We start from the raw sequence: 288358 nt of genomic DNA on the forward strand, positions 1-288358 counted from the left end.
GGAAAGGTGGGGTAGAGTCAGAAGAACCAGCAGAACTTCCTCCACACCGTGACAGGGCTTTCAAAGTCACCAGCCAAACAGGTATCCTTAGCCATGGCCTCCAGGAGACAAAAGGACCTGCTTCAAACAGGCCAACACGATGGCCACGTTCAAATGCAAATCATGCCGGGGTGCATGAAGAACAACACAGCAGGTTGCAAATGAGCTCACCATAGGCTTCGGGCCTCCCCTCCAGGCCCCATGCAAGAAAGTCAGCTGCATCTTGTTCTCTACTTGGAAGTCCCAAAGAAAGTCTCTCAGCATTCTAAAACCAACCTTGTGACTTTCCTTTTCCAAACTCATCCTGTACCATGAACCCAGAAACCAGACCTGGGCTTGGCTCTCCCTCTCCCTCCACCTTCACCAAGTGCCACGGATTCCACCCCAGCAATGTTTCTCCAGCCCTTCTGCCTCCTCACAGCGCTCTCCGCCACGTGCTCTCAGTCCACACCAACACGGTCTCTCGCCTGGACCCGAGCTGGAGCCTGCAGACCCACAGAGCGGCCTCCCAGCACTCGCCTGTTCTTCTCCGGCCAGTCCTTTCTTTCCAAAATTCAAAATACACCCAATCTCCCCCACCCCCCAACAGGCTCAAAATTCTTGCTGTAATATTGGGGACATACTAATACTAAAAGTGACCCCTTGCTTATCTGAAATTCAGATGTAACTAGCCATTCTGTATTTTATCTTCAACCTTAGGGATGAAATCTAGACTCTCTACCTGGCCTCTGGGGTTCCCACCACCATGCCCTGTGGCGCAGCTGGGCCTGGCACTGCCTGGGTCAGCTTACCAAGAAACCTCTGAATACGGCTGGGCTTCCCGTAACCAACCACCCAACCCTTCCCATGACCTTTCCAAATCGGAATTCCCCCTTGAGATACGCCGGCTTTCATGAAGGAAAGGCTCTCATTTCAGGAGTTATTTTTTGTGTGTTTGTCTTAAACAATGGATGCTGAGTCTTGAATTTTTGCATTTAACTTGACTGCCCTCTTGTGGAAGGAGCTGTGAACTGTGCCTCAAGCTGTCACCCGCAAAGTTCTTGAAAGCGCTGGTGACAAGCATGGACAGCAGGCCTACTGCGCACAAGGCTCTGTGCTGGGTGCTGCAGGGAGAGAGCTGAATCGGGGTTGTGTGGGATAGTAAGTAGAGCCAGGAAGCACGAGCGCCCACTGACTGTGCTCCCCGTGAGTTCCTTAGCCTCTGTGTTTCAGGTGCGTCATCTCTTGCTAGAGAACATAATTTTTTCTCTTTTGTAAGTAGGCAGAAGGATGTCAAATTGCCTGTATAGAGTAAGCACTCGGTGGAACTGAGTCCACACTGGTTTGCATCAATGAGTATCAGTAAATCGAGCTTTTGGGAAATTCTTATGTGCACATAGGAAGGCCATTCTCTAAGCCTGGGAAGGGGAAAAAAAAAATTACGTTTTTTGCACCTGGGCAATATGGGAGGAATCCCTACAGATGCATGATAATTTGCATTTGTCTCCGCGGTTTCGTGGATAAGGTCTCATCAGATCCTCACCAGAACTAGTGCCCAGGGACTTGTCCCTGCCCCCTCCCCATATTTCAGATGAGGGCACTGAGGCACAGGGACACGGAGAGAGTAAATGAGCAGGTCACATTGCCAAGCAGGGGCGGAGTTAGAATGAAGGTCACAGAGGCAAATGCAATGGGGCCAGACAGGTAACGCGGAAGGAAGGAGTAGGCAGAGGGATACAGAGTGCTGGACTGCTGGACCGTGTGTGATCAGTCCAAAAAGAACCGTTCAAAGTCGGCTTCTTGGTGCCATGGGGGAATTCAGGAATTCAGAATTTTGTGTATTAAGTTAAATATGAAATTGCTGATGTTCAACTATTTTTACCTATGCAAACAGAAATTTCATGGAGTTAACTTGAAATGTTCCAGTTTTTTAAAAAAATTTAAAGCTCAAATAAGACTTGTCACGGGCTGGCTCCTGTGGCCAGGCTGTGAGCCCGAGACCTCTCCCAGCACAGCCCATGGGAACTCTCTCTCTCAGAGAGGGAAAGAAACGGGTTGCCTGGAAGCCAACCACATAGAGGCTCAGGTTCTCCGAGAGAATTCCCAGCAGCAGCCACAGACTAATACTTTTACTGATCTCACTCAGGGCGTCTCAATCTTGTCTGAAGTCTGTGCAGGCCCTTTACAATGACAAAGGGGCCATCTTGAATAACAGAACCTGATTATTTGGGTCAAGATCTATCATATATCTCCTTTTGTACATTTGTTACCTAAGTCCTTAGGCTATGTATAAGTGCATACAACTCACAAAAATGCTTAAATATGATGATGCCCTTGCTTGCAAGAGGGCCATCTTTTCTCCTTCTCTGCTGATTCCCCTCTCCCTAGCCCTGCTTCTCCACAGCTGCTTGACGCTGCCGATGGCCATGATCCCCACCCAGGGTGCGCTGACTCATCCATCCTCCATGCTCACCTAATCTCCTACAGTCCCAAGCAGAATCCTATCCCCATCTATGCACGTAAAAGGTGTGTGCTTATTCGTTCCGTTAAAAAGTAATCAAACAAGTGCCTTGTATCTTGTATATTATCATGATATATTCCGCAGCACCCTCCCCAAGTCAACTGGCAGAGTTTCAAGGCGTTCTGTCTAATGGCTGCATACGTATTTACGTATTGACGGTGGTGGCCGTTTATCCAGCCATCCACCTTGGGTCTCTCTGTCGCTTTGTTCTCCGTTTTCTGCTACAGTGAGAAACAATGGAGTAGACATCCCAATACATATGTCCTTGCTCTCTGGTCTTTTTATTTCCGTGGGTTGCCTGGCCCAGGCAAGGGGACAGTGGGAGTTCACATAGTTTTAATTCGGATGTCTGTTGCCAGCTTGCTTTGTTAAAAAATACTGTTGTCCTTCAGATGCCCAGCATCTTCTGAGAGTGAGGCCTCTCTCAACTCCCAGCAGCCTGGGCCTCTGACACCCCAAAGCCCCCAGCCCCAGCGTGAGCAAGAGCTTCAGCAAGGGTTAACAAGAGATGGTCCAAGGTCGGACACCCCCCAGAGGCCGGCTCCCCTTACCTGTTGTAGCTCTGAATTAGGTCAAAAATCATCATGTCTGTGGTGTTGACAAACTGGCACTGGACAGGCAGGAACCCGCCATCTGGAGAACACTGCGGTGGGGACTTGTCCCCCACCCCGTGGAGGAGACGGCGGTTTCTTATCTCACAGCTCCTGGGACCTAAACAATTCCGAGGACAAGATTTCAATGCTGAGGTAGGAGTAGGTGCGTAGGCTTCTGCAGTCCGTGTTCATCCTACACACGTGACCCAGACCCAGCCAGAGATGGAGTCCCGCACGGGGGACTTGCCAACGCTCACTGACCTCCATGCTGATGCCAGCAAATCCTGGTCATGCACCATGTGGCGATACTAGAAGTGATAAAACCTTCCTCAACTGCTCTCATTTTCTGTGCTGAGGGCCGGGCTCTCTGCCTTTGGTCAGGGACACCTGACGAGGTCTCGGTTACGGGTGGAAAGCTGCGCACACTCGGGGTGGGGGGGCGGGGCGTGCGGGGAATCCAGAGACTTACACCGGGCCGGCCTCCCCGGCTGGCGCGTCCCATACACCTCCATCCCTTCTGCATCCACACACCAGCACTGCGCCTGCCCCAGGTCGCAGTGCACGGGCGCATAATCCCCCGAAGCCCGACACCGGGGGAGGTAGGCGGCCGTCGTGCCATTGATGTAGCCGTTCAGCAAGATCCGCTGCTTCTCCAGCTGGCAGAAAGACGGACCTGAGGGTGCAAGGAGCAGCGTCCGACTGTGCTGCGGGGACAGCTTCAGGCTCTCTTCCTGGAGACAGGGACGTGTCCTTCCCATCCCCCGTGGAGAGGGAGCGACAGGTCCATGAACCACGGATCCTCCGAGCTGGCAGAAAGCTCAGGACCAGCGCTCCGACTGTCCGGCTTTATCCCAGGACTGCTCCCAGCATCCAGTGTGCCAGGCAGGGAAGGGCAGACTCCACTGTGGCCCGCTGGCCCACGGGAACCCCCCACAGCCCGGGCGCTGCAGAGGGAAGGCTGTCTGCTGGCAGAAGTTTGTCGGAACACATTCCCACGTCCCTGCCCGTACCCTCGCTGTGCAACCCTCCCTGCACCCCTCTGGGTCTCCCTCCTCATGTGTAGGGTTGAAACACGACCACCCCCCTCGATGCATGAAGAACAGTGACCTTGACAATCACTGCCTCTGCTGAGTACCGACTGTGTGCCCAGGGTTCAACACATGCCTTAAATCCTGTGAGGCGGATCCTACATTCCTATGAAAGATGGGGGACCACAGCTCAGTGAGGGTATGGTACCGAGCTGGGGTCTTTCAGCCGGAGCGTGCTGGGAGTCAGCCTGCTCCCCAGGCTGGCCAGGCCCACCACGAACAACCCCGTGCCCCAAACAGAGCTTTTCTCCTTAAAGGAGATGTTTGGCTCCAGGCTCAATATCACCATTTAAAGATGACCAGTTCCCACTGGACTTTGTCTTGGGCTTGGCTCTGACTTGCTTTACAGGGAGGCTGTGTTTCTTTGACTACGCATGATAACCCTTGTTTTTGATGGGGAAGTGCTCACGTAGGTCTCTGATTTTGGAAACACCGAGGTGAGAAAGCACTAGGTGTATCCGTGGCCTAATTCTGCTTCCAGAGACCTTGGATATCTGGCCTGTGGCTTCCTCAGAGCCAGGCAGGTAGCCCACAAGTGGGCCGGTTCAGCACCTATTTGCTGAAAAAAAGACTTGACGGGCCCGCTTGATTTTCAAAGGAGTCCCGCAGGAAGTAGGGCCTCGTGTGCAGGACTGTTATCCTAATTGGAAGAACCTCCAGCAACCCAGAGGGAGACCTGCCAGGTCACAGGGACCCCCTTCCCCCGGATCCCCCCTCTTGCACTCACAGGCCACGGGCCGAGCAGGCTGCCGGGTGCCAGGCACCTCCCGGCCATCGGCATCCACACACCAGCAGGAGCCCCCGTCATTCTGGCACTGGACGGTCCTGCAGGCAGGAGAGACACACCACATAGCATTACTGGGGCCCCGAGCTGCAACCCAGCTTAGTCTTCCTCTCCTTTCCAGTCTTCCAAGTTTTCGTTCGTTTAAATCAGGGAGACATGGAGTGGAGGGCGTGAGCAACACAGTGCCAACGCTGGCCTTTTCCTGTCCCGCTCAGCCATCCATCTACAACATCTACAACATCCATCCATGACAGCTCAGCCGTCCATCCTCCAGCCATCCTATCCACAAGGTCTGTGGCAAACGCCCGCCCCACCACGTGGCTGCCACATGGCAATCCGCCGTAGGGGGTAAAGCCAGTGCCCTTGTGGCCCAGGGGTGGGCAAAACAGCCAGTGAGGTCCAGGCCGGCGGAGAGTAGAGTCTCAGGTGTGGGTTACACAGGAGGCACACTTGGGTTGTCTGGTATATGCGGTGTCTGCGGTGAGGCCGGCAGGAGGACCGGCTGTCCTACTAGGGGCAGAAGGAGGTCAACAGGGCTCCAGGTGAGGAGAGAAGCAAATACAAGCCCCCTGAGGAGGACCGGGGGTGCCTGCAAGTGACGGGAAACAGCGACACAAATAAAACCACAAAGGTGAGCTTTCCCCCAGCCCTTGTGTGGCTCTGGACATCCCAGATGCCCAACGAGGGGCTGGACCACGGCGTCTCTGCGCTCTGGGGAGTAAGGCGCAGCTGGGTGCATTAAGAGCACATAAAAAAGGAGGGTCGGCTGCGATGTTTCACAGGGGTTTCCCAGAACGCAGTCCACGGACAGAGCTCCCCTTGTCCGATGTGACTGGAACAGCACAGGAACGTCAAAATCCAGGCCCACACAAAGGATTCCTGTGCGTTCTGCTGGGAAGTCATGTAAATTATGGCTCTGTTCCATAGGGAGAGCCCAGGACGCACGTTCACATTAGGGCGGCCAGACACCCCTTCCAGAGAGGAGCTCACTATGGGGAGACAGAAGCGCCTGGCCCAAATCGCTGGCCTTAGCAGGGCTGAAGTCCAGGCAGCTTGTCCTTCCCCTGACCTCTGACTTCTCACAAGTACCCACAGAGGACAGGAGGCACCAACGGTCGATCCCCCGCACCTTTCATTAAAGCAATTACACTGCAAGTTTGGGCAGGGAAAAAGGGAAGTCCTTGATCCCGGCTGGAATGAAGCAGTGACTGGGACACTCTGGGTCAGATTACCCAGTGTCCATCCGCCTGAGGAAAGACCCTAGAGGAGGACACCTGCCCCTCCCCCCCAGTGACAGTGTCACATGTCATGGACACGGGGGCGGGGGGGGAGAGGGAGGGCACCTCACAGGGTCAGAGGGGAGGGGTGGAGATAAGCTTTAAGGTTTCTTAGGGCCCTGGGGTTCCACAGGGCTGAGGAAGTCTTACTGGTAGCTGCCGTCTTCTGCGCACTGAGGAATGTGGTCCGCTCCCCTCAGAAAGGCTGTCTCCCTCTGCAGCTCGCAAGCACGCAGGGGCTGGGCGTCCACCTGGTACTCTGGGAAAAGGGAAGCAGCTCATCAGGGAAGAGCATGGATGGGAGTTCTGTGACAACGATGGGCTCTCCAAAGCACAGATGCTCTCCTGGGTTGTATTTCTGGCGTCATCATCAATAACTACCTTCTAACTTACAACGCGGCAGTTATTCACATCTTTCCAAGTATGCCATTGGCTCATTTAACCCTCAGCCTCTCCCAGAAAGTGATGTCTGCATTCTACCCTTGTGTCACTAAGACAGTGACAGGAACCTGCTCGAGGTCAACAGTCGGCAAGAGCAGGATTCAAAGCAACTCTCAGACCCTCACGCTCCCCTGAACCTCGGTGGGGTTAGGCCTGAACACCAGAAAGAAGGTGTTCTTGGATTTATCAAGCCACCCCTGGGGGCAGGACACTTTCTTGGCACAGGTCAGAAATGCAAACTAATTAGTAACTCCCCCAAGTCGTATCTGCAGGTCACATTGAGAACGCATGTGACACACAGGAGCTTACTCAGAAGTCACAACCACCCCCGGAGGGAGGTGTCACTGGCTTACTTTTCCAACAAGAAAACCAAAGCATAGACTTATCCAAAGTCACCCAGCAAGTGGCCAAGCCGCTGCTGGAACTTATGTCTATTTCACTGAACAAGTGAATTTGTTTTTTTTTTTCACTACCTGCAGACTACTCTCAAATGCCTCCCATGGATGGCCTCGGCCTGAGATAGCTAAGGAAATACAAAAAAAAAAAAAAAAAGTCAGTGCCAAAATTCACTAAAAGGATGGGGTGGAGTGAGCTAAAATTGAATTAGGGAGATCTGATTTCCCATCTGCTCTCCACCAATCACTGGTTCTATGAACCCAAGGCAATTCAGTCTACTTCTCTGACCCTCTGTCTCTTCATCTGAATTCCACCCTTGGGGCATCATGAGGACTGAATGAGATCAGAAATGTCCCTGAGGCGCTGGGGCCCGAGCCTGGCTGACATCGCTGAGCCCGAGCTGTGGCCTGAGAGCTCCCTCCAGACCCTCTGCTCTGTGGGCTTGGGCTCATAACTCACCGAAGATGTTGGCCGACGCCAAGCAGGCTGAGCCGAGCAGACTGAAGACCCACAAGGCCAGGGCCATTTCTGTGGGCCCTTCTGGGGATGGAGAGGTGGAAGCCACTGCCCGCCCCCAGCCCTGGCCAGGGACCCTTTATAGCCCTGGAACCAGCTCCCCCACCCAGGGGCACTCCGTGACACAGCACCTGCTCTGTTTTCTCTGCTGGTCACAAGGGGGCCTCCACCTGCGTCTGCTCCCTCTGAGGACACTCATGTGGCCATTGGGGGATGAGAATCCTGTTGAGGCTCTCTGGAGCAGAACAGGGCTGAGCGGCTTTGAAGTTCATCTTCACAAATGAAGGCCAAAGCTCTATAGCTCTGTGGGCATCAGGCTCAGCCCTCCCAGGAAAAAAGCATTTCCTCCCTCTCTTCTTCCCTCACTTCCTCCTTCCTTCCTTTCTCCCTCCCTCCATTCCTCTCTCCTTCCTTTCTTCTTCCCTCCCTCCCTTGCTTCCTACTTCCATCGATATGTTTTAGATGCCCCCCCCAACAAATGGACCCTATTCTAGGCAACGAGAATATGGCAGGAAGCAGGCAAAGTTATTAGTATAGAATATAAGAATTTTAGTGAGAAAAGCCAAACACACACACACACACACACACACACAAACACAAATTCCTATTCATACTTATTCTCCTCTCTCCCCTGTCCCAGGATCTCCAAATCCCTAGCCCAAAGGCAGCAGGAGCTGTACCTGCCACACCGAGGCTACAAAGCAGCGTGCTTTCTCTTGGCAAAGCCAGACTCCTTCCTTCACTGCTCTCCCTGCGCGACCCTGGGACGCGCACCTCGTGCTCTTGAACCCCTGCTTCCTTCTGTGGAAAACAGAAGAAAAAGAATAATGACATGCACTGACTTGCTGGGTTTGCTGTAAGGGTGAAAAACGGGACTTGGAGAGTCTGGGCTCGAGAGAAGCTGGCAGTTAATATTACCAATTTTCTCATTTTGCAAATGACACGGTGCCAGGGAGTGACAGATCCACAGAACAGCCTGTGGGATGAGGGACTGGTGACAGGTAGGGGCAGGGGTGGTGGGCTGGCAGGGAAGACCTGGCTGAGGCCCCTCGAGTGGGAGGCAGAGCTGGCGAGGGCTGGAGGGATGCTAACCCGGGGCGGGGGCAGGCAGGACAGGCTAGGAGGGGGGGCGAGCTCTGCACCTAGGACGGGAATGCGGGACCCTGACCGCAGAGCAGTGGGCTGTACCCCCCAGTAGAGGCGCCATAAATCTTAGGAGAGTTCACACAGGGGAAGTGCTTAAAACAGCCCCCGCTTGTAACTCCCCAACGCTGGTTACCTTCATCATTATTATGCTCATGATTCAAAGGAAAGAAAGTAAAACTCAACAGTTATTTTAATTGGCAGGGAGTGGGATTAAAAATGGGTAAGAAATCCTGTTCTGTACATCCTTCCTGGGGAATCATATGAGCCCTAGGTTTGAATAACCCTAACTCAGCCCCAGCTCTTGGCCCAGCCCGAGCCCCAGCACCAGCCAGAATTGGTGGTAAAGCTTCAAGTCCACTCTGCCCGCGTGCTCCGCAGACGTTTCAAATTCAACATGTCCCCAGACAAAGCTTCTCGACATTTCTTCCAACCCTGCACCTCACTAGGCTTGCTATCTTTCTAATGGCAAAGCTGAGGGACATCCTAACCTCTCCACTCACCTCTCAGCAGCCCCCAAAGCCTACCAGCAAAACCTCATTCCCATGCCTTGGGCCCCCAGCTCTGGACTAGCCACTGGCATGGTTGCTCACCCTGGTCCTCACCAGGCTGTTCTCCAGCTGCAGGGCTGGGGGATGGACAATCACTGCACAGGTGTTCTAAGGTCAAGATCATGGGCAGCTCCTAAGACCACCTACCCCTGGGGGTAGAGGGCTGGGAGGGGATTACTAATAATGAGACTTCGATTTCAGGCAAAGATGGTGTGAGAAGGAATGTTGGTGTTTACTGGGAAAGGAGATGTTCCAGGAAAAACTCCCCCACCCAGCCCCTCCGACACAGGACAGGTGACACCCCTCACGAAGGGGATCCAGCAGCCCCTCCTCATCCCCAGGGATCCATTCCCAGACCCCAGGGGATGGCTGAGCCTGCAGACAGCACCCAGTCCCGAATGCACCAAGTTTCCCCATACTCACACAGCTATGATAAAAAGTTTAGTTTCCAAATTAGGCACTGGAAGAGATGAACACTAAAGCAGAACAGTCACAGCAGGAGCCTGTAATAAAAATGTGGGAACGTGGTCTGTCTCTCAAAAATCTGTGCTATGCTCGCCCTGCTCAGGAGGATGCAGCTGACCAACGCTTCTGTGATGGGATGGAGTGAGGGGGTGACAGGGCACTGTGATGCATGGTGACCCAGTGTCAGGCTGCTACTACCTTCCGACATTGGTCAGGAGGAAGATCGGGTCTTCTGGAAGCATGGCTGACCTGCCCGCCGGAACTGAGCCCCAAGAGTGAAGGGTTAATGAGGGGCTAGCGGGAGGCCCAGCACCACACCGTGCTGAGTCACTGCTTCTGGCCCAGCCTCTGTCCTGCTCCACTGGGTCTGGTGCTGGGGGAGCAGGGGCAGGGCCCTGGAACCCTGGGGGGAACACATGGGGGGGAGCCCTCATGACCCCGGGGCTGTAGGGGTGCCCTTAGGGAGCACAGAAGAGGTGCTTCTCTCCAGCAGGCAGCAGAGCGCAGAGCTGGGGCCGGCGCCAGGCTCTTGGCCCTTCTCACGGTGACTCAGCTGCCCCCATTGTGCTGGCCGCGAGCCTGGAGACATGCAGGGACACACGGGGACACACAGGCCTCTGTGGTGATGCCTGCTCAGCTCCTCTCCAAACAACCCGTGCCTGGCTCACAACTGGGATGCTCCGACCCCAAATGTGACCGCAGAACCCTCCTTTCAGCTCCTTCCTGCCCTGATACTGGGGGGTTTAGTGAAGGTGTCGGGAACAGAGAGTAACCAGAATGAAGAGGATGAAAGTAGCTGGAAAGCCAGCATCCTCTCCGGCAGGATCCCAAGACCCGACCTTTACTGCCCACCTGCTTGTACCCACCAACCTCTGTCCAATGTTTTTCCTAAGCTCTCCTTGCCAGCTTCTGTCTCATCAAAGGCCAGAGACCCTAAGATGGGAACGGAAACTACCCCTGGAGCAATAAGGACTGTGCAGACCATCCAGGCCAGTTTGAGCTCAACCCCCAACTCATACCTGCGCAGGAGGACCCTGGAGTGACCCTGGAGTGACCTGTAGTTACCACTACCTCATCATAGTGCTAAAATCCCCACCCATGGAGGAGCACAAGCCCCATAAACATAACATACAACGTATGTACAGGCATGTCTCCTTAGGCGCATGCACAACTTTATGCCCAGCCCCCAGACAATGACGAGGCTTCCCTAGCTAAATCATCATCCCAACCCTAAATGAAGGAACCCATTCGCCCTTGCTGGGGAGTCACAGCTTTGAGGTTATTCCCCGTGATCTCCTTATTTGCTGGCAAGAGTTTCCTTTGTGTGACAACTCTACCTGTTGTTCTCTCTACCTGTAACTCATACCAAGGAGCAAACTCACATGAGTTCACTTAAAACATCAGATGTCCCTATTTCTGACATCTGTCAGCTGCTGCCCACCACAGAGAATCACTTCCCAGAAGCCTCTCCTCTACGCCAGCCCGCTACCATGTTGCTGGGTACCAGGCCACTGCCTTGGACAGCTTCTCCCCTCCTCCCCCATACCCAGTGACTCAAGAGTCACATGCCTCTTCCTGGGTTGCTGGAGAGATCACCAAAATTCCTGAAAATCTTTTGCATGGTAATTGCTCTTTTCCAGCAAGCCTCACTGAAAAAAAAAACTGTGGCTCTATCTCCATCCCTGCTAGCAAAGGTACATTGGGGACCCTAGAAAACCACCTTTGCAAAACTACAAGGCGGCTCCCCAAGCACCTTTTCAGGTTGGAGACAGGATGGTCATGTGAGAAGTGGGAGTTTCACCCTGGCTGGGCAGTAATGAACCCCTCCATGGGGTCAGTGGTTCTGTACTGATGCTTCTGGTCCCGTCTTCTCACATGGGTCTAGGTTCTCTGTAAGCATCCTATACAGTGGGGCCCATTCAAGGGAGGCTTCTCCCTCACTCTTACTATGGGGTCCCCCTTTGTGGCTCTAAGATGGAACTTGTCAATAGTCCCATGATCCTAGCCCTGTCTCTCTTCGGAGAAACCCAACAAGAGCGCCGAGATCTGAGTGCAGCCTGGTCCAATGTTTTCAAGTCTGTTCCGATTTGGTAACAGTTAAGATCCTTTGCTTTCTCTAGTGCCTCTTTTCAAAGCAATTGCCTCTCCCGTGAAGCTCCACATCCTGCCTGATCAGCCTGTTCCGGCCCCCAGAGCTCCATTGTCCATTTGAAATCAGGCCAGTCTGCCTTCTAAGAGCTCAGCCTTTCTCCCACACCATATTCTCTTGTTCTCCTATCTTCTAAACTTGTTTTCAGTCCCCCAGTGCTCCTGTGCTGATTTTATTGAAGCATACTTTTTTAATGACTGCATTTCCTCCTTGATTTCCTGGGCAAGCCTGACTCCTAGACAGAGTTATTTCAAGGATGGAACCTTAAATTGCCTGTGGGTTTGTAATAATTTCACTGAATTCTTTTCTTTCCAAACTACAAAGATAGCATATTATAATTATCTTATCATGTTCTTCTCTCTTCAGCTTTTTAAAATTTATAACAGGCCTTACAATTTTAGATTTACAGTAAAACTGAGCATAGAAAGTTCCCATATATCTTCCTTCACACAGGTGAAGGATACTAATATCTCGCATCAGTTGTGGTGCATTTGTTACAATTATTGAGACAATATGTATACATTAACTAAATCCATAGTTCGTACTAAGTTTCATTCTTTGTATCCTTTTTTTTACTTATTTTGAAATAATTTTTTAACTTATGCAGAGATTGAAATAGTGGTACAGTTCCCTCTTTAATCAATTTCACTGAACCTTAACATCTTACACAATCATATTGCAATTACCAAACCAAGAAATGATCATCAATATAATACTATTTAACTAGAGACTTCAGTGAATTTCACCAGCTTTTCACTAATATCCTTTTTTGTCCCAGGATCCAATCCAGGATCTCACATTCCATGAACCTATAAAGTCTTCTTAGTCTCCTCCTCAGAAAATATTAAAGAATGTACACAAATTCTAGGATTAATAAGTGAGTTTAACAATGTCACAAAGATACTAAAAAATCAATTTTACTTATACTCTAATAATTAAATATCTGAAAATGAAATTGAAAAAAACAATTACACTCACAATATTAAGAATTAAATATTTTGAAATACATTCAACAAAAAATACAAAATCTAAACACTGGAAACTACAAAACATTGCTGAGAAAACAACACAGAAATTCTGAACCAAGGAGAAATACACCATGCTCTCGGATCGAAAGGCTCAAGTGTTAAGATGGTAACTGACCTGGGGATTCAGCGCAATTCCTGTCCAAACTGCAACATGTTCTGAAAAGTTGAAAATCTGATCCTAAAATTTGTATCAAGAATCAACAAACCCAGGGTTATCAAGAACAGTTAAGAAAGAACATAATTAGAAGAATTACACTGCCTGATTCCAAACCCTGCTATAAAGCTGTGGTAATCAAGATGGTGTGGTGTTGCTTACAGAGAGACACATGGATCAATGGGAAGAGAATGCAGAGTACAGGTATGAATCTACATGATTACCGCCAACTGATTTTCAACAAAGGTACCTATAGGTAATTCAAGGGGAAACAGTATTTTCAGTAAATGGTGCTGGAACGTTGGATACCTACATGGAAATTAAAATGAGATTGTGCGGTACACCTATTAGAAGAGCTAAAACAACAAACACTGGCAACACCAAATGCTGGCAAGGATGGCGAGCAACAGGCTCTCATCCATTCAACTGCCCCTAACTTTTTAGGTCTGTTTTTGGAGTCTCTATTCTGTACCATCAATCTATATCCCTCTTTGCCATCTCTACAATATCTTAATGACTGTAGCTTTATAATAAGCCCCAATCAGAAATTGTCCTTTGTTCTTCTTTTTCAAAATTGCTTAGGCTATTCTAGGTCCTTTGCATTTCCCTATGAATTCTAAATTCTAGAATCAGCTTGCTGATTGCTGTTTCAAAAAGTCTGTGGGGATTTTACTTGGAATTGCATTATATCTACTGGTCAGTTCTGGGGAAACTGACACTTAAAGTATTGCATCTCCCAATCCACGATCTTGGTGTATTTTTCTATTCCTTTATCTCATCTTTATTCTAGGCATTGTTTTGTACTTTTCTATGTACAGGTTCTGCACGTATGTTTTCAGATTTACCCGTAAGTATTCACATTTTTGATGCTGCTGAAAATGGTATTTTTAAAAAAATCCAATTTCTAGTAGTTTGTTGCTAATGTGCAGAAAGATTAGTTCTAGCAGCATTCTGGTAGATTCCTTACACTATTTCCTATACATGTCACTTGGAAATGTTTCTTCCTTTTCAAGTAGTAAACCTTTTTTTCTTCCTTTATTGTTCAGTGACACATTGCACTAGCAGGACTTCCAGAACAATGGTGGCTAGAAGTGATGATAGTGGACATTCTGGCCTTCTTCCTTATCTTAGGCAAAAAAGTATTCATTTATCATTACAACATAAAGAGTAAGTTTCTCAGTCATTGCCCTCTATCTGAATGCAAATTCCTGTCCATTTCTTTTCTGAGTTTTTAATCATGAATAAATCCTGAAACACAAAATGCTTTTTCTTATTGAGAGGAACATATTTCTATTTTGATGACATATTACATTGATTTTTTAAAAATATTAAACCAAATTTGTATTCCTGTGGAACACTCAACTTAAGCTTAATAGATCATCCTTACAATGGATCACCAGATTCACACTGCTAATATTTGGTTGAGGACTTCCGTGTCTATTCAAGAGGACCATGTATTGGTCTGTAATTTCCTTTCCTTTTGGTGTCTTTTCCTGTTTGGCATGAGGTCAGAGTTGGGTCTCCAAAAGTTAAGTGTTCCTTTCTTCTCTGTTTTCTGTCAGAGCTCGTGCAACGAGAGTTCTTCCTTAAATGTTTCATCGAATTCCCATTCAGGCCTGGAGTCTTGAGAAAACACTTTTAATTACGAATTCAATTTATTTAATTTCTTGGAGTCACTTTTGGTAATCTTTTGAGGAATTCTTCCACTTCAGGTAAGCTGTCAAATTTTATTGGCATATAACTTTATGGTCACATCTTTAAAAATGGTTTGTTGGACACACAGTAATGTTCCCTTCTCCATTCTAATTTTTGATCAGTCTATGTAGGAGTTAACCAATTTTACTGGTTAGCTCAAAGAACCATTTTGGTTTATATGGTTTCCCTATTGTTAGCATATTTTTATTTTCATTTAAAGTACCTTCTGAGTCTACTTATAACTTTTCTGTCTCATGGTTATTTTACAAATATGTTAATAATCTCCAGTCATGGTGGGGGAGGGGTGGTTTCCAGATATCCTACGCAGATTTCCAGTTCAATTCCATTGTCACCAGAGAACATACCATGATTTCAATTATTTTAAATGTATTGAGACCTGTTTTATAGCCTAGTATACTGTCCATCTTTCTGATTACTCCATATGCACTTGAAAAGGAAATTTCTGTTCTCATGCTGTTGGGTAGAATGTTGTATGCCAATTAGGTCAAACTGGGCATTCACATTTGTTCGTGTTCTATATACTGATTTTCTACTTGTTCTATCAATTAGTGTTAAAGGAAGGTTGAAATACTGAATTCTAATTTAAATTGATTTTCCCCATTTTCTACTTGGTAATATTTCCATTCGCTACATGTATTTTGATATTCTAGTAAGAAGCCTACAAATCCACTTTTAAATTGTAATTTACTATTTAATTTTTTCGTGGACAAAAGGGAGAATGATAGAGATCTGTAAGTATAATGGTAGGCAACATTCTACTGGGAAGTGAAACGGAAAGGCAAAAAAGAGATTGTAAAAAAATACATGAAAGTTCCCAATGTCAAGAATAAGCTTGCTTGTGTATTTTGAAAATAGATGTTGGTAAGTAGCTAAATGACTGATTCTATTACATATATTTAAAAACAGCAGGTTGATTTTAATATGCCAGTATTTACAAACTGGAAATCACACCCTCTACAATTGTTTAAATTTATGGTGAAAGTTTCAAATGGCAAAAGCAAAGGTCCACTGCCCATAGCAGGGTCCTCTGCTGTGCATGACTTTACTGGTTTTTTCCTCCCCTCCCCCACTTTCATCTTCCTCACTCCAACTTCCTTGGGTGAGCTCTTATAAACACAGTAAACATACTTAAGTTTTGTTTTCGGATCCACTTTTAGGGGTACCCAGTGACATAGGTACCAGGAGCAGGTAATTTTCCAAAATTCCTATGCAGAGGTCAGAAAACATTCAAAGACCATTTTTTTTTTAGTTAATGTACATTTTCTACTTCCCCCAAACTCCTCTACCTACAAATATAATTACCTTTCCATTATTTTGCCTCTCTGGCTCCTTGTAGTCTTTGATATCACCCATCTCTGAAAAACAGGCTTTCAATGTTTCTGATAGATGCAGCGAGTTCTAGATCCAGCCACATAACCTGATGGCTGCCACAAGGATGACACTCAATGTGACCACTGCATCTAACTTTCAACTTCACAATTTCATCAAAGCTTCTGGGAACTTTATTTGCTTCATCTACCTCTCAGCGCAGTTCTGTTAGCTATCACGCACATCTGGCGGGCGAAGAGCCCTTCGAGCTCAGAGATCACTGCCAGTCTTGTGCCAGAGGGAAAACGGGAGTGGCTTAACTGCAGAGCTCACGCCAGCCCCCCCCCCCCCCCCCCCCCCCCCCCCCCCCCCCGTGCCGGGTACAGCGCTCCCGGACGTTGCTCCTCTGTAGCAGGCACAGCACAGGGTACGAGAGGCGGCCTGGGATATGGAGGAGAAACTGAAGCTCCAGTAATTGCCCGGGTTTGTAGAGACACAAAGGAGAATCTTCCAGAAGAGAGCAATGTTAAGGAGGCAAGCCATGGAAACGAGCATGGTCTATCTAACAATGAGGCTGTACTTGCATGAATTTGAAAGCCGGACGACACAGACCTGATCTGAAACAGGGAGTCACTAGAGGCTTCAGAGAAGACAACTGACAAAATCAGCCAAACCACACCTCTGCTGGAGGCCATGAGCTTGACCAGCACAGTCCCTGCATCCTGAACCTGCCACTTAAGTCTTCCTGAGGACATGTTTCTGAATCAGCTTCCCCATCTCGAATGGACCTTTTGCCCAACTATCCACGCAAGCATTAAAGACGACTCTGCAGGTAATGCACCACACTGGCATAAAGCAGGCGCTCGGGGACTCTGAACCTTCCAGCCTGGCAAGTGACCGCTTTCATGAACTACGGCGATGGCAAGGTTAAAATTTCAGGAGGTCAGTGTCAACAGCAGTATGAACACAGCATGATGTGATAAAAAACTAGAGATGGCAAAGGAGGTGAACAGCGTTTGCTCTGAGCAGGCGGCACGGGCGGTGATGGGAAAGATATGGGGAGACTGAGTTTCTAGCTGGGGTTCTCAGCATAATGTCACAGCAGAGAGTGAAGGTGGAGGAGGTCCAGTTGACTGCAGGGGAAATAGGGTGCTTTGTTTCAAACACGTGGGCTATGAGTATGTGAGGAAATAAATCAGTGAAAGTGAGAGTGCCAGGAAACTAGGAGAGTGACTGGGTTCCTTTAAGAGTGCATTGTCCTTGAGTTTTAGAATACTAAGTCAGGAGGACCACGCGCACGCATGAGGGAGTACCAGTTACATTTATCAATACCACACTCAGGATCCCTCCCACCGGTGCTCGTTTGGTTCTGTCTGGGTAGCAGTGAAAAGGTATCAGGAAACACCCTCTCTAGTCTATTGCTGATACTTAAAGACATATTTGTTAAGCAAGACTAAGTGGAAAGAAAACTCATCTGAAACCTCTCACAACGGACAGACTTCTCAAAAACCAATTCATACTCAAACAGGGAAAGGCACAGCTTACTTCAAATCAAGTTTTGATATACTCTAAATTAAACGGGTTTGCGTATAAAAGTGATCTGACATTGACTGACTTTAAAAAACTAAATTAAAAAATTCAGACTTTCAATTCGTATACATAAAAGCAGAACAAAAATTTAGTAATCTAAGTATTAAAATGGAGCTTCTCATTTGCTGGCTGCTAACAAATAAACTGATCTGATCATGACGTACTACAGAAACAATGCACAGCAATCTAACTGTGGTCACCAGGGACTGAGAAGGTGAGTATTACTAGGTACAAAGGGTCTTCTGTGTATGTGACAAGAATCTAGGCAACTCCACTATTCGTGGGTTAAGGATGCTATCTGCTCCACTCTGGAAAAAAAAAAGATACAAATTCATTGTCTGGAATTCAACGACCACAGGGAAAAGATTAGAGCCATTATTTTTAACACAAATGAAAGGTAATACAGACATTAGGACGCTGAAGTCACACATGGAATAGAGGCACTATTCTTTTTTTACTTTAATATACAAATTTAAGCCAGTATCCCAACCACCTCTATTAAAGCTTTTCATTTCCCAGTAAGATTTCTGATAACGTTAATGTATAACAAGTAAATACACAAGACTGCATCTTATGTCTGTTGATCTTTGGCACATTTGTCAAGTTGGAAAATGTCAAAAGGCAATAAAAATCTCTAATGACGGTTTTGCACATTCTTTTAATCGTCTTCACATCAAAATATAAGGCCGCAAGAAGGCAAGCTGAAATTTTAGGATATGTGGAATAGTTTTAATAAAGAGTTTTACATACAGTACCTTACATATAGAACAGTGTGTTTGCAAATTTAAATAATATCTGAATGTACAGTGGCATGTATTCTTATCAAAGATAAATTCAAGTTTACTGTGTATCAGTTCTAAAATGCATTTACACAGATCGCTAGAACTGATAAACAGAATGAGGCATAAAATATTCAAGTGTTATATCATCAAATAGCCTCCTCTGAACAGTCTTTTTCCCCTTTTTAAAAAAGTTTCAAAACCTGTACATACATTTTTAATTTTTAAAAACAGTCTGTTAAAAGGTAACATTTCATGTTAACCACCAACTCTTATAGTCTATAGTAATAAAACTAGATATGTGCAGATATAAATATGTGTAGGACATGTACATATGTACGTTGAGTGTTTGTTTCGAACACGCACACACGCTTACGCATACCGGCGTATGGAGCCTGGCGGCGGCACGTAACTCACAAGAGCACTGGCAGACAGGAGGGCCTGGGCCCGAAATCCAGCAAGAGCTAACTCAGCAACTTAGTTGCCTTTGGTTTCAGAAATGTGTCCATTTGTGATCAAAGCTAAAAGTTTTGAGTGTGCACGTATTTTTTAAAAATAAAATTCATCTTCAGAAATGAAGCTTTTCCAGTATCCCACTACCAGCAGTTAAAACAGCCACAGCCACAAATCATTTCATTATTTTTGTCACTCCTCATCCCAGCTGAGGTGATTTACAATTTTTATCTGAAGGCAAACACCAAGCATACTCAGGATCAAACTGTACGCTGATGCCTGAGTCCTGAATTCAACTCTGTGTAGGACGGACACAGTCTACATGACGTCTGTGTTTCTGAGGGGCTGATGGCACACGCAAGACCCGGGAGCGCAACTCCCGCGACATTTAGCACTCTCTCCCCAGCAGCGTCATCGTCATTTGGCACGCGGACCCCTCTGCACGCCATTCTGTTTATAATGAGCTTAATGCCTGCAAGAAATTTCAATTATTTGGCATTTTTAAAAATATATAATCAAAATGAAGTCAGAATTCCACAACTGTTTTCCTCAGAAGTGAGGCTTCCACGGTCAGTCTTCCGATTACCGACATTCGTTACCTAGGAAACAGCTCATGATCCCATTCAAGTTTAAATACTCTAAACTCTGGAGCAGCTGGATCACCTGCAGAGAAGACAGTTCACATGGCAACCTTATAGAACTCTCCAGAATCTCCTTGCCTCTACAGTTTTGCTTTTGGCCAAACGCTGGTTTATTACATGGATCTTTCTACTAAAAATTAGATAAGCACACCATCTTTCTTTCTACACGTATCTCGAGCTTCATGTAAAGCAACTATTGAAAAATCCTGCCAACTCAATTTCCTTGGTACAAATTATATTCAACTTCATTGATCCCTGGCATATAACACATTATCAGACAGCTTGCTCATAAGCTTTTTCTAATATTAGCTTCCTTGATAGAGGTTGTTCTTCCTTTTCCTTTCCAAGGTGCCATCCTATTGATGTCACAAATCAGTAAATGACCAAACATCACTACGTTTTTTAACTATCCACTTAGCAGTCATGTGGATAATAAAAATGACCAACTGAAGAAACCCACATTCTTTTCATTAGGTTTTCACTGTTGTCATACAGAGCAAAGAGTTGCTATTTGTTGTACTTTGCCCATGTCAATTAGGAGCTGTTTGATATGGCGCTTAAGTTGGGGCAGTCTTGCGAGAGGGTCAGGTGGCTCCAACTCCCCTGTGAAATCAAGCCAGCTTTCCAGAACTAAAAGAGAGAACAGAACAAACAAATTTAAATGGCAACTGGAAGAAGTCACAAAGTGGTCTAACTGGAAGGCTGGAAAAGGATGGAGACAGAGTTCACGTTCCTTTCTCCCCAAGGCCATGAACAGACTCAAGCCATTTCTGAGAGGCTTTAGCAGCTTTTATATTGTATCTTATCCCACAAGAGCTCTAGTCCTTCTTGGTAACTTCTGTTCTTATTTTAGGTAATTTTTCCCTTTATAGGCATAAACTAATTTCATTTGGAATTATCTCCTTCTACTCTCTTCTGGAATAGGAAACAGTTTCCTGTGCCTGCTGAAGCTATTATTTTAGACTTAAATAATCTCTACTTCATTTTAAATAAAACTTAACTACTCTAACCATTCTTTTTTTAAATCAGGAAGTTCTTTTTAAGAATGGAAAGGAGGTGGCAACTTCTCAGTGTCCTTTCCAGTCCCACTGTTTTATCATTACTTTATAAAAATGCAAGCATATTAGAAGTCTAGGCAGAATGCAATTAGTTATTTCACACTTTTTATTAATAATAAGGGATAATGTCAAATGCATTTTCCCCCGTCACATATCTACTCAAAACATTAAAGTAACAAAAAGCTAAATTAAACCAAATGGAAGATGCTTTTGAAATGGGTTTCCTTTTCCTCTTTCCTCAGGGAAAAACAAAGCAGTAGGAGCTCTCCCTTACCGTAGGGGGAAATTTTTTTAAAAAGGTGGGGGGGGTGTTACAATCTTATGTATGAGGTTAGGAAAAAACTCACTGGATTAGGAATCAGTTATTTCTTACTCAATATTCTCAACTATAAAATGGGGATAGTATCTTTCCTGTCCACTCCTCAGGGCCCTATGTGATAAAATGAAAAATATCAAAGAAAAGCATTTGAAAACATGTATGCAAACTTCTGTTTTACCTACTTGAGCTTGTAGGGGTTTCTTGCTGTTGTTGACTTTACTGCCTACTGACCACAGAGAGCAAAGATACAAAATGTTTTCCCTCACATTTTAAATATGCTTAAGGCCCTTACACTGACTTCCAAAGAAAACACAGTTCAATGAAACTAATAAATATTCTGTATATGCTCTATATTGCACCTGGAATTTAATTAATATCCACCTTTAAAAAAAAATGAGGTAATATCCAATCATATTGTTTTCAGCCTGAAAGACCCCAAACCCCAGCTGTACTGAATGCGACATGAAGGAGCAGGACACCCCATCAGTAGGGACAGCACCTCCAGTTCTCAGCCCGTAACTTACAACACTTCACACAACGTCGCCGTAACAACAATAAATACACTCTGCATACTGTAGCCACTGTATTTTGGTTCTTTCTTAAAATTACCGTCAACTTCTTTTTCTATTAGGTCCATCCTGCTGGTGACTTCGTTCTGCATATTCTCTATGTGTGTAAGGAGATTGAGCTGCCACTGAAGATGGGAGTCTCCTGGGTCTTCAGTGCCCTTTTTATCATTATAAATAAATACCGTATTCCTCTCAGCTGGATTCTTCTCCAAAGAACCATTAGGAAAAAACAAAATTAGGTGAAATGTAATGTCATAACAGGAAAGATACACCAAACAACTCATTACCACAATGATCAGTGAACCAATCAGACTCTTAGATTATTTGCCAGCGCATAATTAAGTTATATCTGATGGTCCTTAAAAGAGCAGATATGCTTGCCATGTCTCTCCACAAAGCCTAGCATGGGGCTCCATAGGGTGGAGAGCATTCAACAAGACATGCTAAAGAAATAAGTTGCTAATTATACTCTGTAATGAGAAACCCCAGCTCATTTAGACTAACCCCTTCCTCAACAAATCTAAGCTAATGACATAGTGAAGGCAGAAAGCAATGATGGAAAAATCATGACGGCTGACAAAGGCCAGTTTAAAGTCTCATTACCCGCAGACTATAATTAACTTTTGCAGTTAAATCAGTGAGGCATGAGAGAGATAAAAATCTTTTAAAAACTTAAGAATTGCAAAGTGCTTTACACACACACAAAAAATCTGAACTCACTCACCAGAAAGAATTCCTTTCATAAAAGGGACAGTAATTTGACTAAATCATTTGCCACAAATATTATGAACTATAGGCTTCCCAAATTTATTTGTTTACAGTGATTTCTTGATAATACAGGCCAGAAAAAAAAGAACTAATTTTAAAGTGGTATGACTAGCTGAAAAATCAATGAAAAAAGAAGAAACAATATTTCTAAGACAATCTCTATGAATAGGAAAAAGTTCATAGAAATTCAATGGATACAGAGCTGTAAGAATTCAGTTTATCGCACAATGGAATTGATATGCATATGTAAGTATGCTAAAATTTTAAAAAGACTGGAATGCCACCTTTTATCTGAAACATATGTTGTATTAACATACACACACCCACAAACACTTACACATTGTCACACATAGACATCTTCATTTGGAAAAAAAATATGTCTCATAGTTTTTGGAGGTATCTAAGTGTGCTTATAAAAACTGAAACTTTGATTAGGGCAAAAGTTTACTGAATTACTACAACTCTGAATCAGGGGATAATTCAGTGTTCAAATAGCCAGTGTTTTCTAATAGAGAAAGCAAAAAATGTCTCTACCCAAAAAGGTATTTGTGAACTTGGAAATATAAGCATAGTTTTACTGGGAATTCAGTACGTTTTATTTTACAAAATTTTCCTACGGTCTATCATATTTTCCAAGCCAAAACAAATGAACTAGTTATACCTTTTCAGGCATTCCATCTTCTTTCACTGAGTAGTGTGAACGGTTTTTATCTTTCATATGGAATTCTTGTTCTTCTTCAAAACTACTAACATCATCATCATCTGAGCTCCCAGGGTCTACAAGAGACTTGCAGTCTTGACCAAAATGTTGTGGCTTTTGGTAACTGTGCTCACTTGTTATGTACGTTCCTTCCATTTTTATGGGCAAACGAGGTGGTTCTTTATGGTTCTGTATGTGGTATTTCTTTTCCTCTATATTAACTGTGTCTTGCACTGCTACTTTTTTCTCTATCCCAGCAATTCCTTGATCTTGGTCTTTTCGCTTCCCAGAACAAGCCCAAAGATGAAGGTCAGGATGATGTTTATTCCTTAAAGCAAAGTTGGAGAAAGAGCAGTTCAGGGGCGGGGGAGGGAAACAAGTTTAGTGCCATAATAAATTTCAGAAAGTAAAAATGATACAGATAACCCCTGGTTGTCCATGCCTTCTGTACAGTGAGTGTGCTGTCTCAGGCAAACTGATCTCCACTTCTCTACTGAAGACCTAGACTCACCAAGGGAGCCAGGCTAGAAGGAGGGCAGGGGTTCAAGACAAAAGCAGAGGTATTCTTTAGGGTAACTTGTCCCAGAATTTAATCCAAAGTTTGAATTCTTTTTTGCAGAATATGATTTATAGAAATAATACTCAGGTAGAAAAGCAATGATGAGGGGCCCCTGAGTGGTTCAGTGGGTTAAGCATCTGCCTTCAGGTCAGGTCATGATCTCAGGGTCCTGCTCAGCAGGGAGTCTATTTCTCCCTCTCCCTCAGTAACCCCGACCCCAGCTTGTGCTCTTTCTCTCTTAATAAAATCTTTAAAAAAGGCAACAATAAATATAATTATGTTCATAGCTCACATCATCACTTGATGGATGCACTTCTTTTCCTATTGACTTTTCACCATATTTTTTTTTAAATTGTACAACACAAAAAACTTGTATATGACAAAGTTTAAAATCTTTATTCAATCAAAAAGTGATACTTGCTCATGACAAAACATTCAGGCAATAAATGCATACAAAGTAAAAACCTCCCCACCAGGACAACCATGAAAAACTGAGGTATAATCTTTCAGATGTTTCTACACATACAAAATTATTTTTTAAATGGATAAGCATATACTTTCTCTTTTTACACAAATGGGGCTCTCAGTTTGCCCTCCTCGTAGATGACATATATGGGCATCCTGCCCCCTCAGTGCACAGACGTTTCCCCCACTTTCACATTAACCATGTACCCCGGTCTAGGCTCACCAGCCCATTCCCACCTACAGACGTGTATGCGTGTTCGTGTGCTCTCTGCACACGAGTGGGGAAATTGCAGTCAGATACGGAGTTGCTGGACAGTGGGCACACATTTTAAATGTGATAAATGTCCAAGCGGCCTCCAAAGAGGTTGCACTGATTGGCCTTCACCCACAGTCTATGGTAACGCCCTCCTATCGCTAATTCTAGTCATTAAAATTCTGCAATGAGTGAAACCACAATTCTTCAATCAGAACCGATAAGAAAGGCAAATACTTAGGAGGCATAAACCTTTCAGAAACCTCAATGTTTGTGAATTAATTATTTCCAGGTTAGACAAACACCCAGGGGCCGACTTTAGTTTTCTTCTAGTAATACCCAAATATTGTCCTAAAATTACACATTTTATCTTTTGGACCTCTAATTTAGTATCAGAAAATACTAAAATTCTTTTACAGTAAAGGCACAGCAGAAAGTTGGCTTTGTACTCTGTCTAATGAACCATGTCCTGCTCTGTCACTGAGCTTAGACAAGTACCTCTATCTTTTGACTACCCATCTATCAAATGAGAGATCTATTTTTCAGGCTTATTTTAAGGATTAAATGAAATCTGATACTACAGCACTAATTTCTGGCATGAATTAGACTTTCTTTTTAATAGGTTAGGTCTTCCCTCAAGTTTTAGCATTTGTATGCCCTTTTTATAAAGAAATCCATATTCACATTTATGACATACAACAGAAGTAAATTACATTCAACAGTCACCGAATACTTATACGTACACTAGGGACTGGCAACAAAATGATGAATAGGACATAAGCCCTACCCTAAAGGAATTCATGGTGTAGTAAGGAGAGACGGACATGAAAAAACAAAGTGCATAGAAGTGCTAACCTCAGTGTGTAAGGAGTTTGCCAAGAAGGGTGTGTGATCAGCCCTGGTTGGGCAGGTATCATGAAAAGGCACCTGCTAAAAAGACTAGTTATGGAAGGTTCTAAGTGTGAGTAAAGGCTTGTAACTATGATACAGCAGGCTTCACTCAGGGATTATGGTTTGGTAGAGCTGCAACGTTTGGGGAGAACAACTGGGAGAGGGAAGACACTGCAAGCAAACAACAGCATACATATCAGGGAAGGACTCCAAGTGAATGCTGCAGGGCCAGGAAGGCACTGCGGGATATGAAGCTGAAAAAGAGGCAAACTCTTTTTTTTTTTTTTTTTTTTTTAAGATTTTATTTATTTGAGGGGCGCCTGGGTGGCTCAGTGGGTTAAGCCGCTGCCTTCGGCTCAGGTCATGATCTCGGGGTCCTGGGATCGAGTCCCGCATCGGACTCTCTGCTCGGCAGGGAGCCTGCTTCCCTCTCTCTCTCTCTCTCTCTCTCTGCCTGCCTCTCTATCTACTTGTGATCTCTCTCTGTCAAATAAATAAATAATCTTTAAAAAAAAAAAAAAAAAAGATTTTATTTATTTGAGAGAGAGCATCAGAGTGCGCCCATGCAAGAGCAGTGGGGAGGGGCAAAGGGAGAGTGAGAAGCAGACTCCCCACTGACCAGGACATGGGGATGGATCCCAGAACTCTGGGATCATGACCTAAACCAAAGGCAGGTGCTTAACCGACTGAACCCACCCAGGCACTTCAAAGTCCTACTTATCTTTCACTAAAATCATACTGGCAACGGTAAGAAGGATGAACTCAAAGAGTACAAGACTGGAGCCGCAGAGAACTAAAAAGGTGTGGCGATGTGGAAAGACAGCCTGGGCTGGGACAGCATGAAGAAGAGAGACAGAAACACACAGAACGATGTTAAGGAATTACAACGGACAGGTGCCTGGGCACACCAGGCTGAGGGGAAAGCTGGACGGACGAGGCCAAGGAGGGGAAAGGGTAAGTTTCTGGCCCAGGCAAGTGAGTCAAAATGAAGACAATCTTGTGAGAAACCAGTGAATCATCCTGTTTTTAAATAAATATTGTCTTAAGAGAAAAATTCTAGCCAGGGATTAGAAGAACTGAAAACACGGGCTTCTAGAATACTTGGACAGGTTACTTAGGGAGGCTCAGGCTGGGTTTGTTTGTTTTGTTTTTTCTTGTTGTTGTTGTGGTTTTAAGGGGAAAGAGTCTGGGATGATTAAAATCCATTTGGTGCAGAGCAGAGGAATGGATTATACGACCTGCTCCCTTCAGAGTCCATCTCAAGGTAATTAAAAATTACTACTTCATCTGGACACCATTCCTGGAGGAAGGCACAAAATACCAGCTCACCAAGCAACTGTATTTAATTCCGTGCCTACGGCAACCACACAGATCAGCAGGGCAGGGACTAGCATTTGCTGGACTAGCAGAGGTGGTAGTGACCTTCAACCATGCTTATTCATTCCAGGACAAGAGGCAGGAACCAGCTACTCATCCAAAAAGCTTATTAGTCCTATTTTTAAAAGTTAAAATGTGTTCAAATATCTCTTCTGTCTCCTGAACTGCTCATCTGAACCTTCCAAAGGCCGCCTGATGACCCTGAATTCAAGCGCGCGCCACCCGCCGTCCCGCGTCTCCACACTTACTTCAGTATGCCGATCTTCAGCTGTAGCCCGTGCAGGACTTCCGTGACACCATAGACATCAGCAAGCAGGTGGTGTGTGGATACTATCTTTTTGGCATTGAGATGAGAATAGTTTTCTTTTAAAAACGATAACCCACACATCCTGCCATTATCCAACCAATCCTTATCATACCGATATTTCGCACTCCACCTCTGACCTGCAGATGAAGGTGACATTAAAATGACAAAGCTTTCCACTTACTCGGACTTCCCTCCCACTGTCATCTTACTAACACTGCCGTGAGCAAGGTGAGCTCTGACACTAAGAATAAATTCAGAAGAGCAAGACAGCATTCTGAGAAGCTGGCGAGAGCTCCTCCAACCTCGGGGTCTCCTGTCCATTACAGACAACACATTCCATTCAGGATGCGCTCAGACGCAGAGGACACCTGCAGAGGAACCTTGAGGGTACGGCTTTCCATTTCTGATGTGTCTGTCATCTGCCCTGTAGAAAGGCTGAGAGGGCTGGACAGAAACTAGACAGGGTACCCGGTCTCTCGCTAACATTTGTTTTGAACTGGACAAATAAGAGTTCTACTTAAGTGAATGAGGACCCCTCTTCAAGATCTCACAGGGTCCTGTATAATCCAACATCTTCAATGTCAATGTCTGTTAAATTAGTTGCTGATGTGTCTGTCATCTGCCCTGTAGAAAGGCTGAGAGGACTGGACAGAAACTAGACAGGGTACCCGGTCTCTCGCTAACATTTGTTTTGAACTGGACAAATAAGAGTTCTACTTAAGTGAATGAGGACCCCTCTTCAAGATCTCACAGGGTCCTGTATAATCCAACATCTTCAATGTCAATGTCTGTTAAATTAGTTGCTGATGTGTCTGTGACCCCTACTATACGATGAGATAGTGGAAAGGTATGCTTAGAATCAATCATCCTACTTCTTACCAGCATTTGGCAAATAGAAGGCATCCAATGAAGGTTGCTGAATGAATAAACAGATGTCTACATTTATATAGGTCTGAATCATTCTCCTGCTTCTTAATGTTACTTTTTTTTTTGAAAGACAGGCAAGAGGAGAACTGGTAAGCTTTTATTTGAGAATATCTAGTTATCTTCTACCTGGGCTGCTGAAAGTGTACACAATATGCAAAACCCTGCTACTCGAAAGCCTCCGGCATGGAGGAAAGCACTGGACAAGGAGTCTAAAGGGACAAGTTTTCACCTCAGTTCTACCATGTCTAGTATTATCTTTGTGCACAAGGCACGCAACTCTCCACGCCTCAGCTGTCTCAGCAGTAAAAATAAAGGGATAGACCATGATCGTCGGAGAGCCCATCTACTAAAATGAGCTGGATATGCAGCACAGTCAGGAACTTTCTTAACATCACATCACAAGGAGTTGCATTCAGAATACAGTTCCATTCAAAGAGGCACACATAAACCTATTTAGAAATCAGTACACAGGGATACAGGACAGGGCTAATTCTCCTCCAGGAAAAAGACCTACATAACTCTGTCCTTCCAGTCATGGAGCAGTTATGTCAATGAAACGAGGCTAATGTTCTGGCCTCAGCAATTAACACAGAAAACGAAACTGTCACAAACAATGAAAAATATTTTAAAATTTCACCACAGAAGCAGAACTTAACTGATGAAGAAGTAACAATGTCCTATGCAGTGGGTACCCTATGTAATCAGTAAGGAGATCTCTAGGCGCCTTGCCACCAGCACGGGGAGGAGGCTTACCGGGAGGGTCCCTGCAGACGTAGCAGATGTACTGCTCGGGGATGCTCTCCTCCAGCAGCCCCATGCACACGCTGTGCTGCCAGCAGAGGCACTCTTCACACTGCCGAAAACACAGGAGTGCTTAGTCACAGGTCTGTTCACCAGACAGAAAGACAAGTCCCCTCCCTTGCTAGCAGTGGCCGTCTCTTGCTGCCTCCCAGGGTTCAATTCTTACTCCACACAATGATGCAAGTGCCGACAGAGGATGAATTTTACATTTGAAAGAGTCAGCTACTTCATGAGATCCCTCTTGTTGCAGCTATTAAAATGTGCCTTGACAGATTACTTAAATCAGGTAACACACAAATACACAAAACTACTGCTCTCCTTTACTTCCCACTAATTTTTAGGGAAATATATCCTTAAAATAGCTTATTAAAGTGTGGACATTTTTCTTTAAAAAGACAAGTTCGTAGGACTGCCTGTAGCAGTCACTTCTTCAAGTATTACCTGTATGGTGACCCTATACATTTGTAGTTCCCTTATTTGAGAATACCTTTGAAAAGAGCGAGAAAACATTACTCTTTCTTCCTGCAACATCTCCAAATCTTCTAAATGACATCACAAAACGTGGGTTATGCTCCTTTTTTCTTAAAGATACCCTTTCTACAGGGAGAGGTGGTTTGTAATGCTTAGGCCCTGTAACAATTTTTGACAACAGAGGAAACGTTTATTTCCTTATCTGCCCACTGAAGGGCTACAAACAACAGGGATCCGGGCCGGAAGGGCTGCTACATTCTACCCTTCAATGTATCTAGATGCTCACCCATCCGAATGGCTTCCAAAGATGGCTTCCAGAATTTTGGCTTGAAGACCTCAAACTCAACACTCTCGCAAAGAGAGGGTGATCGTTGAGAGAGCAGTCTACTTCATTTGAAAAGACCTTCCCGTCATTACTACTGGGATTTTAAACGCCACAGGTGAGAGACCAGTGTTCAGTAAGACCACGAGTGACAAAAGAACACAGACGTCCTGATGTGCTCGCTGAGCACTTGAAATGATTATTTGCTACGACAGGGAAGACCGGTTACCTGGATCATGAAGCCGTTCTCCTCGTCCATTTCACAAATACACCGCACAATCTCATTAAGAGCATCGTCTTCATCCTGAGATTCCTCAAAATTGGTTGAATCAAAGTCCTGATTGTACTCGTCCCCACTGAGAAGCAAACTCTCTGTTGAAGAATCATCTAGGAATTCCACATCGGATAAGTCTAGAACATACACAAAAGTATACTCAGTGTATGTTTTCTTATGCTTGTGTCACTTTTCCAGATAGAAAGGCGCTAAAGGAAGTGATTATAAGCTATTAAGTATAAAAAAAGGAAGGCCAGACAAATGGGATTAGCATATGTCTCTGAACATAGAAACAAATGATCTTTGAAGAGACAGTTATGATTAGCTTTACATCTTAACATCTGCACTATTACAAGTAACTTGGAAAGTATCCCTAGTCTTGATGCTTATAGAGGTCATGGCTAAGGGTGGTAATAATTCAAATTTGCATAGTTTTCAAATGCTTTCACAAACATTAGTCTTTTCATCCTCCCCAGAATCACGGCTTGTAGAAAGAATGGATTTTGTTCTTTGCACGACCGTCAAGGCACTTCAGCGAAGAGGAGTAGGCCTGCGGTCTGGAACATCCACATGCTATTCCTGACGGCGTCAGAATCCTCAACCGCCAGTGCACTTACTGGGCAGCACTTCAAAGAGAAATCTATTACTTGCTCGAGGAGTGCGGCCAGCTACCGGTCGAGCTGACTGCAGGCAGGACTACCTGACTCTGGAGCCTGTGCGCTCGATGTCACCACTGTTCCTGAAACTGTGATCAGAAGTTCCCTATATAGAGTTCTAAAATTTCACTTTGCTTAAAATATTTTAAAAATAAGTAAGTATATTCTAGAAACTAGATTTATGACCACAACATTTTTTAAAGGCCAGGTTTTAGGTCTGTATTTGTACCACTGGTGATGTCAAAGATGCCAATTTAGCCCAGCCACTGAGTAAAAAATAAAAAAAATCGAGGCAAAAACAAGGAAATATTTATTTACAACAAAGAGAAAGAAATGATGACAGGACACCAAAGGTTCGGCAGGAGAGTGGCTGGAGAAACAGGGGAGATGCCTGGTCAAAGACCTGCCCGCTGCTGTGAGGCACCTGGAGGCCCACCAGCGGAGCACCTGAGCGACAGTGTCTCAACCTCTCGTCATGGTCTGCGCCGCTCCGGCACCTGCTCCTCACTCACCTCCTCTGCAGAGTGTCAACAGGCCACAGCGGTAAGGGCTCTGCATTCTGAATGCTCCTCAGCCAGAGCTTACAAGGAAGCCTGCTATACACAGTAAGCTGCTCCAGAATGCTCCTGAAGGAGCTCAGGAGGGAGTCCATAGCCAGAGAAAATTCTCTTTCAGACAATCAGACCCGAAAGAAGTTGGCCGAATTCGAACTAAAAAAAGTCATGCTGTTTATATTTGAAATATTTCATGACTTAGTGCTTCTTTTACCAGTTTCTAATCTGATTTTTCCTGTTTTTGAATGCCTTCTTTTTGACTTACAAAAGTTAATGTTTTACAGAAAAATAAACAGTTTCTTTTCTTTAGGGTCTTAGGACATCTTGAAGAAAGTGAGGTCAGAAGAAATGATATTAGAGAAATATAGGAAAATTTTCAAGGAGTAAATCAATTAGGCATTATAAAATCCTTCTAGGGCGCCTAGGTGGCTCAGTGGTTTAAGCCGCTGCCTTTGGCTCAGGTCATGATCCCAGGGTCCTGGGATCGAGTCCCACATCGGGCTCTCTGCTCTGCAGGGAGCCTGCTTCCCTCTCACTCTCTCTGCCTGCCTCTCTGCCTACTTGTGATCTCTCTCTCTGTCAAATAAATAAAATCTTAAAAAAAAAAAATCCTTCTAATAACAAGATAAGCAGTCTTGAGAACCGAAAGGGGAAATTTCACTCATTCCTCATTTTACTATCTTAAATCCAAAAATTGTATTTTCTCTTGGGCCTTCCTGAACACAAGTTCATGTTTCAAAATGGCAGACTAGAACGTGAATAAACAGTTTCAAACACAGCTCCAGCATACATGTGGCCTTATGTGGATGGCAATCATAACAGAATTAATAAATTTAAAACTATTATCACTGAAAGGAATTAGCATGTGTCGCACATATGTTTTCATGGCCAAATAACCAGGTTTTATGGCGTTAGAATACAAATTTAACATACTGGCCAGAAAACCAAGTTTGAATAACTTAATTCCCAAGCATCGAACAAATGTTTGGCTGAATTCTAGGGGCTGAGTAAATGGCTCTGTGGATTCAAAGTTCAAAAGAAAAGCAAATTAAAAAAAAAGTTCCCTCTCCTACTGAAATACCACATGGACAACGGCTCCAAATGAGTGGCCACAGGACCACCATTTTCTTGAACTATCACTGCTGTTTTCCCAGACACATTCTCTAAGTGGGGATTCCAGATCAGCGTCACCTGGGAGCTCGTTAGGTGTCAGGCATTTTGAGGAGGTCCAGAAAGGTGTTTTAACAAGCTTTCCAGGTGGTTCTGCTGCATGCTAACACTTGAGAACCTCTGGCCAAAGACCTGCACCTGGTACCAATATCCGTCCTTCCTCCCAGCTCAGGGCTCGGTCACACACCGGGCAGGACTGGGGGCACACGCCTGCGACACTCCTGCCACTCCCTCTCACACGTCTAGTTCCAACAGCACCGCCAGCCAGATATCCTCTCCATTCTCCAGCACTCTGCATGAAGTGATAGCTTTCTGACCTTGACGGCCCCAAAAGGAGTATCCTTATGTGACTGTCAACCCTAAGAATGACTCAGGAACTCCATCTACCCTCCCAGAAATCTCGTTTGTGCTCTGCAGCGCATCTCTGGATTGGTCGTTTCAAAGCATCACAGTGACAGCTGTCACACACACCTGGGGTGAAGAGCCACTGGCCCAAAAGGGAACAGGGGACTTGTGCTTGTTACAAAAGGAAGAGAGCCTTTTTCCTCCCTCCCCTCTATGTTTGAAAATGTCAAATCTCAAAACTGCTTGGTACTTATTTTAGGAGGAAGGGAAGATGACGCTTTTCTCTACAGGAGGCTAGATAGGAGTTAGGCCTGGAAGAAAGCAAGTGGTAACCGTGCAAACAAAAACACATCACCTAGGACCTACCATGTTGGGCCCTCAGAAGAAAGGTAAAGGCGGGAAGTGAGCTCAGCCGTCAGTACCCCTGGGGTTTTACATAAGATGAAGACCCCATCCCTCATTCTAGTCTCCAGCCATTGCCATCAGGGTCTGCGCGGGGAGAGTCTCCTTCCCACTGCTGGGAGCCCTGGAAGGCAAGTACGCTCAAGCCCCAGTTGCCAGGACGGCTTGCAGGGCAACCTGACAGATTCTGAATCCACATGTAAAACACCCATAACAGTACATAGCAAACACTAGGAACTTCCTCACCAGATGTCCTACAGTTAACGATAAGAACCAATTTTACTTTATAGAAATTTTTAAAAAGCAGCTCAACTTGCAAATGTTGAGATTTTTGTATTAGTTTCTGGGATAACTTCTTCAATAGTGTGCTCAGATAAGCCCTCACTGAAGTACGTTTCCAGCTCAGTTCCCCATTTAATAATCTTAAGACTTGTTTAAGCATTACATGATTACACATACTTTCACCACTAAGATCAACTGACAAAATTGCCCTCGGGTACTGATATGTTGTATTTTTCTCCGTAAACATGCTTCGCAGAGCCAGAGAACTCCCAGAAGATCGAGTTAGTGGAGAAGAGCACCTTTCCAGAAATTCTAGAGAACTGTCTTCATAGTCTGAATAGTCTGTAACATAAGACACACAAAGAAATATTAATAAAGCATCAGGGCATCAGGAAGAGTCACTATAAAAATTAACAAGAAAGTTAAGTTTTACAAGACATAAAATAACCACACCAACTCCTTCCTCATCCATGAACAGCTAGATCGTGGAGTATCCGATACACTGGGCTGGGGGAGAACACCCGGGACCTGTACCCCAGGCAGTATACACATACCACCAGGGAGCACCACGTTGCAGCCGGTATCGAGAAAGTCTTGCAAGTCCAGAAGGGAAAAATGATTATTTCTACAGCTTCTCTCCATTATAATCATGGCTATGTCTACAGTAAGATGTGCAAGATGGAAATTAACTTTTCTCTTTCTGCAATTTGTAAAGAGGTGCTCCTAATGTGTAGCACGTCAATTATTACACTGATAATTGATACATTTTTTAGCAAAAAACATCTCAATGAAATTAAGTGGTCCTAAAAGAAATTAACCTGAGTCCTATCCTCCTCAGCTTAGCGTGAGCCATGCAGACGAGGACAGGAAGCAGCCACCTGCAGCTTCCAGGAGAGCTGGGTATGATGACAGGGACAGACAGGAGAGGACAGGATTCGGGGCCCTGGGAAGGCTCCGGAGCAGAGGAGAGCCTGGCACCTTGAAAATCTGAGACTGGGGGCGCCTGGGTGGCTCAGTGGGTTGAGGCCTCTGCCTTCGGCTCGGGTCATGGGATCGAGCCCCGCATCGGGCTCTCTGCTCAGCAGGGAGCCTGCTTCCCTTCCTCTCTCTCTGGCTGCCTCTCTGCCTACCTGTGATCTCTGTCTGTCAAATAAAAAAAAAAAAGAAAAAATCTGAGACCACAGTGAGGGACAGAGAGAAGAAATGAGGCTAGAGTGGCAGGGGCAGGTCTGGTTAAACATACGTTCTTATTTTTGAGTTTTATCCTAAATTCGGCAAAAAGGGCGTGGCACAAGTCATCTTCTGGTTTTCAAAGCCTACTAGAGCTATGGAATGAGGAAGGGTGCAGGGAGGCGCAAACAGGGGGCGCCATGGTCTGGCCTGGGAGAGGGCAGCTGGCTTGAAAACTGACAGGGAGATGCAGACCTGCCGTTCTGCGGGGCTGGCCTGGCGTCAGAAGGGCGGTTTCCAGGCTTCTGCCTGAACTACCAAGAGGTGAAAAGAGGGCCTCTCGGTTGGGGCTGAGAGTAAGAGGGAGGAGGAGAAACCAGACAAGGAATGTGGTTCCAGAGGAAGGTATTTATTTATTTATTAAAGAATTTATTTATTTTAGAGAAAGAGAGCACAGTGGGGGGAGGCGCAGAGGAGTTGGGAGAGGAAGAGGGAGAGTCCCTGCTGAGCGCAAGACCCCACTCAGGGCTCAGTCCCGGGACCCTGAGATCATGACCTGATCTGAAACCAGGAGTAGGACACTCAATGGACTGAGCCACATAGGTGCCCCCGAAGGAAGGCTTTTCAAAGATGAGAGATCCTACACATCATCTGCAAAAATCTAAAAATGAGGAGAGGCAGGGTGACAAGTGAAGGATTTTAAGAAGAGATAGACAACAGCCTCCATTATCATAGAGGCAAATGAAAGGATGGACATACATAGCTGAGCACACAGTTGTGGACAGATGAGCAAGTTCTCATCTGGTGGCTTCTATTTCCTCAATGGATATGAGGCAAAGGACACCTGAGGCAGGTTAGGGAATGGAAAGCGGTGGAGGAAAGGTCAAAAGCAGGAAAGCAAGTTTCCAGAAGAGCAGGACCAGTGTAGGTGCGCACTGAGTATCCATCTAAAGTTGGTGGTTGTGGTGGACAAAACAACGGTCCCCAAAGAGGCCCACATTCTAATCCCCAAACCTATGAATGCATTAAGTTCTGTAGCAAAGGGGAATTAAGGCTGCTAATGAGCTGACCTCAAATTTACCCTTAATTATCTGGGCGGGCCCGATGTAATCACAAGAGTCCCTAAAGACTTGAGTGGCCGTTGCTGGCTTTGGAGATGGTTAGGGGGACGTGAGCCAAGACACAGAGAAACCTCTAGAAGCTGGGAAAGGCAAGAAAATGGATTCTCCCCTAGAGTCTCCCCAAAGGAATGCAGTCCTACTGACACCTTCACTTTAGCCCACCGAGACCCATTTTACACTCGTGACCTTCAGAACTTTAAGATAATAAATCCAGGTTATTTAAAGTAAGTGATACATAGTATTCTGTGCCAGCAGCAACTGGACACGAACATAGCACTCACCGTACATACTACAGCACAGCCACATCTACAGGGCACCCCGTGTGCCAAGCATGATCCTAAGTGCTTCATGTGTATTAACTCCTAATCCTCACAGCTAACACAATGAGGAAGCTACAGCTGCTAGTGCCATTTCACAAGCATAAAAACAGACTGAAATGGTTAAACTGCCCAAGAAGACAGAGCTTTCTTTGCAAAGTCAGCTTTCAAACACAGGGAGCCTGACTACAGAGCCTTACTCTTAACCAAAAAGCGTGACCAGTGGATTTCAATGTTTCAAGTACGCACCAACTGGCAAAGCAGATTCCTGGGCCTCGCCGCCAGCAGGTCAGGAGTGGGCACCCGCCTGGACGCTGCAGACGATGAGACTGCAGAGCGACCCTGGTACAGCACGGGGCCACCGTGCCTCTCCTGGCCCCACAGTCTCTACACAGCTTGCCCCATGCCCTCTTACTTGGGCTCAGGTGAGGAAAGGGCATCTGCTGAATGCTAGCTGGCATCGTGTTCAGTACCTGACAGAGATTACCTGACTGAATCCTCCAAGTAAAGCTACACAGCAGAAACTATTACTACCACTTAAGATGTGAAGAAACTGACATTTATACAATTTAAATAACTTGCCAAAGGACAACGAAGTTCCACTTTGCAATGAACATTTGAACCCAATGCTCAGCTTTGAAAGCGGCCCTTAGATCAATGACATGTTATATTGCCTGAATGTCAGAATAATGACAGAAACCTCAATTTGGTGTTAAAATTAAAAGGCTGATATATAATCTTTCCATGTGGTATTAGCAACTGAACAACACTTCTTAGCACTCTACACCACACCTGCATTCCCCACGCCAGGCCCCTCTGGCTACGGTGAACACAGTCCACTGCTAGCTTTAGGGTTAGATCAGCTGTAATCCTTCCTTGATCACTGCAGCTCCTCTACGCTACAGGCAGAACTTACTCCGTATCACCTTTAGCTTCCCAATACTACAGGTGCTTCTTATCGCTGTTACAATATGCTGATAAGGATTGCCTACAAGCTCCTAGAAGGGAGGCTGTTTTCTCAACACAACGTTCTAGATTCTCCTTGCATTTCTCATTCTAGTTCTTTTAAATCTCTGCACGCCTTTTCCTATTTTCATATACAGGAAAGATGAGGAGATAAAGCAACTGGCTCAAAGTGACCAAGTGGCTCAAAGTAACAAAGGTAAAAACTGGCAACGATGTCCTTCTTAAATCCCAACATGGCAATTTCTCCCACGGACAACCGTTAAGAACTTCCTACACCAGCAAAGACAAGGAAAACCTGCCAGAGGGAAGAATGCAGAGTCCAGCAAACACTCTCTAAGGCCTAGGAAGTAACAGAACAACAGAGCATGATGGTTCAAGTTAAAGTTAAGACTGAAGCCAGACTCCCTGGGTTTGAATCTGCTTTTCACCACTCAATAGCCACGTGAGCTTGGACAACTCTACTAGTTTCAATTCACAGTTTCTAAAACGGGTATAAGAGGCTCCACTGTAAAAAGCATTAGTTAATGTGAGGATTAAATACATCACTGTGTAAGAAATGTCTACAGCACATCCAGTACATAAGAAGCATGGAAGGATATGCAAAATAACATTCAGTGTTAAGAAAGAATTTGTAAAACTCCCTGGTTGTAGTAACTGTAGAATAAAATGCATATTATATTAGGAACCTCAAGTAGGAATAATGTGAATGTTTTAAAATTAAGATGTCTTTAAAATTTTAAAGTTATTTAAAACCCCCTATTTCCAGCTTTAGAGACCACTTTTCTAATTTAATCTGGAGAAGAGTCACTTCCAAGATGAATGTAAATAACCCAGAATAAATTCTCAAATGTAATAATTAATTGCACAGATGCCTGTGATTACCCAACTCCGCACCTGCTGTGTATAAAAAGCAATGCTTCTGTGCATCTTTAAGTATTTGCTAGAATTCTATTTACAAAGTTAAGATTTTCATTTATAGGTCTGATTTTAAAATGTAAACGATATAAAGCTTTTTTCAATTAAAAAATAAAAAAATATATGAACATGTTTTTAAGGATTAATGGCTCTTTAAAAGCAGGAGTAGTGTAATTGCAGAACACAACTCTGAGGTGCCAATTTTCCTTGCAACTTTTCCTCTCGGTCTTACTAATCCAGATCACCCTCTTTCTGCCAGGACACCACCACCTCCTGCATTCTCAATGCTCTCTCACTGTGCTTCCAAAACGTGACCCCCTCTTCATTTGTCCTTGGTCAGCCCCTCCCTGTTATATCCCCCTGCCCCGCTTTCACGGGGTATTAGCACACTAAGATTCTGTGTCTGCTGGTGACTCCTGAAATCGACCCGTTTGCTGACATGGCAGAAGGGGACGTGAACAGCTCGGCCTTCCTGCCCTGAGGTGTGGCTGTGCCCACCACAGTACCCCAGTCCACCAAATCCCCCTGGCCTCTGGTCACTCGGGAGTTCACCTGGCAGGATGATACGTGGTCTGAAGCGTCTCGTGTCTGCATTACATTCCCTCCCAGCAGGGTATTCACATGTCAAATGCGTTCGTGATCAGTGGTTTTTGTTTATGAAGCTCCAGAATTTCCCAACTTTAGGTTCTCTGGAGTCCGGGCCCCAGGGGCCCGTATGTGAAAGGACGGGGTGAGGGAAGCACAGACGAGGGGCAGTGTGGGCACATGAGCGCACAGATATGTTCAAGACATTCTCTGGAAAGTAGTTTCAAGCTTTTCAATCCTCTGTTTGATCCTACATCAAATGTACGCTGGCAGCTTTAGGGTGAGAGAATGTACAAACAATTAGATATGATTTGGGGCATAGTGAGGGAATTAAAAGTCTGAAGAATTTACCACCAGTTACTGACTTGGAAATTTCCCAGTTGGCTTTATAGTTTTTTAAACTGGCTCTTAGGGATGCCTGGGTGGCTTAGTCAGTTAAGCGTCTGCCTTTGGCTCACGTCATGATCCTGGGATGGAGCCCCACATTGGGCTCCTTGCTCAGCAGGGAGTCTGCTTCTCCCTCTCTCCCTGCCCCTCCCCCTGCTCGTGCTCTTTTTCTCCCTCTCTGACAAATAAAATCTTTTTAAAAATTTAAACAAAAAAACTGGTTTTTACAAGTGTTTAATGAATATGAAAAAAACCCCGGTATGACATGAAGCATGTCAGTCAATACCGCAAAATACTGAGGTGCCTGTCACACAGTTGAAGAGAACACTGTCATCACTTTTGAAGGTCCTGTTGTACCATTTTCCCATTTGAACTGATAAATTTCCCACCTCAGAGGTTACCATGTCCTGAAATTCTGCTCACCATTCTCTTGCTGTTCTTTATGCTTCTGCTACTTTTTGCTACTTCATGCTGTTGCTATGTTCCCATATAGTTTCGTATTACAACTTTTTGATCTTTACATATATAAAATCATATTACACGCTTTCTTCAGTGATTTTTAGCTTATCATTTTGTTCCTGAGATTCCTGTGGATATAGTTCATTTATTTACATAGTGATACAGATTCCACGGAATCAGTGTGTGACCTCTGATGGACATCTGGGCTGCCGGCGCCGCTTAACGGCCGTTCTCATAAATGCCCCCTGATGGGTCATGAGGCCTAGTTAGGAATTTTAAGTCACATGGCCAGCACACTTGCCAATGGTCGCTTTCCACAGTAGTCAGTACTGTGTCTCCACCACCTCAGCAACATCTGATACCATCCACCTTGTAACTTTTGCACAGATAGCGGCTAGGTAATAGATGCCAATAGGTCTTAAAAATTACATTCATGCTGCTTCTCATAAGATTGGACATCATGTTATATATTCATCTTACCACTTTACCAAAGAGATTTCCTTTTCTGTGAAAATACCTGTTAAAATCTTTTGCCTATTTTCATATAAGGAAATTTTTCTATTCTAGACTTGTAAATTCGAAACGGAGTATGAATACGAATGCTTTGTCAGATACACCTGCTGCAGTATTTTCTGATGGTCTGTGCTATCTTTTCACCCTCTGTATAACAGTTCCATTTTTTTCCCCTGTAAGGGAATTTCTTTTATTTTTTAATTTTTTTTCTTTTAATCTTTTGATACCCTCACCCACTTCTCCTACTCCTTCTCCTTCACCCCCTGCTTTTGGCAACCAATATTCTGTTCTCTTTATCTATGAGGTTTTCTTTTTTTTTTCTCCCTCAAGATTCCACATATAAATGAGATGACATGGTATTTGTCTTTCTCTGTCTTATTTCACATAGCATGATGACCTCAAGGCCCACCCACCTTGTCACAAATGGCAAGATTTCATTCTTTACTATGACTAATACCCCACTGTGTGTGTGTCTGTGTAAACGATTTCTTTATCCATTCATCCATCAGTGGACACTTAGGTTGTTTCCCTAACTTGGCTATTATGAATACCGCTACAATGAATATGAGGGTGCATTATCTTTTCAAATTATTTTTTTTTGTTTTCTTTGGACAAATACCACATGGTAGAATTGCTGAATAAGGTATTTCTTAATGTTTTAATGTCATGAGGGGCCTCCATACTGTTTCCCAGTGGCTGCGCCAATCTGCATTCCCTCCAATAGTGCAGAATGGTTTTCTTTTCTCCACATCCTCACTAACACTTGTTGTCTTTTGACAACTGCCATTCTAATTGGTGTGAGGTGTTACCTCATTGGGGTTTTGACTTGCATCTTCCTAATGATTGATGATGTTGAGTATCTTTTTATGTACCTTTTAGCCACCTGTATATCTTCTCTGGAGAATTGTCTATTTCAATCTTCTGCCCAGTTTTTAATTAAACTGTGTTTTTGCTATTGAGTTTTAAGAGGTTTTTTAAAATATATTTTGGGTATCAGCCACTTATCAGACAGATAAGTTGCAGACATTTTCTCTCATTCAGTAGGTTGTCTTTTTCATTTTGTTGGTAGTTTCCTTTGCAGTGCAGTAACTTTTCAGTATGATGTATTTCTGCTTACTTATTTTTGTTTTTGTTTTGGTATCGGATTTTTAAAAAAATCATCACCAAGACCTAGGGCAAGGAGATTACCAACCACATTTTCTTCTAGGAGTTTTATGGTCTCGGGTCTTCTGTTCAAGTCTTTAATCCACTTCGAATTAATTTTTTGTTTGGTATAAGATTGTGGTCAAGTTTCAATCTCTTGCATATAGCTGGCCAGTCTTCAGCACTACTTATTAAAAAGACTCCCCTTTCCCCATTGTATATTCTTGGCTCCACTCTCATTAAGTAATTCACCATATATATGAGAGTTTATTTCTGGGCTATTATCTTTCATTAATCTAAGCCCAATCAAAATCTAAGTGTCTGTTTTATGTTAATACCATGACATTTGAATTACTGACCCCTTTATCACCATGTGGCACCTATCTTTGCCTCTTATTACTGACTGTTTTAAAGTTTATTTTGTGATAAAAATATAGCTCCTTCAGCTTTTTTCTGGTTTCCATCTGCATGGAATTATCTTTTCACCTTCTGGGACCCCTACAATGTGAAAGTTAGACTATTTTATATTGTCCCAGCAGCCCCTTAATCTATCCTAACCTACCCTTTTTTTCATTGTTCTCTTTTTTGTTGCTCAGATTGGGTGAATTCGGTTGCCTTGTCTTTGAGTTCACAGATCCTTTCCTCTGCTTCATCTAGCTGCCACGGAACCCCTCTCTAGTATAATTCTCTCATTCAGTCTAGTCAAATGTTCAACCTCTTCCTTTAGATTAACACTTTTTGTTTAGAAATACTTCCCTGGGCGCCTGGGTGGCTCAGTGGGTTAAGCCGCTGCCTTCGGCTCAGGTCATGATCTCGGGGTCCTGGGATCGAGTCCCGCATTGGGCTTTCTGCTCGGCGGGGAGCCTGCTTCCCTCTCTCTCTCTCTGCCTGCCTCTCTATCTGCTTGTGATCTCTCGCTGTCAAATAAATAAATAAATTTAAAAAAAAAAAATACTTCCCTCCCCCTCCTCCAAGATCATAAAGATGTTTTCCTATGCTGTCTTTCAAAGTTTTATAGTTTTTGTCTTTCACACATTTCATCATTAATCAACCTGAAACTGATGGCTGCATACGGTATGAAGTAGGAATCCATTTTTTTTTTCCTTCACCCCATGGGTTATAAATTTCTTATACCATTTACTGAAAGGTTTATCCTTTATCTGCTAATCTAAGAACGCCAACTATGTATAAACCAAGTTCTGATATATGTATATGCTTTGGACTATTCTGTCCTTAATCAATACTTTTGTTTTCCCAAATGCCTCACTGCCTTAAACTATAGCTAAATAGTAATTCTTCTCTTTATTCTTTTCAAGACTGACTGTATTATTTTTGGCTTCTTACTCTTCCACTGTAAGTTGCAGAACTGAAGCTCATAACCCTGAGATCATGACCCTGAGATCATGGGTGTAGAGTCTGTTTGAGAGTCTCTCTCTCTCTCGCTCGCTCTGACCCCTCCCTCCTGGCTCATGTGTGTGCTCTTTCTCTCTTCCTCTCCCACTCTCTCAAATAAATCAATCTTTACCCTCCCTTTGGTAGTGTTCTTTGAGCCATGAATTATTTAAAAATGTGTGGCATGGTTTCCAAGCATATGGGGTTTTTCTACTTATCTTTTTAATATTGATTTAACTGTACTGTAGTCAGAAACTATTGTCTGCATTATCACAATCTTTACAATGTGTCGAGATGTGCTTGGGGGTGCATCATGCAATTTTTACACATGAGCATCCGAGCAAACTGCTCTGCGGCTGCTGAGGTCAGTGTCCTTCAGAGGTCTGTGAGATCACCTGTGCTGTTACCGCCTTTCTTACCCTTACAGAGTATTTTTGAGTTTTTAATTTTTTAATTTACTAATTACTAAGAAATATATTGTGATTTTATTCAGTTATAAAACTTAAAAATTTTAGGGGTGCCTGCATGGCTCAAGTTAGTTAAGCGTCCAACTCTTGATTTCAGCTTAGGTCATGATCTTAGGGTCATGAGGTCAAGCTCCATGGTGAGCCTGCTTAGGATTCTTTCTCTCCCTTTCCTTCTCCCTCTCTCTCTCCCCTTACCCACTTATGCACATTCTTGCAAAAACAATTTTTTTTTAAATTTTGTATCTAGGAACTTATAAAGTGTATTGAACCTTTACCACTATATGGTAGCCTATCTCTAGGAATAATTTTTCCTTTAATGACTATTTTATTTGATACAAATAAATCTACTCCAACTTTCCTTTTGCTTTGTATTTGCTCACATCTTTTTCTTAATTTTCAACATTGCTCTGTCCTCTCCATCCTTATATTTAGATTTATCTCTTGAAAATAACCTGTAACTGGATTTTTAAAATCAATTATGATAATCTCTTACTATGATTACAGATATATTTGTATTTCCACCATCTTATTTTTTAATTTGTATTTTTCTTGTTTTCTATGTTTTTCTCTTTGTATTGCCTTCTTTTGGATGATTTTTTTCATTACATTTCTTACTATCTATTTTGGAAATTATACCCCAAGCTTCCATTCTTTTAGTATTCATGTTAGAAATTCTACAGTGCAGATTTAAATTGTTAGAGCCTAAAAGCAATGCATTTCTTTTGCTCTTCCACAACAATACAAGACCTGAGAAACACTGAAATACAAGCATGTCTCTCTCAATTTACAAGCTATTATTACTGTCACGTATTTTTGTTCTCTGCCATTTTGTTTTTCCCCATAAATCAAAATGATTTTTATAATCGATGTCCAGAATTATCCACATATTTACATTTTCTCTGCTCATCCTTTCTTCTGGCATCTCATACCTTCCTTTGTCATCATTCTCCTTCAGCCTTCAGGTACACAATTAGGATATCCTTTAGACAGGGTGTTACTAGAAAAATCCTTTTTTTTCAAGTTCTTCTAAAAATATCTTTATTTCATCCTTGCTTTTAAAAACTACTTCAAGGGACTGTAATTCCAGACTGAAAAGAATTCCTTCAGTAGCTGAAGCACACCTGACAGACATATCCAATCCACCATAATGCCAGAAATTAAAGTCGCTAATCAGCTGCAACAATCAGTGTACAGATGGATTAATTTACAGACTATAGTAAACAAAGCTGCATAGTTTCTAAATCAACAAGACAAGGAAAAACTACAAGGACTTCTCAAGTTCTCAACAACATGAGGATCTTGCCCTACTTTCACTTTGGTAGAAGGACACAAAAAAATTGAAAAGAATCTGAGAATTTTAAAAGACAGGAGTCATCATTTTAGTATACTTACCATGCTGCTTGGATTTCTTTTTCTTTTTCTTTTTCTTCTTCTGTTTTGGTTTGTAGTGATCTTTGTCTTTCTTCTCTTTTCTTTCCTTATCCTTCTCCTTTCTCTTACCTAAATGACACAAGTGATAAAGTTAGCAATCATGGTTGATCCTGAGTTGTTGTTCTGTGGTTAACCTAAAAGCAGCATTTATGTTTTAATCAGCTATTCCAGTCACCTGCCCAGTGGATGGATTCAATTAAACTGTTCCTGTCATGAGTCTGGAACTCCTGATTAGCTTATTGGGCTCTAAGAGGGGGTCTTCATTAGCAGTGTTGAGAAATCCCAACTCCTGACACCTTGAAGTTAACACAGACAGTAGTTAAAATCTTAAATGAGTAATATACTCAGTTCCCTGATGTGGCAAGAAATAAACTCCTTAATTTAAGAAAGACCTGGCTGAGAAGTATTTCCACACAGAATTTAATGAGAAAATATGTTAGATTTAAAAAAGAACTTAATGAAATTTTTTCCTTTGGAAAAATAAAATCAATCCATAAATAATTCCTTCAGTCTTCCAATATTTTCCAGTGTGTACAACAATGAAGGCTAAGAACACAAAGCAAAAAACTTATTTCATTAAGCTTTTCCCCCAAATTTCAAAATACCTTCCCCCCGACCCCAATCATACGTACTTTAAAGAAAACAAATGGATGTTAAAGCAGTGTCCCAGGGAACTTTACTTAAAATTGGTTCATCACATATACTCAACTATTACTCCAACTCAGAATGATGTAATCTACAATTTATCAAACATATTTAAACAACTTTAGGGACACAAGCCCCAGTGAGTTAATCTACAGAATATTTAAGACTATCATCAATTATTGCAAAACTTCTCATCGTTATAGCACAGAAGACAGGAAAAAAAAAAAAAGGCAGAAAACTTGGCAACTTTTTTTTATAAGTTCGGCTAAAGAAGAAAGTCTGAAAAAAAAAGACTTTTAATTCATCATCCCTTCCCTAAGTCTCAACAATATTAAATGGTGTCTTACTTTTAAATAGCCACAACTGTAAAGGTGTTCAAAAAGACAAAACTCTCAGAGAAAGCCTTAGACTCCCCTGACAAAAAAATACACATAGGATATGTGTTTAAGAAATCATGTATCTGGAGCTGAATAATACTAATAAATACTAAAACAGATGATCACTTACACCTAAAGGAGCACTAACAGGTAAAAAGTAAGGGACAGACTATGTCCTCCCACTGTCAAGCCAATAGTCTTTTGCTTAAAGATTACTTTCTGTTCATACCAAATGCTGTTGAGCTTTTTTCTTCCAATTTCACTTTTTTTTCTGTTTTCGATATTCCTGCAGGTTAGGGGGAAAAATAGGGAAGTTTAGTCAGAAAAGGTTTAAAAGTATGGGATGACAGTTTACATTACAAGTGCTCACAAAACCTTACTTAAGACTCTTTTCTCCTAAAGGTCTACATTATTTTATTTCCTGAACTAGTGACAAAGAAGTGAGATTTCTTACTTCAAAAGACTGATAAATTAATGATTTTTGTTCCTTCAGACTACCCACATTAAAATCTTGGTTCCACCATTTGTTAGCTGTTTCGCCTTGACCAAATTATTTAATCTCTCTGTGCTTCAGTTTCCTATCCGCCTATTTGGAATGACTCTACCTCACATTATTAGTATTAGGGGAGTCAAAATACATAAAATGTTCAGACTAGTGTCAGAGTAATAATAATTTTCTTTTCTGTGGTGAGGTAATAACTGAAGACTACACCATTTAAGAAGTTAGATAAATGTACTGGGCAATCCATAAAGATCTACTCTGGCATCATAGCCTTTGGCAATCCAAATGCTGAAATCCACACTAATGGTAGGTCTGATGTAATGTGCCCACTTCTGTGACACGAATGCTATTCAGGTCATCTATATGAAATATTGAACTTCATATTAAAGTACACTGATTTTCAACAACATGCATACAGTTTTTAAACTAGTACTTAATTTCTGTTGTCTAAAATAAACTGTACCTTTGAACTCCATCATGAATGTGTTGTTAGGTAACGATAAAAGTCAAAATATAATTATTTTACAAATCATTTTTGGTCTTTATCTAAATGTAAGATACAAAAGCTCATTTTATACATTACAAATATTTAAACCTCATGACATCTGGGAACTATCAACTAATAGTCCAAAATATATTTTTAAACCAATACACCTCAGTAACAGTGTAGCTGACACACATACATTTAATCAAGTTTCTCAACTCATACTCAACCGTTTCCAATGCTAATATGTACCTAAGGTTAATCTAAGAAAAATATTACAGTGCATTTAAAATACAATTTCAGTCTATTATGCTTTAATATTGCCATTCACAAGGTTTGTTGATTTTTAAGTCACTTCATACAGAATCAAAAAGCTAGCGTTTCATTCATCTTACTTTAAATATTTTATATAATTTAAACTTAATAAAAATACAAAGATAACACTCAACTTGTATTAAATGTTAGTAAGGCTCTAATAAGTTTCAAATTAAGTAAGAATATTGTTAGTCGCCTTGACAAATCTCTCACAACAAAAAAATGAAAGGAACATCAGCACAAAGGGAAATACAACTAAATTTTAATGTTATCAAGACTACTGAACAAATGCAACACTTCCTTTATTTTTATTTCTATTTTTTCAAAAAGTTAGCGATCATGGTTGATCCTGAGTTGTTGTTCTGTGGTTAACCTAAAAGCAGCATTTATGTTTTAATCAGCTATTCCAGCTATTATATTTATATTTATTTGAGAGAGAAAGAGTGAGAGAGGGTACACATGAGTGGGTGGCAGGGACAGGCAGACTCCCTACCAAGCAGGGACCCCCAACTAAGGGCTCAATCCCAGGACACCCAGACCATGACCTAAGCCAAAGGGAGCCACTTAACCAACTGAGCCATGCAGGTACGCCACAACACTTCTTTTAATAATTACTATTTATTAACTACTAATTACCATACCATGAACACTCTACATATTTGATGAGTTTTACATGAAAATAATGAGGTATTTACAAAACAGACAATGAGAAAGGAGCTTCTGAGTCCCAGTGGTAGCAGACATACTCAGAAGCAGCCCTTGATCATGATCATTGCCTTGCAGGTCCCCATCCCCTGAAGCACTGAATTCAAGGTGATCCAAATGAAGACTGCTTTACTGGGCTGCCTTCACTCACTGAACCATGTGGGATCCCTTAGGTACTTGGAGGACAAATAAAATGTCTATGAACTGCTCGCTGCTCCAGAATACAGGTCAGCACAGCAGAACAGAGATAATCACTCCCAGAGTGCTTTCAGAAAGGACTAGGTCTAGATACAGTTTTCACAAGTTCCGTTGGTCCCCAAACCTTTAAATTTCTTAACTGATTAATTTCAGAACTAAAACTGAGGGGGTATAGCTCAGTGGTAGAGCATTTGACTGCAGAACTAAAACTGAGGGACTGACAAAGGGCTGTCAATATTTTATAGAAGAATATTAAATGTTCACCTCTGCAATAATGGCAGGACTTCTAAAAACACACCTACGTAGAAAAGTAAAATAGACCTATTCAAGAATTCAATAAGAGAAAAAAATTAGTTTTATGACAAGTTCACTACCTGATGCTTATTTCACCATGTGCTGGATGTGGGAACCAAAGAACAAGGATATCAGTTTACTATTCTGAATAGTGATTTTTAAACTAAATTTTATCAACAGAACATCTTCAAACAAAATATTACAGGATAGTCTGATACATAATACAAAAACAAACAAACAAAAAAAGAACAATAAAAAAAACCAGAGCTGTGTAAAAAGAGAGAAATCTCCGAACTGCATTTGCTTGCCCACAACATGAAACCCAGCAATGCAGGGGATTTCTCAATCCCCTTCCAGTATGCTATCTGTAATTCCTCTGGCTAAAAAAACGAGGCTATTCCCTGAGACTCTCCATGGAAACCCCAGGCTCTGTAGGAGCCATCAACATTTGGTGTGGGGGTGGAAGGAGATTACAGAGTCCCTGGTTGTAGTTTTGTTTTGCACAATTCTGGGAAAAAAAGAAAAGAATTGAAAAACACTTAAAAACAAAAAGCCTTTTTAAAAGTAAATGCCAAGTTGAGGTAAGACACTGGACAAAAACCCATCTATTTAAAGTGCTAGCACAGCGCCGCCGTCCAGGCAAGCGGTCCACGTATCAGAGCTTCTGGGATTACTGCTGGCTCACCCTTCCCTACACTGAAATTCCTTATCTTTTTTAACTCCTTAAAGAGTTAAGAGCAATTCAGTGTTTGTTACACGTAACTTCAGCAGATAAATGAGAAAATGAGCTAACATTTCCAGATAGTACCAAAACTAAGGTTCTAGCCTCACCTAAATCTGCTTGGCTCTGTTAGATAAAGCACTCCAATAATAAAATGAAAACAAAGGCATCAATTTTTACAAGGGCACCAATGATTTCTTTGGGGAATGGGGACAGCAATAGTATTCTCCACCTAGATTACCATCATGCCAGCACGGTTCCCAATAAAAGAACGTAGAAGGATTAGTGTGAGTTCATTACTGCTACAACTAAAAAGTAAAATTTTAACCTGTTAAAGAACAGGTGTATATGATAATTTGCATAATCTCATCAATCCTTTGCCACAATGTGGATGTCTCTTCAACACACAAAAAATTGAAAATCTAAGTCTGTTAAACCATTTTACAGCTCATGACTACCAACCTCATCATTCTAAACACCCAAGAGTTTTAATTTGACAAAAATACAAATTGTATTTTTGTCAAATTCAATATAATTTCTGTCAAATTTCAATTTGACAGAAAATGCCTCTAATACAAGTTCGAGTAAATAAGCCTTTATACAAATGTTTTAAAATTCATAGGTAACAAATTTACTTATAAAATGAAGATGTATGGAGCCTGGGTGGCTCAGTCAGTTAAGTGACTGCCTTTGGATCAGGTCAGGATCCCTGGGATCTGTCCTGCATCCGGCTCCCTTCTCCCTCTGCCCCTCCCCCTGCTTGTACTCTCCCTCTCTCTCTGTCGAATAAATAAATAAAATCTTTAAAAATAAATAAATAAATAAATAAATAAAATGAAGATGGAAACCAACCAACCAGCAAAGCAAACGTCCATGTATTATAGAAAACAAACAAAAACAGCTGGTACTTTGTACATGAAAGACTCCTTGGGAAGCAGTAAGAACTCCAACAATGACTGCAAAGCCATTGAGAAAAGGTAGGTAACTAAAATGTTAGGAGAAAAAAAGCAATCAAACCACTCAGAATTTCAATGCAAGTCAGAAAGGCTCACAAAATTTTAATAAAAAGGTGTCCAATTAGGATATGACCTAAATTCCACTGCTTTCTCCAAAAATACAAAATTAAAAGCAGTAACAGAAATAAATTAGAAACCCCATCACACCGCATTCAAACACGGTGGCTGTGTTCAACCCTCTAATAAACGGACTTTCAGTAATTAACATTTAAACTGTGCATTTCCTTGATTTAAGCAATTGAAGTTGCCAGCCGTCATCACACGCAGAGGATCCTCACTCTTCAGCACATCTACAAATTCATCATCTTACAAATCTAAACTACTCTCTACCATTCACTTCTCCAGAAAACTGTCTTACTACTGTGACTTCATCAAAATTATTTCCAAGACTTAAAAAGGTGTGTGCCCTCCCTTTCCCCAAAAACATTTTAACTATTATGAGAACCAAGAACTACATCCCAGCCATAATTAGCAGTATGTCCACAAATACAATAGAATTCTGAAAAAGACTAAGCTATTACTCTGATTAGAAGCAAAATCATTTGAATTTCAAGGATTCCCATTCCGTATGTAATCACTACTTTGACACTTCAGGATATAAAATAACATCATTCTCAGTTATTACATAGCTGTTTATATTGGTCTACGTCTCAGTCACATTACTATTAGAATATATACATATTTACTTGAATATTCAAGGAGAATACAATATTTTCTTTACAATATACAAAATACAATATATAAAGAAAATATAAATATTTCCAAATGCACATCAAAGTAATTTCCCCAAAAGATAAAAATCATTATGACTTTAATATATTTTTCATATATCCGTACATATCCTTAATAAACTACAGATTATTAAAGAACTGGAGAAGACCTTCATCAGGAAAAATATCTCAACAAGTCAATGGTAACTCAGAAATTTTGTGGGGAAAGAGAAAAGAAAAATTAACTACCCTATGGAGAGAAGGGGCTTGGAAAAGAGTAAAAGGAAATGATCAGATCTGGGAAATGAAAAATGTTTCAAAACCTGTAAAAGTTCAGATTTGGGCACTGATTTTTTTTAAAACAAAATACAGAAACAAAGTAACTTCAATCTTTTGGTAAAATCAAACCGCAGAAAACTGTGTATTTAATATTACATTTTTACTTTGAAAGAAGGTAAAGGCCGTAATCTAAAAGTTACTTCAATCATTTTATTTTAGTATGTGCCACCACCAGAAAAGAGCAAGCTCTGTTTTACACTTCATCTGATGAGCTGGTAAATAAAGTGACTCTAGGGAAGGTGCTATTAAAACAATCACTCCTAATGCTCTAAGCTGCAGATCAAGAATCAGTCTTACATTTTTCTTCATTTCTGGCCCAATTCAAACTTCTCTCATCCATCTTACTCCAAATTCGTAATTTACTAGAAGAACATCTGAAATTAGTATTCCCTGTTTTTATAAATCATGTATACTCTTTGGCTGAGGTTAAAATTCTATAAAACTTCTAAATTAAACAATGTAACCATATCATATGTTACAGTATCATAAAATCATCCACCAGCCAAATGTGTTATTGGTTGATTTTACACATCAGAGGCCCAAAATAACATTATAATAAATGACATTTAAATTTGGGAGATTCTGCCCACAAATATGGGAGTACATTTAAGGTACACAGTTAAACTTAAGCCATGTGTTTCTTAAGTGTTACACTCTATTAAATCCTTAAACCTAAGTTCTGATCCCATTACGTATTTTCTGGCTTCAAAACCAAGAACCCCTCTAATTATTTAAGCTCTAACAATTCCTATTTTAGTAGAAATAGGACATAAGAAAGAAGGAGAAGGTTGATTAAAGTGACAAAACAAGAAGTCAGTCCAAGAAAGGTAAAGGTAAATGATCTCCCAAAAGAACTTTTGACGGAGAAATCCTATCTCCCATAGAGGTTACATAAAAGTATCTACAGAGAGGAATTACATATTAAAATAAGGTAATTAGACATCAAAATGTCTATGCCCTCTAACTCTAAGCCTAGCTACTTGCAAAATGAATTTTTTTTTTTACCTGATGCTGTTGGAGCTCCTCTTCCATCAGCTATTGCTTTGGAAGCAGGATTTGTAAGCATCTGTGTGTCTTCCTTTTCTGCCCTGGGACATTCATTATGGTAAGCGGGATCTGGGGCTAGTGGTGCTGAAACTTCTGAACCACGACTTAAGTCAAGAGGGAGACAGGGTCCCAGCTTCTCAAGTGACAAATGTGTAACATCAGGCACTATACAAAATAAAGAATGTAATAGAATATTAACACAGATAAACTGGCTTCATTAAAAAAATCAATGTGGACTAAAATGTTATCTAAGTTAAACAGTGCCTGGCATGACAGAAGGCACTCAAATATTTGTAGGGTAAACAAAGTGCTTGTTAAGTCCAAAAGATGTAATAAGGAAAAAGAAGAAACTTCTTAGTGTTTTCATAATCTTTATCTCTTTTACGTTTGGTTCTATAGGAAATCAATATACATTACCCTCTGGTACTGAAGACTCTTGCGGATTTTGAGAACTGATGGAGAATACTTTCCCATCAGTGGCTGGAGAGGGAGGAGAAACCTTTTCTACGGAATCATCAGGCATGGGCAAGGTGGCTAAGCGCTGAGATCTTCTTCTCCGTTCACTATGCTTGAAAGGTCTAGGGGGGTTCACGGGCTGTGGAGAACCTAGAAAAAGATCTTCAATGTTCACGAAGCAGACACATGCCAGGATCATCTTATAATATTTAAGGAGATAAATGGGAAAAATGATTCAAATTCTGCCCTCTGATGTTGTAAGGTATCCACAAGGAACGGCATGTTCCAAAAGTAATCAAAGGCAAAAACTGTGCCCTCATTCACAAAAAGTTAATCAAAACTTCTAAAATCTAAAGCCTACTAGAACCAAAAAGAAGAAAAAAAACATGGAACATTGATTTCAGGTAGTTTCCCAAGAGACAGACTACAGTTAATTCTCTAATTGCAGATCATTGTGTTAGTTGTCATTCTTCCTTTGGGAAAATAGTCTCTGTATAGCTGAGATTTTTAAAAAATTAAATATATATATATATATAAAATTATATTCCTTTTGCTACATTACACATCTAGAAATTCGAAGGGAAAAAAAAAAGGCAGGGGGCATAGGTGATAAAAATCTGACATGCATTGTAGAGTTAGTGCTTCACTTGCCAAAATAAAAGTAACGTAAATAAGTTTATCCCACCCTCATTCCCACAAATGGATTTTTATAAACATAAGTTTGGGCCTGATTCATTAAAAAAAAATTGAACATAAACAATTTTAAGTACTTATTATAGGCAAATAATGAGGAAGAACAGAACACTATTCTGGTCCTCATGGGGTTTTTGTTTTTGTTTTTTGTTTTTTTAAAATAAGCTAACTTGGTGGGTCAATTAAACATTTTCTAACTATGTAATGCAAAATTTCCGCTTGTTTTTTTTTTTGCTTTTTTTTTAACCTTTAGTTTTCTTCTTTCTACGTGGCATGTAAACATGAAAGAATTTAGAACAGGCAGGATTACACAGGCCAATACACTCATGTTAACTTAGAAGGAGGAAATAAGAGTGGTCTAAAGAGCTTGATGTTTTGGGTATTTAAAAGTAATTTTACAAAAATCAAAACAAAAAAAGACATGGTGATAATTGAAAAAAATGAAAGAATAAAATTCAATTGCTGTAACATTGTGGTATAATACCAAAATACAAAACAATTTCAAAATAAAATACTTATCAATGTCACATGACATTGCGGTGAATACTAATGACATCATTTCATATGATAAATGCCAAAATGCAATGAAGCTTTATGAGGAAACAATGGAGTTTTTTCTGTTCCCATTCTTTCTACCTGTTTATTAAAAAGAACAAAACCAAACCAAAAAAGTATCAAATCCTGCTCAAAAATTCAAAAATGTGGTTTGGTAGAAAATACGGCAACTGAATGGAACCGGAGGCAACTACAGTTGACTGATAAAAGTCTTCACAATGCCAACATTTTTCACTGTGGAAGACAGGATATGGAAGAATTCATAAGAAAATGTGTCATATTCATTTACTAATCAGGATACTAATTCACTTGATGTATCAATCGCCAATCGCTTCTCGGCCTTTTGGCTAAGATCAAGTGATGTATCAATCGCCAACAGAAGTCTCTCCTGTATCTAGCGCCTTCCCACGTAACAGTTTTTCTTATGTCTAATTTAGAATACTAAACAAGAGAAACGCAGGGTCCTCTTCTTTTATATATCCAGACCCATGATGGAGGCTATTTTTAAAAAGACTAATAAGTTAACTACCTCAAGATTAGTGGTATTGAAACAGTAAAATCTTTAAAAATAAGACCAAGGAAGCATTCTTCTTCGTAAGTAAAAATAAATTGAAATTTGTACTCCAACTCCCAGAACAAGAATGAATAAAATGTACTGCAGGGAGATAGAGACAAATGGGGACAGTAACCAATCTATCCATAAGAACAGTCTTAGGAATTGATAAAAAAATATCCAGTGTGAGTCTTTAACTTTTTGTTTTGTTTTGGTTTGGTTTTTTGTAATGAATCAGGCCTCTCACTGTGCTTGGATTATTATTGAGGATAGTCAAACTACAGTAAAAATTTTCGTTATTAAATGGTAAGGTTTCTCAATCAGTACAGTCTCTGTACAATAAATCAGTCAGAAATGTATATGCTTTTTGCCCCTGAAATAGTTTTAAGCCTTCCCTATCATATCCACTTAAGTTTGAATTTGTAAAAAGCAACTTCATAAAAATACAATATAACTACAATCAAACTGTTTTTAATGTATCTTATAGGATAAGTAACTATTTTTTAAAAATCTGTGCTCACTAGTTTTATTTATCACTGAAGAAGAAAGCTGAGATACAAGCGTCAAATCCTCGACTTGTATTAATTCTGGGGAAAGTGGTGATTTAGGGGGTTTTATACACCCAGAAGAATCTCCAGATTCATGTTTGCATTTCTTGCTGCGAGCCTTCCCTGAAGACAAAGTTGAGGATAACAGTGCAGGTTTCTGAGTGTTGGCAGAACTGCTAATGTCAGCTTCATTTTTTTTCTGACTTTGAGGTTTAGGTGAAATCGCCTGAATAAATAATAAAAAATTGATATTTTTATTTTGGTTTCTTCATTTTTGTTCTTGTATTCTATTTTGATTGTTAAGCAACTTTAGTATCCAAAAACATTGTTAAGCAACATATAACATTTCTATTACAAATGAAAAACCAAAAAGAACCCCACAAATTATTAACTAAAAGTTGAATAGGCTATCTTTAAAGGGATGCGGTCAACTTTTAGTCTAAGCTTTTGACTTTTTAAAAACATATTATTCATAATATTCTCAGAATATAAAACGTTATCTTGATGGACAAAGATTTTCACAGTATTAAACTGAAACATATCTCATTTGAAACCATAATTACCAACTACCTTAACAACAAGTAAATAAACAGCATTTTCACTTTTCAGGTCAGTAGAGGAATACATTTAAAAGCTTCTGACTTTTAGATGTTTTCTAATAAAACAATCTCCTTTATTAAGTTGAATGCAGAGGTGTAAGTAGACAGTTTCCCTTTAAAGAAAGATCTCAACAGGAAAACAATGACCAAATTAACAAAACATTATCTTTAACTCATTTTAGTGCTGAAAGCTAGAGTTTCATAAGCATAGTGCATCATGAAATCAAAGCCACCAGCAATACAGAGTTAAAAGACTAAAAAACAATACAAAACAAGCAACAACAACAACAACGAAAAAAAAACCAAGGAGTAAAACCAAGTGTAAGTTAAAAACATTGGATTTAAAAACAAAATACGTCGCATTCTTAGATGAGAATTTTTACCTTCCTCCTGCCAACTGATACTTTTAAAAAAAAATTAGAACTTTGTCAGTTCTTTCATAAAGGATATCTTTATTCATTTGGCAGTAAAAATTTCCTACCTATGTAGAAAGAGATGTGAATGTGTCCAAAGACAATAGAAAATAGCCACACTGGATGGATTTATAATCTATGGGTTGGGAATGCTTATGTTGTATCTCTTTCTGACACACTTATCTGAGAGCAAAATAGGAGATACGCTTTTTAAAAAATCCATACTAAGACAGGCCTCTATAAAATAGAATCAAATTGCCACTATGAACATGCTTGTCCCCAGGAACCTTTTTACTTCCTGATCTTTTGTGAGGGATGACCATCAGGTCAGCAGTCTGCGGTTCTCTCGAATATGAAAGATCATTGTCTGGGGACCAAACAGCCTTCTGCTCCCACTAAAATACAAGGCACTCAAATTTTGGTGTACAGCTGGTATTAAGCAGGGCACCTTTGGATGCCCTACAGATGGCATGTCAGACATACCACATAAAAGGGATGGTGTCAAGTGTCCCATTCATTCGGTTGTCATCATTCCTATTCTTGAATTTACTCATTACACATGTGTATAAGTGCAGAATAATCATTTGAAAAAGTACTCCATAAACGGAAAGGATTCCTAGACTTATCATAAAAGGTGTTGCCAGAAAAGTAATTAGAGCCATTACTTGTAAATAAACAATTTTATTGTTCATCTTCACATATGTGAGAGACATCACTACAGCATCCAGTACTCTCGAGTTACAAAGTTATAAAACAAGATTTTAAAACTTAAATTAGTATCTTGATAAGGTGCTTAACTTCTAAACAAGGACAAATTAACATTTTTAAAAACTTACTGAATTATGCATCTAATGCAGGTTTATCCAAAAGTAAATATAACATGACAATTCCCTAATACAATTAAATAATCTATAATTAATATCTGAGAATTGGGGTTCAAAACCACAGTTTGAATTTTTTTAAAGTGTAAATAAAGGAAATCCATTAGCACAGTAAGCTCTGGCTATAGGCCTGTTATCAATCGATGTCATGAGTGACATTATTTTACTCATTAAGACAACAGAGGTTAGTGACAATCAATACCTCTCCTTTAAGTCTAGAGTTGATACCAATACTTGTAATTAAGAGTTTTATAACTCGGCTTTTTAACTCTGAAGCAGGGCAAACAGCATAAAAATTAAGAGTTTGGTTACAGAACATTTTCACAATGATATCAATCTGAATGACAAAAAATAGGGGAACAGCACTTATGTTCCTTAAAAATCTCAAATAATTTACAAAGTTTTCAGTAATGATTATTGGTCTCTTTGTTACAAAACTGGCAAGGACTCTCAAAAATGTCTTACTTATGCAAAGAGAAACAGCCGAGTTACTGAATTTTTCTTTCTTTTTTTTAAACTCAATTTCAAAATGTTATTGTCTGTAATTCTCTCTGAAATGGGCACTGCCCTTTACGCTAACTTCCACATGTAATAAGTAATTTTCACAATCACATTCACCGCATCAGGATTGTGCATAATGAAAGATTGACATTGTAATGAATTTTCCAGAAACATTTTATTACCCAAGTCCCTGATTTATTGCATTCTGAGAATACCATAAACAGTGGTGAAAATACAAAATATTGTTATATCTGGGACGTAGACTATAGTAATACAGAGTAAAAAAAAAAATCACTTAAAATTTGGTTGATATACTGACAGTAACGGCAGAGACTTAACCGCTTAATGATCACAGAAAATCAGAAGGAATGATTCGCTGACATATTTATCAATTTAAAAGCCATTGGTTTAATACAGCATTAAATGGAGGCACCAAAACAATGCACTGTTATCAAATCAGGCCTAAAATAACCCTGAAAAACTCAATACAATATCAATTAAATTTGGACTCTTTTGTAAAACGCATATAGAGAAGAGCAAAAGATACTCATTTTAAAGTCTTCTTTATTAGGCTACTAATAAAGAAAATTAAATTAATACAAAAGGATATATTAAAACTACATTAAGGCTCAGATTTTAAAACAGGAGAACCAAGGAAATCCAGTTATGGCTATTACTGTGTTCTTACAGTCTTACAGTGCCTAAGAAGTTAAGCCCTTAGAGAATGTAAAAGCATGCACAGTTCATTATGTACAGGTACTATGGGAATCTGAAGGTAGCCAAGGCAAAATCTAGCAACTGCAACCTTCGCTTTTAAATTCCTCTATTAGGTGGTTTAAAGACAGACCCTTCATAGTTTTTTAAAATTCTTTTTTTTGTAGTTATTAAAATATACATCCTAGCAAAAATGTATGGCTCATTGATCAATTCATAAAACACATAGTCAGTCTAACAACACCAACTGTTACAATAGAAAAGAAACTTCTTACAAAAGAAGCTTTATTAGATGTCAAAAACCCTGTTTTAACTCACAAATGAAAAGTATTTGTGTAAGGGTCTTTTTGTAAGCTAGTTAAAGGTGGTCCAGCTGGAAGCTTATACCCTGGGATGCCTGTCTCTGGGCCTTCAAATGTTGGAGACAGAGGCTTTAATGCCAGTCTACTGAAAACAAACACTAACAAAGTCTGGAGTTTTATCTGTATACCTGGGAGAAGGCAAAGTTAAAAATATATCATCCATTAATTAGCTTCCTATTCCCACATCTGATCACAAGGGCAATTTCAATTACGTGGATACTATAGCTCCGTGACCATTCCAGTTGGGAACCTTGAAAACAATCAAATGCTACCGTTTCATACCTGCTCCAGCATTGGAGCTGTTTCAGTGCAGTCTTCCTTTCTGTCAGCACCATCCACCCCAACAGCTTTGGATGCCAACAAACCTTGAGAAAAATTGTACAGAAATTGCTTATTAGAAAAATTAGTGCCTTTCACTCCAACTTCCCCCAAATTTTAGCAGCTGAAATCCCCCATTCTCAAATTTCACTTGTTAAAAATACAAACACTTTATAAAGGACTAAATCAGCACCTGAGATGCTTATACAATTAGTTTTCTGTAAAAATATTACTCCTAAAGATGTCCTTAAAACACACATAGACACACACACACACACACACACACACACACATTTAGCCTAAAAATTTTTAATTCTACAACTTAATGTCTAGAAACCTAAGATTGCTTAGATTAATACTTAGATTAATACTCATAATACGGGCTTTGTCTATACAATTGAAATACAGAGTTAATATTAAGATCTGAGAAATCTTTCCAAACATCTAGAATGTAAGATTTTGTTGTTTTCATTATTAGCTAAAAACAACAACAACAAAAAAAACCAATGCTTTGTTTTTAATTCTACTTGGTTCCCTTGATCTAATAAGCTTTATGGGTTTATCCCTGTACCTCACTATACCTTATCTTCTTACAAAAGTGCCAAGAACACTGATGGCTCTGTTTTATGTTAACAGGACCAAAGTGCAGACCCTTCCTACATTTGAGCTTACTATTATAGCCTCATCCTATAAATGATGAAATAATTTAGGAATTCCAGTTTTCTCCAATGTATATCACTAACTCTCAATTTTAGAAAACAAAATATTTCATCTAGAGTATATAAAATAACTTTGCAAGACATTAAAACTCCACCTTAATTTATAAATTAAAGGCATTTACTTGGATAACAAGTATGTCTTTACTGATGACCATTAGCACATAAAAAGTCATCAGAAATCACTTTTGTCATTTTGAAGTTGGTTACACAAAACCTCTGCTTCAAAGGAAGTTAATTTAACAACTGATGACCTAACAGTAAACTTCCTACAGCAAGTATATCACCCATACTACACTGAAGGAGTGGATAGCAGACTTAACAGAAAAAGGGCCCACAAACGCCATATTAGTAACATCAGGCTATCCATGTGGCCACATCTCTTGACTTTTTCAGGTAAGAGTCTGATAGATGTTAAGTAATCTAAGTATGAATTCAAATATTAAAATCATACCCTTAAAGCAGTATTAGAGCCAAGTGTTAAATCAGGCAAAAAACACCCTTCCTTTATTGGGAAGTTGAATATCCAGGACCCAGAATTGTAATTTAAGACAGAAAAGGTGGGGTGTAAAACAATGATTTTGATACATTTGGTCTAGTTGATATAACAGTCTATATAGTTTGCTCACACAACATTAAGTATAGATTTAAATGGGGGAAAGAAAACCCCAATATAGAAATAATTTCACAAAAACTTGTAAACCATAAATTCAATCCTAATTATATTGGTATCACTTCTGAACATATTTTTAGGTGACTGAAAGAGATATAGCATGGTGTACTTCCTTAACATTTAAAACCACGTTCACTAGGTTTTTCTTTTCGAGCTAGTATTTTTGAGAATCAATACTACTGAAATAAAAAGGAAAGTAATTAGGGATTAACTTCTTTTGCAGGAAACTGAGTACAGGTTCCACTTCTAAGGTTTCCTCAACTAAGACAAATATTTTGCTATTCAGTCTATCAAATGTATCTTTCTTTTGCTTCCTTTCACATAGGTTCTAGAAATACTTTTCAAATCCCATCAGTGCACAGAAGAGATCTCAAATTACAAAATTTAAAATAAGGGACCACAAGCTTTAAAATAAAAAAAAAATTCAGACATACTTATGAATTTAAATTAGGATATTACAGACCCAATTAATTAAAAGCAATTCCCACCTAATGGTTTGTGAATGAAAAATAAAGCTTTGTAATGTTCTTATAAAAGGTTAACAGGGCATTTAATGAAAGAAAAAGTACTCAAAATTAGATTAGAAAATACAATACGTGGCATCGTGAGAATTCAAATGCATCCATACAATTGATAAACGCTTTTCATACTTTATATCCATGCTATCTTACAGAAGAGGTACCAAATACAAACAACAAAAGGGAACAAGAATAAAAGTCTTTGGCAAGTCTCTGATTCCTGCTGCCTTAAGAGACTATCCAAAATCTGTTTTCTTGGCCTGTGAAGATGCTGGGAAGAAATGCAATATCCTTAGAAAATGAGAAGAGAGAGTTAAGTGAAAGGAAAGGGCTACAAATGAATTTTAGTTATCTGTAAATACTTATTACCAATATATCACTAATAGGTCTGCCTCCAGAAGAATGCATCTGTAATTATCTTAACAGAATGCATAATCATTTCAAGATTATTAGGTAAGTATCAGGTCAAAGTACAATATCAAATATTCATGAGTCACCACAAAGTCACAGTTTCTCAATACTGTACTTCTGCTACAAAATACATAGCTGTCACTCTCTGCTAATAGGAATGAATAGAATAGAGGCCAGAGTACCCTGGAATGGCAAAAGGGAGGAAAGAAAAACTAGCTAAATTTGTGCTCCACTTTTCAACCAGGGATTCCAAAATGCAAAGTTCTTGCTGGGAATAAGAATCAAATATTCTTAAAATTATCATCAGTCACATGTACTGGCCCATTCAGACCTCTGAGTTTTGTTGTTGTTTTTTTAAATTATTTTAAAAATTCCATAAGCTGCACACACTTTTCTAAGCTGGCTAAAATTCTAGCAACTCCTAGAACTAGCAGAAATAGACCATGACCAAATGCTGATGTTTCTACTTTTGCTCCCTTAACAAACTGTATTTTAAAATCTACTCAAATTCGCTTAAGTTTGCTTGCAACTTTATCCTGAAGTATGGACTCTTAAATCTCTCGGTAAAGCTGTCAATTCTAACTCAGTATGCGTGAAGTATGTAACTATCAGTAGTGTACATTACATAAAGAAAAGTCAGTCTCTGTAAGAACATAGATACACTGTGCAACTATCATTTCAGAATGTACTTATTCAGAAACTTCAAAAAAGCCATCTTATAGCATTCCCTAAAGAGAATTCAGGTTTAGAATCTCTACAGGATGTGAAACAGAGGAGGGCGAATATATCAATTACATTTATCCAGTGGCTGGTCCACATATTTCCAGCTAGAATGATTTCGAAAATAAGTAAAATGGGAGTTGGGAGGGGTGGGAGACATCAGAGCAGGCTAAGATGCTGCCAGGATCATAGCCATATTCCTCTCAGTAGTAAAGGGGCAAAAAGACACCGTAAGCGAGCTTGATAAACTTAAAATATACGATAATTCCATAACAAAATCACTATCTTATAGTAGTTCTCATCTCTTTTTATGGTAACAAATGAAATTTACTGCACAGAAACAAGCTTGAGTTTCAATCAGTGAAGACAATCTTGCAAGATCTATTAATCTTTTTGCATGATATAGTTGCAAGGTGAACACAGGAATAAATGCAGAAACATGAACTATTAAAAGGATTATCACATATTCAATATTCTGAGTAAGTGAAGGGAAAAATCAAAATGGCTTCACATCCATAAAAATCTTACATTTTTCGACTGCTGCCAAACTATCACTTGTTCTTTTGAGACTCCCAAGGGCTGAAGTGAGGGGCACAATCCCTCCATACAAGGTGCAGGGTGTTACCAAGCAACCAGCATTAGAGCTTCCTTGAGGCACAGGGTAAAATGGTTTTTCCCACTATTGTCTTTTCAAGGCCATATGTAAATAATACATTGTTGTGCACTGGGCTGTTTTCTTCTTTTCTTTCTTTAAATGTTGGGCTTGAACTTCTCAGTAAGGCCCCTGTGAGAACAGACTGCCTGAAACTAAAAGCAGGTTACCCAGACTGCAGGACAAGCCTTGAGGCTGGTAAGCTGGCAGTCACACCGCGGTAGTGTCCCGTCCATCTCCCTTGGTCTTGACCCCTCCTGTAGCTCTCTTGCAGTCTTGGTCTCACAGGAGCTGGAAGTGCTCTTCCTCTTCTGCCACAGTACGCAACCCTAGTTTCCATTCTGCTAGGGCCAAATGAAGTCTTAAACTGCCATCGTAACAACCACCCGGATAACATTTTAACTTTCTACAAAGCTAACGGTTTCTAAGGAAAAGGTGGAATGGGTGAATTCATTTGAAATATTTCCTGACCTGGGGTGAAAAATATCCTTTATCAGAAAAAGGCACAAAACCAGTATTAACAAATAGAAAGACTACATATTCTCACCTGTTGAAACCAATTCTAATCACTTAAGATGAACACTACCATGATAAAACAGTGGTTCTAAAGAACCCTCAGCTGCAGTCATTTTTCAATGGGCTTCTATTCAGAAAATGGTCAACATGTCTAATTTCCATTTATTCTTTGATCTGACAATGAAACCAAAGCTTCTTCATATTATTTAAAAGAATGCCAACAAAGGTTTATATAGCTTTATTAGGCACTAAAAACCACTTTGTCCTTAAAATAAAAACATATGGCTAAATACTTGGAAGTATTTTAATTTCCCTTTTAGCATATACCGAGAGAAATTAAGTATGTTCACAATTTTTTGAAAGACGAGAATCATTAGGCTGAACAGGTCTTGGAAGTGACACGGCCCAGTATGACTGGCCCTGCTTCAGATACTTAAATCTCTTCTCCTGTGAACACTAACCAGGCTAGACTTCTAGAGTTTGCACCATCCTAGCATCCTACTTCCTAAATTATAACAAAGCACAGAAAAATAAGATGAGCTTCTAAGGACCAACCTGAAGATAAATTTGAGAAACTTAGAAAAGTACTTTTACTTTGGAATTAACACATTCAGGAATTACATTTAATTTAGTATTCATCTTTCCAACCACATTGCTACCATCTTTTTTTTTTTTTTAAGATTTTATTTTTTCAAGGAATCTCTACACCCAGTATGGGGCTTGAACACACCATCCGTAGATCAAGAGTTGCTTGCTCCATGGACTGAGCCAGCCAGGCGCCCCTTATTTGCTACCACCCTTAATGAGACAGGGCAAGAGTAAGAAATATTTATATAATAATATTTAGAACCACAGAGATGATGTCACCACAGATTGACAAAAGCAGATAATTCAATGTTTATAGAAACTACTCCTACCACGTGATTTTAAAACTATGGAATTTTATCACATTTGATCCTATCAATCCTCACAACATCCCTGTGAGGTAGGTAGAAAGAATGTGATAGTTTTCACATTTCACAAAAGAAAAAGCTGACAGTGTTGGAGGATGCTGACCTTGAAGAACCAGAAAGTACTGTCTTTCTTGTTAAACCGCTTGTTACACTAAACCACGAGATACATTTTACTTTATTAAAAATAGACTACTCTAAAATCAAAACCTCCAAACCTTCCCCCCCACCCCAAAAAAATCATTGTAGTTTACCAGTAATCTTGTTAAGTCGAGCTCTCTTTGCCTGAAATGAGTTGCCTTGATTATTTTTCCTCTTGTTTGATAATGTGCTCTCTGGCTGTGGAAAGACCATCTTTGGAACGTTCTCTACATGAAGTCCTACTTTTAATAGAATACATATATGAGAGTTTATCTAGAATCCAAAGTTAAAACACATAATTTTTTTTTCAGATAGCAAAAGAGTAAAAATGCTTTGCACTTATTTTTAACCTACTGCTTAACACAGAACTTTAAAAAACACAAATTTCTCCAGACTGATATATTAGAAATAAAGAACCATGAAGCAGTTATTCTTTAGTAAGGAAAAGCAGGAAGAAAGTGACTCACTGCTTTTTCCATATTACATACCAAAATACATGCAGAAGCACTTAAAAAGTTAAAGGAAAAAAAAATCACAAAACAAACAAAAACCCCAAAGCCTACTAATAAGAACTTATTAAAAGTCAAAATCGGAACTCATTTCTATTGAAGAATACTAAGGTCACCCATTATCCAGTACCCATATTAGACCAGTAATCTTCAGCTCTGCAACCTGCTACAGAAGTTAACTTCTTCCCTCATGCAAGGGAAGAGCCCAATCATTCCATCATACCCTCAAACTGCAGGTAACCAAAGGGTCTGGCTTACTCTCTAGCAAGTTTACCCTGCCACGAAGAATGAACGTAAGAACATATTTTGTACCAAATGTTTCACTAGATGTGGGCAGATCTTCCTTCTTCTCAACTTCTGCAGAAGCTATAGAAGTTGAAGTCTCTTCCTTCTTTGAAGGTACTTTAAACCATTTCCTCTCATCTTTCTCTTTCTCTTTATTGCTGTTGGCGCTGGTGCGAGGCTTGCTCCCTGTTTTATTCTTGGCTGCAGCTGCGGCAGCTGCCTTGACTAGAGCTATCCAATCCTCCAAAGGAAAAACACAAAACATGTGAAGTATTAAAAAATTAATCAAAATTTAATTACATTAATGAACAAAAACATGTCTCACATTTCAAAGCTACCCTCACACGCACACAAATATAAAAATTGAATTAATTAATTTATAAGATAAATCAACATGGTGATTATCAAATTTAATGATCTAATGGGTTACTTGGATTGTACAACCTTACATAAACTTGGAAAATATTCAGCAACAAATATTCCTTTGACATATTTCACAGAAATAAAACCTAATAATAGAGGCAACCCTTTAATAATTATGTAACACTACATGGTGCTCTTAGCACTTTAGATTCAAGTGGCAAATTGCACTTCTTTTTTGAATACAACAAACCGTAAAAGAAGAGAAAATGCTTTCATTGCAATTCTGTAAAGATTAAAAGAAATGTATTTCCACTGAACAACTTACTCTTCCTTATTAGGAAGAATGTACCACTCACAGTATGGTCAACTTCACAGAATTCAAGGTATGAGTTTATTCATTCTTAAAGCTTTGAAAATTTGCACACCAATTTATCACAACAGCTGAGTACTACAGTGAAAGGAAAAGAGCCATTTGATTTGACCAAGGGAAAATACATGCAGTTAGGCTCCAGACTAATTTCCCTCTCTCTTCAACTTCCTAGTATTTGTGTGGATCACCATTCTTCTGAGATGTGAATACTTACTCGTCCTGTGTTTAATATTCTCAGTTTGTTGCTAAATAATTTTTACTATTACTATTTTATTTTTAACTAAAAATGCTTGTTGTAAAAAATGAAAAGATACTTAAAAAAGTGGTGCTAACATTTTAATTTTCACAATCAAAAAGATTTTTTTTAAAACAAGTACTTATACTATCTCTACAGTTAATCTTCCACTGAGACCACTAAGCTTCAAAGAGACTAACTCAAATTCAACCAAAATGGGTAATACACTTAATTCTTAGTCCATATAACTAAAAACTACTTCACAACATCAAATGCATTTACTTCACAGGTTTCATTAACAAAAGTCAATCATTAGGTGATACAGGTTGATGGCTGCTCAGTCTTGAAAATATATGAAGACAATAAGCCATTAAAAATAAACACTTATGTTATGTCCCCATGATTAAAATGAGCTAAAACTATTATGCGATTGTACCTAAAACATTCATTCACCCAATTTTCTATTGAATACCTTGCTACATGTGCCAAGAAGCATGCTAAGCATTCATGAGACAATTCCTAAGAGATGCTGCCTGAAAGACCCCAAAAATGCATCGGCCCTGCTCCTGCCTGGAAGGAACACCTTTGCTCCTGCCTGGAAGATGACCAGCATAAAGCTTTTTCAGTAGTTAAACTGTGTCCCCAGTACATATCTTATAAGAAAGTGAATTAAGACACGGGGTGTCTTGGTGGCTCAGTCGGTTAAGTGCTTGCCTTCAGTGGGATCCAGCCCCACATCCTGGGATCCAGGATCTGGCTGGAACGCAGCATCTGGCTCCCTGCTCAACAGGGAGTTTGCTTCTCCCTCTACCTCTCCCCCACTGCTCATGATCTCTCTCTCACTCACTTTCAAATAAAAATCTTCAAAAAAAAGAAAAAAAAAACCCACAGTTGTGAAATACAGGTTTATGTCTCTAATTTGTAAAACAAAACAAAACAAACCAGATAAACCAGTACTGTCCAATCCCAGGTATACTTAGAGCCACGTTTTTTGTTGTTACCTATAAGGAACTGAAAGGCAAATAAAATTAACTACAAGACAGTGTGACAGAAGAGGCAGTGGAGGAATAAACAAAATACCATGGAAGAAAACAAAAGATTAATCTTGACTTAAGAGAAAGGCTACTAGAAGGCTTCGGGAAACATAACAGATGAGGTGAGCACTGCAGCAGGAATCTTCAAGGCCAAGGGCAGAAAGGAGTCAATGGGCACCGCCAGGAGGAGGAATACCATTAGACAAAGCCATGGCAATCAGAGTGTATGAGAACAGGCACAAGGGGCAAGAACAGTCTGAGTAAGTCAAAGGGCTACAGCTAAATTGAGCCTTGAGACTGACACTAAGTATTAGAGAAAAAAAGCACCTCGCCGATGAAATGGACAGTAAGCAACAAAGCAGAAAAAGAAACAAAAATATAGCCAGACTAGCAAAGTGCCAAATTCAGAGAGATCATACCTGTATGGTCTTATGAAGAGAGAGTGCTTAATTCTCTGTTCCACATTGTGAGGAAATTTTTAAGTTGTTAGAGAAATGCTGAAAAATGCCAGGGGTAAATTCCATCCCAACCTCTTTTCTTTTTTCCCCCACCTTTTTTCTGAACAGAAAACTGGGAGAGATTCATATTGTAGCTCTTAAAAGTAAAATCAGATAATTTTTTTAAAGTTCCTGATCATATGACTTGTTAATCATGGAACCACTGCAGTTATGTCATTAAAGAATTCTCCCATTATACTGCCCTTCTATTTTTAAACAGGTAAGATCCGCTATTAGAAATAACTGGTGTGATCATTCCATGAATTAGAACTAATGATCAGCTTCAAAGCTCCCTGTAGACAACAGAGCAGGACACAATAAAGAAATCAGACTGAGTTCAGAATCACTCTGCATTATAGTTATACGAAATTCTAAGTCAGTCACTCAATTCTCTAAGTTCTGAAATTCCTCAACTGTGAAATAGAAGTATCAGTCATAGCTGTGTCAAAGGAATTGCTATGAGAACCCAATAATGTATGCAAAAAAATTTTTATAAATAGTAGAGGACCTTAATAGCAAATCTTTAATATTAGTGAGTATTACATCAGCACACTTGCAAAAAGAAAAAGTAGGATAGAAAAAGCTACAGAAAGTTTAGAGAAGAATATATCTCCATACTGCATCAATTTATCCTTTGCTAATTTAGTGAAAGAAATTTACTGTGTATCTTTACAAAGGAATTCTCAAAGTACTCAAAATTTCTAAGATACATGCAAAGTTGGATTCTCTCAGCACTGCCCACACAACACCTGACTTAGTATATTTCCTACATGAAAACAAGTCAAAAACTTTTTGGGAAGAAAAAGACACTTATAAAATGAGGCCATTTTATAAAAAACAATTCTACCAGGGGCGCCTGGGTGGCTCAGTGGGTTAAAGCCTCTGCCTTCAGCTCAGGTCATGATCCCAGGGCCCTGGGATCGAGCCCCGCATCGGGTTCTCTGCTCAGCAGGGAGCCTGCTTCCTCCTCTCTCTCTGCCTGCCTCTCTGCCTACTTGAAATCTCTGTCAAATAAATAAATAAAATCTTAAAAAAAAAATTCTACCAATATTTCAGTGTGCTAGTATTAAAAGTTATGAAAAAAAAGGTAAATTAAAAGAACTAATAGTGTTACTCAGGGTGCCTGAGTGGTTCAGTCGGTTAAGCTTCGGACTCCTGATTTCAGCCCAGGTAGTGATCTCAGGCTGTGAAATCGAGCCCTGTGTCCGCTACCACTAACCCCCAACTCTCCACCCTCCCACCAACCTGACCTGTGCAAACTCTCAAGCTCTCTCTCTCAAAAAAAAAATGCAGAGTTACCCCTATTTTCTTTCAGTAGTTTATATTTTGGATGTAACTACTTACTAAAAGTAAACACCCAAGACATCCCATAAATTTTTATGACTTGTAATTTTACCAAAATTTGCTTGGTATCCCACTTTGGAAAAAAATGAAGTTTTAGGCTTAGTGCCATCTCACCAACATTTAAATAAACAGAATAAAATAAAAGTTTTAAAGCACAAAAAAAAAAAAAAAAGGAGAGAGAATTTTAATTAAAGATGTATATTAAACTAAGTTCCCAATGTTTGAATCAATCTCTCTATTATACAGTAACCAAGAAATCACACCACTGAATGCTCAAAGGAACATTTTATTTATACGTACAGGTAGGAAGACACAAAGCAATTTCCTGATCAAAAGCAATTCCATTTTAAATTGCATTTCCATATTAACTGGGGAAGAAAATTCTGCTAGCTGATGACCGCAAAACTAAATTTTTGAAAACCAGGTGATTTAAAACAATCATACTTCTCAGAATTTATCAGGAATCATTTTTTTAAATGCGGTGATATACATTTGTATACATTTGGCTGGAGCTGACCAGATGATTTCAACACATTTCAGAATGATACTTTCCACTGCACAGTATGGAACAAATATGTAGCATATATCCATATTAGACATTTTTATAGATTACTTTCAATTCTTAAAAATTAATTGTAGGTCCAGGTGCTGAAAATCCCAAATAACAGCAGAACATAAAAGAAAATCTTTTAAATTTCTACTGGCACCTTTTCTTTCCAGTCTTTCAGGAAACATATTCAACCAATGGAATCATGGTTTTAACTTCATCCCAGATTCTCCTTTAAATGCTTACCGTTCTTTCTTGCTTTGAGAAGTGACAAAGCATGTAATAGACTGCTTACGTCCCATGACTCAGAAAGCCCTACCTGAAACAGCCTAGAGTGTCAGGTAAGCGCCTTTTAAAAGAAGATTAATGACTATGATTTATAAAAGGAAAGAAGGAGATAAGAAACTCAATATAAAATTTTATATTAAAAATTAACTTTCTAAATGATACTCTATACCAGGAAAAACAAAATGAAATTAAGAAAAGGCACTTACCTCACTTCCCATAGACTGGTTACACGATCCAGCTGGGTCGATAGGACAACACCAGCTTAGTGGATGCTGGGATTTCACCTGGAACAGAAACTAGTGACCTATAACTTTAGCAGGTCTAAAGCCAAAGAAGCAAAAATCAAGTGTATAAATTTATTTTACATTCTAAGCTTCTTTTTCTTGCTGCTATTTGGGGCTATCAGCACATAATCCTACAATTAGTTCACTTTAAAAAATATATATAAAAACTTTTTTTTTTTGATTGTCACCATTCAAGAAGACATCCCTTTGGGTAGCTAGGAATGCTGAACACCCTTACCTGCCCCTTAGCATCCTCGGGCATGGCCTTAATGTGCATTCTTTTTAAACAACGAATTACTCCATCATAAAACTGAACTGTGAATGTTCCTGAAACAGGAGCAAGTCATAATCATTAGAAAATACAACTGAATTTTTACAGCAACACTTGAAATCTAACAAGTAATGCCGTGACAGAAGTACATACACTGTAACTGCAGTAACTGCACACACACACCCATTAAGAAGTCCTTCAAGTTGGTTAAAGTTTATTTTCCCTTTCCCCTAATAAAATCATTATTTACAAAGAAATCCCGAGGAATTATTGCTGTCTTTGAAAGTTTCTTTTAGAGAGAAAGAACCGATAGACAAAAAAAAAAAAAAAAAAGTCATTTACTCAAGGAAAGATTATTCTGTTCACAGTATTAACGAACTTAGCAATTAAGAATCAGATCCACAAGCTTCTAAGTTAGAAAATACAGGCCATCTAGATGACTCTGTTGCTGTGCAGATCAGAACACTGAATTCCAAGGAGGCCGAAGGCTCTGTCCACAGCAGTCCGCTAAGCAGCAGCAGCCATAACGACATCCCCATCCCTTTCCCACTCGCTCATTCTGCTTTTAGGGCTTGAGACCGTGTTCTCACGACAATCACAAAGTATATTCACTTTTGGTTACAGAGACCATGTTCTCAAGTCAACAAAAGTCAGTACTACCAAAAACATATAAATTACACAGATTTTATACTTAAGAAATTTCAATAATTTTCTATCATTTCTGTACAAATGAGAGCCACTTTAAGTAAACAGATACTAGATCTTTACAAAAGAAGTATAAACAGTAAGTGATTGGCTTAGAAGTTGGCACCAAAGCCATATATAGATGTATAAAGATTTTCCCTTAATTTTGCAATTTGAACATCACTGGATTTCATCTTTTCTATAATTAGCGTAATTCACAGTATTACAGATATAAAGATCTAGACCCAAGTTACGGGAAAAAAACTGACCCACCGAGTAGCAAGGATATAAAAACACTGGTAAAATACTGAGAATACCAAACCATACATACACCTTATACTACCATCACTCCTGCAGCTGTCCTCTTCCTTCTTCAATAATGGCCTTCCAGAGGAAAGCAGGCGCCACACTATGCCAACCGGACATTCATCCCTCCCCACTGTTGATCACAGTTTCTGCTCTTGTAATGCCTTTCTCCTTTCCTCCCTCCAACCTATTCTCCAAGGACCAGCTCTTCAAATCCCACCCATAACATGAACGCTTCCCTGTGCCTTCCAGTTTACAGATCTGTCCCTCCTCTTCAATTTCTCTAAGACATATTTCAAACACCGAAATATCTATTTTTGTTCATTTTGTTCAGCTTCTACAGTGAACAGAAGGCCTCTTGAAGGCATCCTTTGCCTTGTTTTTCTTTGGCGGCATGGGCATGGTAAGCAGGTTCATCCACCATGTGGAGCATAAAGAAATCACAAGACAAATAGCTCCAATGGAGACGTTTTAAGAAGAAAGTACATCTGTCAGTATTTCACTAAGGGCTTACTTAAACTCCTCCTGCAATGGCAGAGACCGCAGTAAGTGTCTTCGTGCTTCCACCAGACAACTTTAATTTTGTTTTCTACGCCCATAGACAAATGGGATAGGATAAAATATGGGGGCTTTGCTTCGGAGGGCACTGCAAGTGTATGTACACACAGACTTGTAACATGTTATACTCCCAAGGAGCTTTAAGCATGGAAGCAAGTGACCTGCAAACCTAACAATGGAGATGCCCCTCAACTCTTCCTGAAGTAAGGTGACTAGTGTTAGGTTGTAAAATCACAGCCATATTTGTTATTTCAATTCCTTAAAACAATACATTGGAACAGGCCTTTGTAAAGTTATATCATAATTTCAAGCTAAACAACGATTTACTTTTCCACACCTAACATTCTTTATCTCTTTAAATGTTTTCCCCTTTTATCTCCTCCTACCTCCCATTTTTTCTCAAGTTTGTTACTTTACATCTCCTCAGCCTAAATCCCTTCCACAGTTCTTGCCCATCATCTCCAAATAAAATTCAAATTCTGTAACAAGACATTGCATACACAGACCTTTGCTTCTCTCTCCCACCTCTTCTGATATTCTATTCCCTTTAAAGGGCTCTTTCACTCCAGTCACATCAAAGTCTTGCAATTCGTAAAAAGTGACAGGCCTCTCTTCTGCTCTTCTGCGATATACCATTTCTCCTGTCTGAAAAAGCCTTTCATTCCTTCTTTATCTAGCTGACTCGTCTGTCCTTCAGGTTTAAAGGAAGCATCACCTTACTTAGATTAAATGCTCCTCTTGCAAAGAATGTGTTTCTTCAGTGAAAAGAATGAATGAGTGGTCAAGTTTAAAAAATAATCATTATAGAAAACTAATGTATTACTGACTTGAAAAATATACTTGTAAACTATTTTATAGCTTTTTAAAGTGAAATTTTAAATAAGAAATTTAAAAAATAAAATATTTAAGTATATTCCTAATACTAATTTAAATACTAATTCTCAAGCCTTTCCAAATTAATCAGTCTAGAAGTTCTGTTTGTTTGTTTGTTTGTTTTTCCAATACATTACTGTCCCAACAGAAGTATTCGCCTTTGGCCACAATAACACACTTGATTTCTGTATTATTGTCAACATTTCTGATCAGTTCAGTAATTTTTGCTCAATATCAGTATTAGATACCACACAGGCTATTAGGAAGCTTAACAATCTCAATTTTATTTGTAGAAATAAAGAAAACGGGCAGGGGAAAGACCCAGTAAAGGAAATCCTCAAACTGATAAATTTTCACACTCCTTCCTCAGAAAACACTATACTATATTTTACTTCCAAGGTAACCTGATTTGAATTTCCTATTATCTTTAACCTTCCCTCACATTCTGGTTGAGGCACTCATAAAAATAACTTGGCCAACAAACAGAAACAGAAATAAAGATGACGAGAGTAAGAAATAAAATGCATACAATGTAAACCTGTGAACTGAATGCTGCACAATTTTAACCAACTATCTACCGCTCCTAATTTAAAATTTATTTTGGCAGTAGATCAGGTGTCACGTTATCCTATATATTATAAATAAAATACTCCCAAAAAAGAATTTTAGAAGGAAAGTCAAGTCTGAAACAGAGAAGTAACAACCGTACATAACAATTACACACATTAATTAAAATTAGAAATCCAGTTAAATTTTACTATTAATCCCACTGTAAATCTCAGATCACCTCAATTACATACCTTCTTTGTTAATTGCTTCAATCTTGGCAGGATAATAGCGACAGTCTGTCCAGCGAGCCAGAACTTCTTCTCCAGCTTTAAAATCCTATTTTAAACAACTTTTGAGATCAATACCATGTATAATAAATAAGCATTTCCTTTATAAAATTAAGCTTTTGTAATATTTAACAGAATTCCTTTTGAAATGTATCATTATATGGCTACCAAATGGAAAAGTTGCTACTTACAAAGAAATCTTCCTCATCTTTTAGCCCTTCTTTTCTTAATGCAGGTCTCTCCAGTGGTCGCAACCTATTGCTATCCCAGTAAATCCATTCATCGTAACGGTGACTCCAACGCTCAAAATGGACCAACATCTTGCCCTCCTCATAGTCGATTTTTTCAATTCGTGATGGATACCTCCAAAATAAAAAGCAGCTTCATATCAAAAGAAAATTCTTACATTTGTTAACACAAAGTATTTTTTTTAAAAAAAGGGTAATTTAATTGAAGTATTGCTTACCATAAAAACCATAAACAGAATAATATGGGTCTAGATTTTTAAACTACTGAACCAACAAAGTTTGCTTTTCTATTTTTGTTGTTGTTTTTTAAATGATTGGTCTCCATACCTGGTGAAATAAATATTTCAATACACTCCCAGTGGAAATATAAATCACTTGCACTGTTTTGATAAGTAATTCAAAAATATGCTTTCAGGAGCCTTAAACATACTCCTACTTTTTGACTCAAGCATTACAATTCTGGAACTATATATACAAAATATTTACAATAACAAAGAAAGTAGAAACCATCTAAAAATATACTTAGAAAAACCGAAGACTATCTACAGCTACACAAACATTGGTATATCCTCTGAATGATATGTTATATAGTCTTTAAATGTGGTATTTACAAAAAATTTACATGGGAAAATGTAAAAAAGTAGCAGCACTGTGTTCAGTAGAATTATAAGTATGTAAAACGAATTTGTCAGCAAAAAATACCAACATGCCCATTTGTCGCTTCATGGCGCAAAACCACTTTGTTTTTTTCTATTTCTGTGTACTTTCTGATATTTTATAACGCACATCAATGATAGTAGGGAAAGCTCCGTTAAAATTTAAATTCTAAAATACAAAAATAACATCACATTGTTCTGTCTTTATGTGTGATGATTCTCCTACGATAAATTCTAAAATAGAAATTAGTTAAGTTGAAACTTTCAACATGGAAAATTGCCAGATCGTTCCTAATGTACCGTATTAAATGTTCACAGATGACTCAAAAATTTTTAAAAAGTATCATTAAATAACCTTAAGAATTCAATAGCAGCACATGGTAGATGATTCAGCCATAATAGTTTCATATTTTTGCAAGTTTTTTATAAATCAGGTATTTTTCTTCCCCCTATAGAGAACTGGTTTTCACTATAAAGTATGACAGATCTTAACATAACTCTGAAATTTGGGAACCGACTACTACAGGCTTTACACATCGATCATGCTATTCAAGGCTTCTTAAACATTTCAAAGGCCCCGAGTCCTTCTTTGGTGTAGCTTCTTTCCCCACTTGGGTTTAATGATACTCAACTACTTGGGACTTCCTCAAAAACACCAAGCTCTGTCAAACATTTGTGCATTTGTACACTGTTTTCTACCTAGCCCTAAACTATAGTCTCCCCGACTATTCCATTTCTACTACTCATTCCAGGCTTGGAATGTGTAATCCCATGTGTAAAGACCTCCCAGCTCTCTGCCCCAGCAGCTCTCACTGCACCCACCTGGCCAATAACGATTTCAGTGCAGGTTCCTAAACTGTGTGCTGCACAGCATTTATAGACCTTGCAATGTTAATACCCATGACCCACAAAAGGGTCTGGTGGTTAAATAGTTTGGGAAAATACTAGATAACAAGCTACATTGTTTTCTTTAAAGGTTTCTCGGTCCTGTCAACGTGGAGATAAAACATTTACTATTACCGAAGTAAAAGAAATAGCTGATCCTTTTATCATAAAACTTTTAACATTTCTCCTGTTAGCAGAGATCTAAGGGACATGATTTTAGAACATACTTCCTGGCCTGTTAGCTTCAAGGAACAAGAGAGTCATGTCTATCCTTGCATCCCCCAACATCTAGTCCAATGACAAGACACACACCAGCCACTTGCAAATTATTCGGCCTGAACAAGAAGTGATGTTAAAGACAATCTGTACAGATCTTCAGAACTAAGAAGGCTGTCAATGTTATAACCTTAAGTTAGAGCTTAGTCTTCTTAGTCTTTTTTGGGGGAAATGGGTATGGATGAAGAAACATTTTGTTAAAAAAAAAGCATAAACAACACAAGAAAACCCAGGGAATTAACATACTCCCCCAGGGAAACATGCCAACCACACCCACTGAGAATCAATGCTTTAATGACTGTCTTCTGCAATGTTACTCTCATTGTATGTTTTTGCTCCTCCAGTTCTCAAAACATAAAAACTGCCACTAGCACTGAGGGAAGCGTAGAGGTTAAGAATGCCCTTTAGTTTATTTTCCAGTATTCACTGGCCACTTCATCACTGTAAGAAGATTTTCTATCAGTTACAAAAATGGACAAATTTCTATTTCCACATGTTTATTATCACATCTTTTTATTTTTGAACAAACATTACGGGTTTAATCTCTACGTTCCTTCAATTCTAAATGTAAACAATTCCACATATTTAAAACATTTCTCCAAATAAGAACGGTCCACAGTAATAGAGTTAAACACAACTTTATTTCCATAACTTGACTGAATTTGGCAAAGAGAATCCAAATAAGTTCAAATCATTTAAATCTGGGTTGCATTTTTTTTTTTTTTAAAGATTTTATTTATTTATCTGACAGAGAGAGATCACAAGTAGGCAGAGAGGCAGGCAGAGAGAGAGGAGGAAGCAGGCTCCCTGCGGAGCAGAGAGCCCGATGCGGGGCTCGATCCCAGGACTCCGAGATCATGACCCGAGCCGAAGGCAGCAGCGGCCCAATCCACTGAGCCACCCAGGCGCCCCCTGGGTTGCATTTTTAAGTGACTTAAGAGTTTTCCTAAAATATTTCAAATTCTGTTCACTGTCAGGATCCCTGACGTAACAACCAGACTAAAAATTGTATTTTGGGGAACTGCTTCAGGATAATTTATAGCATATTATATACTCTTTACATAAATATCTAGAGAATGACAAGTAAACTTCAGATGAAGGCCAAGAATTAAGTAACACAAATACCCAAGATTATCTCTTTTCTTACAACATTTACTAATCAAATTTTGAATCTTAAATAAAAGTGCCATAAATATTACCATTATCAAGAGTGACTAAGTTTCTGTTCATTTATTCCATATATATTTGGGCATCTAATAAGACTAAGGCACTTGCCAGGTACTGTTGCTGTAGAAAAGGAAACAATTAACTCCTACCTACCTTCAAGGAGTTTAGCTTAAAGTCAGATAAGGAAAGAACAAATTCAGAACATTTACATGTATGTTAGTTCAGCTCTAGGTTCTTTCCTTACTCAGTGTCAACTGCTCTTCATATTCCTTATCTCCTTGGATCCTGGTAACCGTCCAAGGTATAGATAACACAGTCCAAGAATACACATGGTAGGGTACTCACAGCCAAAAACAACTGGCACAAAAGCCTACAGGAGAAATGGGATAATGCCTATATCAAAGTAATTACATCATATATGATACACTGATAAGTATATACAAAAATTTTACAAAAGATGCTATTAATAATAGTTCAGAGAAAATTGGCGAATTCACTGAATGTTCCTGGGAGACATTATCTATGTTGATCTTGGTTAGGGACTTCTTGGATTTAGACTTAATGAACAAGGTACAAAAAAAGGTAAAGTGTACACACTTTTAGTTAGTCAATCAATGTTCATTTACTTAAAACCAATGTTAGGCAATCAGCCATATAATGAGGGTTCAGAGAGAAGCAGAATGAGGTTTCTGTCCTTAAGAAACTCTTGATCAAAGATTGGAGGGGCAGTTCGAGGAAACCATCCCCTTTGGCTAGACTACAGAATTGGCAGCAGTGTGAATAAAGAATAGTGCGACATCAGACCGGACTCATTAGCTAGGTTCAAACTGAAGGGCTTTGCAATAACAAACTGATGAAATGCCCTATCATTCTACAAATAAGAAATCCCTTACTTTGGTCTTCACTGACACCTCAGGGAAAAAAACAAAACCCTAACATCAAAATCTTTGCTATTACATGTAAAATGCACAAAATGGCAACTTAACATATAATCTGATTTAGTGAAAGGATTTCCCTGTTCTAGCAAATGGTCCATAGTAACAATGCCTTGAAACACACAGTGAATGACAATACTATTGAATGAATGTATTCACAAATGCCTCTCTATCTTGCCCTACAGCAGCATTATTTTGATGCACAATTTATATTTTATTATAACTGAGTATGAATGGAATGTAAAATTTTTCTTACTGAATTTGGAAGATGTAGTGATAATGGTTTTTTGTCATCTTTCAACCTTTTCTTTTAAGATTTTATTTATTTGAGAAAGAGAGAGAATGAGAGAGAGCGAGCACGCGCATGAGAAGGGAGAGGGTCAGAGGTAGTGAAGCAGACTCCCCGAGAGCAGGAAGCCTGATTCAAGACTCGATCCCAGGAGTCGATCCCAGGACTCCAGGATGATGACCTAAGCCGAGGGCAGTTGCTTAGCCAACTGAGCCACCCAGGCGCCCCATTTTTGTCATCTTTTTAAAGCTAAATCATGAAAAACTGTTAGAGTAAAGAAGAGTGATTATGATTAGGCTGAGTCCCAAACATTATGACTGATTTGGGAAAAGATCTGAGAAGTGGAAGACGGGTTGCAGTTAAAACAATGAGGGATAAGAAGAAAAGGAAACACTGTGCTTGGCATTTCTTAAGGGTTCAAAAGAAAGAGATGGAAAATATGATTCCTCAGTGTGAGAATTCTGCATGGAGCTTTCTTACCTCTTATCATCTCTTACTGCAAAATATCACAGTATATTCACTATCAACCTTCCCTACTATAATCCCCGTCTGAAACGCATGCGTTCCTTAACGGACGCTCACTTGTGGGGAAAACAAGGAATTGCCTTCATTGCTCTACGTCTGCCTCGGTTAATGTCTTTTACACTTGATTCCAAGCAAGTTTAACAAGCAAACTTAACAAGAAATATGATCCACCCTAAAACTGGTTATTAGACTTAATGGAAAAAAAAACAGCAATCAGAAATATTGATTTTACAAGATTTTACAATGACTTTTGCTAAATTTCACGGAATTTTCATACATGCAACTCTACCATCATGATCTGTCAACTGATTCCTCAGGGTCCTTTCTGAATTAGTGTAGTCAAAGTCCTGTAATGTCAAGTTAAACTGTGGCTATAATTACTGAGTAGAACAAATTCAATACCAAGAATAAAAATTATTTTCATCCTCTCTGAACTCTTAATAAGGCTTTATTGCCTCACGTGAGAATACCAGCATTTTAACACTGTTACTGGTTATCTCCCACTTGTAAAAGACTGTTCAGAGTGGCAATATCTATGGATTCTGGACCAAATCCACTAACCCACTGAGAACCAAATACTGACCAAAGAGGTTGGTTATGCACTGAATATACTGCATTAGTTCCCTATAGTATCAACTCTTGAGTGTTGTCAAAACACAAAGAAAATATAAGAAATCTAAGGCGGGAATTACCATTACAGATGAATTGCTGTACTAGCTCACGTGTTTTACATGGGCAGGTCCTGATTCTCTGACTACATCAAGAGATCACAATGCCCTGGGGCTGTATGCAAAATGCTATATTTCATGTAGCTGCGAACCAGTATTCTCTTGAAGTGGGAGATCCCAATTTTAATCAGATTTTTGAAGGGGTCCATGCTTAAAAACAAAAATCTTTCTGGAAAGCAAAATTATCTATTAACACTCATAATACAGGTGCTCCACTATCCTTGGAAGGAAAAAAAATAATGGGCATGCAGCTATTAAAAAAATTATATTCAATATATTAACAGTAAAGCAATTAAACATTATTTGAACTCATTCTGATCTGTCATCTAGTTTGATATATCCAGACCTTTACCTGTATTGATAAAGAAAGTCAACCATGAGATGACAAGAGAAATTCCTTAACACAGTTATGGTCTCCTGCACTTAAACCACCAGATGGAGTTCTTAACTACTCATTGATAGGTAACAATCCACTGAACAGGCCAGACATTATTAATGTCCTAAAGACCACTGGAATTCACTCTGAGAAATAAATGCCACATTAATCAAAAAGGCAAAATACTTTTTTTTTTTTTTTTTTTTTTAAGATTTATCTATTTGAGAGAGAAAACAAGCAGAGGTGTGGGGTAGAGGGAGAGAGAAAATTATAAACAGATTCCAACTGAGCACAGAGTCTGATGCAGGGCTCAATCTCACAATCCTGGCATCATGACTTAAGCCAAAATCAAGAGTCTGACGCATAACCAACTGAGCCACCTTGGTGCCCCCCAACCCCAACAAAAAGGCAGAGTATTTTAAAAACATGCCCCAACAGTTATTCAAACTGTGTATTTTAAATAATAGTCATTTGTTTATACTGATAGGATAATAAAATTTCTACGATACGTAAATTTAAAAATTGACAGTTCCTCGTTTCATTTAACCAAATAAACACTGAGTCTCTAATTCACTATGTGCCAAACACTGAAGTAGGAATAAAGCTACAAATAAAAATACCACTCCAATTGATAAAGTCAAATTCAGGAAGGAGGGGAGGGAAAAAGAGAATCAAATGAGGGAACACAATTACCACACAATGTTAGTCAAATAGTAAAGCTATGCTACAGTCAAATAGCAAAGATATATAGTACAAAGAATACCTAAATTAGATGTTCTCCTAACTAAAAAAAGTGAAACACACTTGAAATCTGATTTATACATAATCCAAATGTTAAGAGAAATTTAGGGAGTTAAGATTAACAACTCAAAACAGATAAGGATTTCACAAGCAAGAAACTCTAATGTGTGTCATAAAAAAAATGGCTAAAACACATTAGAAGAACTAGAAATACTGAACTCCCTCACATAGAAATGTCAGGAGGAGGATTATCTGCCAAATAATAAAATTAATGTAGAAGGTAATCCAAACATAATATTCTTATAACATAGTAACCTTTTAAAATTTTAGCTTCCTGGAAGCAATGTCAATTTATAGTACGCTTTGTAATTTTCAAAAACATTTTCTTAACCATTCAACTCACTGATTAAACTACAAGAACAATGTCACCTAGTATTATTACAGTATTTTTAGACGAAGTGCTTTTAGGTACTGCATGCTAAGTTGTTTCACACTTGAAGAACAACACATGAAAACAACTCTTATGATTAATTCAAATCTGACATTCCCAAATGGAAGTAAAAGAATCTAGACTTTCCAGAACATTCAGATAATAGCTTATACGTCAAAAATCACATCTTCTCCAACACTGAATTCTAAGTGTCCCATGACATCATCCCTCACAGCCTCTTTTCAGAGGCGTCCACCCCCAGGACACATGTCCAGTATAAGCCACCAGACCACCCCGCTGCCTATCTGTCCACAACCTTTGCAGCAAAGAACAGGTAAGATCCGAGTTAGCCACGCTGACCTCCTTTAGAACCTTGATGCCACCACCTTTCAAATAAAGGTTTCATTTTAGATCCCTGGATTCAAACTCCTACTGCTGTCTACCTCCCTAGCACCTCAACCTCCTGCCATCCCTACATTCATTCAGTCAGTTCTAACCAATCAAAGTGCCTACACCTACTTGCTACTCATTACCAGCTCCCACCACAAGACTCAATTAGACTCTCAAGAATTCCTTTCCTACTCTACCCCAAAAAATGCCACCAAAAATACTTCTGGTATTGTACCAGAAGTTTGTGTATTTCATATACTTTGTTCAAATCAACAGGACCAAATTCTTCATTACTTTTGTCACAAAACTCAAAACTCTAGCAGGTTGATGTCCACTTAGTTCCTATTTCTTAATATTCAGCACTTAAAAATTATTTTAATACTACAGGTAGTTATAGGTGTTTATATACCTACTGATTGAAGTTTTAAGGATTTATATTCACTCCTCTCCCAAGTAGACTCCTCTCTACATAAAATAACCAATATTCGTGCTATTTTTTTCATTAAAGCTAACATTTATTAAGTGCCTCTGATGTGGCAAAAACCATGATAAGATTTTAATAATCACTCATCTTGCTTAATCCTCAAAGAATCTTTCTGAGTTAGGTACTATTATACTTCCAGTTATTAAAGAGAGGTCACAGAGGCTCTGAACCATTAAGTAACTTGCTCAAGTAAAAATAGATATTTAAGCAGATCTCTGAACTGAGGTTTGTCTGTCTTTAAAGACTGTGCAATATATATTCGGCATCTTGCCAAATGATAATTTTCAGCTCCTATCACACTTACCACTTACTGCAGTGTTTCAAATATAGGGTGCTCTTACCAAGAGGTACAGAAAACAAAAATAAGATGAAAGTCACATTATATCATGTTTATTCTTTCTTGAAAATTCAATTTTATGTAAGTGTTTTTGATACAAAATGCCTAAAGTTGGTTTTTGTTAGCCCAAAGAGTACAGAAAACAGATATTATACAGAACAAAACAAAAGCTCCCTATGCATAGAAAGGCTCATTTTATTATTAGAACTTCTCAAAAAAAAGGTGTACTGTATCTCAACTGTGCCTAAGTATGAAACACCGCATCAAAATGTGAGTCTGAGAAAAGAAAGTAGCTTAACTTTTAGGGTGTTTCAAAATTGCTATAAATTTTAGATGCTTTTTTATTTAATTGTGTTGTATTAGTCACCATACAGTACATCATTAGTTTCTGATGCAGTGTTCCATGATTCATTGTTTGCATACAACACCCAGTGCTCCATGCAATCCATGCCCTCCTTAATACCTGTCACCAGGCTCACCCATCCCCCCAACCCCCATCCCCTCTAAAACCCTCAGTTTGTTTCTGGGAGTCCACAGTCTCTCATGGTTCGTCTCCCACTCCAATTTCTCCCCCTTCATTTTTCCCTTCTCCTAATGTCCTCTGTTCCACAAATAAGTGAGACCATATGATAACTGCCTTTCTCTGTTTGACTTACTCAGCATAATCTCCTCCAGTCCCATCCATGTTGATGCAAAAGCTGGGTATCCATCCTTTCTTACATCTGACGGAGATGTAATATTCCACTGTGTATACAAATTGTTATAATATAAACTTAAAAATTGAGATAGGAATCCAGGGGCACCTGGTGGCTCAGTTGGTTAGGCATCCAACTCTCAGTTTTGGCTCAGGTCAAGATCTTGCAGTTGTGAGATCAAGCCCTGTGTGGGGTGACATGCTGAGTGTGAAACTGCTTAAGATTCTTTCTCTTCTCCCTCTGCCCCCCAACACCCCAAATACAGGAATCTATAGAGTATGATTTGCTATAGAACTAAGAAAAACACTAAGTGACTTTAAAAATAATATTTACTAATCTAGTCTGACAAATATAATCCTACATTTCGTTTTGCCTCCTAAGTCATAATTCACTTACCAAAATTACAGTAACCACATCTCATGATATCTCCAAAACTTTGGTTTCATTCTTACGAACCTGCCAAAATTCAGTAAGCTCTGCTGGGTATCTTTAGGAATAAAATCACTTCATGTAAGCAGCTTATACATTGTTACCTTACCTAACCATAATGAACTAGAACAGATTCATTTTTAATTAGAGGGTTAGCTTTTTGGCAATGAAAAAACAGACTTTTAAGACACATTGACTATTAAATATCCAAATTTTCTTCAAATTCACTGAAACAATTCTCTCAAAGTTGAATTAATTACAGTTACTGAAATAACATAATACTGGCATATAAATTCCTAATTTAATAAAAAGATCTTTTTGCTGAATAATGATCTATGAGAGGTGAAAGTAGGGACAGTCAATAGTTCTTCGAAATAAGAAGTATATAAAAATACTAAAAACTGGGACCCTTATGAACAATAGCAAAACTAAGCTGTCTCTTCAATATCAAGTTAACTGCTTCTAAAAATATTATACTACTGATATTTAAAACTTAGTATTTTTTTCCTCACTTAAGGTATCAATTAAAAACAAAATTTAAAACTTTTCAGCATCTGTAGATACCAGTTCTGTCTACTCAGCAAAACTAGAATTGCTAAACATTTTTCAGAGTTGAAGCATGTGATACATGACAGCCGACCTTCAACCAAATGTCAGATAAACAAATAAAACCAAGGTCTTCTCTTCCAATCCAACCCCTGCCATTATATAAGCATGCGCATGCACGCACGCACACACACACAGGGAGCACAGCACAGTAAGACCAAGGTTCCTGGACTTTACATTACTATACATTTGTGAAGGAGGCTTGGAAATGATCAGCTTGAAGGCTCAATTCAAAGGTGAGCTTGAGAAGGAGGGTTTCTAGGACAGACAGGCCAGAAATTAACCTGTCTTGCAAAAGCTAATTCCACGGAACAAGAATGACATAGGCATGCTGGACCTCAGGGCCTTTCTAAACACCAGACAGATACATATCACTAGAGAAAGTCAGGAATTAAGATAGCCTATGAACACTGAGCCCATTTACTCCCTGAAGCTGAGGCTCGAACTTCAGGGAGTCCCTAGATGTAGCAACAGGTTATTGTAATGAGATCACCAGACTCACAGTCAAAAGAACCTGGCTGTAAGATGATTTTTTCAGACTTTTACTCCAGATGAACGGGAATAAAACAGTTAATAACTCCAAACCTCAGATCTGTCATTTCTAAACTGGTAAAAATCATTCCATACATGACAGGTTCCTTATAAAATTCAAGTGACATACTGAGTATTTCCTATATATTCTGAATCATTATAGAAGTTACAATCTCACAATAGCAATCCATAATTAATTAAAACCAGGGACAGTCTTTTTCCCACCCACAGCAACAAGGATCTAAATCCCAACTATCCAGCCATGTAGTGGTAATTACAGAAATTGGAAGAGCAAGAAAACTGAAGCACATGAAACTCATGTAGATCAGTATGCCCTATTTTACTGAAAAACAGCAAAAAAAAAAAAAGTTTTGAATCAGGCATCACTTTGCCAAGTATTTACATTTTACTTCTTCTAACTAACGTAAGTAAAAATAGACTATAAATTCAAAAATAATCCTGGATATTTCCACTGCTATCCAACTCAAAAACTTTATCTTTGGGTTAATAATTCTGTATACTCTAGGCCAGTGGTTCTCATATGCTGTTCCCAGAGCAGCAGCAGCAGCATCACCCAGAAACTTTTTAGAAAGGCAAATTACTGGGCCCCACTTCACACCTACTGAATCAGAAGTTTGGGATACTGGCTTAGTGATTATGTTTAACAAACCTTCTAGGTGAAATCCAGGAAGCTAAAGTTTGAGACTCACTCTTCTAGACTTCACCTGAATCACTTTCAAAACTACAGTATCAGTGAACTTTGCAAAAAAATCAATCAATGAATTGTTACCACATGGAAAGTTAGGGAGTTAAAGCATCCGATTAGTTAAATATACTTTCCTAAGCCAATAGTTATGACTATGTAATTTCAAAATTACACAATGGAAGTATTTAAATGAGTGGGAGAGCAGGTTGGAGAAAGGATAACCATGTGCCCCAGTACCACTATACTCCAACCTTCAAAATTACTATTTTTGTTCCAAACTAGATTCACCTTTCCCTACTTTTTCAACTCATTTTTTCTCAAAGTTCTTTCAGTGCCCAGCAGTTATGAGCAAACTATGTTTGACTTCTTTTTGTCTATCTTACTTCTGCCTCAAGTCTATGTTATTTACCCATCCAAAAATGAGGTTTAAAAAATCCATCCTCCCTCAATACATGGAAAGTAGATAAGAGAAATCTGAGTTTCTAATTCAAGGGACCTGAAAGATTACCTAATATGCCACACCCTCATTTTAAGGACATTAAAGCAGAGAACTAACTTTCCAGAGTCACATAGTTCACAGCAGAACAGCACTGAGAACCCGTATCTTCTGACTTCAGTTAAACTTACTTTTCCCTATATTTGTTTTCTCTCACCTTCCAAGAAAACTAGGATAAGCAAAAAACGTGAGCAGAGAAGAAAAAGCTCTATAGAAAATAAATCAATATAATGAAAAGAACAACAGAGTAAGAACAAGAACCAGGTGTGTTTTATAATGAATACATGTACTCTGACCTTTGTCTAACCCTGCTTTCAACATTTTTTGAGGGGAGGAGGAGAAAGAGATCTTCACTTTAATAAAAGTTTATAGGGCTCTTACCGGTGAAAATTTTAACAAATTAAGTTAACTACAGTCTTTGTGCACTGACGCAGACCTGCTTGATGGTTAAACGGAGCTCATTTAGGTCTTAAGATTCAAAATTTGTGACTTTCAGAATGTAAAAATCTCAGAATTAAAAAAACACATCATACAGATTTCAATTTGAAATTCTCTGCTAGAAGAGTCTTAATCTGGAGTTCATGGTTAAGTTTTCTATGACCACCTATAATATATAACTCAATATTTTTGGCATATAAATATGATTGTACATTTTTCTGAGTCTATAGCTCTAATTAGGTTTTCAAAGGTAGAAGTGACTCAAAAGAATCTTTTTCAAATATACAGTTAGGAAAACCCAATATACAAGAATTTTATTCATATTAGCAAAAGATTTCCTATTTTAAAAGTGTTCACCGGGACGCCTGGGTGGCTCAGTAGGTTAAGCCGCTGCCTTCGGCTCAGGTCATGATCCCAGGGTCCTGGGATCGAGTCCCGCATGGGCTCCTTGCTCAGCAGGGAGCCTGCTTCTCTGTCTGCCTCTGCCTGCCTCTCTGCCTGCTTGTGTGCGCGCGTGCTCTCTCTCTCTCCTTCTCTCTGACAAATAAATAAATGAAATATTTAAAAAAAGAAAAAAAGCGTTCACCTAAGGTTTCTACAAGTTTCAAACTCACCTAATGTAAAATTTAAAAATGATACCGGTTTTTAAATTTGATCAACATACTACTTTTCAGGAGTACTCTTCTACTCCAAATACAGAAAACACAATTTATTTATATTAATGTTTGCCTTTGAATAGTTAAATTCAATTAGAAAAAAGCAACTCTTTTTATTCAGAAAATAATGTACTTTTACTCAAATTAGAAAGCATTTATACTTGCTATAATCTCAATTTCCTCAATTTACCACACTGTAAAAATTCTGGTGATGAACATTTTAAAAACTCACATTTGCAAATGTTCCATACAGTTCAAAAAACTCCCATGTGTGGAAACAGCATTTGTCAATTCAAATTTTACACTGTTCTATCAAACTCTGATACTTGGAGACATCTCCACAATTTTTTAATTTTTCATTTTCCTTTCCTTTAGATCTATAAGAGAATTAAATAGAAATATTACCAAAAAAGGTCAGAGGAGCCTAACTCATCTGAATGTTTGAAATTAATTCTGTATTTCAAATTTTATATTGATTTTTTTTGTTTTCATAACTAAATCACTTGCTATAGAGTAACTACTTGAATTTCGTTCAAAAGACAAAAGTTCAATCAGTAGTCCAAACCAGTCTGAGCTGATCACTTTTCTCACTGAACAGTATTCAGAGTGATTAGATAAACTACTTGCAAAGGTGCTTTGTAACTATAAAGCTATGCACAAACAAAAAGATTTTATCAACACCCCAAAAAGATGGTTTATAGCAGGTTGCAGTGACATGATTTTCCTTCTACATTCCAGGCCATTCTCATGTCAATACTAAAGCCACATTTAAAAACATACACTTAAGTCTTCAAATCCTCAAAGATTTTTCACCTCTCCCTCTTCCCTTGCATTTACCTCAATGCTTAGTAATTATGTACTATTTTATAGAATTTGAAGCAGGTTTAAATACATTATTTGATCCTTAAAATAATCCTCTTAAGTAAAAGCCAGTAACACTGCTTCCATTTTATTGATAAGCCAACTGAGGTCAAGAGGTTGCCCATATTTACAGGACCAGCAAGTAACAGTCTTTGAACCTGCCTCTTTCGTCTGTAGAATCCACTTACAGTATCTCCAACAGAACTTCACCTCTAAACTTTCTCTTTCCCCAAATACACTACTGTATCAACAACCTGTATCCTTTTTCAATCTTATGATGTCACCACTCAAGAGATTATCAATCTGATATGTCACCATTTGAATGGCAGGAGTGTGATAGAAAATATGACAGAGGTAAGACCAAAGATGGCTGATTACATTATCTGTAAACAGTAGCATATTAAGTCTTTTGAAAGACTTTTAAAAGACTGTTGAGAAAGAAATTAATCAGTATGTTTTAAATAAAACTACAATATTTTTAAAAATTAAGCAATCCCCCCAAAAAAAGTAAATTAAAAAATAAAATAAAAATTAAGCAACCTACAATACCCAACAGGAGTTAGGTGTAGTCACTACAGGAAACCCAAAAATCACATATTGGCCCTGAAGATGACTGGCCTTTTGTTAGCTTCTTAGGCCTACATTCATTAGTTATTGGTAAATAATCAAACCATCAATGAGCTTTCTGATGTAGCTTTAAAGTGACTTAGAAAACAAAAAGTAATAAATCACTACTTTAAAAAATGTAGAGTGTATTTTTCTGAATATCTTTCTGAACTTTGAAGACAAGGATATGGTTTGCTCAAGCAGTAATATGTCCTTTCCATGAGAAAAATAGATTGCACCTTCCAATTAAATCAAACCTACCCCACACTTAAAAATGGAAGCTTAAAGTCAGTTTATTTCTGCCCACTTAATTTAGAATTCACAGTTTTCTTTCCAGGGCACACAGTAAAAATTATTTTTTTTTTTTTTTTTTTTTTTTTTTTTAATATAGGAAACATCTTTTACATACAGGACAAGTTGACATTTTGGGTTCTCCACTATCACAACTTTCCCTCTGCCCCTCTCTGTGAAAGGTAACCAACCAACATGTCATGTCGTTTCCTTCACATCAGATCCATGGCTTACTGGCAATGTCCTGTGTGCAGAGCCAGTAAGCACTATATGCACTCTTGCTTCCTCCCTATTCATTGCCTGTAATAGCTCAAAAGATACTCATGTCAAATAAGACCTCAAAACTTTTCCAAATGTACTGAATAAATGTGGAAGGTTAAGCATTCTTTATGGACACAACAGAAGAGAATAGTAAAGAAAATAGGGAGGGAGGAGTGGAAGAGAGAGGAGAAGCATTTCAGAATATTTTCAGTGGTAACTATTTTGCTCCTCACAAAATTAGTAAAGTTTCTCAACACTCGAATAATCCTTCTACACTTTTATCTGAGATTAAAGCAAAAATCTGCAGCATTTATATGAAATACAGAATGGGTCTTAACAAAGGTAATGATATGAAGAATAAAGTTTATTATCTTATTTAAAAGTAAAACCCATTAAGAGTACAGTGTCTCACAGAACTTCTCTTGTGCCCATATAAAATGAAATAAATCTTAGTAATTAATTAGTTGTCCTACAGAAAAGGACTTTAATACTAAATCAAAGGGACTGCCCAAGACTGACTAGCTCTTGAAACTACCGACACTAATAAAAAAATTATTTCTTTCAACTACCTAGAATATTTTACATACATATTCTAGGTAGTTATTTTATACATATAAAATATACGTATTTTAATTCCTTAATTCCAACTGTAGCAGAATGCTAACATCTTCATATAAATGAGTTCATAAAAATCAAGTTGCTGACATGTTTCAGCGATTACCATATGTGATTATTTTGGCTGATGTGACTTACTTTAAGGAGACCATTACTACTAGGGTCATTAAAATCACAGCTAAACTTCATTAATGAGTAGAGATGCCTGTTACCACCCTATCTAAGCACTTAGAAATTTCCTTGATGTGAAGCATAAGACAATGAAAAAGACTTCAGCTACAACTATCATTTTTTTCTCTCAAATTCCAAATAATGTAAAAGCACATTCAGGCTTGATTTTTAAAGTAGTTCTCTTTCATCATCTTTTTAACTACTGGATCATCAAGTTGACAGCTGTTGAATCAGAAAACATTTCACCATCGAAAGCAAATTTCTTACTAATACCAAAATTATGTTAATTTCCCTAAAAACCTCTAAGAAAACTAGGAAACCGTGAGCTCCTCCCACACTGGAAGCTATTTTGATTGTAACTTTGTCAGTCTGGAACCCTAAGAAAATATGTTAATATGAATTACTAGTGATTCAAAAGCTGATAATTAAAAAAAGGATTAATTAAGATCAGCATCAAAGAAGAAGTATCATTTCTTGTACCATGGGGAGGTTTAACAGTGTGCCTTCTGAGTGAAAAGCTTCTTTTGGTCAAATGAGAATCAAAGATGGCCAATTACTGACTAAACTGGCATCTTTTGTTGTATGGCCTAATGCAGCGCTTCTCAATTAGGAGCATGTGTGCTCCCCCAGTGAATACTCCACCATGGCTGGAAATAATTTTTAGCTTCAGGACTATGAGGGGTGCTACTGCCTGGTCCCAGGTGCTTCCCAAGCCCCACTTGAAGTAGTATGTGCACTCTCCACCTGATGAGACTAACAATTAAGTCCCCTAAAAAGAACTACCCTCTGAGATGCACCTTATAGGCATGGGGCCAAAAAACTGCCTTCCCACATCAAACCATAGTTTTAAAATGTCCCAGAGCAGTGCCCGAGACAGAGCCCATTAGCCTGGGTATCAGGGACATGCGCGGAATTCTAAAGCTGCATACTAGGAGACAAAAACCCCAGACCAGTCTAAGTCAAATATCATGACTAAACAAGAGTTCTCTGCCTGCCATTGTCAACTCAGGAAGTTGACTTAATGCAAATCAATCAAGAGCAAATTTGCAAAATACCCACTGTGTTTTCAAGGGAGTTGTAGTGATTGAAAATGTCAAAAAGCCTAGTGGATGAAGTCCTGGAGTTGCTAAGCCACCAGATCCCTCATCAAAATAAATGGGCTTCAAGAGAGCCAAGCCAACCCCACTCCCTAGAGAGGAACTCTCAAATGCCCCTCTCAGGCAGAGAGCTGAAAATGGCAACAAGAGACTTCCTCCCAGGGACAAGAACTAAGGGGCAGCTAAGGGGAATGAAGAAAGCATTCCCTTGAAGAAAGAGGGAATCCTTGTCATTCCTACTGTGGCCTAGTGACCCATGTGTTGTTTCCTCTTCTCTCCTTTCCAGGTGGTGATTTTATCCTTATATCATTTACTAAGGGTATATTAGGAACTTAAATTCACTACTTTTCACACATGGCCAGAACAGAAGAAATTTTAAAAGGTCTGAAAATACTGCCCATTTAGTACGGGAAAGTAACAACCTATCTTTAGTTCACTATCCCCAGGAGAAAGAGGAGGTAAACTGGTTTTTGATTTTAGATGGGACAGTGAATAATGACTGTGCTAACCATCGACATACTCTGTATTTTGAAAGATCACTTCTGACACAGGTCAAGAAAAAAGATTTACATCAAGTTTTATTCAAATCTTGGGAAGCTGGTTATCTAAATAAAGTCCCTCCCTCCCACCACCACTCTAGCTCATATTAAGTACACAGGAGTATTGACACCTTCTCTATACTTCATATTCTAGATAATGATTTTCAGTTCTCAAACACCTTAAAATGATTCTGGGAAAAAAAAAAAAAAAAAAAACAGCTTTGAAATGCCAAACCCACACAGTTTGCTGAAGAGCAGGAAAACTAAACAACAACGTCCACGTGTATTCAAAATGTGAATACATGAATGTTTCTGCCACCTTCAAAAGAATAGCATCTGACCAACATGTAAGACTACCAAAGGCGTGCTTTCGGTCAAGAGCTCCATATTCTCCATACCATTTTTGTAAGTAGTCCAGTGCCTCCAAACGAGCACCGATCTCAAAAGTGATTCCAGGACGATTGGGGGGCTTTTTACTCATCTTGAAATCCTATTCTTCAGTATTTTCTTTTCACTACCTCAAGAGGGGAAAAAAAAAAAAAAAAGGTTAGATTCTAATGCATAAAATGCATAGGGAATAAAACAATTTTAAAAGCATTGCATGAGAAGTTAAAGTAACTGCCAAATTTTAAAGAAATCTGAATGACGATTACCAATATCTGTAAAAAAAAGTACTATATACCTTACAAGCAGTCTTGATCATGAATCAAGGAAAAAGAACATGAAAAAGAACTATTTAAAAAGAACAGACGAGCATTTAACCTTGCTAATGGCTAAAATGTTTGAAATTTTAACTTGAAAATACCCAAAAAAATTCTCCACACGTGCTGAAAACAGTTTTCCGTCTCTGAAAAAAATCAAGACACCTGAGTGGTTCTGGAATAGGACTACTGAAATTCTTAAGAGTACAAATTAATGAAGTTTTTCAATCAATATTTGAGTGCCTCATAGTATACAACACTAGACACTAAAGAGCATGAAGGGACAGCGGACACTCCTCTGCCAGTGACAACATCAACAATAATTCTTGTGAGTAATTTTGTAACGAATTCTTTTCATTAGCTATGATTTCCTGCTTTGGTAGCAAATGATTCAATAATTTTAATTTAACATAAAGTTGCAGCAGAAATGTCTTCCTTATACTGCACATTCAATAAGCAATAATGATGTGGATTTTTAATGCATTTAATGCCTTTTTTAATGCAAATTTATTTCACTCTATTTCAACATAGTGTCCACACTGACAAAAGGGGTCATAATATTCAAACAAACAAAAAACGACAAGGAATATCCCTCTCTACATCACTGCCACGCACACTCTTTACTCTCCTTTTGGCCACACTGGACACCCGGAACAGCTGAGGTAGCCTTTTTCACTCACTAGTACTTGAGCAGTATGAAGCACTTAGAGACAGGCTACATCAAAATATAACAGGTAATCAGGAATGCAAACCTACTGTTACTGGGGGGAAGAGAGATCCCTAAAACCTTTTTTTGAGATTCAGAATTACTAATAGGACTATGCTTTCTCTCGGGTTAAAAAAGAAAATACACAACTATAGCATTTTTTAAATGGTTTGCTCACAATTCAAAAGGGACAAAATGTAGCAGGAAAAATAAAAACCAACTGTCTTTTCCTCTTGCAAAAAATCTAATAGGTAAGGGGCAAAAATAACACCAATACTTCCCATAAAAATATGTAAAATCAAACCTAAATACTCATGGGGGGCGGGGGGAAGACTATCCTCTGGCCATGTCAAGAACAAAGATTACTTCATTAAAGTTAACGGGAAGCTAGGCCAGAGGATATTTGGTGTAAGAACAAAAGCATGGCATTTTTTTTTTAAAGTCTGGACAGCGTACAACACATAAAGCAGTTACTTAAATATCTGTGTAGAAATCTATCCAAACTTTTCTACTGTTCTTCACGTGAAGAACTTAGTAAGAGGTGTTTACCAGTTACACTATTTTCTATAGCCAAACATCGAACCCATAAACGTGGAGTTAAGACATACAAACTCTCAGTGATACTTTGGGTTGAGGCACAATTTCCTTTTCCCTGGGTGGAGAAAGGAGGATGACTAGGGATTTGAAATAAGGAAAAGGCAAAGTAAGACAGTCTGTGGCGGCGGGGGGGAGGGGGAGACGGGAGGGGAAGACTTGAAGCAGAAAGAGAAAAAGGGACAGAGAGAATGCGGAGGAACATAAACAGAAAAGAACGCAAACAAGAATGGCAAAAATTTATCAGGACGGTTAACGTTGCACGAGATGTCAACTAGGAGGGAAAAGAAAATTAGCAAGACACAACAACGATAAAGTGAAGCAGCAAAGGTCAGAGAATGGCCGCGGGGCCAAAGAAGGTAGGGGGTGGATGCGGGGCGGGAGGGGTTGGCAGAGAGTCAGGAAGGGCTCAGACCAGCCCGGCGGGGAGCGCGAGAAGCCTCCAGGTTTGACAGCCGTCCGGCCCCCGGCAGGGGGGAAGGAAGGGAGGAGGAGAGGGAGCCGCGGCGTCCAGACAATAGAGGCGGCGAGTTAAGGGGAGGGACGCAAGAGGGGAGCGGGCCGGAGAGACACCAGCGCGGGGGCGTCCCGGCGGCCAGACGGCATCCAGGCGGCCTCCAGGCCCCGCCACCGCCGCCGCCTCTTACCGACTCGGCCTCGTCTCCGCACAGCAGCCGGGCCGTCTGGGGCCGAGCCGGGGCACGAGCAGGGCGGCCAGCCCGGGCCTCCGCCTCCGCCTCCGCCCAGGCAGCGGCCGGGGAGGAAGCAGGAGGGGAGCGAACTGGGGCCGCAGAGCTGAGTCGGGCCCGAAGTCGCGAGGAAGGTGGCAGGTCCGAGCCCTCAAGCCCGCTCAGCGTCCGCAGCCATCGCCGCCTCCGCCGCCGCCGCCGCCACCGCCGGCCAGCCCTGACGAGACGCCGGGCCCAGCGACGTCAGCCACCCGCGACGCGCCGGAAGCGGGCCTGGTAGCATCACGTGACTCGCGAGGGTTGGGCTCAGGCTGCGCCTCCGATTGGAGAGCCGCCCTGGGAGGCGGGGCTTTGCAGCCGTTGGCTGAAGGCTAGCGGGAGTGGTCGTGATTAGCAAAAGAGAGAAAAGGAGCAGCACCAGGAGCCCATTAGTAGTTTTGAAGTGTTTGACCTTTGAGAAATAAGGACACAGCCCACTGAGTAGTATTACTGTCGATTTGATAGGAAACCCGTTCCCAAAACAACTCAACCCCAGCACCCTGGGCAAACTTTTGTAAATGCACTGCACTCTATCCATTCCACAATAAGAACAGAGCAAATGGTTATTGCCACAGTCAGCAAACAGCTATTGAGTGGACGCTGTGTGGAAGTTACTATGTTGTTAGTGCATTACATGACAAGCACGTTAGCACAATTGTATTTATTATAAGACATTCGTACAGTACAAAAGGCACATGTTACTAAGATCTGCGTGTGTGTCTTCTGAAGCTAAGGAACCTGTGGGTAAATGGACGTGACTTCCCCAAGAATACCCAGCTAAGGACAGCAGAGCTACTCTTCTTGTATATCTACCATGTACCAAACTCTGACTTAGGCACCGGAGAAAGTGTCCCCATAGGAGAGGAAACCAACAAGTGAACACATTCAAATCAATGTTGAGATGAAAGTCTTTTTTCTCTCTCTTTCCAATGTATCACTCTGGATCTCAAGCTTTCTGAATGCAACATTGCATACAAATAACACTTATATTTATCGTGCTTTACAGTGTGGAGTTAAAATAGCAAAGTATCTCTCTTTAAGCTTTAATTATAGTGAGATTTGGTAATTTAAACAACTATATTCATATCCTTTTATTCCAGAAACATTCATTCAGCACTAATAGCTACTGAGCTAGACTGAGCATGGCGATATATAGAAAAGATATAAATACGACAGTCTCTAGTGGACATTTGCCCAGCATCTGAACCCTTTCCATGTTTGGAAAATTTACCATCATGGTTGTCATTAGTGTAGTATACCATAGACTTCCAGGATCTCCTGGACACATGATAGGATTATACTTTCTGCCCTCCTTAGAATTACGTGTGACCTTCTGATTTGCTTTGGGTAGTAAAATGAAATTGGAAATGAACTTTGTCATGGCCAGCTGGTAGTTTTAAAATGCAATGCATCCAGTTTTCTATCTCTGGCACAGTGATAAGCAGTATTTGAGATGGCAGCTGCCCTAGTCACCCAGATTCCAGACAGATCATGATGAGCCCAGAACTCGCTGCTGATTTACAACTGATATGTCATATAAGGAGAAAAATAAATGTTCGTTCTTTTAAGCTTTTGAGAGTTTGGAAGTTCTTTGTGATGCAGCATAACCAAATACAAACTGACCGATACACCTTATGACTCTTGAAGGCAAAGTCAAACTCACACTAAATACGATGAAAATGTCAGAAGCTCCCATTCCCTGTCTCTCTTCCAGCAAAAGTGCTTTTCTCAGCTACACTCACTCAACTCTGTCCTTGAAGACTGTATAAGAAGCTACTGGTGATGTTCAAAATAAAGAAAACTTTCTCCAACAGCAGTGGCAGGACCAGGGACCAAATTTCTGACTTTCAGCCTAGAGCTAACTACCTGAACCCTGAGAACCCAAGCTCACTCCTAAGCCAGTGAGAAAAAAAATTAATATCTGTTGTTAACATCACTAAAAATTTGAGATTGCTTGCAATTTAAAATGTATACATAAAGGATAATATAGATTCTATCTACTCTACACCATTTGTTAAGAATTCACCAATCTACCCTGAAAATATAATTCTCCTATTTTAATTGGGACTTAATAAGGGATCCTACCAATAATACAACTTGAAAGGAAAAAAAAAAAAGAAATGAGATCTTATGCAAATTATTCCCAGTTTGTGAATTGTACAGGTATGTATTTTCAATGGACTTAATACTATCCATTAAAGGACACTTTGGAAATGGGGAGGGGAACATTTTTAGTTGTCACATGATTGAGATAGGGTGCTGCTGCAATTTAGTGGGGACAGAAGAGGGCTTCTAGACATCCTAAGGCACACAGTGCAGTCCCATATCTTGAAGAACTGTCCCAGGTCATGCATGACTTTGAATGTCCCTCCAAACACTCATGTAGGTCAAAACCCTTTTCATAATTGTCTAAGCCTAGTACTCAGTTTTGGACCAAAGCACAAAATAGTTTGCAAGGTTTTAATACACACAACTTTTCAAGGAGTGAAGCAACCATGCAATATGAGGGAAGATTGTTCTTTTTTACAAACACGTCCAAGAGTTTATCCCATTTTTTTTTGTTATGTTATGTTAGTCACCATACAGTACATCATTAGATTCTGATGTAGTGTTCCACAATTCATTGTTTGTGTATTACTCCATTTTTAGAAATTATGCCGCCATTGTCAAAGCTACTCACAGTATTTGAGGCACTGATTCAATGTACCTGTATCTCTCTGTATCTGTAGCTGTTACATTCAAGGTAAATCTAAGTTTTGATGCTAGCTCTTGACGACTTCGTTATGTCTCTTTGTGAGTCATGACTGAACACTTCTGTATTGAAATATGTGTTCTTTTTATTATAAATTATCTCCATAAAGTTTGTTTTTATGTTATTATGTCATTATATTAATTTTTAAAATGTGTGTAGCTTGATTATACCACCTATGAATTTAATTTTAGAAAAGTCCAGAGGATATTACATAATATTAACTCACAAAGGCATTAAATTTGATAAAACTGAAGAAAACTCATATACTCTATCTTTGCCTCTTTTGACCATATAGACGCAAAGTTCAGGATTGGGGCAGGGATATAAGAAGTAGAAATGTCTAGAGATGACTTCCTAGCCATGCAGTGAAGCTATGCATTGCTATGTCCCCTCCCCTGTCTCCCACCCAATGCACCCCTCATCCAGATGGTTAATGTGAGCCATCAGTCACTTCATTGCCAAATATAGAAAGAAAGAACTTACAGCTGTGTTTGAGTGGAACCAAACAAGCAGTGAGCAAATTTTCTCGAAACAACGGTCCCTAGGCAGAAATCACTGAACTAAATTCCTCCAACATTAAAAATATAAATATGGAACCATTCTATCTCCTGGAATATTTGACAATTCTATCTACCTATTTTAAGGGAGGAAAAAGTTACTACTAAATATCACATACTCTTTGTTACATATGACACACAAGAAAGCCATTTTGTGTGTGTATTTTTCTCTAATCTTATAATCAGCACCAAAGAAGAAAAGCAAAACAATTCAAAAAAAATGTTTAATATACTAGTTGAATAAAGACCTGAACTGTTGGAATAGACACCTGTGGCAACTCTCTATTCCAGGTGTTTAAAAATCTTTGAAAATGGCACAAACCTCACTTCCTTCCCCTGCCTATGAACCTGCTTGTCTTGTCTGTCATTCTATCCCCTTTACAACTGACCAGAAGTGATAATTTTTCCAGAATTAATCTCTTGCCATTGGACCTCTTGGCCATGTATGAACAGAATGGAGAAATACAATCTCTCCCATATGTCCACAGAGTATCCTGCTCGCATTTCTAACATAATTCCCTTTGCGATGTATGGGTTTATATGCTGCTTTCTTAGAATGAGTCAACCCTAAAGACAATCAGATGGCATAAACAACTTTGTTTTATTTATTTACTTTTACTGGAAGTTCATATGTTACTCAGAAAATATCTGGCTTTCTGAGATTTTTAAGAATTTTTGACTTGGCAGTAGTGATTTTGAAATATCTGTCTGCTAGTAAAGGCCATACAATAGGAAAAAAAAATATGTTTCACTCAGCAAAAGCTTAAAAATGCAGCAAGAGATCTGGGTGATAAAGAAGTCCTTTTTGTACAGACTGTCCTGAAACAATGGAGTGACCATGAGTTTGTCATCTAAGCCTGGACACTTAAGAGAGTTAAAAAAAAAAAGTGGCTATTATAATTATGGCAGAATAATGAGTGGATCCATGGGCAGTCCCAGACAAATTGAGACATACAATCACGCTTCCTAAAGCAAGAAGGAATAATAAAGAGAAATAGGGTAAAGTTTCCCTATCTCCAAAAGCATTGAATATGGAATCAATTCTTGATTCCTTGGTGTATTTTCTCCTTTGCAATACCAGGACAGAGGGTAGTCCTTTCTTTAATTTTCAACTTCTATATTGATTCTTTTTACCTCCTCCAATTTCTGTTGTTGTTTCTGTTGACACTCCCATTAACGAAGCAGTATTTTCAAGCACTGCTCCACCAATCATTGCATTAGACCCACTGGGCTCTTTGTTAAACTGCCAGTCCCTGTGCCCTAACCTGTGTCTTAGATTTGGAGATTAGTAATCAGTACTTTAAAAACCATCCTAAATGATTCTTAAGTTACATGATGTTTCAGAACTGTAATATATTAGAATTCATTTGGTTGCCTGTGACGGAAAATATAATGCAAACAGGTAGAAGCATAAAGGGAATTTCTGCTTGTGGAATCAAGAGGGGATAAGTCTGCCTTCTGGGGCAGTTGGAGTCAGGGATCAAATTATAATATCTTTTACTCTGTTTCCTATGGGTTGGCTTGACTCTCAGAATCCACAGCTAGGTACCCAACAGCTTCAGTCTTGTAATCACAGCACCTTGATGAACGAAAAACAAGTCCTAGAAGTCATTCTTTCATTGGCTTAAATTAAGTCAGGTGCCTGCCTGTGAACTAAGCATGATGGCCATAGAGGTGATTTGGACTGATGTGGTATGGATCTGGGTCCCATCCCCAATCAGGCAAGTGGGAGTAGAGACCGGCCCAAACCTCATAGACTGAAAGATGGGAATGAGTGGGTCCTTTGAAGCAAATTGGGATGCTGTTACTTGGAAGAAAGAGAGCAGAAGCTAGGCAACAAAGCAACTAATATTCACTGCAAATGGTGCTTACTGACTATAGCTCCAAATTACAACTTATAGCCATGCAACAAAACTGAGAACTTTCTTCCTGGTTTGCAAAATTAAAAAGCAAGACAAATGAGAGGAAAATCTACTGAGAGATTGACATAACATTCATGTTCCTGATTCCCTGGGTAGTTGCTTTTAGAGGTGGTCTCAACACCAAAGAAACACATCGCTGGAGATTGTTACAACTGGGGGAGAGGGCGCTTGGCTGGCTCAATGGGTTAAGTGACCCACTCTTGGAGTCAGCTCAGGTCATGATCTCAGGGTCAGGATCTCAGGGTCCTGAAATCAAGGCTTGCTTAGGACTCCGCACTCTGTTTAGTTTCCTTGAGATTCTTCCCCCTCCCTCTTCCTCTCGCTGTGTCCCCCCCACCCTTTCAAATAGACAAATAAAGTCTTAAGAAAAAAAAAACTTGCGGAGGAAAAGGTGAGAATAGAACATAGCAAGTATATAGATTAATAATAACCAAACAGCAAACATTTTTAACCTCTTCCTGATCGTTATTTTCCTTGAGAATGGAAGTAGCCACAATCCATTGGCATCCTCAGATAAGGCAGAGAGCATGCATGCATTCTTTCATCACTCATTGGCTTGTTGTTTTTTTTTTTTAAGATTTTATTTATTTATTTGACAGAGAGAGATCGCAAGTAGGCAGAGAGGCAGGCAGAGAGAGAGGAGGGGAAGCAGGCTCCCGGCTGAGCAGAGAGCCCGACTCGGGCTCAATCCCAGGACCCTGGGATCACAACCTGAGCCGAAGGCAGAGGCTTTAACCCACTGAGCCACCCAGGCGCCCCTCATTGGCTTGTTTAATCACTCAACAAACTTTGTTGAAATTCTCCCAAGTGCTAGACACTGGGCAATGGAGGGTGAGAGAACAGGAAGAAAAATAAAACTAGATATCCAACTCAAAGGTGACTTGCCATCATGGGGAGATGGAAACAGAAACAACCAGGTATAATAGCAATATTAATATTCAATTAAATATTACTACATTTGAAATGAACATATATTCCTCTGTGTATTCTGACTCAGCAAATCAAGGAAGACTGCACAGAGGAAGTGGCATTTGAAAAATGCTTTGAGGATGAGTAAGTTTCAAACAAGGTTTCTATGCAGGTTCTAAAATGATCATTCCCTATTGTTCTTTATAGTTTTGATTCAAGCTTTGGCAGATAAAAAATATCATTCTACTTCCATTTCCTTCCCACAAGCATTTATTGAACATCTGCAACGTGCCAAGTACTGTGCTAGGCCCAAGGAGCATAGTGATAAATGAACTTAATGCCTGATCTTGACGCATTTAACAGGGCAGTCAAGTAGACCAACACACAAAAAGGCGCTTTGGGTACGACGTATATGCCAGCATGCACAAATGTGCAAGGTCAGAATATGCTCTCTAACTGGTCATTTGCAATTGGTCTAGGCATCTGTCCTCTTGGCTGGGACCAGAACACAATACCAACATCTCCTCTTGACATTCCAATGAAAAGGTGTCCTTCTGGGGGAGGGAAGGGGAGGGGGTACTGGCAGGGAATTTGCCTGCACAAACATTGCCACAGTTCACTGTTTTGCCTCAGTAAAAAAATATTGCAGCAACACAACTTTGTGGTCAGGTGTTGGATTACTTCCTCTTTTGTATTTTTGCAAAACATTCAACAGAGCCAGTTTCACCAGGATACGGGTAAACACCATTTGATTTTCTTTCTTTTCTTTTAAACTCTGAAGATCATAGAAAACTATAAATTTAAAGGAAATAAATTCATTAACTTCTTTCTTGCTATTTTTTTAAAAATAGCAACTTAGGGGCCCCTGGGTCGCTCAGTTGGTTAAATGTCTGCCTTTGGCTCAGATCATGACCCCAGGGCCCAGACTCCCTGCTCAGTGGGGAGTCTACTTCTCCCCCTCCCCCCTGCTCATGCTCTCTCTCTTGCTATCTCTTTTTCTCTCAAATAAGTACATAAAATCTTTTAAAATTAATTAATTAAATAGCAACTTCAAATAATGAGGGCCTAGGGGTTTGGAATTATAAATTAATCCTGACACTATTACCAGAATGTTTGGGAACTAGACACATCTCTGATTCTCCTTTCCTCACATAGAAATGGGATGAAATCTACTTCCCAAGGTTGTAATGATGATTAAACTCAGTGGAACACGTCTTACATATTTTGTCAATTACAATTGATACACAAATGTCAGGTGTTTCCTGATGTTTCTTTCTCATCAGTCACAGGGACAAACATTTTTTAGTCATCGTAATCTCTGACAGTGGTCTCAGTTTCACTTGCTGCGATTCCATGAAAACACACATCTGAGGATTTACTTTGCATCAGCCCTATATCTGCTGCTGGAGATTATAAAGATGAATAGAACACCATTTTTTTTTTAATTCTTTTCAGTGTACCAGAATTCATTGTTTATGTACCACACCCAGTGCTCCATGCAATATGTGCCCTCCTTAATTCCCACCACCAGGCTCACCCAACCTCCCACCCCCCACCCTTCAAAAACCCTCAGATTATTTTTCAGAGTCCATAGTCTCTCATGGTTCTTCTCCCCCTCCAATCTCCCCCAACTCCCTTCTCCTCTCCATCTCCCCATGTCCTCCGTGTTATTCCTTGTGCTCCACAAGTAAGTGAAACCATATGATAATTGACTTTTTCTGCTTGACTTATTTCACTTAGCATAATCTCTTCCAGTCCTGTCCATGTTGATATAAAACTTGGGTATTCGTCCTTTCTGATGGAGGCATAATACTCCATAATGTATATGGACCACATCTTCCTTATCCATTCATCCGTTGAAGGGTATCTTGGTTCTTTCCACAGTTTGGCGACTGTGGCCATTGCTGCTATGAACATTGGGGTACAGATGGCCCTTCTTTTCACTCTATCTGTATCTTTGGGGTAAATACCCAGTAGTGCAATTGCAGGGTCATACAGAAGCTCTATTTTTAATTTCTTTTTTTTTAAAGATTTCATTTATTTATTTGACAGAGATCACAAGTAGGCAGAGAGGCAGGCAGAGAGAGTGGAAGGGAAGCAGGCTCTCTGCTGAACAGAGAGCCCAATTCGGGGCTCGATCCTAGGACCCTGGGATCATGACCTGAGCTGCAGGCAGAAGCTTTAACCCACTGAGCCACCCAGGCGCCCCTATATTTAATTTCTTAAGGAATCTCCACACTGTTTTACAAGGTAGCTGTACCAACTTGCATTCCCACAACAGTGTAAGAGGGTTCCCCTTTCTCCACATCCTCTCCAACACATGTTGTTTACAGTCTTGTCAATTTTGGCCATTCTAACTGGTGTAAGGTGGTATCTCATTGTGGTTTTGATTTGAATCTCCCTGATGGCTAGTGATGATGAACATTTTTTCATGTGTCTGTTAACCATTTGTATGTCTTCATTGGAGAAGTGTCTGTTCATGTCTTCTGCCCATTTTTTGACATGGTTGTCTGTTTTTTGAGTGTTGAGTTTGAGGAGTTCTTTATAGATCCTGGATATCATCAGCCTTTTGTCTGTACTGTCATTTCTGACTATCTTCTCCCATTCCATGGGTTGCCTCTTTGTTTTGTTGACTGTTTCCTTTGCTGTGCAGAAGCTTTTGATCTTGATTAAGTCCCAAAAATTCATTTTCGCTTTTGTTTCCTTTGCCTCTGGAGACATACCTTGAAAGAAGCTTCTGTGGCCGATGTTGAAGAGGTTACTGCCTATGTTCTCCTCTATGATTCTGATGGATTCCTGACTCACGTTGAGGTTTTTTATCCATTTCGAGTTTATCTTTCTGTATGGTATAAGAATGGTTGAGTTTCATTCTTCTATAGCTGTCCAATTTTCTCAACAACATTTATTGAAGAGACTGTCTTTGCCACCAAGAATGCGAGCTCCTACTTAGATTTTATGATAGGATTTTCAAAAGCTAATTGGTCTCTTTCCATTTCCCTCCTCTACCTGACCTCCCATGTCTCAGTCTGTCTCTCTCCGTTTCAATCTCTTAAAAAAATTATTCCCACCATCATTCAAATATGAACCCTGAGCAAACAGTAGGGACATATCTAGAGCATTTTTAAGACAGGAGTTTTAGCTGCAAGAAATCTTACATAAATCCTAAAAAAAAACCACACATTACTGAATTCATTTATGACTTCTAACAGTTTTTTTTTCTTTTTAAGAATCTTTAGGGTTTTCTATATATAAGATCATGTCATCTGCAAATGGATAATTTTACTTCTTCCTTTCTGATTTGAATACCTTTTATTTATTTGTCTTGCTAGCTGCTCTGGGTGGACTTCCAAGTGAGGGCGGGCTTAAATTTACTGCTCACCACTTTCCCTTTCTGCACACATCTCCTCCATTAATAGTGGAGAATGGGGCCTTCTATGAGACATCCTTTTTTTTTTAAGATTTTATTTATTTGACAGACAGAGATCACAAGTAGGCAGAGAGGCAGGCAGAGAGAGGGGGAAGCAGGCTCCCCGCTGAGCAGAGAGCCCAATGTGGGCCTCAATCCCAGGACCCTGGGATCATGACCTGAGCTGAAGGCAGAGGCTTTAACCCACAGTGCCCCTGTGGGACATCCTTTTAAAAACACTGATTTCTAGCGAGCAGAATAAAAGTGCTAAAGTCAGTTGTCCCTAGATATGAATTCAGTTATTCATTGATCCTACAGATATTAATGGATAACCTCTTATATGGCCGGTAGTATTTTTCATACTGGGTCTGCAGAAATGAAGAAAAGTGACCAAACTCTGCCTTCATAAAGCTTACAGTCTGGCTGAAGAATATTTTTATCAGTACAAAAAAATAAATGTTGGGGTATATGACATAGTGAGAAGTACTAAGGAGAAGAATAAAGCAAGAGGAAGAATAAGGAAATTGTGTGGAGGTCAATTTAGTAAGTGACCAAAACAGTTGAGTCAAGAGCCAAGGGAGGTGAGGAGGAAAACTCTGTGACTATTGGGGAATATTCTGGGCAGAGAACAGAGTGAGCACAAAGATTCTGGGGCAGACATGAGTCTGGCATTTAAGGAATAGCAAGGAAGCAAGTGGGTCTGAGGAGAGGAGAGCAAAGAGGAAACCGCAGGGCTGGAATTCTGGCTCTGACCCTTCATAGTGCTGAGAGAATTATCTAAATTCCTAACCCTCCATCCTGCACATGGATAATATTTCCTAGGGCTGCATGAGGTTTAAACAAGATTGCAAACACCATAGTATTTTGTACAGTGCCTGGTTCATAGGGAATGCTCGAACATGTTTGAGGTGATTGCTATTGCTTACAGGCTAAAAATCCCAGATTAGAATTGTGGATTTACAAGCTCACCCTTTACTGGCTGTATGACTTTAGGCAAAGAATTGAACTCTTTGTGCCTCAGTTTTCTCATCTGTAAAATGAAGATAATAACAGAACCTGCCGCGTGGAGTGGGTATGAGGATTAAATGTGCTACTATATGTAAAGGAAGTAGAACAGTGCCTGGTAAACAGTAAGGCTCCATAAAATGAGCAATGATTATGATCATTAATGAGTTCCCAATATGTTCCAGATCAGTGAAAGAATAGACCAAAAATTAAAGTCGTTTTGATGTCAGACTTTCGGGAAAGGGGATTCGTGGTATTGGCTGGAGCTAGCATCATCTCAAGGCTCACCTGGAGAAAGAGCCACTCCTAAGCTCACTCGTGTGGCTGTTGGCTGGATTCCCAGCTATTGGACTGAGGGTTTCAGTCCTTCCCTGTCATTTGAGACAACCCCTCAGATTCTTGTTTGTGTGCTTCTCCAACATGGCCACTTGCTTCATCAAATTGTGTAAGCCTAGAAGTTAATAGAGAGGCCAAAAAGACAGAAGTCATAGTCTTTTGCAACCTAATTATGGGAGTACAACCCATTACTTGTGTCTCATCTACACAGGAGAAGCAAGTTATTCGCTTCAACCCACACTGAAGGGGAGGGGATCACACAAGGCTCTTTGAGGGCCATCTTTGCAAACTGTCTACCACAGAATAGATGCACTCTCCCCCAACACCTTCTGCAGCTCAGGGCGTGTTGTACAGAAGATCCCGCCTTTGGCATAACCACAGAGAAAAATGGAACCTCAAGAAAGAATGAAATTAACATTACTGCCAGGCTGACCAACTGGGGCTTCAGAAGAAAAACTGATTTCCAGAAAGCAAATAAGGAACATATCTCGGACATTTGAGCTGATGATTCACCTATTTCTCATTTCTTTTATCTCATTTCATTCCCCAAGGCATTCTGCAAAATGTGTATTATTACTCATAATTGAAAGAATTGCAGCTCAAAAAGGTTAAGTCACAAATCCAAGGTTACACAGCTGGTAGGTGGACAGAGTTTGAATCTCAGTCTGTGCAACTCCAAAACCCACACCCTTTCCATATCCAAAGCACCTTAGTGTTGCTAGTATATATATATATATCTACATATATATATTATTTACAATAGTAGAGATTTCTAGGAACCCACCAATAGCAGGAAAATCTTTGAGTTCAGCCAAAATATAAATATAAAATGTAAAATGTAAAATGGAACCCATAGAGTTTCCTGTAAATCTCAACCTTTGGTGAATCGACGTATTGCCACTACAGACATTTTCACAAAATCCAGTTCCTGGTATTGAATAGTATGCTGAATTTAATAGCATCAGTGCGTTATCACCAATAAGCTTAATTGATTTGGGCAGAGCACAGCTATGCGCTACTATACTGGAAAGGGTCAGAGGATGACAAGCAAGAAGTGTTGCTTCTCTGGCAGTTCTTATATTCTCACAGCAAGGGTGCAGAGGTAGCTCAGAAAAGCATCCCTCGAATGACCAGCCTACATCCAGTTGGCCTGATTTGTCCCCTGTTGCCGGTCCAGGGAACTATTCTGAGTCTTCACCATACTCCTGGGTGTGAATGCCACTGATGAGAACCCAACAGGAAGTGTGACCTCATCCTGCCTCTCAGTCTCTGGTTACGCAGGCTGTTTTTGAAAGAAAACAAGAGCAGTTATAAAGCTGACTTTCTCAAGAACTACATGCCCCTTTATCCTAGGAAGCAGCCGAAAGAACAAGAGGCCACTGAAGACAAAACTTTCTGCAAACGCCTGTACACCGTGATGTGCGCAGGCATCTGTTAGGAGAGAATTGAATTGCTCTTCGTTACAAGACTTGTGTGCACCTGTTGACACTCTGACATGATTTTCAGCTGAAGAACTGCTAAGTCCTGGATTTCACTGTCGACCCGAGGAAACTTTGCACGTCAGTAATTCTTCTATTTATCACTAAGAAGAAGAAAGTGGGAACTCCCTTTAAAGGAACATGTATGGACAGATTATTTTGCAGAACAGATGTGTTACTTTGATGGAACTGGTAGACAGAATCTGTTTCTTGAAAAGATTTAGAGCTGTTACTGAAGGCTTTTTTCGTGTTACTAATACTCGATTAACTGTATACTGCCTGTAGTTCGATATAAATATTTGCAAGAGATAGCAGTAAAACCTTGCTTTCTGCCACAGGACTTGTTGGTTTAAAATTTAACGTAACACTTGGGGAAAGCTAACATGGTATGATTGGGGCTGCACCTTTGAGATGGTATTGATCAAAAATCAAAAGGATGGTGGCAAACTATTATATTATGCTGCAAGCAATATTATTTTATATTCCAAATGAAAATCTATAAATGTATGCTTTGATTTAGAGATCTTCCAATGAATGCCAGAAAGTTCTCCTGACTTCTCTAAAGGTCTCTAAACCTAGGATCTAGGTGTTGCCTCTAATTTATTGAAAGAATCCGTTTGGAGCTGTAGGATTATCCTGGTTTGATTTAATGTATGACAGCCACAAAAACAACCCATTACCATTTATCACATTTTAAAAACGTGGAAAGAGGTCGTAGGTTAGGAAAGAATTTAGTCCTACCTTTCAAGGCTATTAGGATAGCGATGTGTAGAAAGTGTCATAGACTACAGCAGATAGATCCATGAGATGAGTGGTATATGATCAAAGTCTACATAATTTACACACTTAGATGTATTTTAAATTTGTAATTGAGAAAGTAAATTTATATGTTCCTGAGAGCTGCATTTTGAAATCTGCCTGGTGGCAGGCTATTTTAAGTGCACTCTTGTGCTGCTTGAGAATGTCCAGGCTGACGGTGTCTATGAAAGACCGCCAGCCCTTGCTATGACTACCTGTCAGTGGTCCGAGGCGTTGCACAAAAGACCAACACCAGTCTCCAGGCATTGCTTGAAACTTGATAATGAGGGCGATGTGCATTGGGTGACAAAACTACAAATATACTTATTTAGAGGGCTCTACAAAACCCAACCTTTTTCTGATTTCTTAATCAAATAATTCACTTGCATTATTTATTTTGAGGACAGATCAACTGCATAAATCTAGCTTTCCCAAATAAAATGCTGTTCTTATTTACAGAACAAGATTATTTTGGATGCACTCAGACAGACAACGGGAAATAGTACAAAACCGTAGATGCAGACACAATCTCAGTGGTCACTGGTTCCAGTCTCCTCCTTCAGTCCAAAATCTCGTGTCATTCGGTAAACAAGTCTGACTGGTGCAATTAGTAGATGCCATCTGTTTTGGCATGATTTTTCTATTTTTAATATATAATCCACCTTTTTTTTCATGGCTCTTTCAGAAAAATCTGTGAAGTTTGAACAAGCAGGCTTCCCAAGATGTACCGAATATCTCAACTGATGTCAACACCAGTGGCAAGTAAATGTAGGAGAACTGCTATGCGCAATTATCTTTTGAACGATTAGACTTCTTTTAGCAATTTCCTTGCTTTGATTTTGCTGATACTCATACCATTAACCATCTGTCAGTAGCTTGTGCTTCGTAAGTGCCAGTGTTCACTTTGGCAATGATTTTGACTTCATTTCTTTCCTTGAGAGAAATGTGGTATTTGTCTTTCTAGTAGAAAAAAAAATCACTGATTTTTTAGATGCCTGTGCATAAATGTGAAAGGAGATTGTTTATCAGCTACTATTAAGATGCAAAACTGTCTATAAAAAAATACTGAATGATTTTGATAGCTACTTGCAGGAAGTAAGGGCGTTGTTAAAACGGTAGTGGTTTCAAGTTTCTTCCTTCCTCTAGTCATTTTCTCCCCAAGCCCTGCTTCTAACCCCTCCCCCAACACACACACCTACAATTTACTCCTTACACATCAACCAGCCCCATCTGAAAGCCTAAACTTTGTCTTAGATATTAATCATCCACAGTGGAATCAAGTTTCACTGAACCTATTAGAAGTGTTCACACGTTGCTGTATAAAATCCCGCTTGAGTTTAGAATATTAATTAACTGTACTTTGCCCAACTGAAATCTGTTGCTGTGCCTTTGGTTAAAGTGAGTTGAATGAATGGATGATTTTTTTTTTCATTGAGAATATTCACAGGCTTCATACATTGGAAAATCATTTCTATAAAACAAAACTTAATTTTTTTCCTCTGCTAATTCCTCTGCTCATTATTTTACAATGAAAGTGCCTTAAAATGCCCTAATGAGAGACAGCCTGGGCAGATGATTGAATCCCTCAAATTACTGAGTAAGCGAAAATAACCAGCACGTTGGCTCATTGATTTGGGTTTTCTACAGCTTCACACAAGATGCTTTCTTCCTCCTTTTCATGAGTCAGTTTGATGCTAATGGTTTATTATTGCCTCATCCTCCACTCAGAAACCTCTAAAGGATGTTGAGTGAGAGAAGAAACAGAAGATAGAAGCCTTTCGATTATTTCTGGCTCCCCATAAGGGCCTGGTGACAAGTTGTGTTAGTCTTGATTCACTGGATGCCTGCACCAGTTGGAATCTCTGCTGAGCCTAGAGCTATTCATACCTTCTTTGACGCCTCCGTTATTTGCAGTCAAGCATGTTGGGGAGGTGGGATAAATTTGTGCTTCTCTCCTCTTTGCCGATGCAGGTTCTTCTGGCTCTGAGAGAAGATATACTGGAGAACTGCCTTCCACATGTGTTTTCCCAAGGTATCTTATGGGACTTTTCTCAAGACAAATCAATGATGTGTCTTCCTTTGTGTCTTACTGGTTTAAAAATATTAGTTTTATCTCTCATCTGGTTTTGGTACGGACATAAATCTTTAGTCCCAAGTACATGCAAAATGAAAACTTGCCTAACCTAATAATGGATTTGGAGGGGGTGGCTGCGAGTGTGGGGGCACATGTGAATTGTTTGGAGAGTGGAGAAACTGTTGGAGGTTGAGGAATAGTTGTTTTTTCTCAAATTGAGGTTCTCCTAAATATACTTTACTATCTCGGTTTATAAGAGCAACAGGATTCTATACCAATGTCCGAGCTGTCCAGATTCCGTTCTCCGAAAAAACATGTCGAGTCTACCATTTTGTTTAAGTTCTGTAATTAAGTCTCTTCTTTCCATCCTTCCTTTTTTCTTTCCTTCCTTCCTTTTTTTTCTGTCTCTTCTCTCTTATTCCTTATGCAGGTCTCACTGATGTTTTCTCTAGCATTTTGTAAAATGTGCCAGTGGTATAAAGGAATCATGCCTTGGTGTTAGGACCTGCCCTTATTTGTAAATTCTAGGCCTCTTGCTATTGTCAAATGCATCAACCAAGGATGAACGAACGAGACGGCCATGTGGAGTGAGTCCTTGTTTTAGTGTTAGATAGACCAGGGCTCGAATCCTAGCCCTGTCACTCACCAGCTATTATTAAGTGTTCGAGTTATTTGTCCTTCACATCTCATGGTTTGTTTTATTTTTTTTTCCCTACAGTGTACTGAAGACTACAATACTTAGTTTTGGGGGAGGTTTGTGAAAAGTAGATAAAGCATAAAGTATGAGCCAGGCCCATAGTAAGTTTTCAACAAAAAATATCCATTTAAAATAGTATTTTACTAAATTTAGTGCATGTATTAATTGTGGACAGGTTTCTACATTTAAAACTTTATCAGAGGGTTCAGTCGGTTTAGTGTCTGCCTTAGGCTGGGGTCATGATCCAGGTCTCCTCGCACAATGGGGAGTCTGCTTATCTTTCTCCCTCTGACCTGCCCCCACCCTGTTTGTGCTCTGTCTCTCATGCTCTCTCTCCTAAATAAATAAATAAAATCTTAAAAAAATAAAAATTAAGTAAAACTTTATCAGAAATTCCATAGAGCTTGTGGCATGAAGTGGCCTTTCAATCACACAGGCATATGGTTGTTTCTCAAACCTAACACACATGGAGATTTTCCCAACCAAATGGGAGACTTTCCTGGATATAAAATCACAGCTGCATGGTCATTTGTACAGCTGACCTAGAGGGAAATCGGCAAAGGCCAAAAAGATCTCTTTGACTGCATCTTCATCCTGTAACTCTTCTCTGCCTGGTGGCTGCAAGGTTGAAATTTATCCAATCACAGGGAAAGAGTAAAGATACTGCAACTGGAAGGCTATTCAAAAAAAAGGAGTGATGACTATAAGTTTCCAACATCCCAGATAGGCTGTTTTGCGATTTTTCCATCCAAGAAAATGGATTAATGTCAAGGGTGTAGTTGCATCGTGTGGTGAAAAGACTAATTAGAAAGTTTTCATCAACATGTTTAAAACAGAAAAAGGCACTAAATGCCCTGTCGTTTAATGCTCTCGCTAGTGAGGAGACGAAGCCCAGAGTCGAAGTGACATTCTTAAGGGGGCAGAAGTAACTGGTAGCCACGAATGCAAAGAGGTATTTTCCTTCACGTGGCTAGAAACGCGGTTTTTGTGGGACTGGGTGTAGTGGATGGAAGTGGAAAGGACTTTCCTTCTTCCCCCTTCAGTTTTGCCTGTGATTTCCTGGATGGTGACACTTCCTTCAAATGCTGCTCTGTGGATCTCCTGACAGCCTCCCACTTTGTGTGTCGCCGAAGTCCCAGACTCCTCTCCAATGGATACTACACTTGGACCGAAGACAGTTTCCTCTGTGACAAAGATGGCAACATAACTCTGAGCCCACCCCAGACCAGCGTTCTTTACAAGGAGAATTTAGTTAGGTAAGTAGAGAATATTACATGAGAAAATCTGAAGTCTGGTCCTCCCACCAGTTATTCATTTGTTCATTTGTTCATTTGGCGATGATTCCTAAGAGCTCATTATTGTGGAAGCACAAAGACTAATATGGGGCCAGGACTGCTGATGTGAAAACAAACAAATGTGCTGAAGCAGTATGGGTGTTGGGGTCAAGGTCTGAACAGAATGCAGTGGAGGAGATGAGGAAAGGAAGCCCATTTCATTTGGGGAAACAGGTTAAAACAAGATTCCTAGAAATAATGAAGATTGATTTGAGTCTTGACAGATGTAGGATGTTAACTAAAATAAAAGTAGCACATGAGACTTCCAGAGATGGAATGGGCATGGAGCCCTGGGAGACCCTGTGCCATTTGGAAAACGGCAGGCAGTTTGGCAGAAATCAACTCAGGGTGGAGGGGCAGGAGAGAAGACTGAGCAGACACAGACTGAACAGAGAAGCTTCAAGTCCAGCTCAGGGTGTTTGTTTCGGTTCTGAAGGTAGGGAGGAGCCATTGACAAATGACGAATGACCAGATTTATTCTTATAATGTAGAGGATAGGCTGCTGGGAGTATGGGTGGGTGAGTAGTCAAAATCTTCCAGAAATGCAAATCACATGTGTGTCCTCACCATGCCCTTCCCTTAATACACCCAGTGGTTTCCCTTTGCCTTAACATCAAATTGTAACTCTTTACATACTGTTACTATAATGGAGAACCATTCAAGATTCTTCATTCCCTGCCTTAATGTTACCTGTCCAGCCTCATTTCCTAGCATGGGCCAATATGAGACTTACTTGTTCTTCAATGACTAGATCAGATCATCCTCTGCAGCTCAGTGGTCTCCTATCCTCAGAAACCTCCCTTGACTCCTGATCAGCAATGCCCTTCCTGATGCTCTCAGAGCAGCCTCCAGTTAATTCCGCCGGAACTCTCATCCCCTACCTAGTATGGTAATGCAGACCAGGGACTATGGAGCCAGCCTGCCTGGGTTTGCTTCCCACTTATGCCACTTACTAGATATATGACCTCAGCCAAGTGCCTTAACCTTTTGTGCTTCAGTTTCCTGATCTGAAAAATGGGGTCACAATAGTACTTCCCTCACAGGGCTATTCCAAGGATAATATGAGTTACTTTATGTCAACCACAAAGAAAGACATCTGGTGTGGGATAAGCTCTATGAAGTCATTAGCTTCATCTGCATAGTTCTTGTCTCTCTCCTGTACTGGTTTGTGAACTTTTTGTACCGAAGATTTTATTTTGTATCTCAGTATCTTTGATACTTATCCAGGCACCTGTAACACACAGAAATTTAAGAAACTTCTGTGGGATTAACAGAGAGAACAAATGAAATGAGCTTCACAGATCCGAGTTACGGAGATGGGTTCTATGCATCAAATCCCTTTCACTAAATTCTTGGTTTTGAACCAAACGTGGCTGCTATTCATTATGCATCATGCTACTTTCATTTCTTCATTTCTCTCCAGAATATTTAGAAAGAAAAAGAGAATCCGCCATTCCTTTTCTAATCTCTTCAGCCTCGGTGCCTCTAAATCCTGGCTGCATGGAAACATCTTTGGTGATGTTGACTCTTCCTTAAGTGAGGACACCTGGTTAGAGGGCATCAGGAGGCTGGACATGCAGCATTGCAATGAAACTGGTGAGTCTGAATTTCCTTTTCCACAGTGAAATATCATCCGCAAATGGGCAACAGCAGCCATGTGGTCCTGGACCAATATAAATTCCAGAGAAGACCATCATTGCATAGAAAGAATGGGCCACATTTTTAAAAAATCACCTAAGGTTCTCTCCACACTACTTACATGATCCAATTACATATGTACTCATGTCATGTTTATGCAAAATAGCCTAATTTACATGTGTAAATTATTAAGCTGATAATACCTGAAATATGTGTTTGTATATCTTCAGTGTATCTTCCCTATATAGGATATAGATGGAGAAAAGACACTGAAGTTGGGGTCCAAGCCCCTGGGTGAGCACACTGAGATAGTTACTTAACTCTGTTTTGTCTCAGTTTCCTTATTTTAAAACAAGATACATATGCAGAGTATAATATATGTATTCATATACTCCTATTGAAACACATGCTACATGTATGTATTATATACATGTATATCGTATATATCCATATTAAATATACATGATATTGTGTATACGTATTATGTAATACACAGAATACAATATTGCTCTATGTAAATATGTGTATATAGATACACACATATGTATGTAAACACAATGATATGAACTCAAAGTAATATCTTAAGGATTAAATGGACAATGAATGTCAAGCATATTTCAATCCCTGATACTCAGTGATTTGTAGTTACAACTATTTTTATTACTAGAATGGAAACAATGGTTATTTATTGGGCACCTACTATCTGCCAGGCAGTGTGCTAGTCTGGGGACACAAGAGTAAATACAAATAACATAACCCCAGCCTCTAGTTTGCTGGAGCAGGGGGGTGAGGTTCAGACCTTTGTCAAATAATTGCACCAACAAATATAAAATAATTGTGGTAAATGCCATGGAGAAAAAGTAAATGATGTAATGAGAGATTTGACCCAATCAGAAACTCAGGAAAGCCATCCCCATTGAAGTGACATTTATTTGAGCTGTTTTCCAGAAAATAGGAGGGGCTTCTCTGGGCAGAGGAAGGTAAGAGACAAAACGGCTATGTCTGAGGAATCTGGGGAGTAGGTTTGCTGGGTAAGGGAAGAACACAGGCATGGTTTGGAGCATGTTGAGGTGAAGTTCCTTTGGGACAGAAGGGGCAAGTCAATCTGGGGCTTCAAGGGACAGTGTGAGTTAAAGCTACACACCTATGAATCACCTCTGAAGCCATGGAATGGCTGAGACACATTAGGAAGAAGGTAGAGTTGGCAAAGAGGGAGTCCAGAAGGGAGCATTTTGAATGGGTGAATAGGACAGGATTTGGCCTGCAAAAGGGATTAAGAGGAGGCATCCAGAGAGGTGAGAGGAAGACTAAGTGTTGTGAAATGAGAATCAAAGGAAAATAGGGCTTCAAGAAGGATGGGGCAGTCATCAGTGACAAATCGTGTTCAGGGGTTACACAGGATGACAACCAGATCTGTTGATCTTGAAGTTATTGGTGGTGGAGAACTAGGAAGGGCACCGGGGTGTCTCAGTCAGTTAAGCATCTGCCTTCGACTCATGTCATGATCCCGGGGTCCTGGAATCGAGCTCCGCATCGGGTTCCGTGCATAGCCTGTTTCTCCCTCTCCATCTGCCCCTCCCCCACTGTTCATGTTCTCTCTCTCTCTTTCAAATAAATAAATAAAACCTTTTTTTAAAAAAGAGAAAAGAACCAGAGGTTAGAGGGTGAAGAGTGTGGGAGGTAAGGAAATGGAGGCATGGGGTTGAGAATCCTTCAAGATGCTTTCTGGGAAGGGAAGAAGACAGACTTGCCCCCCCACCCAAAACAGACACACACATTCTACTCTGGTAGCAGTCATCCTCTTTCAATTTCCTGAATGAACCATGTTCTTCCACACTTCTGTGGCTGTGCTCATGTTGTTCATTCTGCTGGAATTCATTCATTCATTCATTCATTCATTCATTCACTTGGAAGATTTATTGAGGGCCAGCTATCTACCAGGGACCATTTTACACACTGGGTCATAGTGGTAAGCAAACTTGTTCTCATGGAACTTGCATCCCTATGGGGGGAGACAGACAATATGTAAGTTACATAGCATGTTAAATGTGGTAAGCGATGTGGAAAACAGCAGAGGAGGAAGAGATGGGGATTGCAGGTTTAAGTAGGGCGTTTAAGATGACCTCATGAGAATGACTTCTGAGCATTGGCTGCAAAGTGGAACTAAAGCATCTAGGAGAGGAACAGTCCAGGCAAAGGAAATGCCAGCACAAAGGTCCTGGACTAGGGCATCCCAGGGCTGAGTGTGAGAGCGGGAGAGAGAGGATAGGATCTCAGAGGTATGTGGCTGGGTACAAGTGGGGAAGGACAGGGACAATGGGAAGCCCATTCAAAAGTTTTGCCTTCTACTCTGAGTAAGGAGAGAACCCATTGGAGGATTTTAATCGGAGGAATAAGATTCTGTTTATACACTGAGAGATAACTCTGGCTGCTGTGTTCAGATTAAAGGTAAGATACGTAGTGGGGCAGAAGCAAGGAAATCAGTTAAGACGATGTTGGAGTGACTCACTGGGGTGATAATAGTAGCTGGAATGAAGTAGGTAGAGGTGAGAAGCAGGAGGATTCTGGATACATTTCAAAGATAGTGCCAACAGGAGAAAAAAAAGAGCCAACAGGATTTGCTGTTGTAACTTTAGAGAAAAAAGTCAAGTGTGTTTATTTATAAGCTAAATACATTCTGTCCCATTTAAGTATGTTACATTTTTTATATACATTGTCTTGTTTAAATATCCCCAACCCCCCTAGGAAGTAGGTCATATGATCATAATTTTTTATAATTATGGTGAAAGTGAGGCTCAGGGTTAAGTGACTTGCCCAAGTTCATTTAGCTTATAAACAGCAGAACTGGAATCCAATGTAGAACTGTCTGGATCAAACACCCAGTCTTTGTTCTAGTGCCAGAAAGGATTTTGCTTTTCTTTCCAAGATGAAATCCAACATATACCCCACAGTCCAGGCTCAAAGAGCAGGCAAGAGGAGACATATAATACAATCATATAATAATTTAATGGTATAGTACTTGCATGTTTTACTATTTTTCTCATTCTGCTTCCTGGGCAGAAAACACAATGCTGCATTCATTTAAAAAATAAAACAACAACAACAAAAAAACAAAAAAATTTTTAAGTTGTGGGAACTATAGATTCATGAGAAGTTGCTAAAAATAGTACAGAGAAGGCCTGCATACACTTCATCCAGATTCCCTCACTGGTTACAACTTATTCAACTATATACAGTCATTATTAAACCCAGGAAATTGACATCGACACAATATGATTAAGATTTCACCAGGATTTAAATGCACTTGTGTGTGTGAGAGTGTATACTAGATAAATTTAAAAATAGAGTAAGTAGTTGTTAAATGAAGATATAATTCTTATACAAACAAAAGATTAATTAAATGGAGTGTATCCTAGTTCCCACAATAACAAGGATGTATAAACAGGATGATGTGAAGAGAAGGAGGCAGGGAGGTATGGCCTGGAAAGATAGACAGAAGATACATTTAGAGAACCTTCTGTGCCATATTGAGGAGCTCAGATTTTAACTTACTCAATCAAAAGTATTTTAGAAAGCTCTTGAGCAGGGCAATAACAATCAGGTTTGAATTTTCAAAGATTACCTTGACAGTAACATGAACTGAAGATTGGATGAAGGGTAGCAAGGGGGAGCTCAGGGGCAATTAAAAGCAACAGGCAGACAAAGGAACATCTAGAAGTAGAGAGGAAGGAAAAGATTGAACAAATATTCTCCAAGGCTGAATGGACAGACTGCTGAATGAGTGACTATAGCAATGAGAAGTGGGAAGAATCAAAGAACACTGGGGGGAGGCAGGAAAAGTTGAGGCGTCACAAAGATCTGGAAGACAGGACTGGCAGAGTGATGAGGGGAATGGGCATTTGAGCTGAATGGGTCTGAATTCAAGTTCTGAAGCCATCTTTTCCAACCTGAGTGTGCTTAGGCAAGTTAATGAACACCCCCAACCTCCATTTCTTCACATATAAAAGAGGTACCCTCTAGTAGCACATGGAATTACTGTGAGGGTGATATGCACTAATTCATGAAAAGTACATACTTGCATGGGGGCTGGTTCTGCTAGGGACGTATTAGCTCTAAAGCAGCAAAAAAAGAAAAAAAGAACAGATTTGAGTCAAGAAATGAGATAAGTTCTATTTCACATGAACTGAATTTGAGGCACCAATGGGAAGTGTAAGAGAGCCAGAGGAGGTTTGGAAACATAACCAAAGCATTGCAGAACAAGAAAGGACCTAAAGATATTGCTTTGGAAGCCAATAGAAGCCATTATTCCAGGTCTCTGGAATAAAGGGGTTTATTTTCAGAAAATGTGAATGAGCAGAAAGGGGAGTTAAAGAAACTGAGATGGATGAACAGAAGGTCCAGTCATAATTTCCCTTAACCATAATGAGTATCATGGGCCAACATTACACCAATCAACCCATGTACTTTTTAAAGGTTTTATTTATTTATTTGAGAGAGAGAGAGAGAGAGAGAGCACCATCAAGGGAAGGAGCAGAGAGAGGGGAAGACTTTCACTGAGCAGGGAACTCCACATGAGGGTCAATTTCAGGACCTCAAGCTTTTGACCTGAGCTGAAGGCAGACACTTAAGTGCCTGAGCCATCTAGAGGTCCCCCAGCCACTCCGTATCATGTACATCTCCTCTCTCCAGTGTCTGTGAAGGAGTATTACTCGTGTGCGCGTGCGCATGTGTTAAGAACATTCAACCTAAGACCTACCCTCTTAGCAAACTTTTGGCCACAACACAGCATTGTTAGCTAGAGCCTCTGTGCTGTGCACTAGATGAGTAGGACTTATTTATCTTGTACAGATGGAACTTGGACTGATGAAATCATGTACTATTTCTCCTCCTGTGTCTGACTTATTTCATTTAGCATAATGTCCTTTAGGCCCATCCATGTTGATGAGGATCTGAAGAAAATGGAAACCTTGTGCACTGTTGGTGGGAATGTAAATTGGTCCAGCCACTATGTAAAGGTTTCACAGAAGAAAGGCATTAAAAATAGAACTACCATATGATCCAGGAATCCCACTTCTAGGCATGTACTCAAAGGATTTGAAATCAAAATCTCAAAGAGATATTATCCTAACTCCCGGGTTCATTGCAGCATTATTTACAGGAGCCAAGATAGAGAAATATCCCAAGTGCCCATCAGTGATGAATGAAGAAAGAAAATGTGGTATATACATATAAAGGAATTTTAATCAGCATTATTAAAAAGGAAATCCTATCATTTGTAACAACATGGAAAGAATATTATCCTTATCTCTCTTATAGGGAGGAAAACCAAGATTAGATTCTTGCCCTGAGGCCACAAAACTAGTAAGTAGCATAGCCCGAATTCCAACCCAAGAGTCTTGAACATATGCTCACTACACTATACCCAGGAAAGGTTCTCTGGGGAAGATTTCTCAGGCAGGGAACCAGAAGAGCATGTCATAGAAGAGGAGAATATAAAGAAATGGCTAATGTATACAGCTTAATATAGAAGTCAATTCAAGTGCCCTGTAGCCTTGAAAAGTTTTCTCATAAATAAGTTACATGAGAAATCTTAATCAGAAGGCAACACAGAGATCATTTTACCTACTCCTGGCATCCCTGGTAGATGGGCAGAAATGTCTACAGTAATCAGGAGCACTAATTACCTTTTAATTGAAATATAATTCACATATCATGATATCTATCATTTTAATGTGTACAATTCAGTGATTCTTAAAAATATATTCACATGGTAGTTTGTGCAACTTTGATCACTTTTTTAAAAATTCATTTTAATTCCAGTATGGTTAACCTAAAGTGTTAAATTAGTTTCAGGTGTAGAATACAGGGATTCAACAATTCTCTTCATTACTGAGCTCTCATCATGATAAGTGCACTCTTAAGCCCTTCCTCTATTTCACCCATTGCCACCACTCCGCCCCCCCCCCCCCACCGCCATCACTATCTGTTTATTCTCTATAGTCAAGAGTCTGTTTCTGGGCTTATCTCTTCTGATGTGTTGTTCATTTGTTTTATTACTTAAAATACATATATGAGTAAATACATATATGGTGTTTCTCTTTCTCTGATCTCACTTAGCTTTATACCCTCTAAATCCATCCATGTTGTTGCAAATGACAAGATTTCATTCTTTTTGATGGCTGAGTAATAGCCCATTGTGTGTGTGTGTGTGTGTGTGTATGTGTGTGTGTGTGTATGATATCTTCTTTATCCATTCATGCCTTGATGTACACTTAGGCTGCTTCCATAACTTGGCTGTTGTAAATAATGCTGCAATAAACACAGAGGTCCACATGTCTTTTTGCAATTAATGTTTTTGTATTGTTTGGGTAAATACCCAGTAAAGTAATCATAGGGTGGTTCTATTTTTAATTTTTTGAGGAACCTCCATACTGTCTCCCACAGTGACTGCACCAGGCCACTATGACCCCTTCCTAGTTCTGGAACATTTTGACCACCGCAAAGAGAAACCCCACACTCATGACCAGTCGTTCCCTATTCCCGATCCTTCCTTCCCACCTCAAGCCCCTGTCAACCACTGGTCTGCTGGCTGTCTCCATGGATTTGCCTATTTTGGACTGCCATGTCTTTTCCAAGGCTGACTCTTCTTCTCACTCTTCTTCTCACTTCTCACTTATGTTCACCCATCAGGTCCTTTTTGGACGTTTCCATTCGTTGGTTCTAGGCTGGCTTTCCTGAATATGTGTGGCACGTCTCTTCTCAGTTCTAGAGCAACATTTCCAAAAGTGTGGGCTGGGGTGGCCAACCCCTCTAGGACATAGCAGTCATGAACACCAGGGCACCTGGGTGGCTCAGTTGGTTAAGCATCTGCCTTTGCCTAGGGTCATGATCTCAGGGTCCTGGGATCAAGCCCCATGTAAGGCTCCTTGCTCAGCAGAGAGTCTGTTTCTCCCTCTTCCTCTGCTCCTCCCCACCCCCGCTCATGCTCTCTCTCTCAAAATGATTAATAAATCTTAAAGAAAAAAAAAACAGTCACGAACACCGTTTCTCACAGTGACAGAGAAGCTGTGGTCCCTTTTCCAATTCTCTCAGCCCTTCCGACATAACCAAGGAGAAAGGCTCAGTTTAGAATCTTGGTACTTTAAGGCTCAAAGTCTTGTTAGCCTTTTGTTTTCACCAAGTTCTTTTAACAAAGAACAGACTCAAAGCTTTTTGGTATTTAGGGCAAATTAAATAAAGTCTCATTTTCATTGTACTCAGTTTTACATTTACTTTCTCTTTGCGGTATTTAAGTGATTGACATACAGTTTCCTTCGAAGTAAAAGATTTAATGAAACAACTTAAAGAGAATATTAAAGATGGCTAAAAGTAGGCAGTCTGGGATAAAGCAAAAATCAGGAAAATGGTGGTTGGTTGTTAGAAGTCTGGGACTCAGTGTTCTAAAGGCAATGTTACACGTATTCAGAAATTAACATCTAGTTTTCCCATAGTTTCCTCCTGGAAACCTGTCCAAACAATTGCAAAGCAATTGGACCGCAGGAGCGCGATACGAGTATGAGATATCTTGCTAAATGGTTTCCAAATATCTTCTAAATATAACAAATCAAACCCCCCCTTCAAAATCAGTAATTAGGCAAACCGGGTGCGCACAGGACTTTGAAATCCCTCATCTCTGCTGTCAACTGTAATCAAATCTTCCCCAGACTTCTTGTTTTCCAGATTTACCCAAGGCCCCGTGACTTTTATCAGCAATTTATTTTTCTCTGGAAGTGTTGCCTCGTTAGAAGACTCAAGAAGAATTCGAAATCAAATTGTTCTGCTGTTTTCTCTCTGGGCAAGGGATGCAATCAAAACTTACTTCCCCTGACTTTCTCGTGCCTCATTTTTCAGACTAAATAGGATTTTTCTTGGTTGCCTATTTTATCCTTAGCTCACCCCTTCTGCAGCTGTGTCTAGACACCTTCCTCATCAGCTGCAATTCATTTTTTAGCCATGGCATTTTGCAGCTCCCCAGACCCCGAGACTGCAGTTCGGGAGACGTTCCCAGGGCCTGTGAGTCATAGTGAAAGAAGATAAAACATTCCTGCAGGGAGGACTGGTCAGGACTGCTCACTTCACTTCTTCCAGTCCAAGGAAAGAAAGGCAGGACAACCTCAGACAAGGCTTCCCAGCTTGAGGTCTGTGGTTTTCTCCAGAGCCAATGCCTCTCCTATAAATATCTTTGATGGCAGCCTCTGTATATGGCTTTGTGTTTCCCTCCATAGCAAACAATAATGTCCATTTTATATGCAAGGATATGGAAATACACTTAGAAGAAACAGACCGTTTTTAAAATGGAAGTAAGCTAGATCGAATTTAAATACATCAGGAGAAACAGATTAGAATTAATATCTTCAAATGTAATACAACAGAGCTGTTTGTGGAAATGTTATCTGCATTAGGATCCTCTCATTTATTATCAAGGTTGGAGACAAAAATTAAATGTCAGTTAGGGAAAGTGTACATTGGGGACAAACCATGTCTTCCCACAGATGAAAATTCTTCGATCATTCTTTAACGTTAAGATTTTTTTTCTTTGCAATTTCCTTCTTTAATGCCATCTCTTCTAGAAAATTCTGCGTAAGATTCCAGTACTCTACAGGGATGCAGCTCCCAGGGCAAAGCTCTGAGTTCAACAAAGCAGCCGAGCTTGGAGACATTTCCACTGCTCTCACATGTCTCCCAACCGCAGCTCTGCAGATTTTAGTGAAGCGTCACCCTTCAAGAAATAATCAGCCATGAAAGTTCTTAGTTCTTTCTCACTTCCATGTGAATTTGACCAGATAGGCTACTCTCTCTCTCTCTCTCTCTCTCTCTCTCTGACAGCTTTATTGAGATATAACTGATTTACAAAGAACTGTACATATTTAATGTGTAAATTCAATGAGTTTGATCAGGTTCAAACACCTGTGGCACCATCACCACAATCAAGGCATAGGAATATCCAAGCACTCCAGAGTTTCCCTGTGTCCCTGTGTGCATACGTGCGTGGCGGGGGTGGGGGGGTGTTTATAGTAACAACAATCAACACCAGATCCATTCTCCTTACAAATGTTGCCGAGCGCAATGCTGTTGTTACGTATAGCTACTATGTTACTTAGTGGATCTCTAGAACCTATTCTTCTAGTGTAACTGAAACTTTATACCCATTGAACAGTAAGCCCCCTTTCGGTGCCTCCCAGCCCCTGGAAACCACCACTCTGTTCTCTGCCTCTGTGACTGAGGATTTTAGGTACCTCCTGTAAGTGGACCTGCGTAGTATTTGTCCTTCTATGACTGGCTTATTTCACTTAATACAATGTCCTCCAGATACACCCTGGAGTACACTCCAGGTACACCATTGCAAAGGGCAGGATTTTCTTTACTCCTTCATCTGTAGATGAATGCTTGGGTTGTTCTGGAAGCGTGGCCATTGTGAACGGCGCTGCCATGCACGTGGTCCAGGACCTCCTGGGCCGCATGGTCATTACTGGATGATCCCTGTGTTTTACTTTCTGCTGTTTCCTTTCTCTATGGCAACCAGCAGGGATGCTTCTGCAGACTGCTTTTTGTCAAGCGGCCGCAGGGTGTGGGTGGGATGGTGGGAGGGAGACTGCAAGGTTGGCAGAAATTCCCGGGTCCAAAAGCACCAGCTCATTTGCTCAGTATCCAGGCTGAGTGGGAGGGGACTGCCACATGCGGAGTCAGCCCACCAGCCTGGGGAGGAGGCCACTCTCCCTGCTTAAAGCCTCAAACTCAAATCAGCTTTAGCCTCTGCAAAGATGAGCAGTGACACCCCCCTCCATCTCTATGAGTGCTGTGACCCTCTTACAGCAGCCAAAGTTGTTAGAATGGCTTCACATGTCTCATCCTCCCTGCCCCCCCACCTGAACTCTATGTATTAGCATACCTTATTGAGTGCTAACAACATGCTCCACGTTATTGCTGGGGTCTGGGGCTGGGGAGGGTGAGGTGGCCTTTTTTTCATGGTGGTTTTAGTCTCATAAGGGGAATAGGTATTAAACAAAAACCACGCAAATTATGTATTATATAGTGTGTGTTTATATAATAATTATGACATCATAAATTATGATTTGCCCTATGAAGGCAGAATGCAGGGTGTTTTGACAAGAGTAAGGGCAATCAGGAAGATATAGAAAATGTAGGAAAATACAGATGTTCTCTCTTGTAAGTGCTTACCAGAGTTGCTGAAAGAGCACTAATGATCAGGATTCATTCTACACTTGGGTCTGCTCTCTCTGTGACAGGGTTTCACAACCTCAGCAGTGCTGACACTTGGGACTGGACGATCCTTCATTGTGAGGCCTGCCATGTGCCTTACAGGATGCTAACCACATCCTGGGCTCTAGTCACTGGATGAGAGTAGCAACGCCCTCCCCTGCCCTGCCTGTCCCCCCGCCCCCCAATCTGTGACAGCCAAAAAGGTCTTTAGACATTGTCTGATGTCCCTGGGGGCAGAAATCTCCTCCAGTTAAGGAGCACCATTATATGAAGACCCCATGTATTTGGGGGGGGGGGTTCACAGTCGCTCCCAACTCTTGGAATGGGGATGGGACTCTCTTATTGCTGAGTGAGCACTTCAACATAGAGCAGTCCTCACGTTACACTCATGTTCCAAATTCCCTGGGAACATATCTTAGCAACAGAATGTGACCCATGAGGGCCTTCGTGATCGGAACCCTGCTTAGCAGTCCAGACAAGATCTTCTCCTAAGAGTTCCCACACTCACATGCTCTCCTGTCTAAGCTCATAGGAGCCCTCGCTATTCAGGAAACACCCTCCCCCATGTTCTCTCATGGGTTAATGTCTTTTTTTTCCCTCTTCTTCTTTCCCTTTCCCCTTGCTCCTTCCCCTACTCCCTTACTGTTTATTCTGTCTGCCCTCCCCTCTTCCTGCTGTCTCCCTGGAAGAACTCCTACTCATCCAATTTTCATGTAAGCACCATCTCATCTGTGAAGCATGCCTGGATTCCCCCGATGGACTCAGACACTCCTTCCTAGACTCTCCCTGGATGCCTTCTGCTGCCCTTCATGGTAGCAATGACCGCACAGCATTTTTATTGTTGGTGTGCATACCTGTCCCTCTCTAAACCACAGCCTCCTTGAATGAAAAAAAAAAGTTAAGATATTTATTATATTTTATCCAGCATCTCAAGGTATTTTACAGAGGGAGAATGCCCTTCACAGCTATTCTCTTTCTTCTCGACCAGAACATGAGGCGCATAAGGACAGAGACATCGTCTTCACCGTTGTATCCTTGCAGCTGGGTCAGTTCCTCATATGGAATCACATCCCGTGAATGTTTGCTGAAGGGATGAATGAGAAATAGAAGGAGTTGACTCTGCTATCATTTGGTGCAATAAAGATGAGAGGCTGTGGTGCCTGGGTGGGTCAGTCCATTGATTATCAGACTCTTGATTTCAGCTCAGGTCATGATCTCAGGGTCCAGAGATCAAGCCCTTAGTCATGCTCCTCGCTCGCCAGGGAGTCTGCTTGAAATTCTCTCCCTCTCCCTCTCCCTCTGGTGAGTATATGAGAGAGGCTCATGAGCCATGAGCCATGAGCCATGAGCCTCTCTCATATACTCATATACTCATCACACATCTCTCAAATCCATCTGTACAACTCCCACTGCACTCAGGGATTAAGGGTGAGATAGCCTATAAACGAGTCTTCTCCTGTACATGAGTCTTAGGATACTAGCTCATGATTTCTTGCAAGGCCACCTGGATATTACCATATACCAAAACCACATAATACATTATCTACCTGAAAATGCCACAGAAGTGTCCCTGGACACTCATTCAGAGCCACTCCAGCTCTCCACTGCTTGCAGCATAAATTGCAGACTCCTCTACTCAGAAGTCAGTGCCTTGTGTGACCCGCCCTCACTTTTGCTTTCCAGCCTTATGTCCCAGTGGGTCCTTTTGCTCTAATCCTATCAGAATGGTTTTCCTTCACAAGGTTTTCATGCTTCTGGCCTTTGCTGTCTCTGCACTGAAGAGCCTTTTCCTTTGGGGCCTACAAAGATAAGGACAAATTGAAATGCTACCCCAGCCAGAGACCCGTCTCCCATCAGATTCCCAAAGCGTCGATATGGGAATGACCATTTGCTACTGCACCTGGAGAGTCACTGACTGCACACCAACCACACACTGAGCCCTTCTTCTTTTCCAGGAGGGGATTCTGACTGTTCCCTGACTGATGCCTGGGAGTTGGAACAGCCGAATGTAGCCCCCTCCTCTAGCCATGCAATGTCTCAGATTCCACGACAAAACTCCCACGATGCGGCTCTTCAGTCTCATGTGGTGGCTTCTGAACATTTCCCAGGGAACATTCTGGATCATGCAAGTGAGTTGTTATTGTTTTTTTTTTTAATCTATACCACACCCAAAGAATTCCTCCTTTCAGGGCCAGAGAATGAGTTAGAGATGACTAAGGTGCAATTGGGAGTGGGATCTGTCTGTGGGCGCAGGGGAGGACTGGGGCACTGCGGGCGCAGGGGAGGACTGGGGCATTGCAGCCGCAGGTGACACATGCACACAGGAGGTCCCTGCTTTCAGGGTGTCATCTTAGAGGCACCAGAAGGACTGGGTTTGCAGTGTTTTATTTCTTCTCTTAAAAACCCTGAAGACATTTGGCAAAATGTGAAGCTTTGCTGAAGCTGGGTGATGCGTACACAGGTGTCTGTGATTTTATGTTTCATACTTAGCTGTATCTGTGACATATTCTATAAGAAGAAAAAGAAAGGAAGGAAGACAGAAGCACCCTTTAGTGCAAAGCCTCCGGCAAGGAAAAGTCCAAAGATATAAAGGTACTGGTATTTCCTGTCAGGAGTAAATCTGAAATAAATTCAACAAGTGTGTTCTTCAACCTCCAGTTTGCCAACATCGGATTAATCATGTCTGCGCACAGCACGGCATCAAGGCTCTGTCCCTCAGTTTGCCAAGGTTCAAAGCCCAGCCCCCACTTGTTAGCTGTAACTCAGAAGCGGTTCCCTGAACTCTCCAAAACAGCATTTTCATCTGTACATGGAGATATCATAGTTCCTACCTTGTCACGACTAAAATAATTCGTGGAAATCACTTAGCATCACGTGTCCTGTATCCTAAGTACTCAAAATGTATGTGAGATTATGATTACATAAGACTGAGGTGAACAGGAAAAAAAGAATCTTCTCTTTATTTGTCTTCACAAAACCATGAAGATACATCTCACTGACGTTCTTCCTCACTATGCCCCCATTCCATTTGGTTCCCAGGGCAGCTACTAGGTGAGTGTTCAAGGCTTTTGTGGTCCCCTTCCAGGTGCTGGGATGACAGAGAGAGCAACTTTCATTGTTTGCACGGTTTCCAGATGGTCCACAGTCACCTCGTCCAGGGGTCCCACCTTGTTTTCTGGGGGGGGGGGGGGCGGGTGGTTAAGTGACCCTTCTTGGTCATCTAGTTTTCAAGGTTTCCTTCTCTCATGCCCATTTCCTACACTGCTCTTGCGCATTTACTACTCTTGCATATTTACTTCTGTGTCTTGTCCACCAGGCTGTGAGCCACTTGACGATGGACAGTATGTCTCAGTCACCTGGATACCAACCAGCCCACATAGCATCTGGTACAGAGCAGGTGCTCCAAAACTGGTGGACTAATTAAGTGTGCTATCTCCATTTCATAGATAGGGATACTCAAGTTTAGACAGGTCAAGTAAGGCTTTGTACGTGTGCTTTGCTCTGTCGTGTCCAGAATGTGTCTCCAGACTGCGGTGCCTGGCCCCCTACCCCTTCAAGGCCCAGATTTAAGAACACCTCTGTGGGCCCTTGTCTGCCCCCTTTTGGCTGGTGGAGGTAACACCTCCCTCGGATTCCCTAGCCCTCTGAACTTAACTCTATTGAAAACATTTTCCTCCTCTTCTCCCACTATGAAGTCCCTGGACAGACAAGGTCTCCATCCAATTCTATGTGATTTCCTTCACATGGAGGTTGTGAGTATGCCGTCCAGGTGATCTTCTACCCACTAAGGACAGAGGCATGCCTGACATCATCTCTCTCCGTCAGGATGTTTTGAGTTCCAGAGGGTGGAAACCCAACTCAAGTTGGATTAATCAGTAATGGAACTTATTGGTTCATTAATGAAAATTTTGGGCATAGATTTCAGATTACTGTCAGTCTCTACTCCTGTTGTTTCTTGTCTTTTATGTAAGCTTTACTCTTTTAAAAAGTCTATTACTGGGGCGCCTGGGTGGCTTAGTTGGTTAAGTGACGGCTTCAGCTCAGGTCATGATCCTGGAGTCTCAGGACTGAGTCCCACATCAGGCTCCCTGCTTGACGGGGAGTCTGCTTCTCCTGCTGACCTCTCTCCTCTCATGCTATGTCTCTCATTCTATCTCTCTCTCAAATAAACAAATAAAATCTTTCTAAAAAGACCATTATTACTCTATGATGCTTCTTGATGGCGTTGTGCCTGCAACTTCCCAGATTCCAGTCTAGCGGAAAGAGATCATAGCCTTCTTGAGTTATAATAAGAGACCCAGTTTCACTGGTTCTGTAGGGTCCCACCTACATGGCAAAATGAATCACTTTGTCAATAAGTCTGTGAAGCTCCAGATGGCTGGAAGTGGATCGAATGCTGGGAGGGAACTCAGTCTCCAAGTGAACCATGCACTAAGAGCAGGGAGAGGTGGCTCCCCATGGGCACCACCTGGTGCCATCAAAGAATAGCAGTTAGATGCTTACTATTCTTGGTGACTTTGCAAGCTTGTGGGGGGAATCTAGAGAAAGCAAATAGCAATTTTAATTCAGTGTGTTACGGTTGCTTATGCAAATGCATGAGGGATAATGGGAGTATAGAGAAGGAGTAGCTGAGAGCCATAGAGGAATTGAAGGAATCAAGGAGATCTTCCTGAAGGAAGTGACAGTTGAACTAAACCAAACTAGATACTAAGTGCTACTGATGCAATGAACTAGTGAATACCTTGTATCAAATCACATAATCGTATCTTTGTAGAATTTGAATTTAAACCAGTCTCTGTTCACTGTTCAAGTCTAATGATTTTAGTGGTTTGTCAAGCTGGACTTGTTTCTGTAAAGAAATGTTTTCCAAATTCCATATCAAATCAGAGTCAGCTAAGAATACAAACACACTTTAGAAGAATGGTTAAGTGTTCAGCTGAACCCACAATAACTTATTGAATTCACAGTATACATGAAATACCGTACATTCGCAGTGACATCATTCACAACTGCTATATTTTGCATTGCCAATCTTCAGTACGCCACCCACATTATGGACTAAGTAGGTTTTGTTAGCTGACTCAATCTTCATTCATAGCAGAAATAGCAGAAATAAATACATTCACAGCACAGAGTCATTCCAAGTTTTAAACAACTGTTGCAAAATTAAGCTTTTGAAGCATTTGGCAGAAATTAAGCTGAGATCTCTTTATCCTTTCCTTTAGATCTTTATGTGATTCTTCTTAAGCCAGCTCTGATTTCTTTTAGATCACTCGAGTAATATTCAGGTTCATGATTGGTTTAACTTCAATGATTATAATTCCTGGGGGATTTCCTGTCATTTCCAATGTGGCTCTATAGCACTGAAATATTTTATTCATAGCAGAGTTTTTCAAGGACAAATAGTTCTTATTATATATTCTCTCTCTCTCTCTCTCTCTTTTTTTTTTTTTTTTTTTTTTTTTTTTGCCCTCTAGAGACTCACAGTATGCAAAGTTGCAATTCTCTTTCCCTGCCCCATTTTAGGCAAACACTGTGTTCTGGCTAGACATGGTTTTTAAACCTTGGCCCTGACACCTCAGAGCTGTGTCACCTTGGGGAGATTTCATCATCTCTCAGTCTTGGTCTTCTCACGTAAGAGCAATGACAGTGGTTCGTACCTTACACTTTTTTGTGTTGATTCAAAGAGGTATGAAAACTCTTCATGAATTATAAGGCAGTCTATAAATTTTAGGCTTGATTGTCATCATCATCAGAATTAGATTTCTGACATTAGCTTATATTCCACAAAATGTTTCCCCAGTAAAAATTTTACAGTAAAAGGCAAACCCCAAACTGTTTGTGTAGCATGATCATTTTAAAGACAGAAAAATTTTATTATTTGCTAAAATTATCTAATGAATGAATCTGTATGACATTGATAATTTTATCTTGCTACTTACAGCAAAATTGCTTGAGCTGACATACATTTCAAAATGTGTTTTGTGGGTTTTTGGGGTGTATAAAAAATAAATTCTATTGTAATTTTGTTGTTCTAAGATTGTCAGCAATGGTTTCCAACTTATTTATTTTATTTTTTCTATTAGAAGCCAGTCTGTGGCAAGTGGTCTCCTTTCCAGCAATTCTGCTGGCTGTGTGCTTCATCATCTGTGCGTGCGCAAGGTAATTCAGATTTTATTTTCACGCAGCAGTGTTTCATAATTAATAAAGCTGTAATTGACTGATAATTTCCTCACCCAATTCCACAATGCATTTTCAGTAGCTCCGTGGTTAAGATCGGTTCATTTGCCTGTGTCCCCTTAAGTGCCTCTTTTTCTATCACTCCCCCCCTCTCGTTATCTCACAGAGTGTACAAAAGCCCGTGGATTTTGCTAGGAATTTGGATTTTATTATGTATGATCTTTTGTTTAAATCCTAGTGACTCCCTGCTATAGTTAAACCCTGAGGAACCCCACTTGGAGTTCAAAGGCATTTGAAGTCCCAGTAAGGTCATGTGAAGTCCCTGCTGGGACTCCATCTTTCTTATTACATTACGATCTTCACATAAAGTCTCTGTTCCAGGGAAGCCCACTCAGAATCTCAGATCTCATAATGCTCTTGCCTGATTATAGGTATATTTTTGTTCTATCTTCTGTCCAGCATGCCATTCTTGTTCTTTTCTTGCCCAAGTCTCTAGGGCAGCGGTCAAGTCCCTTCTATGCTAAGTGCACTCATGCCTCAGGGCCTTTGCACTTGCTATTTATTCTGCCCAGTATAGCCTTCTCTAGAAAGCCCCATAACATGTGTCCTTACTTCTTTCTGGAATCTGTTCAAATGTCGCATCATCAGAGAGACCTTCTCTGACAACCCTGTATAAATAGCATACCACTCTCTACCACACATGCCTCACTTCACTTTTCTTCAGAGCACTTATCACCATGTGACCTATTATATGTTCACCTGTTTAAATGTTAATGACCTACCTCTCCCTGAAGGAATGTGAGCTCCATGAGAGTGGAGACATTGTGTGTCTCCTTCACTTCTGTATCCCCAGTGCCAGGGCCTCATCAGTGTTTGTTGAATCAATGAAACAGGGATAAATGGTCTAGACCTGGGGTCTTTGGGTGTTTGCATTCTGGTAAGCAAGTGTTGCTTGCTCTCAAGTCCCACCTCTTGAGGGTCAAATACCTCACATCACATGGAAGAGTTGTGTTTTTAAATACAAAGTCCTGGATCCCAGCCCTTGAGATACTAATTCAGATCTAGTGAAAATCTATATTTTAAAACAAGCATCCCAGATAATTAAGAGGTTTAAGTAGTATTAAATATTTTTAGATTACAATGGGACAAAGAGAACAAAAAGTGGGGGAGGTCTTGTGGTTAAAAATAAGTTTGCAAAATTCTGCATTGTGTATCCCAAGTCAGAGAATCATATGTGCGTTAGCATAATATAGACCCAGCGAAATAACATAGGGAAGAAACATGATTAGCTTTATTTAACTTAATGTTAAGATGATATCTATAAATGTTTCCCAGCCTTAGTTGATCATGGAAAGTTTTATTTCATGGGACTACTAATGAAATGTTCCTCTTAGGTAATTCCTCTAGATATGAACCTCTCTAAACCCCCCCCCCCCCATTAATAAGGGGCTTAACTCACCATCCATTGAGTGGGAGCTGCATTTAGGAACTTGCCTGCGAAAAAGCAGAGCATGGAAAGGGGGAAAAAAGGAAATTTGCAGCCAAGAAACCTGTCAAATATGACCTCAGGTGCTCAGATGGTCAAGGTGAACATCAACAGAGATAAGCTATACTGATAACATGTACCCTTGATATGATGTGATGAGAATGGCACTTTGTCTCTGTGGTCTTCCAGACCTCACTCTAATCAGAGAAAAACTTCAATTGAGAACATTTTACATATTATCTGACCAGGACTCCTCAAAACTGTCAAGGTCGTCAAAACCAAGGAGAGTCTGAGAAGTTGTCACAGCCCAGAGGAACATAAGGAGACATGACTGAATGTCATGAGGCATCCTGGATGGCTTCATGGAACGTGGATAAATTAGGGGAAAACTGTAAAGTCCAAAAGTTGTGTGGAGTTGTATATGAAGTACCAATATTGGTTTTTTCATTATGACAGTATGCCATAGTAGTATAAGATACTGATCCCTGGGAAAGCTCAGTGAGGGGTAAATGAAAACTCTCTGTGCTATTTTTGCAACTTCTCTGTATATCTAAAGTTATTCAAAAATTTAAAAAGTTTATTTAAGTAAGGCATTGGTTAAAAGAAAAATTATTGATATGTGTAATAGCATGGATGAATCTCAGACAAAAGAGTGTATGATTGCAGATACATGTAAAATTCAAGAAAAGGCAAAATGAATCCATTATTACAACTATAAGAAAGTAGTCAATGTGGTGTCTGTGTGGCGTAGTTAAGCATATGATTCTTGATTTAGCTCAGGTCATGATCTTGGAGTTGTGAATTGAGCCCCATGTAGGGCTCCGCACTAGACATGAAGCCTACTTAAGATTCTGTCTCTCCCTCTTCCTCTGTCCCTCCTAACCCTCTCTCCTTCTCTTAAAAAAAAAAGAAAGAAAGAAAGAAAGTTTAACTCTGGAGAAAAGAGTAGGCAAAGGAAATGTTAGAGGCTGCTGGAAATATTCCATATCTTCAGCTGGGTAGGGAACATAGGAGTTCAGGATTTAAAAGGAAGAAAGAAAGAAAGAAAGAAAGAAAACCAAGATGTGCACTTTAAATGCTTTATTGTACATTGGTTAAGTTTCAATTAAATAACTTTAATGCATACAAAGAGAGGTCCAAAAGGGTATTCATCAACATTTATTAATGGCTGCTTTAGGCCAGTGGAGTTTTTTTGTGATATTTTCCTTTCCCTTCCATATTTATTTATAATTTCTTTCAGTGATTCATTTTTTCTAAATAAAAAGAATAAGGAAATGGTTCTTTTAAAAAGATCCACCCTGTGGACACCTGGGTGGCTCAGTTGCTTAAGTGTCTGTCTGTGGCTCAGGTCATGATCCCAGGGTTCTAGAATCAGGCCCCCATGTCAGGCTCCCTGCTCACTGCCTGCCACCCCTCCTGCCACTCCCTGTGCATGTGGATGCTTTCTCAATCTCTCTGACAAATAAATAAAGAAAATCTAAAAAAAATTCCACCCTGTGAAACAATACCCATCAGATCGGTAAAAACCCAAAATTTTAACAATGAATCTTGGAACACTGAAAAAATAAAATTTAATTTAAAAAAACCCCACAAATTTTAACTTACTTTTTGGGCAAGGTTGTAAAGCAGTTGGCCTATGGATTTTCTCCTTTGTTTCTTCTAAATAGTTGATACTTTTGTGGTTTCATTTCAGACTATGGCTCATTTTGAGTTACATAGTTAAATTTTGTGTTGAGGTGTGATGTGTATGTGGATGTTCATCTTTTGCACGTGGATATACAATTGTTACAGCACCATTGCTGAGAAGGCTACCCTTCTCCACCAAACTGCTTTTTCTCCTCTGATAAGACTCCGTTAACTGTATCCATATGGGTTCACTTCTGGTCTCTCCATTCTCTGCTATTGACCTCCATGTCTATCCTTCGCTAATGCCACAATATGGTTATTACTGTAGTTATTTTAATTCTTAAAGTAAATCATAAGCCTTTAGTCTACAAGAACATCGCATGTGTTGGAAAGGCATAATCACTTGGCTAAACCTGAGAAATCCTGTTGTTTCAGATGGTTTCTGGGAGGAATATTAGTCAGTGTCTTCACATGTTCACTGGTGGTGATTATTGCCTGTAAGTAGCCATTTCTCAAATTATTCCCCTGATCCTTGAATTTTATTCCAATTTGGGTCATTTAAAAATAAGTCTTAACTATTTTCTCTTTCTTATACAAGATACTGTCAAGCCATTATTTCTTGGCCTTGCCAGCTATGTCAAAACCACCATCTATGCTCAGTAAGTATTGACTTATCACTGTCTGGTCAGAGATGACTATAATCCGCTCTCTGAGAATGCTTCTTTTTTTTAAAGATTTTATTTATTTATTTGACAGAGAGAGATCACAAGTAGATAGAGAGGCAGGCAGAGAAAGAGAGGGAAGCAGGCTCCCTGCTGAGCAGAGAGCCCGATGCAGGACTCGATCCCAGGACCCTGAGACCATGACCTGAGCAGAAGGCAGCGGCTTAACCCACTGAGCCACCCAGGCGCCCCTCTGAGAATGCTTCTTGCTGAGTAATAGATGACAATGACTACACACAGGACAGGTCCTGATCATTTGTCCTTAAGAATACTTCCTGTTCGGGGGGGGAGGAGTCAAGATGGCGGAGAAGTAGCAGCCTGAGACTACATCAGGTAACAGGAGATCAGCTCGATAGCTTATCTAAACATTGCAAACACCTACAAATCCAACGGGAGAGCGAAGAGAAGAAGAACAGCAACTCTAGAAACAGAAAATCAACCACTTTCTGAAAGGTAGGACTGGCTGGAGAAGTGAATCTAAAACGACGGGAAGATAGACCACGGGGGGAGGGGCCGGCTCCCGGCAAGCGGCGGAGCAACAGAGCACAAAATCAGGACTTTTAAAAGTCTGTTCCACTGAGGGACATTGCTCCAGGGGCTAAACCGGGGTGAAGCCCACGCGGGGCCAGCGTGGCCCCAGGCCCCGCAAGGTCACAGAAGGATCGGGGGAGTCGGAGTGTCGGAGAGCTCGCAGGTATTAGAACGGAGAAACCGGCTGCAAAGACAGAGCCGAGGACTGAACTCTCAGCTCGGGGTTACCTTGAACTGGTCGCGGGCTGGGTGAGCTCGGAGCGCGGCTAGAGGCTGGGGATACGGGAGTGATTGGGTGCTGTCCTCTGGGGGCGCACTGAGGAGTGGGGCCCCAGGCTCTCGGCTCCTCCGGGCCGGAGACTGGGAGGCCGCCATTTTCATTCCCGTCCTCCGGAACTCTACGGAAAGCGTTCAGGGAACAGAAGCTCCCAAAAGCGAACCCGAGCCGATTACTTAGTCCGGCCACCGGTAAGGGCGGTGCAATCCCGCCTCGGGCAAAGACACTTCAGAGTCACTACAACAGGCCCCTCCCCCAGAAGATCAACAAAATATCCAGCCAGGACGAAGTTCATCTATCAAGGAGAAAGCAGATTCAATTCCTAAGACAGCAGAGCAATTCCAGAGGAGGAGAAAGCAAAGCACGGAACTCATGGCTTTCTCCCCATGATTCTTTAGTCTTGCGGCTACTTCAATTTTTTTTTCTTTTTTCAATTTTTTTCTTTTTTTTTTTTCTTTTTTCTTCTTCTGCTAAATTTTTTAAAAACTTTTACCCTTTTCTGTTTTAACATTTTTTGACTAGTTCATCTAAATATATATATATTTTTTCTTTCTTTTTTATATTTTTTTATTTGTTTTATTTTTAAAATTTTTTTCTTTTTTCTTTTCTTTTTTTTTTTCTTTTCAGAACCTGTTTTTATCCCCTTTCTCCCCCCCACAATTTGGGGTCTCTTCTGATTTGGTTACAGCGCATTTTTCCAGGGTCTTTGCCACCCTTTTAGTAGTTTATTTGCTCCTTCATATCCTCTTATCTGGACAAAATGACAAGGCGGAAAAAATCACCACAAACAAAAGAACAAGAGACAGTACCAAAGGCTAGGGACCTAATCAACACAGACATGGGTAATATGTCAGATCAAGAGTTCAGAATGACGATTCTGAACATTCTAGCCGGGCTCGAAAAAGGCATGGAAGATATTAGAGAAACCCTCTCTGGAGATATTAAAGCCCTTTCTGGAGAAATTAAAGAACTAAAATCTAACCAAGTTGAAATAAAAAAAGCTATTAATGAGGTGCAATCAAAAATGGAGGCTCTCACTGCTAGGATAAATGAGGCAGAAGAAAGAATTAGTGATATAGAAGACCAAATGACAGAGAATAAGGAAGCCGAGCAAAAGAGGGACAAACAGCTACTGGACCATGAGGGGAGAATTCGAGAGATAAGTGACACCATAAGACGAAACAACATTAGAATAATTGGGATTCCAGAAGAAGAAGAAACAGAGAGGGGAGCAGAAGGTCTATTGGAGAGAATCATTGGAGAGAATTTCCCTAATATGGCAAAGGGAACAAGCATCAAAATCCAGGAGATGCAGAGAACCCCCCTCAAAGTCAACAAGAATAGGTCCACACCCCGTCACGTAATAGTAAAATTTACAAGTCTTAGTGACAAAGAGAAAATCCTGAAAGCAGCCCGAGAAAAGAAGTCTGTAACATACAATGGTAAAAATATTAGATTGGCGGCAGACTTATCCACAGAGACCTGGCAGGCCAGAAAGAGCTGGCATGATATATTCAGAGCACTCAACGAGAAAAACATGCAGCCAAGAATACTCTATCCAGCTAGGCTATCATTGAAAATAGAAGGAGAGATCAAAATCTTCCAGGACAAACAAAAACTGAAAGAATTTGCAAACACCAAACCAGCTCTACAGGAAATATTGAAAGGGGTCCTCTAAGCAAAGAGAGAGCCTAAAAGTAATAGATCAGAAAGGTACAGAGACAATACACAGTAACAGTCACCTTACAGGCTAATAATGGCACTAAATTCATATCTCTCAATAGTTACCCTGAATGTTAATGGGCTAAATGCCCCAATCAAAAGACACAGGGTATCAGAATGGATAAAAAAACAAAACCCATCAGTATGTTGCCTACAAGAAACTCATTTTAGACGCGACGACACCTCCAGATTTAAAGTGAGGGGGTGGAAAACAATTTACCATGCTAATGGGCATCAGAAGAAAGCTGGGGTGGCAATCCTTATATCAGAGCAATTAGATTTTAAGCCAAAGACTATAATAAGAGATGAGGAAGGACACTATATCCTACTCAAAGGGTCTGTCCAACAAGAAGATCTAACAATTTTAAATATCTATGCCCCTAACGTGGGAGCAGCCAATTAATAACAAAATCAAAGAAACACATCAATAATAATACAATAATAGTAGGGGACTTTAACACTCCCCTCACTGAAATGGACAGATCATCCAAGCAAAAGATCAACAAGGAAATAAAGGCCTTAAATGACACACTGGACCAGATGGACATCACAGATATATTCAGAACATTTCATCCCAAAGCAACAGAATACACATTCTTCTCTAGTGCACATGGAACCTTCTCCAGAATAGATCACATCCTGGGTCACAAATCAGGTCTCAACCAGTATCAAAAGATTAGGATTATTCCCTGCATATTTTCAGACCACAATGCTCTGAAGCTAGAACTCAATCACAAAAGGAAAGCTGGAAAGAACCCAAATACATGGAGACTAAACAGCATCCTTCTAAAGAATGAATGGGTTAACCAGGAAATTAAAGAAGAATTGAAAAAATTCATGGAAACAAATGATAATGAAAATACAACAGTTCAAAATCTGTGGGACACAGCAAAGGCAGTCCTGAGAGGAAAATATATAGCGGTACAAGCCTTTCTCAAGAAACAAGAAAGGTCTCAAGTACACAACGTAACCCTACATGTAAAGGAGCTGGAGAAAGAACAAGAAAGAAACCCTAAACCCAGCAGGAGAAGAGAAATCATAAAGATCAGAGCAGAAATCAATGAAATAGAAACCAAAAAAACAATAGGAAAAATCAATGAAACTAGGAGCTGGTTCTTTGAAAGAATCAATAAGATTGATAAACCCCTGGCCAGACTCGTCAAAAAGAAAAGAGAAAGGACCCAAATAAATAAAATCATGAATGAAAGAGGAGAGATCACAACTAACACCAAAGAAATACAGAGAATTATAAGAACATACTATGAGCAACTCTACGCCAACAAATTGGACAATCTGGAAGAAATGGATGCATTCCTAGAGACATATAAACTACCACAACTGAACCAGGAAGAAATAGAAAACCTGAACAGGCCCATCACCAGTAAGGAGATTGAAACAGTCATCAAAAATCTCCAAACAAACAAAAGCCCAGGGCCAGACGGCTTCCCAGGGGAATTCTACCAAACATTTAAAGAAGAACTCATTCCTATTCTCCTGAAACTGTTCCAAAAAATAGAAATGGAAGGAAAACTTCCAAACTCATTTTATGAGGCCAGCATCACCTTGATCCCAAAACCAGACAAGGATCCCACCAAAAAAGAGAACTACAGACCAATATCCTTGATGAACACAGACGCAAAAATTCTCGCCAAAATACTAGCCAATAGGATTCAACAGTACATTAAAAGGATTATTCACCACGATCAAGTGGGATTTATTCCAGGGCTGCAGGGTTGGTTCAACATCCGCAAATCAATCAATGTGATAGAACACATTAATAAAAGAAAGAACAAGAACCATATGATACTCTCAATAGATGCTGAAAAAGCATTTGACAAAGTACAGCATCCCTTCCTGATCAAAACTCTTCAAAGTGTAGGGATAGAGGGCACATACCTCAATATTATCAAAGCCATCTATGAAAACCATACCACAAATATCATTCTCAATGGAGAAAAACTGAAATCTTTTCCATTAAGGTCAGGAACACGGCAGGGATGTCCATTATCACCACTGCTATTCAACATAGTATTAGAAGTCCTAGCCTCAGCAATCAGACAACAAAAAGAAATTAAAGGCATCCAAATTGGTAAAGAAGAAGTCAAACTATCACTCTTCGCAGATGATATGATACTATATGTGGAAAACCCAAAAGACTCCACTCCAAAACTGCTAGAACTTGTACAGGAATTCAGTAAAGTGTCAGGATATAAAATCAATGCACAGAAATCAGTTGCATTTCTGTACACCAACAACAAGACTGAAGAAAGAGAAATTAAGGAGTCAATCCCATTCACAATTGTACCCAAAACTATAAGATACCTAGGAATAAACCTAACCAAAGAGACTAAGAATCTATACACAGAAAATTATAAAGTACTCATGAAAGAAATTGAGGAAGACACAAAAAAATGGAAAAATGTTCCATGCTCCTGGATTGGAAGAATAAATATTGTGAAAATGTCTATGCTACCTAAAGCAATCTACACATTTAATGCAATCCCTATCAAAATACCATCCATTTTTTTTCAAAGAAATGGAACAAATAATCCTAAAATTTATATGGAACCAGAAAAGACCTCGAATAGCCAAAGGAATATTGAAGAACAAAGCCAAAGTTGGTGGCATCACAATTCCGGACTTCAAGCTCTATTACAAAGCTGTCATCATCAAGACAGCATGGTACTGGCACAAAAACAGACACATAGACCAGTGGAACAGAATAGAGAGCCCAGAAATCGACCCTCAACTCTATGGTCAACTAATCTTCGACAAAGCAGGAAAGAATGTCCAATGGAAAAAAGACAGCCTCTTCAAGAAATGGTGCTGGGAAAATTGGACAGCCACATGCAGAAAAATGAAATTGGACCACTTCCTTACACCACACACGAAAATAGACTCAAAATGGATGAAGGACCTCAATGTGAGAAAGGAATCCATCAAAATCCTTGAGGAGAACGCAGGCAGCAACCTCTTCGACCTCAGCCGCAGCAACATGTTCCTAGGAACATCGGCAAAGGCAAGGGAAGCAAGGGCAAAAATGAACTATTGGGATTTCATCAAGATCAAAAGCTTTTGCACAGCAAAGGAAACAGTTCACAAAACCAAAAGACAACTGACAGAATGGGAGAAGATATTTGCAAACGACATATCAGATAAAGGGCTAGTATCCAAAATCTATAAGGAACTTAGCAAACTCAACACCCAAAGAACAAACAATCCAATCAAGAAATGGGCAGAGGACATGAACAGACATTTCTGCAAAGAAGACATCCAGATGGCCAACAGACACATGAAAAAGTGCTCCACGTCACTCGGCATCAGGGAAATACAAATCAAAACCACAATGAGATATCACCTCACACCAGTCAGAATGGCTAAAATTAACAAGTCAGGAAATGACAGATGCTGGAGAGGATGTGGAGAAAGGGGAACCCTCCTCCACTGTTGGTGGGAATGCAAGCTGGTGCAACCACTCTGGAAAACAGCATGGAGGTTCCTCAAAATGTTGAAAATAGAACTACCCTATGACCCAGCAATTGCACTACTGGGTATTTACCCTAAAGATACAAACATAGTGATCCGAAGGGGCACGTGTACCCGAATGTTTATAGCAGCAATGTCTACAATAGCCAGACTATGGAAAGAACCTAGATGTCCATCAACAGATGAATGGATAAAGAAGATGTGGTATATATACACAATGGAATACTATGCAGCCATCAAAAGAAATGAAATCTTGCCATTTGCGACGACGTGGATGGAACTAGAGCTTATCATGCTTAGTGAAATAAGTCAATCGGAGAAAGACAACTATCATATGATCTCCCTGATATGAGGACATGGAGAAGCAACATGGGGGGGGTAGGGGGATAGGAGAAGAATAAATGAAACAAGATGGGATTGGGAGGAAGACAAACCATAAATGACTCTTAATCTCACAAAACAAACTGGGGGTTGCTGGAGGGAGGTGGGATTGGGAGAGGGGGAGCGGGCTATGGACATTGGGGAGGGGAGGCGAACCATAAGAGACTATGGACTCTGAAAAACAACCTGAGGGTTTTGAAGGGTCAGGGGTGGGAGGTTGGGGGAACAGGTGGTGGGTAATGGGGAGGGCACGTTTTGCATGGAGCACTGGGTGTTGTGCAAAAAGAATGAATACTGTTACGCTGAAAAAATAAATAAAATGGAAAAAAAAAAAGAATACTTCCTGTTCGGGGCGCCTGGGTGGCTCAGTGGGTTAAGCCGCTGCCTTCGGCTCAGGTCATGATCTCAGGGTCCTGGGATCGAGTCCCACATCGGGCTCTCTGCTCAGCAGGGAGCCTGCTTCCCTCTCTCTCTCTCTGCCTGCCTCTCTATCTACTTGTGATCTCTCTCTGTCAAATAAATTAAAAAAAAAAAAAAAGAATACTTCCTGTTCATGCTAAAATCTAATGGCATTATCATCCTGTCTCTTAAATTCTTACGAATTCCTCAAAATAGACAATTAAGCTTTAAGGAAGTAGGACTTAATAAATAACATGAACTTAGAAATTTTAAGTAATTTCAAAGTGCTTTTATAGATGCATAGCACTGCCATTTATAAATACCTCTTACTGAGAGGACTTTATCTTATAGTTTTCCAAATAACTGGCAAATTGCCCATGAAGTGGTCTCAGTTACAAAGTGTGGTTTCTCTGCCATCTCCCACTCACGTAATGATCCCCCTGTGTGCTAACTGCCATGGTTCATCATATTTCAAAGGGTTACTGGGGTCTGGGTGAGATGCTTGTTGAATTTCAAACAGTCTGCAAAACACCATCCCATCAAAAGATGGATTGTGCTAATTACCTTCTCTTCAATATGGCTGCCAGAGGCCAGCTCTCATAGACTGGAGACAGATGGATGTCTATAATTCAAATTAGTTTACTGGCCTTTGCTCTTGACACAATGTTGCCCTATTTATGAAATCATCGTGTTAATTCTGAAATCACAATGGGACTTAATGAAGATTTATTTTGTTTAGGACTCTAGCCAGTATTGATTTCCTGACACTCTGACTGATGTTTCCCTTCGTTTCCTGGCATTCCAGGGTTTCTGGGGGGCAGGCATTGATATAGCTAAGATTTGTATAACCTCACAGTTAGGAAAGTGGGTCCTGAGGCCACCCAGGAAATTCTTATTCATTAGCCCTTGTATATTAATGACATAAATTCCTCTAAGACACTCAGTCCTTCCCTCCAGCTACAGGTCACTTTCTAGGGCTGCAGAAACTTAGGAGTGCACCTCACTCGGCATTAACAACAAATTTGCATGCACACTCAACTTTCTGGGCTGAGATGTCACACCATTCAGGACTGGACTAAACAACAATGTCTAAACGACAGATATTCACACAAAGAGCTATTTTGTACCTCCACTTAGTAAAAACATTGTCGTTGCTTGTCAGATGGTGTGCTTGTTCAAATCCCTTCTCTTTGGGTTTTAAGGTGAACTTGGACAATTAATCAGAAAGATAGGTATCATCTGGTTAAGAATTCTGTAATGAGAGCAGAGTTTCTCAATGCATGGCATGGGGACATCTGCTCTAGAACCAACTGGAGAGCTTCTATCCTGATTCCAGCTCTTCTGAATCCAAGAATTTCCAAGGGGCCTTCTTTTTTAACAACTTCTCTAGGTAATTCTTTGCACATTAACTGTGTGAACCTTGGAAAAATGGTTTTTAAAATCTCTACCCCTTGATTTCTAAAGTGACATCACTTGGCTACTAAATCTTTGTTGAGAACTTATGATGCATTCTGTGCTGTGCTGAATGTGCAGTTGCACTCAGGAGAAAAATGTGGAGTCTTTCCTAAGTGTCAGACACGGCCTCTAGGTGCCAAGGTTACTATGCCAAGGCCTTGAGATTTCAGAGTCTAAAGAGACATGTAAAGGGCAAGGTGAAGTCACATTTAATATGGTTAGTGCAAGTACAGAGTTAGCACAGAAGCTGGGGGGAACATCAGGAGAGTGGTTTTGCCAGTCTGGGAGGGATGGCGGTATGAAGGAAGGGGAGGCTTCTTGGAATGCCAAAGTCTGACCTGTAGGGCATAGTGTCACCTGTTGCTTTCAGAGCACTTGCCCCTGTTTTGAGCTCCTTGTTTGTTCTCTCCTAAAAGAAATTAGATCAGGATGATGATGATATTTCTATCCTACATACACTCATCTACAGCCTCAATAAGATCCCTCCCTTGATTATTTGTGTCTGTATTTACCTTGTTCTTCTCTTGTTCCCTCTCTATTTTTGTCCCATTTGCTGCCCTCTCCCCAGCCTCTTGTACACACCCTGTTGCATTTAAGACCTGTGAAAACAAGGACTATTATTTTTATTCTTGTATGCATCTCAATGTCTTGAGAATAGTAGATATACCATGAATATTCATCAATTTGTATGTATTTGCTGCATCATTTCTTAAAATACTTCCTTTGCAGCCAAGAGCTCTGTGTCTGTATATTAAACATTTTGTAACCCTCTCCCTCACACATAAACATATCCAGAAGCTAATAAACCAAAGACTTGGTTATTAAAATCGAGAGGTAAGGATGACTCATAAGGCTCCTCCAGCAATCAAGGATGAAAACCTAAGGGGGTGGAGTGCAAGCACTTAATTCAGCTCCACAAACATTAGTGGTGCAGCCATCCCACGCCTGTTCTGCACTGTGCATAGTAGATTAGATTAGGGCTCTATTCTTTCACACTTTGTACTTCTCAAGTCCATCTCTTTTCATTCCATAACTCAATTTTCATTCAACCACTTTATTTGTTCAATAAAAAGTCTGTGAGTCTGCGGACTATCTATATGGCTCATCATTGGCCCAAGTGTCCCTTTCAAATGAAGGTCATCACAGGTATCCCTTGTTACCAATGATGTGTTGGCATCGGCAGGGTGCATTTTGCACATTTATGACTTCATACTAATGAGATGGGTGACATCTGTTCCCTCTACTCTTACGTGTTGGAATGTGTGTTTCTACAGTTGGTGAATGAATGAATAAACTTTAGTGAGTAGAAATATTGGGAAAACCCTGTAAGGATTTCTGTTCTAGAGGAAGTGATGCAGGTGGAGAAAGAAAACAATATGAAATGGTGGTTAACTAAGTACCAAGCTGGGATAAAAATAAAAGTTACTCCAAGTTGAGGCTCCACTCTTCCTAGTCATGGTTACTTAAGCTAGTGTGTGTGTGTGTGTGTGTGTGTGTGAGTGTGTGCACCCATGCACACAGTGATTGCAGTAGTTATCACATTTCCTGTCTATGTGGATGAATCACGCATTTCTTTTCTCTCTGACCTAGGTTTGCCAAAATTTGACAACCACTTAGGAATGTCTCTGATGAATGTCTTCAACCTGAATATGCAGAAATTGTCTGATTTGCAGACTGCTTGGAATCAACTGTTTTATTGGAGGAGAATGAGGAGCTGGATAATTGAGGAAAAAAAACATTTTAATTTGGTTATGTGGTTTTTTTTTAAATCTCATTTTTGTCCTCATAATTTAATATGCTCATGAAAATAATATTAATTTGTCTTTCCTTTGCAACACTAACAGTTGAAAAGGAACAGACTAGAAACAGTGATAGAGAAACAACCACCTGGGTAGATATTCCTCTCTTATTCCCTGAGGCATGGTTTTCAAACATTAATTTCCATTTAGAGAATTCTATGAGGCACTGGTAACAATGCAGCTTCCTGGGCCTGCCTGCAAACACCTCTCCCTTGCTGAACTGCTTTAATTGAATAATGTAAGCAAGTCTCTATAATCGATACCAACTTGAAAATAAATAAATCGCAGTTTGAGCATAAAATACAATGTAGAAAAAAATTCATCATTCTCCCCGAAGAGTGGCTGGGTGGGGCTTGGTGTCAGCAGATGCAGGTTAATGGAAAACGGGCAGGAAAGAGGTTTTCTTTGGGAAAGCACATTCTTCTTTTTAGCCATTTTCTTACAAAGTTTTCAGCCTTCTTGGATCTCCTGATTACCTTTCACTTAAGAGTGATTAAAATAAAGATATAAGAGGGGGCACCTGGGTGGCTCCGTGGGTTAAGCCTCTGCCTTCAGCTCAGGTCATGATCTCAGGGTCCTGGGTCCGAGCCCCACATCAGGCTCTCTGCTCAGTCGGGAGCCTGCTTCCCCCTCCCTCTCTGCCTCCCTCTCTGCCTGCCTCTCTGCCTGCTTCTCTGCCTGCTTGTGATCTCTGTCTCTCTCTGTCAAATAAATAAAACTAAAATATTTAAAAAATTAAAAAAATAAATATATAAGAGAAAAAAATCTTTAAGGGCCAAAAAAAAAGAGCAAAACATCAGAGTGCCTTGAAATGCATAAAAATGAAATGCATAAAAAATGCAGTCACCCAGGGGTACCTGGGTGGCTCAGTGGGTTAGGCTGCTGCCTTCAGCTCAGGTCATGATCTCAGCGTCCTGGGATCAAGTCCCACATTGGGCTCTCTGCTCAGCGGGGAGCCTGCTTCCACCTCTCTCTCTCTACCTGCCTCTCTGCCTACTTGTGATCTCTCTCTGTCAAGTAAATAAATAAAATCTTAAAAAAAAAATGCAGTCGTCCAGCTGGCTGAAGGGATATAGACGTACAGAAGATGCTCCCTATCATTGCTCTTGCTTGGAATATGTTCTTGAGGCAAACATAGCCTTCAATTCAAAGTTGTTATGTATGATATTCTCCAGCTAGACACCTGTGTGGAGAAAATTGTCTTTGCTTAAAATGGTAATATCAAAATATCACTCTTTGTATTATTTGTATTTAGTGAATTTGATTTTAAAAAGTACTGCACTAGTAAATAAATGAGGTCATCAGCAAAGTATTCTATGTGTCTATATCTATCTATCATCTATCTATCACAAAGAGCAGTCATGACTGCAATTCATTAATTGGACACTGTATTAGTTTGCTATAGCTGCCATAACAAATTGCCACAAACTGGTGGCTTTAAATGACACAAATTTATTGCCTCATATCTCTGGAATCTATTATCAAGGTGTTGGCAGCGCTATTTTCCTTCTGGGGGGTTCAGGGAAGAATCTCTTTCCTTGCCAGTTTCGGCTTCTGTTGGCAAGGTGGCTCCTTCCTCCAGCTTCCAGGCACACAGCTTGATTCCAACACCACATCACTTTCTCCTGGTCTGCAGTGAAATCTCCCTTCACCTCTCTCCCAAAGAACACATGTATTCGTCTATAATTATGATTTAAACCCCCCCCCCGAAAAAGTGTTAGGCAATCACAAATGAGTCTTAAAAAAAAATTATGATTTACCCCGGAACATCAAAGACTGTGTGTAGAGTAGGGCAGATGGGAAGAGTAGGGAGGACTGAAGGGTTAACTACCCCATCACCAGAAATGACTGGAGGATTACGAGAGAGTTAATCAATATTCTGGGAAAAGCACATCAGAGTATCCCAGAGGATCTTGTGGCAATGGCCAAGATATAGAAGGCAAATAAAATGAAAAAAAAATAAATGAAAAGAAAATTAGGGTAAACCCAAGAAATCGTATCATTAATGTTTACATTGAAAAGTGATAACAGGTTAGTTATAGGAGATTTCAAGATTTTTTTAGAGATATGTTATTTAGGATATGTGGAAGTATTGGAAACATGCTGGCAAGATGAAGACTTAACTAATTCTTAAAATAATAGTGATCAAAAATGTACAATTCAATACTTTATGCTTTCTTTAATAAAAGTCAAATGTATTTTAAAAAATAAAGAACACGGGCATTTACATTTAAGTTCCACTCTAATCATCCAGAGCAATCTTCCCATCCGCAAAGCCTTAACAGAATCCTGGCTGCAAATCCCTCTTGCTCTAGAAGGTAATATTCACATATTCCAGTGATTAGAACCTAGATATCTTCAGGGACCATTAGTTAGCCTGCCACCATCTTCAGCTTGGAAAAGATTTGCACAATGATTTAGTAGATCTGGGAGGTGTCCCATACACTTGTCTTTTTAACAAGTAAGCAAACTTATCAGAAGGTGGTCTCAAACCACATTCATGGTACACTTTGAAGAGGGATTTAATTGGAAGCTAATTGCATAAAGAGCCTTTCATTTTGAAGCTCTATCAGGAGAGCCCGCCTTGAGAATTGCTTATGTTTCCTATGTCTCTGTGTTGTGCACATGTTTATACAGGGTCACTGAATTTTCATGACTTCCAAGTCAGATGCAGAAATAAAAGTAATTAGGGTACCTGGGTAGCTCAGTCAGTTAAGCGTCTGCCTTTGGCTCAGGTCATGACCTTGGGAACCTGGGATCCAGGCTGTGTCTGGCTCTCTGCTTAGCAGAGAATCTGCTTGTCCTCCCTTTGACCCTTCCCAACCTCCACCCCGCGTGTGTTCTTTTTCTCACTCTCTCTTTCTCAAATAGATAGTACAAAAAAAAAGAAAGAAAATCTTTTCTTAAAAAAGAAATAAGAATAGTTTATAATTATGTTATATTTTATTGTGCCCAGGACCTTTCCTTTCCAATCATATAAGCTTTCTATCACTGCTGTAACAAATTGTCACAGACTTGATGATTTAAAATGAAATAAATTTATTATCTTACAGTTCTGAAGGTCCAATGCCCCACAATGAGTTGCAGGAGTCTACAATCAAGATGTCAGCTGGCCGCGTTCCTTCTGGAGGCTCCAGAGAAATCCCATTTCCTTGCTCTTCCAAATTCTGAGGTTGCCTACCTTTCTTGGCCTTCGGGCCTTCCTCCTCCTTCAAAACACATCCTTCTGCTTCTGCCGTCAATGACTTTGGCCTTCCCTGCCTCTTAGGAGGATTTTTGTCATCATATTAAGCCCACCCAGATAATCCAGGATAATCTCTCCATTTTAAGATCCTTAATTTAGTCACATCTATAAAGTCCCTCCGCCATGAGGGTAACATTAACAGGTTCAGAGTACAGCTGGTACTGAATGCATATCACTTCTGCATCGTAAAGTCAAAAAATCCCAAGACAAACCATTGTATGTCAGGGCCCGTCTGTATATATATCAATAGATATCTAGATCTACATCTAGATCCTTCTAAATCTACATCTCTCTCCCTCTTTCTATTAATCATACATGCTATTGGTTCTATCTATCTATCTATCTATCTATCATATGCCCTATTGGTTTAATAACAGGTATTAAAACCACCATTTTATAGCTAAGCTTAGAGAGGTTTGATAACTTTCCCAAGCACAAAGAGGGCAAAGTAAGAGGTCTAGGTATCACACCCAAGTTTGTGTGACCCCTCGGTCCTTGCTTTTCCCTCTATTGATTACTCCTGGAAAGATGACGAGAGAAGGACATGGGACTTTGAAGATCAAATATTGCCCCAGTCACTCTCTCCAGAAATACTAACTCCAGGAAAAGCTTTCCATGAGGCAAGAGGTTAAATGAAAAGAGCCAAACTGTGAACTTTACCTTCTACCTCAAGATTCTCAAATCTAGTTTGTCCAAGATTTCACATGAACGCTGTGCCACAGGAGGGAGAAATCGCCCAGCACTGTCTGGTCTGCTTGAAGACCTCTGCTTGTAAAGGCTTCTATAGCTGTACCCAGCTCACTGAAAGATCTGCTCTTCTGATGGAGCATCTACTATGTGCTAGAGGTTGTACCTGCCTTATCTATAACTCCCCCCACGGTCCTGCCAAGGATTACTTCATATTATAGCTGCTGTAACAGACAAACTCACGTAGTGCCTGATGTGAACCAGGCAGGTCAGTCTCCGTTATCTTTTAACTATGCCATTGGCCTTGAAGCTTGCTCACTTAAAGCTTGCCTTGGGCTGCGGAGTGACATGTCCCTTCCCTTACATGCCATAAGAAGGTGTTAAAGTTACACAACTATGGGGGAAAGGCCAGGAAATGCAGGGGAGTGTGAGGATGTTTGGTGAGCTCTAGCCAACTCTGACACAGTCACGTTTTAAAGATGAGGAATGGCGGATCTCAGAATGCATGTTTCATCCTGTTGCACAAGTCATAATTGGCGAAGCCCAGATTCTACTCAGGTCAGTGCCATTTCCCTTCAGTGCTTCCCCAAGTAAACCCTACTGTAGTCACTTGAAAATAACTCAGATGCAAAATGATCTGCCTGTGCCACAGGGGATGCCAACCAGCCCCCCATCCTCCCCAAAAGGAATCCCACTATTGCTCATGCAACACAGCAGAGCAGACACCTGCTAACTTGGCATACTTTGCATCAATGCCACATTTCCCTACCAGGCCTTGATGAAGGTCTGGTCGTGTATTTTTTAAAAAAATCTATCCCGCTGTGATGGCTGTATCCCCTCCATCTGTCCCATGCTGGGTGAAATGGGCTACAGCTGCGAGCTACACCTGCCATGGAGCCAGACGGGGCACCTAGGGGGTGGGCAGCAATTTAGCAGTTGGATACTAAAAGCTGGCAACCACTTTGCAAAAATTTTCTTATCCTTTTGTAGCCTTAAAAGAAAGAAAAACAAAGAAAATGAAATGCAGGAGCGGGGGTAGGGGGGTGGGGGCCGAGGGGACAAAGGCTGGTGCTTCAGGACTTTTATTTTCAATGCAAAATGTCCTTTTCCATTTGCACTGGGGGAGAGAAGGTGACACATCCTCCACCCCAGCCCAAACGGAGATGGCACACTTTTGTGTGGGTGAATCTCAAGTTGATTCTGCAAGGGAGCTGCTGTGGGCAAGGGGAGAAGAGCCGAAACTCAGTGCCAGCAGCTGCACTGCTTCTTCTCCCCTTTCTCCTTCTCCTGGTCAGCGGAAGGAAAAATCAAGCACCATATCCTAGAGCCTTCCACCTTCCCATCTTCCTGGTTTCTTTGTCCACGGAATCACATCCTTTGAATGCTAAGTAGCACTAGTACACCGTGATATTTGGGCTGGAGGCTGACCAGGGCTGGGGCTGGGCTCTGCTGTGTCACTTTGGACAGGGTATTTCATCTTTCTAAGCCTTAATTTTCCCATCTGTGAAATGGGGTAACATTGTTATCTATTTCACAGTATTTTTACGAGTACTATGAGTCCACATGCAGACAAAGTAGGTAAGCTTAACACAGTGCTAGACGTATAGGAAGCTCTTCCCAAGTGGAGCTACCAATATTACGACTACTAGTAGTAACAGTAGTAGTAGTGCAAGTCATTTTTCTGATTTCGGGGACCACATGGATTTTTCAGTGATGAGATGAGGCAGTAGAATGAAGAGACAAGCCCTGGTCTGAGGCTGGACCAAGGCTGACGCAGTCTAGCTGAATAAACACTTCTTCCAGTGTTTAACGCCACGCAGAGTAGTGGAAAGACAACATGAGTTTTGAAGTCAGACAGACAGAGAGTGACTTGGCTGCCTGCCAGTTATAGCCTTGTGATATTGGGCCTGTCCCTCAGCTTCTCTGAAGTCCTGAGCCCGTGTCTTGTGGTTTTCTCTGAAGTAGAGGGGACTATCACTTTACTGTCGTGGAGGAGACCGAGGAAGAGAAAGTGAGTTTCAATACTGGCATGAGAAAGGAGTCATTGTCATGAAATGACTAGTTTGATTTTTCTTTATTTTGAAAGTGACTCACCGTCATTTTGTTTAAACAAAAAAAGACAACATTCAAACAAGAGAGAAAGTTACCCATAATCCCTGAACTCAGAGACAGCCACTGCCAACATCTTGGTGTTTATCCAAGAAAAGTGTCTTGGTTGCAAGGTTGATGAGATATGAAAACAAGCCACCCAGTGAGAAGGACTTTGGGCATGGAAACAGCCACCATCTGGGGTCAAACATGCAGCCATTGTCCTGTTGGAAGCAGAGGGCTCTGGCAGATGACAGGCCTAGCCCCCCGCTATGATTTAGTCAAAGGGCAGCCATCAGCTGTCACCCTGTAGGAAAGTCACCTCACTCCACACTCCCAGTATGGAGTCCAAGACGGCCATTCAAAAGTTAGTTTTAAAGACCATTTATCAAAAGGAAGCAGGACATAAACTAAAATCTAGTACATCTAATGTATCAGTGTGTCCTTTTCCCCTCCACTCTCTCTCTCTCTCCCTCCCTCCTCCCCCTCCCTTTTTTCCTCCCTTCCTTTCTTTCTCCCTCTCTCCTTTCCTTCCTTCCTTCCTTCCTTGCTTCCTTCCTTCCTTCCCTCCTTTTTTTCCCCCCTAACTTTCAGCCTCTGCGCTAGTTCTGAGCTCTGTGCAGCTCAGGGCTTATAGTCTAATGAGTGATGCAGGCAAAGAGGCAGGGATACCAGTGTGATGAGCAATAAGACAGAGGTGACTCCATGTAGCCACAGAGACCTAAGAAGGACGTGGTGTTCCCACCTCTGCCTGGATTACAGAGACAGACAGAAAACCTTCCTGGTGTCCTCTGTACTGCATTACACAGCATTCTGCCCACTGGCAGAGGGCTGCTGAGCATCCTTCCTCATGACTACAGCTCCAGGAGCACAGAGACCACTTTCATCCCCAGTGCCCAGGTGGTGCCAGCTGGGGAGATGCTCCCCAAACATGGACCAGACAGATGTTTTTGAAAGAATGTATAAGTTGAGGGGTGTTTATTCTGCCTTGTATTGCTTCTTCCCCTCTTTCAATGACTCCCTCCCTCAATCTGTGGGTTTTGGGAGGGCTATGACCTCAAACCCAGACTACAAGACACCCTGGGGAGCATGGAGGCATGGGGCATAGCTAGGTCAATCAGATTCTCTTTCCCCCAGGGATGGGGGGTGATTGGAGGAGGGGTGGGGCTAGCCAGGGCCAGAGCTATGCTCCTCCTGCTACCAGCTCCCCCTACAGCCTGGTTGTCCAGCTCTTTCTGGAAGTCTCTGAGGAATCAGTGTGCTTCCTTCTAACTAAAGTTAGTCTGAATACATTTATCCTGTCTGCTAGAAAAAAAATCTAATAAATGTCTTTTTCCTTTAAAATTTTTAATTGAGGTGAAAGTTACATAGCATAAAATTAAAGTGTACAGTTCAGTGGCATTTAGTTTAGTCACAATGTTGTGCAGCTACCATCTCTATCAAGCTCCAGATGTTTTCACTACCCCAAAGGGACACCCTCTATCTATTAAGTGGTCAGTCCCAGTGCCCCCTCCCCAGCCCTTGGCAACCACTGGTCTGCTTTCTGTCTATGGATTTACCTATTCTGGATGGTTTGTATAAGTTGAATCATACAGTACATGACATTTTGTGTCTGGTTTCTTTCACTTAGCAAGATGCTTTTAAGGTTTATCTGCATTCATTCCTTTTATGGCTGAGTAATATTCCATTGTATGGATGTACCACTTCTGTTCCTCCATTCATTCACTTACTGATAGACATTAACCTTGTTTTCACATTTTGGCTATTGTGCATCCTTTTGAAATACTCTTGAAGAAGGGCATGAGGTTGGAAGGTGAAGAAAATGGGAAGGGACATTTGAAGATCAGGGAGCAACTTATTTCAAGGCAGAAATTTTCCTACCTGCCATCTTCCTTTCCTAATGTTCCAGGCTATAGCCCAGTCTCCACACAACAGCTTTAGTGATCTTTCTAAAAGGTACATCAGATCATTGCACTTTCCTGTTGAAGAGACCTGTCCCACATTACATTTCCTCTGCTTAGTATGTCATGGTCACAGCACTGCTGTCCTTTCTGTTCCTATAATATATTAAGCTCATCTCTACCTCTGGGCCTTTGCACCTGCCACACTCTGGCAGGAACACTCTTCTCTCTGAACTTCTCAAAGCCAGGTTCCTCTCATCAGGCAAATACCACCTCTGCAGAGAAGCCTTCTCGACCACTCTAGGAATGTTCTCCCTATCTACTCCCACTACCCCCAGAAACTGAACTGTCTCCTTTTATGAGATGATATTTCTTGTTCATATGTAGTTTATTATCTGGTTGGTTTGGTTTTGGTCTTTGACTTCCCCGTCTCTGGCCTCTTTTTTTCCCCCAGACCAGAACCTCCAGGAGGATCAGGAATTCTTTGATTCCTCAGGGCACAGAAGGGTGCTTGGAATTTAGAAAGTAATCAATAAGTAATTGTTGAAAGAGCAGATGGCTGGACAGGATCCAACACAGAACTGGCAAGGACTATGGTGTGGCTGGTGCAGAGAAAGAGAGCAGGAGGGCCATGGGTTGTGGTGGAAACAATGACTGTATCTAAATTTTCCAAGATGCTTCTTTATACAAGTCTTATCCTAACTTAGCTTTAGAAATTCTCTGATTTGATTATTTCTTGGCACTGCAAAAATTGAATGTTTACTTATTATTTCTGTCTCAGAGTCAGCACAGAAAACCTAGAGGGGTGTTATTGCTGAGAGGAGGCTTTGCAAAGGGGAGGTAGCATAAAAGACGGAAGGAGTCCGGACCCTTGTCTTTGCTCTTTAAGTGCTGTATGGCTTTGGACAAATCACCTAACCTCTCTGAAGTTCAGGTTTCTCAACAGCAGAAACGGAGAGTATTTGAGAATAACAGCTCTTACTATGAAACATGAGATGGGCTTGTAAATACTTACTCTTATTTCTCTCTCAAAACAACCCTGTGAGACTGACAATGATTATTATTCTCATTTCATTGTCAAGGGTCCAAGAGGGTAAGTTGAGGTCAACTGTTAACCACCGGAGGAGCTGAGACTAGTGCCCCATGTCTGGCCCCATGTCATATTTCCCTGCAGGCTTCACCTGCAGGCTACTGTAGTAATTAATTATAAATTTGGTTTTCTCTCCCAGAGTCCTTGTATCACTGAACCTGGAAGTAGGGTGGGTGTCCTCCTTGCTTCTCATGGCCACCTCTGGATTTTGTCTGTCCTTCCTCCCTAAAATCTCTAATTTTGGGGTTCATTTCATCAAACTACACCATCTGCTGCCCCTTTATGATGCAGCCAACTACCGACATCTCTTTGCTTGAAGATGTTAGCACCTCCCTAGCTGTCACTCCTTCCAGAATGATTCCTGTCATTCTTCCTGGTGATTTCAATATACACATACATATCCCCTCAAATGCTTTGGCCACACAGTTTTCTGCATTCTTTTATTTTTCTTTTTTATTCAAAAAATCAACTGTATTGAGTTACAATAAACATCCTATAAAATTCACTTGTTTGAGTGTATGCAATTCAATGATTTTTGTGAAGCCATCACTACAGTCCAATTTTAAGACATCTTCGTCACCCCCAGAATATCTCCCTGTCCATTTGCAGTCACTTCTCATTCCCACCACTCAGCTCCAGCCAACCCCTAATTTACTTCCCTTATCCATAGATTTGCCTTTGGTAGACGTTTAATATAAAGAGAATCCTATAATGTGTGGTCTTCTGGGTCTGGATTCTTCCAGTTAGCATAATGTTTTCAAGGTTTACCCATGCTGTAGCATGAATCACTACTTCATTTCTTTTAATGGTAGAGTAGTATTCCATTATATGGATATAGTACATTTTGTTGGCTGATTCACTACTTAATGGCCAATTGGGTTGTTTCGGCTCATTGGCTATTATGAGTAAGGTTGCTATGAAACTCACATATCAGTCTTTGTGGGAATGTATGTCTTAATGTCTCCTTGGTAGATACCTATGAATGGAATGGCTAGGTCATCTGGTAAATTTATATTTAATGTTTTAAGAAAGTACCAAATTTTTCCAAAGTAATTTCACCATTTTTTATCCCCACCAGCTCTGTGTGAGGGTTCCAGTTTCTCCACATCCTCATCCAACCCTTGGTAATGTCTGTCTTTCCGATTGTAGTCATGCCCTAGAGGAGTGCAGTGGTCCCCATCCTCAGAGAGATTTGCATTTCTTTATGGAGGATGATGTTGATCTAATCTTGTCTTCCACCTTGAAACAGTCACACACTGTCACCGTCAAACCTTGGACCCTGTCATTACTTCCCTCATAATCTCAACTTTGGACATTCAACTTTCAAAAACATCACTGTTTTTCTTACACCACCTCTTTCCTTCCAACAATTTTTCAGTGCTATCAGGATCAAATTCTTTTAGATTCCATGAGCTATCATAAAGTCATTCCCTTGTACCTGCCTCCATTCATTGTACTTTCCTGGTAAACCCACAACTCTGGTTGCGTCTGAAGCTCCATCTGTTATGCAGTTTTCCACACTCATGGCTTGAGGGAAAGTATACAGGAGGTCTTTCTTATTTGTATCCATAACTCTCAAGGTGTGATGATGATGCCTGGCAATCATCTTACCCCGTTCTATGTATTCACTCTTCCATTCCCCAGGTGACCATTTGCTGCCTTATCCTTTCTCCTCAAACCTTCAAGACATCCTTTCCAAGCCTCATTCTTAGCTGATGTCCTTGCTTCCTATTTCACTGAGAAAATAGAAACAGTTAAGAAGACACAACCAGCCATTGGCACCACATTTATCCACCTACAAGCATCTGTTCCTACTCTCCTTCCTTCCTGTTCTGTGGATGGAAAGTCCTTGCTGCTATCTAAGGCCGACTCACTACTCATGATTGCAGCCCACCCCCTCTTATCTATTTATGGAGATTCCTCCAGGAATTGCCCTCTCTTCTACAGTGGTAGGATGCCAATGCGCTATAATAACACCTGCCTTAATTAAGTCCTCTTTGGATTCCATATCCTTTATAACTGCTCTCTTTCTCCATTGCTGTGCTCCCAGGAGCAGTGAAATTCCTTGGTAGATTTTTCTTCTATAATTTTATAGAATTGGAAGAAAAGAATCGGGGGCAAAGAATTATAGAAGAAGCTTCCATTCCAAGTCTTTCTCAAACCTGCTCCCATCAGGATTATAACCCCACCATCTATCATACTAGTCCCTGGCAAAGCTGCAACAACCTTCAATGATGCTTAACCCAATGAATAATTCTTAGGTCTCATTGTACTTGACCTATAGCAACATTTGACAAGCGTTCATCAGTCCTTCCTTCTTGGAAGCAATTCTCTTACTTGGCTTTTCCTCCTACTTCACTGGTTTTATGTCGTTCTTGCTCATTTCCCATATTTTGCCAACTTTAAATTTTGTAGTATGCTCAGGCTTAGCCCTGGGATCTCTTCTTCATCTACACTCACTTCTAGAGTACTTTCATCTATGTACATGAGTGTCGATACCTCTACTAAAAAACAAACAAACAAAAACACAACATTCCAACTAAATCCCCAGCCTGGACCTCCACTCCGCATTTAAACACCCAAACTGCCTTCTCAAGTTTTTCTCTGAATGTCTAAAACATATCTGAAAATTAATAAGTCCAAATGGACCTCCTAATTTCTACCTTCTCCAAATCTGCCCCCCTCTACCATCTTCACCATCTTAGTTCATGGAAAGGCCATTCTTCTAGTTTTCCAAATAAAAATTTCAGTATTCATTCTCAAGTCCTATTATTAGTTTTCTAGGGCTGCTGTAACTGAGTGCCACAAACCGGGTAGCTTAAGTGACAGAAATTTGTTTTCTCATAGTTCTGAAGGTGAGATGCCTGAGATCAGGTGTTGGTGGATATGTTTCCTTCCAAGGGCTATGAGGGAAGGGAGTCTTCTGGGCTCTTTTCCCTCTGCCCCTCTTCCCTCATGATCTTCTCTCTGTTCATGCCTGTGTCCGTCATGTTTGGAATAACAACCTGTCACCTTACAAGGTTCTACCTAGTTACTTGCCTCTCACCCATCCCCTTAACATTTCTCTGTGCTTCTGCGCCATTATACTAACTGCCTGATTCTGTCCTGTAGCAGGCCAGCCTCTCCCTAGTCTGAGAGCTTTTGCTTTTCTCTATCCCTAGGAACAATTTTTCCTTAGCCCTTCACATAACTGGCTCCTTCTCATGCTCAGGACTCACTCCATATTATCCAAACTAGCTATCCTCCAGACTAAATCTACCACCCCTTTTCTCTTTCAAAACACGTAGCACATGCAATGATCTTATGTAGTATTCATTTGTTTACTTGTTTATTGTCTGTTTCCACTGATGAATATACACATTCTGGCATGGTCAAGACCTTGTCAGCCTTGGTCACCGCTCTACCCTAGCCCTAAGGGCTCGATATCTCCTATCAGTTCCAGGGAACTTTTCTCCCCAAGAACTGGTTGGTCACTTTCTTCTTGAAGAGCTGAGCTCGCAGCCGGTACAACTTGTATTCCAACCTCCTCTTCTCCTCGTCTTTCTTTCTCTGAACTTCTGGAAGCTGCTCATAAATCGGTTTAGACCTCTGAATCATTTGCTTCTTCCCAATAGGCCTGTTCTTTTGGGCATCCAGGAAGCCTCTTTTCAGAAGCAGGCGCAAAGGGTCCCGGCCCTGCCGTTCTCTCACAGTGTTGAACAGGGCCTCCCGCTTGCTCTGCAACATGTTCTGCAGCTTCCTGTCCTGGACTATCAGCTTCAGACGCTTTATCCGCTCCCCAGAGCGGGAGATGAAGTCAGGTCTGTGAAACTGAAGGGATTCCTGTAGGGTGGCTCTCACAAACGGCCTCGGTGACTCTCTGCACGGGCCTGCTAGTGCGCCGTGGCTGTCCATGTGCTGTCCCTGCCAGTTCTGTTCCCGCAGCTGTTCCTTCCACGGTTTGGTGTTGGTTATTGGTGCAAACCAGCAGATATTGGGGCCATGATGCTTGGGCAGGTTTTCCTTAGGACCGGACTTCACATTTTCCACGGGAACAAACCATGAAACTCCTTCACAGAAGCTGTGCTTGTTCTTCCTTAACTTTTTGTCCCCAAGATAGTTGACAAGAAGTCTTTTCTCTGCTATATTTTCTTCTGACCAAGGAGTCACATCACCGAAAGAGAAAAAAATGAGTAAATGGGTTAATGGGACCCTGTAATGTCCACCCAGGTTAGAAATCTTTCCACCAACTACATTACATTCTTAAAACAATTATTTGGATATGCACGCATATGTACACACACACACACACACATTCAGATAGATAGAGCAGACAGAACAGATAGAAGATCAGATTAAAAACAGAATTTGGAATAAACAGTGTCAATCCTCTTTGTTCATATAACCAAGTCTTAGAAATACTACTTTCCTGTAGCTTAAATGGGAAACTATGAATTCTAGAGGATTTAGTAGGGAGGCTTCTCTCTGCCTTTGGACAAATGGTGTCCAGCCAAGCTATGTGACAAGAAAGGTGAGATCATTTCAGCAGCTGCCACCAGACTTGAAGAGGACTGATTGATATGACAAAATCTTTTCACAAAGAACATAAATCAAAGAAGATGACTGACGGCGAAGTAAACATTTTAGATCTAGAGTAATTAGGAATATATTAGCAATTAAAATAAACTTATTATCATTAGCAAAATTGGCAGTTACTTGCAATTTCCCCAGGGGCCTCATTTCAAGTTTATCCTTGTCGATTTTATTATGGCAGGATTAGTGTTTTTGGAGATACCGTTCTAACTTTTGTGGATTTCATTTTCTCACGTCTTTGCCCATAGTTAGTAGAGCTCAGTGGTTTTCAAACAATAATGTGGTTTTCTATGAGCTGGACTCAGGTGTTCTAACACTAAAACTGAACAAAGCTGTTGTTTACCTAGTTCTCCTAGAAAATTAAGTTAGTGGATACAGTTTTTGTTTTTGTTTTTGTTTTTTTTTTTAGTTTTTGCTTCTATAATTTTTTTTAGGCCTCAGCACCTGCTACCACTTGTCTTCTAGGAAGTGCTAAAGAAAAAAAATGACAAATAAACTAATCAAGGGAAAACTTGGTCAGCAGCCTTCTGAGATCAATAATATATTTCTCCAGTGGAAATGTGTGCTGGTGGATCTGGCTCTTTGGATGGTAACAGAGGCAGGGTTGACCCCTGTTACTCTAACCACTGGCTGTACCCAGTAGTCTTCTTTGAGAACAGCCTCATTGCCCTCCATTTTTCCTCACACATAATAATAATAATGGAGATATATCAAGCACTTATTGTAGGCAAATGTTTTACACATTCTCTCCTACAAACCTCAGTGAAACCCAATCAAGGAGGCACTTTACTTTTCCCATTTTATAGATGAGGAAACAATGAGGTCAAGTAAAATGTGTAAAGGCCCAGTACTTGAAGCCTTACTGGGGGAGTAGGATATCCTGGTAACTCTCCTCTGAGTATATTCAAATTAGTAAAGGTATTTCCTAAAATGTCAACTTTTAATTTTTTTAAAGTAGTAGGTTTTACACCCAGCGTGGAGCCCAGTGTGGAGCTTGAACTCATAACATGGAGATCAGGACCTGAGCCGAGATGGAGAGCTGGGTACTTAACTGACTGAGCCACCCAGATGCCCCTCAACTCTTACTTTTATTAAGCTAATGGGCATGGCAGAAGTCTGGAGGTGTTCAAGTACTTAAATGAGGAGGCCAGGAGACTGAGTTGGGTCTAGTGCGTGGACAGCGTATTTAAGTAAACCAAAACCGAAGCCAGAGTTAATTCCTATAAATGCCTCAAGGTGAAGAAGTCAAACCTAAGGACAACCAACCACAGCCAGTTAGGCTTTCCCAAATAAGGCAGCTGTTTAAGCTATAGCCAGTCACATGACTTCCTTGCTTTGTGTCCTGTCTTTTCTATAAAAACTTTTCCACTAGCTTCTATGAATGAGGAACACTTGCACACTCAGTTTGGCACTGCCTGACTCAAATCCATGTTTGTTCAAATAAACTCTTGAAAGCTTTTATGTACCTCCGTTTATCTTTTAACAGATGGGATAAATGAAGAAAACAAAAACATTTTACACTTGATTTTGAGATGTGGTTTCGTACTTTCATTTGATTGTGGGAGTGTCTCATGTTTGAGGAACTCACATCAAATAACACAAATTCATATCCACAGATTTGGATCAAGGAAGCACTAGAACATTATCTACTAGTCCTATCCCACCTCTTTTCTCATTTCCTGTCTTTAGCCTGACAGCTGGGAGATGTCATCCCTCAAATGGATATAACAGAACAATTTAAATAATGCTGTCTACCTCCAATCTCCCCTGAGACAAGCAACACTGTTAAGTCAGATTATCTTAAATCTTGCCATTACATTGATCCAAAATAGACAGTTTCCTTATCTGTAAAATGGGGGTAATAATAGTACCTACTTTAGGATTACCATCTATGGAGGAAATTATTTTGTTTTCAAAATATGAATAGCGAACCCTTACTGAATGCTTCCTACATGGCATGAACTCTTCTAAGAGTTTTACATATATTGTCTCAATCACTCCTCATAGTGTCTGGTATATGGAAGGCACTTGATAAATATTTGCTGATGGATGGAAGGAGGGAAATAAGCACGCAGTTGATATTATGGAGGTGCTGGTAACTTGAGGCTTATTTATTTGTCCTAAAAATGCAATGGGAAACTCTTCTGAAGGAAAATTAACACAAAGCACAACTGAATCGTAAGCACAGTATTAATTACACATCATAAAAATACTAAATTATATATAATAGTAAAAATCAGAAGAAACAAATAGCTTTATAGGTCAATGTCTCTTGAATTTATCCAGCACAAAAGAAGCGGAGGATTTTTTTTTGCTGTTATTAGAAATTAAAAAAAAAAACTTCCTGAGATTTACCTCTCCTACTTAGAGGCACACAAAAATAGTGTAGTTGTATCCCCAGGAAGCCCCACTCATCTGGTTATATTTCCAGGAGCCACAGGAACAAGTCTGTTTTGAATAATGATTTGCATAAGTAGACGCACACCATGACTCTAAACAGTCTCATTCATTTGGAGTAAAATGAACTTCACTTTTCTTGGAGCTGTCACATTGTGATTTATTTCCCTACTTCCCTTCCATCAGTGGACTGTAACAATCACAGCACATTGTGTACCTGTCCTTTATGCTCCAAGGGTCTTTTGTTTCTAAGAAACACAGTGATTGTGATGTTGGATTGAGGAAAAACACAGCATAATCAGCCCAGGCTGGACCATGACAAATTATGAAGTAGATATTCCTAGTTTCTCTGTTTGTCATCTGAGGCTCTTCTCTGTTACACCAGAGTGGTAAATTGGTCAAGACCTTGTTTCCCAAAGGAACTCTTATCCTAGATTTTGGTGAAAGGTCCTGAGACAAAGAAATGTCCAATGACCAAAGGGATGGCACACTCTTCTGAGTAGCCTGATAGGTCCCCTTAAAGTATGGACATGTCCATGGTGATCCTACTTAAGTCATGAGAGGTATCCATCCAGGATGTCAAGCTCTTGGAGAGACTGACTCACTGACTTATTCAATCACTCAACAAATATTTATTAAGCAACTAGTGAGTATCAGGAATTGTGCTCAGAGGTTGGATTCAGAGATGAAAAATAAACTCCCTTCCTGCCTTCAGGTAGCTCTGTCTCCAAACAAACTGAGGGTTGCTGGGGGGAGGGAGGTAGGGAGAGGGTGGTGGGGTTATGGACACTGGGGAGGGTATGTGCTATGGTGAGTGCTGTGAAGTGTGTAAACCTGGAGATTCACAGACCTGTACCCCTGGGGCTAATCATACATTATATGCTCATTAAAAAAAGTGATGCAGTATGTGGGCAGTTTGGGGCATAAAATTCTGGTAATATAATCTCACTGGGCCTCAGTTTCCTTATTGACAATATGCAGATGATGACATTGTCTGTCTCCACGAGTTAATGCGAGAATTAGTTTAGACTTACAGAGCACTGCCATATTGAGTACATGGTGCTTAAAAATATCCCAGAGGCTTTTATGCAGTAGAATGACAGCATTGTTTGTTCACTTGTGTATGAATGGATAGAATACCCTAGGTCCACAGATATTAAGTTTCATGGGAAACACATATTTTCATAGGAAAAACTCAAGGCCCTTAAGATCCCTAGACAGCTTAACAGTGAGGTTGAGAGTTTAAGAGTGAATCTTTCTGAAGGTAAGGATAAAAGTTTAGAGCCAACATACCAGATACCTGGGTTGCAATTGGTCTTGAGAAATTTCTAGAGTTCCAGTCTATCTCCTTTTTTTCTCCTCTGACCCAGAACCCAAAGGTCCTTTCTACTGGTCCTGACTTCATGTCTGTTAGCTCAGAAACTACCCTTCTACTTGGATTATCCCCCACTACCAGCTTCCTGTCAGAAATAGGTCTTTTTTAGTCTTGATGAAACTCTTACTGTCAAATGTACAAGTTCAAGTATAGGCATATTTGGTAAACTAGCTTGTTGCTGAGGGCATGTCGTCTCCTACATAAGCAATCAGACATTAGCCACAGATCTCTCCCAGGCATAGCCATAGATTGCCTGCACTGTCAGTTTCATGTGGAAATGGGGAAGTCTTAGCTCTGGAAGGTGGAGTCATCTGTCTGATGCCACATAGTAACATGTCTGTGGATTTTAACCAGGTCTCCAATGTCAGAGTTCACTTTCTTCACCCCATATTGTGTGGTTTCCAAAAAAAAATGATGAGAACAAGGGTTTTGAGCAGGAGCAGAGGATGTCACCTAAATTTATGGCTTGAGTGCCTTTGGCAGTCTCCTTGGAACTCCAAATATTTCTCTCAAGGTGGGGATATGGCACCTGAAATCCCACCTTTCCAGTTCAGTTTCTTTGGCCTGACATTTATGGTCTCCATTATCCCTGATCTAAGCATATCCATGCAATTGTTTCCATTGCCAGACTGACTGGCTTCCAGCCCCTCCTTCACTCCACCCGGTTCAGCTTTTCTGTCTCTCTGCCACAGTTCATGCCCTGGTATCCACCTGACAAACACTAATAACCAGCAATGGAAAATTTTTAACAGGTGTCCGCTGAAAAAATACATTTCTTTGCACTCAACATTACGCTATGAATCTTCTTTTATTTTTTTAAAGTTTTATTTATTTATTTTAGAGAGAGCAAAAGAGTACACAAGCAGGAGGGGCAGAGGGAGAGGGGAAGCAGACTCCATGCTGAGCAGAAGTTGGAAGCAGGCTAGATCTCATGACTCTGAGATCATGACCTGAGCCAAAACCAAGAGTCAGGTACTTAACCAACGGAACCAGCCAGGCCCCCTCTGAATCCTCTTTTATAATGTAAACATAACACACATATCAAGCTAAGAACATGGACTTTGTACTATTTACTATGATTGGGATGGGAGAAGTTTTTAAAAAAAAATATTTTACACAGAGCACTGTCTCTCTCTCCCTCTTTTGCAAATGGATAGAGGCCGATAATTACTTTTGTAATAATAATACATTAAAAACGAAACCATGAAACTCCTAGAAGAAAATATCAGGAGAGAGTGCCTTGACACTGGTCTTGGTAATGATTTTTGTTGGTGGGGAGGGGGAGCTTGACACCAAAAGCAAAAGCAAATAAAGCAGAAATAAACATCAACAAAATGAAAAGGAAACATACAGAATGGAAGAAAATATTTGCAAATTATATATCTGATAAAAGGTTAATTTGTGAAATACATAAAGAATTCATGAAACTTAATACAAATATTTTGTGATTTAAAAATGGACAGAAAATCTGCACAGATATTTTTCCAAAGAAGGCATGTAAATGGCCAACAGATATATGAAAAGGTGCTCAGTGTAACTAATCATCAGGAAGATGCAAATCAAAACCCCAATGAGATGTTACTTAATACCTGTTATAATGGTTATCCTTAAAAAGACAAGAAATAACAAGGGTTGGTGAGGATGTGGAGAAAAGGAACTCTCTTAGCTGTTGGTGGGAATGTGAACTGGTGCAGCCACTGTGAAAAACAGTATGGAGATCCTCAAAAACTTAAAAAATAGCATTTATCATATGATCCAGCAATTCCACCCTGGGGTACTTACCTGAAGAAAATGAAAATACTAATTCAAAAAAATATCTCTACCCCCTTGTGCTTGCAGCACTATTCACAATACGCAAGACATGGAAGCAACCTAAGTGTCCACCAAAAAAATAAAAATAAAAATAAAGGACAAAGAAAATCTGATTATACATAGATGTAATGAAATACTATTCAGTCACTTGAAACATTTTATAAATATATATATATATATATATATATATATATACTGAAATACTATTCAGTCATAAAAAAGACGAAATCTTGCCGTTTGTTCCAATGTGTATGGACCTGGAGGCTCTTCTAGAAAGTGAAATAAGGCAGAGAAAGACAAATACTATAGGACCTCACTTATAGGCAGAATCTAGAACAAAACAAAACAAAAATTAAAAACGAAAACAAGGAAAGGAACTTGTAGATATAGAGAACAAATTAAAATTAATTCTGGTTGCCAGAGGCAGGTGAGTGTGGGAAAAATCCGTGAAGGATGGGGTGCCTGGGTGGCTCAGTGGGTTAAAGCCTCTGCCTTAGGCTCAGGTCATGATCCCAGGGTCCTGGGATGGAGCCCCTCCACTGGCTCTCGGCTCAGCAGGAAGCCTGTTTCCTCCTCTCTCTCTGCTTGCCTCTCTGCCTACTTGTAATCTCTTTCTGTCAAATAAATATATAAAATCTTAAAAAAAAAATCGGTGAAGGTGGGGCGCCTGGGTGGTGCAGTGGGTTAAAGCCTCTGCCTTCTGCTCAGGTCATGATCCCAGAGTCCTGGGATTGAACCCCACATCGGGCTCTCTGCTCAGCAGGGAGCCTGCTTCCTCCTCTCTCTGCCTGCCTCTCTGCCTGCTTGTGATCTCTGTCAAATAAATAAATAAATAAATCTAAAAAAAAAAAAAAAAAAGAGAGAGAGAGTAAAATTTTTTAAAAAATCGGTGAAGGTGGCTATAAACAAACAAAACAACTTTTGGGAGGTCTCATCCACTGAAGCCCTCCCATACGAACATTTGAGGATGAATGAGAATGAATTAGTGATGTTCTTCCCCGTCCAGAATTAGTTAAAACCTATTAGGCACTTTTGGGGAGAGGTCTGGGGAAATGAGGAAGGAGTCGTGGGAATTACCGCAGATGCACTTTCTACTCTTTATACAGCTAAGAAAGTGGTGGGTAGGGAAAGCGGATGGAGGGTCGTGTTTTTGGAAAACTTGTTAGCAGGAAATCCTCGTTGGGCTGTGACTTTAAGGACATGAAACCCAACAAGGCAATCACCCTGTGTATGGAGGCTGTTTTTCCAAAAAGTGTCTTTCGTTCACTCACATCATCTCTTTGAAAATCTTCACAAAGATCTTTAGAAGTTATTATTATTCGTCTTGCAGATGGGGAAACTGGCTAAGGAAGTTCAAGGCCACCCCGCTAGCTGCGAGAGGGGGTCACACCCTGATCCCCCCACCGCTCCGGAGGGCGTTGACCACACAGTCTGGGAAAGGAGAGGCACGCCCGGGAGGCAGATCCAGTAGGAAGAGAGAGAGCCCTGTGGTGTTGATTTGGCGGAAAGGGAAGCAGTCAGTGGAAGGTGGAGAGGGGACGGGGAAGAGAACCAGGTATCCAGGGACAGCCTGCGTCTACGCGATGAGCCTTCTCTCTCGGAGTCTCTCTTTCCGGCTCCTTCGCGGAGCGGGAAACGCGGCTGAGCCTGGCCCCGCGCGGCCGCCGTAGAGTCCCCGTTGCCATGGCTGCCAAGGCTCGGTGCGGACGCGCACAGGCGTGACTGGGAGTGCGAAGAAGTCCTCAGGGTCCCGACCTAGCTTCCCGGGCCCGCGAACCGAAGAGGTGCCATGGGCCGGAGTAAGCGTCCCTTCCCACGAGCCGCCCTCGATTGTCCCTTTTCCCGGCGTCGTCCCGGGGGGACACACGCCACCGCCGCCCCTTCCCGGCCCGCGCACCCGGGTCCCCCTGGACCCTCTGCCTCTCCGCGCCCCAACCGGCCCGGCGGCTTAGCTTCTGCGAAGTTCGGGTTCCTCATCTATAAAATGGGGCGGGCGAGAAAAGCACCCGGCTTCATGCTAGGGGGTGGTGGAAGGTGCAGGGTTTGGCGTCGGAAGTCCCGGGTTAGGGCCCGCGCGTCTCCCCGCTCACCGTGTGACCCCGGGCGGGTCCCTCTCCCCGGACCGCAGCCTTCGTACTTCCGGAAGCCGGTCCCAGCGGTGGAGGAGGGAGCCCGCCCCAGAGCCTCTCCCGCCCACCGGCCTGGAGACTTAGAGCCGGTGACTTCACCCATTTGGGCCTAAACCTCAGCTCCAAAACGGAAGTGATAACAGTATTGTTTTGCTGACCTGGTTAAGTGTCCTAAAAATGTTTACAAATACACCAACACTCTGCAAAGTGATGGGGATTAAGGGTCACGCATGTTAGATTGAACTATGTGCCTATCAACACCGTTTCCGATCTTCCTCTCATTTGTGACAATTTTGTACAGTTCAGCCTAATGGCTCACTTACTGTCACAGTGTCATAATTAACATTTTTAAATCAAGAGACTGTCCTGGATGAGGGGGTTTCTGCCCTGGGAGAGGGGACAGTCTGGTGAAGGGGCAGATGATTTGTAAATAGTAAAAGTCCCATTCCCAAGTGGGTATACTTACTAGTATTCCCTCTTCTCTAAAGCAAGAGACAAAAATTGGACCAACAGCATTAAAAATTAAAGGAAAAGTTTGTTTCCCACCCATGTAATCCTTAGATATTACAAAGGAAAAATGAAAACGTTTGTCCACATCGACTTTGTGTATGAACATTTATAGCACCTGCTTTCACAGTAGCTAAAAATGGAAACAATCCACATATGCGTCAACATTTGTTAATGGATGAATGAATTGTGAGCTGGATATCAGCGTGATTCCATTTATTACCCCGCCCCAACATGTCCTCACTCTGATAAGAATGCTTGGCAATGCTTTGTGTTTCCAGATGTTGATGACAACTCAGACCCTGTGTCCAGCTGGGGCCAACGTGATTGGGTATTCCCCCTTCCACAGGGCACTGTTACTCAAGTAAGGGCGAGCAGTCCTTTTGGAAAGGACCGGATGAATCATTGCCCTGTACTCTTGGGGACCCAGCCTCTCTTTTGGTTGGTGGGTTATCAGATAAAAATACAGGACATCCAGTATTTTATTTGCTAAATCTGGCAATCCTAGTTTCAGGTCCAAAAACGGAGGTCTGGAAACTAGGCAAGAAATTGTGAATTTTTATTGAGGCAATTGTTGTTAGGCTTCCAGTCATCAGTCCTTGCACAGATTGCATAGGGCCTTTGTTGGCCGCCCATCTGTATGTCCTCAGGAATGTCGTGTTCTGTTCTCCATCTCCAAAGCCCACCATGGATGTGGACCACCGGCCACAACTCCAACTTTGTCTCATGAAAACATCTGTCCACCTAACTTCTAAAGTTAAATGCTACCTTGCCTTCCTTGTTTCAAGAGTCTGACATCCCAGTTTCTATCAGTTAGCCCAGGTCTAGAACAGCATCTCCCATGGTCAGCCTTGGCCTTGTATTTGTCTAGTTTAGAACTCAGGGTGATGCTGGCCTTGTAGAATTATCTCAGGAAGTATTCTTAAATTTTCTTAAATTGTCTTAAGTTTTATAGAAGCGTTTGGGTATACTGGGTATTATTTTTCCTTAAATGCTTGGTAGAATTTATCAGTGAAGACATCTGTGCCATGGGTTTCTTTGTGGGAAGGTTTGAGCTACATATTCAATTACTGTAGTAGATACAGGGCTGTTTGGTTTATCTGTGTCTTCCCATGTGAGCACTGGTAGTGTGTGACTTTTAAGGTATTTTCCCATTTAATCTAAGTTCCTGGATTTATTAGCATAAATTTATTTATATTACTCTCTTACTAGCCTTTTAATACTATACAGTCTATATGATGTGTTTTCATTTCTAATAGTGGCAGTCTATGTCTTTTCTTTTTTCACTGATTCAGTCTGGCTAGAAGTTTACTGATTTTATTTTTTAAAGTATTTTTATTGAATTTTTGCAATTGTTTCTGTCTCCATTTCATTGAGTTTTGATATAATCTTTGTTATTTACATTCTTCTGCTTACTTTGGGTTTAACTTACTCATTCTTAGTTTCTTAAGGAAGAAGCTAATGTTTGAGACCGTTTTCCTTTCTTTAAGCATTTAGCGCTGTAAATTTTCCTCCAACTTATGTTTTAGCTATATCCCATACATTCTGATATGGCTTTTCATTTTTTGTTCTGTTCAAAATACTTTCTCATTTCCCTTTGGATTTCCTAATGTCCAGTTTTTTTCCTTTTTTTTTTCTGGATTTTAGTTATTTTAGGCTAGAGGTTCAATCTTGTCCCCGTGACTCCATCATGTCTGGAACCTGAAGTCCATGTTCCTCTTATGATTAAGTCCTGGTCCTTGTTCTCTGCCCTGTCTACTCTTTGGTTTCAGGAAGCAAACCTCTTTATATGCTGCCAGGATGGTACCCTGGCTTTTTTTTCATGATCAATTAATCACATCCAATTAATGACATCACTGTGTCAGCAGCAGACACCAAGTACAACTGACCTTTGAGTTTGTTTTTTTTTTTTTAAGATCTTATTTATTTGAGAGAGAGAGAGAGAGAGAGAGTGCGTGCACAAGTGGGGGGAGTGGCAGAGGGAAAGGGAGAAGCAGACTCCCCACAGAGGAGACAGCCCAATGCGGGACTCGATCCCAGTACCCCAGGATCCTGACCTGAGCAGAAGGCTCAGGTCAACTAACAACTAACAACTGAGCCACCCAGGCACCCCGTCCTTTGAGTTTTTAAGTTATGATTATCCCCATAGTTCTCTACTGCCTGATGTATCACACCATACAGGGGGATTCTCTTTCATTAGTATCCTATTTGCTATAAGTTGAATGTTTGTGTCCCCCAATATTCGTATGCTAAAATCTCTCTCCTTTTTTCCTTCTCTTCTCTTCTCTTCTCTTCTCTTCTCTTCTCTTCTCTTCTCTTCTCATCTCATCTCATCTCTTCCCTTCCCTTCCATTCAGTTCCCTTCCCTTCCCTTCTCTCTTCCTTTCCCCCTTCCCTTCCCTTCTCTTTCTCTCCTTCCCGCTTTCTCCCTCCCTTCCTCCCTCCCTCCCTCCCTCTGTCTGTGTGTTTGTTTGTTTGTTTCTTTCTTTCTTTCCTTCCTCGAGAGGGTGGGGAGGAGGAGCAGAGAGACAGAGAAAATCTTAAGCAGGCACCACACCCAGAGCAGAGCCCAACATGGGGCTCCATCAAAACAACCCTGAGATCATGACCTGAGCTGAACCCAAGAGTCAGATGCTTAACCGACTGGGCCACCCAGGCACCCCTCATATGTTGAAATCTTAACCCTCAAAGTGATGGTATTAAGAGGTAGGCCTGTGGGAGGTGATTAGGTCATGAAGGGGTAACCCTCATGTTTGGGATTATTGCCCTTCTGAAAGAGGCCCCGGAGACCTAGCTTGCTCCTTCCACCAGGTGAGCTTCCCGTCAGTGGGGAAGCGGGCACCCCGGACACCAAATCTGCCCGTGCCACGATCTTGGACTTCTAGCCTCCAGAACTGTGAGAAATAAATATTTCTTATTTGTAACCCATCTAATTGATGGCATTTGTGCTGTGGTGTTCCAGACGGGTTGACACAGTTCTCTGCAACACAAGCGCAAGTGTTAAACATCCCACAGCTACCTTGTGCCGGACACACTCTGTGCTCCACCTCCCACCAGTAGTGGTGTCCCCCTGCCCCTCAGGCAGCAGACTCTGACTGCAGAAGCCCATCTTGGTTAGTATCTGCATTCGCATTCCACTTCCAGTATCTACCCTTCCAGGGTGGGTTCCCCAGGGAGCAGACTCTTCGATGGAGATTAGTGTGCAGGAGGTTCATTAGGGAGTGTTAGTGGCGTGGATAGAGGGAAGGCAGCAGCAAGACTGGGTAGGGAAGGATGCTGGGCTGTGATGCATTTTAACAAAGGCCATAGCTAACCAGCCTGGAAACTTGGAAGGACCTCTAAACTGGGAATGGACCTTTCGATTTTCCCAAGGTAGGGTGAGAGGGCTGGGCTCTTAGAGCCCACATCAACTGTCATTGGATACAGGCTTTCTTGGGAAGGACCATGACGTTGATCGAGGTGTCTTTTCAGCCGAGTGACTTAGGAAGATGGTGGGCAGCTGAGGGTAGTCTGCCGGCACAACTTCTGGCAGTGAGAAGAACTAGTCCTTCGGTTTAAAGGAGGGAACTGGGCAACATAGCATCCGCCATAGCCTGGAGCACCCCTTCCTCATCCATTTATCTGACAAATACCTACTCATATTTCAAAACTCAGCTCAGGCTTCTTCTCCATGGTGCATCTTGTGACCTTCCTCCTGCCACTCAGTAACACTGATCACTCCCCTCTTTATACTCCTTGTTCTCTCTGTGTTCTTCCGTCATGGCCCCATAGCCCCGCACCCATGTTCTTCCACGGCAATCTACGTGAATCCCTGGGTTGGGTTAGTATGGCTAGCGGTGCTTGGTTATGATGACCCGAGGCCATCACAAAAGGCAGGGCAGATGAGTAATTCTATTTTTTTTTAAGATTTTATTTATTTGACAGAGAGATCACAAGTAGACAGAGAGGCAGGCAGAGAGAGAGAGAGGGAAGCAGGCTCCCCGCCGAGCAGAGACCCCGATGTGGGACTCGATCCCAGGACCCCGAGATCATGACCTGAGCCGAAGGCAGCGGCTTAACCCACTGAGCCACCCAGGCACCCGAGTAATTCTATTTTTAAAAGTGGCCATTGAAAACAATAAAACAAAAAAAGTAAATGCTGCAAGAGGTGACCTTCTCCTACTTGTCACCCCTTTATCTCTGTTACATTTCTGTTTCACAGATATATTTCAGGGTGTTTACAAATTCTGTGAAATCTGCCCTAAATATACACTACCTATTTTATTCGAACCCAGTGAGAAATAGAGGGCTATTTACAAAACATAGTAGTATAAAGCTTGAATGAATGAACACTTCATTATTGGCTCTGGGAGTTTCTAGAACTTGGCTCAATACACTGAAAAGCTTCGTAGAAACAAACATGGCCTGACAACTGCCAGTACTCCAGAAACCTTCTCCTTCTATCCTTCTCCTCACCCCACCGTGAAGTCATTTTATTGCCATTCCCTTAAGTTATTGAAAACCCAGTTATCCCACGGCATTGAAAAGATGCGTAGGCTGGCTGGTGAGTTTTGGTTAAAACTTTGGTTGGATTCCTCGGCAGCATTCCAGTTAGTGAGATAAATATGAATCTGTGTTTAAAGTGTCAGTGTTCTTCTCAGCCTCTGTCCACTCTCCTGCAGGTGTTGGCTAGCGCCCTCTGTGCGTGAGACCCTTCTCAGAGCTAGATTGGGTCGGGATTTTGCTATTGGAAGTTTTCTGAAGCGAGGAAGTGAAAGCACTGTGCTTTACAGAGTACTTGGGCATGTTCTTCACCACTGGGGTAGGCGTGGCAATACCCTCTCTCTTGAAATGGGGTTAGGGTGACATCCTAACGCTTCCAAAGCGGCTTTAAATCCCTGGAATGATTTCTTATCAAGGCAGTGATGTATTATGTGGAGTAGGAATTTCTGAAGGTGAACAATGCTCCTGGGAGTAAAAGAGAGTTTGGTCTAGATGACGTGGTGTGTGAAACTGCAAAATGCTTTCCTGTTGACAGGCATTGGAACACCGTTATTCCCATCCATCATGTAGATCGTCTTTCACATTTCTTTCTCAGGACTCTTGTTTCTTCGCTGATGTTTGCCATTGCAGGTGGGGCAGCGTCGTAGAACAGCAGTTTCCCAGGTGCTATAAATGGGGGCCCCACAGTGGTTTCTGTAGAAGAGCTCAGGAAAGTGGTTTCTATTGAAGAGCTCAGGAAAGGGAGCTCCAGACTTTTGCAGTACTGCCTTCCACTGTGATTCTCCATTTTTTCATCTGTCCTAATTGCATAGAATGTTGCTGTTGGACAAGCTTCCCTTTGGCGCCAAATCACCTGTTGACCCTCCTCTCGTGTGTGTGTGTGTGCAAATCAGTTATTCATGCAAAGGTTCCTCTATTCCCATCCCTTTTAACTGATAGTGATTTTTACCATCTTAATTCTCATGGTTAGGAGATACAGATCAGTGTAATTCCTTCCTAATATCTACTTGCCCCTGAAAGGGAGGAGTTGACAATTGCACGAAAGTGATCAAATTACACAGAAAGTAGCATAGTGGAAAAGGTTTCTTAATTTTAAGAAAGGTGTAGGAAGGGAACATAGGAAGGCTATTTGGTGTCTATAGAGGTACATGCTGGTATTTAGCGTTGGACAAATTGGAAAACCCTCTAAGAATGTAGATCTAGAGTGGCCCGTGATCCCTTTAGTGTTTCCGAGACCCAGCCACTCCCAGTGGGTTGCACAGATGCTGATGTAGCCGTCCCAGGCTGGACACTATGATGCTGTAAAAAGATGCTTTCAGAATTCCCCTGAATACATCGGACTGAACCATACTTACAGATGACAGCTGCTGTGGGATTCAACTTGGGTTTATATCTGTGATATGAATGTTCCACTAGGCCTTCCAGGGCAACTGGTGACCCAGGGAAAGGATAAAATGGATGTTCATGTGTCAAGTTATAATCAAACTGCCAGATAAAATGCATTTTCCCTCCTCGACAAGAGTATCTTTATAACAACTCAAAAGGCTACGTTTACTCCTTGGGTTCCATGCCAGAGCTTGGGGGGTGGGCGGGGCATCTGGGGGAGAGCTGACTCCTGGCCCACCTCTCCCTTCTCTTCCCATTCCTGGTTTTATCCTGTCCCTCAAGCCCCTGTATGAAGGTGGATATTCCTGCCTACATACCCATCCGCATTCCCAAAAAGAGCTACTCCTTGGACGTTCCAGGGTGTAGGGATATCTTCAGGAATGAACCTGGAGAAATGGCCAGTGTTGGGCGTAGAGGTAGGCTTGGGGCCCACTGGGCAGAGAATTCTCTTGTTCTTCTACCTGGAACATGTTCTAGAAGGAAAGGCATGGACTCTGGACAGACACATCTTTCTGGTCCCTTTGACTCCGGGTCTGATGACATCAAGGCAGAAACCCCAAAACCCAACCCCTACTCCATGGATTAGTATAGTTCAAGGGACACATACCCCACTGGTCACTGAGAGTCTTATTCGTAGTAGTGAATAATTCCTGCATTTTCTTAGGGTAGCTTAAATAACACTGGTTGTGCCATCCCAACCCCCCAGTCCCTGCCGCACCCTTACTAAGAGAATTCTTGTAGATGATTACAGAGTCAGCTAATACATGTGACTTTACACATCAGCTTCACGGTGCCTTCAACTTGGCTGTACCCATAGATTCATGATCAATTGATTTAAGCTGTGAGAACCAACTTTGGTAGTGAGACGTGTGGAGAGTAGTTTTAATGCCCTTCTCTTACAGGTTTGGTTTTCGGAAAGTTGTTTTCTGCTGAAGCTGGCTTGCCTGCTAGCCGTGGCCTCCAGAGACAGCTGAGAACAGTGGGCAGTAGGGCCCCCAGCGAGCTGGGGCTGGCAGGGCTGCCCTGTTAGCCTCCTTCCCTGCCTCTTCGGCCCGCCCCTCCCCAGGACCTGGCGTGCAGCCTGCTCTGCCAGCTAGTTGAGCCAAGGCTTAGAACAGCGGGGACATTCCCCATGTACTGTATTTGAATCTCTGGACTTTACAGTTCCCCTGTCCTTCTTCCAAAGAGCTGTCATGCAACCCTATCTCCTACCACCAGAAATAGCAGGGGTTCAGCTAGCTGCACACAAATGATCGAGTTCGTACCTGTTTTCACATTTTTTTTTAAAGGCAAACTCCCGCTTTTGGGATGGGGCATGGAAGTGGGGCAGGTGAGGGGCTGTAGAAAACCCTGTCTTCGCTAGAGGAACTTGTACCTTTGAGGAAACGTCCTGAGATGTTTTTCCTTGCTCCTGTTTGGGGCGTTGTAGCGTATTGACTGACAGCTCGTGGTCGACACCAGACTCCTCTGCTCACAACCCAGCTCTGGCACTTACCATCAAGACCTTGGGCGAGTTATTTAACTCTCCGTGCCTCAGTTCCTCATCCGCTGACTGTAAATACTCTTATGTGAACACACGCAAAGCATTTCGGACTTCCTTCACATTAATGTAGTTAGTAATTATGAACTAGGTGCTATTATCCCTTTCTTACCAATGAGGAAACTGAGGTTCAGGGATGAAGTAATAAAATTGCCCTGGTTCACCCAAAAAAAAAAAAAAAAAAAAAGCATTTCGGACAGTGCCTGGCACCTCATGAGCAGCAATAAATGAATCTTTATTGTCTTTTTATTCTCTCTGGTTGGACATGCAATGTTCCACTGTCCACCTAACATGTGGACATTACAATGAATTAATTATGGTTTTAGTAGCACCAGAAAACACAGGGTTTGTCCACAGTCTTCATGTCTTTAACTTGAGTGTGCCTTAGGAAGGGGATTCCTGTCTTGCTCTTGGCTCCAACCTTGGACCCGTAGGGCCCCCCCCTAACAGGACAGCCCCCGTGCTGCAGGGCACTCCTGCCAGAGGGCCAGAGACTCTCCTCACCCTCCTCCTGAGAATGGCTCCTTTTCTTCCTCCCGGAGACAGACCACAGGGTAGCCGCTGTATAAGATCACAATGCAATATCTAGGGTGCTTCTCTCTTTTCTCTTCAACTTTAGTGAGATTAATAAATGTGAGTTGAATGAATGGACCTTTCCTTACTGAATGGTGAGCAATGCCTTCATAGTTTTGCCCTCTGGCAGCCAGACCCTCCCACTCTGTCCAAGTCGTCCTGTCTTGGTCTACTTAGTGGGTCTCATCCAGTTCAACATGATACCATGATGGGATTCCATATCAACATTCTCACGGTCATTACCCTCCCACTCTTTCCCGGTCCAGGCAACTAAATGTAGGTAGACCCTGTGCAAAAAAAAAAAAAAAAGCTCTCCGACTCACCATGGTGTCCCCAGCAGGAGGCAGCACCTCTTTGTTCTCCTCCCCTGTGAAAATCGCTGGGGCCTGGAGGACTGACATCGAACTGGGAAGAAAAACCAATGCATCCCTAATGTAATAACCTCATGATGTGCACAGGGATGGAGATGTAATACGTAACAAATTTTCTTTCAGTCACAGAAGATCTTATTAGACGGAATGCCGAACACAATGACTGTGTAATTTTTTCCCTGGAGGAACTCTCCTTGCATCAGCAAGAAATAGAAAGGCTAGAACACATTGACAAATGGTGCCGGGATTTAAAAATCCTCTATCTTCAAAATAACCTCATTGGAAAAATTGGTAAGTCTTCAGGATTCTATGCTCACAGTTTCTTTGACATTTTGAATGGGAGAACTTTGGGGAGGGCAGTATGATTCTTAGAAGAAGACAACCTGGGTGAAAAAGAGCCACATAGGGGAAATAGACACGGCCAGCTCTCGGAAGCTGTGCACGGACCCTCTCCTGGGGCTCCCACACTGCTCAGTCCCCTTGCCCAAAGGTCGCTAGGGATGTCATTGAGGAGAAGCAAGGGGCCTTTAAGGATGGGAGCATGCTTGTTGACCTGCTCATTTATAGCCTGGTTTTGTCAAAGTTTGAAAGTGGAATAGAATCCAGGCATTCGTCATAGTTTTGTATTTCTCCATGGAACCAAAGGATTGTGTGCAAGTTAGACCACATTTAGAGGTTCCCTGGGGTGGCTGGTTCTGCCATGGTTATGGCGTACGTGGACGTGCAAGGCTTTGTGCTGTGTATGAGTTATCACAGGGGTTCCACACCTACACCCCTGCTCACTGTTCCAGTTTGAATGAAATGACAAGTAGACGGATCAGAACATCAGCATTAAACTGACAAAATCTTTTGGAGAAAGTTGCTTAGCCTTCAGCCAAAAGGGCTTCCTAAAACTGCCCTCAAGTTTCATCTGTCCCCCTGGTCGCATGCAGGTTTGGCAGTATGTGGGCTCTGCGTAGGGCAGTATGGTCATAGGGGACGAGAGTGTGTACTCTCTGCAGGCAGGGAGACCCCAGAAGCCAGACAGGGGGGTAGGGGTGTGGCTGGCCATGCCAAGATCCTTCTCCCAGTTCATCCATCAGCCAGGTGGGCCCGCCCCACAATTCCATGGGGAGCAAAGAGTTAAGTGGTGGAGAGAAGGGAGGCCTGTGGAGTCACTCCGAGGGTGTCCTGCCACCAGAAACAGGAGCATTTCCCACACTCAGAAGAGCAACCTGTAGTTTAGTGGCAAGAGGAGGCACAGGTCCTGATGGGCTTGATCCCTCCCTCAGTCGCTGAAGATTGTGTGAAATTAGGTGAGGTCACTTAGCCTTGCCGTGTGTATGAGAAACCGTCCCTCAGATGATAGCTGCTACCATTGATGTTAAACCTGTCATTTACCCAGGCTAGACACATGGAGGTAGGGGCGGGAGCTGGGGGAAAAGGGTTGGGCTTAGGGTCTAGGAAGCAGAAGGACGCCAACCCCTGTGGGCTGAGGCCCTGGAGCCAGAGGTCAGCTTTCAGGTTGTATCTGAATTTGCCCTTGTGATGTGCAGTGGTTCTCAACAGGGTGCTTGGCAACCCCTGGAGACTGTTTTGGTTGTGACAAGTGTGTTGGGGAGGAGGCGGTGTGTGACCACCGATACTGCACAGAGAAGTTGCTAACCCTCCTGTAGTGCAAGGACGGCCCCACAAGAAAGAACTCCCTGCCCACAGCCTTAGTAGCCCTGAGATACTCTGAGGGATAGGAGATCCCTGATACCCTTGGGATCTCATCCCTGAGGGTGAGAAACCCTGCGGAGGTGATTGCCCCTGGTTTGGCAGATAGTTGAAAATTGGTCCTCGGGTTGCAAAAAGCCTAGAATTTGCATTATTTTTTTTTTGAAGAGTTATTACAATTCTTTATATTTCTTCAGATAATTATTTTCGGCATCTTTCCCTTTACCAGAAATTAGAAACTCTGGCATATTGTTCAATTAAAAAGGCTGCTACAGAAAACCACCAGCTTTTATGCAAGGGGGCATTAACGAGCCGTCCTAATTGTACAGATCTAAAAGAGTTCCCGAAATTTTAATCTCCACAGCTGGGTCCGTCACAATTACTAATTAGTAGCATAGTATTTCAGGCCTTTTCAGAGCTGCGAGAAAGCTTAAATTTTTGCTTCCAAAGTATTCTTAAATTAAACACTCTTTTAAATCCTAATAATGGGATTTTTCAGTGCCGCTCCACCCATAGGCATGCAGGCGCTCATCTAGCAAGCAAAAGTGTTTCTCTAGGATTCACACTTGCTCTGGTGCCATTGAGGTAGACCTTTGCAGAATAGTTGGCTCTTCCTCACTGGGAGATGCAGATGGGCTGGCAGGTGGTGGTGGGGGGGGTGGCGGCTGTGCTTACTTACTGTTGCACCAAGTCTGAGCTGAGAACCTTCGGGGGTCTTGTTAAAGTGGGGCTCCAACCCCATCCCAGACCCATTGATTGAACCTGTGGGGGTGGGTTCTCCATATCTGCATTTGTAAAGGCTTCCCATGGAGCCCAAGGCCTAAAGGTAAGAGCAGAGCCCCTTACACTGGGGGATGGCTTTGGGGGCACCTCAAGTCTGTGGGTCTGGTGATAGCAATTGGTGAGAACTGCTTCCGGGGTGGTTTGGGCTAGAACCATGGTTTGGCAGACTCCCTTCCTGCGTCCCACAGGCGCTGTACATTTTTATCTGTAGGGCCATTTTTTTTTTTCCTGACCAGTTTGGCTCGTTATTCTTGAGGGATAATTTAAGAAATCCTTCCCAAACAATTTTTTTTTTTTTCCTACCAAAAGACTCTTTTCACATTTAGAGGGCTATACATATAACAAATGTGGGGGAAGGAACAGGTCTTTTATTGTAGGCTGGCAATTTTAATGATAATAACATAAAAATGTAGATATTTTTGTTCGGGGCACAGACTACACACTCTGTTGGTCATAATCCTGGGCACATAGAGCTCCACATATTGTTGATGATTGAATGCTAGGTGTCGCCTTGAGAAACTTCTAGAAACATCAGAATTACTTAAAACCATCTAATTGCTGAGGGAAACGTTAGTAATTTATTCTAAAATCCTCAGTTTAGAAAATGAGTCAACTGAGTCTCAGAAGTGAAGTGTTATTCTTAGGTCTATGTGAACAAATACATGATATTTTATAAATTTTAAATCAAATGTAACGATGGTAAGGATGATGATGGCCATAGCCATCCTGTTTGATCTTCCTCATATCAATGAAAAATGGGCAGAAGGAGCATTATTTAAGTGAGGGGTCCTTTCCATGCACATTCCCTAGCAGGGTTCCCCACGTTCGTGTCCTCTTAGAAAGGACTGTTCTTTTAGGGTGTGTAGTGTAATGATTTAATGCCAAGCTCTGGAGTCAAATTTCCTGGCTTTACCATTTAATCTTGAGCAAGTGGGTCAAGTCTCTGCACCTTGGTAGCAATCAGGATATAACTTTCTTCCTTTTCACATCCAGCAGGAGAAAGGAAAAGGCAGTCCCCAAGCATGGGGTATAATAGATCAGTGCCTCTCATCTGACTGGGAGCGTTGATGTGCATGTGTTCTCCTCCATCACCTAGCTGCCAGGAAATGGCTGTGGGCTGGCTGGCTGAAGCCTAGGTTCCTGAGCTGTCCTTCGCAAGGGACCTGCTATTGCACTGGTCCAGCTTGGTTAAGTCAAACTCCCCGGAGTTAGAACTGGCTAGAGATAAGAGCAGAAGTTTGTTCTATTAGGAAGGATGGAGGAAGAAATGATGCTGCATTTGGCAGCCAACAATGTCTAATGTCCGAGTATAGACATGAAAAGCAACCTGGTTTTGATAACCATACTAATGCTTAGATTCCTGATATCATTTTCACAGCAGATTATGTAAAAATAGCTTTTATCTTGAAGGTTAATTAATTACATTTTTGTTTATTTCAGAAAATGTTGGCAAACTCAAGAAACTTGAATATTTGAATTTAGCTTTAAACAACATTGAAAAAATTGAAAATTTAGAAGGTAAGAATTTTCTTTCGATATTTTATTATGAATTAAATTTGAGGCTTGCAACTAAATTTAAACAGTATCACTTAATAGGCACACTTTTCAAATTAATATTTAAATCTTTTGTTTATTAATTATTGTGATAAAAATTCAAACAATAACAAGGTACATAAATTTGAAAATGGAAGTCCACTTCACCCCTCCTAACCCAGCTTCCTTCCCAACGGTAGAAGGTAGTTTTGTTTCATTTGCTTTGTATCAATGGGATCATACTATGAGTATTGTTTTGAAAATTGATTTTGTCTATGAAATTACCTTGTTCTTTGATATCCAGGGAATGTGGGGGCTCTCTACCAGAATGGTGGTACACTGATTTGTCTCCCAATTTTTCTGCAGATGGACATTTGGGTGGTTTCTAGCATTTTGCTATAATAAGCATGTCCACAATGAGGATTCTTTTACAATTCAATCTGTGCGCATGTTTTTTTTTTTTTTTTTTTTAATGGGACAGACACTTAGACATGGAATTCCTGGGTTTAAATATACACCTTTTGAAAAATGCTGCCAAATTTTTCACTGAAAAGGTTGTATGAATTTACCTTTGTACTGGTAATCCATGTGACACATTTGTACTCAAGCTCACTAATACTTTTTATAAGCCATCCTTTTTTTAAAAAGCGAAGACATTGTTATCAAATAGTTTTTAAAATTTGCATCTCACTATTATTGAATGTCCATATCCTTCTGATTTTTGTTGAGTATTTGTATATCATATTTTTTGGTCATTTTTCTATTATCTTTTTTTAAAAATGTGCTCTAACACATTCAAGATATTAATCTTTTATGTATGTATGAGTATTTTGTGTTGAGTCCACTACTTTTTTTTGTTCCAATTATGATGCTAATACTGTTCAGAAGTCTTACATTTTAGTAAACTCAACTTTATCAGTCTTTTTTCTTTATAGTTTATGAATATAAATATATTCTATATTCTGGTTTTAATTGTTGTATTTTTTTACATTTAATTTATCTAGTGCATCTCAAATTTATCACACAAAAGAAGGAACCAGTGTATTTTTGGGATAAAGAAAGTGTGATACACACATACACACACAGAGGGATATTACTTGGCCATAAAAAAAGAACGGGGGGCGCCTGGGTGGCTCAGTGGGTTAAAGCCTCTGCCTTCAGCTCAGGTCATGATCTCAGGGTCCTGGGATGGATCCCCGCATTGGGCTCTCTGCTCAGCGGGGTGCCTGCTTCCTCCTCTCTCTCTCTGCCTACTTGTGATCTCTGTCAAATAGGTAAAATCTTAAAAAAAAAAAAAAGAACAGAATCTTGCCTTTTACAACAACATGGGTGGACCTTGAGGACATTACGCTAAGTGAAATAAGTCAGAAAAAGACAAATACCATATGATCTCACTAATATGCGAAATCTAAAGAACAGAACTGGGGTGTCTGGGTGGCTCAGTGGGTTAAAGCCTCTGCCTTCGACTCAGGTCATGATCCCAGGGTCCTGGGATCGAGCCTCGCATCAGGCTCTCTGCTCAGCAGGAGACTGTCTCCTCTCTCTCTCTCTCTCTGCCTGCCTCTCTGCCTACTTGTGATCTCTGTCTGTCAAATAAATAAATAAAATATTTTTAAAAAATTAAAAAAAAAATAAAAAACAAAACACCAAGCTCAGAGATACACAGAAGAGAAGATTTGTTGGTTGCCGGAGGTGGGGGTTGGGGGGTGCAGGCAAAATGGATGAAGGAGGGGCGCCTGGGTGGCTCAGCGGGTTAAAGCCTCTGCCTTCAGCTCAGGTCATGATCCCAGGGTCCTGGGATCGAGCCCCGCATCGGGCTCTCTGCTTGGCTGGGAGCCTGCTTCCTCCTCTCTCTCTCTCTGCCTACTTGTAATCTCTATCTGTCAAATAAATAAATCTTTAAAAAAAAAATGGATGAAGGAAGTCAAAAGTACAAAATTTAAAACTATGAAATAATTAGGGGGAGCGGGCTATGGACATTGGGGAGGGGAGGCGAACCATAAGAGACTATGGACTCTGAAAAACAACCTGAGGGTTTTGAAGGGTCAGGGGTGGGAGGTTGGGGGAACAGGTGGTGGGTAATGGGGAGGGCACGTTTTGCATGGAGCACTGGGTGTTGTGCAAAAAGAATGAATACTGTTACGCTGAAAAAATAAATAAAATGGAAAAAAAAAACAACTATGAAATAATTAAGTTATGAGGCTGTAGTGCACTGCACGGTGACCGTAACTAATAGTGCTGTGTTGCGTATTTGAAAATGCTGAGAGAGCGCGTCTTTAAAGTTCTCACCATAAAGAAAAAAATTCTGTAATTCATAAGGTGATAGATATTAACTAGACTTCTAGTGGTGATCATTTCATGATCTACACAAACACTGAATCACTATGTTGTATACCTGAAACTAATGATGTATGTCAATTATACCTCAATAAAAAAATAAGATGAATGTGGAAAATTATATTTTTTCCCAAAATGTCTCTTAAGTGAAATATTTGAACCATTCATTGTGTAAATGATACAAAATTCACATACCTTAAAACTCACCATTTTAAAACATACAAGTCAGTGGCTTTTAGTATATTCACAAGATTGCACACCCATCATCACTATCCAGTTCCAGAACATTCCATCACCCCATACAACACCCTGTGTATGTGTATGTGTTGGCCCCAATCCACTCCTTGTCACCATAGATTTTCCCATTCTGAAAATTTTATGAAAGTGGAATTGACAATATATGGTCCTTTTTATCTGTAGCGTGATGTTCTCAGGGTTTATCCACGCTGTGGCACGTATCAGTACCTCCTCCCCTTTTGTGGCTGGTTAACGTTCCATTGTGTGGATGCACAACATTTTGTTTGCCCACTTGTTAGTTGATGAGCATTTGGGTTGTTTCCACTTTTTTGTTATGAATAAAGTTACATGAACATTAATGTATAAGTCTTTGCATAAACGTGTATTTTCAATTAATTCATTATACACCTGGAAATGGAATTACTGGGTCACGTGGTAACCCTCTGTTTAACTTTTTAAGGAACTGCCAAACTGTTTTCCAAAGTAGTTGCACCATTTTACATTCCCACCAACAGCTACTTAAGTGCTCCAACTTCTCCATACCCTCACCAACGCTTGTTATTTTATGTTTGTATTTATATGTTTGTTTTAATAGGCGCCATCCTGATGGGCGTGAGGTAGTGTCTCATCGTGGTTCTGGTTTGTGTGTACCTAATGACGGATGAGCTTGGGCATTTTTTATGTGCTTCTTGGCCATCTGTATACTTTATCTGGAGAAATGTTTGTTCAGAACCTTTGCCCATTTTCTAATTAGGTTGTCATTTTACTGTTTAGTTGTAAGGCCTATTTATATATTTGGGATAGTAGAATCTGGTTAGATATATGATTTGTGGATATATTTTCTCATTCTGTGGGTTTTCTTGTCAACTCTGATGGTGTTCTTTGGTGCATAGTGGGTTTTTTTCAATAGTTTTATTGAGGTATAGTTGATATACAAAACCTGCATGTATTTAATGTAAACAGTTTGTTGAGTTTGGATATTATGGACACACTGTGAAACTCACATCACCATAGTCAAGGTAATAGACCTACCCATCACTTCTCTTTAATCTCATATCTCCTAGAACTCTTTCAAATGGATTTTTCTTGTACTAGATTGATCTTCCATTTCTCTTACCCTGTATTCCTTATTTAAACCTCTTTGTCTTGTTATTCTACATTCTGGAAGGTTTCCTGTTCTACTTTGCAGGCTTCTATTTTGTGCTTTTATTTTATTTTTTTTAAATGCCTGGTAACACTTGGTGTCTGTTCATAATCATGATGGATTTGGCTGATTAGGTGTCTGGTGCAGGCTCATTCTGTGGTTGTGAGCTTCTGTTTCCACATCCGGCCTCTCACTCGGCTGGCAAGTCTACTGGGGGCTCTGGGAGCGTGGGTAGGTCATGGCCACTGGCAGGCTTGAGTCTGGAGTACAGGAGCATGAAGCAGAGCCAGGCGAGCTGCTCTCCTACCCCACTCCCATCTGCCAATAACTAAAATTAGGAAGACTTTACTTAGGGTATGGTGGATTTTAGCCTGTTTGCCTCCTAGTGTAAAAATGGGTATTTTGGTGACTCTCAAGGTTATACAGCAACAAAATGTAAGTATTCATCATACATTCCAAATTTTCATCCTCAAAACCTAAAATGCTGTCATGATCAAAGGCCCCAAAGCCATCTTCAGTGCTGGAACTGGGAAGATTCTGTCCATCATGGGCATTTTTCTGCATTAGAAATGGAGTCATCATTCTCCTCTAGCCGCCACTCTATCGCCCATTTCTGCAGTCTCATGTGAACAAGTGGAATAACAAAATTTACTGTGTATGCATGTTTTGTGATAGTAAAATGTCAGTCTGTAATGTCAGAGAAATAATTAAAACTCTCACTCTCAGTTGGTATGTCCAGGACTTGTTTTGGTTAAGGAAGGATCTTGGGAGAGTTGTTTTCCTGTGTTTTGCTCTTCTGCCACGAGAGGGCAGCATCATCACTATTGTCTTTTTGAGCTTTGGGAACTGTAGTCCACAGCCCTCTGCTGGCCTCTACCTGGGTACTTTTTGAGAGCGCCACCTTACAGCTCTAAGGAGGCACTGGGTGCAGGGTAGTTTGAGGATATGTTTGAGGGGATGGACAATAGGGAAGGAGGATGCTGCATATCTGCTGGTAAGTATGAACTCTGTTTAAAGGTTTAAGGTGAGAGGAGTCTTCCAAGTGTCACCGTTTTCTTCCTTTTGTCCTTCCATCCTTCCTGTTCTCAAAATATGGGGAGATGACTTAGGATATAAGCATACACAAGAGGGCAAGAACCTGAGCTGGCCTGTTGGTAATAGGATTACAGTGGACAAGAAGTAGGTGGGAAGAATGTGGGGGCTGAGATCTGCAGGGATCGGTGACTGATGAAATGAAGGGGCTAAGAGAACAATTTAGGTTAACACTCAAGTTAGTTGTGACTTGACTTTTGGTATCTGATACCAAAATGGTGATGACATTAATAGGATGTAGACATCAAGGAGGCAGGAAAGCTGTCTTGAGGAGTGGAGAGTGAGAGAAAACATGAAGAGTTCAGTTTTAGACACATTGAATAGGATGTCTTACAGGCATTTGGAAATAGGAGTATGACATTCAGTTCAATGGTCAGATGTGAGGTTATTGTTCGGGACTCATCAGAAATTGGGACCATGACTGTTGTCATCAAGAGAAACATGAGACAGAATACTGGGTCAAGGATGGAAATCTGGGATATGTTACCATTGATGGAGTGGAAAAGTCTATAAAAGAGACCAAGAGTAATAAGCTGAATTATAAAAGAGAACAAGGAAAGATTAGTATCATTGTTTCCAAGACCACTGAGGCATTTCAAAGAGAATTCATGGTCGGTTAAGAAGTGTACTTGAGGGGCGCCTGGGTGGCTCAGTGGGTTAAAGCCTCTGCCTTCGGCTCAGGTCATGATCTCAGGGTCCTGGGATCGAGCCCCGCGTCGGATCTCTGCTCAGCAGGGAGCCGCTTTCCTTCCTCTCTCTCTCTGCCTGCCTTTCTGCCTGCTTGTGATCTCTGTCAAATAAATAAAATCTTTAAAAAAAAAAAAAGAAGTGTACTTGACATGGGATGCCTGGGTGGCTCAGATGGTTGGGTGTTTGCCTTTGGCTCAGGTCATGATCTCTGCGTCCTGGAATCAAGCCCCATGTTGGGCTCCTGGCTGAACAGGGAGTTTGCTTCTCCCTCTCCCTCCGCTTCTCCCCCTGCTTATTCTCTCTCTGGTCTCTCTCTCTCTCTCTCTCAGATGAATAAATAAAATCTTAAAAAAAATGAAGTGCACTTGATGTGATGAGCAACAGGTGATTTATGGAATTGTTGAATCACCTATTATACACCAAAACTAATATAACACTGTATGTTAACTAACTGGAATTAAAATGAGAACTTAAAAATAAAGATAAAAAGAAAAATAAAATAAAGTTTTAAAAAAGTTTTTAAGAAAGAATTCATGGTTGGGGCGCCTGAGTGGCTCAGCGGGTTAAGCCTCTGCCTTCGGCTCAGGTCATGATCTCAGGGTCCTGGGATCAAGCCTCGAATCAGGCTCTCTGCTCAGCGGGGAGCCTGCTTCCCCCCTCTCTCTCTGCCTGCCTATCTGTCTACATGTGATCTCTCTCTCCCTGTCAAATAAATAAATAAATAAAATCTTTGGGAATAAAAAAGGAATTCATGGTCAATCGTGCCATAAGTACAGACTGTTCTAGTGATATAATGGATTGAGGGGGGTCTGTTAGATTTATCAACATGAAGATCTCCTTTGTCACCTTTAGAGGAGCAAATCTAGTAGAATATTGAGGGTGGAAGCCAAAACCAATGGGTCGAACAATGAATGGGGATGGAGCAAGAACCAGAGCCTACGGATGTAGGCTGGCTTGTAACAACAGGCATTGCCTACTTCCAGTTCTGCCTGCTTCTGCAGATTCAATTCTTTGCCCTCAGTTTTTTTTCCTGGGATGCCCATATTTTTTCTCCTTTCTCCATATTAGACAAAAGCTTTCTCCATATTTAGCCACTTTATCCTGAAGTCCTGGCTCAGTAACTTGGTCATAGCAGGTACTGGGAAAGGTAACTCCTGGATGAACGGATGAATGAACACAGGGATAGATGACTCAAGAGTGAAGCCCTACAACTGGAAGCACTAACACAGAACGATCTTTTTTGGAAGATTCTGGTTTGGGATATGACTAGATAGGAAGAAAACATGGAATTCTGGACGAGGTGGAGTCAGCTGCTAGCATCAAGAAAGGGTAAAGGAGAGAGAACACTAACATTTAATGAAGCTGGTTCCATCATATAGCCTTTAGCAATAAGAACCTTGCCCAAGGTGACATGATTGCAGACTATGAACCCATCTGAATCAAGATCATGCCGGTGAGTTTACTGGATCAGGAACCAAAGTTTGCTCTAAGTTACACAGCCACAAAACAACAACAGAAAAGCAAGATAGAATCAGGAAGCCTCTGGGAGGGCTGGAGCATGTAGATGTCTGAAGAAATGGTGCACAGCAAGGTAGGGCTGGGTTTTCAGCTGGAGATGGCTCTCTAAGTGTTAATGGACACAAAATCTGCCAGGTGGATCCGACAAGCATGAGCCAGCCACAGGGAGACAGCCTTCCACTGAAGCTAGCCTGCAGAGGCTGCTGTGTAAACCAGATCAACTCTTCCTAAATCCACAGCGAGGAACTGCAAACTTTTGCTCATGGGAAAGCAAGCATCCTTCTTCCCCCATAAGCACATTGTCCAGCAGAATCCTAAGAGTGCTTATTGGGTCATTTCTCATCCTAGCTAATGTTTGCCGAAGCTCTCTAGGTGACAGGTACAGGTACTCACCTGAATCATCTTACATTGTCTTTATAGCAACCCCTGAGTTGGGTACCAATGCTGTTTGTAATACTGCAGAGGCAAAGCCTGAGGCTTATAACTTATCCAACATCACACAGCAAGGGTGTGACCAAGATGGAATTTGAACTCCGATCTGCCTAATACTAAAGTCTGCATTCCTAACTATCAAGTTCCCATGGGATGTGAGGGAAGGGAGTTGATTCAGATTTCTGTGGCATCCAGCCATCTCTACAATGAAGGCGGATGGGGCATATCTTCCACCGTCTTTGCATCGGTGACTCGTCCTTTTTCTATTACTCCTCTGAGGACCAAACTCTTACTCTTTACTGTTGTTGATACCTCCAGTGCAGTTCTTCGTGGTCTTGGAGTCATTCTGTCCCTTCAGTGTGACTTTGTAAATATTAATTCTGATGCCTGGGGTTTATGAACTGCTGTGCCTTTTGGAGACCCCTCCCGCCATCATCCTTCATGGAGAGATGTGTCCTACCCACCTGGCAAAATCCTCAGAACAGAATGCTGGTATCCTCTCTAGAAGGACCTTTGTTCTGATGTCGTGTCCTCTCCAATAGCACATGGTGACCAAATCCGTATGTTACCCAGCCCAGGGCTTGCAGATACGGGCAGGGAAAGTGATTTCCCCTGGCTGGAGAGATGAAGGGGAAATGCACATGCGAGTCAGGGCTACCCTTTGAGTTGGTATTTCTGAAAACGCATTTCTTGGTAAGCCTTGTAATTAATCATCATACTTAAAATATTGCAACTGTTGTTCCTGCTTTGAGCTGTTGTACACATTTCATTACGAGTGTGATTTTATTTTTGCTTTGTTTTCTTTTCACTTCTTTCAACAGGATGTGAATGGCTGACAAAACTCGACCTGACTGTAAATTTCATTGGAGAGTTGAGCAGCATTAAAACCCTACAGTACAATATCCACCTGAAGGAGCTCTTTCTCATGGGCAACCCGTGTGCTGACTTTGATGGCTACAGGCAGTTCGTGGTGGCGACTCTTCAGCAATTAAAAGTATGCTCATTTTAATGATGCAGAAATCTCAGAGAAATGAAAACAAGCAACGTGTTATAATGCCTGTTTATTCACAGCATTGTCAGGGAATGTGTGGTTTTAGAGAATGGAATATTCCAGAAAATCAGAACTAATCCTTCCGTTTACTGAAACTTTGAAGTTGTTTTAATAGATTTAATAAACTTTTGGAAAATAAATACATTTCTCCTCATTCAAAACACAACAGGGCTTAGCTGAACTATTTCTTGATGAAGGCAAATCATAGTCATGGAGGGCATTCATCATTTCTAATAGCAAACTGAGAGCTGAGAGTTTTTGAGGTGATGAGCTGTATACCTTGGTATTGCATTGTCTTAAACTACTGTGCTTCTACAACTTTTTTGCATGGATTTCCCTTAGCTCATTCTCTGTGCTAGTGGTTCTCAGACTTTGGAATTCTTGGGTGGTGTTTGCTGAGCCACACCCCAGAGTTTCTGATTCATTGGTCTGATGTAACACCCAGGATTTTCCATTTCTAACAAACTCTCCGCTAGCACTGATGCTGCTGGTCCAGGGACCTCATCAGAGAGCCTTTGCTCTATGTGTTAACCTGTTATGCCGTATCTCCCCTCACCTAATGTTTTTGAAGCCTGGGGAAAAACAGATGTTTTCTAGAGAAATCATGTACCTGATTATATTCAACTAGTAATGCTAATTTTCATGTAATTCCAAGAGTTTCTGACCTGCACGCAGTCCCATGCTTCTGCAAGAAAATGCAAGAATGCATTGGCCTCGTGATAGGCATTTTCTTTTATTCTCAGAGGACATTTGGTTTTAGACTGCTGTGTTCTGCATAGTCGAGGTTGATGGATTTATGGAACACATTTCTTCTAATGTAATTTTTTTTTTGATTAAGAGAATGAGTGACTCAGGTAATCGAATCTGGAATATATATTTAGAATAAAATGGTATATTAGCTCAAACATAACCCAAGCTGATCATCATTATATACGGACATACTAAAAACATGAATGATGAGAACCAGAATATCATAGAAATGGATCCTGTAGCACACCACTGTGAGCCGCTTCCCTGGAAGCGTGCAGGGGCCCCTGTTGCCGCTGTGCATTCAAGCTGGAAGCTGTGACAGCTGTTGGCCAGGTGCCTGAGACCTGCGGCCCGTATGAGTCCTTGTATCCAAAATATACTGCAAATTGTTTTTCTAAATTCCAACATTATAATTTTGACTTATAATTTCACTGATCCTGATTAATTTTTTTAATTTGTGTTTTACCCAATCTTTGTATGATTTTCCTTTTGTATTTGTTTACTACTGTTGTGGTACTGAATTGCCATAAACATAATAGCTTAAAACAACACAAATTTGTGCTCTTACCATTCTGGAGTCGGATGTCTAAAATTAAGGTGTTGGCAGGGGTGTGTTCCTTCTGCTGCCCTCTGGGGAGAACTCATTTCCCTGCATTTTGAGCTTCTAAAAGTGTCTACTTTTTTGAGCTCATAGCCCCTACCTTTATCTACAAAGCCAACTGTGTATGTCTTTTAAGCTCTCCGTGACTCTGACCCTGACTCTTTCTTCCTGACCTCCTTCTTTCCCTTATAAGGACACTTGTGATTACACTGGGCCCATCCAGATAATTATTCCAGTATTTCAGCTTGGAAAATCACTGTAAAAACACCAGATATAAATAATGACTGTAACAGTTAACAGTATAGTGTGTGGGATTTTGTTGTTAAGGGTAGAACACGTGCCTATTTGTATTAGAGCCCAACTTTGTGTAACATACCAGGCCCTTTTTTGTAGAGAGCATTTGCAAAGTGTCATTGTTACACTTTGGAGCTGTGGTTTGACTTGAGGATTTGGCATTGTTCATATAGTGCACAGTTATAAAACCAATATATTTTTTTTAAAGATTTTATTTATTTATTTGACAGATAGAGATCACAAATAGGCAGAGAGGCAGGCAGAGAGAGAGGAGGAAGCAGGCTCCCCGCGGAGCAGAGAGCCCGATGCGGGGCTCGATCCCAGGACCCTGAGATCATGACCTGAGGCAAAGGCAGCGGCTTATTCCACTGAGCCACCCAGGCGCCCCAAAAACCAATATATTTTGAGAGCGTGTCATTAATAATTGGTTTCAACAGAAGACGTATCTATTATTTTACCAGTAAAGATACTTTGTAACTGTTAATTGAACTAAATTAATGATTTTGATCAAATTTCCTGATGGTTCCCATTAATTACTGTGCTTATCACTATGGTATACTACTTATTATTTCTAAATTCACAATATTCCATTCCAAGTCAACTTGGGGCTGATTCAAATTATGACTTTTGAATAATTGTACCATGTCGCTTGTTTTTTATTCAAGTGGTTGGATGGTAAGGAAATAGAGCGATCAGAAAGGATTCAGGCTTTGCAGGATTTTCCAGTAATTGAACAACAAATCAGAGAGCAAGAGAAAGCTTACTGCCTCAAAAGAGCCAAAGACAAGGAAGAGGCTCAGAGGAACCTGCGAGAAGAGGAGGAAAATGAAGCCAAGGGGAGAAGTTACCCAGACTTTGAGGGACAGAGGTATGCAGACATCAGTGCTACTCTACGTGCAACCAAATTACGAGAGCTTACTTTCTCCTCAACTTTGGTTAAAGGCAGCAAACTGTTTTCACTTCCCAAAGTGTTCACGGTATCATATTTCAGATGACTGATTTGAAGAGTAAATTGTGATGTGAATTTTGGAGGAAAGAGTGGGAACGTCTCATTGTTTGGGTCAATTCTCTGAGGTTTTCCTTCCTTATGAAAAAAATGCCTTTCCAAGCTGGCAAATTTAATTTGCATTTGAAATTATCCTTCAGACAAATCTATGTAAGATGTACAGGAAAGATGAATGAACAGGTGTACTTTGATTTATACTAGTGGGGATATTTTAGAAAAGTTAAATGTAAATCACATTATTATAAGTCAAATAATTTTGATTGCATCATAAAATATTCTGTTTTGTGAATTATATAATGAATACATTTTAATGTGATTAATAAGCCTCTAAATTGGTCTTTTATACAAGCATGAATTTTTCACACTCGTTTATTTTAAATGAACTGCAGCTATAGTCAATGGATTTGATTCCATATAGTGAAAGCTTTAAATATTTTGAAAACAGAATCTCTTAATCTTAGAAAATTGTAAGATATCTGAGGCATACACAAATGTTTTGAAAATCAGTAGACACTATAGTTCTTCCCAGATTTAATAAATATCAATAGTTTACGTGTTTGCTCTGGATCTCTTTAAAAATAAGGAATAAAATATCCCCGAGAGTCTGTGCTATTCTCTCATCTTCTGTGGGTCTGGCGTCCTGAAAGTTAAGTGCTCGTGTGGTACGTGTGATCCCACCCGTACATACATTTGAAATATATTTACAATGTAATTATGCTTCCTTGAACAAGAGTGGCTGCATGTGCTTTTTTTTTTAGGGTAAACCATGTCTTTCTACAACTTTGCTCTTCCTTCGCTGTTACGTGTTTGAAATTTTTGCACAGGAAGACATGTAGAGCTACAGGTTCCTTCTAACTGGGGAATAACATTCCGCTGGATGAATAACTCACAGTTCATCCCCGATGGTGGTGTTCAAAATACCTAACACCTGGTGACTCATTGGCCCTGCCGGGTCAGAATGTACACTGGCTCTCACTGCCAGCATGGCCCTCCTGTTGGAACCCAGCAGGAGTTCAGCCCCGGCCAGCCGTCCCTCATCGGATGGTCATTTAGATTGTTTCCCTGCTTTCATTTCCTTCGGGCAATGTTGCACATGTCTCCTCCTGCAGGTATGAAAGTTTCTCTAGCGTGTTCAGCAGAGACGTTTCCACATCCTCAATTAGGAACTTTTTCCCCCACTGTATATTCATTGTCCAATTTCCTTGTTTGTTTTTAATTTTTTAAATTCATTTGACACACACAGAGAGAGAGAGAGAGAACAAGCACGGGGAGCAGCAGGCAGAGGGAGAGGGAGAAGCAGGCTCCCCACTGAGCAAGGGTCCTGATGCGAGACTTGATCCCAGGACCCTGGAATCATGACCTGAACAGAAGGCAGCTGCTTAACTGACTGGGCCACCCAGGCGCCCCTCATTGCCCGATTTTCTAAACAGCATTAATTTATACTCCTATATCAACAGTATAAGAGAGTTCCTAATGTTTGCCAATGCTAGATAATGTGATGTTTTAAAACACGGACCTATCCTGTTGGTTGTTAAATACCACCTAATATTTTATTTAACTTGCATTCCTAAAATTATTAGCAAGTTTCTGTATTTTAGATGTCTGCTTCTGTTTTTATTGGCTATCCATAGTTGTTCTCTTCAGGTCCTCTGCCTATTGTAAATAAGTTGTGAGGTTTTTTTCTTATTGATTTGTAGTTCTTTTATATTCTAGGTGCAAATTCTTTAGCAGTTATGTGCTTTGCAAATATCTTCTTCCAGCCTTCGAATTATCTTTAATTTTCATAAGTGCTTCTGTTTTATAGAATTCAAAAATAGTAATGTAGTTGTTTATTTTTGTATTTTTTTTGTCTCATTTGTGAAATTTTTCATTACTCCAGTGTCTTATGTGTCTATGGGGAATTAACCTTTGACTATAGCGTGGGGTAGGGTACCAGTCATTTCTCATCTGGGTAGCCAGTTGTCTGCACCCTTATAATGATGCTATTCTTCCGATCTGTAGCAGCACCCTTACCACGCGCCCTCTACTCGTGTCCTCATGGGTCCGTTTCTGGGCTCCCTAGACTGCATTGTGGATGCACCTTCACATGGTTTTATATCGGTAGATTTATGGTAAATCTTGATATTTGATAGGAGGTATTCCCATTTTTCAAATTGATCTCAGCTGTTCTTAGCTCTTCACTTTTCTGTAAGTTTAGAATCTGCTATTCAAATTCCCTAAAAATCCCTCGTGTAATTTTGATTGAAATTGCATTTAATTTATATGTTAATTAGGGGAAAGTTGACATCTTCCTGACTTTGATTCTTTCCTTGCTGAACTTTGGAATAGCTTTCTCTGTTTATTTAGACCTTCTTCTGAGTCCTTCAATAAGGTTTTGTAATTTTCTCCGTGGAGGTTTTACACCATTTTTATTAGATTTATTTCCAAGTATCTTGTAGATGGGATTTTAAAATACTCTCGTAATTGGTTCTTGCTGTTGTATAAAGAGACACATGATTTCTGTATACAGATACTGTATTAAGCAATCTTGCTGACCTTTTAAAAAAGATGTGGTATTAGTCTGTCTGTGATCCTGTGTTTTCAATATAGAAGAACACACTTTTTTTTAATAAGTGGCAACTTTTAAAAAATGTTCCAATCCTTATCCCTCTGCTTTTTTATTTTCTTTATGATGCCTGCTAAGGCCTCCAGTATAGAATGGAATAGCCCCAATAAGAGTGAGAATCTGTCTAGTTCTGACTGTAAAAATAATCTTTCTAATTTCTCATCATAAGTAAGGTGTTTACTGTGAGGTTTGGCAGAGTTAAGTACGTGTCCTTTGATTACAAATTGATGGAGATCTCTTATCACAGATCCTGGATCTTACGAAGTACTTTTTTGGCCTCTTTTGAGATAGCCATGTTTATCTGTTAATGTGTTGACTCACATTAATAAATTTTCCAATATTAAGCCATCCTTGAATTTCCAGAATAAATTCATTTTTGTCCATGGCATATTTTTAATAGATTTCTGCATTCATTTTGCTAATATTTGACTTATAATATTTAAACCTATGTTCGTACGTGAGTTTATGCTGTAATACTCTTTTTTCATTGTATTTTCCTCAGTGTTTTGCATCAGAGTTATAATAGGCACATAAAATGTGCTGGGGGTCATTTCTTCTTGGTTTATACGAGTTCACACATGTTTAAAATGATCTGTTGTTTGCATCGAGTAGAAGCCTGCAGTTGGGTTTCTTGCAGGTGCCTACTTGCTTCCCCACAGGACTGACTGGCTCGTCCTTCAGCCATTGCTCCTCTGACTGCATTCTGCCTATTTGGACAGAAGCCCAGAGGTTCTGGAGGAAGGTCATCAAGATAGTGAATCACTGGCCTAGTCAGAGAGGAGTAGAGGCTACTCCACTTTCGAGACTGTAAGAAGAAACGCCATAAAGATGCCAGGGCTGCAAGAGGAGAGACAAGCATCTCATCCCTTGACTAGTTCTGAAGCCTGTTTCTAGCCTCGAGAGGACTGAAGAGATGAGTTGTGTCCTGGAATAGCCTAGAGAGGAAGGGTCAAGAAAGTGGGCATTAATGGCTTCAGTTTATACTTCAAGCATCTGCCATGACAAGGGTTTGTGGCTATCCCATGGGCCAAGTACATACAGGGGAAGGAACTGCACTTGAACTGTCTTTGAAGGGCTGCTGTCCAAGAAAGTGGTAGGACTGAGAGTGGGGGGTGGATTGTCAGCGGCAGAAGCTGAGGCATTGTCACACATGACCAGCTGGGTAGGGAATATGAACTTGGAAGGCTATTATAATGTCTCCAAGAACCAATATATGTGCTCACAAGAGAAAGCCAGTATGTGGGCATCAGCCCTAGAGAGGGAGCCAGCAGCCAAGATCTGAGAGCATCTGTCTCAGAAGAGGTATTTGCCTCCTTCTCCCCATCTGTTGTCCCAGGCCCAAATTTCTGAAGTCAGGGGGACCTGAAGAAGCCAGTGAGGTGGGAAACAAGGGGAAGGAGTAGATGAGCAATGATGGGTTCAGTAGCCTATGCCCCTTTCCCCATGCATAGCCCAGCCATGAGCTGGGTGAGGGGAGAAGAGTTTGGAGAGGGAGGGGAAGGGCTTCAATTAGAATGTAAGTAAAGTCTTACTTAAACCGGAGGCCTTTAATACCTTTAGCTGAGATGGGACTGTGCTTGGGAGGGACTTCAGGCTGTGGGATGTGCTCAGGAGTGGGAAGAGAGTTCTGAGGGCACAGCTTTGAAGGAAGTGGCTGAAGAGGACATTGTTTGCCCGTATTCTAATGAGCTCAGGCTGCTTCATCACCCAGCTGTGTGCATTTACATGCGTTTTGCTTTTGGAGACTTGAGTTCTTTAGCTGATATTTCTATAGTTTTTCTTAAGTGCAATTATTTTTATGTTTTCTATTTTATTTTACATTGCAAAAGATAAAATTGAACCAATTAGTCACTTTCCAGCAAAAACAAATTCTTTTAACTGAAAATGGAATCAATTATTTCAGTGATGATTACCTAGAATATTGGAGAATTTTATAGATCCCCTTAATAGATTGGCTTTTCAACACCATAAAGAACAATAGCTATACGGCAAAGCATTTGTTTTCAGCAATTTGCATGATTTTGCTTATTAAACTATCTAGTTACATTTTGTAATATGTAACAAAGTGTAAGCAGAATCTTACTCTATGTTCTGTTTATACTGTATAAATTTCACATTCTAGTGTTTTTGGTTCATTTCTTCAAATAGTATCTTACCTGAAGAGCAACGAAATGAGCCTTTGATGTCATCTCATTTCTGTACCAACAATAAAATGTAACATTTATGAGTACTTAATGTTTGCCATAATTGGTGCTGAAAGCTTCGTGTGGATTTTATCATGTTTTGAAACAGAGTGGATGTTGCAGGGCAAGGTGAGGGGAGAGAATCTCTCAGGGTTTACTGTTTGACTGGTGTCATTTTTCCTCTGCTAGAGTAGCATCTCCTGAAAATATGTCATTGTCTGTGCCTGGCACACAGAAGGTGCTCGATAAATATTTCTTGCATCCACACTGAATGAATGTCAAATAACCCATATGCCCCATTTGATGTCATGTAGAGACATCATTTAACTCTCTGACAATCCACAGAACATGAATAAAAAAGAGAACACAGCACTGTTACCATCTAAAGCTATGACATCAGAAGCGATCCATAAAAGGCCATACCATGGAGGAGCCTATATATCCCACTAGGCAATTTTGGAGATAGAGGATCAATAAAGAACCTGGACATAATCTGATCTAATTTGCCTGTTGGAAAGATTCCTCTGAGAGCAGTGTGGAGGATGGAACTGAGGAGTGCCAGAATGGAGGTGGGGTCATTGGAAGGCCCAGTGGTCCCTGAGTTTGTCTGATCATCAGAGCCTCTTGCAAAATATCATAAAACACAGATTCCTGGGCCCAAGTCCACATCTATTAATTAGACTTTCTGGTGGGAGTCTAGACATCTGTACTCCTCATAAGGCTCCCCAGGTGACTCTTATCAGCCAGGCCTGGGAGCCCTTCTGTCTGATCACTGCAATGTGACACGTGGTAGATGATGAGGATGTACCTCATTTGGGGCAGTACGTTTGTCTACCTTGGCTTACATAGGCACTCTTTCAGAGATGTTTTGTCGTTCAAAGGTAAGACGATAACTTACGAAAAATATGTAAGAAATTTAAGGGGCAGTATTGAGCACAAAACTCCGTGACACCCGGTATTGGTCTTACATGCTCTGGATCTATTTATTCTTTCCCAGCCCATTTTCAGTAGAGAGCAACTGCCATGCCCAGGCACCAGAAGGACAAGAAGGGGAATGCAACCAAAAAAAGTCCAAGGACAGTGAAGATGACCTGGAATTCTGGAACAAGCCCTCTTTGTTTACTCCTGAATCTCGATTGGAAACACTTAGGCATATGGAAAAACAGCGGAAAGACCAAGAAAAATTAAGGTATTTCATTTTTTCCTATCATTGAGAGAGATGCATGCTCTCCTAGGGATTATATTTTCGTGACTGCACATGATTTTACTCTTTAACTGCATTCTGTCTTTGCTAGCCATCATGCATTGACTTTGCTTCTAAGTTCAGTTCCCTGTTGCATTGTATCTACTAACATTTGTTAGTATCAGACTCTCTTCCTTAGGATGTCATGAGTGATGGCATCTTAGTTAGTTTTGTTTGGATGTATTTAATTTTTTAACAACTTTCAGTGAATCAAATGCAAGTATGGTCCGGGTGAGAGAGAATGATTATCACACCACCGAGAAAAAGGGCAGTTTGTGGGCTAAGATTCTTTGCATCTTATAATTTGCAAAATTAGAAATTTGTTTCACTGGGCATTATATTTTCCTAATACAACTCTCTTAGACTCTCTACAGTATGCTTTCACTTCTGAATTGTTTAGATATAGCTTGATGGTTTGTTAGAAGCTAGAATGCTTAAATTGGTATTCTCAGAGAGGCTTTTTAAAAGCTAAACTCTATGTCATTTCATGTCATTGCTCAGGCCTAGTATGTAAAATGTGCTACTTATGGAAATTCTTCTAATTCCAGTGCCTGGGAATGGGATCATTTAACTCTGCTATACCGCTGTCTGCATGGCAGTTACGAGAGTGGAGCAGTGTCTTTCCCTGTGATTATCGACTGAAAGCAAGAACCTAAAAGACTAAAAAAGACCATTAGCAATCACTGCTGCTTTCATGCCATTTTGTTCATTAGCTAAATGATAGGGAGGTATCAAATGAGAATTGAATTTTACCCAAAATGCTTGTTTATAAAATGTGGTAGTCTGTACACAGAGAGTCCACCCCGTGCTTTGGGGAGAGCATTGGAATAACAACCAAAAACACGGGCTCATGTGTTGACTCTGCCACTGTCTGTGTGATGCTGGGAATCACCTAACTTCTCTTCTGTTTCCTTATCTGCTAAACAGGGATTCTCATCCCTGCCTTAACTCCCCAACAATGTTGTTAAGACAATCATATGAGCCAATGTGTAAAAGTACTTTGCAGACTTAGAGTTCTGGAATGAAAATTTGACACGTTTTTTATAATATGTATTATCTTTCCAACATATATGCAATGTACACGCATATGTACACATCATATTTATTTATGTGTGTGTAGATAAAATGTATACATAGTAAAGTATATTGTGTAATACGTTGTATTGAGCCTGAAACCAGGAAACATTTTTTTTCTCCCCCTAACAGCCTAAAATAAAGTACAGCTAAGCTATATAGAAATCCAAGTCACTTCATACAGTATGCCGTAGTGTATTCAGTCCCCTGGGTCCCTGGGATGTTTCCCTCTCCTGGATGTCCCTTACTTGTCTTGGGTCATGGAGAATAATGCAGTGCATGGACATATTAACTTATTGGATCTGGGGACCCTGTTTAAGATGCAGAAAAATGTGCATAAATTTACATTTTAAAATAAAATTAACTGATACAAAATCTGTATTAAAAGAGGAGAAATTCAAGGCAAAGAATTGCCTACAGTTCCATTTACTAAACACATTTCTCCATCTGGTCTTCCAGAGCTTGTCCAGATATGCCTTAGGAAGTTTGTGTATATCTTCGGTAATGTTTAAATAGCTACAACTTACGTTCTGCACTTTTCTTTCATGCGATCCCATGAATCTTTCCTCTCTGAACCATTTCTTTTCCTCTTGTCTGTACCTCTTTGAGTAATGAGTGTTAAAAGGCTGGGGTCAATCCCATCAGAGCCTGCTCCACCCTCTGCAATTGTATACATCATCTCTGCAAACGTATGATATGGGATCTTTAAAAAAAAAAAAAAATGGAGGGGCACCTGGGTGGCTCAGTCATTAAGCATCTGCCTTTGGCTCAGGTCATGATCCCAGTGTCCTGGGATCCAGCCCCACATTGGGCTCCCTGCTCCACGGGAAGCCTGCTTTCCCTCTCCTAGTCCCCCTGCTTGTGTTCCCTCTCTCGCTGTGTCTCTCTCTGTCAAATAAATAAGTAAAATCCTTAAAACAAAACAAAAATGGACTTATATTTTATGAATTTGTGCTCACTAAATACATCATCAACATTTTCCATCCATTTTTTGAACAGTAGATAAAGAGCGAACACATTTTTAACAGCTGCAAACTCTTTTATAGCATGAATACCACAGTGGAGCCCATGACTCCTCCACTGATGGGCATTCATCATAGTTCTGGGGTTTTGCCACTGCTAAGACTGTAATAAACATCCTTTTACATAGATTCTAATGTATTGGTATTTTTACTTTTATAGAATACAATCTACTTGGCATTTTAAAAATGATCATTTTAACTAATGCAGAGGCTGTATACACAGAGAATTGACAGTTATCTGGTTAAATCATGCATAAAGTAGACTAATTTAAATATTCATGGATATTTCACAAAAAGTAGGAATTCCACTACCCCCCCCTCTTTTAATTATTTGCCAAATTGTCTTGGTCACATTTTTGCTTTACAGACATAGATGCAATCATCCAGAAACCTGGTTTGATTATCAACTCCCAGCGCAACATTAAAAGAATGGGCTTTATAACAATGAATTGTTGATGTATTCACAGACACCTCCTCAATTTTTCTTAAACTGTTTCACAAAAATATTCCTTTTTCATTCTCTTTATTTTTCTCTCTCCCCATTGCCCCTTGTTCTATCCATCTCCAATCCAAGTGAAAAGAAGAAGAAAGTGAAACCACCCAGGATTTTGATCACTAAAGATGGGAAGGCCTTGAACGTAAATGATCCCAAGTACGTGAGACCAAAGAGATACTGTAAGAAGCAGAACATTTGGTGGTGGTCATTACGACGATTTTCACTTGCAGGTTTGCTGTGTTGAGAATGTATCTTAAATGCTCTTAACAAGCCTGGTGAGCCTAATAAGAACGTCACTGTGCGTATATTTGAAAGAGGAGCATCTATGGTGTTTTCAAGTACATAATGTTATATTTTATTTTCTTGGCACTCCAAACATGATCTTGACATATGGAAATCCTAGTTATTTATGTATCCCCTGAAACTTTGGACCATATCCAGTTTTCTGCCTGAAAATTCCAAGTGAATTATTCTTATGTTTATTGATGTTTAAAGCTCTGCCCTGAACAGGCTGTCTGGGACTATGGTACCTCTCCTGTGTGTGTCTGCTTTCCACTCTGGGACATGTCTCCAAAGCACTGGGGGGTTAAGGAAAGAATCTGATATAGATACTTCAGTGACATTAATTAGAGAAGGAAAATATTCAAACCAGAAATCCTCAGGTATAATAATATCTACCCTGTCTGGCTGTCTTAAAAGTTAAAACTGGAAAGAAGGCCAATAAATAAATAAAAAGATAAATAGATAAATAAGTAAATAAATAAATAGCCTTTTGTGGCCAAAATACAGACCAAAAGAAACTTTGGACTAAATCTCGTTGGCTTCATTTCATTGCTCAAAGGTTGTTTGTTTCCCTTTCATTTTCTATGTCAGGCCCAGGAGGAAGGGACTGTCTTGATCATCTCCAGGCGGCATCTATTCTGGCAGTCTTGTGTGACAGGCAGTGTTTGTTTTTCATGGGTTACAAACCTGAGCTTGAGATACGTGGAGTGACTTGCCCGAGCTAATGGATGGTGTGTCTGCCTTGCTCATGCTAACCCAGTTCTAGTGACTTCCATGATCAAACTTATACTTGCCACACAACACATCCCTTCTTTATCCTGCAGAAGTTAATGTAGCAGAAGACACAACGTCAGGCATGAGGATGCGGCAGTGACTACGACAGGGGTCCACACGCATTGAGCTCCGAAATCCAGTTGGAAGGCAGTCTCCCTTCAGCCTATGGCAGGGCCTGAGGGAGGCTCTCAGAGCTCTCTGGGCCCCTGGTGAGACCACCTCTCCTCTCACCACACTGACCACATTACCTGCCCCTACTGCTAACTCTATTTAGGGGGATCCGTGAAGAACTGAATACCTACCACCTGCCCCTACCGTCACCTACTTTCATCCTGCCATGGCCACCCTTCCTCCCCCTCCTGGGTCATCCGTCACCTCCCAGAAAGTTGCTCCCTTATGGCTCTGTACACCTCTCAGTCCACCTCATTCTCTTCCTCCTCCCTGACCCCTTCTTCCCTGCTACCGTGCCCTCTGGAACTCGTGCCTCATCAGCAAAGCCTCTATCCTCAACCTTTTCTCTCAGCATGCATTTTATCCTCTTTCATGAATGGAAACTAAGGATTCTGCCTCTACAGCTGCCCTCCTTATCCTCCCTTATGACATCTACCACCAGGAGAGTTGTACCTCTTAGCCACTTTCAGACCATTTCTCTTCCCTTCCCCAAATATTCCCAGCCCCCTTGGAGCGCAGGCCATCTGGATATACCACCCTTGTCCTTCTGCAGTCATGGACTACTTCTGCTCAATCCTTATGCTTACCCTCTCCCCACTCACTGCAGAAGACTGTTGCACACAGACCCGTGTCTTTGTCTCTGCCTTTCCTCCCACCGCCAGTCATGTGACTTCACCCTCCATGTAGACCACCCACCCCAGCCTTGGCCTTTCTGGCCCTCTACCACGTCACTCCCCGCCATCATCTCCCCTGCAGTCCAGCCACACAATTCACTTTTATTCTCAGATTTGCCATCTTCTGTATCTCTTCCACCTCCGGAATCTTCCCTTGAGTGTCCCACTGGGCACCATCCCCTATGCTCCTGGGGAGCTCTCTGCACTCCAGTAATCACCTGGCCTGTGAAGACCAAGAATCATTTCATCTCCTGGTTTTCTGCCCACCCCTGCCCCTCATATTCTCTCCTCTGTCACTCCACTGTGGTTTTATGGTTCGTCACAGAGATTCACTCTGGACATGGATCTTCAACTCTCTTGTCCTTCTTTCCTTCCCTCCCCATCTCAACCCCATTTAAATCAAACATGACTTCCTGAACTTTCCCTCATGCATGCCTGGAGGAAAACTCCCAGCTCACTTGCTGGTCTTACTAGAAATCTACTATCCTGGACCTCAAGTGGACTTCTGGTGGTCATACTGTGTTTTGTTGGGTAATTCACTCCTCCAATCTCCCATAGGCTGCTCTCACCCCTTTTGTTCCCTTCTTACTTCCATTGTGTGGTCCCAACTAGAGAACGGATTTCTTACTCCAGAGAGAAAAAGAAGCAGTTAGAAGTTTTCTCATCCAATTTATCAGTGTCTCTGGGCGTAGCACATATTCTCTGTTATCCTGCTGCAGTGGGTGAACTTCCCCTCCTGAGTCACTCTCTCTGTGGGCATGCTGATCCCACCCCTCTTCCTGTCAAGGACTTGCTTCTGCAAAGACCCCCTTCTCTTATGTATCATTTCTCTCTCTTCTACTAGATCCATTCATCAGTTTACAGACACTGTGATATCACCCATCCTAAAAAACAAGAAAGCTCCCTTTCTCTAGTGCCCCTGGCAGCTACCATCCTATTTCTCTGTCCCCACTTAGTAGCCAAAGTTCCCCATGGAGATGCTGGACTCAGTCACCAGCTACTCACTTCACTCTCCTTGAAACCATGTCTGCATATTCTGTCACCTAAAACTTTTGTAGTGACATCAGTTTTGTATGTTCACATTGTTTCTGTGTTCTGTGTTGATATCATCTCTGTGTTCAGTGTTCACATTGTCTCCATGTTCCATGTTCACATTGCTTTTCTGTTCAGTCACATCATTTCAAATCTCAGGCTCTATATACTTGACCCAGCAAATTTGACCAAATAGATCATGACCTACCTTTATTTTTTTTAGGATTTATTTATTTTAGGGGAACCTGGGTGGCTCAGGTCATGATCTCAGGGTCCTAGGATCGAGTCCCACCTCAGGCTCCCTGCTCAGCAGGAAGCCTGCTTCTCCCTCTCCCAACCCCTCTGCTTGTGTTCCCTCTCTCGCTGTCTCTCTCTGTCTCTCTATCAAACAAATAAATAAAATCTTTCAAATAAATAAATAAAATCTTTAAAAAAGAGGTTTATTTATTTATTTGAGAGGTGAGAGGGGCAGAGAAAGAGGGGGAGAGAGAATCCTCAGACAGACTCTCCACTGAGCATAGAGCCTGACATAGGGCTCCATCCCAGGACCCTGAGATCATGACTTGAGCCACTCAGGCACCTCCATCATTCCCTTCCTTCTTCTAGCAGTTTCTTCCCTTTGCTTCTGATTCTTTGACCTTCCTACTTTCTCATCTTCACAGGCTTTGCTGGACTCTCTTTGTGATGTACTTAAGCGCTCCCAGGCCAACTCCTCAGCTGCCTTCTTATTTCACATTGACACTGTGGGGCTCTCACCAAATTCCATGGCTGTAAACACTATCTTCACATTATAACCAGACCAGTCTCTTCCCTGAACTCAAGATTTGGACTTTTAATTAGCTATTTGTCCTCACCATGTGAATGTAAAGTAGGTATTATAACCTTACCATGACAGAAACAGAAGTCCTAATTCCCATGCCCACTACCAATTTCCCTCATAACATGTTTGTCCCCCAGCATTCTCCAACTCAGTAGCAAGCATCACCCCATTTATCAAGACCCAAAACCTTGGATCCATCCTTGATTCTTCTCTCTGGCATTTTATCAGTGACTCTACGATCGCTTCCTTCAATATTATCTGAATCCAACCGCTTCTCACTAACTCCATCCCACCATCTGAAAACCTGTCATCTGCCTCTTGCAGTTACAACAGTTTGCCAAGTAGTCTCTGTGGCTCTTCTCTTGGTCTCCTATAATCTCTTTGTTCAGCTGGTTGAAGATGAAGAGAGGGAGGAAAGGACACACACTCCCTCTCTTTACGGAAATTCCTAGAAAGCACCATACAGTGCTCTCCTTCGTGGAGCTAAATCACACGACCATATCCAGCTGCAGGAGAGGCTGGAGAGTGTTGTCTTTATTCTGCATGGCATGTTCCTCATTGCAATCAGGGGTCCTATTACTATGGATAAAGAGGAAGTGGACCGTGGGGAATGAATAGCAATCTCTGCCGTAGAAAAACTCTCTGAAATTACCTTTCCAGTGATATATGAAGGGAGAGTTCAAGTTGTCTGGCTGGACAATTGGGGAATAAGCAATCAATGCAGAGGGGCCAACACATAAGAAAGCTCCTGAGATGAGATCACAAGCGCATGGGTCATTTGAGCAGCTGAAGGAATCCTGCATGGCTGGGTTGTTGAAAGCACCAAGAGGGATGGCCACACAGAGACATTCTGCTGACTGCCAAATCGTTCCAAACAATTTAGCTTACATTCTTTATTATTGTTGGATTATGTATTTTATAGAATAATATGACAAGTGAGCTGCTCAAAATAAATCAACCAAATAATTCTGAATGGTATGTTGCCACTATGGAAGTTATACCTAGGAAGTTGAAAGTTAAAATATTTTTTAAAGATTTTATTTATTTATTTGATTGAGCACAAATAGGTAGAGCAGCAGAGAGATGGGGAGGGAAAAGGAGAAGCAGTCTCCCTGCTTGACCAAGAAGCCTGATGAGGCGTTCGATCCCAGACCCTAGGATCATAACCTGAGCCAAGGGCAGATACTTAACTAGCTGAGCCACCCAGGCACCCCAGAGGTAGGACTTTGAAATCCTGCCTCCCCAGGCTCATATGGCCTCTTTCCCACCTGAGTCAACCTTTCTGAACCTTTGTTTCATCATCCGTATGGAGGTGATAGATCATGGGCAGTGTCTCAGCATTTCAGGGCGATGCAAAGGTCAGCGATGAAAGGAGAAAAAGAAAGATTGCAAGGAGAAAGAAGGAAGACAGGACTATTTAAACAGAAGGGATGGGTCGCCTGGGTGACTCAGTCAGTTAAGCGTCTGACGCTTGATTTCCACTCAGGTCATGATCTCATGTCCTAGGATTGAGCCCTGCTCTGGGGCTCTGGACTCAGTGTGGAGTCTACTTTCCTTCTCCCTCTGCTCTTCCCCTGCTCATGCTCAATTGCTCATGCTGTCTCTCTCTCTATTGATCTTTAAAATAAATAAAATCTAAAACAACAACAAAACCAAAAACAAAGAAACAAACCAAAGGGATAGAATGCTGGATACAGGGAGACAAATACAACATTTACTTCTCCATAAATAATTACAGTGTTTTAGCTTGCTTCTAACAAACTTGAATGAAGTAGAAAAGAAAGCTTTAACCACCAGATGTCTCTGTGTCTGCACCAATGCTAATTTTTTTGTTATTTACCTTAGTATTCTCACACATTAACAATGTAAACAAATAATTTGTGAATATATTATAGGTTTCTGTTGAATTTTTAAAATAATGTAGACATTTTATTGTTCACCTACCAAAATAACTTTGTCATTGGAGATTATTATATAATTATTACCAAGTTTACTTTTGATAATGGAATGGGTTATCTATACAATATTGCTAAAGACATCATCTTTCTTCCCCTCAAATGAATTGCTCCTTAGACTTGACTTCTCCTTGAAAGATGATGAAAAACATAACCAGATCATCTTGGACCTTGCTGTCTATAGGTAAGGACATTTTATTATGGATTTATTTAATGCCATTTCTTTCTGTTTTCATACTCGGTGCCATCTCTTGAGTTCTGAAGTATTTTGAAATGGAGTTTTGTTTGCCAAATGAAGACGTCCTTCTTTTTTTAAGACCGAGAACATACTGTAATTTTAAAAAGTGTAAAAATGAAAACAAAAGTAGAAGTAAATAAACCCACAATCCCAGGGCTAAGAACTCTGTGATCTCTTCTTCTAAGGCAGAGTTTAAATAATTCTCAGAGCTTTGCTGCTTCCTAAAGCTGATACCGCAGACCCCCTCGGCTCTCAGTACTGCCGCTGTACTTTTATGTTCTCTTTCTTTTTTCCAAAACACTTTGATATAATAGTGAGCATCAGGTGGTGCCCCCACCTTCCAGTCCCACCTTAGAGACCTGCGGGCACAGCCTGCAGCTTCTTTATCTCTAGCAGACAACTTTTTCCCCAGCTGTGTCCTACCCTGCCTCATTCCTTGAGGATTTTAGATTTTGGCTCACTGTCCTTCATGCTTCTGACTGCAGTGACCACTTATGGAGTCTTTCTAATTCTCCAGCTCTTTGGGACCCACCAGTGCCTCAGGACTTTGCTCCCACGCATCCTTCTGCCTGTGGGCCTTCACGCTAGGCGTCCACAAGGCTTGCTGCCTCCTTTCCTGTGGGCCTCTGCTCACCATCTGATCTAAGTCCGCGCCTATCCCTGCCCCAGCACTTCCTTCCTCCTCTCCTGCTTTTTGATTTCTACTTGACCAACAATATATTTACTTGTATTTTTAAAAAATGTGTGGGCAAGGCGGGAACTTTGTTTTGTTTGTTCCTCCCTCCTTGTCTCTCCTGTGCCAACACCAATACCTCACACCTGGAGTGCTGTGAGCTCAGGAATGAATGAATGCTTGAGTGATGAATGAATGAATGAATGCCTGTCATGGGAGCCAGAGGACATTTACAAGCATGAATGATAATAAGGTCCCTTCTCTTTTGAGGCCCTTCTTTGTGTGCTCTGTCTTATCCAATCTCCCAGTAAACCCAGTGGACATTTTATGAAGAACAGAGGGATTGTTATCCTGAAATTATCTAGAAGGGAGTAAATTTCCACAGGGTGAATCTTGTGAGAGTAAATACAGTAATCAGAGGAGCCAGAAGTGTACTCAATAGGCCAAGGGCCAACTCTTTGTTTTTTTTAATTGTAGTAAAATACAGGTCACTTAAAATTCACCAGGTTAGCCATTTCAAGTGGACAAGATTTGGTGGCACAGAGTGACTTCACCAGGCTGTGCTGCCTTGCCAACACTGAGCCCCAGGACATTTTCATCACCACAAGAAGGAAACCCATACCCATTTCCCTTCCCCCTGGAAACCTTGAGTCTGCCTTCTGTCTCTGTAGATTTGCCAATTCCTGGTACTTCATGTAAGTGGAATCACTCATGCCTCTGTGTCAAGTCTTTGGGGTCTGTCTGTGTTGTAGTATGCCAGAATTTCCTTCCTGTTTGCGGCCGAGTAATGGTCCATTGTGTGGCTGGACCACATTTCTGTACATCCCCCCAGTACATGACATTTGGTTGTTTCCACCTCTGGCTCTTGTGAGGAAGGACTAGTTCTTAGTGTGTTCCTTCCTCCTCATGCTGAGACACCCCGTTACACCCCTTGTTAAGTCTTCTGCCCCTGGCACTGCCAGCCCACCTGACTTTAAAAGCCTTGTGGCTCTTCTCCAGCTGACGCCTTGTCTTCTGTCCCTGCAGCAACCTAAGCTCCCTCTCCGCTGTGTTTCATTAAACATTCTGTCTCATCCTTCTAAGTCCTTTCTGTGTTTAGGCTGTGTTTCCAGAGCTTAATGAATGTGTACCCCTTTCTCTTTGTAGCTCTCTTTGTTCCTTCATGTTCGGTCCTCACATGAAAACTTTCCCCATCCCCCATCATGTACTTTTTCAAGGAGTGGTGAGATTTTCCCTGTCTAGGTAGTAAAATCCTTCCCTTCCCGTGATTCTGTCTGAACTAATGACACCAAAATTCCTTGTTAGCTTCATTGGCACATGGATGTATGAAGATTAAGTTCATTCATTCATTCATTTATTCATATACATTTCCTGTCTTTATCCAGCAAATATCTATAGAATACCTACTATGTACCAGGCATGGGGAGACTGTAACAGGCATGTTCTGAACATAGTCTCTGGTGTCCTAGAGCTTATGGCCCTGTGGGGAGACAGACAATAAACAGGAAAGCATCTAATAAGTAATTTTAAAGAGAGAAGCATCCTGTACAGGAAGGGCCAGAGTTCAGGTGCAGAGACCAACCGTGTGCGCAGTCTGGTGGTCGGCAGTGTTGGGGATGGTCACTGAAGCTGGTGACATGAGCTGACATTTGAAGGGTGAAAAGCAGTGGTCTCTGCAGAGAACCAGCAGAAGATTATTTCAGGTGGAGGAAACCAGCACAGGCCAAGACCTTGGATGTAGGGGCAGATGAACACTTTAGGCAGCTCGACGCGTAGACAAGATGTGATCCATTAACAGAGTAGATACTCAACATGAGGCTTTAAGAAACCTTGCCTATGCTTTTTAGTCTTACAGGAACTGTTATTAAGTAACATAGAACCATGCTATGTTCACCCCAACTCTGCACTAGGCACTCAGCCTGCATCTTCACAGCAATCTTAGAGGAGAGGCACTTTGCATCCTCTTTCCAGATGAAGAACCTGGGCTTAGAGCAGTTGAGGAATGTGGTCCAAGGAGCAGGAGGGGGTGCAGACCCTTCCTCACAGTCCGTGGGACTGAAGCTCTGGTCTCATTCTGGTCTCATTCTACCTGCCTTAATGTGTGTGCGTTTTGAATCATCCCTGCGTCTGCTTATGTTTGCGACCAGTATTGTTAAATGTATAACTCTACATTGTCTGATTATTTGTCTAAACAAGTGAGATGAAGCCTGACTCTTTCACTCGTTCCTCAAGTGAAGGAGAACTGTCACCCCGATCCTGGGACCACAGCCATAGATGGAAGGCTGTGCTTGTTCAGCAGGAGGGGGCTTCACAGGGAGAAGCAGAGCTAGTCTTCCAGGCAGAACAGCTGCAGGGGAGGGAGAACAGCTCAGGAAGCAGGAGCGGCTGGAGCAGGCCCCAGGCGTCATGGATTCAGCGTTCCTGGCTATTCATGTCAGGCGTAGGGGCTTAAAATAAAATATTCATGAAAGAACATGGCAAGCTGTTTTTTGCAAACCTCTGGTGTTTCAGGCCGCAGATATTTTTAGGTTAGGGGCAATCAATGCCAAGAGTACTTGTGGGTCTAAAAATGAAATTGCTGATATATTGAATTTCCTTTGGTTTAGGGATTAATGTAAGACTTAAGACCTGTCGAGCAGGGAAATTGGAAGCTTATTTCATTTAAAATGATCCTGTAAATGGTAGTTTTTATTTGCACTTCTTTTAACTTAATGTTTTTGAAAATGGTAAGATTTGGTATATTTCGTGTTGCAGGTACATGGACACCTCTTTAATTGATGTTGACGTACAGCCCACTTATGTCCGGGTCATGGTCAAAGGAAAGGTGAGCAGGATGTGGTGGACTGTTAGTTTCAAAAGCCAAGCCTCAAACTAAGCTAGGTTGCCTTGAAAACTGTTAACATAATATGAAAAGAGAAGAAAAGAAGCCCAATCAGAGAGCTGTTTTTTACAGCTCTCTGTTTTTTACACAGTGGGAATGGTATACAGCAAGATTAGTTGTTGACTAACCATTGTGTAGCTCCATAAAATTAACATTTTTACTTTGTATCTATTGTGTTAGTACTTCTTTCAGAGCTGATAAGGTGGGTCTATGTGTGATAGCCTGTGCTTGAACTTAGATTCAAATCATACACCCAATTTAAATTGTGAGTCATTTCATTTATGCAACTGTAATTTTATTATTTTTGAAATAGTATTTTTTTTTTTGAGAGAGAGAAAACAAGCAGAGGGGAGGTGCAGAGGGAGAAAGAGAGAGAGAATCTTAAGCAGGCTCCACACCCAGCATGGAACCCAATGTGGGGCTCAATCTTACCACCCTGAGATCATGACCTGAGCCAAAATCAAGACTAGGGCACTTAACTGATTGAGCCGCCCCAATGCCCTGAAATAGTATTTTTTGCTGATTATGAGCATTCATAAGAGTCATATGAATGCTTTAAAGTAGAAATATGTTGATGGTTTATGACAAGAAGTTTTAACTATAAATTCTTCATTATTAGCCATGTTAACATAAATGACCAGTGACTGTTTCATTGTGATTGATTACTGTTCTTTGGACCATTTATTAAAAAGGTTAAATAGTTCATGCATATCAAGCATAACCCAGACACTATTATTTTTTCTACTAAGTCTAAGCATGTATTTCTTTTTAAAATATTTTATTTATTTGACAGAGAGAAATCACAACTAGACAGAGAGGCAGGCAGAGAGAGAGGAGGAAGCAGGCTCCCCGTGGAGCAGAGAGCCAGATGTGGGGCTCGATCCCAGGACCCTGGGATCATGACCTGAGCTGAAGGCAGAGCTTTAACCCACTGAGCCACCCAGGTGCCCTAAGTATGTATTTTTAAAGATGGAATGGAGAGGGGCACCTGGGTGGCTCAGTGGGTTAAAGCCTCTGCCTTTGGCTCAGGTCATGGTCTCAGGGTCCTGGGATTGAGCCCCGCATCTGGCTCTCTGCTCAGCAGGGAGCCTGCTTCCTCCTCTCTCTCTGCCTACTTGTGATCTCTCTCTCTGCCAAATAAATAAAGTAAAATCTTTAAAAAAAAATGGAATGGAGAATCTTGAACTGGTACTAAAAATACCTTTCGAAGTAACCCTCTCATGTAATATGCCCTCCCTCTCTGGGACACTTCCTGTTTGTTTTCAGCCATTCCAGCTTGTCCTTCCTGCGGAAGTCAAGCCTGACAGCAGTACTGCCAGACGATCTCAGACGACAGGGCATTTGGTGATCTGCATGCCCAAGGTAGGCAAGGTCACTGGGATCAGTTTCAGGTCTGGAGATATTGGCTCCTGAAGGAACTTTACCTGTCAGGGCTAATAAGACTTCTTTTGGTTGAAACAACCAGAAAATCGACTCACCTTAGCACAGGCAGGAGAACCAGGACTTGTGTGAACAGAGAGCTGAGACTAGGATGCAGGTGGGACCTTCAGGGGCTCATCCTGCCATCACTCCACCAGTGGTTCTTGCCTCTGGAGCCAGAGTGCTGTGGGGAGTTGGGGTGTGTAAGTCCCATTGTTCTTCCAAGTGGGGCAGGCACCACCAGCACATCTATTACACAACCATAAAGAAGTGTTTCACCTCTTATAACAGACATGAGAAGGCAGGGGAGGGTCGGGGCCTTTCCAATATGTTAGCTGGCTTCCTTCCTAAGAGGAGCACGAGTAGCCACTGGGGTGGCATGCTTACTCGTCCTTACCTTGCACAAAGACAGACAATCAGAGAGTCAGGGAAAGACAGAGAGAGAAGCTTTCCCATCACTATGGAATGGAAGTTCCTCTGGACTAATTAGCCAATTTAGCTGACACACCCAATTAAGTCTTGATTAGCTTAAAACCTTAAGCAACGAAACCAATATCTGGCCAAAGGGATGGTAATAATTTGTTTGGTTTCTATTATTTTATATTTGGTTACTGTTGTCTCGTTCCATGACCTGGGGTGGGGTCACGTTTGCCCCAGCACTCAGGTTTCAAAGGGGAAGAGTAGAGAAGTGGTCAAATGAGGGTCTGCTCTTGCAGGAGAACAGGGGAACAGGGGCAGGGGTGTCTGCCACTGAGAATAAACTTGATTAACCAATAAGTTTCTATAATGATTTATTAATTCTTCCTTTTCCCATAGCCAGATTTGTAACAGATTGATTATGGGTAATCAATAATGTATTTTTAGTCCAAGTCAATAAAACAGCAAATACAATTTGCTGTCAGGCAGTAAAATAACAAACACAACAGTCAGAATCACATTGTCCTTGGTGACTACAGTGAATTAAGGAAGTGGTTGCATGCTAATTAGAATAGCCTATAGGGGAGTAGAAGAGATAACTTAATTACCCCAGTACTTTGAGAGACACATTTGTATGACACTATGATCAGCAATCTCTCTTGTTTTTTTGAAACTTCTAACTAAAACACCAAAGATTAAATGATAACTGTTATTTCCTAAAAGAAAAACAGATCTATGATTTATGCGCCTTCTGCGGGGTGCCAGGCGATTGATGAGAAAGCCTCCTCTGTCCCTGCTCATGAATCTTTTAAATACAAACAGCCTTCTATTTCTATTATACTTTTTGTTTTTGTATCTGTCTAAATTTGTCATGTTAAATACACATAAAAAGTATAAAAAATAGCTCATTAAAGAAAAAATTCTAGAAGTGTGTGGTTGAAAATGAGATCATTTACATAGAAGAACTCAGAACGGTTCTATTTTTTTTCTCAATAATAAACTATGAATCACATTTTCCCTTAGAGGTACATATTTTTAAGGTTTTAGACTACTACGCTAAAGTAACATTGATGTTATCTCTGTCATTTCATTTCAATTATTAATTATTAAATTATTTCCTTTCTTCATTCCTTTATATATTACTATCATTATCTCATTTATTTTTAAGATTTTATTTACTTGTCAGAGAGAGAGAGAGCACAAGCTTGGGGAGCAGCAGGCAGAGGGAGAAGCAGGTTCCCCGCTGAGCAGGGAACCTGATATGGGAACTCCTTCCCAGGACCCTGGGTTTATGGTCTGAGCTGAAGGCAGGTGCTTAACTACTGAGCCACCCAGGCATCCCATCATTATCACTTTTAAAAGGTAGACGGGGTTCCCCCTCTTGGGTTTCTCCACATCCTCACCGACACCTGTTGTTTCCTTTTCTGTTGACTTTAATCATCCTGTCAGGTGTGAGATGATATCTCATTGTAGTTTTGATTTGCATTTCCCTGAAGGTAAGTGATATCGAACATCTTTTCACGTGTCTGTTGGCCATCTGGATGTCCTCTTTGGAGAAATGTCTGTTCTTGTCTTCTGCCCATTTTTTAATTGGAGTGTTTGCTTTAGGCGTGTTGAGTTTTACAAGTGTTATTTATATGTATATGTACATACATATTGGATACTAACCCTTTATCGGATATGTCCTTTTGCAAATATCTTCTCCCATTCTGTAGGTTGCCTTTGAGTTTTGTGGATGGTTTCCTTCGCAGTGCAGAAGTTTTTATTTTGATGAAGTCCCAATAGTTTATTTTTGCTGTTGTTTCCCTTGCCTCCAGATGTGTCTAGTAAGAAGCTGCTATGGCCAATGTCAGAGGTTACTGCCTGTGTTCTCCTCTGGGATTTTAACTATTGAATCACTAAATTGCACACCTGAAACTCAAAGATAGTGAAAACAACCTTTGGAGAATAATTTCTTGTCCCAAATTGGTTGGTTTTTATTCATGAATTAGATATTTGCAAGGACTATAAAGTTCAAAGAACAAAAACTTTTTCTTAAAAATCATCGAAAGTTAAAAAGCCAAAACTCTAATTTTATTTATGCTTATTATTAAAAGTATGTGTTACTGAAAATTAACATCTTCATAATTCCTAAAGACAGAAACTTTTGAAGTACTGACGTTCAAACCATTGAGCTATTTATATGTCTAGGCTTCTCACTTACTGTAAAATTGTGGAGTCTGGCCTGCATTATATAATTACTGAGACAGCATCTTGGAATTTTAAAGCATTTTGTAAAAATCAGGTAAACACTTCAGTACAATTTTGATTCATTCATAAAATAGCATTGCCAATACTTAACATATTAATAACCCAGTACTTCCAGAAATCTCTACTGTGGCCCTTCAGTCGTTTTTAATATTCAGATATTCTAAACGAATGAAAAGATCAGATTTGATATTTAGTTGTCCCATTTTGTGATAATGTTTGTAAAGAACACTTCAAAGAGCTGACCTGTTTGATTGTGTCTGTGCTGTGATGATTCTAGTGTGTTTATTTGGAAGTCCAAGAATGAGCTTTGTATACATTTTCCAAGGATATAACATTTAGAATTGAATCTACAAAGTGCTAAGATATTTCTTATTACACACCTCCTTCAGCATTTTGTCATAGATGTCAAATTGATGTGTTTCTTTCTCCTTTCTTGCTCCTAAATGAGGCTGGATCCTTGCAGACCCGGTGTTTTTAGGCAAGTTTCACCAAATCTGCCCCCTACCACAGGGGTCACAGTGACATTTTCTGCTACTGACATGCCAGAGGGTTCTCTCAGCTCAGCTCCATATTTCCAAGAGGCTTTCCCCTCATGCGATCTGCAATGCCAGATGCTTCCCAACATCTGCCACTGAGTCCATATCCTGTGGATTGATGTAATTAATACGCAAATATCACAATCCCTAGCACGCTGCTAGAATTCCTCTGGCTCCACCCATCATCTCATGCTCTAACTTGTGGGCACTGTGTCTCCCAGAATGCCATCTCTACCTCCTCCACCATGACTTCAAGGGTTGATGTCTCAGCCAGCACTGATGAGTGGGATAGTGGATGAGAACATACGCTGGCTCTCTCAGAAGGGTAGCATCAGGCAGTAAATAGAAGATCAACTGCCCAGGTAACAGTGGAGTAGGGAACATTCTGTTTCATCAGGTTTTTCTCGGTCCTGTTCCACCGTCTGGTGGCATTTATTTGTAGCTGCTGACACTGTTTTATTCACTAGTCTTAGCTCTGGGGAGTGGTAGAGAGAATCTCAATTCCAGTGTGTGTGGCCTCTTATCACATTAGATGTATCCAGTCAGGAAACATGGCCTGTGGGTGTCATCTATCAACCAGAAACTCACTCATTTTTGGAGAAGAGTTAGTAATTCCTTTTTCAACACAGCAGCCAGAATGATCATTTTATAATCTATGTAAGTCAGACCAAGTAACATTTCCCATTTCATTCAGAGTTAAAGGCAAAATGTCCTGATAGCCTCCTCCTGCCATTATCCTTCTGACATCATCTTCTTCCACTTCACCTTCCGGTCATTCCAGCCACCTTGGCTTCCTCACTATTTCACAAATATGGCAAGCCTCCTTCTACCCCAGGACATTTGCACTTGTTGTCCCCTCTGTTGGAATGCCATTTCCCCAGATACCCTCATGGTTTGCTTTCTCAACTTTTCCATGTTTCTGTTCAAGTGTCATCAATGGAGTCTTTTCTGACTCCCATATTTAGAAAGCATCTCCTCCTCTACCCAGCATTCTCTATCCCTGGTGCTACTGGATTTTTCTTCATAGAATGTATCACGACCTATATATTTTTCTATTTCTTTGTCTGTTTCCCACAACAAGAATCTAAATTTAATGAGGACAAGAGTTTTTGTCTGTTCTTGTCAGTACTCCATCACTGGCACTTAGAGCAGAAACTGGCAAAGAGAAGGTGTTCAGTAAATTTTTGTTTAATGAGTGAATACCTTGAAAGCATCTTTAAAATCCATTTTAGTATTTGGAACATGAATCTCCTCCCTGATTATTCTCTCCCCTAGCCATTTCCTCATTACTTTCCATGCATATTATTCCACGTTAACTTTAAAATAATTTCAAGGTGCTTGGGCGGCTCAGTTGGCTGAGCGTCCAGCTTTTGATTTCAGCTTAGGTCATGATCTCAAGGTCATGGGATCAGGCCCTGCACTCAGCAGAGAGTCTGCTAGAGAGTCTCTCTCTCTTCCTCTCCTTCTGTTCCTCCCCTAATCACACATGCTTGCTTTTTCTGTCTTTCTAAAATAAATAAATAAAATCTTAAAAAAATAAAAATTTTTATCTAACTCTGCTTCCAAAAATGCTATTGGGATTTTTGTTGTCATTGAAATTTAGAAGCAGGGGAGTGATTAAGGGAAGGGGCTCTGGAGCCAGAGAACCCAGGTTAAACCCTGGTACTTCTACTAAACAGTTGTATGGCCTTAGGCAAATTATTAGTCCTCTGTGTCTCAGATGCCCTGTCCATAAAATGATATTAGTAATAATTCATACCACAAAAGGTTATTTTGAGGATTATCTAAATCAACATATAATCTTCACATCTGTTAGAAGAGCTTGGAGCATAACACACACTGCATTTCTGTTTACTGTTAATTCATGTTATTCATTGTAAATGGTGACTGATGTTGCATTAATTAATAGTATTCCTCCCTCTTTAATCAACATTTTTATTATTGAGATTTCATTAATTTATAGGTTGTTATGGGAATGAATTCATGTATTTACATAATCAAAACTATATTTTTCAATAATGTATGTGTTTCCACTTATTATTCTTACTTTATGTCCCTCAGAAGTTTGTGTTTTTGTTTTTGTTTTTGGTAGTTTTCTCTCCAGAACTGCTACATATTTTCTGAGGTTTATTTTTAGGTACCATACATTTGGTTCTCATCCTGTTTTGAGTGGAATTATTCCCCATCACATTTTCTATGGGTATATGCTTGGTTTTCAATATGTCTTCTTAAATGTGTGGTCAGACTAAGTTATACATACATAAATAATCTTACCACCACAATCAGCCTGGGAATATTTGGCATATGATCTCATTACAGTCCAGCTTAACAAGATTTAACTGAAATTTTGTATTCACTGAGAAGCTTGCTTCAAGTCATTAAATTAAACTCCCATCTAGACTCTCAATTGACAAGTTACAGGAGCACTCCAAGAATACGCTTCATGATTTCCTTTGGGGGTTTTTTCAGAATAATTAACTGAGATTAAGGAAGTTGCTATCTGAACTGAACAGCAAATTATATTTACAGCTTCAGTTGGTGAACATCTTCCCTGATTCTGGTGTATTGAGCCCTGGAGGTGAAGGTCACATATTAAGGTCAATATTACAGACCACTATCCTAAAAAACAGCCTCAGACTCCCTTCTCCTTATTAGTTGGACACATATTTCTTAGTACTTTCTCTCTACCCAAATGTACTTACGATATACACAATATAAACTCACTTTTATTCTCTGATTATTAAGTTCAAGTGGGTCTGCAGTGAGGGTGCTATGCTCATCTTGCTAGGTTTTCCTGTTCCATCTATTCTTCTACTTTTTCAGAACATTATTTCTTATCCTTAGCTCATTTCTCAAACTTCCAACATGGGAAAAACAGGAGCAAGAAAAGATCATTTCCACACACTCCAACCATCACATCTTCCCTTCCTTGGTTTCCTAAGCCTCTCCTGATTCATGAACCAACTTTCTGTGATCTATCCCCATTCTCCAAATATGTGTGGGATCCCATTTCCACTGGCTCTTGAAAGACCTTCTTTTTTTTCTCTTTGATGATTTTCCCTTCTTTCTACTTTTTCATTGAATTTCCCCTTTCTCCATCTTATGTTAGAAAATATACAGTGAAAAAAAGACAGTCTCTCCAATAAATGGTGCTGGTAAAATTGGACAGGTGTGTATAGAAGAATGAAACTCGACCATTCTCTTACACCATACACAAAGATAAACTCGAAATGGATAAAAGACCTCAATGTGAGGAAGGAATCTATCAAAATCCTAGGGGAGAACATAGGCAGTAACCTCTTTGACATTGGCCACAGCAACTTCTTTCAAGACATGTCTCCAAAGGCAAAGGAAACAAAAACAAAAATGAACTTTTGGGACTTCATCAAGATCAAAAGCTTCTGCACAGCAAAGGAAACAGTCAACAAAACAAAGAGGCAATCCATGGAATGGGAGAAGATATTTGCAAATGACACTACAGACAAAGGGCTGATATCCAAGATCTATAAAGAACTCCTCAAACTCAACACTCAAAAAACAGATAATCTGTGAGTGAGCCTGTTGGTGGGTATTAAGAAGGGTTCATATTGCATGGAGCACTGAGTGTGATACATAAATAATGAATCTTGGAACACTGAAAAATTAAATTAAATTTTAAAAAAAGAAAACATGCTAATACATCTTCCTTCTTTAAAACAAAACAAAACAAAAAAGAAAAACATCTCCCTCTAGTTAGTGCCTTCATCTGCTTTACAGCAAGACTCATGTAACAGACATATATTTGTAGCTTTAATTCTTTCCTCGTAATGTCTAATACCAGCTCCAACTAGGCATTCATCCCCCCCTACTGCCCTTCCATGGAAACATCTATTTGAGATCTCTAGTCACCTCCATGTTACTAAACCCCTTCTCTTCTCTATGTATACTCATTTCCTATGTTAATTTAATCTCAGCTTATGACTTTAAGTGACATCTGCTGATGGCCAACACGGTAATTTGGAACAATAATCACGCTGAGCAAAATTTAGGAAGATGGACTACCTATTTTAAACATATTAATGGTATAATACCAATATGATAAGGTATAGTTACTATCCACTGATCCAAAGGAAATGTCTTTCAATGGCCACACAGGGGTGAGAAGAAAAAAGTCCAAGTCCATTCAAAGGAAGTCCAGTAAACCACACCCACTTAGATTATGACTGAAGGACTGTAACCTAGGAGTAAGGTGTGTAAGAAGCCAGCTAGTCCTTAGAAGATCTAGCAGTCTGTTGATCACTGGGTCATTGAAATGGCTCTAGAACTGAGCCTTGAACTTAAGTGAAGGTAGTCCCAGATGAGTACCATGCCTGGATGTGTGTGTGTGTGTGTGTGTGTGTGTGTGTGTGTGTGTGTATGAGATCTCCCAGAAGTGGAACCTAATATAGGGATGTCAATACAGCAGTTTACTTGGGTGGTAAGGGACTACCGGTCAGGAAGTAGGGAAGGGAAAGTAGCCGATAGAGAGTGCTTTATCAAGCTAGTTACCCCAGTGGGAAAGCTCTAGGAGATACTGCAAATAACTGCCTGGGGGGGAATGAACTAAGATAGCACTACACTAACCCTGAGAACCTTTTGTTGATGGCTGTGCCCTGTGATGGGGGTGGGAGGAAAGGGGTGATATAAATCCCCAGCACTCTGAACTACTGCTGGCAAGAGTAACCATGACTCTCTCATGTCAATGGAGGATATTTCCCACTGAGACTATCTCTAGCAAGATTGTAAAAGGATATTTTCTTTTCTTTTGAAACATCATTATCATCCTTGATGTTTGTCCTAACTTAATAAAATATCATTTTCAATTTTAGGCTATTGTGTGAAGATGATCATCCATGGGGAGCTGTCAGATAAGGTTGCATTAACAAGTATAAAAGAATTTTAGAGGAACCATTTGATAGTTAGATTTATTCTACTTTTTTTTTAGATTTATTCTACTTTTATTTCAAAGCCATGTAACTGTCTTATGCAACTGTCATATTGATTTTACATATAAATGTCAGTAATTGCACCTTCTAAAATTTTCCCCAGATTACTTGGGTATCTTTGGAATCAAAGCCAGTATTCTTATCCTTCTTATTTTTCTGATCATTTTTCTTTTTTTTTTTTTTTTTTTTTTTTTTTTTTTCCCCCTTTTATTAATTTTTTCAGCGTAACAGTATTCATTCTTTTTGCACAACACCCAGTGCTCCATGCAAAACGTGCCCTCCCCATCACCCACCACCTGTTCCCCCAACCTCCCACCCCTGACCCTTCAAAACCCTCAGGTTGTTTTTCAGAGTCCATAGTCTCTTATGGTTCGCCTCCCCTCCCCAATGTCCATAGCCCGCTCCCCCTCTCCCAATCCCACCTCCCCCCAGCAACCCCCAGTTTGTTTTGTGAGATTAAGAGTCATTTATGGTTTGTCTCCCTCCCAATCCCATCTTGTTTCATTTATTCTTCTCCTATCCCCCTCCCCCCCCATGTTGCTTCTCCATGTCCTCATATCAGGGAGATCATATGATAGTTGTCTTTCTCCGATTGACTTATTTCACTAAGCATGATACGCTCTAGTTCCATCCACGTCGTCGCAAATGGCAAGATTTCATTTCTTTTGATGGCTGCATAGTATTCCATTGTGTATATATACCACATCTTCTTGATCCATTCATCTGTTGATGGACATCTAGGTTCTTTCCATAGTCTGGCTATTGTAGACATTGCTGCTATAAACATTCGGGTACACGTGCCCCTTCGGATCACTATGTTGACACCACACACGAAAATAGACTCCAAATGGATGAAGGACCTCAATGTGAGAAAGGAATCCATCAAAATCCTTGAGGAGAACGCAGGCAGCAACCTCTTCGACCTCAGCCGCAGCAACATCTTCCTAGGAACAACGGCAAAGGCAAGGGAAGCAAGGGCAAAAATGAACTATTGGGATTTCATCAAGATCAAAAGCTTTTGCACAGCAAAGGAAACAGTTAACAAAACCAAAAGACAGCTGACAGAATGGGAGAAGATATTTGCAAACGACATATCAGATAAAGGGCTAGTATCCAAAATCTATAAGGAACTTAGCAAACTCAACATCCAAAGAACAAACAATCCAATCAAGAAATGGGCAGAGGACATGAACAGACATTTCTGCAAAGAAGACATCCAGATGGCCAACAGACACATGAAAAAGTGCTCCACGTCACTCGGCATCAGGGAAATACAAATCAAAACCACAATGAGATATCACCTCACACCAGTCAGAATGGCTAAAATTAACAAGTCAGGAAATGACAGATGCTGGAGAGGATGTGGAGAAAGGGGAACCCTCCTCCACTGTTGGTGGGAATGCAAGCTGGTCCAACCACTCTGGAAAACAGCATGGAGGTTCCTCAAAATGTTGAAAATAGAACTACCCTATGACCCAGCAATTGCACTACTGGGTATTTACCCTAAAGTAATTGCACCTTCTAAAATTTTCCCCAGATTACTTGGGTATCTTTGGAATCAAAGCCAGTATTCTTATCCTTCTTATTTTTCTGATCATTTTTCCATAATTTAATTTCTTTTTTTTTTATTTTTGGCCAAGTAGTATTTGAGAAAGAATGTAGTTCTATCTCTATGATAGTTCAAAAATGTTTAACTTATACAGGTATTTCATTTCTTCAAAGGTTTTTAAATAATATGCTTCTGGTAATTTATGTATTTTTTTAATATTGTGGATTAATCATCTTTCTTTAAATAGAAAAAAGATCTTGTTTTCTTTCAAGAAATCTTTTTTACTAGACTCAGTGAATTACATGCTTCTCTTAGCAAAGTCAATAGAGCACTAGAGAAATAACGACGTTATTAAAACATCAACAATGAATTTGGATATATATAAACTTCCTCTAATGCTAGAGGAAAATTAAAAATTTTATTGATTCTGAAGTTTGTATTAATCTTTTTTGGGAGACTGAACCTCACGTTTTCAGATGTTCAATACTAGAATTGTGGTTAACTAATAATTATAAACACCAGGAATATGTAAGAAGGTAGAAAATTTGCAGGTGATCAATTCCTCTGTAGTTGATGTAGGAGTGGTAGAGGGTAAGTGGAGGGCTGGGCTTCATTGCTGAGTACTGCCCCCTCAGTAACTGGACTCAACTCCCCTCCCTTCCAGATCAGACAAGTGGTTCACCTCACCATGGGTTGGTGGAATCTAATGGACTTAGGCAGTTCAGAAATTCCTTATGAGGCATGGGTGAAGACATCACATGCATATACTTAAGTGTAGTGCTGGTAGAGAAAAGACATGCTACACCCATAAATAAATTATATCGAAGTTATTCTTATCAGATGAGGGAAGTATTTAGCGTGTGGCTGTTGCCGCACATGGAAGTAAGGCACTAGAACTCTGAAAAATTTCTGCCAAATTTTAGACTTTAGACAATTACTGAATTATTAATCAATTAAAATATTTATTGAATTCATCAAATATTTATTAAGCACTTAATATGAATAAAGCACTGTGAATTATTATGGAAGAGACAAAAAATGAAGTGGGTCTCCTAAGGCCCTCTTTCTATCTCCTCCCTGCGGAGTCTGACCTCCTCACACCCAGCTCTGCCCTCGCTCCAGTTCCTGAGTCTCCATTTCAAACAGGCTCATGTTCTTCTTAACAAGCTTCTCTACCTTCTGCTTAAATTTGAAATTCTGTGGCTCAGAGACTAGTGTCATAACTATGGAATCTCCTAAGGCTCCCCGAATGCCTTTTCCTCCAATTAGACCCAGCACCAACAGGGCCCAGCACGCATTAAGCTTCAGCTGTCATAGAACTCCTGCCTCTTCCCATTTGTACACATGAGACAGGAACAGGAATCTCTAGGGGTTTTTTCTATTAGTTCTGCCATTGCCATCCATCTATTCACCTATCAGTCCATTCATTCAGACGTTCCGTATATTTTAATGAGCACCTCATTAATGAGCACCTCATTAAAATATATGTGTGTTCTCATGGGTTCTTAGAAATGCAAAGAGAAAGGAATATTTGCACCGCATTAGGTATCCAAGGGTATCTTCTTACAGAAATAGGATTGAGTCTGTTATACCTCCTGTAATGTTGCTTGAACTGAAAACCTAAGGAGCCCTTCTCATTTCCCAGTCCTCGTTATCCCCATTACTCCCTCACCCATTAGGCCCCTGAGATGAGATGCTGTCATCTTTCTCCAGTATTTCAATAGTCTTATAGAAACAGTTGTCATTGTTTTGAATGAGATTTTTAAAATGGGTCAAAAATTTGTTTTCCTTGGAAGAATTAATGAAGATGATATAAAAAGAAAGCTGTATGATTTTTAAAACTTAGATTAAAACATGACAATAGGGAAGTTGGGAGTGGGTAGAACAAGCATATGTACATTTCCACAGCCAGCAAATATATACGTTAAGGTGAACTTTTTTGGAGTATAGTTAACATATAATGTTACATTAGTTTCCAGTGTACAACTTAGTGATTTGGCAAGTTTATACATTATGCTATGCTAACCACGTGAATGGCTCCCATCTCTCCCGTTACATCACTACTACAATATCACTGATGGTATTTACTGTGCTGTGTCTTTTATTTTCTTGAATTATTCCATTACATAACTGGAAGGTTATATCTCTCACTCTCCTTCACCCACTTTGCCCAAACCCTCACCCACCTCCCCCCCAGCAACCACAAGTTTGTTCTCTGTATTTATAAGTCTGATTCTGCTTTTTGTTTGCTTATCCATGTATTCTTTTCTAGATTCCATTGATGAGTGGAATCCTATGGTATTTGTCTTTCTCAGTCTGACTTATTTCACTTAGCATAATATCCTCCAGGTCCATCCATGTTATTTCAAATGGCGGGATCTTATCCTTTTTCTGGCTGTGTAATATTCCACTGTGTACACATACCATGTTTTTCTTACCCATTTGTCTGTTGATGGACGTTTTGTCTTAAGTAGGCTCCATGAGCAGCATGTAGCCCAACACAAGGCTTGAACTCACAACCCTGAAATCAAGACCTGAGCTAAGAACAAGAGTTAGACATTTAACTGACTGAGCCACCCAAGTGTCCCCATGCCTTGGCTATTGTAAATAATGATATAGTGAACATAGGGGTGCACATATCTTTTCAAGTTAGTGTTTTCATTTTCCTTGGGTAAATACCCAGTAGTGAAATTATGGGATCATATGGCATTTCTATTTTTAATTTTTTGAGGAAACTCCACACTGTTTTCCACGGTGGCTATATTAATTTGCATTCCCACCAACAGTCCATGAAGGTTCCTTTTTCTCCACATCCTGGCCAACACTTGTTGTTGTTTTTTTTCAACATTTATTGCATTATTGTTTTTTTTTTTCTTCTTAATTTTAACCATTCTAACAGGGGTGAGGTGATAGCTCATTGTAGTTTTGATTTGTATTTCCCTGACGATGAGTGATGTTGAGCATCTTTTCATGTGTCTGTTGGCCATCTGCATGTCTTCTTTGGAGAAGTATCTATTCAGGTCCTTTGCCCATTTTTAAATTGAATTGTTTGTTTCTTTGGTGTTGAGTTGTATGAGTTCTTTAATATATTTTGGCCGTTAACCCCTTACTGCATATGCCATTTGGAGATACCTTCTTCCATTCAGTAGCTTGCCTTTTAGTTTTGTTGGTGGTTTCCTTTGCTGTGTGAAAGCTTTTTATTTTGATGAAGTCTCAATAGTTTACTTTTGTTGTTGGTTTCCCTTGCTTCAGGAGACATCTAGAAAAATGTTGCCATGGCCAACTGCCTGTGCTGTCTTGTAGGATGTTTATGTTTTAAGGTCTCACATTTAGGTCCAACAATACACTGTGTTCATGTTGAAATTTAATATAAATATTTTCAGGGAAAATTAGTAGAACTAAAATGTGTAAGTTACAAAGCATTACAGAAAATAAATGCAAACAAAAGTCAAAACAGGAATAGAGGAAGGAAACATAAAATCAGAAAATTTGTAAGATGGTAACAAATATAAGATCCATTATGCTTGTTCACAAGAACACACCTGAAACTAAAAGACCCAAGATATATGTAAAGAAAAGAATGGACACAGCTTTAGTAAGTGAATGCAAGCAAAATTTATAGACTACTTATGGCAAAATGATTATCAGACATGATAGAATTTAAAGCAAAGAAGCACAAAATGGAATAAAAATTCTATACTAATAAAAGCATTTGACAAAATCCAGCATCCGTTCCTGATTAAAACGCTTCAAAGTATAGGGATAGAGGGAACATTCCTGAACTTCATAAAATCTATCTATGAAAGACCCACAGCAAATATCATCCTCAATGGGAAAAAGCCTGCAGCCTTCCCGGTGAGGTCAGGAACACGACAAGGATGTCCACTCTCACCACTCTTGTTCAACATAGTATTAGAAGTCCTAGCAACGGCAATCAGACAACAAAGAGAAATAAAAGGTATCCAAATTGGCAAGGAAGAAGTCAAACTCTCTCTCTCTTCGCAGATGACATGATACTTTATATGGAAAACCCCAAAGACTCCACCCCCAAACTACTTGAACTCATACAGCAATTCAGTAATGTGGCAGGATACAAAGTCAATGTAACAGAAATCAGTGGCTTTCTTATACACTAACAATGAAAATACAGAAAGGGAAATTAGAGAATCGATTCCATTTACTATAGCACCAAGAACCATAAGATACCTGGGAATAAACCTAACCAAAGAGGTAAAGGAACTGTACTCGAGGAACTACAGAACACTCATGAAAGAAATTGAAGAAGACACAAAAAGATGGAAGACCGTTCCATGCTCTTGGATTAGAAGAATAAACATTGTTAAAATGTCTATACTGCCTAGAGCAATCTATACTTTTAATGCCATTCCAATCAAAATTCCACCAGTATTTTTCAAAGAGCTGGAGCAAATAATCCTAAAATTTGTATGGAATCAGAAGAGACCCCGAATTGCTAAGGAAATGTTGAAAAACAAAAACAAAACTGGCGGCATCACATTACCCGATTTCAAGCTTTACTACAAAGCTGTGATCACCAAGACAGCATGGTACTGGCATAAAAACAGACACATTGACCAGTGGAACAGAGTGGAGAGCCCAGATATGGACCCTCAACTCTATGGTCAAATAATCTCTGACAAAACAGGAAAAAATATACAATGGAAAAAAGACAGTCTCTTCAATAAATCGTGCTGGGAAAACTGGACAGCGATATGTAGAAGAATGAAACTCGACCATTCTCTTACACCGTACACAAAGATAAACTCGAAATGGATAAAAGACCTCAACGTGAGACAGGAATCCATCAGAATCCTAGAGGAGAACATAGGCAGTAACCTCTTCGATATCGGCCACAGCAACTTCTTTCAAGATATGTCTCCAAAGGCCAAGGAAACAAAAGCCTTCCTGGTGAGAAAATGAACTTTTGGGACTTCATCAAGATCAAAAGCTTCTGCACAGAAAAGGAAACAGTCAACAAAACAAAGAGGCAACCCACGGAATGGGAGAAGATATTTGCAAATGACAGTACAGACAAAAGGTTGATATCCAGGATCTATAAAGAACTCCTCAAACTCAACACACACAAAACAGATAATCATATCAAAAAATGGGCAGAAGATATGAACAGACACTTCTCCAATGAAGACATACAAATGGCTATCAGACACATGAAAAAATGTTCATTATCACTAGCCATCAGGGAGATTCAAATTAAAACTACCTTGATATACCACGTGACACCAGTTAGAATGGCCAAAATTAGCAAGACAGGAAACAACGTGTGTTGGAGAGGATGTGGAGAAAGGGGAACCCTCTTACACTGTTGGTGGGAATGCAAGTTGGTCCAGCCACTTTGGAGAACAGTGTGGAGATTCCTCAAGAAATTAAGAATAGGGGCGCCTGGGTGGCTCAGTGGGTTAAGCCGCTGCCTACGGCCCAGGTCATGATCTCAGGGTCCTGGGATCGAGTCCCGCATCGGGCTCTCTGCTCGGCAGGGAGCCTGCTTTCCCCTCTCTCTCTGCCTGCCTCTCTGTCTACTTGTGATCTCTCTGTCAAATAAATAAATAAAAAATCTTTAAAAAAAAAAAAAGAAAAAAGAAATTAAGAATAGAGCTTCCCTATGACCCTGCAATTGCACTGCTGGGTATTTACCCCAAAGATACATATGTAGTGAAAAGAAGAGCCATCTGTACCCCAATGTTTATTGCAGCAATGGCCACGGTCGCCAAACTGTGGAAAGAACCAAGATGCCCTTCAACGGATGAATGGATAAGGAAGATGTGGTCCATATACACAATAGAGTATTATGCCTCCATCAGAAAGGATGAATACCCAACTTTAGTAGCAACATGGACGGGACTGGAAGAGATTATGCTGAGCGAAATAAGTCAAGCAGAGAGAGTCAAGTATCATATGGTCTCACTTATTTGTGGAGCATAACAAATAACATGGAGGACATGGGGAGATGGAGAGGAGAGGGAGTTGAGGGAAACTGGAAGGGGAGATGAACCATGAGAGACTATGGACTCTGAAAAACAACCAGAGGGTTATGAAGGGGCGGGGGGGGGGTGGGAGGTTGAGGAACCAGGTCGTGGGTAATAGGGAGGGCATGTACTGCATGGAGCACTGGGTGTGGTGCAAAAACAATGAACACTCTTACGCTGAAAATAAACCAAAAAAAAATATTGCATAAAATAAAGATCCAGTTGCCTTATATTCTTTAGACTCTATATTATTTAAGTGTGTAAAGCACAAGGCCTTATAAGCATAAGGACAAATAAATAGAATCAGCTCCACTAGAAGATTTATGACCAAGTTCTGTCTTTGGTAAATATGACCAACAAAAACATGAGACCATTTATTATTTGAATATACTTAAGATAACTTTAAAAGCTCATAATAGACCAAACCTATGAAAACCTTATTTTCATTTCCAAAAGAAAAAATCATAGAAATTACATTTAATTACCAGTCATTAAAAATAATATTAAGCATAAAATACAGAGTAGACCAATAAATAAATTGAGAAATTCAAAATGCTGTCCTAAAATGTTATTAAACTTCAAATGAAATAACAAATGGGAAAGGGGGGAAAAAGGAAAATAAAAAAATGTAAAACTTAGCGAATCGCGTAGGCTTTAGAATCAAAGACATTTTATGTGAACCTGTCAAATGACAAGTCAAACTGAATGCATAAATCAGCCCGGCTAATTTCAAATGGCCAAATAAACCCCTAATTTCTTTCTGCAGACTTGCTCCTCCCATAGTTGTTCCTGTCCTAGAAGATGGTACCAGCATATACTCAGCTGTCCAATCAAAGATTGGAAGGCATCCTCGATTTACCTCTTGCCATCACACATCCACCTGGTCAGAACTACTACCCAAACATATCCTGGATTCTGTTACTCCCTTCTGTCTCCCCACCTCACCCTTGCTCATGCCCTTGTCATCTCCCTGCTGGACCACTTCATACAGGCCTCTCCCTGTTTTTCTTGCTTCTGGAGCTTTTCATCTTTTGATTCCTTCCTCATACAAAAACCAAACTGACCCTTTTAAAACATGAATCAGATCATTTTATTCTTATGCTTAAAACCCACCAATGGCTGATTTTCCCTATAAATGTGGCTTGTGTAAATGAATCGCATCCAGAAAAGCCTCAAAGCAGTGGGATCAGTAAGTCTGTTTTCAAAACTTGTCTGATCCTAAGAATCATCTGGAGAGAGCTTATTAAAAAACTAGATTCCCAGGCCACTATCTGCAGATTCTAATTAGATGTTGTGGAAATGTGTGTTGTAACAAGTACCTGGAGGTGTGAGAAACATGGAGTAAATCAGCTAAGGGTCTAATAAAAAATCAGGAAATACTTACGTACTGGAAAATTGTACAGGAGACTTATACAGCAGTGTACTTTATAGGAGTAAATCAGGAAATGTATTACATGGGTAACAGAAGATCTAGGATGCCAAAGCAGGGAGAGTAAGACCACCCAGAAACATGGAACATCAGGTGGTTACCTCTACTCCCAGGACAGAGGAGGAGATTGCTATTGGCGGAAACCATGCCCCAATGTCACCTGGAAGAAACCAGACCTGTGGAGACCTCTTGGGCAGCCACAGAGTAGACTCTACCTCTGCTGAAGAAGTGATTCTTATAGACAGGGACTGTGGGAGAGGTACCTGGAGCCTCTTTCTTAGTCTGCCAGCTTCCCTTCTGTGCTTCCCCTTGGCCGCACCCAGCTGGAAGCCACGTGACGTGGGAAGCTGAGTGATGAACCCTGGAGGTCCATCTCCCCGAACTGTATACAGCAGAGCAGAAACAGGACAAGTGCATACAACAGCAAACAGGCTCAGCACCTGTGTTGTGAGTTTGGATTCCATATCACATCCTCATGAAAACACCGCAGAAGCCTCTTCTGAAGAGTGTGAAAGTCAATTATTAATGCTAAATTCTTTTAACAGCCAATCTCCATTTGAACTTTCCTATTCTCCCACACAGGGGCAAATTGTGAGTAATGGATTGTGCTTCGTGCAAATGATGCCTTCTAAGAGGATGTGTAAGTACTCGGTGAGCCTAAATGCAGAGTCTAAAACCTCCTTCACAGGGGACAGCAGGAAGCTAGAGAAAGGTACACACATCTGGAGTAGACAGGCAAACATACGCCCAGAAGAACGGATTAGTTAGACAATAATTTACATGGCAGTATTTTGACAATAATTAGATGACCAAGACACACGTTTACACAGTTCCCAACAAAATTGCATGCTAGAAGTACTTTTGGAATAAAGTTTGGGGTGAGGGAGGGAGAAATTTAACTGTAATATTTTAAAAAGTATATTTTTATCTCATGATGAAAGAAACACTTTCTTTCAAAAACTACCACTCCTGTGGACTTAATCACTTTGTTAACATCACACACTTTGACTAATGAAAATAAAGAGTACATTAAGAATGTTGCTGTTTTGCTGAGTTGGGGGGGAAAATGCAGAGATTTCCATCACCTCCTATGCAAAGTTCAAGCACCTTAAAATGGTCTCCTGAAACCTGACTTCTGCCTGGTTCTTCACATTGTTTCCAGCTATTATCTGCCCAATATTCCGTGCTAGTTTATGTGGTCATTTACCTTCTTGTCTTTACTCAGGCTTTCTTTCTCTCCCTCTAGTGTTCTTCATTCCCACATAATCTCTATCTTCTGGCAAATTCCTACTTATTCTTTAAAATTCGTATCAAACTCACATCCTCCAGGAAGCCTTCCCCATGCCATCAGGATACATCCCTCCCTTCCCTGGGCTTCCATACTAGTATATCTATCAATTGCACTTTCTGCAGTGTGTTTTAATTGCTTATATATCTTTATCTCTCCTGAGATGATCAGGGATAATTTTTCAATCTATCATTCCATGCCTTCCACTTACTCCTATGTTTGGCACATAGTAGATGCTCAGTAAATATTCCTTGAGAAGGTTTGATGGAGGTAATAGTTGAAACTATGGTACAAAGTGAAAATACAAGAAAAGAGAAATTTACTTCTGATTTTCCCACATACTATAATTTAAGAAGCCAGGGTAAATTCAAAAGAAAAAGTTAGAAGTTTGATTGTTTTATATTTTGTTCCTCAATAATTATTTCTAGTTATATTACTTGTTCTCTATCCATGTACTCTTTTAATTTATCAAGTCTTCATCTAGAGTGGAGTGACTGTTTGCTCATTCTTATTCAGCCTTGTATAAATAATAAGTTAAACCATGTGAAATCACTGTTTTGTAGGTCAAAAATAGTTAGGTATTTGTAATTTCTATGGCTCAACCTGAAGATAAGGATTGAGAGCTGGGTTTCTCTCTTTTGTGTCTGTTTATTGAATTTTACCCAGCACACCCAGTCTGGATTTCATCATCTTAGTGATGAAACTTTCTAGAGTTGGGAAAGCAATGATATGCATTTTGTTAAAGTAGAGGTACATGGGAAAAACCCAATCATGGAATATTCCTCATCCATGAAAAAGAATGAAATCTGGCCATTTGCAGTGATATGAATGGAACTAGAGGGTGTGATGCTAAGCCAAATAAGTCAGTCAGAAAAAGACAAATACCATATGATTTCACTCATATGTGGAATTTAAGAAATAACACAAATGAACTTGGGGTGGGGGAAGAGAGGCAAATGGCAGAACAGACTCTTACTCTGAAGAACAAACTGAGGGTTGCTGGAGGGAGGAGGCGGATGGGCTAGAGGGAGGAAGAGCATTAAGGAAGGCACTTGTTGGGATGAATTCTGGGTGTTGTGTGTAAGTGACGAATCACTATATCCTACTCCTGAAACTATTATACTGACTGGAATTTAAATAAAAACTTGAAACAAAAAATGATGCTTAAAGAAAAAAAAGGATGTAAGGGTGATCTGTCTAGGACATCTGTCACCCCATTTATTGCCAGGGTTGATTCGGTGGCCAGGCGAGTGTCCCCTTCCTCCCTCACTGCCCCCTGTGCATCCCTCCCAAAGTTGCAGGCTCAGTGGACGAGAATGACTCTCCCTGATAGAGGAGGACTGTTCTTCTGTCAAGGGTATGGGAATAGCTGTGCTCCCCTGCTGGGTCTTCCAAACAAGCTCTCAAGGGCCATTTGTAGGGGAACATAGACTAGTCATGTTTCCAAGACTCCAGACACATCCAGATGAGGTGCTGCATGTGGCAGTCTGCCTTTCTTTAATAAATGAAATGAAATGAAGTGAAATGAAATGAAATGAAAATAGTAGAGGGAGATTGTCTTAGTGCTGGGTGCTGCCCCAGGAAGTTATGAGACCCCATCCCAGGGTAGGATTTCAGCAAAAGCTGGAAAGTCATCTGCCAGGAAAGCCTTAGAAAGGACATTTGCCTTCTATAGAAAAGGGGACTTGGTTACTACCTCCATGTTCACTCTCAACTTTCAACGGCATGAAATGGCATGACTCTATGAGAATTAAAGTAATATCACATCATTAAAACGTTAATTTGTACCTTTGTGCCTGTCCCATAATTGAATTTCAGGAAGCTGATTACATTTCTTTCTATGGATTCAGGAAACCATTATTCCTCGTGATCTAATTTACTGAATTTATTTTGGCCTTTACAGCTTGTCCATCAGTCATCCCTAAACACACTTAGTACAAATGATTAAAATGTTTAGTGTTGATGAACATCACTTCCTAGAGAAGAGCAATGCAGGTACAGTAGGAAAACAACCAACAGTTTTTCAGGACCTGAACCTGTGATCCTCTGCTGGGGAAGATCAGAAGTGTTTTACCTGCTGTTAATATAAATATTGGTGTTAGGATGAATTTTCATGTTAATATGAACGTTGGGGGGTCAATATTTTTCTTACTGATTTCTTAGTTCCTCCTAACTTTTAAACTTAAAAAGAGTCTTTGGAACTAAATAAGCTGAAAATATCTTTTAAAAATAAGAAACACATTTAGATTCTGGTGCACAGCAAATTCTCTGTGAAGAAAAGTTCCAAATTTGTGATTCTATTTGCATTTCCATAAACACAGTGAATCTTTGTCTGAGCTTATTATGTGACAAATAACAGTGTTAGAAACGGGGTGTTTTAAGACTCCAATTATGCATATGCTCCCATTCTTGTTAGTGCATTTACAACGTGAAGCAATACAAAACTTGTACTTTTGGCTCAAGAGCTTTTTTCTTAAAACTGACAATTTAATGATTTTTTTTAACTAACATTGGTCTCATTTAATGTAATTATAATATTAAAAAATAGAAAAAAATTGCAAAGGTGCTACTGCTCCCTGGGAAGAGACCTGAGATGGAGAGGAGTGTGCAGCATGTTTCTGAGGGCATGCCTTGGGACAGCCACCTGTGAGGGGGAGGGAAGAGCTGAGCCAGAAGCAGGATCAATTTGGGACCTAGGCTCCAAGTTCTCCCACTTCCATCAGGGTACAAGTTCCCTGGCAAGTTGAGGAAGGGGCAGAGACTTCCAGAACTGTAAAGGCCACATAGTCAAGGAGCACAGATGAATTAGGAGTAACTGGTATGGATGGATATACTTCATCCTGAAGAAGAATTGGGCAGTCCACATATGCATTTGGGGCTTACAGTAACTGCGTTCCTATCTCTCTGGCTTGGTCAGTTAAAATTATTGAAATTTAAATACAATTAAGCCTTTAAGTTCAGGTGCTCTAACCACATTTCAAATGTTGGGGAACACCATGTTGGGCTATACAGAACATTTCCGTCATTGCAGAAAGTTCCAGTGGACAGTGCTGCTCCACACAATGGTGCAGCCACATCTCCCAGAAGTCCTCCTGCCTCCCTAAGACACTGCAGGAAGAAGGGGCCAGTTTCATTACCCTGACATCTGCAACCTCTCTCTCTGCTCCCCTCAAGTGGGCTTGTCTCCGTTTAGTGCCCTCAGTTGTATCTTTTCCTTCATGTTTGATATTAATATGGCTTAATAAACCAGAACCAGGCTCAGTAGCTAATAAATGTTTCCATGTCCTCAAGGATAGGCCAGGAAGGTGGGGGAAATATTTGTATTTATCACAGTAGTAGAGTTAAAGAAAAGGAAGAAAACTAGTTAAGTTTTCATATTAAAGTAGTGTAAACACATACCTTACCAACATTAATGACCAAAAATATAGCATCAGTCATTAGCCAACAAGAAATTAATGGAAGACAAAATTTTGACATTAATAGATTTTAAAATGTAGCAAATAAACCATGTTAGAATCAATTTCCTCCAAAAACAAAGCTAAACAAACAAAAACCAACAACAAAAACAAAATCGTGTTTGATGATAATAGAATCTTCTTCATTGGACAAACCTTTCCATGAGTCACCACCTTTAATCATTCAGTAAACGTTGCATTGGCAGCTTTAGTTGCTGATTCCTCCACAGTATTCTTCTATAAGTTTTTGTTCTGCAGACTACCTCTTTCAACAAACTCTTCCAGACTTGAAATGTAGTGTCCTTGGTCCCCGCAGTAGTCACTGCTCTTTCTTCCTAGGGTCTCAGCACAAGACTGGCCTTGTGTGGTACTTAAAGGTATTTTTTTCCAGACAGATGTTCAGTAGACACACCAAAAGGGTGGGGCTCTACCAGATCTTTCCTTTCTGCATCACACAGAGGTCCTCCCTCGTATGAGTTCTATGGGAAGAGAAGGGCAAACCTTTTGTATCCTCCTCTGCGTAAGGGAGCTGCACAAAATCACACCCACAGATGGATTGAATTGTTGCCAAATATGACAGATAGATGCACAACTGTCTAAAACATCGGTTCTTATACCAAAACATAGAAGGATTACCATAAAGAGATGGTTCTCCCTCAAGCATTCACCTCCCCAAATTTGATTCTATTGTCCCCCGGGTTAGGATTCATTACTACATTTCTTCATTCACCATTCATTTCCTAAAACATTCATGTGAAAAACAATGGGATAGGCTTTCAGGGACTCTAACCAATGGGACATGCAATCAAGAATTGCTAGGCAAATGGGAAACAGATTACGCCATCTAGTAACTGGATTAAGTGGCCAGCACTCTGATGCAGAGGTTTGGTAAAACATGGATTGGAGAATCTGCCTTAAGATTGAAGCTACCTTGGGGCACCTGGGTGGCTCAGTGGGTTAAGCCTCTGCCTTGGGCTCAGGTCATGGTCTCAGGGTCCTGGGATCGAGCCCCATGTCGGGCTCTCTGCTCAGCGGGGAGTCTGCTTCGCCTCTCTCTGTGCCTGCCTCTCTGCCTGCTTGTAATCTCTCTCTCTGTTAAATAAATCTTAAAAAAAAAAAAAGATTAAAGCTACCTTAAGGCTCCTGATTCTCTTCCCAAACTTTGGTGGTGAGTCCAACATGCTTGCCTGAGCCTGCAGATGGGAGTGGGAAGTGACCGGACCCTCAAATTCCAAGCCTAGTCTGTTCCCTCATGGATCTGACCACTGCTGTGCACTAAGAAAAGTCTCAGGCCCAAAAGAGAAAGGGCAGTAGATGTCCCTTACCTGCAAAGAAGTGACCCTGCACACCAGTGAAATGTGGCCAGTAAGTTGAAGTACTTTTTCCCTAAAGAAAAATGATTAGGCTGGGAGGAGGAATGTACATACTCCAAACGCCCCATCTTGGTTCGTGGACCAAAACAACACAAGTAGAGAGTTTTAAAATTCCTTTTCCCCACCTACAAATAATCCTTGTCTCATCGGAATACTGGAGGTAGGTAGGGGTTAAATAGAACACGTGAACTGCCTCATGGTGGCAGGCGTATGTCCAGCGTGGTGTCTGGGTCTAGTAAGTGGCCCCACGTTCTCTTCTGCCCCCACGCTTTTGTACCTTTGAGCTTCCTAACGGAAGGTGCTGGGTGTGAATAATCCTTGCTGAATGTTTGTTAAATTAAATCAATCAGTTTTATTTGTCGAGAACCCAACATACTTAGCACTGAGCTTATTTGGTTTAAAAGAAGTGGAGGTTTAAAAGAATTTTTACAGAATTTTTTATACCAAAACAAGCATTCGAGCTCATATCTCATGGTGTCCAATGTGCCGGGAAGGTAGGGATTTGAGCTTCCAGCTCAGTGTGCTTCCTGCTGCAATATATGCGTGGGAGCGGGGCAGCTCAGGGGCAGTGTCTCTGCCGCATCTCTATCCTCACCCACCTTCCCAAGCCGTGTCTGCTGTCAGAAAATATTTGTTACATGAATTAATTCACTGTGTTCCCCCTGCTTGTGGCTTTGCAGGAGTATTGTACACAGATTCAATTTGTGATATAACTTTCCTATGCCACATACAGGGGCTTAAAGTTAGACTCTTATGGAATATGCAGCAAAAATTAAAATGTTTTAGCGTCTTAAAAATATATAGATAGGGTATGTTTTTGAAGATATATCAAAGAGTAATGTATCACTTAGCACGTGTTGTATTTTTATTTCAGGTAGACGGAGTAATCACAGGTTGGCGACAAACATCCAAATCTGAGAAAAGTACCTCGGACAGCAGCAGAGAGCGCCCACACCAAAGGTACTACCTCCCCAGCTGTCTGGAGCTTTATTAAAGTTCTCTTCATTGTCATTTGCTGTCTAGAATACACCTTCCCTAAAGACAGAGTTATTTAAAGTTTATAAACGATTTCTGCTGTGAATGTTAATGTTTATTCCCAAAATGTAGACTCTCGATTTATAGGGCTCTTGATCCCTAAAAAACCAGATCTGTGTATATACAGGCCCCAGTTACTTGTGACGATGTTAAGAGTGGTCATGTCAGCACCAATGACTGCTAATATTGACTGAGCACTCACCTTGTATCAGGCACTGTTCTGGGTGCTCCACCCATGTTAACACACTCCATCCTCCCCAGTTTCATCCTCAGTTTACAGATGGGGCAAATGAGGGAGAGAAGTTTAGGATGTCTGAAGGTCGGGTAGCCATGACATGTTGGGACAGCTCTGCTGAGTCCTGTTCATAATGCTGCTCACGCTGCCCATTCATGGCCTGTATGTCACCTCACAGATCTTAAAACTCTCAGGGCTGCAAGGGCCAAAAGGCCCCATCATGTGCCCTCCTGTCAGCCTCCTACTCACAGGTCATCCATGAGCCTCTGCATCAGCCTCTTTCCCTTGGCTCCCTCCCTGATCCCCACACTCCCCAGCGGCAGGAAGCCTCCCTCCGTCCCCAGTGAACCTTCTAGGTCTGCCACCTGAAGACCCTCCGAACAAAGCCCAGCTCCTGTGAGCAGTGACCTCTCTTGAAGTATTCTGGACAAAACCTCCTCATTTTAGTTCTTCCTTAGAATGCACATCCCAGGCCTTTCGACTTTCCTTCTACTTGTCATGATATCCAGACTCTTACCATCCAGATGGCAAAATCTATTTTGAACTCAGGCAAACTATCTTTGTGATACAAATGTATATGCTGAAATTATCATCACAAAAATACCTGAACAAGAGTTTATGTCTTGCATAATACAAGCACTCAGGCTTTCGTATATATTCTGAGTCAACCGTGGAAGTTTTGTGGACTTTCAAACATGGGGTTTGTCTAAACAACAGGCGTGGAGTTGAATTCCTTCTGAAAGGTGGATTGCTGGTTTTAACCTTGGAGACCCACTCTTGTATTTCCTAGTTTAGTGGCTTCCATTGTCAGATATGCGTGTAAGTTACAGAGATTCAAGGGTATTACACTATTATGAATATTATGCTATTATGAATAATATGAATATATGAATGTTATGCTATTATGAATATGAATGGTCATAATTGATCTCCAGCAGCATCCACACATGTAAGGAGGGCGAATCCAGTTTGTGAGGAATTGCAAGAATGGGAAGCCAAGCTTGGAGCTCGTTTTCAGACCCTGGGGAGATCACCATTATGGTGATTACTTCCTACATTACATTTGCAAAGTCTCTCTTCTTCTTCTTCTTCTTCTTCTTCTTCTTTTTTTTTTTGCTGAGAAATAATCACCTTCCAGCTATGCATAACATATCTACTTGAAGGTTGTTCATGGCACTCCTTAATCACTGACAAACTTCACCATCCATTTCACCTCAGCCCCTGGATGGGGGAATCCCATGAAACTAACAGCTGTCTATGGAGACTGTATGTGGGAACGGGGTCAGGCAGCTGTGACTTTGAGGGAGAGGAGGATGGCAGACCCAGAGATACACCTCTCAAAGCCAGAGTGGCCCTTTCCTCTTGCTGTGCAGACAGAGTGACTAGAGGAAGAAGATCAGTGGAGTAAGGTTGTGCTCACGGGGACCAGAGGACATCAGGTTTTGTGGGGAAGGTAACTGATTCTGTGAACTCTTGTGGTCCCATGACACTGTCTGATCAAGGGGGACACATAACTTGCTCAGAATGGGTTTCCAGAGTGTTGAGTGCCTAGTCTGTGCTATATGATACTCTCCATCACCTGTCTTTCATCTTCAAAATAACTACAGGAGAAACTGGGTTATTCCTAATGGGCTGAGGTTCAAAGAGATTAATTTGCCCAAGATCACAACATTGCTAAGTGATAGTAGAGCCAGAATTATAAATCTTAGTCCATTCTTGGGCTTGGTGTCTTTTTTTTTTTAATAGACTTTTTTCTTTAGAGCAGTCTTAGGTTCACAGCAAAATTGAGTGAAAAGCACATTTCCTATATGTCCACAGCCCCCACTCATGCACAGGCTTCCCCACTGTCAACATCCACCCAGAGTGGTACATTTGTTACAACTGTTGAACCTACATTGAAGCACATCATTATCACCCAAAATTCATAGTTTACGTTAAGGAGTTGAGGGAAACTGAAAGGGGAGATGAACCATGAGAGACTATGGACTCTGAAAAACAACTAGAGGGTTATGAAGGGGCGGCGGGGGGGCGGGGGGGGTTGGGAGGTTGAGGGACCAGGTGGTGGGTAATGAGGAGGGCACATACTGCATGGAGCACTGGGTGTGATGCCAAAACAATGAACACTGTTATGCTGTAAATAAACAAATAAAAATAAATAAATTTAAAAAAATAAATAAATAAAAATAAATAAATAAATATACAGAGAAAAAAAAAAAGATTCAAACTCAGTGTTGTTCATTCTGTGGGTTTTGACAAATATACAATGACATGTATCCACTGTCATAGTATCATACAGAGTCCTTTCACTGTCCTAAAAATATCTGTGCTTCACCCATTCATCCCTCTCCTCCCCCACCAGCACCCCTGGCAAATAGTGATCTTTTTACTGTCTCTTTAGTTTTACCTAGAATGCCCTAGAGTTGGAATCATATAGTATGTAGCCTTTTCAGGTTGGCTTCTTTCACTTGTAATATACACTTAAGGTTCCTCCTTGTCTTTCCATGACATGGTAGTGTCTTTCTTTTTAGTGCTGAATAATATTCCATTATCTGGATGGACCAAAATTTATTTGTCCATTTGCCTACTGAAACACATCTTAGTTCCTTCCAGTTTGGGGGAATTATAAATCAAGCTGCTGTAAACACGGTGTGTAGGTTTTTGTGTGGACATAAGTTCTCAACTCCTTTGGGCAAATACTGAGAAGTGTGACTGCTGGATCACATGGTTCAGGGTGTGTTTAGTTATGTAAACTAACTGCCAGACTGTCTTCCAAAGTGGTGTACCACTTCACGTCCCTGCTAGTAATGCATGAGAGTTCCTGTTGCTCCTCATTCTTGCCAGTGTTTAGTGGTGTCAGTGTTCTGGACTTTGGCCATTCTAATATGCATGTACTTACATCTCCTTGTTGTTTTAATTTGCATTTCCCTGATGACATATGGTCTGGAGCATCTTTTCATTTGCTAATTTGCCAACTGTACGTCTTTGCTGGTGAGGTGTCTGAGAAGGTCCTTGGCCCATCTTCCAATCACACTGTTTTCTTATTGTTTTGTTTGAGGAGTTCTTTGTATGTTTTGGATAAGAGTCATTCGTGAGATGTTTTTTGCAAATATTTTCTCCCAGTCTGTGGCTTGTCTTGTCATTCTCCCAAAATTGTCTTTCATGAAGGGAAAGTTTTTAATTTTAATGAAATCTGGCTTTTCAACTATTTCTTTCATGGATCATGCATTTCCTGTTGTACCAAAAGTGGTATGGCCATACCCAGGGTTGGTTAGCTCTTCTCCTGTGTTCTCTTCTAGGAATTTTACAGTTCTGCATTTTGTGTTTAGGTCAGTGATCCATTTGGAGTTAATTCTTGTGAAGGCTGCAAGGCCTATGTCTAGATTCATGTTAAATATACCCACATTGTATTAATTTTTTAAGCGTATGGTATTTAAGTACAATATTCAGTGTAGAATGGAGAGGGATAGCACGCATCCCTATCTGATTGCCAATCCCAGAGGAAAAGTTCAACATTATACTATTAAATCTGAAACATTTTATTAGTTTCATAATTTATACTTTCCTATTCAAAATCTGAAGTTTTTAGTTTCTATTTATGTTCTTGTTGCTTCTGCTGGTTCTCATGCAAAATACCCCTTTTCCTTGAGTGTTTGTTAATTTTGATGGTGAGCTGCTCCATTGCCTTAGCAAATATTTAGGGGCTTCTCAGAAGCCTGGGAGGTGCTGAGCCAGGGAGCTTTGGCATGTGCTGTGAGGCAGACCCTACCTGAAGGCACTGCCGGTTTGGAATCACTTCACTTTGAATTCAAGATCAGTGTTTTTTAACTATGGCTGTGACAACTCAGCCTTTCTCCCTCCCACTCTCCTCACAGTCCCTGGGGTGGTGGGCAGAGCGGGTTTACTTTTCATTCTTTCTTACATGACAGAAAAGCCTTCTGATTGAGAAGGTGTCCTGTCAGACTGCCTACCTGGCACACTCAGGGCCTTGACCTCTGTTCCCAGACTTTATTAGGCCACTTTAGGGGCTCAGAAAATTCCCTCAGGGCAAAGGTGGCTTCAGGGATCCACTTCCTTCCTCCTTCCTCCTTTTACTGAATTCTGCCCTTACAGCTCCTTATTATCTTACCACATCTTTCATAATCTCCCTGAAGTTTTCAGTGGGAGGCAGGAGTCTTTGGTCCAAATATGCTGGCCTTCCATATTACCAGAAGCAAGTTCTTTGCTTATGTTCTTTAATATAAGGAATCAATCTTTGATGTGTTTTATGCCTCGTGAATTTAGACCTTTTCTTTTCTTTTGTTTTCTTCCATGGTAATGAGAATATTCATTTTGCCTTCCAGTTATTCTTATTGGACTCCAGAGGATCTGGTTTTGACAGTCAGGGTGTGGGTAAAACTGGCGATGGGTATCTGTGCGCATCTGACATTGAGGGAGGAGCAGCAGGGGACAAAAGCCCTCTCCTCTTTATTTTGGGATTAGTGTGGTCTGCAGGTGCCGCTAGCCTGTCTGCTCACTGTCTATTGCCTGGAGACTCGTGACCAATTAAAGTCCTGCGTGCAAATTATTTCTCACGACATCTGAAGGGGGTGAGTGTCAGATAACTGCCTCTGACTGGGTTCAGTGTTTATTGCTAAGATTCAGAAGTTGTGGGCCAAGAGGTTCATGCCTGGAAGTAAGACAGGCTGCTTTTCCTCAAAGTCGACATAATTATAATAGATGAATTTAGATAACCTACTTAATTAAGCCATAGATATGATAGTCTTTTAAATAAGAGCATGGGAATTAAAAAGTAAAACTGTACTAAATAATGACTATGGAAACTAATTTTCTACATAGTCTATAGTGTACAGTCTGGGTCTTTGGAATATTTATGCTTTATATTCTTTGTATACATTACACTTTCCTTTAGTGGGTCCATGTGTATTCATCAAAATACTGAGGAAAATTAAAAACTCAAGGGCTTGAGGGCAAGGGCAAGCGACAAGAAAGAGGTAGAAGGGTTACAAGAAAAACAGAGAGTTTACAGTTTCCAGAGACTCCCTCTCCCACCATACATTGCATCTGAGGACATCAGTGTGGGGCTCCTAGATTTTCTGTAGGTCAAAGATTTTAATTTTAGGATTGCATAGTACCATAATTTTTTTTATTTATTTAACATGTATTCAGTAAAGCTATATACCAAAGATACAAGATGAAAAAGACAATATAATTGTTTCAAGAATACTGGTCTAGGGGCGCCTGGGTGGCTCAGTGGATTAAGCCGCTGCCTTCGGCTCAGGTCATGATCTCAGGGTCCTGGGATCGAGTCCCACATCGGGCTCTCTGCTCAGCGGGGAGCCTGCTTCCCTCTCTCTCTCTCTGCCTGCCTCTTTGCCTACTTGTGATCTCTCTCTGTCAAGTAAATAAATAAAATCTTTAAAAAAAAAAAGAATACTGGTCTAGTAGGGAGAACAGACCAATAATGAGATAATTACATGATAATGTGATAAATGTTCTATTCAAGCTCTATGCTACACTGTGAGATGCTACCAGGAAAGCAGCCTATTTGCACAGACCATGGGAAGGCTGGGGGCTGGAATAGAGGCATGTAATATATTCTGTAGAATGACGACTGGATGACCAGTACAGTGATGCCAAAATAGTTTGACTGATTATCAAAATCGCTGGGGGAACTTGCTGTAAATACAGAGTGCTGGACACAACCTCAGACCTATGGATTGAAATTGCCAGGGAAGCAGCCCAGTGACCTGTATTATCTAGAATTTTCTATACCATGGTGGTGTGGGACTCTTTCTTGTGTTTTCACGTAACTGTTCCCAGAGGACTGAGTGCCAACAGCAGGAGTGGGATCTTGTTGGGGAAATTGGTGGACAGAGCTTTCTGGGCACCGAAATGCATATAAATGCTCCTGCATGCAGGCTGGAGCCTCCAAAGCAGCAGGGCCCAGGTGCCGGATTAGCTACAGTCCAGCATAAGACCTGCCCACACTTGCCTGCCACTGATCCTGGCTGTGGGGTTTGCCTGCTGTATCATTTAGATATTCTCAGGTGAGGGGCACCTGGATGGCTTAGTCAGTAGAGCATGCAACTCTTGATCTCAGGTTGTGAGTTCAAGCCTCATGCTGGGGCTAGAGATTGCTTAAAAATAAAATCTTTTAAAAAGTAAGTAAATATAGATTCTCAAGTGAGCAGAGTCTCCTAACTGACCTCCCCTCACTGTCTGTGCACCAGAACTTTACTTCTCCACTCTTGGTCCTGCAGGGCTCTGAGCTACCTAAAACCACGGACAGTCTCTTATTCTTTTTCTATGCTCTACGGGCATCTTTATGCTCTAATGATAGCACGTGCCGATATTTGCTGAAAAAATGAATGAATGAGTTTGAAATTTCATTTAAAATGGCATCTTAATTTCCTGTTGCCTCTTTTTGCTGTTGCAGAAGCAAGGAAATTGAGAAATTAGAAGTAGATCCCAGCAAGCATTCCTTCCCTGATGTGGCTAACATAGTTCAAGAGAAAAAACACAGGCCCCGAAGAATTCAATCTGAGCCCCAAATTACAGCAAGTGAGGAAGATCCTGACTTTGAAGATAACCCTGAAGTGCCTCCATTGATCTGAAACATCGAGCTGTGCCGACGGACCCACCAGCCCCAGTTCTGTTCATTGCAGAGCGTGTGCAGACCGTTTATGGGGTAAACACAGAGTTATGGATCAACGTTACTATTCCAGTGTTTTAGCTTCTACTTCATACACTAATATTCTTAAACTAGTTTAAAATTCAAATGTATACCTTTAAATGCTATAACTCATTTGTCTATAATAAAATGCTGGCTAGTGCAAATGTTCCATAAATCACAGAACTATTACATTAAGACGTTGATTTTCTATCACAGGACTGGCTGCTAATGCAGAGAGATGAAGTCAGAGATAAAAGGCCTGATTATTAAATTGGTACTTCAGCAAATTGGTCAAGCTCAAAAGTTAAAACTGTAATTTTGGATCGAATTGGAAGGCTTTAATATGATTTTAGCAGTGTTTCAATTTTCTTCTCATGATTATTGGTGGTAATGCCTTGGAATGACAAAGAAGAGAATGAGCAGGGGTAGGAAGGGAGAACTTCTAAGGCTATAGATATAGGCTTGACATCCGCAAAATCAGGGGAAAAAGGTGGAGGGAGGGGGAAGGGGGTGGGCTAAATGGAGCCTCAGGAGACAGTGCAGCTCTGAGAGAACCACAGCCAGCCCAGCAGGAGCTCTAGCACAGGGTTGTCCACATAAGATGAACCTGTTGCATCAAGATGGCCAAGCCCAGCTACCCCTGCCATGTTTAGGTCTTGGGAGGTAGCTTCAGGACCAGAGAATGGCAGCTGGGGCTGGAGGCTTTTGGTGCTCTGCACTCCTTGTGCAGGTTCTCTCTTGGGAAGAGCTAAAGTGGGTGCCTCTGTTGTTCCACAAGAAGGTTATAGAAGCTCCGCCAGCCTTAAGGAGGCTGTCCTGAGGGCTTATGGAAAAGACATACTCATCAGTGATGGGAAAAGGAGACCCCTGGACATAGAGGAGGAAAGTTTAGCAGAGCTGTTGCCTGGGGTAACATAGAAACATTGTAAGTGTACCTCCTGCCTGAGTAGGTGTAGGGAAAGAGATTTCTAAGTAGAATGCCAGAGGACCACTAGTGCCTTTAGCTCCAAATCAAAAGGTTCAAATAATTAGTCCATTTTTAGGCAGCACTTAGAGAAAATATAAAGGAACTAAATTGGCTAGGTTCAAAAATAAAACTTTCTCATTCCAGTCTCTCCCAACTGAAATAAAAAACAACCTCCCCCAGACTGTGGACCACATTGTTGTTTTGGGTCTCTTGGGGACTACAGTTTAGAGTTGGTGTCTAGTAACCCTGAAAACTCTGTCAATGCACAATCACCCAGGGTATGTGCAGGCCTCTTAGCAGAAGGCTAGGAGGAAGATTTACAGGATAAAATTTTGGCAGCATAGCAGGGATCTCCAGTGAGATCCAAACATGAGGTAGTGAGCCATGTGCATACCTGGGGGCAGAGTGTCCTAAAAACTGAGAACAGCAGGTGCAAAGACCCTGAGGTAGCACATGGCTTCAGTAACAACCAGTAAGCCAGGATGACTGGAGCAGGCTGAGCAAAGCAGAGTACCAGAGAATGGGTGGGAGAACTAATGGAGAACTAGCCCTGACAATGCTCAATCTAAAAAGGCAAGCCTACGCCTGGGCAATCATTTTTCTCCCAAAAGAGTGTCTCTGAATTTTGTAGGTTTTTTTTTTTTTCAAATATTTTCCTATACCCATCTCCTTTTTTATCTTAGGAGGAATCCTCTCAACTAAGCATTTGTTCATTTTTCATTCAATAGGAATGTGCCTACCATGGACCTAGTGCAGGGATTATAATGTTGAACCCAAAGCACATGACTTGGGTTTCACTGAACTCATATTTTTGTATGATGCAAACAAATGCAGATCAATTATACTAACAAACTGAGCTAACTTTTCTGAACCCACTGTTAGTTTTACAACTGAGACTTCCAAAGATCAGGTGGCTTGACCTAAGATATTAGCCCAATAAGATGTTAGAATGAGATTCTCAGTAAGTCATTTTTGACTGGCTATCTAATATGAAAGATTTTTACTGACCAAAGTGAATGAGATGATTCACGTGGCAATGTTTTCAAAGAAAATAGGCACAAACCTACCTTATGAATCTTAAAACAACTCACTCCTTTTAGAAATATAAAAAGAAGTATGAGGTAGAGGGGCTTTGTGGCGGATGATGTCTTTGGGGGTAAAGATGGACGAACACATGTCTTTGGAGGGAGCTGTTACTTTTCTGTGAACTCCACCTCCAATTTGGGGTTCCTCCCCTATAGTCCAAGCTTAGTGCAAGGGCCTTCAAAGGGTTGTATGGGGGAGTTTTGAAGAGTTTCCTGAAGTTCGGTGATACACAGTCTAGTGCCTGACTCCTGCCTGAGAAACCTGAAACTGACAGTGGGCCGAAGTCCCATCCTTGGGACCAGAGAAAAGCTGTGTCAGAGGAATGGAGAGTGTGGTCCCCTCCCATAGCTGGCTGGGGGCAGGGAAAATGGAGACTTTTCTAAGCACCAGATGTGGCTTGTTGTGGGTACTGTCTATTTGGGCTGTCCAGAGGGCTGAGGGGCCCAGGGAGGAGACTGGAGGCATGCCACCGCATGCAGGTCTGAGGAAAGAAGCTCAGAGGACTGTCCAGGACCAGGGATGTATTTGAGGGACAAACAGGGAGCTTCTGAAGAGTCCATGAAAGGCCCTCAAAAAGGAGAATAGTCAGTTTCATCTGTCCTCTAGGCTGGCAGAAAGAAGCCTGGCCAAGTCATGTAAGGACCATCCTACCTGTACCAGTCAAGGTCCTGGCAGTTCCTCACCTTGGACTTGAAGGAGAGAGGGAGTGGCTACCTGGACACAGAGAGACAGCTGAGGACAAGAGACAGCCAGCAGGAACTGGGACCTTCTTCACAGGGACAAGCTGGGGGAATAAACATTGTGACTTTACTTTCCTCCTCTGCTCCAATCTCTTGCTAGAATTTCCTACTGACCAAATCCAACCAGAAGCCAGGGCCAAGGGAGCCTGTCCATGTGACCCTGAGAGGTCACACTCCCAGGGTCCACAGGATGGTGGAGGGCGACGGTGGATGGAGCTGGGTGGCAGTGCACAGAGCTGACACACTCCCCTCACCTCTCTTCCCTCGCCTACCCCTGCCTTCCTGATTCCAGGATGAAGCAGGAGACCCAGAAGTCCGGTTGAGGAACAGAGGAGTAGGATGAGAGAAGAGTCACATGTCCCCTCTTCTTCAGCAGCCTGGGACAAGGACTGGGGCAGGGGAGGGAGAGGAGTGGAGAACATTAATGCCGGGATGGTGACTTTACTGAGCAGAGACTGGGAGCGCTGAAGGGTCATGTATTCCCCAAGAGCAGAAGGCAATGTCATAGGACCTGCCTACATCTTCATCCAGGGCAGGGCAGGGCGACTCCACTGAAGAAGGGGGCAAGGCAAAATGGGAGGCACAAATGCGCTGTTTTGATCACTTGGTGCAAGATTATTATTTGCAAATAATACCCTGATTATGGAATCCGTTGCTCTAGCTGCTCTCTGCAGATCTTCCCTGCACCGTCCTCCTCACCTCTGCCCATTTCTTACTTCCAGAAAGCTCATTGCTTCTGCACACACATCCGCTCCTCCAGAGGCAGAAGAGGCCCCAGGAAAGAGAAAAATCTCACTGACGTGATGCCAGCTTCTGGTCCTGATGCCCAGATGCTCTTAGGTCCACAAACTTTTCTTCCTGCTTTTCTGTAGGTGGTGTTGAACAGCAAGAACTGTCCCTTCTTCACCGTCACGTACCCCTATGCCTGGCACAGCTGTTCCCATCTCTGTATCCCACTCCTGGCAGTGGGGCCCTTTCATGTGAGTGGCCTGTGAATGGCAGGAGACTGCTGACCACAGCGGTCACAGGGATGGGTGGGGAGTGTGGCTCAAGCCCAGAGCCTGGGTTGCAGTGCCCTCCTTCCCTCACCCCCCACCCACCCTGCACAGGAAGTCTGCCTTTCACCTGACAATGGGGGCTGCACCATGCAGCACGAGTCTGTCACTGTTTGCAGTCTGTCACAGCTTGCCTGACACATTTGGACGGAAAGTGCTAGCCCGTATCCAGTTGATGCCTGTCAGGCCAATGTGTCTGACAATCCTAGAACAGACCTTAGCCAAAAGTAGCTGTTCATTTCCAAGTTCACTCCCTAACTTTTGCTCTTCTCATTTGGTCTGGTGTTTTCTGTATGTGAGAGATAAGCTTCCGTTGGCCCTGAGGATGGGTCTCTTCACTCAGCAAACATTTACTGAGCACCTGCTAGGTGCCAGGAGCCATGTGAGGTGCTAGGGAAAGTTCTCTTCTGCGAGCCTACTCTCCCAGTTCTCGTCCTCTTTCCATGACTTCTCCCTTCACCCTTCCCATGAGGCTTCCACCCAGGGTGACCCCTTCGGCCCCATCCTCTTCTCCTGTGGGTACACACTCCCCCTGTCCTGGGACACTTGGACCCATTCCCGTGGCTTCTGCTGGCAGTTCCAGGCTGATGCCCCCCTGAAATCCCCGTTTCAGGCCTCCATTGCTTTCCTAAAGTTCACCTGACTCCACCTGGTCCAACGTTGAGGTCATCCATCAACTTCTCTCCTCTTTTCCTGCCCCTCCACCTTATTCTGACTCCTGTCCTCTGGCTCTTGTTTAATGCCTTCACTTTCCATCACTGATTCCTGTGTTCAGCATTCAATTGGTAACTAAATCCTGTCCATTCTACTTCACAAAGAGCTTCTCTTTCGTCCTCCAAACCCATTTCCACTGTTTGCATTCAATCTCCCATCGTCCACTTTGTCAACATGATCCCCATCTCACGCTTCCTCGACTTAAACACCCCTTGGACTGTTGGCCAGAGGATAAGACCTGGACCCCATCCGGCTGTGGGGCCACATCTCCCACCACTTGCCCCTGGGCACCAACCCACCCATGACACCAGAGTTGTCTCCATTAATGAGAGCCATGTGGGGTTTACACATGCCCAGACGCTCTGTTGTGGTGTCACTGAGCTGAGGCTGGTGATGGCTGGATCTGAGGATCCAGGTGAGCCCTCTCAGGGTTGGGTGGGAGCAGCTTGATGTCGCCAAGGCCCCAGGACAGAGTGGAGACCCTACTGATGGGGGGAAAGACAGGACCAAGCACACCTATTCCTTCATAAGAGTATCAGTTGTTGAGATCATTATAAACAAAAGGGGCTCTTTTCAGAGAGAAATTAAGACCAACTTGACAGGCCGTCATCTTGCATCAGTTGCTCTGGGAAAGCGCACTTGCCCTTGGTCTACTGAAGGGAGAAATCACTGATCAGAGAGATCCAGGAGCTCCCCCGACAGAACTCAGGGTAATGAAGAACTGGGTTGTGGAGTCTGCTTATCTCCACCACCAAAGGGGAAAAAAATTAGAATGCCCATTCTGGTTATTATTGCTACATAACAATCATTCCATACTTAGTGACACAGAACAACTATTTCATTACACTCCCACTTTCTGTAGGTCAGAAATACAGACAGTGGAAACAGCTTGTCTTTTCTCCCTTGTGCCTAGGATAACTTGAAATCTGGAGGCTGGAGTCACCCCATTGCCATCACACATGCCACTGGCTGCTTCTCCTTTCCTTGAAGTGTTCTATAGTAAAAATACTTACAAACTAATGTTTATGGCCAAATGAAGACCCTTGGATGCAGTTCAGAAGGATTATTTGGAGTTATGAATGAGATCCCATTTAATGTTCCTTAGGTCATGCAGATAACAATAGAAAAAAGGGTTTAAAAAAATTTCCTATGGCCAAGGGCACCTGGGTGTCTCAGATGGTTCAGCATCCTGACTCTTGATTTCAGCTCAGGTCATGATCTCAGAATCCCGTGAGACTGAGCTAGGCCTGAGGATCCACACTCAGAGGGATATTTGCTTGAGATTCTCTCCCTCCACACATTGTTTCTTCCTCTCTCTCTCTCAAAATAAATAAATAAATCTTTTAAAAAATATATCCTCGGGTGCCTGGGTGGCTCAGTCGGTTAAGTGTCTGGCTTTGGCTGAGGTCATGATCTCCAGGTCCTGTGATCAAGCCCAGAGTTTGGCTCTGCGCTCAGCAGGGAGCCTGCTTCTCCCTTTCCCTCTGCACCTCCCCCCATTCGTGCAGTCTCTCTCTCACTCTCTACCTCAAATAAATAAATAAAAGAAATAAAACTGTTTTTTTTGTTTGTTTGTTTTTGTTTTTTGTTTTTTAATTAAGGGCATGTGGTTGGCTCAGTTGGCTAAGCATCTGCCTTCAGCTCAGGTCATGATCCCAGGGTTCTGGGATCGAGTCCCACATGGGGCTCCCTGCTGAGCAGGGAGCTTGCTTCTTCCCCTCACCTCCCCACCACTCATTCTATCAACCTCTCTCTCTTTTTCAAATAAATAAAATCTTTAAGAAAATTTTTATTAAAAAAATTCTCTCTCCCTCTCTGCCCCTCCCCCCACTCACATGTCCCATCTCTAAAAATAAGTAAATAAAAATAAATAAATAAATAAAATAGAAAACTTTTCCTTTGGACATATTTCTTTGAGAGCAGCAGTGAGCTGGGATAACTATACTTGAGCTGCTCAAGAGTGACTATTTTTCTGGCCTTCCCTTTGCATGCTTTCTGATGCAGCCCAGGCTTCCCCAGGGCACCGGACGGGGGCTGATCTCAGTATGAGCTGTCAAGCAACATAGGTCAAAATCTTAAAGACGAAGCTAAAACAATGCTTAGAAGAAAATGTATCACCTTTGTTAAAATATTTTTTATAAGCATAAATTTATAACTCTCCTGCGGATATAAATAGATGAATGTCAAAGATTGTACTTAACTCACTAATGAGCGAGCCAGTAGGATGTCCCAACCTGTCATGAGGAGAACTTTCGAGTCAGTAGCAGCGAAGCGAGAAGGTCCTGCTGCCACGAATTCATAGACAGACGCAAGACTGGTCTTTCCTCCCGGCAGCGGTCAGTCGCAGTCCACCAGACACCACCTGTAGGACTCCTCTAGCTGTTCACGACTTGTGCAGTTGTGGATCAGACAATGGACAGTGGCGATGGTTCAGGAAGTTGTGCGGGCAGACCACCCAGCAATCCCTATTTACCCAGCTCAGAACTTTTCTCAGTTTTTCTTGGCACTTCAAGTACACTTATCGAAAAATGTCAAAGAACAAAACAACTTATAATTTAACTCAGGAAGCTAGAAAACACACAACACATGAACTCAATAATTAAGAGAAGTTGATTGTGAGGATATAGGAGAAATTCATGAGTCCATGAAAAACAGCAATCAATAGAGAAGTATGTATATTTGAAAAGACTTGAAGGATAAACTCTGGTAAGACTGGGGAAAATAAATAGAATGATGATGCCAATTAACAAAATATAGAATGAAAGGGGAAAAGGGGGAAAATAATGACCTACAAAGATAGAAATTTAAGTTTTTCAGTAAAATACTAAGGAAACAATACACCGATATGCTTGGAATTTTGGGAAAACTAAAACATTTTAATAATAAAATCCATTTAAAAATAGAAAACTCGAGTTTATCAGTAACCACTAAAACTTTGAAAATTTGAGAGGCTTTTCTTAATTTTCCTACACAATCTCTTTCCCCATCAAGAAATTTCTGAGGCCTTGGCAGTTTTATAAGAATTCTATAAAATTTTCAAAGGACAAAACAATCTCTATCATCTCAGTTGGTCCCCCTGCAAAAAAAAAAGTGCTTATTAATATGCAACCTAGAACAATCTTCATACAAAACCAGATAAAGATAGTTTACAAAAAATATGGAGTCATTTCATTTATGAAATTGGATATAAAACTTAAATGCAATATCAACTAATTTAATACCATTGTATTAAAAATTACACACTGCTAGCAAGCATCCTTTAATTCAGGAATGCAGAGGTGGTTTAACGTTATGAAATCTATCTATTTAATTCACATTAATAAATGTAAGAGGGAAGGATTATATCATCGCAATAAATGTAGCAAAATTTTGCTGAAGTTTAAAATTTACAGTTTTTGAAGAGGAAAAACCCTAGAACTATAAGTATTAAGAAAAATAATTTCTTTAACCTGATAAGATTTCTCCACCAAAAACCCATAGCAATCATGATACTTAGTGAAAATCATTTATTTGTATGCACTTCCTTAAGTTCAGGACGAGAAACAGATGTTTCCTATCCTGTTCTGATTCAGCATGCTCCTGCATGTTCTGATTTAAAAAAAAAAAAGACAAGAAAAGGAATAAGGGGTATTGGGATATCCTTATTTTTAGACAATGTGATTATTTTCGTAGAAGCTTAACAGAGAAAGACAAATTATTAGAACAAAAAAGTTCAGTAAAGTTTCCCAATTTTAAGATCAATATACAAATTTTAAGTGTCCTTCTACATCAGTAATAGTGAATTAAAAGTAGAATAGAATATAAGCTATTATTCACAAACAAAATTTGCCATCTGGAAGCAAAACCTATAAAGTACCTAGGAATTATCCTGAACATGCAAAAATATAGAATAGAGAAAAAATAGCTTCTGTTCAAAGGACATAGAAGAAATCCTTACCAAAGGGTTGTCTACACCATTATGCATGGGTGGCATGATGACACATACAAGTGTATCAGATCTCCAATAGTTAATTTGATTCACTTCCAACGAAAATAATATAAGAACTTAGGGGTCAGCCAATGGCCCAGACAAATTGGAAAATAAAAACCAAAATGAGTTTCAGACTTACCTTACTATATAAAAAGATATTCCCTTAATCCATAACCATAAATGCATATTAAACAATGCAATAAAAAGTATTGTGATTCTAACAAAGGAATAGCAACAAAGGAAAGAAATGAAAAACAGACCCCGGGGAACATGGAATGTGACAGAAGTGGCATCACAGATAAATGGGTGAAAGATGGATTTTTAGTTAGGAAGGAAAAAATGGGTGTCTCTACTTCCCAACATAAAAATAAATTCCAAATGGATTAAAGATGCACATGTGAAAGATAAATCTATAAAACAGATAGAAAAAATGTGGGTAAATATATTTAGGATGTCAAGATGGGGAAAGATGTTTTCAACAGGACGTCTCCTATCCAAAGGTATTTGAAATTCTAAAACCACAAGAGATTGGTGTCTAAAAGACATGGAGAACTTATGCCGATGGGGGAAAAAGAAAGACTAGGAAAGTGATAGAAGGCAAAATCTAAACACTAACAAGCACACTTGACCAGCAATCAGAAGCGACCAATTAAACAAGGAGATAGGAAAACTTGTTATTAACTGCCAGAAAGAGGTGGAGAAATGGGAACACCCTCTCCTCTGGAAACCTGTCTGCAGCTCTTGGTGCAGAGAGGGTGATGGTCAAATCATCTAACAGTTGGTACCCTGTGGGCAACAGCCCATCAAAATAGGTGCCTGATCAATTATATCGGAAGTCATCCTTCCAACATGCATCCCAGCAAGACTCACACCTGGATGCACAAAGAAATGTTTGTTGTAGGATTGAGTTGGAGGAGCCCAACATTCGGGGAAATGGATGGATAAAATGATGCCTGTGTGGTGGGTAATAGGGAGGGCACGTTTTGCATGGAGCACTGGGTGTTGTGCAAAAACAATGAATACTGTTACGCTGAAAAAATAAATAAAATGGAAAAAAAAATGATGCCTGTGCTTCGAATGTCATTCTTCCCATGAACTAGGTGGACGTGTGGAAGCATAGAGCTTGAAAATTAGAATCAAGTAAAAAAAAAGTAAGAAAGAGCCTGAAAGTCAAAGCACATAGGATCTTTGTAAATTTGTTATATATTTTTTTAAAGATTTATTTATTTATTTATTTGAGAGAGAGACAGTGAGAGAGAGCATGAGCGAGGAGAAGGTGAGAGGGAGAAGCAGACTCCCTGTGGAGTTGGGAGCCCGATGTGGGACTCGATTCCAGGACTCCGGGATCATGACCTGAGCTGAAGGCAGTCGCTTAACCACTGAGCCACCCAGGCAACCTGTAAATTTTTTTAATGACACACTCAATGAAACACAATTTTTAGAAGGACACACATATACAAATTCTAGGAAGAAATCTTGAAAGGCATAAACTAAGTAAAATAATTAGATGCTATGGGGGAGTGGAATGGGTCTAGGGACGTCGGATGACAGAGAAAATAATTGCAATACATGCATACGTACATCTGTACACATGTACACGCATACAGGAAACATACCATATAGAGGCTTTTTACAAACAGCATGATAATGATGTGTAATGAGCTGGAGAACATGATTAACTCTCTTCAGAAATCTTGGATTCTAAGTCAGGGGAGAAGGGAAGGCAAATCAATAAATCAATATTAATTTCTCATTTTTATACTGCTTTTAGAGAATTTGAGAAATAATAAATATAAATAATATAAATAATAATATATACTAAATATATAATATATAGTAATATAAACAATAATAAATTCAACCAAGTAGAAACAAGAGTCTAGACTGGTAATCACTTAACTCTTTCTCCAATAAATATGTGGAGTCCTTAGTATGAGCAAGCAGTGTTCCAGTCCTTTGGGGCCACTAGTGACCAACATGTTCTCTTTCCTTTAAGACCTTACTTTCTAGCGGACAGGAAGTCTTGGAATATCGAAAATAAACGGTCCCCATTCAAAGCTGCTTTCCAGGCATTAAGAGGCAGGAACTCTTATGCCCGTCTCTCCTTAAAGAAAAAGCCTGTTGCAAATCCATTCAAGACCTGCGTTTCTCATTTACATCCTTCAGTGCCTGATTCATACTATGAACACTTGACCTGGCTGTTAAAGGAAGGACACTGAGGGAGAAAAGGAAGGCCGAGAAGCAGGTAATCTATGTTATTTCAGAATGTTGGAGAAGATGCCAACATCCCAGATAGCACGTGGGATATGCCTCCGGCCTTGTGAACTCAGTTAAATACAAAGACATAAAAAGTCCAAGTTAAAATTCAATCCAAATGTGAACTAAATCACTCCTTTATTTAATTAAACACTTAATAAATTGTATCTACCAAAGAAAAGAATAAGAATGTCATGTGGAACCAAGTAGCAAACATACCAACACACATAAAATGTACATGTGTATTTCCTTTTATATAAATATAAATATATATCCTCTATGCAAAATTTTATATGTATAAACATTTTCTCACACTTTTTGTTGTTACGTTGCCATTTTCTCCCCCGACAGTGCTGGTCAGACAGGGACCCAGTTGTGTTTGGCCACTGGAGGGCACCACCTTGATGAGCTAGTCACTCTCCAGGACACGGCAGAGAGGAGGGCAGATCAGCAAACTGGAACCCACAGGCCGAAAGTGCCCACTCCCTTTTTTGTACAAACTGTGAACTAAGAATGGGTTTTATGTTTTCAAATGCTTAAAAAAATCAAAAGAAAAAAATAACATTTCATGATATGAAAAAATTATAGAAAATCCAGATTTCACTGTCCACAGAGACCATCCCTGCTTTTGCTCTGCTTCATGGTTTCTCATGACCTGTAAAGCCTACCATATTTACTCTCTGATCCTTTGCAGAGAAAATTTTTCCACTCTTGGACTGGAGAATCATTTCCCATTGAAAATTGTTCAAGGGAAAACTTTGTCCATTCTTGCTTCTCTTTCATTGCATCTGAACTGAGGCAGTAAAAAGAGAGGTGCTGCCCATCCTAACCCCCACATATCCTACCACAGTACATTCTTTTTTTTTCCATTTTATTTATTTTTTCAGCGTAACAGTATTCATTGTTTTTGCACAACACCCAGTGCTCCATGCAAAACGTGCCCTCCCCATTACCCACCACCTGTTCCCCCAACCTCCCACCCCTGACCCTTCAAAACCCTCAGGTTGTTTTTCAGAGTCCATAGTCTCTTATGGTTCGCCTCCCCTTCCAATTTTTTTTTAATAAACATATAATGTATTTTTATCCCCAGGGATACAGGTCTGTGAATCGCCAGGTTTACACACTTCACAGCACTCACGATAGCACATACCCTCCCCAATGTCCATAGCCCCCTCCCCCTTCCTCCTCCCCTTCTTGGTTAGGACTCACTGCTTTAGGTTGTTGTGTTTGTAAGCCTTAGCGTGCATCGAACTCTGAATGATTCCACTTTATTTTCTCCTTATCTCCCCGGGAGCTGGACCATATCTTAACCATGAGTGGTAACCCAGAGCCTGCACAGAGCTTGGCTCATAATAAACAGTTTGAGGGAATCCCCCACACCCACAGTGACCTCAGAGTTTCTATCTTTCATATCATTGCCCTACTCAAAAACCTCCAGAGGCTGGATATTCTGGACTCGAAAACCTGGTTCTCTTGTGGACCAGCCGACCCTGAACTGGGCCCCGATGCCCAGGAGAGCATCACTTAGACCCAGCAAGCTTCTTGACTGCAGTTTCAGCTAATTCCTGGTACAGGAAGGTATTAAGGAGTGTTTTATGTCCAAAAAATTCTGAATTCATAGAATTCACATCCAGAATGCTTTTCTAGTCTGAAGAGTTCTGATATTTGACTACCATTTATAGAATGTTTATAAAGAACCTCCTGTGGGGGGTGCCTGGGTGGCTCAGTGGCTTAAGCATCTGTCTTTGGCTCAGGTCATGATCTCAGGGTCCTGGGACAGAGCCTGCATCAGGCTCTCTGCTCAGTGGGGAGCCTGCTTCCCCCCCCTCCCCACCGCACCTGTTGCTCTGCCTACTTGTGATCTCTCTCTGTGTCAAATAAATTAAAAAAAAAAAAAGAACCTCCTATGGGACCAACACAACACTAAATGCATCATATACAGCAGTCTCCAATCAGAATAACCTGCCGTATTGGAAGTCTTAGCCCCATTTACAGATGAGGAATGTGGAGTTCACTGAGGTTGAAGGACTTCATACTGTTTCAGTAAGAATAGAGTCTGGATGGAAATTCAGATCTGTCTTATCTCAAATCCATGCCCTTCCCACTGTACATGATTCTTTTATACTCTACCAGACTGATTTATAAGAAAAATATGCAAGATTCCATATTTGTGTATCAATAAGATCATAACCTTACCTCCACTGACATATAAAGAATCCCAAACTCTCTCCTTGTATAAAAACATTTGCAGTGACTTTTTAATTTTTTATTGCCATGTTTCTTCAAGTCAACCCCTTATTCTTTTTTTTCCTATTAATTAGCCAGGTTGCTAAGCTGGCACAGTGAAGTGGTGTTAAAGTGTCCCCAAATTAATAGTGCCTCATCAGCACTGAGGCAGGGCGTGAAATTACCTTCTGAAGTGTTACCTGAATGCAGTTAGCACCCCCTCTGCTGCTGACTTCAGACAAGAATGGGAACTCAGCAGAAATATCAGCAGGTCTGCATTAGCCATCAGCAGAATCCTAGGGTCAGAGAAGGGAAGTCCTCCTTGCCTACCAATGTCCTTCCGATCACTCTGCTCCCACGAGTTGCACTATCTCCAACACGCAAGGTGTGAGGTTTCCAGAGCTAGTTGTTCCCAATTGGAATCATTCTGTCCCTGGCTCACCCCTTAAATAGAGCACGTTGTGTCTCCAAGCAACTAGATCAATTGTGAGTTGTGTTAATGGACAGGTCAGGGCAAGTCCTGGCACCATGGAAACACTGCCCCTGCTTTTGGTGCTGGGTCTAACTTGCCAGGAACCCTGTGCTGGATGGGAGAGATGCTACGGGTATGGGGAACAAAGAGGAGATCAGCAGGGCCTACAAGCAGAACTCTCTCTAAGTAAGTCTTTAGGCAGCTCAGCCTGGACTGTGAATTTCCTCCCTGGTATAAACTCTAGTGATTCCCGAAGTGGCCAATATCAGTCTTTAAAAGTATTACAAAGCTTAAAAATCCTATTTGAGAAAATTTACTCATTCAGATATTTATGAAATAAAGCAAACTCAGGTCAGGTGTAAAGCAAACTCAAGTCAGGTTCATCTGTCCAACACCTGAAACAGCCATCTCTAGGCTACAGATGGACCACATAATTGACAAGAAGGTTGTAGCTGAGGGAAGCGCTATTGTACAGTAAAAACCTTGGCAGACATGGGTTCCCAAAAAGATGAGACAGATCCTTGGTGAGCCACCTAAAGGATATATGATCTTAGAAATTCTACCTACCCTTTTGAGTTTCTGTTTCCTCATCTGTAAAATACGGTTTATAATAATGTTGATCTAACAGAGTTAGTTTGAGAATTAAAGGCTCATAAAATGGCTGGCACATAGTAAGAATCTTAATAACTACTAGTTATCAAAATAATGATGATGTTGATGATGATGATAGTGATGATGGTGATGATGGTGATGTTGATGATGATGGTGGTGGGTGGTGATGCTGTTAATGATGGTGATAGTGATGATGGTGATGATGATGGTGGTGATGATGGTGGTGGTGAGGTTAGTGATGATAATGATGGTGATGGTGGTGATGATGTTGATGATGATGATGGGGTAGTGATGTTGATAATGGTGATGGTGATTATGACGGTGGTGATGATGGTGATATGGTGATATGATAGATTATGATGATGGTGATAGTAATGATGCATCAGGAGCTCAGCCATCACAGCAAAATTATGAACACTATCAGCATCTGCTTGTATCTAAAGGGAAAAATCAAGCTTCTTAGATATTGAGTGAGCAGTGTTCCCTTAGTATGTCTTCCCCACTATTCTGTCCCTCTGTAAGATTTTGCTAAGAGCTCCAGAGAAGAGAGAGGCAGAAGTAGCTCATGCTAGAAAGAGGTTCAAGAGCTGTCATTGTTTTTTCATTAGACCTGATGAAGGCCATTCTATGAGCCTTGGGTGTTAAGTCGGCAAGTGAAAGTCATTTTAGTCAGTCCTTACTTTTAAAGGTCTATTTTGTAAAATACAATGTTAAATGTGTTCTTTCATCAATGACTTAATTCATAATAAATCAGAAAACTGAGTTCAACTGGACACCTCATGACATATTTAGTTAATTGAGGCTAATCTAATATTGTAAAGATGAGAATAATAATAACTAACATTTATTAAGTATCGCTGCATGCCCTATACTTTATTCTAGCAAATATTGATTGAATACTTGCTGTATTCCAGCCTGAGGATACAGCAATAAACAAAATGGGCAAAAATCTTCATCCTTAGGGAGTTTATATTCCACTAAAGGGAGACAGAAAATAAATAAATAAGCAAATAAGCTAACCATGTGGTGTAAGAGACACGGAGTGAAATAAATGAGAGTGGGGCCTACAGGGTGCCCTGGGGGCTGCCGTTTTAACTGACTTGCCAGGCTCAGAGTGAACTTAAGAGGCTTTTAAGTCGATTTATCAGTAACTGCAAAGGCCCTGTGGTAGGAATGACCTTGGAGGAGTGATGGGGGGGCGGGGTCCATGGCTGGAAACCTCCAGGGGGACATATAGTCAGGGAGTTAATGGGATTAAATTATACAGCACCTCACAGGGCTCTGCCAAGTCCTCACTTTCGTTCTGAGTAAGACAGAAGTGGGCAGGGAGGACGCTGAAGAGGGGGAGCAATGTGTAAGACTTTTCGAAAGGTCCACCCTGGTTGCTTTGTTGGGGTAATGGGAAAAGCCGGGGACCTGGTAGAAGTGGTGGTGACAATCCAGAGAGAGACGATGCTGGCTTGGACTAAGGGGTGGTGGGGAAGGTTGAGAAAAGTAACTGCCTTTTGTGTGTATTTTCAGGAGAGACACATCAGGATTTGCAGATGGAGTGTGTGTGTGTTTTTAAGAGAGAGAGACAGAGAGAAAGAGTGGGTCTAAGGTGGCTTTGGAGTGTCTGAGAAACAGGAGAGATAAGTCCACTTACACAGAGGTGTGGAAGAGCGGGGGGAGATCATTTGGGCAGGGGTGAGGTGGGCCCGGTCTTGGGCATTCTGAGCTGCAAAGAGCTACTGGAGACCCAAGGAGGGCTGTGTGGGCAGATGGTGTCTAGAATTCAGGGAAGAGGACTGGGTGGGAGATATTATTTTTTATGCTTCGGTAACACTTAGAGGTATTATTCACCTCAATGTACAATGAAGGAAGCACAATTACAGGGTAAATGATGACATTCGTGTAGCTAATGAGTCAGGATTTGAACCCAGTTCGGAAACCACCATTGAGTGCTAAGTGCCTTCCTGTTCTGTTGGAGGTTTTAGATGTAAAGAGAAAATCCTCATGTGTGTCTCATTTTTTAAAAAAAATCTTTGTAGCTCAGATCCAGAGCCAACTGGCCTCCCACTCACTTGAAAAAACTGTAAAATCCCATTTTCAGAGAGCCTTCCGTTGGCTTTAAACACAGTCATGCTTCACAGCCCACCCAACAGAGAATTGTTTTTGGCAGAGACACCAAGAGATGATGTCACTCTCTGAGGACAGGGAAAACCCGTGTGCCTTTGATTCCTTTTCAGACCTGTCCCAGGGGCTTCTCCTGCTGGTGCTGGAGTGGTGTCAGCTACTACAACCTTTTGGGAAAGGACACTTTTCCGAGGTAGCAAGAATATTAAATATGTGTATACCCTGTGACCTCGAAGTTCTAACTCTGATCATCTAATATCAGGAAATAATCAGAATCATACAAAAATGTCTTACGTTTGAAGATGTTCATCACAGCCCTGCTTGCAATGTTAGATTTTTTTTTAAAGGCATCTATTATCTAATGGAGAAAGGGTTAAGTAAATTATGGATGTCAAAATCTATTTTTGGAAAGAATTTGAAAAGTCATGGAAAATGGTTCTATTAAAATGTTCGTCTTAAGAGGCAGGATGTGACATTGTATTTTGGTCTATTCTTAATCTATATTGCAGTGATTTTTAAAATCAATTAGTAACTAATGGAATACAGAGAAAATGATATATATGTAAAAGGATGCTGTTAGGGCATGGATGGGACCTCGTTTTCCTTTCTAGAATGAAAATTAAGGGAACCAGTGAAAAGAGAAGACCTTCCATTCTCAGCGGACACTGCCTGGTGGCTTAGAGAGGTACCACTTCAGCAAGACAGCTCTTACTGCGACTTCCTCTGATCCCCACCTAAACTGAACCGTGAGGCGACAGGAGAAGATACAGGAATGTTATGGAGAGGTTACGTTCTGCCTGTCCTGCTCCACACCTATCCATCAGTTAGGGAATGGAAGACGTGGAGGGTTCCCATTCTCCAAGCCAAGGGAAAGAGGACCAAGAGAATCACTCATAAAAACTGGTGCAAACCAGCAAGGAGACACTGATTCCTCAGCTAATTGTTTGCTTGCAGCACACTGTGGCCTATACCTAGATCAGCAAAGAAAGGGACAAGAGCCCTGGGGGGTGGGGGAGACATGTCAAGTAGAGGAGAGATCCTTTTGAATCCAAGTTTCCCAAGACAGACATAAAACAGGTCCAGAGGTCCAGAAGGGCATGTTGGCTTGATTGCTGATCTCAGTGGTCAATAGGCCGAGTGCGAGGATCCGTGGCCATTTGTACTTCGGTGCATCTTGCGATCATAATGATCTCTCCACGTGCGAAATGCACTTATCCCCTCCCAAGAGTTCACTGTGAAAGTGCAGTTTAGTATTCGGTCAGACGTCAGTGGACCCTGTGCACATTTCTGGAGCTCCTTATCTGTGTAGCTCCATTCTTCTCTGTGATAGCCTGTTCCACAAAATCCGCCCACAGGAGCCGCTCCAGATCACCAAAACCTCTGTGTTCTTTTTGGTTTTCATTTCCCCTGCAGTGTTCTAAAAAGTTCCCCAAGCCAGAAAACTGGATCAGTCATGGGCTCATCTCGTATGTTTTCTGTCTCTTGGGGATCATCGTCATGCAACGTCTCCTGTCTGCTTTGTGTACAATGTACGGCACTCAATAAAAAGCCAGACACACCAGGAGACAAGCTGATATGAATGGGAAACAAAATAGGAAACTGAAACAGACCACGGGTGATAAAAATAACGGAGTCATAAAATAAAGATACATAATCTAGAAGATAAAAAACAAGATTGGGAATTTTGGCAGTAAATCAGAAACTATCAGATAATTAAAATTTTGGAACCGAAAAAATATAGTAACAAAAATTAAACACTATGGACTTCTTTAACAGAAGATTAAACCTAGCCAAGAGGAGAACTTGTAAATGGAAAGACATTGAGAATCAAATGAGAAGTGAGAAAAGAGAAGTAAATACAAAAGACAGGGTAACAGAGCCCCATAAAGACAGAAGGTCCAGAATGGGGCAGCAACACTACATAAAGAGATAATGGTTGGGAAGTTTACAAATCCAACCAAAGACATCAAGCTAGAGATCTTAGAATCTCTACAAATCCCAAGCAGGATAAATAAAAGGAAAAATTACACCTAAGCACATCATAGGAAAACTGCCAAAAACCAAAGGAAAAAAAAAAACACCTTAGAAACAACTAGAGCAAGGAACTGTAACAGAGAGGAGGGGTTTAGTCTGCAGGAGTGGAAAGGGCAGAGTCAGGGAAGAGACTGGCTCCACGTAGGAGGCGAGATTTAAGCTGGGCTTTGAAACATGGCCTTGGCTTTGAATAAAGGGTTTTCAAGGTGGGGGAATGATCAACAAAGACCCAGAGCAGAAGTTCAGGACACGTGCTTCTATAGGAATGCAGTGCACTTGGATCCTGGAAAGGTAACTCAGGGACAGACTGGGAATGACCTGGAATGTCTCCCCAGGAGAGTGAACTTCCTCCTGAAGGTAACTGGGCACCATTGACAGTTTTAAACCAGGGCATTGACTAAAGAAGCAAGAGGCAGGTGTTGGGGAGAATAGACCCAGTTCTCCTTGTACAACATCTATAGAGACAGTATGAAGATAGCCCTCATCCCTGACCTCAAACACAATACAGAGCTTGACAGGGGAAGGGAGGCATGGGGACGATCACTTACTCAGTACTTCCTTTGTGCCATTAATAATCGAGACACTGTAATAAAGATACACATTCACAAAAGCACCAGAGTGTTAGCTTTCATTATGATCTCCTTGGGAGGCCATTCGTTTACTTTATCTTGTCTGTGATCTCAAGCTCCTTTCCTCCCTCTCTACCTTTTGTATGCTTCCCGAAATAGGCAACTCTTAACTTTGGGACCTGGCTAACATTTATTCCTTGTTTAGGATCTTCATCCCACCCACCTACAGAATTCTGAAAATATTTCCATTATAGCAGTTATTTCATTTAAACATTAAACATAGGATTCCAAAAAAAAAGAAGGAAAGAAAAAAATTAATTAAATTAAAAAAATAAAAAAAATTAAAAAATAAATAAATAAACATAGGATTCCATGCACTAGCCCTAGTAATGCACTAGCATGAGTGACTCTGCACTAGCCCACAAGCATTTCCAAAGCTGCACCCATCTTACCCACCTTGTGATCTCTGCACTCAGCAAAGAATCCAGGCTGTCAGAGTAGCCATGACCTCCAGCATTGCTGGTCATCATCCTCTAGAGTATGGCCAGCTACACCCTGACTCTTAAAGCTTTAACCCAGGGATGACTTATCGGTTTTGTTTTCCTGACTGAAATAAGACATGTGGCTTCACTTAACTTCATAGGAGCAGGAAAGTGCGACACTATTATGGGCCAAGAGGAGGTCTGCAAATATCGGTGGACCAATGACTGCCACAGTGGACAAGCCTTCAACAACTAATGGGATAACATCATAGGTTTTAAGGATTACTACCGTGAGTGTGAAGTGCCTAGAAAGTGGAAATGCTACTCAGATATTATTTCTAAATTATCACAGAAGTAGGATATTGCAGATGTTCAGATAAGGGGATTATTAAATCCAACACTGTGGGAAGACTGCATGGCGACAATGGCGATCAAAATATAATTAGAATTTGGACACACGGAGATGGTAGAGCAGTCATTCCAGGTGGAGGAAACAGCAAAGGTCTGGAGACAGGACAGTAAAGGGCACGTTGGATGAATGGCATTATCTAGCATCTCTTGAGAAGGCATCTGAGGCAAGTATCATTTCTACAGGGAAGAGCTGCCAATGACCAGCTGGAAAATTAAATGCCAGCTGTGTCATCTTCAGGAGCAAAGGTGCCCATATGCAAGAAACCAGATGCCATGGATACACAGAAGGCAGCCCGACCCCAAGACCACAGCCATGCTAGCAATCAGATGAGCTCATCCTCCTTCCGAGAGCTCATTACACAGCCTGGCGTCTGAGATGTCTCTGCCACTCATACCCACCCAGCCAGAGCTACAGGGATGAGATCATCATCATCTTAAAAAAAAAAAAAATCCCCATTTAAACAGCCGAAATGCTTGGCCTCATGCTGTCAGGAAAGCTGTCACCATGGAAAAGAAAAGGAGAAAGTCCCCAAAATTAGTGTTGAATCTCTTCCAAGAACTGTCAATATTTTTGGAAGCCCCCAGAGAACAAATGCGTTCCTGAGCCTGGCAGGCTCTGCAGTGTTGAAAAGACATCGACTCCAGGCTGATTGATGATGGCCAGTCAGTGCCATGTTCAGTGGATGACATCTAAGACAGGCAGCCAGCAGCCTGGAATGAGAATACAATGCCCCGTCTATAGGCTGATGAGAACACATGCAGAAATCTTTCCGAAACCTCCGAGCAGGATACATAATACAGCCCTGTGTTTATGTTTGTAAACTTGTAAGCTTTTTTGGTTTTACACTGACCTGCTACATAAAACTGAACTTCATAATGTGCCTCCCCCCGAATCTTTTCTTTGGGTGTCTCCGTGGGTGTGCCCGTCGTATAGGTCGTTACATTGATCAGAATCAGGGAGCTCTCAAAATAGGATAACTCCAGAAGGGCTTCTTCAGAGGACTTTCATAAAGATGTGAGAAAACTACGGAGGACTCACCGGGACTAGGTAACTGTGGGATGGCCATCATCCTTGGTCACTAGCAGCCCTAGGAGAAGTGTGATCTTGGGGAGGCAGCTCGGTCAAGCCCTGAAGGAGCAAACTTTAGGAGGGTTTCTGCGACCGCACGGCCGTAATGGGCAGCAAGCTCTTCCCGGAAAAAGCACTTGAGGCAGCACGTCTACTTATACACTACGGTCCTCCCGACACCCTGTTTGGATCTACTTTTCCAAACATGGTTGGGGATCCAGTCCTTTAGGATGTGGTGGGCTTCTCTTTCTAAGGAGAAACTTAGAAAGGAGGGAAGTTAGTAGGATAAATGACTCGCCTTCAGCTACCAGATGGTGGTCCTTGATTTCTTCCTCTGCTACCGGCTGACTATTGCTCTCATCCTCTGCCCATCTGTTTTGCCCCCAAGGATGCCCCATTGCATTAACAGTCTCCATCGTCCTCTGTGTCAGGCCCTCCTGCTTGGACCCTTGTAGTCATTAGAACCTCCTCATTACATGCTGCCAGCTGGCCTCTACTGCTTTAGGATCCCATCATCCCCATTGTTATTTGCAAGCCAAGCCCTTTCATAGCCCCTCCTGCATTGGCCCTGGTCCACAGAGGAGATTCCCCACTTTTGGGGATGCTAGTGCCCTCTCAACAGATCATCCTTCACATTTGTGGTAAGTGATTTGTTCTCTGATGGGTCTTCCACAATGTAGACATAGTCAATCGTTTTTAGCATGCCCCCTCCCCTGAGCCTTCCCCATCTGCCGTGGCAAGTCTTAGCATTTCAACTTCGCTCAGCGTAAGGCATTGCTTTTTCCATGCTTCCAGGATCACCCTGGGTCCTCGGCAGGATGTTAAATTCCCTTAGACTCAGAAGAGTTGCACCTGAGTGAATCAACTGTAAACTCAGTAAACTCTACACATTCTGCCTCCTTCGACCAAGCACGCTTTAGAACTCACAGCACACACACTCCCTGGTTTCGGGTGGGAAGTGATGGCTAGGTCTATATCCTGTCTTATCATCAGAAGGGAGCCATTTACACTTCTTCTGTGCCCCTAGTCTTATTTTATTGCATTTTCTGGATTACAAATCCTGTGATTATTACTGTTGTTAATGAGATAAATAGTCTGGTGGAGGAAGCAGTATTTTCTGTCATCTTAAAGATTTCTTTTTCGAGAGGCAAATGAGAATGGGGGGGGAGGACACTGGTCTGTAGGCACGATCTAAGGAGGGTGATTTGAAGACCCCAGAGGACAGAGGGTGGGGTGGGATCAAACCAGGAGAAGCTGAGGCAAGACCAGCTTCATGGAGGAGATAGCCAGTTGTGTCCAAGGACCATGTAGACAAGAACTGGAGAAGGTTCTGGGGGAATTGAGTAGGAGGATGACAGTGACCCACACAAGAGCTGGCTAAAGAGCCAGGATGGTGGGGGAAGCTTGAGGCCTTCCTGTTTGCTAACTATCCTCTGCTTTTCTTCTTCTCATTCTGTTGGAACTGAACATGGTGCCAGCAGAGAGAGGGTTATTTCTGTCAAAGAAGATCACGTGTAATTGGATGACTCAACCTGGAAGCAATTTCTCCCCTTGTCTGAATTATCATATTCCTTTTCTGTAGCTCTCTGGATCACTTTCAGTATTAGATTGTTGGTATTTGCATGCAGGTTTTTATATCTCTCCTTTCTAAATTGTGAGCTTTATGAAAGCAATCTATTAATTACTTCTGCAACCCCCCAGGGTCCAGTGCAGGGCCTGGCACGTATGTAGTATCTGATAAGCATTTGTTCAGTGAATGAATGAAGCAGGGCAAATGAGCCAGTGAGAGGTCAGTGATGCTCCCTTACATGAATAGGCTTTTTATTACATATGACTTACTGAATATACATATTAAATCAACAAAAATGTACAGAGGGGGTCAGGAGGAAACTCGATCTCAGATATGAAGGAGAACTATCTATGCAAAGGGTTTCTTAAGGTGCTTTGGATAGGGAAAACCTAGAAAAGGGAAAGTTTTTCCACCTGTTATTTCTCATTTATTCATTAATTATCCCAAATTTCTATTTAAATGTTGTTAATGTGTCTACTAAAATTATCTGTTAAGGCAACATCTCAGACCTCATGCTGTAATACCAGCCAGCTAGCTTCTTTTCACACTTAACAGCTAATTTCAGAGGTGAGGCGAAGTACCCAGGTCTGTGAATATTTGAGATTTTAAAATTATCCTGGTTTTAAAATTAACCTGGATCCTCAGGCAGCCCACCACACAGTTCACAGGGGATATACATAGATGTGGGCTCAGGTGCATACCACGTACCAGTGTTTCGTGTCTTGGTCTCCCCAAGACCTCATGAGATATGAATAAGAACCACTAATTTAAAAATGAGGCTTTCAATCACAGAGATGCAATTCTTGGCTCAAGGCCACAGGGTCATTAACTCTTAAAATCTGAGCCTAGTCTGTGTGATTCAGAAGCACATGCTCTTCACCCTGCTGGGAGATGAAGGGGTAGGAAACACCACAGACAGGACCCCTTAGAACAGTTCATTCATTGTGACAACAAATCTCTTAGATGTCGTGTGTGCCAGACCCTGTTCTAGACACGCGGATAGAGTGCTGAGTGAAGGAGAGAGAAATAGTGTCTGCCCTTTGGGAGCTTCAAGGGTGGAAGGGCAGAGGGCAGGAGGTGGGACACATCGTGAAGATAAGTAAGTAAAATTACAGTAGAAATGGGAAATTAAAACAGAGAGGAGTAACAGGAAGTAATGGGGGAGATTGTGTTGAGATGGAGTGCTCAGAAATGACCAGAATGAAGTGGTTAATCTGGGAAAAGAGCATCCCAGGGAGAGAGAGCCCCTTGCCCCTGCAAGGGCCAGGACCCTGAGGCAGACCCCTGCTAAGCCTGTGTGAAGCCTATCAGGAAGACAGGGGAGGCTGGAGCCAGGTGGGCATGGTGGAGTAAGATGTAAGATGGGAAAGGTAGTGCGGAGTGTGGGGCGTGCATGTCATTTAGGGCCATAGAGGTCCTCACAAAGATGTGGCTTCTACCCTGGGTAAAACAGACCCATGAGGGTTAGAGCAAAGAAGAGATATGTTCTGACTTTCCTTTTAATAGGCACATCATGGGGTATTGGGGGGACATGAGCTGACTCATTTGTTCTCCTGGGACTTTTGCTTCCAGCTCCCAGGATTTACCCATCCTCATCCCCTAGAACTCAGACCACACTTAGCCAGACCACTTCCTGCTCCTGGGAGAAGGAGAGAGGAGAAGGTGTTTTGAGGTGTTCTAGGGAAACACTAAAGGGGAACATGGAACCCCAATTTTCTCAGCATGCAGTTTCACCGGCCACAGCATCATTCTCTGGGTTGTATCCTGTACTGCCTGCCATGTTCTAAAACAGGGTCAGAGGACCTGGGGTTTGAACTCTGACCTTGCCACTACTGGGCTGTGAGACCTCAGGCAAGTCACTTGGCCTCTCTATACCCTGACTCCTCATGTCAAGTAGGGGATAACAGTACTTGCCTGTAGGGCTTTGGCAAATGGAGTCATAGATGGAAGATACTTTAGTGAGAACTTTTTTCCAATTCTTCCCCTCCGATTTTTCCTAGGTGAGCTCTGCAGGCTGCACCGGGTGTCAGAACCCTCATGTCAGTGAGGCAGGTGGCTAACGTGGTGGGGGGCAAAGCTGTGGGACCAAAGTCAGCTTGCCTGGGCTCCATCTCTTCCCCCACCTACCCAGTGGGGCACTAGGGAATTAGTTGGTCTCCCTGTGTCACCTCTACTTCTGTGTTGGTCCCAAACCAAGGACTGACTGACACAGGATAGGGAAGCCCAGCTCCTTGAGTTGGTGGTACAGACGGTATGGGAGCCCCTTAGACCGCAGAGTTTCCTGTGGGATCAGGTTGGAGACTCAGCCTGAAGTAGCCTCCCCTTGCAGGGCTTCTTTCCGAGTCCTGTTCTGCTTCCCCTGCTCCTTGAGCAGTTTCTCCTGGGAATGCATCCTCCAAGTTCATCTGCATGCAAATCTTCATGCCAGTGTCTGCTTCTTGCTTTCCTTAGGAGGAAAATGCATTTACCAAAATGGAAACACCAGTCATTAAGGAGCCTCTCCCTGGACTCCTGGACACATTGTGGAGCAAGGCTACAGGGATCCTAGTGGAAGGCCATGTGGACCAGAGCTAGGACAGTACTAGAGGGTAGAGAGGAGGGGTGGGCACAGAAAGGGGGTGACTGGGTGTGGAGGCAAAGGGGAGGAGGCAGGCAGGAGCCCAGCACACCTCCACCTTTGTGGCTTGGGAGATCAGGTGGACCCTGAGCAGGGAACACAGGGAGTGGGAGATTCGGTGGAAGGGGAATTTGGACATGAGCTTCCTAGGCATGTGAGGCACCCAGGTGGAAATCCTTGCCACGGTGACTCGGGGAAGGGAGGCTCCAGGCACAGAGGCAAGTTTGAGGCTCAGGGTGCTAAGTCTATGTATCTGGGCTACAAACCTGTTAAAGCAGCAAATATGAAACCCGAGGAAAAGGAACCGTACAGGAAAATAAAAATCAGGTACAAAAAAAACAAAACTCTGAGTCCCACAGAATAACGTTCTTCCCAGAAATTACTGATTCCCTTTGCCCCATCTGCTAATCCCACTTGTCTTTCCCTAGTTGAACTGATGCCTTCTTTAAAGTTAATGTAGTCTGAAATGGTTGCATCTGCCCAGTTCACAAATGTTCTCCTCTCTGAACCCCATTTCCCACTCTGTCATTCTCTGAGAGTGCCTACCTGATCAGGATGCTGGGAAGATCAGCAAACTCCCCAGGCCCAGCCCAGGCCTCTGTGCACAGTACATGCCCAGGGAATAGCACTGGTTCACCCCTTGTCACACAGGGACATACAGGTTCCCTTTGTGAATTGGAAGGAAGGAAGGAAGGAAGGAGAGGGAAGGAGGGAAGAAGAAGGAAAGAAAGAGAGAAAGAGAGAGGGGGGAGGGAGGAAGGAAGGAATAGAGAAAGAGTGGAAGAGAGAAAGAGAGTGAGAAAAGAAAGAGGAAAGAAGGAAGGAAGGAAGGAAGGAAGGAAGGAAGGAAGGAAGGAAGGAAGGAAAGGAGGGGGAAAGAAAGAAAGAAGGGAGGAAGGGAGGGAGGAAGGAGAGAGAGAGATGGGAAAGAAAGAACTTTATTTATTTGAAAGACAGAAATCACAAGTAGGCAGAGAGGCAGGCAGAGACAGAGAGAGGGGGAAGCAGGCTCCCCGCTGAGCAGAGAGGAGTAGAGAGGAGCAAAGAGCAGAGAGGAACAGAGAAGAGTAGAGAGGAGCAAAGAGCAGAGAAGAGCAGAAAGCCTGACACAGAGCTAGATCCCAGGACCCTGGGATCATGACCTGACCCAAAGGCAGAGGCTTTAACCCACTGAGCCACCCAGGTGCCCCAAACGAATTTTTAGAAGAAAAGACTAGTTGGGGCGCCTGGGTGGCTCAGTGGGTTAAGTCTCAGCCTTCGACTCAGGTCATGATCCCAGGGTCCTGGGATCGAGCCCTGCATCTGGCTCTCTGCTCTGCGGGGAGCCTGCTTCCTCCTCTCTCTCTGCCTAGTTGTGATTTCTCTTGGTCAAATAAATAAAATATTGAAAAAAAAAGAGAAGAAAAGACTAGTCTTCTGAAGATCACAATGATGACTCAAGTCTGATTTTTTAATTTAATTAAGTTGTCTGCCCAACATGACTTTGTTGACCAACTATGGGCTTGGTAAATTTTTCCATGGCTGGAGGAAGTGCGGGAGTTCAGGAGATAGCTCCTCCATGGAAAGGCACGTCAAAATTGAGTAATCCAGCCATGGGGGTGCAGGGGGTGAGAGGGTGTGGGGTGGTTGCAAAGAGATGCAAAAGAGAAGGGGGTCCATAAAAAGAATGTCAGACATCACTTCTTTCATAATTTTTTTTTTCTACAAGGTCAGAAGGTTTTCCTACTTCCAATACACACAGAAATTTGGGTAGCTATTCTTTTGGGAGACGTTGACAATTGTGAGAATGTTCGGAGTTCCACTCTTTCTCTCTCACTGTCCCTAACGTGTTTGCTGAGATGAACAGCTGCTGACCTAGACGTTGAAATCACTGAGGATGGTGCCTCGGGACTTTTTTCACATACTCGGTGCTTACACAGTGCCTGATAAATAGAATTTTTGAGTCAGTAAATGTGTGTTGGGTAGTTGAATGAGTGAATGAAGGGACAATGACATTCATTATCCCTGAAAAAGGGACAATCCATTGAACAGGGAAGAGCACATCCTTGGGGAGTATGAAAACAAATGAAAGCCCAGGACACGGCTTTTGGAGCTGCAATCTGTGGGAAAATCGTGCTGAGGGGCGTGATTTATGGCCCAGGGCTCCAGTTATTTTATTAAAAATCAAATCTCCATGTCCTATTTATTGTGTTTTGCATTCCAGACAATACTGGCAATATTTTGAAAGTTGTTGTTAATATTAAATTAGAATTCCAGCACGCCTGAGCTGGAAAGCACTGGATTTCTAGCAGATGTTGTAAATGACCCCAGAAAGCACTTTCATCAAAATGAATCACTTCAAACTCCAAGGGAATTTGAATACCTTTTAGTCCATTCTTTTAAAGATCAGGAAGCCATGACCCCCAAAGGGGAGGTGATTTGGTCAAGGCCTGCGTCATGCAATGGTTTGTAAAGGTCATGTCAACCTAACTTCAGGACCCTGGCCAGAGGCTAGTTAGTGTCCTTTCCTGAGCAGCCCCGTAAGTCCACAGTCCCAACCACCTTGCTCATGGTTCTCTCATACTCCGGGCCTTGACACCCACCCTAATAGTTCAGGGCCAGGTACCAGACCAACATGGACAGCTTAATGCCCTGGAGCCCACCGAAATTATTTAAACTAGCTAATCCAGAGCCTGCCTGCCCTGCCTTCACCCATCCCTACCTAAGGAGACCACAATAAAGGTGTTCACCCTTGGGTCCTTTCTCTGCCTCTTATTTGACCCCATTGTGTCCCAGGTGACCCCACATGACATTCTGTGATCTTCCCAGGGAGCTGTGGGTCTACTTCTTGCAGTGTCTCTTTTCTGATTGATTGATTGAGTTCTTAAATTTTAGTTAACATACAGTGCAATATTGGTTTCTGGAGTAGAATTCAGTAGTTCATCACTTACATACAATACTCAGTGCTCATCACAAGTGCTCTCCTTAATGCCCATCCCTTGCCTACCTCCTTCCATCAACCCTGTTTGTTCTCTATCAGTAAGAGACTCTTACATTTTTTTCCCTCTCTCCTCTGCCACCCTTTCCCATATGTTCATGTTGTCTTTCTTAAATTCCACATATGAGTGAGACCATACGGTATTTGTCTTTCTCTGACTGACTTATTTCACTTAGCATAATATACCCTAGCTCTATCCATGTCTTTGCAAATGGCAAGATTTCATTCTTTTTGGTGGCTGATTCTTTTTGGTGGCTGAGTAATATTCCATTGTGTGGTGTGTGTGTGCGTGCATGTGCGTGCATGTGTGTGTGTGTGTATACCACATCTTCTTTATCCATTGATCAGTCGGTGGACATTCGGGATCTTCCCATAGTTTGCCTGTTGTTGACAAAACTGCTGTGAACATCGGGGTGTCCCTTTGAATCTGTATCTTTGTAACCTTTGGATAAATACCTAAGAGTGCAATTTATGGATCATAGGGTGGTCTAATTTTAACTTTTTGAGGAATCTCCATACCGTTTTCCAGAGTGGCTATACTAGCTTGCATTTCCACCAATAGAATAAGAGGGTTACCCTTTCTCCACATCCTTGCCAACACCTGTTGTTTACTGTATTGTTAATTTTAGCCATTCTGACCAGTGTGAGGTGGTATCCCATCATGGTTTTGATTCGTATTTCCCTGATGCCGAGTGACGTTGAGTATCTTTTTCATGTGTCTGTTAGTCATATGGATGTCTTTGGAGAAATGTCTGGTCATGTCTTCTGCCCATTTCTGTGTTTTTCTGGTGTTGAGTTTAATAAGTTCATCATAGATTCTGGATACTAACTTTTAATCAGATACATCTTTTGCAAATATCCTCTCCCATTCTGTACGTTGTCTTTTAGTTGTGTTGGTTGTTTCCTTTGCTGTGCAGAAGCTTTATCTTGATGAAGTCTCAATTGTTCATTTTTGCTTTTGTTTCTCTTGCCTCCAGAGATGTGTCTAGTAAGAAATTGTTATGGCTGTGGTCAAAGAGTTTCTAACTAGGGTTAGAAACTGTTTCTCTTTTTTGATCTGCACCTGGCCTCACCACACCACATTAATATGATTGATGAAGTTCCACAAAGATCTGGGCCCTGGACTGAAGTTCAAAGCAGAATTGAACCAAGAACACAGGTTGCATGGCTCAACCAAAGACCTTTCCAGCACCTTTAGATGTAGGTTATGTAATTTCTTCCTTAAATATACTATCAACATTTTGCTTCATTAAGCTTATTGTTCTTTCTGCAGATGGCATGGGATCTCCCAGGTAAGAAACCAAGCATGTTCTCTAACACAAACCCCATGAAAGTGAAAATCCATGCCATCTCTTAGGAAAGCTTTAGCCCATCCAACAAGAGCTATGGAATTTAACAGAAAGTCTTACTTTGTGGCGGGTTTGAATAAGTCTGCCATTGTCTCTGCTTCAGGCCCTCAATGGTCTTGAAAAGTGACTGAGCACCTGTCTCTTTAAGGAGTTTTTCCTTCCTGTAGACTCAGGTGTGGTTCATGCTTCACTTTAGTGGATGCCTGAAGTTCAGGGCCACATAAGTGATGTTTGTATGGCTTGTCCAAATGAATCTTTTTTTAAGTCTTAAACTAATGTCAGTTACAAATACATGGATAATTGAATTACTAAGTACAAATTACTTTTTTTTTTTAAGTGGGCATGCCCCTTACCTATTTTTTTTAAACAATCCATTTCTTGGTAACACAATATATCACACACATAAAAATCTCATTGTTGCTAGTAGCTTGTTTATTTTTCCTCTCTCTGTTGTGGAAAAATATTAATTAAATGTGAATGCTTACTTAACATCTAACAACTGTTCTGGAAGGGAAGTAAATGTCATCTGATCTGATTTCTTCCATCTGAAATTTGAATCCACTGAAACAGTGATTCTCAATTCTTTTGAGAATAAAAGGTCACTTGTAGGGTCAAAAAACCTCACTGTCGAAAGAACCAAGATGCCCTTCAATGGACGAATGGATAAAGAAGATGTGGTCTTCTTTCATACACTCCACTTCATACACGATGGAGTATTATGCCTCCATCAGAAAGGATGAATACCCAACTTTTGTAGCAACATGGATGGGACTGGAAGAGATTATGCTGAGTGAAATAAGTCAAGCAGAGAGAGTCAATTATCATATGGTTTCACTTATTTGTGGAGCATAACAAAGAACACAGAAGACATGGGGAGATGGAGAGGAGAAGGGAGTTGAGGGAAATTGGAGGGGGAGACAAACCATGAGAGACTATGGACTCTGAAAAACAATCTGAGGGTTTTGAAGGGGCTGGGGGTGGGAGGTTGGGTGAGCCTGGTGGTGGGTATTAAGGAGGGCGCGTTTTGCATGGAGCACTGGGTGTGGTGCATAAACAATGGATTCTGTTACACTGAAAAGAAATTAAATAAAAAATAAAACAAGCAAACAAAACAAAACAAAACAAAAAAACCTCACAGATCCCCACAAAACAGTAGTTGTATTTTTAATATCCATTGCTGGAGAAACTCTGCTACCACAAGTCCAGTAACCCTTTTAAATAAAGTTTTATTTTATGGATCACAATGGCATTTGTGTACATTTCACAATATGTATTCTCAGGAGGGGTAGTGGGGGAGGAAGCCCATCAATACAGGCTCTGCAATTATTTTGGTCACCCTTTGATGCTGCTGACACCCTCTGCCAGACTCCCACAACCCACAATGGTGCTCTCAAGCATTTCTGTCATTCCAGTTTCTGCTTGTATGCTCCCTATGTTGGGCATCTCCCTTCTGCATAAAGAGGTCTACCATGTATCTTTGAGTTGCTCTTCCTAATAGGGGAAGCTTCCTCCTAATATTGAGCTGAAATCTGTCTCTCTGTGGCTTTTCACCCCATGGGCCTGCTGAGGACAATTATAATCATCTTTCATATGACAGTACCTCATAAGGCCACAGGCACACCCTTCACCCCCACCAGAGCCAGGCTGATGCAGGCCCAGAAGACGTGCTGTTCTGCAGGAAGTGTGAGAGGATAAAAGCCTTAGGAGTTGAAAAATAAGAGGACTGTGCCAAGCACCCACCTTTGGAAGTACCAGACCATTGATGTCAGGGAAGAATACAAGTCAGGAGCCTGAATCAACTATGAAGAAACAGAGAGATGGAAACCACAAGCCTGATGGGGGACCCGGAATTTCAGGCTGGTAGGAGGTCATGCGATAGGAATTTGTTAACCCAGTGGCAAGAGATGACCAAAGGTAGATGCAAGTAAGTCTTTGAACCAATATCTCAACATCATGGGGAAAGCACTGACGTGAAAACCAGCAGGTCTAAAGGAAATTATCATGGAAGACTTTCTTGTTCTACCTCAAGATGTTCTCACATGTGATTCTATAGTTCTAAAATTACACGCGGGGGGTGCACACACATGTGCACATACACACAACCTGCTCTGGTCTCCCTGTTCCCTTTAGTAACAGAGAAGATGACTGCTTAGCCAGCCCTGGACAGGGCACTAGAATACAGTCCCCTGGACTCGCATTTCATCCCTCCTACTCCCCTTTGACCCCTGCAGTCTCCCCCTTTCCTGTATAAACATACCTCACTTCCTGAAAGTTTTCAAGACCCCACATCCTCTGAGTTTCTGGGCTCCAAACATGTTCCCCCAGTCACAGCATGGGCCTGAGAATTTGACCCACAGCTCCCTGTGTGGACTGGACAATGCTGAATAATAGTCTGTGTCTTCTACCCAAAGCACAGCCTGCACCAGGGGCTAGACAACCAGCCCCTTGTGTCCAGTCAGGTGGTGGGCCCATGGGTAGGAAAAGGGACCCTCGACTCGGATCCACCCAGCCTGGACACCTGGCTGCTCCTTTCCTTCCTCTGGGTCAGTCAGTCCATCTCATCCCAATAGCTACCCCTGAACAATGTCATTCAAGGCTGGATTTTGCTGAAGTTTTGGGAAAAGACTTCCATGTTTTACTCATTCAAACACCTTCCACTTGTTAACGTAGTCCACCAAGATTCTCTAGGTGCCTCCACCATGCCAGGCACTGTTCAAGATGATGAACAAGACGGGGAGCCTGTTACCTGCAAGTACCAGACCCTCCTTCAGTGTGAACCAGGCTCATCAATGAGGAGACATGTGTCTCTCAGAAGGAAGGGTTGGCTAAGCCCTGCTCCAGACGGGCCTCACTCCGGGCTCAGAGCACTGAGGCTGCAGCAACATTCAGGCGTGGCACCCCAACAAGGCGATATGGAGAGATGGAAGAGGATCAGCTCCTCTAGGAGTTCATTTCCCAGAAGCCACACCAGAGGCTTCCTTCTCTTGCCTCACTTTCAGGAAGCAAGTCAGAGATTTGTTTCTGAACCAGCCACTGGCAGGGAGGGTGGAATTACGTGATTAGTGTGGACTCTTCCATTCAGGCGCCACTGACGTATACACCTCTGCAGGTAGGACGTCACGCCAGGTGGCTTATATACAGGTAGAGTCCTCAAATGAAGATTCTTATTAGGGCTTTCAAGCTTATATTTGCGTTTAAATTTGTCCATCTCTTTTTCAGGCGTGCATCTCAGGATGTCATGATGGGAAGGAACTCAGCCAGATCTGGCGCTGACCCTAGTTTACTCAAGACCTTGACGAGCTAGGGTATTTGCTTGGCCTCTTGAAGGATCTTTTGGAGGTCAAAAAACTGATGGAAATAATAGGACCTACCTCACAGGCTTGTTGTGAGATGGAACTGGTGTGGTTTTGGAATATAGGTGAGGATTGTTGGAGTGGGGTCCGGAGCCAACAGCCAAGAAAGAATTCTTGAGATGTCTTTGATGCAAAAAGATGGTTTTATTTAAGCTTGGGCACAGAACCCCTGGGCAGAAAGAGCTGCTGTTCTGGGGTTGTGAGGGGTGACTGTTTAAGTACTTGAGAGTTGTGAGTGGTAAGGAAAAGGGAGGTTTTCAAAAGAATTTTCATGTGCTAAAGAGGACCTACTAGATACCAGAGGTCTTGTCTTTGTCGAGTTAAGTTGTTTTTCTCTCTCCTGAAGCAATAACATCAAGATGGTTGGGAACTTCCTGGAAGAATATCACACATACCTCATCCAGGAGTCTGGGCAGTTGGGGGGAGGCTGCAGGGTGCCAGCTTGTACTTTGTGTACAGCTAGCCTTCTGCTCCTTCATCAGAGCTAGGTAATCAGTACAGGGTAGCACAAAGTAGTGGTTCAGGCCTGGCTGATGTGAGAAACAAAGGTGGAAGAAAAATTGTTAAATTTTCTTACTACCTAGAGCCCCCTGACAAGTCCTTAAAACAGGCAGAGTGACATTCCTCTAAGGACTCAACTGCCTTGATGTTAATACTTTGCTAAGGGCAAAAGGCAATCCTAGCCCGAGGGCCCCTCCCCCAGGGATCCTGTAAACCTACTTAAACATATAAAAATTCCTTTAGAAATTTCCTTTATCTCTAACCCCCAAGATACTTGTTGGCAATCATCCCCCAAGCATATGGCACACCGATACACATCCGAAGGGTCTCATGACTAAGGTTTTATTAGACAGTGGGAAATGACATTTTCCCAAGCATAGTTAGCCCCCTCAAGGTTCTGGAAAGCTTTCTTCCAAATTTCTTAGAGACTTACACTATCCCTAATGCCCTCCCAACTTGAAAGTTTATAATGGGCCACTCCTCATGACCCCACTGCAGCTCTTTCTGCCCACAGGTCCTGTCCCCATGCTTCAATAAAGTCACTTTTTGCACCAAAGACATCTCAACACTTCTTTCTTGGCCATTGACTTTGAACCCTAATGTCTTTCCTACGTTATGGTTACTTGCAGGGTAGGACTAGGGTGGGCCAAAGGAAATGCCTGGGGCTTCATGTCCCTGCCTGTGTCTGCCTAGCCCTGGGGACTCATATGATTCATCAAACACAACTGACCTTCTATTTGTGTGAACCGGTGCCCTCCACCCTCAGCAAAGGCCACCAAGAACACCCCGATCATTGAACAACCACTCCTCACAGCCTGGGCAGTGCACATCACACAGAACCCTAAGGAGTTGCCATCAAAGGGGCTGCAAAGAATTGCCAGGTTCTAGGACTGGGGCTTTGTTTGGGGATGGGGGACACATGTAAAGAAGCCGGGATCAGCTCTGGTTTGGGTGAGGTCAGAAAGCGGGCACAATCCTATGGCCAGGCATCTCACTAAATCTTGTTGGGGGATGTCCTGAGCAGTGCTAGGGTGACTGGCTGGTAGAGAAGTCACAGTTAATCTGTTCAGCCAAGAGAGGGGGGCTGTCTGGTATTTTGTGGGCAGTTCAGAGGCCTTGCTTTAGGGGAGCCAGCAAAGTTCCTAAGTGGCCTTGTTTTGTCTCACCCTCATGGAGACCCAGAGTAGCCTTGTCTGTTGTTGGGGTTCAGTGAGATGGTTTGTGTCCAACAGGAAGATGGAATGGGCCAGCCCTGAGTGCCCAGTGGGATTCTCCCTGGCAGGGACTGCTAGGTTTTCTCAGTGCTAGACCCCGGAGATCAAACAAGGTCCTGACCTCAAGCACTTCATGGCCTGGAGGGCAGCTAAGGTTTACAACACCAGGTGAGGCTGGCCATGAGCTTTTGTATCTGGCAAGAGCTGGACCCATCTGAGAGGGGAGCGAGGGGAGTGATTAGAGCATCAGGGAGAGCTTCACAGAGGAGGGTGTATTTGATCCAGGACAAAGGAGGAGGGAGGCAGGAGGGAGTCAGGGAGGGAGGGAATGGCAGAGAGAGAGAGAGAGAGAGGGAGAGGAAATCCTTTATGTGTGTGGCAGTCTCTGTGTTCCAAATTATAAATTCAATTCAAGCCCTAGCAACTTTGCAACTGTGGTCGTTTTCTTCTCTTTCTTTCCAGGAAGAAAAATAGCCTTTCTATTTTCATCACTGAAATTGCCATTTGTCATTCTCAAGGTGCCTGGGTGCCTTTGTCTCTGCCGTCAGCTGGCAGCAGCGTTGCTAAAAATAGCCGGCGGAGGGAACCGCTATACGCTGAACATTAAAAATAGAAAGGGAAGCACTGGTGTGAATAATGCATGGGAGAGAATCCCGCTCACACGCTGAGCTCTGGTTCCTTCGGGGCCGGGCTGCTGGGCATGGCCCCACACAGCAAGGGAAGACGAAGGCATTTTTTTGCTTGTCCTTCAGTGAAACGGCAGCCCACAAATTACACTTTGCCCTCCGCCTGCCTTGAGTGGGAAAGGATAAGAAGAAATAGAAGCTTGGACCAGCTTTCTGGAATGCAAATTAGGTGTCTAATTTGTAGGCAGGGACTCAAATGCCATCTGGGCCAAGACAAAGGAGGGAGTGGGTTTGTGACCCGGCAGTGAGGGCAGGCCCTATGTGAGGGCATGCTGTTCCTGGGTTTGGTTTTTTTTTTTCTTTTTTAGTATCTTAAATAATTTTTTATTATTTGAGAGAGAGAGAGAGAGAGAGAGCACATGCGCACGTGCAGGGGGGGAGGGGCAGAGAGAAAGAATCTCAAGCAGATTCGCCACCTTTGGGATGTGATTTCATGACCCTGAGATCACGACCTGAGCCAAAACCAAGAGTCAGAGTCTTAACTGACTAAGCCACCCTGGTTCTCCTGACTTTGATTTTTAATACTCAGTATTGGCTAATCAGAATTGGTCCGCAAGGGAAGTTTGGCCCTCCCGAAGTCATCAGATTATGATCTCGGCAACATTCGAGAGCTGGGCCAATTCATTCCTCAGCCTGAGGGGGGCTCTCCCCGTATCCAGGAACATCACGGGTTCCTCGTCAATATTGTCGAACAGCCAGATGCTCCTAGAAGGACACAAAAACTGCCTTTTGCCCAGACTCACTCCCCATAACCAGATGCTACTTGTGGGGCTGGCGCTCCAGACTGCCAGGGCTGAAATAACTCAGGCATCCGCGGGTGAATTAGGGGGTGCTGAGGTCTGAGAGCACAGGGAAGTGGCCTCAGGTCCCACAGCTCCCCCATCAGAGGCAGGGTGCCCTCGCCTCCTCACTGCCCTGACTTTGCCTCTCTAGCAGCTTCTGGCTGAGTCACCTTCTCAGATCCTTGGCGGAAGGGGACCCTTGTTCCCAAAAGCTGACTCCATCTGCTCCTCTAAGCTCCGAGGCAGGTGGAATTCATCCTGTCTCAACCAGCCTACACCTCAGGCTTGGAGTTCTGCCATCCCCTCCTGGCCCTGAGGGTGTGGGGCCAGAGCAGCGGAGGAGGTGGGCACTGCCCCTGGTAAAGCGCCTCTGCCTCGTCTGCCTAGGGAGCCGGGCTGTGATTTGACCCGAGGACTACTCTCCTGACCCAATCATGTCCTCTCACCCCACAAGACTACCTCTCCTTCCTCAGGAGTGGGAGTCTCATTCTCAAACCATGCCAGCAACCGTCCCTGAAAGGCGAGGACCACCACTTTAGAGTCAGCTGGGGCTCAAATCCAGGGGTGCCCTTACCCTCCGCTCCACTCAGAGCGGTACACCTAATATCGTGGCCCCGGTTTCCTACTCCAGAAGTGGGACCACAATACCAATCCAGCAGAGCTGTTCTGAAGCTGAGACCTCCAAGGAGAAATGCTGACCAGTCTGACCTCACACAACGGGCATTCAGAAGACGTGGGTCCCTCCCCTGCTCCCAAGGACCCTGCCTTCCTGTCTGCTGCAAACCTCCCTGGGGTTCCCCCACTGCGGGCTGGGTTTAAATCCCAGTCCCTGACACCCTCCCTCCCTCAGGTAATCGGGAACCTCAGGTACATCTGGCGTCCATTCCCTTGCTCGTGAACAAGAGAGCCAAGCTCCCTTGTGGGCTGCAGGCAGCCTGCGGGAAGCCCATCACAGAGGCAGTGCTCAGTAAGGGACAGCTGTGATTACGCTTCTCCCCTGGGGTCCAAATGGGCAAGGAGCCAGAGGTTCCGCACGGAGCATGTTTCATTTGGTGGCAAGTCACCTTGTCTTGCCTGACTTTCCTCCACAGTTCACATCCCCAGCCATCCTACTCATCCCGTATTATTCTTTGATGCCTTTCCTAATCCATTTGTCAAATCCCCAAAAGTAGACTCGGGGCTGCATCCTGTGCTGCCGAGTGTGTTAGCCGAGGGGAGTGAGGTAGGCTCTCTGACTTTGCTGGGGTCCCCGAGGAGTCAGGCCACTCAGGCTCAGGTTCAAGACACCTGATGGTTCCAAGGACCTCTCCTGTACTCTTTCTGCTTTACTTTGCTCCTGGGTGTGGCAGACTGATGAATGTCCACACACGCCCCCCCAGGATGACCACTCCTGATCCTTGAAATAAGTGGATGTTACTTTATATAGCAAGAGGGTTTGGCAGTTACGATTAAGCTGAGCATCTTGAAATGAAGAGCTAATCCTGGATGACTGGGATGGGCCCTGGGTATAAGGACAAGCTTGCTAAAAAGAGGGAGGTGGAGGGAGACGTGACGTCAGAGGAGATGCGGTGACGGTGATGCTGGCAGGCAGGGAGGTGAGGAGACGGTTCTGTGACACAGGCAGGCAGCGGGGGGAGTCTTGACGCTGGCAGGCCGTGGGGGTGGGGTGGTAGCAGCAGACCTGATGTCAGAGGAGGAGCAGGTGCTGTGACGCAGGCAGGCAGAGACTGGAAGAGAGGGAGGGACGTGGGCGAGCATGTCAGCAGAGCGTGAGAAGCTGGGAGAGACGAGGAATGGATTCTCCCCTGGAGCCTCCATGGGAGCCAGCTCTGCCCAAACCCTGCCTTTAGTCCGAGAAGACTTCTTGTGTACCTCTTCCTCCAGAAATGTAAACGAATACATTTGTGTGGTTTTAAGCCACTAAACTTGTGACCATTTGTAGCAGTGACAAGAGGAAGCAAATAGAGTGGGCATCAGTGTTTTGTCCTTAATTTACAGACCAGGAAGCTGAGATTTGGAAAGGTTATGTGGCTTACTCAATATTAAACAAATAATAAATCAATTCTGCCTCATTCTCTCTATTGGTGAGTTAATCTTACTCCAAGTGAAAAAAACAAGTGCACACTCAGTCTTAGCCCCTCCTTAAATATGACTGCTCCTTCTTTCCGCTGGTAATTAAAGAAAGAGGCAATGATGCAGTTAAGGAATGAGCAACGTGGTTGTGCTCATGGGTCAGAATATGCACTTATTCGCCAAGCTTTGTCCTGCTCTGTGGACTAGAAGGAAGCTCTTGAGGCTTGCAAGGAACGAGCTTGGAATATGTAGAGAGGATCTCACTGTGTTTGTAGATTGTATTCAGTTGTGAGCTATAGCTAATTCTACCATAGTAACTGATGAAAGAAAGAGATTTATTTTTCTCATGTTTTATAAAGTCCAGAAACAGGTACAGTGACTCAAAGATGCTGTCAAAGAGCCAGTTTACCTCTGCCTGGTTGTCCTGCCTTCTTTTAATATGTGGCTTTTATTTTCATAGGTTTACAGTCACTACTGTACCTCTAATACCACAAGCATCCTGCATTTCAGGCAGGAAGGAGGAAGTGTAAAGAACATAGGGCTTTCTTTGGAAGGCAGACAGAATGAGAAAACCTCAGGGACACTCTCCATGATGTGTGTGTGTGTGGACACACACACTGTGCATGTAAACATGCATCTGCTATCCTTTCTAGGTTGGAGAAATGGAGAGAGCACCAAACACCCATTCCTTACTCACACTGTACCTTAGAGGAAAATTTAAAGGGATTCAGATACAGTGAGAAAAGGGTCAATAATCATCCCCACGGTATCCAAGGAAATAGGACATCTGCACAGGGGCCAAATGGAAAAAAAATGGCACAATGACTAAGCAAATACAGCACAGGAGAAATAAATATACTTAGGAAATGAGCACGGCATGGAGAAGTCAGACGCAGATCTCAACCTGCCAGAAAACAAAACTCATAAAAGGGAAGGATATGTGTCCCAATTGCTTTGTGCTGAGAATAACTTAATAAGAACAATAACTTCAAATTTAAAAGTTCAAACAAAAATTAATAATAAAAAAACCCAACATGAGATAAATGAAGAAAATTTAGACTTAAGGTCCCAGTAGGAAACAGAAGTCACTCAGCTAGGAATTTGAAGACAGTTTAATCAAGGGTGCTGGTACAAAGTCCTGCTCAGGATAAGGGACACCACTGAGGAATGTTAAAATACCCAAGTAGTGGTCACAAGAAGCTGTTACCAGCCCTAGGCTAATAAGGACAGGAAGAAGAACCCGTGTAACCAGAGGCATGGAGGAAGGGTCATCCAACAGGAACTTAGTCACGGAGGGATCCAGCTACCACTAAAATCACAGCAATAGTTGGGGAGAGAGTGGAAGAAGAAATTCTCTACAACTCTTTGCTCTATTTTCTGATCTCCTGCTGTTGTCTCCCACTGGCTGACCCCAATTAGAAGAGACAGGGAAAGGTAGAAAAAATAATTCAGTCCTCAGGGCACAGATCAGAGAGAGGCAAAGAATAAATGGGAGTCTAGGGGAGCTGATGCAGAACACCTAATGCAAAGGTATCCCCAGCCCCGTACATGCAATGCTTTAGGTTCTTTGTGGTTTGATGTCTACAGGAGACTCATATCTCATGCCACTCCCATTTGTGAAGCCCCTGTGGCCACAGTTTCATATCCTAACATGGTCATTAGGGCAGCTTCCTCTTGGGGATAGCCTGGGTCCAAGCCAGCTAGACCCATCCCAGCTCTGGCTTCCCCAGGGGATGCCCACTGGAGCCAAAAACCACTAATCAAGTGTTTGGGTGTGTTGATAACACTATGTGATGGATTTTGACCAGAGAGACATGAGATGAGCAGAAGTCCATTAAAAAAAATATTCTTATATGTTAATAAAAAATAATCAAAAATATATCAGTTGTTCTTCCTCCCCAAGATGCAGTGATTCCATACAATCCCTCCAGAGAGATCCCACGTGACCCTCCACCAACTGTGAGAGGCTATGGCCAACATGCATTTGTGTCCTTTTCTTCCTGCCTTGTGCTTATTCTCCTGGGACGCACCCATCGAATTCAGTTTAGCCTAGGTCTTTGCTTTTGGGGAAATCCAAGCTAAGACAATGGGTTCTGGAAATGATCCAAGAAAACAGACCCTCTAGATGAGGTTTTGGAGCTGAGTTTCCCATGAGTCTGAAGGCAAGAGGAATCACCACAGCTTTTGGTAAGTGTAATAATAATATCTTCCTACATGACATGGCATCACAATTACCAGAGTTTCACATAACATAAATTGGACTGAGGTGGAATGCAAAGCTTGAGAAATCAAACAGCAGTTGTGTTTGGCCAGTGTGGGGGCAAAGATGATTATGAGGAGTATGGCATAAAGTGACCTCTTTTTATGACATTTGAGGCTTTAAAAATGAGAAAGGTATGATAAAAATAATTAATCACCAACTTAAAGTCTCTATTAAAGCCAGACCATCCGTAGGGCAGTTTTCTAAAGGAATATCTCATCTCCAGCAGTCATGGGGCAAACTGCTGAAAATAAGGGCCAGCATGTGAGTATTTTCAAATGCAGGTTTTCAAAGGCAATGATATGTAATCTGGACAGCATTCTTTTTTTTAAAATTTATTTATTTTTTCAGCATAACAGTATTCATTGTTTTTGCACAACACCCAGTGCTCCATGCAAAACGTGCCCTCCCTATTACCCACCACCTGTTCCCCCAACCTCCCACCCCTGACCCTTCAAAACCCTCAGGTTGTTTTTCAGAGTCCAGAGTCTCTTATGGTTCGCCTCCCCTTCCAATTTTTTTTTTAATAAACATATAATGTATTTTTATCCCCAGGGGTACAGGTCTGTGAATCGCCAGGTTTACACACTTCACAGCACTCACGATAGCACATACCCTCCCCAATGTCCATAACCCCCTCCCCCTCTCCCAATCCCGCCTCCCCCAGCAACCCCCAGTTTGTTTTGTGAGATTAAGAGTCATTTATGGTTTGTCTCCCTCCCAATCCCATCTTGTTTCATTTATTCCTCTCCTATCCCCCTAACCCCCCATGTTGCTTCTCCATGTCCTCATATCAGGGAGATCATATGATAGTTGTCTTTCTCCGATTGACTTATTTCACTAAGCATGACACCCTCTAGTTCCATCCATGTCATTGCAAATGGCAAGATTTCATTTCTTTTGATGGCTGCATAGTATTCCATTGTGTATATATACCACATCTTCTTTATCCATTCATCTGTTGATGGACATCTAGGTTCTTTCCATAGTTTGGCTATTGTAGACATTGCTGCTATAAACATTTGGGTACGCGTGCCCCTTCGGATCACTGTGTTTGTATCTTTAGGGTAAATACGCAGTAGTGCAATTGCTGGGTCATAGGGTAGTTCTATTTTCAACATTTTGAGGAACCTCCATGCTGTTTTCCAGAATGGTTGTACCAGCTTGCATTCCCACCAACAGTGTAGGAGGGTTCCCCTTTCTCTGGACAGCATTCTTATGTTAAAGTCTAGACCATGAAAAGGGAGGAGTGGGACCATGAGACCTGGCATGGGGATATTTGGGCAGATGCGACTGAGAATCTCAAACCCCACGTTCTCCTAAACTTGTGGCTGAGAGAAGTAGCTTCCTTCTCCTTGAAAGAGCAAAAAAAGAAAAAGAAGCTCCTCTTCCATGGAGATGTTATAAAGACCTCACCTGAAGTGGATGCCTCTCATGATCTGCCCCCTCTGTCACCTTCAGGATGATAACCAGGGTCAGATTTTATCTCAGCCTAAATTAGGAAGTCAAGTCTTGCTCTAAAAAGAAAGACTTCATACAAAAGAGGAAGAAGACGTCCCTCTGTCAAATGACTTAGATCCACCATTGACCTTCCCTTATTCCCTGGTCACCCATTTCTCTCCAACAAAGACCAGCACTCTTAAGTCAGAAGACGCACTGTAGGCACTGATACATCCTTAGTCTCGGCGGTTTACAATCTTCTAAATAGGAAGCTGAAAGAGTTGCAGTTCTAGGTGGTAAAGTAAATTGCTTCAGTTTGAAAGCAATCTCATTTCCAACATTCAACCAATTACACACTCATGTACCTGCACACTTGTATTTCTTTATTCAAAAATTTAATGGATTATCAACTAAAAGTCCTCTGCAGAGAACACATACAACAGAACAACCCAAATAATGGTAGTTTAAATACATGCTTATTTCTCTCTCACACAAAGATGCCTGGAGCAGTCACCCCAGGGTTGAAATGGTAGCTTCCAACTTTCCTCAGGGATCCAGCTGTTTATTTGCTCTGCCTTCTTCAGTGAATGGCTTCCATCCTTGAGGTGTGTCAAAACCCAAGAGTCTGTGGAAGTGCAACATCCAAGCCCAGTTCCAGGCAGGCAGCAGGAGTGTTGGTGGAAAACAATAGAACACCCCTCTCGACTGGGTCAGCTCCTCAAAATAACTTTCAAACTTCCCTATGACACTTCCACTTAAATCTTTGGCCCAAATTTCATATTATGGCCTCACCAGCCGCATAGGAAGCCGGGAGATGTTGCTGTTTATCTGAGTGCCTGTCACGCTGAGTACAATTCAGGTTTGGGTAGGATAGATATTGGATAACAAGGAAGAATCTCTAACACAAATAAGCAACCTTTCTTCACACAACAGATGCCGAGCCCTCCCCGATGTGTAAGGTAAAGGAGGAAGTAAGGAAGACAAACACAACGCAGACCCTGGGTCTCACAGTCTGATGGGGGAAACAAGTGTGTAATAAATGAGTTTATTAGAGTGAACTGACCTTATGAAAGATTGTATGAGGCTGAGACAAAGGGGACTGTTGAGCCTGGGGTTTGGTGGAAACACATCTCTTGAAGGGAGGGAGCCTTGAAAGCATGGAGATTTTCTCTGGGAACCAGAGGAGTGAGAACAAAATTAGAAAATGGGAAATGAGATCCCGTGGCTAGGGATAGTAAGTCTCCAACTTAACAGGGGCAGAGAAGAGGAGGTGAGACTGGAGAGGTGGGTGAGGGACATACCCCCAAGGGCTTAAGGCCACCTCAGGTATTCCAGTGTTCTAGCAGGTGGAGGGACCCATCGAGCAGGCGTGCCATGGCCAGACACTGTCCTCTGCTGACCAGCCATCATTCGCCCTCTTTCTCACAGCAGCATGAGGATATCCTTTGTAGGAAACACTTGTCTTTTAGTATCAGCTCAAATGGTTTAGGTGAATTTCCCCTTCCCTGTCCCATGGCTCACAGGTAGTCAAGGGATCAAGCCCTGTTCAACCACCATGGTCCCTTCCCCTGGGCACAAGAATGTGACCTGAGTTAATCCAATGGGATTAGTTCTTCCAATTTTGTTGAAACTGTGTGTATTGCCTGGTGTGTATTGCCTGGGGATTTCTGCTGGGGCCACCAGGCAGGGAGAATAAAAGCCTGGACAGAGCTCAGCTGATAGCAAAAATAATATGGAAGGAAGCCGAGCTGAGAGAGGGGCCAGGGTTTGCTCAAAATGCCTGAGTCCTGAGTTCTGGAACTCCTGAGTTCTGCAGCTCTGTGAACCCATAAAACCCTCTTTTGCTTGAGCCAGTTGAGTCGTTTCTGCATTTGTAACAAGAGTTTTGACAGATAGGGGAGTTGTATAGAACAACCCCCCCACCCCCGCCAAAAATACAGTGTATGCAACAGGTGACAGCATCAGGACACACTGAAAAGTGGGGTGAGCGATTGCCTGGTTTGCCGGGACCATCCAGGTTTTAGCCTTGGAAGCCTCACATCCTCAGTCTCTGGCAAATCCTGGCAGTTTGGGGCTATCAGGTAAAATTCATGCAAAGAGAAGATTACAATGGGGCCCATCTTCAAATATCTGAAATATTCTCACATGTATGAGAAAAAGAGATGCTTCTATGTGTCCCAAAGAGTAGAGGCAGAAAAACTCGGCAGTGTCTGTGGACGTGAGAATATTAACAGACAGATTGTCTTCATTACAAGAGCAATCTCTCTAAATACCAGAACTGTCTTCTGAGGGTGCACTTGGCCTCCATGGAAGGGGAATCCAGGGCAGTTTTGTGTTCTGGCCCCGGACAGGCAGAGCTGGGCATGAACCCTGGCTCCACCCCTCGCCAGCTGTATGGTTCGGGCAAGTTCGTTAAGCTTGCTAATCTCCCCTTCTCATCTGTAAAATGGCGATTATGATAGTACCTACTTCCCCGGGTTGTCGTAGGGATTAAATGAAATGAAACCAAATAAATAAGTCCTCAGTGAGTTTTAGTTGTAAATATTGAGAGGCTAGGGCTGCCCTGTTGGTAATGAGAGCTGGACAATCCCTTGGTGCAGATGTTCTAGAAGGAGTCAAGGATTGAGTCTTCCAAATGAGGAGCCTTAGGATGTCGTTGAAATTTTCTTTCTAGGCAAAGACTCTGTTTTGATTTGATTTCGTATAAAAGATGTTGCTGATAGGGCCATTTCAGAGATGGATGCCTGCGATAATTTTTGACAGACTTTCCTTGTAAAGCTCTTCCGGGCTTCCCTAAAATACATTTTGCTGAGCTTTAAAATGAGTAACATCTATCTGCTTCCAGCTGTCTGGACGTGGGGTTATTTCTGCCCTCAGCCACTTTAATGAAGCTGTTAGAGTGACAAAGTGAGTCACCAGCCAGGGCTCCAGAGGAGGCTTGGGTCAGGGAGACATTTTCCAGTGGATGCCCTGAGAGGAAGCCAGGGGCCCTGGGGGGCCATCTGGCTCCCCCACCTCCCACTGGACCCAGCTCCAGCGAGGAGGCCAGCACAGTGTAGACCAACACTGTATCGTGGCTGAGAGGACTAAGTACCATATTTTAATTTCCTTAAAATGTCTGGCATTTTAGAAAAATTTGAGGTTTTGCTTTTGTACAGGAAAGGGAACACATCTTTAACGTACACCTTGATGATTTTGTATAGATGTACATCCCCATGTGACCATTGTCAAAATCAAGATGTCAAACATTTTCACCACCTGGAAGATTCCCTTGGATGCTTTCTTCCCAGGCATTGCACCCACCACCACCCCAGGAAGCCACTGCTCTCTGTTCTAAAACCATATGATGGTTTTGCCTATTTTTGTTCTTTGTATCAATGGGATCACAGGGTAAGCCCGCTCTTGTATTTAGCGTCTTTTCATCCGTGTGAGATCTGTGAGATTCACCCATGTTTTCATGTACATCAGCAGTTTATTCCTTTATACTTGCATGGTCTCTAGGCATACATCTACATTATAATTTCCCAAAGTTAACAACTTGACTCTGACACAAATGTAGATGTACCATGTATCAAAGATTTTATTCAACTCATTAATTGATGAGGGAATCAGGAAAACATTAAAAACAGGTTCTGATGAAAATTTGACTTCCTGAGGTTTATACTGTCAAGATCAAATGTGTGGGCATTGCTGTGAACAGGAATCATTTTAACTGCTCAGAAGAGGAGACATTTGCATTGCTATCGGTTTTCTGTAACTTCTCTTCTATCCCCCCAGAGTTGGAAGTCACATCGACCATAAAAGATTACACCCTCTAAATACTCAGAGACTCCTCGAAGGGTCCTTAGACGACACCCAGCACTGTGCCAGGGGGACTCCCAAGGGTCTCTCGGGCTTCTTTCCAAGTCTTATAAAATATTTCCCGATGGTATGAACATGACCTCAATTCATTTATCTATTTGCTTGTGCATGAGTATTTGAGTTCTTCACAGTTTGGAGTTAGGAGTAAAGCAACCATGGGCGTTTTTTGATATATCTTTTTGTGGACACAGGTACTCACTTCTCTTGGGTAGATACATAGGAGAGGAATTGCTGCTTCATAGAAAAGTTGCATGTTTTGCTTTAGGAGACACTCCAAATGGTTTTCCACAGCGGTGCTACTACTGGAAGCTCACCATGAGTGTGAGCACAGACTCCAAGCAATGGGTCCCGCTTCTTCTTTGCCGACACTTGGCGTCATCACGCTTTTTTAAAAAAATATTTTATTTATTTATTTGACAGACAGAGATCACAAGTAGGCAGAGAGGCAGGCAGAGAGGCAGGCAGAGAGAGAGAAGAGGAAGCAGGCTCTCCGCTGAGCAGAGAGCCCGATGTAGGGCTCGATCCCAGGATCCTGAGATCATGACCCGAGCCAAAGGCAGAGGCTTAACCCACTGAGCCACCCAGGTGCCCCAGCACCACGCTTTTTAACCTGAGCTGTTCCCGGGTTACACAGGTCTCATCAATTTCTATCACCTAAGCCAGGATTATTTTTACCTTTGTGCGCGTAAGAACTACTCGGGCTGTTCCTTCAAAGTGTGGATGCAGAGTTCACAGCCATCCGCAGGAGTTTTGATTTAGTGGTTCTGGGTCAAGCTCAAAAATGTACATTATTAACAAGCACTTTATTACACTGAGCCAGCATCCTGAGAAATGCCGGCTGAAATGAATCTGTGCTGTGTAATCTGTGGGTTGCTGTTGCTGCTCCTTCACAGTGCGTCCTGCCAGGAGAGAGGGTGAGAACCCACATGGGCTCCCAGATTTCCGAATGTGGGCTAATGATGACAGCCACTTGTAATCTCAATTTGCAAAACAATCCTCCAAACTGAGACTCAGGGTTTGCATTTTGCAAATGAGGACACAGAGTTTCTGAGGGTAGGTAAACAAGGAGAGGTAAGGAAATGTGCCTTAGATCTCACGACAGAGGATCAAGGCTTAGAACCAAGGATCATTCGATCCCTTATCAATGATTTTTCTCATATAACACTGCTTTGGGCACATTTTTGTTTGTTATTTTATCAGCAGAGGCTTTTTCTCCCTCAGGTGCAGTCTTAGACGCCATTTCCACATCTGAAACAGGTCGTAATTAAGCTTTCAAGGTAGCAGCTGGGCCAGCAGCACAGAACCTTACCTGGGTGACCTCTCTGAGCCCTGGTGTCCTCCCGTGTTCACCCGCTGTGAGCCTGTGACTCTCCCTGGGCCCTGGGACAAGAGCGTGCAAACCACGCGACCCAGGGCCGTCCCCCAGAGGCCCTACGCACAGATATACAATTTATACAGCACTCCATTTTTATTTCTTTAAGAAAATATCCATCCCTACAATCTGGATTCTCTTTTATTTAAACCTAAATATGACCTGCGAGCAAAATAGAATCTGTGGTGCGGGAGAGCCTGTGGCTTGGCAGGACAGGAGCTTTTGCAGGATGGAAATCAGACGACCCAGGAGGCACACATTGGGAACGCCAGGGGCAGTGATGCCTCTTGGGGCTTCAACACTAAAGGCAGGTCACAGAGGGCAGGAATACTATTCAGAAGAGAATTACCCCCAAAACCAAAATAAATCAATGTTGCCCACGGGCGCTCTCCCCTCCTCAGGGAGCAAGCTGTTCTAATTAAAGTTGGAGAGCTCTTCTGGCATTCTGTACCACCCTAGTCTTTCACTGTCCAGATGCGTGACCTTGAGCCAATCATTTCACATCCTTCACCCTTACCGTTCACATCCATGTAACTGTATCTGGAGCCCGGATCCCAGAGGGCAGGATGAGGATTACGTGGGGTGTACATTGTGCTGTGCCAAGAGAGAGCACCAGGCTACGGGAGCTACCCCTTTTATTTATTTATTTTTTAAGTTTTTATTTATTTATTTATTTGCCAGAGAGAGAGAGAGCATGCGCACAAGCAGGGGGAATGGCAGGCAGAGGGAGAAGCAGGCTCCCTACTGAGCAAGGACCCTGATGAGGGACTCGATCCCAGAACCCTGGGACCGTGACCTGAGCCATAGGCAGACACTTAACGAATTGAGCCACGCAGGCATCCCCACGGGAGCTTCTCCCTAAGAACCTGTTTCCAGCACTGGCCCCTGCTGAACCGACTATCCACCCTGCCGACCCACCAGCCCTTCCGAGCTATGTTTTGGAAACAGTGGTGTGACTTTCCCCTGCTCTCCTGCTGGGACTGAGATGAGCCCTGCCTCGCTCCACACAAGGCTAGGGGAGGGAGGGCGATGACAGCACCAGCAGGAGGGACTGGAGGGAAACATATTTGGGCAGTCGATGCTATAAACATCGGAGGATGAGATCACTGTACCATCTATTTCAAGAGCAGGAGCAGCACCCCAGCTAGATCCAGGGTAGGTATCTGGAAAGCTGCAATTTTAGCTGACTTCTAACAATAATCACTACAATTTATTGTGCTCTCAGAGTGTGCCCAGCACTGTGCTAAGCAACCTGCACATGGGACCTCATTTATCCTCAGGACAACCCCATGGCATGGGTACCCTTGCTGTGGCAACCCGGAGATGAAGGAAATGAGCCCTGAGGGTTTAGGGACCTTCCCCAGGTCACCCGGCCAGCAAGCAAGGCAGCTGGTCTCACCGGGCAATGCCAGTTGGGGTACAATTTTGACGGCTGCAACAGAGGTCCAAATACAGGGGCTTAAAGAATTCATGAGTTAATTTTTCTCTGGCGTCAGTCTTCACGCACTCTTATCACTCCTCCCCACCTGCGTGGTGCCTGAGGACTCATTGCCACACCCTCATCCCCGGGGCAGGAAGGCAGGGGTGGCGGGGTTGGGGGAGAGGCACTTGGCATCCCTTCTGCTCTTAGAACATTGGCCTGAATCAGGGAAATACAAATCAAAACCACAATGAGATATCACCTCACACCAGTCAGAATGGCTAAAATTAACAAGTCAGGAAATGACAGATGCTGGCGAGGATGCCGAGAAAGGGGAACCCTCCTCCACTGTTGGTGGGAATGCAAGCTGGTGCAACCACTCTGGAAAACAGCATGGAGGTTCCTCAAAATGTTGAAAATAGAACTACCCTATGACCCAGCAATTGCACTACTGGGTATTTACCCTAAAGATACAGACGTAGTGATCCGAAGGGGCACGTGTACCCGAATGTTTATAGCAGCAATGTCTACAATAGCCAGACTATGAAAAGAACCTAAATGTCCATCAACAGATGAATGGATACAGAAGATGTGGTATATATACACAATGGAATACTATGCAGCCATCAAAAGAAATGAAATCTTGCCATTTGCGATGACGTGGATGGAACTAGAGCGTATCATGCTTAGTGAAATAAGTCAATCGGAGAAAGACAACTGTCATATGATCTCCCTGATATGAGGACATGGAGAAGCAACATGGGGGGGTGGTAGGGGGATAGGAGAAGAATAAATGAAACAAGATGGGATTGGGAGGGAGACAAACCATAAATGACTCTTAATCTCACAAAACAAACTGGGGGTTGCTGGGGGGAGGCGGGATTGGGAGAGGGGGAGGGGGCTATGGACATTGGGGAGGGGAGGCGAACCATAAGAGACTATGGACTCTGAAAAACAACCTGAGGGTTTTGAAGGGTCAGGGGTGGGAGGTTGGGGGAACAGGTGGTGGGTAATAGGGAGGGCACGTTTTGCATGGAGCACTGGGTGTTGTGCAAAAACAATGAATACTGTTATGCTGAAAAAAATAAATAAAATGGGAAAAAAAAAGATTAAAGCTATACATATTAAAAAAAAAAAAAAAAAAGAACATTGGCCTGAACTGGGTTATGAGGTCTGGTCTAGCACCGAGGGAGGCATGCAAATGCCTGTGTTAGATTAAACCGTAACGTTGTTACTAAGGTAACAGTAAAGAAGGGAGTTATCGGTGGACAGCCGGCACTCCCCGTCTCAGCCCCTCCATTACTGTGTCTTGTACTGAGAGGTAGTGGACACAGTATGACCAGGACTGTGACACCTAAAACAAAGCAAGCTCTGCAGAAGCAGACATTTTGCAGGGGCCTACCATGAACAGGGGCATAGAGGAGAAGCCATGGATAGATGACTTCTGAGCCATAATCCTGCAGACAGGAGGAAGTCTTGAGCTGAGTGCCCCCTACACCCCAGGAGCTCATCTGGGCATGACCCCGAACGTCAGGCCGTATAATGTTGTGTTGACAAGTGAGGACACTAAGGTTCTGAGAGCTGAAATGACCTGCCTAAATTCACGTGTCTGGTAAGCAGTCAGGTCAGGATTCAGAGTCCCAGCTGTGTGACCCTGAGCAGGTAACTTCTTTGCATCTTTGACTTCCCCATCTCTAAAGTGGAGAAGATGGTACCTACCAAACCCCGCCCCCCACCCCCTACCTCAGCCCCCACCCAGGGCTGATGCAGGCCGCCGATGTTCTAATGTAGCTAATGCACTTGGGAGAAGCTGGGCCCGTAGCAAAAGCCCTCGGCAAATGGTTAGACATTATTATCGTTGTTGTGACATTAGTGCTTGTTTTGTCTTTTCCCTCTGTGCGTCTTGCATCCAATCCTAATCCCAGTGTGAGAGATGCCATATTAGGGAATCCACAGGCTGAATGTCCACAGAAAGGATAGAGTACTTTTGACCCTCAAATGTAAAAAAAAAACAAAAACCAAAAAAACCCAAAACAAAACCAAAAAACCAAAACCCTCATAAAGAGAAAGAATGTGCTGGATATTGAAAGCAGGGTAGGATTTTAACAGGCAGAGAGAGGAGTGAAGCTGGAGGAAGAA

At 41.6% G+C, this 288358-nt stretch overlaps 4 protein-coding genes across 8 annotated transcripts in view; 2 read left to right on the top strand and 2 right to left on the bottom strand.

Annotated features, from left to right (window-relative positions):
* Positions 1–7644, bottom strand: part of TG (thyroglobulin) — a 233512-nt gene extending 225868 nt beyond the window's left edge. The window contains exons 1-5 of the mRNA XM_046016730.1: positions 7578–7644; positions 6432–6540; positions 4948–5045; positions 3602–3805; positions 3091–3250 (exon numbers count right to left, since the gene is read on the bottom strand). Coding sequence (XP_045872686.1) covers positions 3091–3250; positions 3602–3805; positions 4948–5045; positions 6432–6540; positions 7578–7644 — 638 coding nt within the window. The remainder of the gene's footprint in view (positions 1–3090; positions 3251–3601; positions 3806–4947; positions 5046–6431; positions 6541–7577) is intronic.
* Positions 7645–18376: 10732 nt separating this feature from the next.
* PHF20L1 (PHD finger protein 20 like 1) lies at positions 18377–92892 on the bottom strand. Of its 2 annotated transcripts, XM_045997497.1 has the most exons (21): positions 92588–92892; positions 90338–90457; positions 72666–72837; positions 72439–72523; positions 69185–69273; positions 68869–68946; positions 64012–64225; positions 63304–63429; positions 57858–57940; positions 54079–54331; positions 51718–51906; positions 51259–51465; positions 45199–45255; positions 43909–44016; positions 33259–33423; positions 29628–29809; positions 28558–28657; positions 26819–27014; positions 22987–23353; positions 21598–21760; positions 18377–20241 (listed from the first exon to the last, which is right to left on the bottom strand). In XM_045997497.1, the coding sequence occupies exons 2-21, from the start codon at positions 90418–90420 to the stop codon at positions 20099–20101; spliced, it is 3060 nt and encodes a 1019-aa protein (XP_045853453.1). In that variant the 5' UTR covers positions 90421–90457; positions 92588–92892; the 3' UTR covers positions 18377–20098. The 2 variants fall into 2 exon arrangements, with proteins under 2 accessions (XP_045853453.1, XP_045853448.1); XM_045997492.1 differs by lacking the exons at positions 18377–20241; positions 21598–21760; positions 22987–23353; ... (8 more) ...; positions 54079–54331; positions 68869–68946 and having other exon boundaries at positions 55783–57940.
* An 11995-nt stretch (positions 92893–104887) lies between these two features.
* TMEM71 (transmembrane protein 71) lies at positions 104888–145504 on the top strand. 4 transcript variants are annotated; one of them, XM_046003439.1, is made up of 11 exons: positions 104888–105114; positions 106291–106415; positions 106517–106599; positions 107803–107863; positions 109646–109858; positions 111360–111532; positions 123790–123963; positions 127921–127996; positions 131562–131623; positions 131725–131785; positions 144952–145504. In XM_046003439.1, exons 3-11 carry the CDS (start codon positions 106554–106556, stop codon positions 145067–145069), a joined length of 984 nt encoding a protein of 327 aa, XP_045859395.1. In that variant the 5' UTR covers positions 104888–105114; positions 106291–106415; positions 106517–106553; the 3' UTR covers positions 145070–145504. The 4 variants fall into 4 exon arrangements, with proteins under 4 accessions (XP_045859395.1, XP_045859471.1, XP_045859552.1 ...); XM_046003515.1 differs by having other exon boundaries at positions 127924–127996; XM_046003596.1 differs by having other exon boundaries at positions 106517–106593.
* A 17257-nt stretch (positions 145505–162761) lies between these two features.
* Positions 162762–238115, top strand: DNAAF11 (dynein axonemal assembly factor 11). The gene is made up of 12 exons (XM_046018201.1): positions 162762–162863; positions 172176–172343; positions 175974–176051; positions 184338–184510; positions 186878–187080; positions 193004–193195; positions 195920–195997; positions 201668–201733; positions 205215–205284; positions 206608–206703; positions 230898–230983; positions 237730–238115. Exons 1-12 carry the CDS (start codon positions 162854–162856, stop codon positions 237905–237907), a joined length of 1398 nt encoding a protein of 465 aa, XP_045874157.1. The 5' UTR covers positions 162762–162853; the 3' UTR covers positions 237908–238115.
* The last annotated feature ends 50243 nt before the right edge of the window (positions 238116–288358 follow it).

This window comes from Meles meles, chromosome 1, assembly GCF_922984935.1.
Source record: "Meles meles chromosome 1, mMelMel3.1 paternal haplotype, whole genome shotgun sequence".
Taxonomy (NCBI): domain Eukaryota; kingdom Metazoa; phylum Chordata; class Mammalia; order Carnivora; family Mustelidae; genus Meles; species Meles meles.

Bases quoted from the DNA above. Each gene is read 5' to 3' on its own strand.
- PHF20L1 (XM_045997497.1), bottom strand. From the start codon at position 90,420: ATGAGTAAAAAGCCCCCCAATCGTCCTGGAATCACTTTTGAGATCGGT. The intron at 33,424-43,908 runs GTAAGTATACTA...CTTATGTTACAG, and splicing joins AAAGAAATCCAAGCAGCATG to ACTATTCAGACTATGAAGAC. The intron at 28,658-29,627 runs GTAACCGGTCTT...TGTTTTCGGCAG, and splicing joins AGAACGGCTTCATGATCCAG to TGTGAAGAGTGCCTCTGCTG.
- TMEM71 (XM_046003439.1), top strand. From the start codon at position 106,554: ATGTACCGAATATCTCAACTGATGTCAACACCAGTGGCAAGTAAAT. The intron at 106,600-107,802 runs GTAGGAGAACTG...TTGCCGATGCAG, and splicing joins AACACCAGTGGCAAGTAAAT to GTTCTTCTGGCTCTGAGAGA. The intron at 107,864-109,645 runs GTATCTTATGGG...TTCCCCCTTCAG, and splicing joins TCCACATGTGTTTTCCCAAG to TTTTGCCTGTGATTTCCTGG.
- DNAAF11 (XM_046018201.1), top strand. The intron at 172,344-175,973 runs GTAAGTCTTCAG...TGTTTATTTCAG, and splicing joins TAACCTCATTGGAAAAATTG to AAAATGTTGGCAAACTCAAG. The intron at 195,998-201,667 runs GTACGTGAGACC...ATTGCTCCTTAG, and splicing joins TTGAACGTAAATGATCCCAA to ACTTGACTTCTCCTTGAAAG.